Here is a 288,358-nt window from a genome sequence, read left to right on the forward strand (position 1 = left end):
CGTTTTAATAAACAATAATCAGTCAAAAACCTTGAAAGTTTAAATCAGTGTTTCTCTGGTCGTACTTTTGCGGCATGATTTACTAAAGAAAAGAAAATATTTATGATAGCTCTATGAATCATTTTGTAAGTAAATTTATTACAATGTATATACTTGATCGCTTTGGGGGTGACATGATCCCGGAATCATATCTCCCCTGAAGAAAAAGACAGTCTCCCCATACATAGTAAGATTATAAAACGTGCCGTACTCGAAACGTGTGTTCGCGTATATCAATGTAATCCAAGTTAATCATCACTTCAATAAACAACAAATAAAATAAGCACACTCACTAACATCATTTCCATCTCATATTATAAAATAAATCCAGTTAAAGCTTACCGAAAATTTAATATAGTACGCAGAAAATCTTTCACCGTCCGCCATTTTTGAACCACTGACTTTTCCGATACAGTGCCATGACAGAACGTGAAGTTAGGAACGAATGAATGAGTGTTACCAGTGCAAAAAAATGTATCTCGTTTGGTTTGATTAAAAATGAAGTTTACCAAGTGTCCCCTAGGGATCGACCCTCCCCACCCTCACCTATGATGATAGTGACTTTAACATTAACATAATTAGTTCTTATAATTTTATCAAAAAATAAAACGAAAGAGCAAGGATAACTGTAATAATGGCTAACCAATTTTGACGGAAATTTGAAAAAATGTTGTCTGGTTGGTTAAGTTGGACTACAAATGTGACTGGTGAGGTGAAGTCAACAACCTGGAGTGTGAAATAAAATTATTGCAGATGGCGGCATTGATTGTTTATTGTTGTAATATCTTTTAGGACATATCTGGTATTCCAGTGAGCCTTTCTAAGTACCCTTTTTAATAAAACTATATTTTTAAGCGATTCATATCCAATACCGGGATCCCGGGATCCCGGTATTGCTGAAGACAGTTTCGGTATTAATACCGGTATTGTGAGAAGTCCGGTATTTGGAAGCCCTACCGCCGCCGCGCGGCGTCGCCCGCCGCACCACAATATTTAGCGGTGCGCGGCGCCGCGCGCGGTGCCGCCGAGCGGCGTGCGATGCCGCGCTGCATAGTAAAAAATAAAATTCGACTACCAGTTGTTTGATCACACACGGATACCTTCATAGCGATAGCGGTTCGCCAAAAAACGCTGCAAATGGTGTTAAAGGTATGAAAATCGGTACATATGATCTTTAGGACATTTGAAACAATTTGACCCGAAGCACCAACAAATAAAAAAAAAGAGAGGAGTTATGACGTCATCTTTTTTTGTATAGAATTAAAAAAAAATTTAGAAACCTATCATGTGTGGTATTACACGAAAGGTCTTTCTGAGCCGATTCCAAAAATGTATCACATCATTACATTTGAGTTTTAAATTATAATAAAACTAATTTTCAAGACGTACCAAGTTTGAGCTTCTCCAGATACAATACCGTTAATTTTTTTTTGGAAAGTATACCTCAAATTATACTTTTAAATACGAGGCGTTGAAGATGACTGAAAATAAATTTTATAACTATTTTCGAATGTCTGTGCCGTGTTTTGAAGAACTTTTAAGCAAAATATCACCTCGACAACAGCAAGAGCAGAACACGTGTGAAGGGATTCATGTCTGATCAAACAACTGGTAGTCGAATTTTTATTCTTTACTATGCAGCGCGGCATCGCACGCGGCGACGCACGCCGCTCGGCGGCAACGCTCGTGGCGCCGCGCACCGCTTTGAGGCGCCGCCGGGCGGCACCGCTAAATTTTGCGGTGCGGCGGGCGACGCCGCAGAGCAGTTTGCGGCGCCGCGCGGCGGCGGCGGTGTCGCACCGCTGACATGTGGCCGGGCCCATCAGCGAAGAGCGCCTGAATAGCTTAGCTCTTCTTAATATAGAAGCTGAGCTGACAAACGTTTTAAATTACGACAGATTCATTGATGATTTTGTCAACCAATTTGTACATAGGAAAACAATGTAAATGCCTAGGTGAGTAAATGGTAAATGTTTAGTTTTTTTTTATTTCACACCCCAAAGGTACTTGTTGCAGGTGTCCTAAATAAAATACTTTATCGTCACTGATGAAGGGGGGCGGCAAATCAAAATGGCCCGGGGCGCCAAATTTGTAAATACGCCTCTGAATGCAATACTTATTATTATGACCTGGGGGCCGATTTTTGAATTTCGATCGCTCGTTTTCTACACTCGAAAATCGGTAGAAAACGGCGAAATGCTGATTTTTTAAATACGAGCGATAGAAATTGGGAATCGAGTGGTATTGACCACTTATTTTCAATTCTATTAGTATAACTTACATGCCTAGTAGTGGAGATATTACTGAACGAAATACACGAAATCGAGCGGTCGAATTTCAAAAATCGGCCCCCTGGACTGGAGCTGATCTAATGATGGAGACAGGAGGTGGCCATGGGAAATTGGGAACTCTGCGATAAAACAACGCAAAATAATTGTGTTTGGGGTTATTAGAATTGTCTCGACGACGAGTTTGCCTGTGGAAAGAAAAGTACAGTCAGCAATAAAATCTTGTACCACAAATGATTTTTTTGCCAAACATTATTATAACACGGGTGACATTACCTAGGTTTACAAATGTATAAATTGATTTTACACCTGTTTTTCTATTTTATCAATTATCATATTTATCATACACCCACTAACAGCAGCAACTACTAGGCACGACGCAGATTGACCTGTGAAATTGACTCCAAAACTCCAAATATTAATTTGTTTATTTCGTAAATTTCCTTAGCATTTTCTTTTCATTGTTGCCTTCGCTACCATACAAGTTAAAGGTACTCACCAGTAAGAAATCTAGTTTTAAAGAAACCGGTCAAGTGAGAGTTGGGATTGCAGATTAGCATTACGTGTGCGTTTAAATGTACACATCTCGTTTGCAGGAAGTTTAAAATGAAAATGTGTCTCGATAGGTATGGTCACACAACATGCCTGCAAGAAGGATTTATACAATACCTACTGAACAACTTTTAGTATGGACAAACTTTAAATTTCCGTGAGTATTAAGTCGAGTTACTCACTATCACATTGACGGTGTATAAATACCTACTATGTTTGTGAAAATGTATTTTCTGTTGAATATAACGGTATTCCTTAGCGCCAGGAATACCTTAAAATTGTGCCAATGACCTACCTTTCTAGTCAACTAACTGACCCTCGAAGGCTAAACCGCAAGAATTCGATCCTACCAGTTACATCCAACATGGTGAATCGTATAATATTTGCAAGTGTATACAATTCTATCATGTTGCTACGAAAATGAAACTTATGACGTTAAACGCAAGGTCGTATTTCTAATTTGAAGATGAGTGAGATAGGCGTTCGTGAAAGTAATCTCATGGATAGTTTGATGACATCGCCGGTCGCGTTCTTTTTGCTGCACCTGTGCGCGCAGCTTCTCAGTCTGACTCCTAAATGCCGCGCCGCACGCGCCTCGAACGCGTCCGTTGAAATCCGCGCGAAAATGAAATCGAGCTTCTAAACTCAAACATACATCCCAATTTTTTTTTTATTGTCAGTGCCTTGTTTATTTTATCTGTTAGTTTTTAATTTTTAGTTTTAAAATTAAAGTGCAAAAATGAAGTTTCTCTTTGGTCATAATATTCCCAGTGTTGTTTTGATGTCGCTGGTTTTACTGGCTAATGCTCAAAGATCTTCAAATAACGTGCACAGAGACCTGGGTAAGATGCACTATTTTTTTATCTTTACCATATCTTCGATTATTTTTTATTACGTATTGTAATAGACTTTAAGTTAAATAAAATAAATCAAATTTTACTATGTTAAGTTTTAGATTAGGTACCTACCTATAAATGTGATATTTTTTTCTTACCTATATCTGTCTTTATTCCACTGGTTTATTCATATCACGTAATTTAACAATAATATTGATTGTGGTCAAATGCTTGACCTTTTTTTCTAATAATAAAAATAAAATTGTAGAAACATGTATATTACAGCAAATACTGTATTAATATATGTAAAGTATTTAACATGTTTATACAATACAACATATCGCTCGTTTACATATCTACCTACCTAGGTACCTACTTAAAATGTATTTAGAAAATAATTCCCAGCAAAGTATGGTAAGTTGGTAAGAAAATTATCCTCTTAATAAATTATAATATCTTAATAATTAACCTACCTACCTTCCGATAGGTATAAGACTAGGTACGTAAGGTCTTGAACAACCAAGACTTCAAATAAAGCACGATTCTAATCAAGATACTAACATAAACATTAAAATTAAGTACGCTATGTCATGTTACTTTATGTTTGCCAAGACAATAGTGACTGCGACTAGATAAATCATGTCAACTATGAACTGTCCTAGATACGTACATTATTATAAATTAAGTGTATCCTAGAGATTAATACAAATATTTAATTAACTGCTACTTTTTATGACCGATATAAAGATGCTGATGGGCAATTCATTTAAGAAGATACATGTTTTATTTTATTTATTTACATGTATTACTAAAGTTATTGAAATATGTAGCGGAGCATTTCTATTTGTATTTGATTCAAATTTCCCTAGATGTGTAGTCAAATCGATCACATAAACGTATTAAAAAAAATAAGTTTAGTTATTTGAGATTAGCCTAACAAGTACTAATACTTACCTTTTTCTTAGAGCAATTTTTTTTTTCAATTAGGTACCTACTTGTTTGTTTGTATAGGATGTTTTAAATATCAAAATAACTTTCCAACGTTATTGATGAAACTAGTCTTCATCTGAAAAAAAACACTCGTCAGTAATATTAATCAACACAATATGATAATTATTTCAAGTTCGTTGAATTTTTTAATAATTCTAAAAAACGGCGATTAATCTTTAAAAAAATTATGGAGGTATCAAAAACTTGAAGAACCAGAACTCTGTCTGATTTACTGTAGTATATTTGGCTAAGGATAATTATTATAGATGAAATCCAAAACATGTTGTACATGTACGGTTTAATTTCGGATATCTCGTTCCTACTTTTAGTACTTTTACTTTTTTTCTGACAACTGATATGTCATTTGAGATTTCTCTCAGACTATTTATGAAGTTAAATTAGCTTCACTCATTATCACATAGCTAGTTAAGATTATGCAAATGAATGAAGGTAAAATTAGAAGCTTATGCGTGCACGGTAAAAAATACAAGTAGGTACTTATTAATTAGAGAATTTGTGTTTAACATTGAGTAAATAATTCGTTGTTATATCCTAATTTATTATGCCAATAAAACAAATAAGTACCGGTTCAATAAACAACAAAATAGGTAGTCAGTATTTTTAGAAAGTTAATTCCTATTATATTTTAGCCAATTACAGATGCAGTTTTGCAAAATAACATCTTAAAATTTGAATAAGTACGTAAATAACAAACTTTCTGTCGTAATTTGTCTTCAACATTCACCGTACTATGCTATGCAGCAACTTTTGTACGTTTGATCATTCCTAATATCCACTATTAAGATTGCCCTTCGCTGCCTGAAACACAGGGAATCCTAGTTCAGGCATTTGTAAATCACTTGTCTTTATAGTCTTTAAAAGCAACCACTGTACTATACTTTTCTCAATAAATTATTTGTATTTTGTATTTGTATGTCCACCTGTATAATAAATATTGTAAGAAGAAATTAAAAGACTGGCACAAGAAAGAAATGACTGGCGATTACTCCACCAACAAGAGCAAAGCCCTTAAGTTATGATGATGATGTGTATATAAATAATTAATCTCCGTAAACAGAAGAAAGTAGAGTCGCACCAAGCTAAATTGACAGCTATTTTGATAGCACAGAATGTGCGAGTGTTATTTTAGACGTCAAACTTCTATGAAATTATAACGTTTACTTAAAACTTAAAACTCTAGTAATATTTAACACATTCACTGCCCCCGACGCACATGTGCGTCCACCGTCATACAAGTTTGTTCCTAGGCCACGCCCCCTGGCAGTGAATGCGTTAATTAGATACCTAAATAACAATAAGAGGATAACACAGCGTGTCAATTAGCGAAAACATCTTATTAAGCTACCTGATTATAATTATGTAAATATTTTATGCAGTGAATTATAGTTATTTGTTCATATAGGTACTCGCTACGTAATTATTAGGTACTTACTTAATTAGTTTAATTACAATATAAAATCCAGCAATGTATAGGTACAGTAGCCGAGCGGTAGGTAGGTATAGAGAGCGGCTTTCAAATTACAAAAGGTCTAAATTCGAACCCCGGCACGTACTAATCAGTTTCTTGGGACACATATCTAAGGTCGTGTACCAATGTAAGTACCATATACATATATGCAGGGCCGGATTAAGCATGTCGGGGCCCCTAGGCAGTGCAATGCTCGGGGCCCCCGTACAGTTAATTCTGCATACATAAGTTCAGTTGTTCAGTACAGGCAAGTAAGTTTGCGGTTTTAATTTCAACCTTCAGGTGTCGGTTGAGCCGATCCGAACATGCCGAATGTTTTTTTCGTTCTTGCGTGGACATAAAGGTTTTTTATATTAGTTTTTGCCGATTCCTCCTTGCGTCCAATGTGGGGAGAGCTCTTTTTTCTCAATAAGTAGTTAAATATTTTGCGAGGCTGGACAGCGATTGTCCGACCATATGAGCTACATGATTAAAATTAACTTAATAATAAAGATTTTACATGTGTTTAAATGATTATTCATAAACCAGTCAAATTAGCATGTAAGTACAGGGTAAATCGGAAAAGTAATAAAAATCGCAAGCGCAGCGAGCGCGAAATTTTTTGTAAAAAATTTGTGAAAGCGTGTTAAAAAGGTCTAAAAATCCGAAGTTACCCAGTGAGGTGAGCTTTCACGCGAGGTCAAAGCCGTTCTTCAGGATAAGCTCAACTAGATCACAGACGACAACCAATGTCCATTGTATTAAAAAGCGAGACCGCAGGCCGAGCTTGGCGCAGCGAGGCCAAAGGCTAAGCTGAAGAAGAGATTTGGTAGGCGAACCAAAAATTGAGGTTAAAAGTGAGGCTGAAGGTCGAGCTCAGGAATCTTCACATAGTTAACAAGCCCGAAGCGTACTTATAACCAGCGCGGTGAGCATTCATGCGAGGCAAAACGCTAAGCTTCTGAAATCAATGAATCAAAGCAGCGCTCTGATACGAACCAATCGTCAAATGTTACTCAACAATAATATATGTGTCATACAAGAGTTACTCGGAGGGCCAAAGTTTCATTAATGAGGTTTTAGGCCCTCGGGAGCCTGATATTCGAGCTCGATTTACAGACTTTAAAAGCTATAAAATAACATAATTTACATAATCTTTTGATGATTGTGTGTCTGAGAAACTGATATTGGACAATTGGACATTAAGAACATAAAAAAATATTTATGAATTTTGGCCATATGCCAAACTTGGCAAACACATTTTTTTTTTAGCGAGCGCGGGGCCACCGGGGCCCCCTAGCCGAGGCGGGGCCCATAGGCAGTTGCCTACTCTGCCTTAGGGTTAATCCGGCCCTGCATATATGTACCTAGTGAGTAATCCGTCCCCATCGAATTTTTTCGGAAAGTACTCAGACTGAAGTAGAGTAGTAAGCTAGTAAGTCGACTGAAGTAGCATGACAAATAAGCCAGGGTCTTTTGCTAAGTTATTTACATATTTGTAGACCAGGTACTTAAACATCGATTTGTCATATAATAACTTAATAACATAATATGCAACAAATTATGACATATTTGGAGTCGGAGGTAGCAGCTACAGTGTCGAGCGCGAAAGCGAGACGGTGAAAGTTGTCTCACCTCTAACTATAATTATTATACACATATTTAATTTGACGTTTCGGCCGCTGGCTGGTCAGTGCGATGAGCAAAAAACGCTTCAATCCCATTCGTTGACGGTGCAATCGAAAGTGATAATGTTATAATAACTTCTTTATAGATAGGTAGTGTTATGTGTTCATCATGGTAACTCCTGGGAATCGTAGTTATACTCGTATCTACGATAAGGGTTATCAATGCTATCATTGTAGTAAATTAGGTCATGATAGCCCGTTTCAAAATGTAGGATCGTCTTCAAGTTATTTAAACTATTTTGGTCGTTCTGTCGCGGATTTACCACATTATATTTCTAAATAAATGAACGTCCAACACTTCCGAAAAATGTCTACAAACATTTTACGTGCCAGCTACTCCATGTAGAAATGGGCTGTCATAAAATGAATGACGTGCTGAACGACATGTACTTAATGCTAAATAAAAATTAAAATCTTTTACAACTTAGATTAAGCATGACAGTAAGTCCACATATCTTTGTGTTAAGATCAGAATCAGATCTAGATATAATTGTAATAACTCTCGGTAGTTTTCGCCGCGTACATTAATGATTGTATCAAGAGATGAGATGGTGCCGAAATGAGATAGTCAATCTAAAGTACTTTAAACGAGTCGTGTTGTAATAGCTTTCATCAAAGGGTTTTGCCTCTTCGCAAGTCGAATATGTACCTAATAACGAAATGATACTTATCTTGTTGTTTCTTTTTTCAGAGGTGTGTAGAAACTTTTTAATGGTAGCAGTAGTAGGTAGGTACTTACCTAAGTAATAAAAGTGCCGTAGATAAATATTTAAACATGCAATACTACATTTTCTGGCACCTTATATATTTACCTAGCATAAGGTTTACTTACAACACATTTAAAAACCAACTAGGTGAACTAGGGTGTCACAGTTATGTTACATATATGTAATTATATACAGTGCAAGCAAGTAACAAACGTAATTTACAGAATCGGCCAAAACATTTTGAATCTTCCTACTCAGGCAGGTATGTCTATTTTCGTTTGGCTATTCTATTAAAAAAATGCCTAAGATTAATGCAACCATAATTTGACAGCGGTTATTTAAGCAAATTGCGACTAACAGATTGCAAAAGTAATGAATCTAGATTTGTAATTTATGTCAACTCGGTCGCAATTACAGCTTTACCGATGTAACTCATTTAAGCCAGGCCGCTACCTAATATTTTAAGTCTCGGAACATATTTTTAGAGATAGATATAGATCTTTATTTGCATCCAAGTAAACTTTTCCATTACATGGATGGTAACATCTAGACACATGGGGCTCGATTCGGATTTTGAAATAGACATCTACTAGATATCTTTTAGTCATCACCAAGATACGATAACGATATGTTGTAAGATCTAACCTGTCAAATTTGACATTTCTGCGATTCTGGAGATACTCTTGAACGATTTCCACAAGATATGACTTAGAGATCCAATTCACATCTAATAGATATCTAACACTTCTAACGAAAAATTGACATTGGTTGCCCGAATTGAGCTGCAAAAGAGTACTAGTTGAAATCTAAACTATAACGTATCTAGAATGGATCTAGTACGTGTCGTCTCTTGTGAATATCTTGAAGTTCGAATACGGCTGTGAAACTCTGTTAGGGAATCGCAAAATATTCGAGTTATTTTTTAATGTTATCCACTTCGTGGCAAAGAATTGTAACACGAATTTATTTCATTTGTAAATAAATACAATGTAGGTATACCCCATACCGGTAGACCATTAAGCCTCTTTAAGAATCTTTTTTAAACTTAAAAGCATTAAGATACTTAGTGTCATAAGATTTTTTGTTTAACGCTAAAGTACGTGCCATTTTACTTTATTGTTGAGGAGGTAATTAATGAATATACAATTATTAATTTCAAGTAATAATGTAAGTCTCAAAGAACGCTGAACTGCATTAACATTATGTTGATGTTGTAGTCTCGGTTATGTAAAAAATTCCATTTAGTAGGATTACTTAGTCTAACTGCCTATTAAATTAAAATTTCCATATTGATGAAGATATTAAGTAGACTTGTTTTTAAAAATAACAAAAATCAAAATAAAACCTGTTTTTTTGGAATGTTGAAAGGTGAATTGGAAATAAAATATGCCATAAATAAGTTAATAAATTATGCAACACTAGCGTATCCATATAAATATAAACTATTGCATTTAATATAGATTACAGTTTATATATATATATATATATACTAGCTGTTGCCCGCGACTTCGTACGCGTGGATTTGTATATTCATATTCATAATCATATTCATATTTTATTGATAACGTTAATTACATGTTAGGAGTAAGTACATAAAATAAAATTACATTTCACTAAATGTAAACATACTTATCAACAAATAAAAGCAGAACAGAAATACAAATGTCGTGTCGATCATAATTATAAACTTAAAACTAAAATAATTCCATGTTTCGTTAAATAATTTTAAATAGTTACATTAAGGCTTTCTAATAATCCATATTAAAATATCTAAATTAAAAATAACATTTTACAGTGAAAGTAATGTCCCATCATGGTCCCATCGAAACAGTGATTTAGACTTTCACATTGTGTGTATGGATCAATGACACCCTGTCGAAGAATTCGTCGATCGTGTAGCAGGCAATCTCCAATAACATTTTTTTAATCTTTCTAGTAAATGTGACATCACTAAGAACATCTCTGATTTCAGCAGGTAACGTGTTGAACAGTCTGACGCCTAAAACACCAAGGGATTTCTTAGCTTTAGTGGTAGTATGGGCCGGTACCAGAATGAGACTTCCACCGCGCGTGCTTCTACCCGACTGCTGCTCACGGGTTTTATAAGAGCTTAGATTGCTTCTTACGTACTTTACACGTACTTATTGTTACGTACTTATTGGTGGTTATAAATTCTACATTAGCTTAGAACATTATGCAGCAAAAGATAGCAGTAGGGACGGTTAATCATTTGTTAATTATTATACAACGCATGAGATTTGTCTTTCACAACCTGGCTACGAAGTTTCAAGCCCCTAACTGAATAAAATTGTTCTCGATATAATCTCTCTCTCAACCCCCAGAAGATTTTCAAGTCCACTATTTAATAAAACCTACTACTTAACTACCTATTTACGAAGTTTGAAGTTCCTAGCTTTAAATAAAATTTGAACCCTCTACCAACTCTCAAGTCTCTCAACCCCTGTTTAAACTTTTAGGGGATGAATTTTTAAAAACGCTGAAATTACTTTTCTTTTATTGTAATAATATGCCTTTATACAACGATTTAAGTCCCGCACTCAAGTAAATATTTGGGTTCCATACAAATTTTCGACGCCCTTCACCACCTTGGGGGATGAATTATCAAAGACTCTGAAATTAGTTTTCTTTTCTCTTAATAAAATATTTTTTTACGAAACTTCAAGTTCCTAGCTTTAAATAAAATTATAACCTATACAATCTTTCAACCCCTTTTTAACCCTGTTATGGGATGAAGTTTTAAAAACGCTGAAATTAGTTTTCTTGTGTTCTAATAATATGGCTTTATACAAAGATTTAAGTCCCGCACTCTCAAAAATATTTGATCTCCATACAAACTTTCAACCCCTTTTTCACCTCCTCCGGGGATGAATTTTTAAAAACGCTGAATAGGTTTTTTTGTTTTTTTTAATAAAATACCTTTTTACGAAGTTTCAAGTTCCTAGTTTTAAATAAAATTTGAACCCTATACAAACTTTCAACCCCTTTTGGATGGATAAGGGTATAGGGGATGAATTTTTAAAAACGCTGAAATTACTTTTCTCGTATTCTAATAATATGTCATTATACAAAGATTCAAGTCCCGTACTTACAAAAAATGTTGACCTCCATACAAATTTTCAACCCCTTTTTCACCACCTTAAATGTTGAATTTTGAAAAACGCTGACAATAGTTTTCTTCTCTTTTAATGAAATAACTTTTTACGAAGTTACAAATTCGTAGCTTAAAATAAAGTTTAAACCCTATACAATTTTTTAAGTTTTAACCCCTTCTTAACCATTTTAAGGGATGAATCTTTGAAAACGCTGAAATTACTTTTCTTGAGATCTAATAATATGGCTTTATACAAAGATTCAAGTCCCGCACTCTAAAAAATATTTGATCTTCTTACAAACTTTCAACCCCTTTTTCACCACCTCGGGGGATGAATTTTTAAAAACACTGAAATTAGTTTTCTTGTTTTTTTAATTTAATACCTTTTTGCAAAGTTTCAAGGTTCTTGCTTAAAATAAAATTTGCACCCCAAGACAAAGTTTCATCCCCTTTTTTACCCCCTTAGGGGTTGAATTTCTTAAAACGTCGCAATTCCTTTTTTTTGTAATCGGCTATTATGCCTATCTAAAAAGTTTCAAAGCATTTGTAATGGATTCAAACTTTCAACCCCTTTTTAACCCTGTTAGGGGATGAATTATTAAAAACACTGAAATTACTTTTCCTATCTTATAATAATATACCCATATACAAAGTTTCAAGTCCCACACTCACAAAAATATTTGATCTCCATACAAACTTTCAACCCCTATTTCACCACCTTGGGGGATGAATTTTCGAAAACGCTGAAATTAGTTTTCTTATTTTTTTATATAATATATTTTCACAAAGCTTCAAATTCCTAGCTTAAAATAAATCTTGAACCCCATACAACCTTTCATCCCCTTTTTAACCCTTTTGAGGGATGAATTTTTAAAAACGCTGAAATTACTTTTCCTGAGTTCTAATAATATGGCTTTATACAAAGACTCAAGTCCCACACCCTCAATAATATTTGATCTCCGTACAAACTTTCAACCCCTTTTTCACCACCTCGGGGTATGAATTTTTAAAAACGCTGAAATTAGTTTTCTTGTTTTTTAATTTAATACCTTTTTGCAAAGTTTCAAGGTCCTAGCTTAAAATAAAATTTGCACCCCAAGACAAAGTTTCATCCCCTTTTTTACCCCCTTAGGGGTTGAATTTCCTAAAACGTCGCAATTACTTTGTTTTGTAATCGGCTATTATGCCTTTCTAAGAAGTCTCAACGCATTTGTAATGGATTCAAACTTATTTTCAACCCCTTTTTAACTCTGTTAGGGGATGAAGTTTCAAAAACGCTGAAATTACTTTTCCTGTCTTATAATAATATACCCATATGCAAAGTTTCAAGTCCCACACTCACAAAAATATTTGATCTCCATACAAACTTTCAACCCCTTTTTCACCACCTTGGGGGATGAATTTTCGAAAACGCTGAAATTAGTTTTCTTATTTTTTTATATAATACATTTTTACAAAGTTTCAAATTCCTAGCTTAAAATAAATCTTGAACCCCATACAACCTTTCATCCCCTTTTTAACCCTTTTAAGGGATGAATTTTTAAAAACGCTGAAATTACTTTTCCTGAGTTCTAATAATATGGCTTTATACAAAGACTCAAGTCCCACACCCTCAATAATATTTGATCTCCGTACAAACTTTCAACCCCTTTTTCACCACCTCGGGGGATGAATTTTTAAAAACGCTGAAATTAGTTTTCTTGTTTTTTAATTTAATACCTTTTTGAAAAGTTTCAAGGTCCTAGCTTAAAATAAAATTTGCACCCCAAGACAAAGTTTCATCCCCTTTTTTACCCCCTTAGGGGTTGAATTTCCTAAAACATCGCATTTACTTTGTTTTGTAATCGGCTATTATGCCTTTCTAAGAAGTTTCAACGCATTTGTAATGGATTCAAACTTTCAACCCCTTTTTAACCCTGTTAGGGGATGAATTTTCAAAAACGCTGAAATTACTTTTCCTGTCTTATAATAATATACCCATATACAAAGTTTCAAGTCCCACACTCACAAAAATATTTGATCTCCATACAAACTTTCAACCCCTTTTTCACCACCTTGGGGGATGAATTTTCGAAAACGCTGAAATTAGTTTTCTTGTTTTTTAATATAATACATTTTCACAAAGTTTCAAATTCCTAGCTTAAACTAAAACTTGAACCCCATACAACCTTTCATCCCCTTTTTAACCCCCTTAGGGGTTGAATTTTTCAAAATCGCTTCTTATCTCTTGTACACTTTACAAATGCAACCTAGTGTGCAAATTTCAACTTTCTAGCTTTTGTAGTTTCGGCTCTGCGTTGATGAATCAGTCAGTCAGTCAGTCAGTCAGGACACTTGCATTTATATATATAGATAGTTTTTTATATAATAATATATAAACTGACCGTTGCGAGTGTGTAAGTTAACGTTAAGAAATAAAATATATTGAAACTGCTCTATCTAATTCTAGTAGCTACATATTAGGTATAGAAAATATATTTACGCTATTTGATGTAGCATGTACCTATATTAAACCACAGCCCCTATTATGATAAGAGTTACAAAGTTATACATTTCAGAAAAGGCTACTTCTGTGGACAGAACTTCAATAGTTATCGACCCGGGTACATATATATCACGTTTCTATTATTTGAGTATCAAGTACCTATACCTACTGTAAAAAAATTACCCGCCTGTAAGAAAGGGTGCAGTTCAAAAGTTAGCTTTCGATTCTCCTAACTTTGCGATGTCTGCAGGAAAGACGCGAGTGAGTCTTATTTGAGTCTCAAGTACTAAAAATATTAACTTGCCTGTAAGGGTGCAGTTAAAAAATTAGCTTTTGATTCTCCTGATTTTGGATGTCTGCAGGAAAGACGCGAGCACAGAATAAATAATAGTACTAGGTACAGAAAACTCACTCTCTAACAAAACGCGTATGTTACGAACAGGACAGATATGGCCGCTAGGTGGCGACAGCGCCATCACGAGCGGCTTATGGCTAGCCACCAAAATTGGTGTGGAACTGATGTACTTTTAGCTACCTGTAGCAAGGCGACGAAGTCGCGGAGTGAGCCACGCCTGACACGAGTGAGTTAGGTTAATAAAATGTGTATGACCCAGGCACATAATGTTCACCCGATCATAAAGTCGTGTGAACACCTTCTTGAAACAAACGTCTCACTGTTACTCGACCTTGTCCTCCGACCTTTTATGGACAAGCGAAGCGCTCAATAATTCGATACACCTTCGTGCATCACGTGTGAAGCGATTATTACTAAATTAGATTAGGTCACCACTTTGTGCGGTGCCAGTCAAGTGTTCGTAGTGATTTTTTAAGGTTTATTTCAGAAAAAATTGAAACAAAAAAGCTACAAGTGTTTTTCTGAATTTCCTGGTGCTGATAGGAAAAAAATGTAATCGAAATGAAAAAAAAACCACGTATAAACTCAAACTTTATAGGTAGTACGTCATCAAACCCTCCTGAACTTGATCCATTTGTCAGGTTTAATTTTTAAAATCATAACAATTTAGCTACATTTTAGAAATTGGCTTTCATTAAAATTACTGTACATACAAATAGAGAAATCCAAAAAAACACTGACACCTAATAAGGCGTAAAAATTACTTGTAAAATTAATAAAATTATAAACGCGCGTTATTTTATTAGAACTAAAGGTGGATGTGACTTTAACTGCTGTCCTTTCGTTGTATAATGTGTATACAATTGTGATTAACTACATAATATTTAACGTATGTTATAACATGCTATACTTAGCCTCCTTTGTGTTACATATACAAAACGTTTAACATTTGTGTGTCAAATTAAATGACATTAATTTTAACTGTGGACATCCATTTGTCTCCTTGAAAACAAATGTCTAAAAGATACCTACATTGTTTTCGCAATAAGCTCGTTTTGATACATACAAAATGAGCATTCAATCCTTTGAATCAATCATTAGCCTGTCACACGCGATGCCTACAAATAACTAGTTGAGAAATTTAGTTGCTAAAGTTTAAAGTAAAGATAACATTTAAAATTCCATTTAAACTAAGTGTTAGTTATATCTTTTTGACAGGTTAATATGACGAGGGATACCAAATGGTTTTTTAACTACTTACCTAATATATGTCTCTACAAACGGGGATGTTTTTTTTAGTTAGCTATTAAGCGATTTGTGGCAGTTGAGACCGAAGACTAAAGTTCATGGACTTCCTATATTATTCTTTCATAAAATTACCTAACAAGGAAATTCGCCATATTAATATCGATAAATTCTGAAACTGATAATTTCTACTGCGGTTGGGCTTATATTTTTAAAAAATGCCGGGGTTGTACTAGTTTAGTTTATTTACCGGCTTAGTTTAATTATTTATTTGATGTTTCATTATTTAGGACAGTAAAAGAACGTAACAAACAAATAAAACGGCGTGTTTTGGTCATGTGGCTAACTTAAAAGCAATAATGGCTCCTCTACACGATGGGCCAACACCGGCCACTCCAAGGGACGCAGCCATGCGGTAGAATGAGATAGCAATATCACTTCCTCCTCTAACGCATAAATGCGTCCCTTGGAGTGGCCGGTGTTGGCCCATCGTGTAGAGGAGCCATAACACTTATCACAACATATCACTTATCATGGAAATTGTTTATAAGTATACGTAAGTTTGCTTTTTTAACTCATCCAATAAACATTACTATCTGCACCTGCCCTAGTAGCACGGTCGCATTTTTATCATTTATCACCATGCCTGTCACGTTCTAACAAGTATGTAAGTGCGAAAGTGACGGGCTTAGTGATAGTGGATAAAAATGGAACCGTGCTGAGCCCGCTGCACCAATTATTGTATTGTATCTCTGTTTGGTCCTATGGCTGACTAGTAGAGAGTGCGATTTTGTATATGGTTGTAAATATTTTATAAAATAAAGTTTAAATACTTAAATAAATTTCCATATGTAGGTATACCCAATATACACGCGGATTCATTTCTCATGCAATTTTATACAATATTAAATAATAATCAAGATCAGCAGTTTAAAATTTACATAGGTAGACGTAATTTATTACGTATTACACCTTAGGCAAATAGTCAGACTATTACAACCAAAGTGGTAATAGGAACTATTAGTATGTAAGTACTTAGAAAGGCACTTTCTCTACCAATAACAGACCAACAATGGGAGTAAAACTCGATCGGCGCCCAAGGCAAAGGGTTGGCCACCTCGTATATTTTATCAGGGACGGTATGTGTGTGATTCATAGGCTAGGTACCACCCACACTCAAAGATTGCGCTTTGTGAAACGTTAACATACGCTGCAAGGAAAAGAAAGAGCTCTTTTACTTGTAAAATTCTACTCCACAAGTCACATCATTTAGTTGCATACAGTGGCTCTTATACTGTAGACTTCGCGAGCTATTTAGTATTTTTTTCAAAAACGATATTACCAAAAAAAAAAAAAAAAAAATTGTACCTGCTCATGAAATTACACGAGAATTGGTTGAGAAATACTATATCTATGTAGAGGAGAACCGACGGACAGCCCGACAAACATACGAAAACATTTTCGCCCAAGCTGAAATGGACGCTCGCTCGGTCAACTACAACAATAAAATGTTTACTCTTAGAACATTTAAGTAAATTTAATATTTGAGACTTAAGAAGTTTTAAGATTTACCTCCGACGTTTCGAGGACGTCGTTGTCCCCGTGGTCTCGGAGAATAATAATGTGTAAAAATCGTGATAGTTCAAATCAGTGTTAACTTATATCTATTTGTGATTGATGAATAAGTATAATCATGAAATAAAAAAAAGCGGTCATTCATAGAAAACTAATGTTCTATCTAGTATTTAAGTGATCAGTATTTTCATACTACTTGGTAATTAATGAATAGCCTTGCCATAAAGGTCTTAGGTCAACATTTTAAAGGTGACCGTTTGATACACGCAGAGGTCGTATTCTGTACGAGTCTAGATATCTATATCTATACAGGGTGCCATTTGAGTCGTGATCAGTAATATGTTATTCTAACTCCATAAACAATGAGCAATTTAATGCCCCTACTCTTACTAAAATCAGACAAGATTTTTTTTTATTTTTTGTCATTTATTTTACTTTTATAAGTGGATTTAGGATATTACAACGGCTTATTAAGATATTTAAATTAGTAAATTGAATCGCCTCTTTGAATCGGAACTGTCATGACATCAATTTTGTCATTTGTCTCAGTTAGAAATAAAATTTACTTAATTTTTCATTTGAAATATCTTACAAAGCTGTTTAAATACCACATTGCCACCTGTAAAAGTAAAATAAATGACAAAAAATAAACAAAAAAAATAAAAAATCTTTTCTGATTTTAGTAAGAGTAGGGGCATTAAATTGCTCGTTGTTTATGGAGTTAGAAAAACATATTACTGATCACGACTCAAATGGCACCCTGTATAATCCTAATAATGGGTTATTTGACCTACGACAAAATACTTTCATAAAAAAAACATGTGAATATCGTAGATTCTTTTGTAGACTGTTTTAAATAATATATTAGGTACCTATGATGCTAAGTGGTTGAGTAAAATGCTCATTCGTTGTGTCCAGCCTAATGACCAATTTGTGATTCGTATTTCTATCGAGCGATTTCATCTTAAGGGTAACATTCTATTTCTGACCGCAGCTGCACTACTGGTACTGAACGCGTCGCTGTTACTGTCAATTTCCATAGTAAAATGAACAGTAGTGCAGCTGCTGCGGTTGGAAATTTAATGGACTGTCACCTTAAAGGGGCCCACTGATCACCAGTCCGCCGGACGGTATCGGCCTGTCAGTTGTTCGGAGCTGTGTACTTTTTGTTCTAACTGACAGGCCGATATCGTCCGGCGGACTGTTAATCGGTGGGCCCCTTAAGTAATATCTTTCATGGCCAACTTTGCCTTAAAGTAAAGATATATATTTTTAGCCAGACAAAGCTATATTATTTATTGTACTTACATGTACTACAGCCAAATATGTAATACAGTCATTATGTCTTTAAACGTGCGTACCAACATTGTAACACATGCTGTCATTATTATTATGGGCCATTGTTTTTCTCTCACAAGCTTTGTATGGGCTATTAGCTGTCTTAACCGTTCTGGGATTCTGAGCAAAAGAAGGCTTCATATAGGTCCTGTTTAGATGGCTATCTATGCTGTATAATAGCAATACTTGCATAAAAACTGCGGAGGTACCTATGAGAGATATCGTGAAGCAAGCAGAATGATCATAATTTCGGATTAATGGGATTTAAACTCAACTACGAGGGTACGAGTTTTTGAGTCACTACTTAATCGTATCAATCAATAATTTTTCAAGACAATGATATTTGCAGCGTAATTATAAGCAACATTCTCGTTTTGGGAACAGTGAGTGTCACTGCATCTGTTCCTTTAGGTACCTAACCACACCTATCTAGGAAACCTTAATGAGGAAAGTGATAGGCCCTTGCACGCTTTGCGCTTTTGCATAGGTCGTCTTCGGGTCTCATTGACTGTTCCATACAGGGACTCGTAAAATGTAAAACGGTGGGAATATTTTTGATATTACTTACAATCGACGTCAAATATATGTTTACATTTTTCGCCTTATTATAAGTACAAAGGAGTAAGGTGCCAAAGTGTAAACATATCTTTGACGTCGACTATATTTATAGTTGTACAGGCAGCATCAAAAGTAGCCTATTAGATTACGCGTCAATAGTATTCTCTAATAAAATAATTAACTTAACAAAAATAGCTCTATATGTAGAAAATTTGGAAAAGTAGTTCAGGGTGGCTGATACTTTGGGCTCGTTGTTTCATCCGCTACTATTGGCGCTGACAATACCTATACGTAGGTACACGTACCAAAATAAAATGATTCGACCCTGACAAGTTTGTTAAATATTAAAATACTTATTTCAACGGTATTTCATACGCATTACGCGACCGTATTCAAAACCGAATTGCAGAATCGTTGCAATTAAACGAGCATCTAGTGCACCAAGCTGCACTTTTCAAGGCAAACTTTATATGTAATATTGTAACTGTAACGACGGCGTATGTCATAAGCGATAGCGGGTTACTTTCCAGCAGCTTTAAAAACTCACAGATTATAAATAGGTAGTTCCAACTGTCAGCAACCCAAGATAAAATTTAGTGGTTTAACGTTATTTCGATATAGCATATCTTATAACATATTTTTTTAACGATTGTACTCAATGTGAGTTTTGCTTTTATTCTCATGAACGATTGCTTTAGTTGCGCAAGTTAGCAACAGAATGTAGTCTACTTTTTATTTTATTTTATAATGAGACATGTACCTGAAAAACACTCGTGTATTATATAATGACACGTTTGGTAATAGAAGTAGATGTGTACCACGAATCAAATCTGCAACAATCACTAGGTATAAGAACTTTTATGAAGGCTGAAATCAATCCTGGCAAGGGTTATAATTATGTCTCATTTACTCAATGTTACTTTTAGTACGATCAATTACTTTGTGCAATTTATCAAACGATCTAAAAAATAAACGGCAAATCGCCAAAAGTTAATGTAGATAAACTATCAATAAAATGAACAGTAGGTAACTATCATAATTGTATGCAAACTATAATACTTATTGCTTACAACATATTTGTTGCACAAAGTTCCTACCTATCTACTTAAGTTGACTTCTAAATCTTCTAATGTGTGTAATATTAACATGCTAAAGTAATATGTAGATAATAATATGGGTAGTCAGTCGAGTCAGTCACATCACATCCCAAATCTTGTACGACGAAGAGCATAACAAAATATGACACGCTCTTATGGCTCTTGAAATAAGAATGTAGGTACCAGATATTTTTGCGTGCTTCCTTTCCTTGTGCAAGATAAAAAAAAACTATTATATAATACAACGACATACATGTAAAATATGTTTACTTAGAAACAACCTTAAACGCTTTCCACCTCTGACTTGCAGCCAACCGAACTACATCAGTAACTTTACATGATATTTCTACATACGAGAACTACTACACGTGCCACTTTTCACATTTAGCGCCCAGAGATTATCGTGTGGTAATTGATTTAAGCAGGTTTAGCCCCTTTTTACTGACATACAGGCAGTTAAATGTGCGCTCGAAGTGCTTGAACGGAATACTGATTAAGCTTAGATTTTAAATAGAGATATGGACTGGTAGGTATAAAAAAGTGCTTTTTACTAGACCACTTTACGCGCAGAATAGATGCAGTTGGTGTAGAAATACCGGTATTTGTAAACATAAATAATAGATTCCTACGAAGGTAAGACTCTGTTACTTACGTTTAATGTTGTTAAATTAAATCACAGTCACCTACAAGTGAGATTGGATAGAGAGTATGGATAGGGTACTAACCTACTTCATACCTAATCGAGAAATAAGTATTGGTTAGTTAATTTGTACCCAAAGATTTACTTATCTCTGCAGCTGACTATATCAAATCAATAAGCCTTAAAAGTTAAGTTCATTAAAAGGTATCGTAATTAAGAGAAAAATAGTTAAAAATAGCTGGGAATTAACAACGGTATTAGCTAATTAGTCCAGTTGTTAAGAGTCTTCAATATTTCTTATATTTTTCTTCATGGAAATTCCGAGACTTGTTGATATACCATTGTACTTAATTAAGAAGAGCCTCCCACTTGGAATGTGAACTAACAACGCTTAAACTTAAAATATATTTTTTGTTATCATCCAATCTATCCTTTTTTAAACGTTTTTCTTAGACTTTGTATTTAATTTTTATGTTAATAGGTTTGTGATTTATATATCTTTTGATTAGGTAAGGACCATAACGTCTCATCTTTTGCTCATATACACGCGGGTCATTGGAAAATCGGCGAGAATACTGTAAGCGTAAACAATTGAATCAGTTTCCGAATGTCACTTACGGTGGTAATGCGTGATAAGCTGATAATTTTACAAATTTAGTTAACATGAGGACGACGCAAAGGATTTTATAAAACATTATTGCACACCGCCTTATCTTAAAGGTTTAAAAATAAAACAAAGGTAGCCACTGACTCTGCCTTATGCAACAGCTTAAAAAGGAAATGATGAAATATGCAACACCATGCTTTCAAACTTGAATACATTAACTATTTTAAGAACATATAAAAAATAAGCATAAACAGAATTCAGACTGTTTTTGTTGTTGTTGTTGACAGAAAGTTTTTATGTAAGTTTTGTTTTTAAATGTAAGTTTACACTTTAAATAAAATATCGAGAAGATCACCTTTTTGGGATGTCAATGTCGTTACATCGTATGTGTACGAGGTCTGTTATGGTATTGAATTTATTGAAATTTTAGTGGCATCCCGATTGCCTTGTCATTAGTCATTACCTACCATCTTTAGCCGTGTTTAAGTAATTATAGGTATTTTCTTAAAAGTAATTAATCAAATATTAAGAAAATGATGGTTTTATGATTTAAACAATTTTCTTTTTTATTATTATTACCTTTGAAGTTAAATATTAAATAAGTTTTTAATGAAAATACAAATGGAACTTGTTAAGTTAACATAACCTGATATTTTAATCATTATACGTGATTATTACTTACTTTACTCAATTTTCGATTTTGTATCTGCTAAAAGTTTTGTATATTTTGTGTAGTTTGGTGGGTTTGGTACTGAAAATATGGGAAAATATGAATACGCTCAATAACTGTAGGCTCATGTCTCATGTTCTAATGTATATAATAGCGAAGACACACTTCACCGTATTTGCCCAAATGTTATCGCTACTTTCCCTAATATAGATAAAATAAATCAGACGCAGATCTATATGTCGCAGGGAAATGATCAAAACAGAGATTTGAACAAATCTCTAAGGGATATGATCAAATCACGCAGGATGTTAAAATAGCGAATCCATATCATCATTTCCCTAGAAAAAATCAGTCATTTGACCAAATCACTGACTCTGTTTAGTGAAAAGACAAAATCGGCCAATAAACGCGAAACGCTTTTTCATTTCACTAGATTTGTTTAGGAATTTGACAAAATCCCTAACCACGACAGTAAGTTGACGAAACGAACTCGAAAAGTCAACTAGTTTTATCATTTCGCTAAACAGGTTTAGTGAAATGATAAAGTCTCAACTGGAAGATGGTATATGGTTATTTGATTAAATCTCTGAACGGTTTAGTGAAATGACAAAAGCAAGTAGAGAATACAACAGTTTACTCTATAGTTAAGCGATTTGATCAAATCTCTTCATTTCGAAGCGCATTCAAGTAGCTAAGTATGATGTCATGATGTGTGTCAGAAGTCTACAATCACTACACCTTATAAAACAAAGGGCCCCGCCGCGTCCGAGTGTTTGTATGTTCGCGATAAACTCAAAACTACTGAACGGATTTTCATGCGGTTTTCACTTATCAATAGAGTGATTCTTGAGGAAGGTTTGAGTGTATAATTTTCTAACCCGTGCGAAGCCGGGGCGGGTCGCTAGTAATAAATATAATTGGAACTGTACCAATAATGGGGTACGATATTGCTTACCTAATAATTAATCACGTAAACGATTGACGATTACTTGAAACATGAAAGGAAGTAAAGGATGAAGTAAGACGATTCACTGATAGGTATGAATTATTTTAGAAGTAAGGTTTCTCAGAAGCCTTATCGCTGCCTACTGTCTACAAGACAGTCCCTTTCGCAAACCGTCCAAAGATGCAATGTTAACTATTCTAACTAATCATAGACCATAAAGTGAACTAGATGAAGCAAATGCTCGTATATAGGCACGTATCGGCATCAGAGTTGAGTACACGCCCACAACTACATGTCATGTAATGACAGCTAGGGATTTCGAAATTATATACCTAATAGTGTTATTTTTCCGTACCGATTGGATAATGCTTTATCTATTTAGTTTGAATATCGTGCACATAATTCATATTCACTACTTTTTTACAATTAAATATGTAGTACTTGGGTGTGACTTGGGTACTGTAGGTATGTAGCTGTACATATTATGTATGTGTGTCATTCACGTCAATTCTGGTGCCGACACTTGAGCCATTTTATTTAATGTTGTACATTTTTTTTCCCATTCCGCTACCATTTTTCATAGACTTTGTATGACTGCAACGGAAAACGAATAAACTATGGAATTTTTGAGACACTTTTCTTCTATTGGGATCAAAAAAGCTCGAGATCCCGATAGGTAGAACCAAACATGAAAATCAAATAAAATCGCCTATCTATAACCTAAGTTGACTGACTGCTTTAGGTACATCTAGTTCAAAGTATGGTCTGTGTGTAACTAACGCATTCTGGTTCACGAGAGATCCGATCGGGATATTATACGAGTACTTCGTGACTAGAACTAGACTTCTATGTTACCTACTCATAGGAAATTTAGTACCGCTCTAACAACATTTAAAATTACAATGCCATAAGAGACAAAACAATTTTTATATAAACTTAGCTCAATTAAAGCATAAACATCTAATGATTCAGAAATATGGTCACGGTTTTATTTTCCAAAATGTCGCTTATGTCACTTTGTTACTTAAATGAGAATTTACATGGGAAAGGTATCGCTAACGCTAGTAAATTTCTGAAGTTACAAAGTGCCGCGCGATTTCACAATTGTAAATTAGGCATCTGTGGGAACATTTTCAAAAGTAACATACAATTTTGATAATATAATATTTTTTGCCTGAAGATATAGGTAACTCAAATATTATGGTGCTTGACACTGCCTTATTCGACGGTACCTACCTTTAATTTTAATTAAATAATAGCAAAAAATAAATTAATTAAAAATTAAAAAGCACGACTGCAGTTTAAGAGCGAACTGAAAAGCTAAAAATAATTTTTAGTTGTGTTAGGTACTCAACTTAATGAATGTAAAATATAATATATAGGTAAGTGTTCTTTCAGGGTCGTAAACAGCAAACGGAAAAGTTTAGGCTCATTTAGGGTCGTGACTGTACCTGCATATTTTATTTCGATTGCAGTCGGGGACCTTGATATATTGAATTTTTCCCATTCACAGGTCCCCGACTGCATCGAAATAAAATATACAGGTACAGTCACGACCCTAAATGAGCCTAAACTTTTCCGTTTGCTGTTTACGACCCTGAAAGAACACTTACCTATATATTATATTTTACATTCATTAAGTTGAGTACCTAACACAACTAAAAATTATTTTTAGCTTTTCAGTTCGCTCTTAAACTGCAGTCGTGCTTTTTAATTTTTAATTAATTTATTTTATTTTATACATTTTAGTGACCATACAAACCAACCACATTTTTTATATGATTTAAGTCACTTAAGTTGCTTCAAGGAGCTTTCATCATGTTGATATTTGATATGTTAGCATAAAACGTGCTTAAAAACCTAAATAGGTCGGACCCAAAAACCAGACGTATTGAAAAGTGCTATGGCTTAATATCTCTACAACTACATAATTATTTCCCATTAGTTGGCTTTCGGCCTTCGCAATTAAGATACTTAGGGAAGCTGCAGAAAGCATACACCTTTCTTATTACGTTCCGGGCCTTCGGACCTACGCGAAGCTCGGCCTTCGGCCTTTGCAATTAAGAATCTTCGGGAAGCTACAGAAAATGTGCACCTTTCTTACGCTCTGGGCCTTCTGCCCTACGCGAAGGTCGGCCTTCGGCCTTCGCAATTAAGAAACTTGGAAAAGCTGCAGAAAGCGTGCACCTTTCTTACGCTCCGGGCCTTCGGCCCTACGCGAAACTCGGCCTTCGGCCTTCGCAATTAAGATTCTTGTGGAAGCTACGGAAAGCGTGCACCTTTCTTACGCTCTGGGCCTTCGGCCCTACGGGAAGGTCGGCCTTCGGCCTTCGCAATTAAAAAACTTGGAAAAGCTGCAGAAAGCGTGCACCTTTCTTACGCTCCGGGCCTTCGGCCCTACGCGAAGCTCGGCCTTCGGCCTTCGCAATTAAAATACTTCGAGCTGCAGAAAGCGTGCACCTTTCTTAAGCTCCGGGCCTTCGGCCCTATGCGAAGCTCGGCATTCGGCCTTCGCAATTAAGATTCTTGGGGAAGCTGCAAAAAACGTGCACCTTTCTTACGCTCCGGGCCTTCGGCCCTACGCGAACCTTCGGCCTTCGCAATTAAGATACTTGGGGAAGCTGCAGAAAGCATGCACCTCTCTTACGCTCGGAGCCTTCGGCCCTACGCGAAGCTCGGCCTTCGGTATTTACAATTAAGAAACTTGGGGAAACTGCAAAAAGCGTGCACCTTTCTTAAGCTTCGGGCCTTCGGCCCTACGCGGAGCTCGGCCTTCGGCCTTCGCAATTAAGATACTTGGGGAATTTACAGGAAGCACGCACCTGCCTTACGCTTCGGAGCGTCGACCCTATGCGGAGTTCGCCCTTCGGCTTTCGTTATTAAAATACTCGTGGAAGTTGCAGGAAGAGCCCATCTGTCTTAAGCTCCCAGTCTTTGCTTCTCGTAAAATATTGTTTCACAACAGTAGCACGTGTGCTCCGGGATTTGCAAAATTTGTCGTGCAAAATTAAAATCATCATCAAAGACCTGCCTTCTACAGTCATGATAATAGTGTCTTCTATTCAAAGTCTCAAATTAAATCTTATAATAAACAGCACAATATGTTTATTCAGAGTACCTGAGCATTTCTCAAATTATTTGTACATTTCGATCACATCTTAGATTTCTATAAAAATTGGTATGCTGGTAAAGTACCTACATGAAGCTGAATAATTTCCACCATATTTCCCAAAATGTCCAAGAAAGTTTGTATGAAACATTCCTTTTTTGTTACCAAATGTGTAAGGAAATCTGTTAACAAAAAAGGATGTTTCATACAAACTTTCTTGGACATTTTGGGAAATACGTATGATGGAAATTGTTCAGCTTCATGTAGGTACTTTACCAGCATACCAATTTTTATAGAAATCTAAGATGTGATCGAAATGTACAAATTATTTGAGAAATGCTCACCTAGTCAATCGTTCAAACCGTTCCTTTCGTATTTGACACTTTCGCAATTGAAAATAACGTAAGCGCCACGTATGACGTTGTCGTATATAGCTGCAAAGAGAAATGTCATTAGCGCGATGTAGAACATTTCGTATTTTCTCTCCAACGAGACAATTAAACATATAACTTATATATATTCATATGATCGCCTTAAAAAATCCTTTCTTTTAATATCCCATTCAATAGATTTAGACAATTCATTTATCTTTGCGTTATACTTATATTTTGTAAAATGTTGTCCTACCAAATGAATAGTTTAAACCATATTTTGTGTACAGTTTTAGAATCGTCTTTCAAAATCCTTTATTTTAATACCCAACTCGATAGGTTTATAAGTTTTATTTTTGTTTCGGTTGCACAATTTGCAGTGCATAATCCGCCATATTGGTTTTGTGATGACGTCACATAGCCTATGTTACTCGGGATGACGTAAGGATTCCAATGATATCTCAAACACCTAAATCGGTTCAGGCACTTAGCTGTTACGGTGTAACAAAGAAACTTACATACCCACATACAAACATGAACCCTGAAAACAATACACTCTTTTTTTGGGGCAGTCGTGTAAAAACTACCCTAAGTATGTCCTTTTCCGGATCTTAAGGTGACGGTAGAGGTGGGTAAATTTTCAGATTCTGTCAATTTACCCCATTTCACACACAAGCGCACTTCACGCACACTACCTCACTTTACTGGGACAGGTCACTGACCCATCAAGCTTTTTTTTTTAGATTGCGTTTTGAGTTTAGTGGCCTCCTTTTAGGAAAAGCGTTCCATTGAAAGAAGAAAGAGAAACAATACATTTAATCTTGCTTTCCTTGTCTGTTCATGTCACACGTGACGTATTTAAATTCTAATAATTCATTTGGTTGTTGACAATTTTCTACATTATGGCTTTGTCGAGATACGCGTTTTCTAAAGTTAAACCGAATAAAACCAGATGTCATTAAGTCAGATGTAAAATTTTATTTACTACTCTATACGACTTTTCATAAGGCTCAAAATCAATTAAATGAGAATTTAAATAAATAAAGTTCCGGCAGGGTGCAAAATTTAATTAAGGCGGACAAAATAAAATTTGAAAATATATGGAAACAGTGTTGGCTAATGTACCCCTAATATCTTTACCGATTTACTTTTATGTGGTATATTCGCCTTTTGTTTCACTATTAAATTAATACAATTAAAATAAAAAATATTATACCGGTATTCCACCGGTATTATTTCAGTGCTGAAGCGATTATCTTCGATCGTAGCCTTGATAATGTAGGTGTTGATAGTTACTTACGGCGGTAGGAGCGGCAATGAACCCCGTGCAGAGTAGAACGTGAGGTGCGTTGGGATAAGTGCATATATCTACTTATAATTCTTTGGCTGGTTGGTAACCCTCTATATTTTATTTTTTGTTTTACTGTTATTAGGTTAAGGGAGTTTTAGGGAGTGAAAAAGAAATGATTTTTGTTTTATGCGCTCGCGTGATTGCCGATGGATTATAATTAGACAAAAGAACTTGTTTTCCACGCATCGAATGTAGATCCGTATGACACTTCCTCCAAGTCTTCTCCAATAATGTTTATACCGTATTTTAATTACCTACCTTAAATGTTACATTTCTAAATATTTTTTTTGTGCTATACATACTTCAAAAAAATCGCTGGAGGCCTAGCGGTAAGAGCGTGCGAATTGCAATTCCGGCTCGTACCAATGAGTTTTACGGAACTTATGTACGAAATATCATTTGATATTTACCAGTCGCTTTTCGGTGAAGGAAAACATCGTGAGAAAACCGGACTAATCCCAATAAGAGCCTAGTTTACCCCCTATGGGTTGGAAGGTCAGATGGCAGTCGCTTTCATAAAAATTAGTGCCCACGCCAATTTATGGGATTAATTGCCAAGCGGACCCCAGGCTCCCATGAGCCGTGTCAAAATGCCGGGACAACGCGAGGAAGATGATGATGATGTGACACATACTTCCAAAAAAATCTACAAATATTTTACGTGACAACTGCTTATAAGTAAATATTATGTAGGTACACTTATAAAGTATAAAGTAGAAAATATCTTATAGGTATATAATATAAAAACCGAGCATGTACGAGTAGGATTCACTATGGGTTCCGTTCAGTTACACATTTTTATTGCATATTTTTTGTTTAAGACCAACTCACCTATTATAGGACATAGGTCTTCCATTAATCTTTTGGCGTTGAACTATTTTTTGTATATGTATTTATGTAATATAATTCTGAGTTAGGTTATGGTACATTTTTGCTCACCTACTTATAATTATGTCTGATATGTCACATGATACCAAAAATCGCCGCAAAGTTAAAAGTTCATTTATTTACGTTACTCATCTTCGGATCACCGACTTACTACTTCCTTACTTGACATATGTGTACTAAATTTCAATTGAACTAGTCCAGTAGTTACGGTGAAAATTGGCTTTAACAAAATGGCAGACACACGAGTGATCTTATAAGGGAGATTATTTTCCTTGAGTGAATGGTGTGCATTTACCCCAATGCACCTCACGTTCCACGCGGCGCGGCGTAATCTGGCCCCTATTTCACCACGGTGACAGGTACGACAAAAACATCACTGTTATTGACGCCATAGGCATCCATGGACTACAGTTACCGCTAACACTGATTTAAACTTTCACGATTTTTACACATTATTAAATTGTACAACGGAACCGCAAAACGTTCAAGCGGATAAACAAGACCAAGTGCGGGTAGTTCGAAAAACTCGCGCGGTTAGAAGATGCTGATGTCAACTTAAGCCAGTCTTCTCCGAGACCACGGGGACAACGCCGTCCTCGAAACGTCGGAGGTAAATCTTAAAACTTAGATACGCGATTAAGTCCCGTTGTACAATTTAATAATACAGTTACCGCTTACCATCGGGCGGGCCGTATTCGTGTTTGCCACCGTCATTGTACCTATTATTAAAAAAAACTTTATTATATCGGATAAAACAGACATTTCTCTCGCGAAAAAATCTTGTGACAATTGTCACAAGATTTTTCAAATAATTTTCGGGAAGTCTTGACAGGAAATTAGTTCTGTGTCGCAATTTCGATACAGTTGCCGTGTTTCTTGTGACAATTGTCATTAGCTTCGCAAAATAAGAATTTTTTAGTGGCAATATAATGGAGTTTATTTATTTATTAAAATGTTGGTGGCAAACAAGCACATCGCCCGTCCGATGGTAAGCGGTTACCGTAGCCTATGGAGGCCTGTGACGTCAGCAACAGTGATGTCGACAACTGTCGCACCTGTCACCGTGGTCGTGGTGAAATAGGGGCCAGTAAGTACCTAATAATCGCAGTGGTCTTAAGTGTCACAGACCCTACTGGCGCTTAAGTCCTTTATGACAATTTCTGCCTATTTTAAATTGTTCAAAAAAAAGAAACCGAATAATTATATCGGACTACCGAATTTTCACGAGAATCAGTTGAGAAATGTGATATGCAAAGGAGAAGAATTCGGACATACGAAAGCATTTTTGCCCAAGTTGAAACGGAGACCTTCGCCAACGCTCGGTCAATGATGGTTTAGGTACAGCTAGCTGCAGAGAAAAGGTACCACCCCTGCATACAATTATCTATCTGGTCGTACCTTTTCTCTGCAGCTGACTGTACACCTATAAAAATGGTTGTCCCTGCTGTAATTTTATACCGGTACCGTACTTTGTATTTCAACCGGTATAGTTTTACCTTCAAAACGAACCGGTATTGATAAATAATAACGGTACCATACCGCTTATACCGTAAAGAAAGCATGATGCAGTCTCTGCTTTGCACAATTATTGTGTGGACAAAATTCTTATAATCACCGAAACATACATACCTACGCACATAATGTCATTGAAATAAAACATTGTTATTTTATAGTAAATTTATATAATACTCGATATATACACATAACAATAACCAGACCGCAGCGGTATTAGCCTGTAAGCTTCATCTCTTGTCTCCAAATCCGCAAAAACTAGTTAGTACTAAATGCTGGTCTTGCTGTTATTTTATTCTTGAAGATTATGGCTTGTCTCTTGATTATTGAGAACAGCACGTAATCGCACACATATAGACGGAACGAACGGCAACAAAGTAGGTGTAGACACTAAGACTTTCAGGTATTAAACGAATTACGCTTCGTATTAATAGGTAAGTAATATTTAAATGAATATATAATATTCTCTAACGTAAATACAAGATTACAATTGACATCAAATGTCATTGACGTACAGAAGTCATATACTTTTTTTTAATGACGCAAAATTGATACCAGCATAATGAAAATCAATCCCAATCAGTAAAACGAGTCTTTAAACTTTTTTCATTTTAAGCGGGTTTTGAAGGAACAAGTTACTTAAATTCAATTGTAATCGTATTGTTTTAGGATAGTTTACTGCTGTTTTCGATCGTTACGACCTGTAAATAACAACAAATCAAATTTTAAATAAATTTATTTACCCTATTTTTTGAAATACAATTTATCTACTGGTATACATTTTCGTATGCGTATATGATGAAATGTCTAAATAATGTCAAAAACGAGCTACGACGACGTACACGTCTGCTTCGATCCAAGGCCAGCGCACATACGTAGATTTCCCCAATCTAGGCGGCCAAAAGTCCAATTAGTGAAATTCATTATCGGTATAATTTACTAATTACCTTATATAGTTGACATTCCTGGGGACCCACCCCCACCCTATTTAACTTATTTGATAAAGCATGTGCTTATCAACAGGTATTCAAAACTAGATCATCGCTAGCAGTGTGCATATCAGTTTTAAGCGCGTTAAATTTACTCTTACTTACAAAGTTCATAATTATTTTTTTACGATCTAAAGTGACGTTAACGTGATGGATTCTAATAATTCAGGTAAGAATCTATGTATTTGCTTCATAAAATTTATTCTTTTCACCTTATTTTCATACTAAATGATAAGTTAAAGTTGAGACCTTTTTTAATGGTACTTTTTCTTAGTTATCAAAGTTTAAAGGTTGTTTTGAAATGCATTTTAGTCCGTCTCAGCGACCATTAATATTTTAAAATTTTGGTTACATATTAAACATAACAAAACCGGTGAAAACGGCTGCTACTACGTGCTACTCGCAATTTCTAAACCAATCTAAGTTAACAGGGCAAAAACTCTAAAACGTCTTCACATTTTTCTACTTTAACATAATTCGTTTTTTTTTATTTCAGAGTTATCCAGTGCTTCTGGTATTAAAGAAGTGACTCGTAAATATTTGTATGAACAGATAAAAGAACAGAATTTACCAAGTTTCAGTGAAAATTTGGAGAAATTGGAAAATAATCTCTTGGAGTGTTATGGCCACACCGAAGAAAGTAAAAAGAACCTCAAACGTAAGTTTTCGAACTTTAAGGCACAAATAAAGCAAAGGTGGATAACTGCAAAGAGGAGAGAAGATCTGTTTTTAACTCAAAATCAGGCTTGGTTGGAAGGAACCTTCGAAATCCCTTGTGAAACGATTCATCGGCAGGGTCGTCCCAACAAATTATTTGCGGAATCGAGTGAACGGACCAAAAGGAGGAAAACAGAAGAAATCCGAGCTACTGTAGATGATGTCATAGTCCATGCTGCACAAGTGTGTTTACAAACAGGTGGAAAAAGAGATGCTTCAAAAGTCCTCAAGGAAATAACGAATTCTCCAACACGAGCCACTAAGTACAAGAAATGCTGTAATAAGGAATCAGAATCAATCGCACCATTGTCTCCTTTTGAAGCACTCCAGATGTTTGTGGAAGCCGATCTTACTCGGCGACAATACGAAATAATAAGGGCTACTAACCCAAGACATTACCCGTGTTATGATCTCTTGTTAAAGGCAAAACAGGAATGTTATCCACCAGAAAGTGCGTTGCGTGTCTCTGCTACTTGCGCAGAAATGGAACTTCAAAGCCTATTAGATCATACTATTACGCGCTTATCTATATATTTAGAAGATGTGTTGATAACACTCAGTGAAAGTGAAAGGCAATCATTAAGGATAATTTGCAAATGAGGTTGTGACGGATCACAACAAGCACGATTCAAACAAACGTTTTCCGACGATGCCGACTCAGACGCAAACATATTTTTAAGTTCTTTTGCACCTTTGCAAATTGTTTGTGGAGAAGAAAACAGTAAAGTCTTGTGGCAAAATCCAACTCCTTCATCTTCACGATTTTGCCGTCCTATAAGATTTCGGTTTGTGAAGGAATTTACTGATGTGACCAAGGAAGAAATAAGGAACATACGAAATTCTGCCAAGTCCCTTAATCCAACAAAAGTAAACCTGAACGGCCAAGAATATGTCTTTGGACACATTTTAAAAATGACAATGGTTGATGGCAAAGTATGCAACGCGGCCACAAACACGAAGTCTACCATAAAATGTTACATATGCGGAGCCACATCAAACGATTTTAACGACCTATCGAAAAGTAAAGCTACAAGTGCCGAGGCCATGAGTTTGGCATTTCAGTATTACATGCGAGAATACGTATATTTGAAAGCATTTTACATTTGGCGTACAGGCTACCTGTAAAAAAGTACAGAGAAAGGAAGACTCAGGAAGAAAAAGAGTTAGAAAAGCAAAGAAAAACGGAAATTCAGGAGAGATTTCGGGCAGAAGCTGGCCTGTTGATAGACATGCCTAAGGCAAACTTTGGAAATACTAACGACGGAAACACAAGTCGAAGATTTTTTGAAAACACGCAGTTGGCTGCTGAGATTACAGGGATTAATCACGAATTAATTCATAGGTGTAAAGTTATTTTGGAGACAATTTCAAGTGGGCACAAAATTGATGCAGCAAAATACGACGCATATGCCTTGGACACGGCTAAGCTGTACGTTAATGAATATGGTTGGCATCCCATGACGCCAACTATGCACAAAGTATTAATACATGGTGCGAAAATTATAGAAAACGCGATATTGCCAATCGGTCAACTGTCTGAGGAAGCGGCAGAAGCCCGGAATAAGCATTTTCAGAGTTACAGGCAAAACTATGCGAGAAAGTTTTCTAGGGAAGCGTGTAACCTGGACATTTGCCACAGGCTACTGCTAACCTCGGACCCACTTTTGAGCAGTACGAGGACCAAAAACAAAAGGGCACACAAGACGTTTTCCAGCGAAGCAATGGAATTATTAATGGCTGCTGAGCCGAATAGATAATAAAAGTATTCTCATATTCTGTAAATTTTATGTTTTTTGTATACTTTTATTTATTTTATACTGTATATGAAAATGACTAAGATGCAAAAGTGTATTTTTATAGCTTAAATTAATTTTTGATATAATTTTTTTATATAAAAAAATTTAATACTTTTTTTTTTACTTATTTATTGAAATAATATTTAATTATAAAAGAATACAAGGTTTTTTTATTAAATATCCCATATTAAACTCGATTATACGATAAAATGTTTTTGGCCGCCTAGATTGGGGAAATCTACGTATGTGCAGCGGCCATCTGACTCGAAGAAGAATTTTGAGTGATGTCGTCAATGTATGGAAATTGTACGAAAGTTTACATTTGGGATTGAATTTCTGTGTTGTATTTGTGAGTAAAAATATAAGTAGATAATAATTTGCTAGTTTAGTTATCTAGCTTTCAAAATCACACAACAACTCAATTACTATTAAAGGCAAAACTGTAATGCGTGTTGCTCAAACGGAACTCCATATTTTGATTTTTGGATACTTTTAGTGTCGATTTGTAGAGAATTACAGCAAATAAAAAATATTATGCCGTGAAGAGCCGGTACACGGCTTCTTCGTGAACAAATTTACGTATAATTTAATGAAGTTATTAAACATTTCTTGAACAAATTGATTGTACAAAGTGAGCTCTAAATCGAAAACGTCATATACCGTCCCCTTCTCCATGCCGGATTTTATCTAAATCGGATCAGCGGTCTAAGCGTGAAGAGGTAACACACAGACAAACAGAGTTAATTTCGCATTTTTGATTGATGTAATAAATATAATTTTAGTAGAAATCGACGTTGATTATAGCATTTATAGCTCATAGCTGGGTACTAAATTCAGTCATTGTTATTTAATCCTTCTGCAATTATGGCTGACTAATACAGTCCTAAATCATGAAGGACTTCCTCATTTTACTTGTTGCTTTCTGCTAGTTACAATTAGTGACGTTTATGTGATAGTTTGAAATTTAAATCACTGTACAGAGAAACTACTTCTAGTTTGTGATTGTCAGATTTTAATATATTTGATTTAATTCAAGTAGAATAAAATCAATGTTTAATTTTACCCCAAAAGTAGATACATCTGTCCTTTTTTATCCGGTCTTAAGGCAATCTAAAGGTCGGGGCTAAAATAAGCAGATTTTTATGATTTCTAACCACCTATGACATTTAAAAAAATATTTTTTAAACAAAAAAGAAAACGTCTCTATCTTAGAAACGCATTCTCCTTGTCTAGGTTAACAGAACATATTATAAGTAGGTACCTAATCATTTTAATATTAACATACGACATTCTATCGATAACAAAATGCACCCAAGTAAGATTGCTCAAATCATTGTCCAAAAATCATGGAATTTAAGAACATGAAAAGTGCCCCTAGGACCGGACCCGGACCGTTCTAGCGTGAGTCATCCTGTCTTCTAAAACTTGAAGCCTGTGCATTGCGTCTTAGATTTGGTAAAGTACCTATCTAAATACAATCAAACGCCGTCTCTATAAATTATAGTTTACAAAACCAGTGAAAAAGCTATAGGCCAGCTTAAACGTGGACTGCATCTACCAGTTTTAATTGAAAGCTTATTTATGTTACGATCAAAGCACGTTCGGTCGTTAACATCCTAGCTCGCGGTAGGAAGAGAGAGCATTGTGCGTTGTGAAATAAGCCCTAACTGGAGCACACTTATCTTTCGGCCAGCCGGACAATTGGTTCCCACAGTGTTGTCGCTTTGTTGCATTCGAGACAATGATATTATAACTCCAGATAGTTTATGGGCGCTCCAAAACTGAAGCGCTTAAATTTTACTAATGACAAGGTTGTGAAAATTAATCAACGAGTCATATACATTCAATCATTTGGACTGTATACTGTACCTATGTATTTTATTCCCGTATCTAAGTATCGTATCGTAAGAAGCGCTGCCTAGCTGGACGTCGTGATGACGAACATGGAAGAGAACAATCTCACACCTGAGGATGCCGAAGACCGAGCAAAGTGGAGAAGACTGAGCAGGAAAGCGGACCCTGGCGCTAGGCCGGGAAAACGCTAGGTTGAAGAAGAAGATCAATATTGACTGAAAATGAATTCCCAAGTCGTACGACGAGCTTAAAGGCTTCATTTCTTATATATATACATTAATGTAATCACCAGAGGAAGTCTTAAATAACATAATGTTCAAAGTCGCTGTCATATCATAAATTACGAGTATATACGTGGGAACTCTTGCGCATGAATACAAATGTCAACGAATACTCCATGTTGTCAACTTCAATTCAAATTGTTTAATAGTACAGTCTGTGGCAATAAAATGTAAAAAAAAATCACAGTAGGTAGATATGGTCAACCAAATCTTGTCAGTAAAAAAAGGCGCGAAATTCAAATTTTCTATGGGACGATATCCCTTCGCGCCTACATTTTTCAAATTTGCCGCCTTTTTCTACTGTCAAGATCTGGTTGACCAAGTATAGCTATAGTATAGGTACTGGGTCAACCAAATGTTGTCAGTAAATAGGAACAAAAAAAACTAATATACTCATCCTTTTCTTTTGGGTGCTAGTACTAGTGTAAGACTAAATAAATAGTATTATTCTCTCTGTCTGTTTGAAATCAAACAGACCTTTGACACACTATATTTTGGAAATAACTTGGGTAGGTACGTACGATGACAGCCGCCATATTTTTAAATTGTACCTACGGAGATGACAGATGCCACCGTACCTACTTAAGCAAAAAATATGCTAAGAGAAGTCTACTTTCTAGTAGAGTTACATTATGGGCCCGATTCGGATTTTGTAATAGACATCTATTAGATATCTTTTAGACATCACCAAGATACGATAACGATATCTTTAAGATCTAACCTGTCAAATTTGACATTTCCGCGATTCTGGAGATACTCTTGAACGATTTCCACAAGATATTACTAAGAGATCTAATACACATCTGGGTCAATCAACTATTTCTTGTTGTTATTCTGTCCCATCAGCGAGGAGACAATAGTAGCATAGATTGTTAGAAGAACAGAACTGCTGTACCATGTTCTACTAACATGCTCAGTAGATTTCCTATTATGGAAAGGGCTTATAACTAACATAAAATGCAAGTTTGGTTCATTTAAATACGAAAAACCTAGAATTTTAAGAGTGACTCAGGAGACCGTAACCATAGCAACGTGTGACAATAAAAAGTTGATTAACCCATCTAATAGATATCTAACACGATCTATCGTAAAAGTGACATTGGTTGCCCGAATTGCGCTGCAAAAGAGAACTAGTTGAAATCTAAACTGTAACGTATATAGAATGGATCTAGTACGTGTCGTCTCTTATGAATATCTTGAAGTTCGAATACGGCAGTAAGACTGCTGTTCTCGATGCCAATAAAATAAAAAGCAAAATGTTTTCTGCAGTTTCACGTTTATAGGTAGCGTGTATTTTTATTTTCACTGCTTTTTGAAAAGCTTTACGAAATATCTACTCACCTAAACATTCACTATATCTACGTACTCTGTTGATAACAAATCAGGAACAAATGTTAAAAATTCTTTTCTCCATTCAAACATCGACCAATCAATCAAATCATCGACTCTATACATGTTGCCGATTGTACTACCAGCAACACGATTAACCATTCGTAGGACCTTACAGCGTTGCAATAGAGTTCACAATGGCCAACCATGTCAAAGATTGAACAAGCAAAGCCTCAAACCGGGCCCATAAGGTTATATTAGCATATCTAATATCTACACGCTCCACTTTCCTTCCACAATGGTTGCCGAAAGCAGATCAACATGAGCCCACATTGCATAAAGATGAGTTAACTTATGTTATAATAATTGCTTCATGAAATAGTTGTATCTGACACGGGAAATGGCCGCTCTTACTTCTTGTTTATAAATTTATTTATGTGATCATATAATATTTGCATTGTTATTGAACAGCGGAAAGTATTATTGAAATTGAAATTGAAATTGAAAATATTTATTTCAGATTTGCATCCATATGACAACTAACTTTAACTTAACTTGGTAGTCTACATATGATATTATGTAGACTACCAAGTAGGTATAAAAATTATCTTGCGATTCGTAGCAACTGTGAGTAATCAAAAGCTTGCGCTCTGAATGTTACCTTAATATCTACAGGAATATCGACTAAGCTCTTATGATGTATTTACAACAACCTACCTACTTGTATTGGCTTACAAAGCCACGAAAAACGTTGTCGCCCTACCTGACACTGTTTCAATAGTCTGTAATAGATTTTAAGGCCAATGATGATGATGATGTAATAGTGATCGAGGCGGAAACTGAAAATAGGTTAGACCGAGGCGAATCGGGCTTGCTGTATTAAGGATGACTCACGCTAAACCCGGCCGGGGCCGGGCCGGAGCTTCAGCCGTCATAGAAAATGACATGGACGGTCCAGTTTAGTGTGAGTCATCCTTTATGCGTTAACTTGGTTTTGTCAACATGTCACCGCATGGCAGAAAACTAGTAACTATTAGGTACAATACATATTTTGCACTACTGTACACTTCTTAGTAGTCTTTTATCTATAGGTACCGTCTACATTGAACGGTTATTGCATAAACTGAATACCTTAGAACAGACGCCTTATTGGTACGCAACACACATATTTCGTCAAAAGTATAGAAATGTGGAACGAAACCTATGGAATAGAACGCTCGATCAAAGGAATTTGAAGAATTGTAGCGGTTCGTAGCAAGAGTTATTGATATAACATAATAAACGAGGTCAGAGTTGTTAACATGGAAGGAATAGCTACATTCTTGCTACATGTACAGTCAGTGTAGATAAAAGAACGCCCCAAAAGTGTCTGCCACTCTGGAATAATTTTCCAAATAAAGATATTGTGTCGTTTCCAAGAAAAAAATCCCATATTGACGCTTGCCATACGGACGCTTTGATAGGTTATTTTGTATAAAGATAAAAGGAAATCTCGTCCTTATGGTAAGCGACAAAGTGGGGCTTTTGAGTAGACTGCGACACATATATCTATCGATACAGTTTGCGTATAATAGTTATTTGTTTTACAAGGGGGCAAAGTTGTTATTTAACCGCTCGTGCTAATATTGATACCCGAGCAAGAGAATGATTCCAAAATTGAACCACGAGCGTAGCGAGTGGTTCGAAAAATGGAATCTTGAGCGTTGCAGGGTTAAACAAAATTTGCCCCCGAGTGAAACACAAAATTATTTTTCACCACACCAACCCGAAGCAAATATTAAATGTAAAATCAAACAAAATCAAATCCAAATGAATGTTATTTTTTAAATATTTATCATCCAAAATCATCATTTAAAAGTCAATTCTACCAGCAAACATAAGAAAACAACTCAAAATTTGCATTTGATTACTTCGCCTCACATGTGAATAAAATGCAACTTTGCTATCAGTTTTTGAAGTGCAAAGTAAGCCTTTCCGAGCTGGTGTGGTGAAAAAGTATTTGTTACAGTCTAATTGCTCTAGATACAGACATCTTTTTTGTCAAGTTATTAGAGAATGATAGATACTTTTAACACGAAGTCTGATCCGTTTGTTTTGATGCTGACTGTATGGATAAAATCTTAGCTAAAGCTCCTCTTGTATGTCGTAGTAAAGTGGTTAAAATATAGACGTTCCAAATTTGAAATTTGTAACATGACGTATATAGTAGCTATATAACTTCGCAGACTCATTATTTACTTGGCTAGGTAGTTTGATTAATCCTGTCCATTTAGGTAAATTGATTATTGATATTCACAAGCAAGCTGTATCACGAACGCGGGCGTACAAAAAAGAAAAAAATATATATTAATAGACGGTGATTCCTCGATGATATTTTAAAATTTAAATGTCGCCTAGCAGCATAGACTTAGGTACTTTAGAAATCGCTACACAGTCCAAGATATATGTGAAGCCTAGATTTAAGTATTAGGCAAACCAAACTGGCTCTAATCTAAGCTGAATAAGTATTAGGCCAGAGATCGAGTCGAGTTCGCAACCCGGTCAACTATTGACGGAGCCAACAGGCCAAGGACGCTATCATATGAATCGACTGACGTACCTACTGTCGTACACACTGTTAATAAAAGACAAACCCTAACCTCTAGTTACATCCCAAGTTAAATAGAACTTGGCACCCACAGTAGAATGGCGATGCGAGCAGGGTACGTGTCGCCGCCGGTTATGAGCAAACGCTCGCATGCTACTCGCCCGCGCTGACCGAAAAACGTAAACATGCCTTTTGCGCCACATCAAATCTGTCTAAAGGAGGCGTATCCATTCACCACGCACACAAGTTTTTACTACCGTTGCGCGAGTGTTAGTAAATGTGGAGAAGAACGAGCGAGCGGCGACACCGGTTCCGATACTAATTGCGCGCGATAGCCATTCTAACCTCTTTAATATGTTCTGTGTTGGCACCCATATCTTAGATCTCAATTATTAACGACGCACATTATTAATATTGAACTTGGCTCTCATTTCACATTTAAAAACATAACTACTTATAAGTATGTATATAAAAAAATTATATGTATAAACTCTTTATTGTACAAAATACAGAACACAAATATATGGCAAAGGATAGGTAGTATGTTTTAGCCGTTAACAGATAGGTCAGTAGAGCCCGTAGGATGCCTCTAGCATTCAAAACGACAACTATTGTCAGATTTAGTATTCAAAAATTAAATGTGTTAGTAACGCCTACTTATCTTATTTAAATATATAAATTATTAATTGGTGATGCGAATCGTGTCCTTTTTTGTTATAGAAGGCTAACCACTTTTAGTCCGGTTTCAAGAAAGTGATAACCAAAAACAAACTTCCTGAAATCATCTTTTTACGCTTTACCTAAGAACAAGCACATCATTTAAGATCCATAACTATTAAGTAGGTACATCATTAAGGTAACTACTAACAGTAGTAACCTATCTACTATTTTTACCTAGATCTTAAAACTAGTTATTTTTTACTACTTAAATTACAGCTTAATGGGTGTGCAGAAAACTGTAATACCTATAAATAATACTTTTTAAAACACTGACACTACTACAATACCATAGTAAAAAATACCGGCCAAGTGCGAGTCGGACTCGCGCACGAAGAGTTCCGCACCATCAACAAAAATAGAGCAAAAAAATCGTGTTTGTTGTATGGGAGCCCCCCTTAAATATTTATTTTATTTTATTTTTAGTATTTGTTGTTATAGCAGCAACAGAGATACATCATTTGTGAAAATTTCAACTGTCTAGCTATCGCGGTTCATGAGATACAGCCTGGTGATAGACGGACGGACGGACGGACGGACAGCGAAGTCTTAGTAATAGTGTCCCGTTTTTAGGGTTCCGTAGCCAAATGGCAAAAAACGGAACCCTTATGGATTCGTCATGTCTGTCTGTCTGTCCGTCCGTATGTCACAGCCACTTTTTTCCGAAACTATAAGAACTATACTGTTGAAACTTGGTAAGTAGATGTATTCTGTGAACCGCATTAAAATTTTCACACAAAAATAGAAAAAAAAAAACAATAAATTTTGGGGGTTCCCCGTACTTAAAACTGAAACTCAAAAAATTTTTTTTCATCAATCCCATACGTGTGGGGTATCTATGGATAGGTCTTCAAAAATGATATTGAGGTTTTTAATATAATTTTTTTCTAAACTGAATAGTTTGCGCGAGAGAAACTTCCAAAGTGGTAAAATGTGTGTCCCCCCCCCCCCCTGTAACTTCTAAAATAAGAGAATGATAAAACTAAAAAAATATATGATGTACATTACCATACAAACTTACACCGAAAATTGGTTTGAACGAGATCTAGTAAGTAATTTTTTTTAATACGTCATAAATCCCCTAAATACGGAACCCTTCATGGGCGAGTCCGACTCGCACTTGGCCGCTTTTTTACCCTTTGGGTACGGAACCCTAAAAAATAGACAGACATCCCTATTTTTTAGGGTTCCGTACCCAAAGGGTAAAAAAGCGCCCAAGTGGGACAACGTTAGACAGACATCCCTAACGTTGTTCAGACAAGATCAAAAATCAAAAGTAGTACCAGACAACGCGTCAAAATTATCTACCATGTTTTTTACCGCGGCTCGCTAAGGGAGGCCGGGATCCTCTGGGCAACCTAATCCAAATATAATATTTTCCGTCACATCATATAATTCAATCAAAAGTGTTTACGTAGTGCAAGTAGCTAGAGGTATGTAAAAGTTGCCCGATACAATTTATCTGACGTCACCCTTAATTCAAGGGCACCAAGGGCAGTAAAAGATACAACAGGTTCGTATTTTAACCCACATTTTGACTTTCAACTTGTAAAACGCATGTTATGAAATCTTGCAACCTTTTATGGATTCCCTGATAACGGGAATCCATGCAGTTTTTAATTAAGCTGTAATTTTGTCTTTTGACCTTTGTGGTCGGATATATATAGACCTTTTTACCTAATAACTACGGCTACGCTAAAAGGAAGAGTTATAATTATGGTTTTATCACAAAAATCTAATTATTATTGGGTGCTTCATCGTAACCTTGCAATGAATGAGTGTATTTCTCTCTGAGGATATGATAAGCTACTAAACGGGCGAGGTGCTGATAATGAAGTGAACACAACTTTATTGTCAAGAGAATTGAAGCGTGTGTTGGTCATTTTGAACACTTCACCCGTTTAGCAAATTTTTCTATTGACTGAATCGCTGTAGGCGTTTTCATCGTTCAGTTAATCTAATACATATGTATACTTAAATATGTATTACCAACCTACGCCTACTTTCATAAAGAAAAACAATTTACCCAATGTGTTAAATAAAATTATGCACATTGCTGCCATTACAAGATTATTATGAATACTTATTACATAATTCAGAATGAATTATGCCCCACATTTCCGCATAATCTCACTCCTCCGCTACATTGCAAATGAATTAGATTATAATATTACTGTATAAATGATTAGATAAGTCCAAGACACTGTGCACCTTGTCATTCTAAAATAGTCCTTAAGTAATTGAAGTAAGAGTTACGGGTTTTGCCGGTTATCGTTGAAAGAGACATTATACACATTATTATAAATATCTGGGTGACCGAGCTTCGCTCGGAAAACATAAAAAAACTCGAAAATGCGCGTTTTCCCAGAGATAAGACCTAGCTAGATCGATTTTTCGCCCCCAAAAACCCCCATATAGCAAATTTCATCGAAATCGTTAGAGCCGTTTCCGAGATCCCCGAAATATATATATATATATATATAAACAAGAATTGCTCGTTTAAAGGTATTAGATAGATATGAAGGCACGTGTCGTAAACATCTAGGGCATAACGTGCAGGGTATGTACAATACAAACAATAACACAACACTCATAATTGACTTTCGGCGAACCTTATATCTGTGCAAAAAGGTTTACAAATTGACAGTTAATATATGTATATGTGGAGTTTCCAAAAAGTTGGAATAGTGCTCGGAAATTTCAGGAAAATTCACAGGAAACAAAGAAAGCTTTCATTTTGGAAATGGAAAATTTCGATTCACATACAAAAATATGTGAAATACGTATCTGAAATTTGTCATGTGGTAATTGATTCCAATTGACTTATAACATAGAGTTACGATTACCTACCTACGATTTGATTCCAACTTTACGATACAGCCACATTGTCGTAATACTTTCCGGCATGGCACGGTCGTGTTCTCAGCTTTATCGGACATGATACTTTATGGTCGGGTGATTTTAGAGCGGCCATGGCTGCGAAAGTTATAGGTAGATGAAGTTTGGGGACAATCTCCATTGTCTCCTTTATACGCACGTGCAGATGCGTAGGTATATGTATAGGCACAGTCAGCGTCAAAAGTAAGGGGTCAGACGTTACAACGCCTCAAAACAATCTACCATTCTCTGATAGCTTAACATAAAGAGAAAGAGACACATGAACATACTAAACATGAAGAGAGATGAGAGATTCCACATATAAATCAATTAAACTGTTGTAATAGATACTTTAGTAAGTGAACTGTCGAGACATAGGTAGGGTCGAAAGTATTAAATTATGACCCATTTCGTACCGTACTGTATTTCATGGCACTACGGTTGAGTATGGAACTATATACCTATGACCGCTAAAGAAATATATACATATCGTCCGGGCCTACAATACCTTTTGACTTTTTTACTTAGGTTCACTAGTCCGGCATGGGACAAATCAACCAAACCTTTTCATCCCGACCGTACCAAAAATCAATGTGGCTCGCCTTCCTAAAATGATCTAAGGCTTCTAAGGACTCATTATGCTAAAAGGTATCTTATCATCATCAAACGCCGTAATTCTAATAGCTGTAACACACATTGTTGTATACCATTCGAAGAGCTTGTGGTCGAAAGTAGGTCTACATTTTATTTTTTTTGTTCACATTTTTTAGAAATAAATATGCCATGTGTGTACTTTATATAACGAGGAATAGTAGGGCTATTTCATGAAATTTTTATTTTTTGTGTATATATTAAAATAAGGAAAAAAAAAATTTTTTTTTCATATTATTTATATGAAACCATATAAATTAAATATCAGAAATGAATTCCGCATCCTTGAGTTACACGAAAATGATACCAAACTTGACCAAATAGCAAAACTTTATTTTTTACAAATTTCGGGGGGCACCCCCGCTGAAGTCAATATATCTTCCTAAATCAATCTGTGGGTCAAAAGGAGCAACTCTGCAAAAGGAAATTCCATCATCATCATTTGCCGTATATCGTACTTTTTTGTCGTGTGCACCAGGGGCTATATCCTACGATTTTATAATATGTTGAATTCAAATATTGAGTAGGTACACGGTAGTGAGAAGATTCTCACATCAGGTTAAACGAGTTCTCGAATTGACCTTAAGAGCCTTAGAAGTATTTACTAGCTACAAAGTATGTAGATAGGTAGGTACTAATTTGACATCGTTTGAAATTATGAAACTAGGTAGGTATCGTACTTCTGCCCGCGACTTCGTTTGTATAGAATGATGCTGATGATTGTTTATTGATAAAAACCATACAAATATATGTCTCTTCGCCAAAGAATTACTTTTAAGTAAGATCATTTAGGATTTATCTTATCTTATCTTATTGTTTTCGGGGGCCCTTGCGGATACACTTCGACCCATATTAGGGATATTTTGTGCAATTACCCCCTAGAGAAGATCCGTCAACTACTCAAGAGCTTTTCCCACCATATCCATGTGTCGGATGATGGAGCTCATGGGTAGCGTTTTAAAGTCCTTTGGTTCCAGTGTTTGATAGTTTTTAAAGGTTCTATTTTTTCTCTTTAACACTTATTCGTTGAAATTGTCAGTAAAATTACACACTAATGAGTCATAACTAATTGATAATTTTATAACACTTAGTAGTCATACTGCACAAAGATAACACTTCCACAGTTACTAATCACACTTTTCTTCAAGTGAAGTCTGTTTTTTCTTGATTTCGTCCATAAAAACTATTTTAACACATAAATAACTACAGAGCCTTTGTTTACATGATGGCAGCGCCATCTAGTTAAAGTCCTTCATTCTTTGTCTGGCGATGGCCACATACACACACATGGTGGATGGATGGTGACATACACACATTAAGTGTTTCACTGTCTCTTCCTCTTCGCCACACATACGACAATCGGTGTTGTCAGAGTGCCCCGTCTTGGCCAGAATTCCTTTGACCCCGTAATGGCCAGTGAACACCCCCGTTATGATTTGGAGTTGTCTTTTGCTAAGTTTCCAAAGCTTTTTGCTCCAGCCGGAGTCTAACTCCTTGCATAAAGAGCTGTCTAAATCCGTCATTTAGGATTTAGTCGCCATCAGATATATCGGAGCGGCCAAGGTATTCACAATATCTGAACAAGCACTCTAACGCCTTGACAATAGAGGCGTGTTCATATATTGTGTGAGCACCTTGGCCGCTCCGATATATCTGATGGCGACTGTACATGACCATGGTCATAATAAAAATCATATGTATTTACAACTCATTCAGCATAACGGGGTCAGTAGTTTTAACACTACGGTGGCACGTACGAAACAAAAATAAATAGGCACACTGCTAAAACCATAACCCCTCCTTTTGGCCTTGCCGTAATCGGGTAAAAAGCGAAACAAATATTTCGAACAGATGCGCCGGCCATCACCACTTTCACTGCTAATCGGAACCGGAATAGCTTTACTTTACGTATTACACATAGGTACCTACCACTTACCGGCCTACTAGATGGGCTATACGTATACATATAGGCTGTGTTTGACTATGGGACACATTTTGTAAGTTAAACATGACAACTACAGGATGGGCCAAAAATGGGCTGAAATTTTTTTTTTGGAATATTATTATACTAAAAGTTATGCCATAGTTAGTTAGTTAGACCCCTCACAATATATATGGGCCATGTGAATGACTTAATTCAATATTCTGGTTGAAGAAGCGGCTGCTTACCTGAGTAGGGCGAAATTTTGATTTTAAGTTGTTAGTATAAGTTTTGTATCCAGTGACATATATGTAATAACCAAGCCGTACGATAATAGTTATTTGTACAACAAGAGATCAAAGTTTGACATTTCTTCGAGTGCTTATTTTGAGTCCCGTGCAAGCGAAAGATTCTATAATCTCCTCGCTACGCTCGTGAATCTAATTTAGAATCTTGAGCGTAGTAAGGGACTCAAAAGCGCACGAGATGTAAATAACTTTGATCTCGTGTAGTACACAACATTTTTCACCTCAGCAGTGAGAACATATTAGAGAACCCGAAAAATGTATTCCTTCTTCATCACTTACCTCTATTCACTCATGTTTTCTTAAGATATACCAACAATTAAATTTTCACCTCAGCAGCTCGAACAAGGGCAACTCGAGCAAAATCGCATTTTGCTCATTTTGTCCCACTCAGTGAGCAAAATGCGATTTTGCTCACTGTTTTTAAGTAGCAAAGTACCCTTGTTCGAGCTGCTGAGGTGAAAATACTAATAAAAGTTATTAAAAACTCTACAGACATTTCAATAAAACAAAACGTATTCTCCTCGTATCTTTAGAACATTCTCCTTTAGCTTTGATACACAAACGTGAACGTTTGTAAAAGTCATCGTTAAGCTTCATATTTTTGCCACGTCGAGTGCCATCATCGATTTTAGTTCCTCTGCCACGCACATTCGAACATAGCCATCCAGACAGGTTGGCGCGATTATACTATATTTCTATCAACTATTTGAGTTAAACAATTTTAGTAAACGCTTTGTAATGCGGACTCTAAAGGAGGTAGTCTACACTTACGAGATATTATAGAGAACAGTTGTTGTGGTAGGTAAGTACATAGGCTTTCTCAATCAATTGAATCGATATTGAAGATTACTTTATTAATTACATTGATCTAGATTTTTATTAGAAACATTAGGTAAGTAATCAATCTGTTACCCTTTTCATCTGACGTTAAAATGTAGGTATATTAATGGGTAGAAAGTCACAGGTAATTAAAGACGAAAATGAGACGCTAATGGAAAGCATTGTGCTGTGATTGATTCAACATCACGCTGTCATGTCGTCCTGAATTTGTAGTGTAATTAAAAATAAGCATAATCGATTTCAATATCACTACATAGTATAAAACAAAGTCGGTTCCCGCTGTCTGTCTGTCTGTATGTAGGTATGCTTAGATCTTTAAAACTACGCAACGGATTTTGATACGTTTTTTTAAAATAGAGTGATTCAAGAGGAAGGATTATGTATAATAATTATACAGAGTGATTCAAGAGTCAGGTTTATGTATAATTATTATAATTATTATACATAAACCTGACTCTTGAATCACTCTATCTATTTTAAAAAACCGCATCAAAATCCGTTGCGTACCTAGTTTTAAAGATCTAAGCATACATACAGACAGCGGGAAGCGACTTTGCTTTATATTATGTAAGTAGTGATTTGTTAACCCGTGCGAAGCTGGGCGGATCGCCAGTACGTGTTTAAAAGTATTATAGTCCACTACTTTGAGAGTACGTCATTCCTACTTGAAATTTTATGAAACGTGCTTACCGTGTAAATCTTATTTTGTGCGTTCTGCCTTGCGCGTAATAGGCTGTTGAACAAACGTATAAGACGTAATTAGATGGTTATACTTGTTTTATATTATATAGCTAAATTAAACAAAAGTGATCCGTTTTATTCAGTAACCTTTATTAAAATGTGTTTCAGCAACAATAATTAAAAACACCGTAAATATAAGCAATAAATTAAAATTAAATTAAGAATAATCATTTACATACTGTTTAACCATCTCCTGATACCGACGGTGTTTCTCCTCGAGATTCTTTAACGCATTGCCAGTGTTATGCTCAACATTAACAAGGAAGCTTATATGAATTGGAGGTACTTGGAGGTTGTTCTTCGGTTTTATTTCCGTTTTAATAGTTTTAGTCCCACTTTTGACTCTCACTTCTATTGAATCATTTTTCATTCTTTTCTCAACGTCAACAACATGTGCAGGTTTGTTTCGGTGCCTCAGTTTCTCCAAGGCCTTCTTGCCTGCTGACTTCCTATTTGAATGTTCACCATCGTTTTCCTGTACCTCACTCTTCTTATTTGGATTAGTCGACTTCGAAACATGACTTTTACGCAGCACTTGGACAGTTTTGTCAGCAGATTTATTGACTAAATACGATACTTTTTCTTCCGTCACCCTTCGTGTTGGTGTACGATGAGTCGACTTTCTTTCCGACTTTAGTTCACATTCCATGTCGCTCTGTTTATTTTCGGTAACGGTTTTCTTGTAAATACTGACCCTATTCGCCTCTCTAACCCTGTCAGAGTATCTTTGGAGACTTCTAGTTCTCATCATCTGAGGTCTCATCGACTCTAGATCGGGACCGAGACCTCCAAGCTTGACATTAACATTAGGTTCCAACATAACACGCCTAAATGGTCGCCGAGGTTGAGAAACTTCAGAAACGCTTTTAAGGTTATCCTCAGGTGACTTGTTTTCTAAATCATAATTGAAACATACATCTTCAACCGAAGAAGTGTCTGAATAGTTAGGTACCTCCCTCTGAAGAAGGTTCTCGTAGTATATTTCATTGTAGACTTCCGTGTTATGAAATTCTTCGATAGGATTGCTCTGTTCTTCGTCCCCAAAGCTCAAGTTGCCTCTGTCTGTATCTCCGACTTCGGGTGAGATAGAACGAATCTCTGGTTCGTTCTGTTTATTTTCGATATAATTTGGGAGGAACTGAGTCCGGAATTTCTCTAAGTATGTGCTTGAGCGTTTGCCTTGCAAATTTTTGTTAATGAGATAGCTCGAAGCATTCTGTTCTTTTTTTACTTTTGGTTTTGGCTTCATTTTTTCTTGTTTTATACGTTTTATGTCTTTCGGTACCCTCATGACCACGTCTTTATCGTAAAACGGCACGACCACTGTTTCAACATTATCATCTGAATTTGTATCCACCAGTAAAGTTTTATTTCTGAAATTTTCCTCCAAACTATCTGCTGAAATATTGTTGCTGTTATTTGAATGTTTTTCCATCTTTCGTGGTGGTAAAATATTTCTGAGATTTCTCATAAATAAGTGGGATGACGTTTTCATAATGACAAATCAGAAGTTTCTAATTATTTTCATAATAACAATACATGCCACCATCACATTTTAACCAGATATACAGACTTTCTCATTTCGGCCTGAGTAAAAAGTTTGCATATTACAACTAAGTATTGAAAATAGTTGAGTAGGTACCAAAAACAAATTGCATATAGTCTGTGCGGAAAGAGTCGTGGAATGTATGGGGCCCAATACATTCCACGACTCTTCTCTTTCCGCACAGACTCTAAAAACCTTCAGCAAAACCCGAAATTTTCCGTAAAATCAATCCGTAAATTGCATGCCACGCTGAGAAGTATTCAGATTTGTTATCTGTGATACTGTTATGATACAATCAAGATACAAAATGCTCTAAAGATATATTTTTGAAATGAAAACTTTTTTAGCGGCGCTGTGCACTTTTTGAGGTGGGGAAAAAATGTTAAATCCGCGTCCGTTACGGTCACGTGACCTGATCGAAAAACTGTTACAATGTCATTGAGTTTTCACTTCTGCCGGTACTCCCGGAGTGCAAGCCGTTGTTTTTTATACCACGTAACAAACAAGCATATTTCCCGCCTGATGATAATTGATTATCATAGCCTGCACAATTCCAGAGGAGTTCGCTCTCACATATTATTTAAGTACTGAGATTAATATTAAGTAATGTTTTGAAATCGGAATGCGCCTCCTTGTCCAAAGTTGGGACACGTAGCGCATTGGCGCCGAGCCAGCGAGGATGCGTGCCGAAAATCGCTTTACTCTGTCTGCCTCTGTCGCACAGCGAAGAGAGGGACAGACAGTTTACTTCAAAATTATTTTAAATTTATTCTTAACAAATAGATACGTCTGCGAACGATGCTATTAAGTCTAGAATAAATTTAAATTTAGCTGGAAAAGATCCCTATAGGGATAAGTTCGCCTTTGTACCTTTATTTCTGTAAATTTTATTAAATCTGTGTTGTGTACAATAAAGTGATTACTACTACTACTACTACTACTACTAAAATTGGGAAAATTACTGCCTTGGGTGAGACTTGAACTCACGGCCTCTGAATCGATACTGCCAACTGAGCCACCAAGACCTCATCCATAGCCATCAAATCTTTCCACCATATGGGTCTAGGGAACCCTAGCGACATCTACCGTAAGAGCGTTACACTTCTTAAACGGCTACCGGAGTTCCAAGTGATATTGGAAATTCAAAAGTTGCGTGGGTAACACCCATAGGTACTAAATTAATTTTTAACAAGCAGAAACGTCTGCGAACGATGCTATTAAGCTTAGAATAAATTTAAAAGTGGAAAATGCTAAATTGTGGGAATGTTACACTTAATGTCAACCTTCTATGAAAATACTTACTTAATGACTCAGGCTCACTTTGTTCTACTTAAAGCAGTGCAAAGTGCTTCTTAATTTAGAGAACGAACTTTCTGCGAACTGTTTTCTCTGCCTCGACATAGAAATGTCTGGGTGGCTGTTTACACCAGCCAAAATACTGCTGTGCAATTCCTGTAATGGGAATCTACTTCGTTCTACTATGGCAAAATTAAAGATAGTGTATTTTACTAAGCAGTCAACAAATAGAAAGCTTATGCAAAGCAAAGTAGTATCAAAATACTGGGAAAAAATCGTTACCTTCAAACATTGGATAATTAATTATTTGCACAAACTGAGGTCTTAAGAGTTTAATAATTACGTGAGAGGTGTTATTTTAATAGCTTTCACGTCATCCTGTCTAAGCGAGTGCAAATACGACATGCCATGTTAGACGTAAGTATTGCACAAGGCAAAATTAATTTATGAATAGGTACTTAATATAAATCACGATAAATAGGCGCCAGTCGTCAAGTTGCGGAAACCAGCCCGTGCTTCAATACAATACAATACAATACAATACAATACTTAATAAACTAGGAGATATAAGAGAATGAGTACCTACATTTTATTCTACTCTTGGTTTTGATCTATCCATATGAAAAAGCTTGGTTTAGTTGCTCAAACCAAATTGTCAGTAAATAAGAAGAAAAAAAAACTAATACTTATCCTTTTCTTTTGGGTGCTAGTACTAGTGTAAGACAAAGATAGTATGATTCTCTCTGTCTTTGTTTGAAATGAGATAGTCCTTTGACAAACTATATCCCAATATGATTAAGGTGACACCTCTTCACATACTCGTAGGTTGGTATTTATGGGTTTGAATAAACTTCTTGCGTTTTGAAATAAAGACAATAGTTTTTGACATATTGTCATTTTTAGTAAATATCCGTAAATATCACGTTGAATCTGTATCATGTAAATATATAAGGTTGAATAAAATAAATACTATTAAACAAGTGTACTAAGACACTTGCTAGTAGTCAGTATTATAGGACATTATTACACAAATTGACTAAGCCCTACAGGGACCTCTTGACGTACTTGGACAACGATATATTGATACAATATAAATAGGTACTTATAAAATACAAGTCAGTGTATGTGTAATGTTTGTGTGTCCAGTGTGCATTAACTTTAATATCGAATATTACTAACTTCTCAAGTGCATTTCTCTTAACAAACCATTATAGTGTTGTGAACATATTATTTATTAAATAGGTATTGCGTACCTATTCTTCTACTGTTTGTAATATTGCTACATTCCCACTTATTTAGAATTCTTCCCTACCGCAGTACCTCGTAAGTTCTGGTAAGTGTTACCTACCTTATGCTACGAAAAGCTATAGTTACTATCCTCTATTTACCTACTCTCTTTAGATTATAATATCTGGGTGACCGAGCTTCGCTCGGAAAACATATAATAACTCGGAAATGCGCGTTTTCCCAGAGATAAGACCTAGATCGATTTTTCGCCCCCGAAAACCCCTATATACCAAATTTCATCGAAATCGTTAAAGCCGTTTCCGAGATCCCCGAAATATATATATATATATATATATATATATATATAAATAAATAAATAAATAAATGAACAAGAATTGCCCGTTTAAAGGTATTAGATTAGATAGATAGATAGATTTCTCTAGGAATTTCACAGACGTGTAGAGTGACAGTTTAGCATTGAACCTACGAACCCTGAGAAAAACCACTGATAGGGTCTGTGCGGAAAGAAAAGAGTCGTAGAATGTATGGGCTCCTCTACATTTCACGACTCTTCTCTTTCCGCGCAGACTCTAGTCCATAGCTCTATAAAATATAAGAAAACCTGTTACAATTGTGGTAACATATGCTATGACTATTCGCATACATTATTTCGTTTTCTATCAACGATTGTCATCTTAGCTAGGCCATTCAAATAGGCTTGCACTACGCATTGATAACTATTATGTTTTATCGCAAAGCCACTCCACTGCAGACAGGGGAGCGATCACGCGTCCTCCCGACGCCCGCGTTTCTGCACCTACTACATCTGCCGTATCTACAGTAAAAATCTCTATCAACTATGTCATTTATACCATAACAATAAGGTTCAAAATTGAATACGTTTTCAAATACACATACGGTTGATTAGGTACGATTGTATGGTATGATAGGTGGACGCCCGCGGCGGAGATGCTTTTAGTTCCGCCTCGTAATGGGGGTTTCGGATTGCGTAGACAACATGATTAGTCGAGCTAGTGTGTGTAAAATGTATGATGACGAGCAATTTATTTGTTCGACTAAGAGAAAGACAAGTTATTTTATTTTGTTTTTGAGTCCTCATCATAGCATGAAAGCGGTTTTATGATTGATTTGTGACGGCAGGGAACTAAGTTTCTATAATATTAATGCGATCATTATGCGATCGAAACATTATATGATCAAAATCATATAATGTTTGCCCTTATTTTTAATTTAAATACAGTGTTCTTGGTACAGGTACTCGTAGGTATATCGAAATCGATTAATTTTCTTCATATACGTAAAGGGCAGATATCGGTAAGTAGTCGTATCCATACCTGTAGGTACCTTGACATTACAATCATTACCATTAGATATAATGAGACCGAAAGAAAATACAAGTGTCGAACAATACTTGACATGGACTAGTAGCATTTAACTCGTCCAATTTAAATTTGTTTCAATGGCAGCAGTACCTACTTAAACTTACGAAGATGATCGTATCACATACACTACATTAGCTAAAGCTCTTTAAGTTCATCACTCTGTACAGTCTGCAACAATAAAGTAAAATCATAGTCTCTATTTTTATATCTATAGAGTTGAAAATTGAGTTTACTCTTGGATAGGCTGTACCATCGCCCACACTGATAACGACAGCTCGTAAACCTTATTACAAAAGGCATAAGGTCCACCGATGAACAGTTAAGAGTGTCGCTGGTTGTACATTTTGAATCAGTGGTAACAAAACGGTATTGTCACATACAATGGCACCAATTTCACGGGCCTTGGCCTAGTTGATAGTCATCTTGTTCGATACAACATCCTAATTCATGTCACCTCGTTCAAGGTTGTGAAAATGCGATATACATACAAACTATTGCCAATGTCTCGTGATGATGGTTATTTGATATTGGTTAGTATATCGATGTAAGTTACTGAAAGGTTAAGTTAAGTTATTTAGAAATATATAGTAAAATGCCAGAATTTTTTTTTTGTACATAAATGATGAGACTATTTTTTCCTCGAAATTGCATATATTATATTTTATATCTACTCGTATAGTGGAAGCAACTAACTAATATTTTCTGATGTAAACCAATTAAATATAATATTTATTTATTATTGTTTTTGAATGTCGTAATATGTCCTGAACTTTACTAACGAGCATTTGTAGAATGTTATCTTAGTTTAAATAAACTTTGTATGTCTACATATTATATTCTCTATATCGTTTTTTTATTTATTTAATGCTGATTGAGTCATTATTTAATATGAATTGCTGCGGTTAGAGTTCAATATCTTAGTATTTCTAGATGTCTAGTCTAAGTAATAAAACATATCATAAAATTAGACACACAATTAGCATGATCATAATTTATAATCTATACCTAGAATCAAGATTGGCCACTTCAGTGAGTATTAGTTAAAGTCAAAATATTAATCGTACCTATCTATTGCCACCGCCGTAAAGATTTAAGATAATATCAACATACTGATACAAATACAGTCTCACACATTATCTAATACCTTTAAACGAGCAATTCTTGTTTATGTATTTATTTATTTATATATATATTTCGGGGATCTCGGAAACGGCTCTAACGATTTCGATGAAATTTGGTATATGGGGGTTTTCGGGGGCGAAAAATCGATCTAGCTAGGTCTTATCTGTGTAAAAACGCTAATTTTTGAGTTTTTACATGTTTTCCGAGCAAAGCTCGGTCTCCCAGATATTAAATAATAATACAAAGTTAGCGATTAGTTGATCATTCCTTAATATTTGAATTCGTCTTATTTACTACTCAGCATATTATGTTTTACGTGTTCACACAGAGTCTGTAGGTACATATAACAAAAACAAATGTTTGTTCTGTAAATTTCTCTCCGTATTATTTAACGCTATATTCAATTCTAGGTCAACACATTACATTAATTTGTGCATCGGAATAGTTTCCAGAAGATCTCGGTAAAAGCTTTTAAAAGCGTGTGTATAAAAATAATGTGGGACAATAGCCGGAAGGGTGGTTGCCCCCAATCCGTTATCTCAGGCGGACATTGGCGCGCGTCCAGCCTGCAATCTCACCCTGGGGCTATGGTGACGGAAAACGCGACTATCCTGAATTTCCACGTCATTCTTTATTAGTGGTTTAGTGAGCTGTAGAAGCCTGTAGACCTCCACACCCCCATGGCTCCGCCATTTAGAAATAATCCAAAAAATAGTCAGTAAAATAATCTTTGTTTGGTATTGTTAGGTACTTAAACTGTCTCATATTTTTCGTTACATGCCCTATGAATTACGTAATGTAGTTATAATAATATAATTTACGTTATTGTACCTACTTGCTGGACTATTTGTCGCTACTTAAAACAGTTCGAACCACGTTCGAACACTAAAATCGTGGGCTCGGGGTCTGAGTATTATATTCGCATTCGGCGTGAGGGCGTAAAAGTGAAGATTTATTTCGCTTCCTCGGACCTGTTCGAAATGTATATGCATGTTTCCTGCGGACAGTATAGTTATTGATCAATTTGTCCGTCACTACATAGTATAAAACAAAGTCGCTTCCCGCTGTCTGTCTGTCCCTGATGCTTAGATCTTTAAAACTGCGCAACGGATTTTGATGCGGATTTTTTTAAATAGATATTAGAGTGATTCAAGAGGAAGGTTTTTGTATAATTTGTTAACTCGTGCGAAGCCGGGGCGAGTTGCTAGTACATAATAATCTAGCATAGATGTAAGCCTCCGAGAAACGCCCCGCAACTCTATGCTCTTACCCTATCCTCCATTCACCTACATCCGTACCTACACTTAGCCGTAATTAGGAAGTATCTGGGACGGGGTTCTCTTGTTGCTGACGTAACGACACGGTGCCAAAAACACTACGTTCGTCTCATATTACTCATTGTTCTATGTTAAGTACATTGTTGTCCTTATATAAATTAAGCAGTAATAGGCCACCAAACGAAGGAATTACAGCGGAAATAATACATGTATAAGCCAATTTTGGGATAGTTGTAGGGAATGGTGTACCTATTAAACAAGACACTGAAAGTACCCGGGGGTGGGTGTGAAGCTAACGGGTAGGGGGGGTTTTTAGGTTTTCTTTTTAAGTTTTTCGTAAATAACTTGTAAACGGTAGTTCGTAAATAACTTGTAGTTTTCCTTTGCCGACGCCAGACCGTCAACATCTCATGATGCCTCGTAGAGAGGCATGGAGAGGCGAAGTAGGTATGTATGTGTCGAGTTTTGAACTTTTGGTGGTAATTTGTTATATTTATTTGCGTATTTATTTTCGCGGTGGGAGGGTGGCAACATTATTTAATTGCATGCAAAAAATACTAAACTAGCACGTTATTATTTCGCGGATTAGTAAAGTACCTAATATTATACAGATATGGTAGATAATTTTGGCGCGTTGTGTCATTCAGTACTATTGATGCTGACTATTCGTGCACCTTAAAAATAGATACCTACTGAAGCATGAAGGTACTTACCAACTTTATGGATTCTCCGCAACATTCCGAGATTTTTATTTATTATTTAAATAGATAGATGATAAAAGGGGCGTTTTGTAATTAACGTTAATGTCTAAATAAGGTTCGTCGGTCAATTTGATTAGGACCAAGGCTTGTACTTGTAGGTCAAGTTCGCTGATGCAAAGACCCTTACGCAATGAGTCGGATAATATGCTTTTGGTACCTATTTGTAGACAACACAGTGTCTATGTACAAACGGCTGATAATGTAAACAAAACGGGCTACATCAATAACAAATCGCGAAGTTATTACCTATTTATTTTTATCGTCGGATTGGTTGGTATAATAGACATTACAACGTATATTTTGCCAAATTCTTTCGAAATTGAACCATGGTTATGGGTGGTTAGCGTATATCAGGTAGATATTATAAACTACACTAATTTAACTACATATATAACTATACTAATTTTTCAAAAATGTGGTGTAAGTATAGATTTTTAAAACATCGCAAACGCATAACATGTGAGTGAGTAGGTACTTTAGAATGTTTCCATAGGCTACTGTTTCATCATCAGCCGGGCTGCATAATTCTTTGTCTCTACGTAGTATTAAAAAAATATTGACAAAATTGACAGATTTATTTAACTAGTAACTTAAGTGTTATGCTTTATCGCTCAACTTTTATGTGAACATGCCCATATTTAAAGTCAGCCATCGGCAAAACAATTTCCGAATAACGTAAATTCCCTGATACGATCAGATGCAATATATTATCGAACGACCATTTACATGAATCGATGAGTTAATCGATCCTCAGTGTAAACGATACTCGTTATCGGTGTCGTGAGAGTCGATACAATCCTGGAGCGGCAATCGAACTTAAAATTGGTTATTTATTTATGTTAGTTAACTTAAAAATAACGAATCCTGTTACGGATATCATCATTGGTTTGTTTTGGACGAAGCATGTTGCTGATTTGCATTTGTGGCCACTTGACGAAGCCTGCGTTGTGGATATTTGACTTCTGTATTTCCTAGATTTCCTCCAGAGTCTTCGTAACCTACTTTGGTAGCTTACGAAGTCATGAGTTTGAATCCCAGCGAGCCCTTTTGTTTGATAAGCACGGATATTTGCTCTTAAGATTATATAAGTTTTTATGTGTTTTTTAAGTACCTATTTAAATAAATATATTTTTATTCAATATGTTGTATATGTTAATATTTACCTGGCATTAGTAAATTTAAATCATAACTAGTCAACAATATGCAGTTATCTCAAGTATGTCAACAAGATTTCGCCTAAGACTAGGTAATGCATTACGTCATTAGCTCAATGACAACAGTTACGTATCTACAGCGATTGGGAAAAGTTATTCTTGCACTTGGCCTGAATTCCCAGAGTTTTATGAATGTACAGCACGAACAATATGAAATGAAACACAAAAGTATGACTTACGTTGATTATTAAAGTCAACCACTTTTTAGTATGAGCACAGGGCGGACACGCTATACAACAAAAATGATTTGCGTTTATATGTGTGCGCGGCACGTCTGTACACGCGTCATTGTGTATCTGACGGGCTTCTGGCATGCTCTCAGTAGAGCGACTTACGCATACATTCATGTCGCGGCCAGTCGCGGGGCGAGGTAATCCGAGTCGGGGCGGGGCGGTGCGTGGCCGTTCTGTATGATAATACTATTACTTATTCTGTGGTATGAGTTAGTGCTACATGTCTTTCCTGACGGCCTAGCCAAGCTGACAAACGCTATCGCCTCGACAACGAAACGCTTTGTGTTGTAGTGTGCACCATATATGACACGCACACTCTCTCACATGTACCCTATATATACCCTAGCATAAGTATCATACATCAGAATAAACCTATACTCCAGAGATAGTGTTTGTCTTTACGTCCCACACCACATGGCGATCCTGCCAGGATCGCCATGTAAGGTGAGGATTCGGAGCTGAGTACAAACAAATGTTCAGCTAGAATGATGATTTATTACTACACTAAATACATGAGTAAATGGTCCTTATATATATCCTATGAACTACGTACATAACTATATCTAGTATACACTACAGTGTCTCACTATCACTCTTCCATATTAGTGCGACAGTGACAGTCGTCTTCTTCTTCTTTTCCAATAATGCGACGCCATTTATTTTTGGTTGCCTTGTTCGTGGAATCCCAAGACTTTTATTCTATGCCAAGATTTTATTCTATGCCACCCCTGACGACACCCTCGCTCACGAACCTGCAAATAAATTGAAGCAGATAAACTTGTGGGGAAACCGAAAACTTACAAATAGTACAAATACTTATATACGCAGTAAATGCGCCGATCTTTTCTGCAAAGACGACTGCCACATATTACTATTTGCATTTTCTCTTAAATATCCTTAGAATAGATATTCAATAACATCACTTCCATGAATGTCAATGTCAATAAACCTCCGAAATTCATATCACGGTTGATGAATGGAACACTTGAAATGAAGCAGCGAGTTCCTATTGACCTTACCTATCACACCGGTCATTCGTTATGTCATAAAGCATTCGACCAGGCACGAACGCAATAAATTAACGGACCAAACACAACCATACGAGCTCCAACGTATCTGTAACATGGTTTGGTGCTTATCAACATGGGAGAAAGACGATTATTGCTTGCTTCGTCTGTCTGTTAAGTTGGTCGATATAATTGTCAGGTGATAGTGACGAAAATACTATTAACGTAACGAACTGGGCGCGACTCCGTTTATGATCGGAAGTCACGAAGTATTAGTACGTGTAAAGCTGTATATGAGCTTGATATAAATTGAATATATATTATCGTGTCAGTTAAACAGATTCTATAACTTTATGAATTAATCGTAGGTAGGTAAATCAGTTAAAACGAATCTAATACTACCTATTTCGAACCGTACTAGCTTGCTGGTAATGTTAGGTGGATGACATTTGAAAGAGCGCGGGACAATTCTGAATCAGACTAACTCAGGACCGGGATAAGTGGTGTACACAAAGAGAGGCTTTTGCTCAGTAGTGGACGATAAGAGACCGAAATCATGATGATCATAAAAACCTACATAAAATACTTTTACATTCTTTATTTGGAAGCAACGTGTGAAATTTAAGCACACAGTTAATTCAGCTTCTTGCAACATCTTAAAGGATAATTTGATTTAACATCAAAGGCACACGAATAGGCCCTCACGTATTCAATGTCTCAATTAAGAAGCATCTTAACTGTAAACAAAATATTTAAAACGTAATTTCCGTACTTTGTCAGTAATAAACGGCTTTAAGAAATTATGTGGCACTTCAAGCTTGCTTCCATGTCACTAAAATTAACATTTAAACCAAACAAGTATCATGCGGGGACTGTAATTGCAATTGGATATGATTTGTGGAGGATTTACCCCTTTTATGGAAATATCTTGATGGGATATTTTATTTCATTATTAAGCTTAAGTTATTGTTTATGGATTTTTTTCTTGATTTTTCCTTATTTTACGCCGCTACAATACATTAAATGGACCATGAACCGATCTGAACTTTACAGTTCCCAAAATTTCTAAAATTACTTATTTAAGCTAATAGTTAAGCTTTTTTAAAAATATCATATTTTTCGATTAACACGTTCACTGCGAAACAGGTCATTTTGACCCTGTACTGGACTTGGTGCGAAGGTGATAATGTTGTGATATTTTATTTGTTTTATATAGTCAAGTATACATTTATGTTTGTCATTTAACATTTTATCTGACAGAATATAAATTCATTAACAGGTCACGTATGACCTGTGCGCACCAGATTAAAACTTTTGCTATTCAGTGCGGAACAGGACCTATATGACCTGTTGTGTACGGCCTTGTATAGCACTGCAGGTAAGGACAGAGTGCATTAGTGTTGTTACCCTGATATCAATACACGCGTTTATTTCTTTTTGTGCATAAAAATGAATGCATCTAAAAGAAAGTCACAAAGAATGTTAGACAAAATATTTGAATTAAAAATATCAAATACAGAAATGTATAATAGGTACACAGCAAACAATGATTATCTGTAAAGTGGACAAAAAGGCGAAGAAAGTTTTTACGTTCTCGAAATGTTAAAAAAATATGTTTGGACTGTTTTAATGATACACATTAAAATCAGTAAGAATTGCCTGAAAATATATAGTAAAAAATAAAAATAAAAATGATTCGATAGATTTGCTCTTATATATCTTTCCCATCACTACTGAATCATCGACACTTTTACCTGAGCCCGTCCTGGATGTGCGTAAGTCAATTTTGACCTGTTAATTAATTCCTCTATAAAAGCTCAACCAACAGTCATCCACTTCGGCGAAGGCAATATAAGGTAGATTAGTTATTATAGTTCATTTTTTTAACATTAGAAATAAGGTAAACAATCTTGATGTGTCTTTTAATTGAAAAACACATTTAAAAAATAAGTTACGGCAAATATGTAACAATTATGAATCTAATGCGATCATTTATATTCTTCTGCTTTCATAAGTAATAGTTTATGATTTTTAAAAAGCGTTTTTCAATTAAAAGACATGTCAAGATCGCTTACCTTATTGCAAGTTCTTTCTAATGCTAAAAAAACGAACTATAGACTAAACATTATCATAATTAAATTAAATATATATATATTTAGTAAAGATATTTTAGGTAAAATATAAACCCCTCCATACAGGCTGTAATTGACTTGTACCGCACAGCAAGAAAGTTCAATACAGGACTCTCATGGGTTGTAACGCACTGAGAGCGAGTTCACAAAATGCAGCTTCGCATTGAACGTGTTAAAAAAAATCTTACATTTCAGCAATTTTATTTCAATGCAAATGTACTAAGTACAAAGTACAAAAAGCGCGTGGTCCACAATTTTAACAAGGTAATAAATAATAAGAAAGTAGTCGTGTTGGTGGTTTTTTGTCGTGGAGTATTTTATTACAATTATTACCTTATGCAACATTTTCAATTTCCAACGGGTGCGGTGTCTGATATTTTTTGTCATTCGTTTTTTCTTCCATTGCCACTGTTCCATATCTTTCGTATGCATCTTAAGGTCAGAGATTTCTATTTTTAGATTGTTTGCGTATTGAACTTACTGTGGTCCCAAGCGATTATATCATTATAACATTAAGGATAGAAGAAATTAAAATCTATCCATATTTTGTCCTTTACCAGTAACATCTCGCCTATGAGCTACATTAACTTTCGCTTTGAGTACCCTGGACCACACACGAAGAATTAATATCCGTTGAATCAGACAACTATCAAACTAATTAAAATCAACCATACACACACGCAAATGTAGTGAATGAATGCGATACAAATATGAATGTTAAGGTCGCTTACGTAGCAAAAGACCTTATCAATTCTTCCCATCAACACGATGTTGCAATTAATCATCAAACATCAGCTTTATTAATGATCCCTCCATACAATTCCGAAGGGCATCATAGATGGCCCTAAACATAATTATTAGGTGTCTGTCTTTAAACTTCCTACGGAAGCATTTGCTTATACAATACAAGTACAAGTTTGTTGTTAAAATTAACATATCCTTTACCTTAATTATTTGCTTACGAAACATCCTCGCATTCACCAAGTGGTTTGAGACCAATCGGAAGATAACGCTATTGTCTGATATGCGGAGTGCGTTAACAATGGAGAACGAGACGTTCCATCTGAGCACACACAGTTATTCAATGTAATTGCAAATCAAATAGATACTTACATTGATAAAGCTAGAAACAGAGGGCCTACCGCGAACCACGTTCGACGTGTTACCTCCCTGTCACACTTACGTACGAATTTACAAGTGCGACAGAGAGGCAACACGTCGAACGTGGTTCGCGGTAGGCCCTCAGAAGTCAAGATTCATTTCTAACTACGTCATTAATCAGCGATTCTCCTAATTTTGTAATTTCTCTATCAACCTTCAAGACCAATCCACCGCTGAGTATTCTTCTCTTGTTACATATCGACATTGGACGTTATCTATTCGGCTACTGCCAACAGTCCTTCTAAACTCGTAGTCATAACTCAGCGAGAATTGTTGCATCCCATGCTGCCAAAAAAATTGTCTCCACTCACAACTCTTTCTGGCCTTTACTGACCATTTATTCAGCAAGCGGCAAATCTTGAGAGTTTAATTTAAGTGCTTAGACTACTCAAAATAGGGAAGATAAATAATCTTTTATTGTATGGAGTGAGGAGAAACGATAAAAATGACATCGATTTCAAATTGGCCTCCCTTTCCTACTTTGGGTCTTCTTCTTTTCTTACCATCGGCTAATAAAGTGACTTGTACATTTTTAACAACGTCACTTTATCTGTCGCTGGTCGTGAGCCCACTTCTTCCGCGCAGTCATTTTTATCTATCTTTCTCCTTTCTCCACAGATATCGAAGAGCTATCGCGTCAGAACAAGATCACGAAGCAGATCCTCGAAGCGTTTATTCAGAAGAAGTTGGGGTTGGCGCGGCACAACGTTAGGGCGCCGTCTATACGAGATATTCTGCCGGTGCCCAAGCAAACTGAACCGAGGCCTATTAGGGAATTGGGGCACGAAGGAGATGTGCTGCAGGACAACCAGGATTTGCCTGAGGATGACAACTTGCAGAGCGTCGAGAGCGAACAGATTGACTCCATCTATCCTGATGAAGGCATGTATTGTTGCATTTATAATTTATCTGAACTTTATTTCGTGTTTAAACCATTTTAAATGTTTCGTTGTAGGTCTTCTTTTAAAGCAACGTTTCTTAATAACTTAAGCACTTGGTGAACATGATAGGCAATAGTTTGACTATTGTTGATAAGTGATAACCGACATAATATGATTTCATATTTTTACATTGGTATGGTTGTCATTGTCACAAGGTGGTGTGGTATCTCCTAAGGTACCTATTGTTCTACGTTAAGTTTGTGGTTAAATCAGGACACCGGTGCGTAAGTGTCGTAAGCATGACGAAAAGCAAATCTCTTAGTTTCGCGTTTGCACTAAATCTGGGTTTGACTAACATTTGTCATACGTTTGCACCTATGTGATGTTTACCTTTTAATTACCAGATATTGACTTTCACGTGAGCTTGCCAATGTTTATGCGCCGTCTTGAATGGAGTAACGTATGCCATTGCAACATTGATAAGCAAATATAGTAGGGTAGAGCGGAGCTAAATGTTTTTGGGGTGTAAATTGAGGGTCCATTAACCTTTTCCACGCCGTGTCAAACACAAAAGCTGTCACTCAGACGCCACATCATCGAAGTGTCAAAACTGAAGTTGAACTTTATGTATATGCACGACACGTAGGTCGATGTTGCTCTGTGGTCTGTGACCGATTAATCGGTCTTTGGCGTTGAACCTACGGTGCCTATATATCAGTCATTGGCGTCCAAAAGGTCAAGTACGAAATAAAAAAATCGTCGAAGTAAGTGTATTAATAAGACCTTACATGGGCTTAAGAGTTACATGTCGTAAAGAACGGATGTCTGATTTTGTTTTCTCACACTCGATATCTGCTGTTATTTGGTGAATTGACCTCGTGTCATAATTTATGGCTTAACCAAAATCGGTAATTACTTAATTACATAGTACTTAGTAGGTAGGTATAAAGAAATTAAGCGTTAAACTTAATTATTAATTAAGATTAAATAAGTTTTTAATTTTAGTTTATAATTTTTCTTTCATATTACATGTATTTACCAGGTTAAATAAGGTTACATGATGGATTTTCGTGATATTCGTGTTTCTGGTTAAAAGACAAATAATCCCAGGAACTTTATAAAGATAAACCCTTTTTAAACTGTCAACCCCTCGACATCACCTGCGGTTACGTCTAATGATGAAGCAATGTTTACATACGCAACATAATTTAAAAAATATTTAGAATGTTTCTAAATAAAAAAGAATTGAAAAAATATATCCCTGTCTCCACTTAATACAATATCTGGGTGACCGAGCTTCGCTCGGAAAACATATAAAGACTCGAAAATGCGCGTTTTCCCAGAGATAAGACCTAGCTACTTAGATCGATTTTTCGCCCCCAAAAATCCCCGTATAGCAAATTTCATCGAAATCGTTAGAGCCGTTTTCGAGATCCCCGAAATATATATATATATATATATAAATAAATAAATAAATAAACAAGAATTGCTCGTTTAAAGGTATTAGATAGATTTATTTAGTCGATTGGTAATTTGGACATATTTGTGTTTGTGGCGTCTATAAGATTACTTTAGATTACCCGGTTGCCTACCTTTAGGGTTCCGTAGCCAAATGGCAAAAAACGCAACCCTTATAGATTCGTCATGTCTGTCTGTCTGTCTGTCCGTCTGTCTGTCCGTCCGTATGTCACAGCCACTTTTCTCCGAAACTATAAGAACTATACTGTTGAAACTTGGTAAGTAGATGTATTCTGTAAACCGCATTAAGATTTTCACACAAAAATAGAAAAAAAACAATAAATTTTTGGGGTTCCCCATACTTCGAACTGAAACTCAAATTTTTTTTTCATCAAACCCATACGTGTGGGGTATCTATGGATAGGTCTTCAAAAATGATATTGAGGTTTCTAATATCATTTTTTTCTAAACTGAATAGTTTGCGCGAGAGACACTTCCAAAGTGGTAAAATGTGTGTCCCCCCCCCCCTGTAACTTCTAAAATAAGAGAATGATAAAACTAAAAAAAATATATGATGTTCATTACCATGTAAACTTCCACCGAAAATTGGTTTGAACGAGATTTAGTAAGTAGTTTTTTTTTTATACGTCATAAATCGCCTAAATACGGAACCCTTCATGGGCGAGTCCGACTCGCACTTGGCCGCTTTTTTATCGTGTCATAATCCCCAACCATAGGTTATATACGACCGCTTGTGTGTCGGTTAGCGACTTTGCCCCTGAAATGTAAAATGGGGCATTATCTATGAAAAGGGATGTTATTGTCGATGGCGCTTACGCCGCACAGCGTCGCGCGGCATTGTATTTATATCGGAGCATCGTTAATAATGGCGTAAACGCCATCGACAATAAGGTCCCTTTTCATAGATAACGTCACAAATAAATACAAAACGAAGTAGATATTAAAACATTGCGAATAGCGGCCAATTATTCACTGTCACGGAATCCTGTGCCAAGTAAAAAATTTACCAGCATCATAATATTTCTCTCAACTAGTTATATCAAGTTAGCATCCTTGGCATTGAAATAATATTTAGTATAGTATATAGGTACCTACGCAATTATGCTAATGCCCATACATAAATACCGTAAAATGCCCAAGTAATGCACTAAAAAATAAAACAAAACTTAAAATAGAACATATTATCTCAAGGTCACTAAGTGCTATTTGCTTTTTATTAGCGAGATATATATAGTAGATTGTTAACCAAGGAGTGAAAGGCACTCATTTCTGCCGAGGTAGTTTGGTGCTCGAACGCAGTGAGGGCGCCAATAGTCCGAGGCTGAAATGATGCCTTTAACCCGAGTTAAACACTCTACTTTTCATTTCGAATACGAAGAAAGTAAAATGCGTGTGATTTTAAAAAACATGATTGAGTATACATTTTTATACTGTTTCTCGAGGGTACTTTCAATTAACAATTTAGGTAAAAGAATCGTTATTTATGGAACGAGGAGTTAAAAATCAGAATGGATATTGTAAAACAAATCCATTTAAAACCAAATTTCAATTGTTAATCTTAAAAAAATGAAAAAAATCGTGCTTGGAAAGTTAAATGCTCTAGCGCAGAAACGTATCACTTTCTGCACACCTTTTAGAACAACAATGACCCTCTTTCAGAGCATGAGAAATGAAAAAAAACAGTTTCATTACTCATATACTGTCAGACGAAGCACATACTAAACCGTTGAAGGATGAAGGCAGGTTATAATTAAAACGAGTCTTAAAATAGGTAATCTTTTTATTTCTCATGCTTTGAAAGAGGCCATTGTTGTTCTAAAAGGTGTGCATAAAATGATACGTTTGTGCACTATAGCATTTTACTAAAATAGGGTTAAAAGTTTATGACGACTTTAACGTGTTGTACGAAGCGAAGTCATGGGCGGAGAATAGCTTGAAATAATTTGTTTTTCAAAATAATTGGAAAAACAAAACGTAAACAAGCTAGCAAAATAAGAGCAAGTAAATTTCCGCCCTCTGGATCGAACCTAAGTATTTAAAGCGCAGGTATTCAAAAAGAAAACAACTTTATTCTCAACAACTGGATCAGAAATTGCTCATATATTGCCAGCTCAACCTTCAAGAGTTTATTACTCAAAGGTTAAAGACCGGTGTAATGTCCTACGAACAAAATAATAGTAGTAAAACATGGCGTCGTCGCATTTTTTTAAATACCATTAATTAAAGAACATGTTATCCGATCTTTTAACCTTTCCCGCTGCGTTGATGGCTAATAACCTATCATTAATCGACGAAACATCATTTACTTATTGATGTCATCAAAGGCAATCTTTAAGCCATTTACCATGAAATTTTAAAATAGCTTGTTTTGCAAACTTTAATCTCTAATTGCGAATATTGCGATGGGTTAGGTAGTGTCCTGTTTTAGACGTCCTTCTTTAAGACCGCAATTACATTTAGAGAGTTTTCGTTTTAAGGACAATTTGAGTCATTGCCCATTTTGTGACAATATGCACAGTCAGCAGCAGAAGTTACTAAGCGGGCGAGGTGTTCAAAATTACCTTGACACGCTCTTATTCTCTTTAACAAAGTCGTGTCAAGATCATTTTGAACACCTGGCCCGCTTAGCAATTTCTGCTGCTGACTGTACCTGTACCTATAACAAATGTAACGATGTCAAAAAAATTTACTATACATATTCTTACAACTATTACTGCTGATGATTTAATGTCGATAGCCGATGATGTCATCAAATCACGATGATAAATTAATGATGACCAATTCAAGGGGCATTCCACCAACAGGTCAGCTTTAGTCGGCGACTTGACCCTACCTTGTCAATCTTCAAAAATCTATAATATAGTAGTAGTAGTAGTAGTAAACTCTTTATTGTACAAAAAGACATATTAAAAATAACATACAATTAGTAGGAAGTACAAAGGCGAACTTATCCCTTTGAGGGATCTCTTCCAGTTAACCTTTGAGTAAATGAGGGGAAAAAGTGAAAAGAGGGTGACAAATGCAGCAAAATGTACAACTAGGTACCAGAAAGATAAAGGATATAAATACATACAAAATGTATAGGATAAACATACATATATTACACAAAAAGGAATGGGGAAAATACACTAAAAATTGGAAAGAATTAGAAAGATATAAAGCAACTATACAATAGAAATATAGACAAATTAATCAGTCAGATCTCAGATCAGATAGCCATAGCTTCTTTAACCTCTCCTAATATAATATCGTTTAACTAAAAACTATGTTATAGTTTGTAGCTTTCTAGTAGAGCCCGAAGGCTTATCCTACTGTCTATTGTTCAGTAAAACCGCACGTGCTACTTACCTGCAAAAAAGGGTCTTCATTATTCTATTTGGCACCTGAGCGCGGGCTAGTCCAACGCTCAAAAAACCAGTGTAGGTGCGCTCTCCGATAACGTGCCTTTGTTACGCATCTCGATGACATATTTTAGACTGGTTCTGTAGCGTTCGACTCGCCGGCACTCAGTAACCGAAGTACCGATTTTTTATGCAGGTGGTTGTGGCACGTGGCACGAGCGGTTTTTCTTAACAATAGACAATAAGATTAGCCTTCGGGGTCTATTAGAAAGCTACAAACTATATCAAGTGATATCATGGCTAATATCAACGTATTAACTTTATCATATTAGCATCAAGTACCCGACACTTCTTAATTTGCGTCAAACCAGATATTACTCGTTTAATTATTTTAAGTAAAAATTTTGTTTCTTTTTGTTACAGGTAGGAGTAAAAAGTACCTCGGCCCCCCATTCGAAGCCGAGTCGGATGCAAGTCGTAAGCGGGACCTTATACTACTGCTTATAAAACGTGCATTCAGCTCGTATAGCACCAGTTATGGACAAAAGCCCAGTGATGGACATTATTTTACTAAAATAAAAGGTCTTTGTTGCACTTATGTCACTTCTTTTGCAACAATTAATTTATAATCGACTTGACTTGTTTAAGAATGAAGTGTCCATAACTGTTGCTTGTCAGCTTAAGGTGTCCATGGCTGGTGCCGTTACCTTAGCATTATAACATTCTAAACTTAAAAGAGATTACATACTACTAATATGATAGATACACCACTTTAGAAAGAAAACGTTCCTGTACCACACTGAATCACACGTTAGTCGAACGGCAATTTTTTGTATGTATAATATCTAGAAATGTTATGGTATCTATTACACTTCTTGAACTTCGCTACTAGGCTCATTTTATAATTTATCATATTTCAGCTTTTCTTAATAAGTAGGTTTTAAATACAATTTATCTAAACACAATTTGTAATCGTTAAACACAAAACATACGTTCTTTTCTTCATAAAATACCTACATCAGTTATGTAAGCAGGCAGTAATTCAATGCTATCAGTCATAATGAAATCGAAAACTTTCCCTGAAAAGGGTCATCCACCCTTTTAGCTTTTAGCTTAATTAATGCAAATAACGTATTGTTGTGATGGCTAATTAATTTGTTTTTGTTTGCATGTTTTTCAATTATAATGAATTGGACTGTTTTTGCGTATTTTTCTTAAGAATACGGGTAATTAGCTTATTTATTGTTTATCGAAAAAAATTCCTAATCAAAGTCATGTCCTTTAAACCTTAAAGGTTTCAATGCAAAACAAGTAAACTAAGTAGAGGACTTTATTTTTGTTACAAGTTATAGAGGTGATATTTAAAATGCAGTGAACAAAAAATATCTTTTGTATAGGTACCTACAAAAGATATAACACATACGACTGTACCCAGTCGTATATGTTACATTTTAAATTTGAAAAGAAGCGCGCAATAAATTATAATAGACTCTGCTAAAACGGGTATTTTTACGCTGCTCTACTTGCAAGATTTTTTTGTAAGATGTCGTACACTATGAGGGGGAAAATAATACACACTTCTCATTATCTTTTTACAAAGTTACTTTAAAATATTCTTGGGCTAACATTCTCACGCGAAATCTACATAATAAAAATAAGGCATCCATAAAATAATAATGCTACTTAATAATGATGGGCTAGTCAGTGCGAGTGGTCATCGCTATGCGGTCTGACATTTGAGCTACATTGGCCATGGCCGGTTCGCGCTCAGCTCCTTAGGTAGGTACCATCTTCATTGATCAGTTGACTTACCATTCTAAAACCTTATTGCCATTCCATAAGGTCCACCAATGGTGAGTTAATTACGGGTTGCTATTAGTGCAACGTCTACAAAGTTAACCCTTTGTAAACCTTATTACAAGTACTTAAGGTCTTGCAATGGTCACGTTAGTGTGTTGTTGTTAAAAAGTAACATTAAACAGTCTCTGGACCGCTTTGTTTATTTTTGTTCCCAGATAATTGAAGACCTACCTACATATTATACAGGTTGTTTTTAAATTGCCTTAAGTCGGTTTTATGAAAACCAGTTAGTCTCTTTCAAATATGATACTGGGTGAAATTCGATAGATATGTAGGTACTGGGTTTCGCACGAGTGCATTTAATAATACTAAGAGCCATATTAAATACTTAGACTCTGTCGCTCGTTACGGGTATTATAAAGCTATTATTACATAAGGTATGAAGTAAGAGACTTGTGGTAGGTTAAATTAATTTGTAGTAGGTTAGGTTTAATATTTAGCCTTCCGAAAAATACAATAATAATTATTATTATGCCTTTTCAAAAACTTTAACCTTATTTTTTCAAACGGCATAATAATTATTATTATTGTATTTTAGTTAGGTTAAAAAAAGCTACTCTTTTAATTGGTGTTTACGGCTAACATTATCGAGAGGTATTCTATACTTCGTTATTTAAAGTCTTTTGTAGCAGTAGCCTTAAAATCCCTTCTCACGTCCCTCTCAAACCTTCTCTCCCCATTCATAGCCCACCTCTCCCCGCGAAACCTACTCACCCCGTTTTACGGTATATGTACCTAATGTTAAATTCATTCAGAAACAAGTCGAAAGGAAGTTTTAAAAGGTTTTTAATAAAAAGTAATTTATGACGCCTGACTGTTGAGTGCATGATTGATTGATGAGCTTATCCATTTTACGCTGATAAATTTCCTGATGGTAAAATACTGCTAATTTAATTAAATTGCTAATAGGATACTCTTTGGATGAGGACATTTAAGAAAAAACAGGGTGATTCAGGAGACGTGTGCAGGATGAACTCTACACACCCAGTTAAAAAAATATTAAATTAACTCATTAATGGAACATTCGTGTAAAAGTGAAACAATCACGCATTTTTCCTGTTTTGATTGTTTTCATAGAATATTGACAATTAGGGTGACTCCTCCATATACTGTGTCATTAAAAATCTGTGCAGCGTTTATTTTATGTTCATTATTATTTGGTTACACACTATTTAGAGTCTGTGCGGAAAAAGAAGAGTCGTGGAATGTATGGGGCCCGGTACATTTCACGACTCTTCTCTTTCCGAACAGACTCTAGTTTAGTTTAAAGGCATTTTCAGTGCATTTTCTTCTATAAATAATTATAACCGCGTGAAAACTACAACTCATAACAAGATAAAAGAATATATTATAGACAAAAAAATAAAATAAAAAGCAACAGCTTAACGCAATACATTTCAAACTAAGTATATAAGCCAAATGTTATAAAACTAACCCATAGATAGAATAATAGAGATGTGTAATCCAACATATGCCCCGTAATTATTACCTTACAAGTCTCAATCCGATAAAAGTCAAGGATGAGTACACAACAAATAGTACCAATGTGGTTGATGGCAAAAAACATGAGCTATGATTTCGAAATGCCATTGAAGACGCTATAAACATTAAAAAAAGTTGATAAGTTAAAACAGTTTTTACAAGCCATTTAGCAGAAGATAATCACTTACCTATAGTAAAAAAACGTAGTAGTTAACAATTTGTGATTCATTAAAATGTTTTCAATACGAGTATACGTACCTGTTATGAAGAAATATAAAGTAAAAAATATTCAATTTTTTAACAAGCAGTTTCGTCTGCGAGCGATATTCCAAATTTTATATTAAAGGAAAAAATGGAAAAAGTTACGCTTCCGGCAGGACTTGAACCCGCATCCGCATCCCGTAAAAAATATTATTAAAACATGAATTTTATTAATTGGTTACCTCTTACTTTGACAGCGATCAAGTGACTTTCGTGTGAATAAATATTGTATAGTTGACACGAAAGAAGATATTTTAACCAACAGAAAGTTTTTTTAATTTATGGTTAGGTCAAGGCCATACATGTATTGTTTGCTTTATTAATCCATCGAAATAAAGCGAAACATTGTGAGCATATAATAACTTTGGTTGTATTTTACTGTCAATAATTAGATGTCGTATAATTTTTTTTTGTAGAAAATACATATAAAATACCTTGTAGAAAAACAGGCCATATAAATATGGGGACAATTTTTTAATTTTTACTTTTTGAAAATGTTTCATAAAATTCCTTCCTTTTTCTCTTTTCTGATCCTTTTATTTCCTTTTCTACTTACTTACTTCAAATAAGAACCTTTAATTTTGTCTACATTATGGTAACAAAGAACTTTCATTAAAAATAATGGTACATTGTTCTGTCATATGCCATCCCCAATATAACCAGATGGATTACATCTAAAGGTGAGAAAAAAGTGTAGGTCTATGGTTTACCTTGCCCTTTATCGGTCGTTAGCCGTAGATCTCCGCTGGTCACAGCTTGGTGTACATATTTTTAAATTAGCTGCTTATATTACCTGCAAGTGTATAAATAGGCTACATGACTAATTTTCATTTATGGTATCAATCGATCGGGTTTGTTTTTAGGATCAAATGTCTATATAGGACCCATTGCATTAAAGTAACACAAAAGTCAGAAATTGTAGTCAAAGGCCGACAGTCGCACTTCACTCTCGAAACGCCCTATACAAAACGGCCAGGGGCCGTGACGTCATCGCCCATCTTGTAGTATGGACAAAACAAGAAAATTGCGTTTTTGTCGGTGAAATATTGCGTTTATGTATATAGTTGCTATACAATATTTTTTTGGATGAAATGTAAGGAATCGAATGGTACCCTTACTTTTATCGTTTTTGGAAGTTAAAAAAAACTTAAATTTTGAAATTATCAGGTCCTGTATTTTTGTAATTTTTCAATATTTTATTTTAATATCCACATTATTGTGATAAATTGCTCATTTGCTATCTATTTTACTAGATTTTGTTATAAAATTCAACATGTGTCATCATCCCTATTATGGAAGACGTCTCATGAATAATTAAAGTGAGCATGTTTTAGACAATTTTGTCGCTCGATGGTCAAGAACGTTGGGTTGGTGACCTAGAACATTTGTTTTACTGTTTGGTCACACTTGTTCCGAATGCTTGTGCGCAGGATGTTGAGAATGCTACTGTTTATGTTATAGGCATATTTTAAACTTATGCTAAGATTTTTTTGTAATTTAGCTATAATTCTTTGTAACTGTTCTTCATGATATTCATTTTGGGTATATGTGAACTGTAAATGTTATATGTCATTGCGTTCTTACTTTTTATTTTATTTTTACTCGTTGTAGCTCTAATTTTCTTACTTCTACGTTTTTCACATATATAAAAATTACTTAAATTGTATATATATTATAATGATTAAATAAAAAAATGCATTCGAGCTATATGAAACTATAAAATAAGACTATTCAAAATTTATGTTTAGCAATTTAAACAAAATAATGATAGGTCATATTAAATTTAACCTCGGACAACACAAGTCAAGCCTAAACAACACAAGAAAATTCAAGCCTATGCTGCTTTAAATACGGTTTAAAATCAATTGTCAATTAAAACAAGTGGCACCTTTACGACAACTACACTGTCCGATTACAATATTTACAATCAACTGAATCTACGTATATGACTACGACAACCCAACATTTGAAATCCTTGCAAAGGTCACTCCGTGGCAGATGCGTTTGCCAACGCGCTTGACCGCAGGAATGCTGCTTTCGACGAAGGTTGCATAAAGCTTCTCGATTCAATCTCAACATTGTTGAACGCTTAGTAGAAACTTCAACGCGCTCGCGCACGCGCGTTTCGGTCGCGCGAATTTTTTGCCAAATATTTCTAGCTTTTTTGGCGCTTTTTTTCCCGCGCGTTTCGAGTGCCTAATGAGGTTGACACAGTGTGTTTGACGGAAAAAGGTGTGGCTCGAGAGGTTTTACTATCACTTATGTAATGTTGCGTTAGCGTTAGATGACTGATAATAGATCGGAAGACAATTTAGCGAGTTGTTTTATCTACTTTCGTTTATTGTTGTATATTTTCTTGTGTTCACGTGAATAATATTTATTGTATAATTTTGTTAAAATATTGAATTCACTTATCCACTCTCTCGTGACCTTGGCAGCAAGTTGAATACTTTATTGTGGCTTGTATTGAAACTAGTTAGTTATACTTTACTGAAGTTTTATTATTTAAAATAAGTTCAGATTGTTTTAGGCAACTTCGTAAATAGTTGTCTGGTATTGCTTACTAATTATTCTAGTTTGTCTTGCAACTAAATATTATTTCAATGAATAGGTAGGTACATATGTATGTATTTACCAACACCAATTATATAAAGTATTAAGTATTAACGTGTTGAAAGACAATGACAATTATTCCTCACGATTACGAGCGCAAAAAACTTTCACTTACCTAAAAGTTTTTCGCACGCATTTTATTTTAACATTTTTAACTTATTGTGTAAGTATTCAATAATGCTCAGCAGGACGTCATCAAATCCGTGCATTTGTAATACATTTGTAGCGTGGCTGAAAGTAATCTATAATAACCTGAATAAACAGTTTATCGTATAAAAATGTAAGTTCAATGTACCTACTTAGGGGTACAGTCAGCAGCAGAAGTTACTAAGCGGGCGACGTGTTCAAAATAATCTCGATGCGACTTTATTGTTAGGAGAATAAGATCGTGCCAAGGTAGTTTTGAACATCTCGCCCGCCTAGCAACTTCTGCCCTTTAAAATAAGGGCTCATTTAGACGATGCGAGAACTCGTATGCGAGTTTCATTACATTGCGGGTTTTGATCGGTCGGTTGAATTGGACGTAACCAACAGTCCGCAATGTAACTAAAATCGCATGCGAGTTTGCGCGCCGTCTAAATCAGCCCTAAGTTCATACTTTTTAAATGTTGCCACATACAATTTTTCAAATGTGGCATACCCATCAATCTATTTTTTTTACTTAATGCTTGGGTATATTATAAATACTTAGAAAAAGTCAACATACGTTTTCGTTTACATGGGTATTAGAATTTGGCCAAGTCTAGTTATGGTCACATAGCGCCGGTACCGGTTTATGACAAGTTCTGAATCGAGCTGTCATCTAATAGGATGCAAACATCAATGCTAATTTGCTAATGAGTGTATCTTAATACATTTAAATTTTATTGCGTAATACAGGAAAGTCTATACCAATAGCGACACTATTTCTAGCTAGTAGACATCTATATTAGGTACCTAGTGTTTTTGTAGGTACAGTCAAATACAATTACACATCATATTTAAATTTAACCTCATCGGAATTGCTCATTATGTTTACAGAAAATGTACTTGACATTTTGAACACTAATCTCAGCTGCAATGGAAGTGATAAATGTAATGAAATATACGCCGGCCGATACGTACAGTCGGCCAAAAATGTGGTCTACCACCCTACGGTTGAGGTTTGTTTGAACGTCATGAGACAACAAGGTCGATTTAGTTTAAACTCCGTTAGAAAAGTCAACCTTAGCGATCGTTAGATCTCGCAGAAACTTTTGTCGAAACTGGTAAACCAGTTTCCTGGCCCACTGTACCTACATTAGTTTTGAAAATATCACAAATTGTCCGGGGCATTAGCATTATCTTGCCTTAAGAAATTTTCAACTGCCCATTTAAATGCAAACAGATATTAAATAGGGGGGATGAAGAATGGCGTCAACTTTTAAAGCCAGTTTCATGTTCCGGGCATGGGGCGGGCTCTGTTGTTGGCAGAAATTGATGACTGTCACCATCCCTGTCATTGACATTTAGGGCTGTTGTTTATGAAGTCGGAAGTTGTTACATATACTTCCCTTATGTGACCTTGTAAGATTACGCTGTGGAAGAAACTTAAGGTTCTAGTTAAAATTAAATCGATTGGCATAAAAAAAAACAAATTTATCATCAACGTAAGGCACTAAGTGTAAGGCCTGAGTGGAGGCTCAAGTTGGGCGTGCAGCGGGGCGGGGCGTGCGGCGTGCATGTTAAATAAATGCAAACGTATAGTAGCGGCCTTAGTGCACGCTGCTCAAATCGCTTGTGAGCCCGACGCCACGCTGCACGCCCCGCCGAACGCTCCGCTTCGAGCGTCCACTCAGGCCTTACACTAAGAATCAAAAATTAAGATATAGTTTGTCAAAGGACCGCCTCATTTCAAACACAGATAGAGAGAATCATACTATCTTTGTCTTACACTAGTACTAGCACCCAAAAGAAAAGGATGAGTATAGTTTTTTTTGTTCTTATGTACTTACTGACAAATTTGGTTTGTCCAACTAGTACAAAATTAAATGAGTAAATTGAGGAAGTACCGGTTAGTCTATATAATTTTTTATAGCAGCATAAGATTTAGTAGTAGCCCTAACCCACCCTGTATTTATTTATTTGTACTAGTTAATTGCCTGTAGTTAATTAGAGATAAAATCAGTCTTTCTAATAGATCACAAAGATCGGGGATTATATACTGCTTTGGCTAAACAAATATTTTATTTACCTGCCACAATTAATACAAATTCAGTTCATGTCCATAATGCTGTAAATAAAAATCGATTTTGTTTATTTATTTAGTAGCAAAGTTTATTTGAGCTGCTAAGTTGACAATGTCTTTAACTAGACATTACTTAATACAGTTAATTGAATTAACCATCGTGATCTTAAAGTGGCCTTCGGAGTTAATGCTAGGTGACGCTAGCCAGTCATAGTCGTGACTAAATAACCTTATTAACACTTACCTCAGGTCACCTGACGGCTAAGACTAAAAAGAGTAAAAAGTCGTGGACAACCTAAATTTTGTGAAGAGAACCATATAATTTTAGGTAGAGTCCGTTATGTTATAAACTTCATAATGATGTCAGACAAGAGATTTCTACTAGAGCTTGGCCTACCTTAGCCCTTTTCTAGGCCACTTCAACCTACAAGGTTTTCCCAAAAAATCCAAATACATACATATATTCTAATTAAACCAGCTTTGATGATGATTTTGAAGACATCCGAAAGTCAAATCTAATTTGAACCTTAAGTCCGATTGCTAAGGTTGAAATTATATTTTCTCGTTATGTTGTCGTTAAATCGTACAATGACTGGAATAGGGTCAATGATAGCCATAAATTCAGATCGATTCTGTTTTAACATTTGGATATGGTTTTCGTCTTATTTTGATATGACCTTGATTGGTGCCATGCTAATTGGTGCTGACGAAATCGGTTCCATTTTTATCGACTATCACTATGCCCGTCACTTTCGCACTTACATACTTGTTAGAACGTGACAGGCAAGGTGATAAACGATAAAAATGCTACCGTGCTACTAGTAGCGAAAGGCCCTAGGGCAGGAGTCGTTTTTTGCTCGCCTTTATTGATGCGCGTGATAAAATCGAAATGTAAGAAAGCCTGAGGCAAACGTTGAGTTGCAGGCGTATTCGAATTTTAGTTATTTGATCTGTTTCCGATATGATACTGATCTGTCAGTGTTGTGATGTTTTTGGTTGAAGAAATCCCACTTTTGACACAGACGGATCAGTATCATATTGGAAACAGATCGAATAACTTAAACTCGAATTGGCCTGTAAGGCATAGGAATAGCCAGTGTGCATTTCAGTTCCGCGGCGAGAAGTGCAATTTCCTGCGCCATGGAGCCGGACGTCTCGCCGGGAAATACTAATTAATTACTCAACTATATTCTGAGAGCCTACCGCGAACCACGTTCGACGTGTTGCCTCTCTGTCGCACTTGTGAATTCGTACGTAAGTGTGACGTGGTCGAACGTGGTTCGCGGTAGGCCCTCTGTTTCCTGGAGACCTTGAAATGTTGCGATAATCTGCTGGAATTTGACGTTTGCAACATGGATGCAGGAATCGATACCGGTATTATTTTCATACAAATTAACCGGTGTTCAATTTTGGTATCCCGGTATTTTTTGTATTTTTGCATTACATTCGGCTAGCCTGATAATGATTTGTTCTTACCTAAATACAATTTTATAAAATCAAAACAATATTGCACATTTAGGGTGTAATTTTAAGTTTTAGTTATACCGGTAACCATCCCTATATTAATGTACGGTCGATTTAACACTGCTGTACCAACTTATCTCGTGAATATTAATTTTTGCTCGCTTGCATTAATACAGATTAAGTTTTTGCCAGAAACCTATTTCCATTGTGTATATTATCATTATTTTGGTTATTACAGATTATTATGTTAATAAAGGTTGTATGGGTGTTAGATCAGAATAACTGAATAATCTTGAAATAGCATTTTAGTAATAAATATTTTTTATTGACTGCACTTGAATATTTATTTAATTAATCTGACATTCTTGAAATCATAATGTAAGTTTTAAAAGGTCACGTTATTAAACTGTTGTTGATAAATTGGTCAAAATGTAAAACAGCTCAATTTGATCAGTAGCAAAAATAACAGTCACTACATAGTATAAAACAAAGTCGCTTCCCGCTGTCTGTCTGTCCCTATGTATGCTTAGATCTTTAAGACTAACTACGCAACGGATTTTGATGCGGTTTTTTAAATAGATAGAGTGATTCAAGAGGAAGGTTTATGTATACTTTGTGAACCCGTGCGAAGCCGGGGCGGGTCGCTAGTTGGATTATAATTTACTACGAAGTTTGTAAATATTGCAATTGTGTAACAATGATTATGTACTGGCATTGCAACGGTATGTCTCCATTACAAAGTTAATTAAAATCTCATTACCAAAAAGGTAAATTATTTTATAAGTACTATTCTTGATTTACATAATTACCTCCAGCAATGTGTATACACAGGAGAGTACTTACCCTATAGCAATTATTACACTTACCTACCTACTACCCAACGATACATTTTATTTACATCTAACGCCTGTTAAACACAACTCACGATCTTAGATCATATTTGTTCCTTTAAGAATATTTGCCTCTCCAATACTCGAATATGCACGACCGATACTATTATAGAATCAGAAATGTATGCAGGTTATACAGCCCTACATCGCGACTAACAGGCTTAGGCCTATTCTAATTTTAATTATGGATCGGATATGTCAGTGTCAAAAGTGAAGTTTTTAGTTGAAGACATTCCTTCAACTAAAAACTTCACTTCACTAAGATCCGATCCACATCTAATCCAGATCGAATTAATATCCTATAATTAAAATTATAATACGGCTGTAAAACTTGCAAGCGCGCTGTAAAAAGTCACCATATGTAAACGGCCTAATATGACACTTCGCACTTAATCATTTCATAACCGTTCATGTTTTGTTTAGATCATTGTTCGATGACACTAATTACGCATTGCGCGTGAGTGGGAAGATTTGTTTTGCAACATAAGTGCATATTGATGAAATGTTCAGACAAATAAGGCTTGTTTGAACGAGGCTTAATCTAGTAATAACCTTACAAATTACTCTGCGTTATAACTTAATTGCAACTTGAATAAACTAGATTAGTATCAAAGGTATTTTTAAAATGGAGGTGCGAAAAACAGCATGCCAATTTAGATGTTGTTAAACGCCCTGTTTAAATATGTATAATACAACTAGTACATAATACGTAACTTCCTGTGATCCTTTTTTTAGATTTACAAAATACTGGCACTAAACTTGCGTTCGATAAACTGTGAACCTTTGTTATACGAATTGTCTACAACAGCCTATTCCCTAACTACAGGTAACAGTTTGGTGTCAAAATACATACCTATAATGAATGTCAGATCTCATTGACGAGCGAGATAAGTGGTTTTCAACCTCTGGTACCCTTGACCGATGTAAATTTAGTAGATTACATGCACAATGACAAAAACAACTGATGGCCTTTTGGTCTTCTTTGCCAGTTGAGAAAAACATCGTGACAGTTCATGAGATTCGTGTTACAATTTCCATTAGCCTAATAAAGGTTCTGTCACACTTTAAGCTCATCTTTCACTATAATTTATGCTCCGATGCTTATCAGGTTGCACATCATTGATAATTGCACTAAAATTATAGGTTGTTATAACGAAGAGGCGTGGTTTCACATGTTTGTTGTACCTACTTTTAAATTTTTAATTTCTCCTACGAAGATAGAAGGAGCATAAGAATGTCTCTAGTTTTTCGATTTTTTTGATAATCGAAGCCAAGTTTTATTTTGTTTATGTAATTTTTCATTTTATTATCTTTATCATATCAAAAAATGGTTTCCTAGTATTTCCAGCCGTATTAAAAGAGTAGCATTATTCAGTAAGCTTACACTCGTATGCAGTCGTATCAACCCCAACATATTACGTGTTTTATCTATTTGTCATAACTAGAGACTACAGAAACTAAATCACAGCTATGCTGGTATAAATAAACCTCTCGTAATTAATGGTCATCCACACGTCGTCTCATTAGGAAACCCAGACGCAACCTGCCATTCAAGTTTTAGAAGTAACCGATGCGAATTGAAGTCAGTTAACGCGCGAGCCTACCTATCACTACACCTAGGACCTAACTAGTGTATAAAAAACGTACCTGTGTAAAACAAAGTGTAAAAAATGTGCCAAAGACAGTTTCTGTGTTTTATGATTCTTGTGCTGATGAGCTGGATAGCGGATACGAAAACAGCGAATTATCAGGCGTCGCTAGGGCTTGGAAGCAAGTCAGGTAAATATTTTGATTAAGTTTGTGGGCGTGTGTGATACGGTGTATGATAATGGCTCAATGCCAAAACTGGATGTATTATGGTACTTGGTGAGGATTTTTGACAGGAATTACTTCTTTATGAATGTCTAAGAAATGTAAGCATGTTTATTTTAAATTTATTTTTGGAATTATTATCACTACATAGTATAAAACAAAGTCGCTTCCCGCTGTCTGTCTGTCTGTCTGTATGCTTAGATGTTTAAAACTACGCAACGGATTTTGATGCGGTTTTTTTTAATAGATAGAGTGATTCAAGAGGAAGGTTTATGTATAAATTGTTAACCCGTGCGCAGCCGGGGCGGGTCGCTAGTGTCTGTATATAATAAAATAATATATAGGATAGAAGTCAAAAAATATCTGTTTTAGTGTGTACCTAGTTAATGTAAAACACTGTACTTGAAAGTATTTGTAACATTTTTCGTCGCAAAAATATTTACGAAAAAGTGCCGGTTATCATGAAATTAGGTACCTACTTAATCCAGACCATGTCTAATTAACCTTTAAAAATAAAACGAGCATGCCGTAAATATTAAATTGCGTAAAAGGGCAGACATGTTGTCACTCCGTCTCGCCATATTTACGTACGTCAGGATTATGATGTACACTGAAGCCGGGTCATTATCAATTTGTTTTAGTTTTGGTCTTGTTATGATACGACTTTGGCGAGCCACGCGTAGCCAATCGTTAACGCTCCGTAACGTATCGTAGTCATCTCCCTCTATTACTCTTGTGCGACACTAGTGCGACAGTGACAGTTGCATTTCGTTCGCTACGGAGCGTTAACGATTACACGTTGGCTACGCACTCAGTGCAGAGGGCCTACCGCGAACCACGTTCGACGTGTTACCTCCCTGTCACACTTACGTACGAATTTACAAGTGCGACAGAGAGGCAACACGTCGAACGTGGTTCGCGGTAGGCGCTCATTTCATATTTATTTATACTGTCTTCGCTATCTCACCTTCTTCTGAGACTCTTGTAAGGTAAACGTACTAGTGCTCGACATGCTAATGCCCAATAGATGACACCCTGCTGTCACCTCTATTGACAATGACTGAAGTTTCAAGATGACATGTACTGGTACCGCGTCGAGCACCAGTACGTTTACCTTAACCCTATTCCCTTTAATTTGAATATGTGTATACAGGATGCTTCCTGTAACAGGAGCAATAAATTAAACTGTAGGCTGTACTCCTCAAACTGACCAACATTTGTTCAGCAGCTTTTGAAAATAACTCATGTTTTGATATTTATTACACTTTTAAGTTTATTCTAAGACGCAATGTATTGCAAATTTTGTTATGTTTAAAGCGTGACAAGCAACGTCAAACACACTGATGTCAGCATACATTGAAGGCAATATTTATTTTGTATGAAAAAGAGGAAGTCTAAAAGATTCATAATTTTTAAAAGTTGCTGAACAAGTGTTGGTCAGTTTGAGGAGTACAGCCTTTAGTTTAATTTATTGCTCCTGTTACAGGAAGCACCCTGTATATTATTATTGTCAAATTCTTCCTCCTCGTAGATAATCTTCCGCTGTTTATCTAGTCTAGCTTATAAGTTATAACTCAATGACACTCAAGCGGTCAGCTAACGTGTCAAGCACTTGTTGACGAAGCCTGTACCGGTTTTATTATATCTGTGTTGTGCTTTTGTTTAAAAAAAAACATCTTCTGTAAGTACTTATAGCTTTATTCTTTTAAAAGAAATGCTTTCAGCCTCAATGGTAGGCCAATCTGGCTAAAATAAATTTTTTATAGCTTTTATCCAATATAAAAATAAAGTATTTATTTATAATATAATAAAAAAGCTTACAAATATTAACATAATTACATGACGTAACTATTAGTCAAACCCGTTCCTTATCGCTTCCGGTGCAAAAGCGCCCATAATGCTCACGGCATTACCCCGCTGGATGACTATGGACAGCCTCTGCACCAGAAACGATTCGGAGCGGGGATCCTCTCCCTTTTGCCTAAGTCGACGGCCTATGTCAATATAGAATATAATTAAATATGTATCACAATGAGTAATGAGGCATAATGTTCGTCATGTCGCCAATTTCTCGTTTGTGTGTTTTGATCTCAAATACCCATGTATTTGTAGACCGGACCTCCACTGCTTTGTTTTTAATACACGTAATTATTTCACTTTTAAAACCTCTCGTATCCACGAACGCGGATCCACGTTAGTAGTTATTGAACTCTAATTAACAATTCATTAGAATTCAATACAACTTACTGCGCGGATCAGCGTTCCGTGACCTACACCAATATACTGTCACGTAAGTGTTGCTAAAGTGTAGGTAAATACTTCTGGTTTTAGATAATTGCCATTTTGAAAATTATCCTGTACAAAGTATCCAAACTAAATTAAACAGTAAATGTCTTAATATAACAATTAATGTCCTTGAACTCCTTGACTGTATTACGTCTTTGTGACCTCTGAGATGCGATTAGAAATCACCTCTGGTGACTCTCAAATTTAATTGCCATTTCTATGTTAATAAGTACCTATTAATTAATTAAAATAATTAAAAGTGGTTATGTGAAATTACCAACTCTATTTTATTTTTGTTAAAAAATAGTAATTAGCTTATTAATTACTCGATTGTCCCTATTTTGATAAATGCAGCGTATAGTAACAAAATATCACTACATTACCTAATATTCATTTTCATACAACAAACAATAAATATTACACATTGATAATAACTGCGGTATTCGGAAAACAAGATCCGTTCTAGAGAAGAGAACGATACGATATGTACTAGATACCGGCGGTCTAGCATGAGTTGCGTTCTGGCGCGCGACTCCATACATCTTGCGCGACTTCAAGTATGGAGTCGCGCGCGAGAACGTAACTCATGCTAGACCGCCTGGTAGTTTAGATTTCAACTAGATATCTTTTGCAGCTCAATTCGGGCAACCAATGTCACTTTTACGTTAAATTATCGTTATCGTTATATACATATTATTAAATTATCGTAAGTATTAACCTTTTCCACGCCGTGTCAAACACAAAAGCTGTCACTTGGACGCCACATCATTGAAGTGTCAAAACTGAAGTTGAACTTTATTTATATGCACGTAGGTCGATGTTGCTCTGTGGTCTGTGACCGATTAATCGGTCTTTGGCGTTGAACCTACGGTGCGTATATATCGGTCATTGGCGGCCAAAAGGTTAAGATCGTTTCAAAATCGTTTTTAGATCTAAAAATACATAACGAGACGTTTTAGACATTGCGAAAATCGTTCAAGTATTTCTCTAGAATCGCGGAAATGTCAAATTTGACAGGCTAGATTTTAAACTTATCGTTGTCGTATCTTGGTGATGTCTAATAGATATCTAGTTCAAAATCCGAATCGGGCCCTAAGTCATATCACATTTTAGAATCAGCCGTAGGTTCCAAGTTTTCAGGATATGGAAAGTACCTACATTACGCCCTTAGACTTCAAAGCGTCAAGTAAGTACCTAATTACAACTGCATTATTACAACATTAAGTCACAGCCAGTCATAAAGGCTAACGCATAATGGACAAAAAGTCGTTTGGTAACCATTGAAACATGTGTTACATTGGTTTAACCTTTACAATAATCCCTAGTTTCATCATGATTGAGTGAGCTACGGCGTGTACGTGACAGTTGATATTATTGTAATTTGATACGAGGCCTATTCAGGTTTTAAAGTATGATAACAATGTTAATACTTACTGTCTATCCTTTTTGCACTAACATGTGTATGCGAGTGGGACGCGCTGAACATTGTATCTCTCCAGGAGACGAGCGTTCATTGTGGGTTGAAAGTTGTGTTTTATAAAAATATTCCGTTATAATTAGAGATAATTCAATTAAAAATATGAAATTAGAATACAAGGGTTGGCACGGCGAGGTGAACTTGAAAAAAAAAATTAGCCACAACCACACACACACACACACACACACACACACACACACACACACACACACACACACACACACACACACACAGGCGGGCTAGTCAAGGTGACGATCGCTGTCGCTTAGCCATCGAATCGCTTTGTGTCTCTCTATCACTCTTCCATATTAGTGTGACAGTGACAGTTGCGTTTCGTTCGCTACGTAGCATTAGCGATTGACACCTCCTCCTTCAGGGTAAATAAGTCGGTTAAAAATAAACCCTATTGCTTTGCCCTAAGTTTCTATTTTGCATTAGATCAATTACTGTGTCTACATATTATTTAACGAAGTTTTACTTTAATTATATTTAATTTTAGAATCGTCGAATTTTGATTTTAGAACCATCTCAGTGATTACGTGGCCGATGACGGACGATACAGTGGACAATAAAAGGTAGTCAAAATATTTTTTTTGCAATAAAATAATCTACAATATTTAAAAACATTGATATTTTTAAATACAGTTACGTACATTATTAATTGGAGAGAGTTTAGTTTATGTCTAACTAGACAGTATGACGACAACATACTAGTTTCTAGTACTTATACGTTAATTATGCAAACGCAATTAAATATAGATTAATATAATAATTAATAACAACTAATCGAAATCACGTTAGATACTCGTACTATCTGAAATACAACCAGTGATTAAAAGTAAATTAACTGGGCTAGTTTAACTGCAAAAAGACCACTATATTGATAACAAAAAAATATGACCGAGTGTTTTTTTGACAGCCGGCTACGCATATTTTTTTAAAATATAGGCAACCTTTAGGTTTGAGTCCAGTAGATAATTTTAGTTGCTGTAAAAATTCATTGCTATATTCAGTGCTTGAGTAACAAAATTCTTGCGAATAGTTAAGACGCTTAAGACATATCCTGGAAACTACGGTGGTTAAATAGCTTCAACTACTTAAAACTGTTCGTGTATTAGGTACTATTGCTAAATGAACCAAATATAGGCGAGTCAAACTTCAAGAATACAGGGTGATTCAAGAGACGTGAGCAGGATCAAGCCTACGCATACAGTAAGTTATAAACAACTGTTTCGTATCAGTATTTGTGAGATTAACTTTAATTTATTTTATACTGTTTAAAAAAACGTTTTAATTTATTTACGACATTTATGGTTTACCCTCTTTGTTTAATCCATAACAACTGCCAAATTGAATGTCATCGGAGTCTGGTTTCTTTTGAAAAATCGTATCTCACTCAAGTGTGAAATTGTATTTTCTTCATACTCAAAGTGCTGTCATAACGTTTAAAAAGGTTTTATCTTTGTTAATTAAATGTTGTTAATTAAATTGGATACCCTATCCATGATTGTAGATAATTAAATTTGTCCTTGCCAAAAAGTATAAAAACAGAAAAAAAGCGTGATTGTTTTACTTAAATATAGTGGTGAACGATTCTTTTACATTAAGTGATTGTGTAGGCTTAATCCTGCTCACGTCTCATGAATCACCCTGTATTTGAAAAATAGCAGCCAATACTTACGACACAGGGAAAAAATCTTATTATTTTATCAAATATTCAGATGTTTTTCTTCATAGTCACACTACTACTATAGGTACATAGATTATAAACTTACTAGAGTTTCTAGTATCTTCTTAAAATGTTCCCTCGTACGGCTCGTACCTACTTGCTTTGTGGATCCTGGTCACCTCAACCATTTTTTGCCATTTCACTCTATCAGCCTTCCTCGATGTAGTCTTTCCAACGTTTCATTTGCCTTCTTTGGTCTTTCCTATTGCGTTGTATTTCCCTAACCTTTTAATGGATACACATACCACTAAGTTATTACAAATCTAAGTTGGTAGTTCTGCTGGCTTACTGGAAAGTCCGACTCATCTGTTTCTCAGCCAACAGGAACACCTGGGGGTCTACCGCGAAAACCAATTTTCGCAAATTGCGGGGATCTTTCTCTTTTACTCTCATTAAGACGTAATTAGAGTGACAGAGAAAAATACCCACAATTAACGAACTTCGATTTTCGCGGAAACCCCTGCTGCTAGCTTGTTATCGCATACCTCCAGTTTGATTTACTAGCTACGCTCCAACGAATCCAGGCCTTCCAGGCCTTGGCCCTTATTCCAAGAGTATAAGGCATATATTTTCTGATTGCTGGGCCCTTTAATACGTTACTGACGTGGAAAAATAATGATGCAGTGGATCCGCGTCGAGTTTAAGGGTACCGGTAGATGTGTTTTGTTTACGTTGATATCTGAAGCGCTTATATTATGCTGCGAGTGATGTCAAATACATCATTTTAAGTCCAGAATCTGTAAAGTTTGAATAAAGCTCATATGTACCAGTTTATGACGACAGTTCTAAAATATAGCTTTAGTTTTAGTGGTAGTACCCATGCCATTTTGTTGGTTACGGCTTAATGAACCTAAGTCCTATAATATATTTTACTTTTTAACTTCAGGAATGAGTGGTTAAAATTATTCAGAGTCCCTAGCACCTGGAAACTATAACAAGTGGGGATGCGGAAAAACTTACATGCACTGGTTCTGCGTTTTCCTCCTTATAGAGTCTCCAGTCTCCACTGATTCGGCGGCACTTTATTTTGTTGTATGTATACTTAATTATAGGGATCCCTTTGGTTTCATTTTCTTCAACACACAATATATCGAATCGAGTTTTATTTTACATGTATTGACGTGACATGTGACATTTTTTTCTCTTTTTATTATCGCCTTGCCGTCTATATTGAAAACCCGACAAGGAGGTCAGAATTCATAGGTTAAGTATTTAATACGTGGCGCAAACATTCCCCCGGCCTTGAAAGGAATAGCTTTCAAAAAGTTATTTAAAAATAAATCATTTACTACATAATAGCATCCTTATTGCTCAGAGAAAACTAAATTGACATAAACATATGAAGCCTCCATAACTTGAGAGAGATAACTAAATACTAATAGAAATATGAAATTATATTATTGAGAAGGCAAAGGACATAATTTGACCAAAGGTCTTTTAAGTGTGCCTGATTTTGTTTTAACCAAAGCAACTCTGGCAATACCGTCCTTGCCTGGAAAGAGTTGAGTTATAAGACCTAACGGCCAATGTAGAGGCATAACATTATCTTGAAGGATGACTACAACAGTTCCTTCCTTAATAGGCTGAGAAGGAGTATTCCATTTTTGTCTGGTTTGCAACGTGTGCAAATACTCATCGCGCCACCTCTTCCAAAATGATTGCGTTAAGCGATCTAATAATTGATATCTTTGCAAAAGATGATCAGATGTTACCTCCGCAACAGACGCAGCTGGAAGATATTTCAATGGAGTAACATTAAGAAAATGAGCTGGCGTCAATGCGGAAGGTTCAGCTGGATCAGAGCTTAACACGGATAGCGGTCTAGAATTTAATAAAGCCTCAATTTCACATAGAATTGTCATTAATTCCTGAAATGACAAGATTTGTTTACCTATCGTACGAAACAAATGTGATTTGACGCATTTAACGTTACTTTCCCAACATCCTCCAAAATGTGGAGCACTGGGGGGAATAAATCGCCAAATTATTTTATTGGCTGATAGTTCAGTTTCCCAAGCGTCTCGATACTCATTCGCAAGGAAATTATGAAGTTCTTGCAAATATGTATTGGCTCCCTGGAAGTTGGTTCCGTTATCGCTGTACATATATTTTACAGGACCACGTCTGGATAAAAACCGCTTAAATGCTGACATAAAGCTTGCTGTACTTAAGTCAGTTGCAAGTTCTAAATGAATTGCTCGCGTTGTGAGACATGTGAATAAGCACAAATAAACCTTTTGACTCTTCACGCCTCTTCGTCGAACAGGTGTACAATACAACGGACCAGCGTAATCACAGCCAGTATGTATAAAGGCTTTCTCAACTTGATTTACCCTGCACGCTGGTAAATCTGCCATCATTGGGGAGTTAGCCTTTGGCTTGGTCCGGAAGCAGTAATTGCATAAATGAATGCGATGACGAATAATACATCGAGCTGCTATGATCCAGAATCGATGTCGTATAATAGATATAAGAGTTTCAGGTCCTGCATGTAAATGGTGTCGATGATAATAATCGACCAGTAGGTTAATGATGTGATCACGACGTGGCAATAACAAAGGATGTTTATAATCGTAATCTTCATCAGAATTACTGAGACGTCCTCCGACGCGAAGGATTCCATCTTGAATAAATGGCTTCAGGCTTGCTAAAGCTTTTGTAAACCCTTTTTTCAGGGTCATATCTAAAATATGTTGACTGAAATAAACTCTTTGTAGAGCTCGTACGATTTCTAATTCGGCTGCTGTTAAGTCATCAGCACTAATAGGGCCTTTAGGTAATCGTTTTATAAATTTTAAGATATAGGCAACTGTGCGTACATATTTAACCCATGACGAGAACCGTTTAGACAAATCATAAATTAAGTTGTCGTTCGAATTGTCACAAGTCACTAAAGAAACCGTTTTTTCTTCAGGAACGTTGACTTCGTCTGGTATAAACGCCTGAATCGGCCATTCGTTTTTCGGGAGTTTCATCCATGGAGGGCCTGATAGCCATAGAGGATGGATCACCAGTTGAGCTGGAGTTAAGCCTCTAGACAGGCAGTCGCTTGGATTTTCTGTTCCCTTAATATGATAAAAATGATCGCTTGATAAGTTATCTTGGATCTTGGTAATTCGATTGGCCACAAAAGTTTGCCATCGATGAGGCGACGAATGAATCCAACAAAGTGTCACTGTTGAATCGGAGAAGGCCAACACAGAGTCGATTGGGTATCTGGTTGAGTAGGTATCAACCACCCTTTTTATAAGTTGTGACAATAGCAATGCTGCGCATAATTCCAGTCTTGCTAGGCTGACAACCTTCACGGGCGCTATCTTAGATTTAGCGCAAATTAAATTAATGACACCTCGGTCATCATTAGGAAAAGTGACGTAGGCATAAACCACTCCACCATAAGCTCTTTCACTAGCATCTGAAAAGCCGACTATAGTTAATGAACAGTTTTCAATGACACCAATATGTCTGGGAATGCTAATGTTAGATAGTAGCGGTAGTTCACCTTGGAACTGTTGCCATTGGCGTACAATATGATCAGGCGGCAATTCGTCCCAATCAATTTTCAAAAGCCATAACTCCTTTATTAGAAGCTTAGCGAACACAATTACAGGGGCAACTAGGCCCAGAACATCGAATAGTCGAGCTACCGATGAAAGAATGTTTCTTTTACTACACGGTCGATCGTCGGGACTAACCTGGAACTTGAATACATCTTCACCAGGATACCAACGCAGACCTAAAATCTTCAACGTTGTATCATCGTCGAAGGTGACACTTTGGGATAAATGTAGTCCTTTCGGTATTTCTTTCAGAACAGCTGCAGAATTTGACGACCACTTTGCCAGTTGGAATCCACCTTTCAAGAACAAATCCAGCAGTTGTTTAGTCGCTTGCACAGCTTGGTCTTCATCAATAACGGAACTGGCTACATCATCCATATAAATATCACGAGATGCAATTTCCTTTGCGAGTGGGTATTTATCACCTTCATCAGCTACTAACTGTTTGACAGTTCGCAGTGCCAGAAAAGGACTGCTACGTAGACCGAAGGCTACCCTATTATACTGAAATACCTTTATAGTTTCATCAGGATTAAACCTATAAAGTATACGCTGATAAGGACGATCCTCCCCCCGTACGTCAATACACAGATACATTTGACGTACATCAGACGTGATAGCAATACCAAACAATCGTAAGTTTAGGAGAATGCAGAACAAGTCAGCTTGAAGACTTGGTCCTGCGTGAAGTATGTCATTTAACGATAAACCGCTTGTGGTCTGTGCACTAGCGTCCAGCACAATTCTAACCTTTGTGGTTATTCTGTCAATTTTGACAATTGCGTGGTGGGGTATGTGATAAGCATCATTTGACTTATCATTTGGAACCTCAGATAAATATTTTTTATCAATATGTTCACGGATAACTTCATCATAAGCTGGTTTTAATTCAGGTTGCTTGACGAATTTTCTTTCAAGCGCTAAAAATCTGCGTTCAGCAGTCTTGTAAGAATCGCCTAAATTGCTTGGGTCCAATTTAAACGGAAGTGCTACTTCATAACGTCCGTCTTCCAAACGATTGATTGTATTCTTGAAAATATCTTCAGCTTTTTTCTCGTCTGGACTATGAATCACTCCTCCATCCAAATCTTCAATTTCCCAGAATTTTTGCATTAAATTTCCGACATCAACCGAAGTAAAATACCCAGCTGCTGAGTAGGAAGCGTCAACTGCGGGAGCATCGCCTAGTATGATGTACCCCAGTGTAGTTTCTAAAGCGTCAGGCAAACCAGGTTCGTTTTCAATTTTATCTGACATTAACAATTTGGTGAATAACTTAACACCAAGAAGTACGTCAATTTCACCTGGAATCGCCCAAGAGTCATCTGCTAGATGTAAATTATCAAACAGATCAGTTGCAGATTGATCAATATGACAGGTCGGTAAATCAGGCGTGATCTCATCTAAAACAAGCGCTTCGATAGTATATTGATGTTTAGGATCATATCTTGACCTAAATGTTAAGTTGACAGTTCCTCGGATGGGTTGTGTTATCGTTGTTCCACCTAATCCATTTATTGACGTCACTGGGCTGCTGTGTACAGGAAGACCTAAATTCTTGCAGCACTTCAATGTAACGTAATGTTTCTGTGATCCTGGATCCAGCAGACATCTCAAAACCTTGTCCTTGCCGTTACGCCCACTAGCGAGTACCTGAGCAGTGGCGAGAATTTCCGTCAAGGGTGATGTAGTCTGTCCCGATGCCGAATGAGTACATACAGAGGCACCGTTGTCCTTTACGGATGAACTTGTGCTAGCTTCACTATCATCCTTAGATGAAGACTTGGACTCGTTGTTATTCATTGCAGGTTTTGAGTTTTCGAAGTGTAACGTTGTATGATGTTTGCCTTTACATTTACGACAAGTTTTCTTCGAGGAACATTTCGATGCAGTATGATGCGTGTTCAGACAATTAGTGCACGCGTGAGTTTCCTTAACGAAATTAAATTTTTCGTTAGACGTGAGTTTCATGAAATTATTGCAATTATAAAGTTGCGAGTGATCATTACTCTTGCACATAGCACATGAACTTCCGTTGTCATGCCCTTGCGTGCTAACATACGCTTGGGGCGTGCGAGGGAGGGGAGCTCGCACGCTGCTAGTGTTGGCAGCGGAGCCGCTTTCAGCCTTAGTTGGCGTTCGTTGCGATGTCCGATATAAAATCTTCACTTGTTCCCTAACGAAACAAATGAATTCGTCATATGTAGGCATTGTAGAAGAATTCCGAATAGACATCTCGAAATTCTTTGTGGTATCTGAATCTAATAACTTAAGACCCAGGTGAATGAAAATAAAGTCACTTAAGTTTTCGAGCTTGAGTTGTCTTATTGCTGAAATAGTAGCAGCAAACGAATCAATTATTTTTTCTAAATTAGATGCCGAAGGACCGTTGATGTTGACAGGTTTCATCGAAAACAGCTGGTTTAAATATGACGTAGCTAATGCGCGTTTATCATCATATTTCGCGATCAATGCTTCCCAAACTGTGTTGTAATTTTCTGCGGCAGGTATAACTCCCGCACAGATCGACTTTGCCTTTCCTGTCAAATGACTAAACAAATAATGAACACGCTCAGAATCCGTAAGTTTTTTTATTCTCATGTATGACACGCTTAAATGTTTCATAGAAGAATGGGAAGTTTTGAATATCTCCATCGAAAGAAGGAAGTTCAATCCGAGGGATTTTAATGGAGTCGTCCTTACATGAATGGCTCGAATCCCTGGATGTCGAAGGGCTCGGAGCAGGTGCATCAATTTTTGAAATTTGACATTTGATTACGCAGTAGAGATCTTCAAACGCATTCATTGCGTTGTAGTTGACGATGTACTCCGGGTCCAACTCCAAGTTCAGAAGATTGACTTCATCCATCAACTCTATAAATTCTTTTCTCAGTTGATCGACCAATCGAGCTTGCGCGATGAACTGCGACAAAGCCTTCTTGTCACTGCTTAACTTTGGAATCATGTCATAAATATTTTGTAAACGCATGAAACATTGAGCACGTTTTGCTTCCGCGAGCTTAAGTCGCGTTGCCATGGTTACCTAGTTATTACTATGACAGCACGAAAAAATATGAACAATTTGTGCTAAGATGCACAAATAATTATAAATTATATTCAACTTGTATAATACCTTAATGCAAGTCGAAGGAAAATGAAGTAAATACGAACGTTCCGCTTGTATAATACCTTAATACAAGTGTAACCTTCGCAATAGGTTAATTACAGTTTATGAAAAACTGAGGCTTTTAGGAATAATTTACCCGTAGCTTTCAGTTTAGTAGAGTGTATTTAGTAACTTAAAATACACTGAAATTATATACTTAACGAATATGGTGTGCAAAAATGTTCCGTGAAAATTATGTCACAATATGACAGTTACAAAATACGAAATTTATTTGTAACGCATTTATAAGGTAGCGTGATGAATAATCCCACACGCTACGCGTAAATGAAATATTAAATAAAATAACAGACAATAAAAATAAATTAGTTTACTGACCGTACTTTGAAATAGAATTATGACGGGAACATTTTTTTGAAAATTAAGAAACCGAAAGGAAATCCGAAATTATATTTTGTACCTACGCGATTCAGTGAGCAACAAGGTTATTATGTAATATTTTTAAAGGTAAATTTGGAAACCGGTTCAAAGGCCAAAAAATGGGGATGCGGAAAAACTTACATGCACTGGTTCTGCGTTTTCCTCCTTATAGAGTCTCCAGTCTCCACTGATTCGGCGGCACTTTATTTTGTTGTATGTATACTTAATTATAGGGATCCCTTTGGTTTCATTTTCTTCAACACACAATATATCGAATCGAGTTTTATTTTACATGTATTGACGTGACATGTGACATTTTTTTCTCTTTTTATTATCGCCTTGCCGTCTATATTGAAAACCCGACAAGGAGGTCAGAATTCATAGGTTAAGTATTTAATACGTGGCGCAAACAACAAGTATAGATAAATACTAGGCCAAAACTTATTTGCGACCGTGAATCATCCAGATCCGTGAAATAAAGACAAAAATTAAAAAGTTTAAACTACATAACACGGAAACACGGAAATGTCATCATTTACGTGAAAGTAGATCTACTCCGAAAGGTCACGCAATCAGCCCCAACATACAATTATAAAGCGGTACTGAGATTATCGTTCCATCGATTACACTGTTAATGGACATAAACCTTATTGCCAATGCATAAGGTCCACTGATGTTCAGTCAAAAGTGTTCCTGTTAGTACTGATAACACCTTTGAGTCAATGTCAACTGGAAATATTTCTGTGTTGAAATGCTGTTAATATTTCACGCCGGTATCGACGTGCAGATAACTAGTGAAGTGTAAATTTACATTTCAGTAAAAAAAATATAATTAATTGTTCTTGCAAGGTAAAAACATAAACTAAGAAATCGCCTTGTGAAAAGCGTGGACACTATCAGTAAGAATGACATGAATAACATTGTCATTCCTTCGTCTTATTTCAATTTTCTTATTCTTTAATTTTATTCCATTCATCATCATCTTCCTCGCGTTGTCCCGGCGTTTTGCCACGGCTCATGGGAGCCTGGGGTCCGCTTGGCAACTAATCCCAGTAATTGGCGTGGGCACTAGTTTTTACGAAAGCGACTGCCATCTGGCCTTCCAACCCAGAGGGTAAACTAGGCCCGTATTGGGATTAGTCCGGTTTCCTCACGATGTTTTCCTTCACCGAAAAGCGACTGGTAAATATTAAATGATATTTCGTACATAAGTTCCGAAAAACTCATTGGTACGAGCCGGGGTTCGATCGAACCCGCGACCTCCGGATTGCAAGTCGCACGCTCTTACCGCTAGGCCACCAACGCTTTAATTTGATTCCATTACTACACTGTCAATTCAATTATAATGTCAATGCTTTAATGGTGGTGTCTTACGATCTAGCATAAAGCGATAAGTACATAATACATTACGATCACTCTCAATAACTATGTCTGCTTTTGATTGCCGCGACCAATACAAAATGTATCACAAGTGTTGTGGCAATTAGACGCAACCGCAGAGATATTTTCAAAGCTATTTATTTACATTTTCATTTTTTGACCCATTAATTGCACATTATACCTACATCAATGTGTATATATAGAACAATATTAACCACTTCCCGCAATATAAACGAGATAAACGTTATTGTTTAATGTACAATTTTTTCGACCAATCCATTACAAATTCTTAGTCTAAAAATAGGTGAGTAAAATAACAAGTATCGCGTGTATGTAGCTACTACATTAATGCGTCATTACACAACACGATTTCTTGTCAGAAACAGACAAAATAAGCAGCAAAAACACAATGTTTTGATAACACAATTGTGGCCTACTTAGAGATAATCTTCAACTTTCTAACATTCCAAATGAGCCGAATATGGTTGGAGAATTACCTGCGTCAATTGGGCGACTGTTGCGTAAGGTTATAACGGCATACTATCGTCAAAGCTGATTGACCATTTGTGAACATTATTACAAAGATATAAGACCTACTAATGGTTAGTTGAGAGTGCTGGCTGTTGATACATGTGTTCGTGTTGTTGGGCCACAGACAAGACATCCTCTAGACTGAGCATAGTAACGCTACCCCCTCTGCCACTTATACGGTAGCACAGACAAGACATCCTCTAGACTGAGCATAGTAATGCTACCCTCTCTGCCACTTATACGGTAGTTTTACTGCATCTTCGAGTCAATCCCGTGCCATGATTGGTCCGTGTCTTTGAACGGACCAATCACGGCACGGGATTCGCTCACCTCGTCCCCCCGCACCCCCGTATTTTTGGCAGCATCGGTTTCATGAAATAATTGCTCTAAACTCAGTCTAGAGGATTCCTAGTCTATGTGTTGGGCACACAACTGAGGCTCTACCGCGAAAAACGAAAATCGAAATTTCTTTATCTGCCTCTCTATCGCTGGAATATGATTGTTTTTCGTGATAGGCTCTCAAGTCATTAGATGGCATCACATTTCTGCCAGCATCATACGACAGCGACATTAAAATGTGGTTCGAATACCTAATTCGAATTTTGATTTTCAGTGCGCATTTCAACACATTATATTTAAATACACATTACTAACACAAAATAAAGATCAACAAATAACACTTTTCCGGCTATATAATATATATCGTCATATTCGTCATATGTCTACATAGATATTACTTATATTTATACCTACATGAAGGAACAACTTTATCAAATATGAATCGTCCATTTATTTTATATTTACATGTTAACTTTGAATAACAAAATGATTCAAAAATCTAACCCTAAACTTGCCTGGGGCATTGTACCCAGGACACTATTTATCAAATATTGAACAAAAAGTCATGTAATTTTCATTTATATTACATGTAATAGATTGATTACATTTTAAGAAACAAATTATATCATTACTTCCGTTTTTAGTTGCAGATCATTTTAAAAATACTCAAACACATTTAATTTTTCGGAAATGAATATTCAACAAGAAAAATAGGTACTTTTATATAGACAGTTCCATGTTTAATGGTTTCTTAATACTTCTTTTAAAAGGTACCGTAAAATGGGGTGAGTAGGTGCAAAACTGACATTGAAACCTTGATAACATTTTATTTTTACATATGAAAACTGAATGGTGTCATACAATAAGTGTTCCGGACGTTTGTATTTTAGTTTTTATTTTATTTTGGGTAAACAGGAAATCCCACCTCACCCTGTAGTCCCTCGTATTTGGGGTGAGTTGGGTTTTCATACAAAGGTGATTTTGGAAGATTATTGGATCGATTTTTTTTTAAATGAGTATTACTATAGCTCCATTTTAAATTGTAATACATTATTTTTGTAGCAGTAGCCTTAAAAACCCATCTCACCCCCCTTTCATCCGTTCTCTCCCCATTCATAACCCAACTCTCCCCGCGAACCCTACTCACCCCATTTTACGGTACTTACTTAAAACTTCAACGTGCTAAAAGTACATCGTCAAGTACTTGTACAAGAATAAATATGCCAATTGCTTTTATTTATTACGATACAAAGTCAATGAAGAAAGGAAAATTAATGCACAACAACCAATGTAAACATAAGTAGCCTGTTCCGCCGTATTTTATTGGATACAATGTGATCTTATCGACAGAGTGCAAAAATATAAGTTTCTTTAAAACGCCATTTAAGTTTATATGCCCGTAAACAAATATGTACTTGAAAAGCATTGTTTAAAAATCACTTTGCACCGCACATTTGACGACAAGTCATACCGGTCTTTTTAACTTTTCAATGCAGCCGTTTCTTACAATATTTTCCGTAAAACTTCTCGTTGCCAGGTCAAGTGGTAAAAGCAAGATTCCTTTTGAGTCGGCTGAACATTCCACTTTTGAAATGTTTACTTTTATTTTGATACCATTCGGCTCCTCGTTAACCGCGGAGTTTTCGCTTTATTGTCTCACGAATATTCAAAAAACTGCATCGGCAAAGTGAATTTAAGAATCCATTTTAAAAGCTTTGCTCAAAGTCAGAGACCGTAAATTCTTAATGACGTATTTTTGCTGTGGAATCCCGCTTTGAACTGGTTTAGCCTGATTTTTTTGCACTGCATCATTAATAAAAGATGTCAAGCATCTAATACTTGACTGTGTTACACTGTTACGTCATGCATACGCGGTTTTTTTTATCAATTCGACTTAACCTTGGTATTGCAGCGTAAATTCACATTAACCAATTACCATAGTGACGAGTTTCCAGTCTAACAGAATTTTAAAAGTTGAGAGTCCAACACAGTAAAAAAAAAGTATAGGGTAGGTATGGATTCCAGTAAAAACATCCTATTCAGATTCTACTTCGGGTGTAAGGGACAACCTAAAACACTTCCCACAGAGAGTGTTTTAGGTTGTCTTCTCTTTTTATTATATATCAATGATCTCCCGAAGGAGATCGATGCCAAATGCACTTTATTTGCAGATGACGTTTCTCTCCTTTTTGATTTCAATAATACGGAAAATTTCAATGTAAAACTAACACAAACCTTAAATAATATAAATGAATGGATGCGCGACCATAATTTAACAATAAATACAAATAAAACTAAATTAATACAATTTTATCCTCATCAAAGAACGCCTCTACAATTAGAATTATCACTAGATAACACGGAAATTGAAGAAGTAGAGCATTTAAAACTCCTAGGTGTTACTCTAGATAACAATATCAACTGGAAAACTCACATCGCATGCGTTAAAACGAAAATATCTCAGTTTCTGTACGGACTCTTTACGCTCCGAAAGACAACAAACTTTGGTACAGCACTGTCAGCTTACTATGCCTTTACACAGTCTTGGCTACGTTACGGGATTGTAATATGGGGCGACAGTACAGATGCACACGACATATTTGTTATGCAGAAAAAATGCGTTCGTGCATTGGTGGGTATCCAAGAACCCGATAGCTGCAAGCCACATTTTTTTGAGCACGGCATACTTACGCTACCATGTCTTTATATTTTAGAATTATGTATTTATGTCAAAAAAAACATACACTTGTTAAAACAGCTGCCAAATCGAAGGCTAAAATACAAACTTGAGCTACCCGCGCCTAAATTACAAATATATAGGAAAAGCCCTCTTTATGCAGCAGCTAAATGCTACAATCATATTCCAGACTTTATAAAGGCAGAGGAAAGGGATACAACATACGCAAAAAGATTGAAATGGTTCCTTGCGAGAAAAGTGTATTATTCTATTAATGATTTCTTCGCAGATAGCTTTAATATGTAATTTATTAGTTCTATTTATATAATTTAATACGATGCTACTTTTTGTGCTTTATTGCATGACATATGTAAATATTATAAATCTTAGTTTAAGGAAATGTTTGTCATACCCTTTTAGGGTCCATGAGGTACTTACTTGTATAAATGTTGTAACATCTCTTGTTGTAACCATGGTGCAATAAATAAATGATTGATGATTGATTGATTGATAAGTATTAATTATCTACAATCCTTAAATAAAAGAATTTCAGTAAAAAAAAATTTAAAAAGTAATTCGTATACTCAACATACCTCTCTCTCTTGTTTCATCACTCTTCGCTTTGAATGGTGGTAAAGTCGATATGTTTTTAAATGAGTGTTTTAGCCTAATGCTTTGCTAAACTGCATTTTCCGTTGTTCTCAGAATGTTCGAGCTGCAGCGACGATGAGCTCGGAGTCACGCGGTGGACCATGCCGCTTCTCAAGACGGGGGAGAAAAGATACTATCTAGGAATATTCTTTAAGGTAAACACTTAAGGGCCTACTGCAGCCGCGTCTGGCGCTTCGTAAACCACGCCCGCTAGTTCTTCCCTCCCCGCTAACACGCACACATGGAAACGCTTCGCGCCCCACGTGAAGTTTGTGTGACCTTTTAGCACCATCTAACGTTACAGAAGTTAACTACCATTATACGCGGTCGCTGCGGTCGGCCAGAAACTTAAATTCGGAAAAAATTGAAACAGATGGCGTTGTTACTTGTTCATAATAGCAAACAATAAAATAATTAATTCATAAACCTGCATATTTATTGTTGTTTTGGAAGACGTTAACAGCATAGAAGCAGCAGCGTATATAGCATATAAGTTAAGAGTATTGATAATAAGAAAATAGCACAAGAACAGAAAAGAGATTATTTTTGATAAAATATGATGAAAACAGATTTACTTGATTACGCTCACCTGACTTTGCGGTCACTAAATGCAAATTTCAACCTTATTGTTATGGGGTTACAATACCCCTGGGGTTGCAGGCGTCCATAGTCGTTATTATTATAAATGCTTTGGTTGAAATACTTTTTAACCCTCGAATTTTTCATAGGTACAGTCACCTGCAATAATATGTTACTCTTCGACGGCCGCAAAAATATGTGACACGCTCTTATGGCTCTACAAATAAGATCTAACATGATCTACCGCAAAACGGCCTTCGGTGTGTAACATATTATTGCAGCTGACTGTACTCGTATTCATTGTTGTATAGGTAGGTATTAATATCTTTTATCCGATCGATTTGCATTTATTTGAAATAAATCACAGTGTTTAGTAATTATATGTTTTATTGAATAAGAGATTATTTAGTTATGTAAGGAATACAGGGTGCCTTTTTGAAACACTCATTTTTAGGGTTCCGTAGCCAAATGGCAAAATACGGAACCCTTATAGATTCGTCATGTCTGTCTGTCTGTCTGTCCGTCTGTCCGTCCGTATGTCACAGCCACTTTTTTCCGAAACTATAAGAACTATACTGTTGAAACTTGGTAAGTAGATGTATTCTGTGAACCGCATTATATTTTCACACAAAAATAGAAAAAAAAAATTTTTTTTGGGGTTCCCCATACTTAGAACAACTGAAACTCAAAAAATTTTTTTTCATCAAACCCATACATGTGGGGTATCTATGGATAGGTCTTCAAAAATGATATTGAGGTTTCTAACATATTTTTTTTCTAAACTGAATAGTTTGCGCGAGAGACACTTCCAAAGTGGTAAAATGTGTCCCCCCCCCCCTGTAACTTCTAAAATAAGAGAATGATAAAACTAAAAAAAATATATGATGTACATTACCATGCAAACTTCCACCGAAAATTGGTTTGAACAAGATCTAGTAAGTAGTTTTTTTTTTAATACGTCATAAATCCCCTAAATACGGAACCCTTCATGGGCGAGTCCGACTCGCACTTGGCCGCTTTTTCTGGATAATTTTGAATTTCAATTGTCAGGGGAGCCTACATTATTTTTTAATACATTTTACAACGACAACAAACAAAAGTACAACTTCGCCGTATTTTTATTACCCGGGTCGATCGCAACAAAATAGAAAATCATGTTTTTCAAATCTAAGCGTTATTGTAATTTATCTCAAATAACCAAAAAGTCAATCTGATTAGAACTTAAAAACGAACTGAATTATTTTAATATGTCGATTTTTCTTGGTGACCCAGGAGAATTTTTTTTATCCCATACAAAAAGAGCGTATCCCAATCGCGTATCGGTTTTGGTTTTTACTTATAAGTGTGAAAAATATATTCTACCATATACGAAGGATGTGTGTTTTTTCATGTTTTATGTGTCTTTTTGTACAATAAAGTGTTTTACTGCTACTAATATATCATATTGACGATTAACTAAAAAGGTATTTACATCTAATTTAACTGGTAAATTATTAAAGTCCGCTAAAATTAATATATATTCAAAAAAATATTTGTTAATATGTCCCAAAATCATGGCTCATTTTTTAAGTCTCCTGACTTACCAAACATATCGCAACGAAGGCAAGGGTACAACGCGGCATCGTGAACCTAATAACGTAACGTTTCAGTTACTTTTTTAGTCGCCGACCATTTTATCCGGGGTACGAAGAGAGGTATTAGATCTATCCTGGGTCTAATATGTTATAAAAACATAGTTTTTTGAAAAATGTTCGTAGGTAGTACACAAAATTTACATTTTCTTTTAAATGTGATTTGGGTCATCGTTCTCCCTGGTGACTTTTCTGGTGACCCAAGAGACATCAATTTTATTATGACTCAGGAGACTTTTTTTCTATGCACTTTGATTTTTTTGATGCGCTAATTTTGTAATCTAAAATAACTTTAAACTGCTGATATACTTATATCACTTTGCTGATGAGTGGAAGTGGAATTTAAACTTAATTTATTGTTCTCTCCCTTGACATTTTGGCATACATTTGACATGCTGCAGTGCACTCCTAACGTTAATAAAGACATAATTTTTAGAAAAAGCTTTAGGAAAACTCACTCTTGAGCTTAAAACGATTAAGTCCTTATCATATTATGTTAGATTTTTAGTACAGACCCCAAATCAGTGAAAATGTGTCTTAGCCAACTAAATTTGTCTCTGGGAAAAGTACGATATCCCTAAAAATTGTACGTACATTTCGCATTTTTCTGAAGGAACGGAATTCATAAATTGGGTTATTATTATTTTTTCAGATTATTTGATTGCATTGACATATCACCAAGATAGATAGAACATTTAAGTTACCAGAAGAAAAGCATTTGTGTTCTTTTATACAGTGTGGAAAAAGTAGGTTCGATTCCCGGGCGCGACTAAGCGAATTTAAAAAAAAAAACAACGTGTTGCATTCCGGGAGTGCCGACAGAAGTGAAAACTCAATGACTAGTCCAAAATGTCTGCAGCACTATGTATAAATGACCCATCCTCCTTTCTATTGAAAACTTTTGGTTCCGAAATTGCTGGTCAGTGAGCTTGTTTAAAATTCGAAATTCAAATTCATAGCGTTAATTGTTTAAAATTCGAATAGAAATTGTAAAGTTACCTTGCAGACCTCGCATCTAAATATATTTGGTCATGATATTTTGAGTTTTATTCACCAGTACTAGAGTTCACTTTTATTAGCGATTTCATCAAGATGTAGCTTTATTGAATTATATTTGAGTGATATAAAGTTATAATACTGTGAGATCCTCGTATTTCAGCCCGTACAAGATTATAACCTTTTTCATGTAATGTCATTGAGTTTTTCTTTATTGATTTAAATGCCATCTAAACCTTACGGTCACATGATCGCCTTACACTGTCTCGAGTTTATCATTTTTTCCCCACCTCAAAAAGTGCCTAGCGCCGCTAAAGAAGTTTTCACTTCAAAAATCTTTGAATGCAGTTGTTTCTTTAAAAAACAATAATGTTTCATTTAAGTAAAATGAGCAAACTTAAGGTTTTAAGGCACTTTCCCTCCAGGGCCCATAATTTTTTTCCACCCGGTAGTAGACAACTATTTTTTTCGACTAAATGAAGTTTTATTAGATAAATCGTTGATCACATGGTTCGTTTCACACATCACATCAAATCGTTTGTCATCACAATCAAAATTTGTCAAAAGTAATGAAATTTATGCCAAAAAAACATAAATAAAACATATAAATTCAACACATTTTTTTAATAAAAATCTTTCTCGATGATATAAAAAAGAACATCGACAAATTATGTTCAAAGAATTAATATCAAAACAGATGTCATAATTAGGATTGGCTACTTTAAGAAAGGGACAGAGAGATTTAATCCTCTCGCTCTGCACGTTTTTCTCATTCCTCCTTGTCAAGCCAAAATAAACTATAAAATGATAGTAACACAGTACATTGTAATATTCACTTTTTCCACGGTATCATGTCATTGTAAATTACTTATGTGAAATTGTAGTGGCGTGCGACTTTCAAACCGGAGGTCACGGGTTCGAACCCCGGCCCGTGCAAGTGAGTTTTTGTAAGTAGGGACTTTTTTTAGTGGTACTTAAATATAATAACTTTTCGTATTATTGAAATAAAATATTTTATTCAAACAAACTTAATAATATAATAATTAAAACGAATAATATCAATTAGTTTATAATATTTATTCAATTATTTTAAATTATTTGAGCATGAAACATACTAGATTTATTTTTATCATTACAATAGAAAAAAAGCAAAAAATATATTCTTATAGATATTTTATTTTCAAACAAAAATAAAGCAAAAAGTTACGGTTAGATTCTGATGGCTATATACCAAACAGCTACCGATACATTTCAATATCTGTCGAAATTTCCTAACCCGTTGTAACTGACAAAGAGTATAGATTTCGACGTAGCATGACGTAGCTAAGCAAACACGCACACATGCGTAACATATAGGCCTGTAAGAAGGCACCATCATAGGTTTACCTCCGATTCCGTTACTACTCAATGGAGTTACGACTCAACGTTTATTGGATATTAAAATTTTACGTAATTCGGAGCGCTGCGCGAAGTGACATAGGTCTTACCTCTTTGAGGCACGACGGCCATCTAACATTACTGGCATAAAGGATGCATTTATGACTTTGACGCATGACAGAAAGAGAAACCGAACTGCGTAAAATGGGCGTTTGCTGTTGAATTCATGAAATCAAAAATCGATAATAAATCCATCGGTAAAGGATAATAAGTTAATATTTAGTTCTTTGAAAGTTAAGACGAGATGAAAACCTTTGCTGTAAGGTGGATTGTGCTGGATATGGATGTGTTTTCTAGTTGCACGAAACTAAAACCGAAAAATGAACACGTAAGTTTGGATTTATTTTCTATCGAGAAAATTTTAAGCATTCGTGTTTCGACTACTACGAAATCACTTATCATATAGTCAAGAAACATATATCCGAAAATCACTACTGTTTGTTTCCGGGGCTAGCCACTGCCACGTTTCTAAGATCCTGTTATTTTTCGATGCACGGCCTTAATTTAATATTTTCTAAGTACGTAGGTACTCCGCCAAAAGTTATATCTGGCGGACGAAACTATATATATGACACAGATTTGGCTTCAAAATGCTTTCTTCACTGGTTGCTTACAGTCATATATTGGCAGTTTTGCTCACCAGACCCAAATGTGAGGCAGATGTGACGGGACAATACATATGTTTATATGAGACCAATTAGGTACCGTCTAATTTAATAACGTTAAATCGTGTTGATAAAGTTCTTAGATAGAACCATAACAATTTGATGGCTTTGGCTCAGTGGATTGTCTCGATAATAAATAATGGATGTTAGTGAAAATACGTCCATAATACCGTAGCCAAAGTAACAAAGGTAACTGTTACATAAAATGCGCCCGCGCAGAATTGTCTCGGAACAAGTCTAGTAATTAGTGGGCGAGCCGAACAGAGACAATGAAGCTGCAATTTGTTTGGTAGCATTGACACCTGTTGCAAGTGATAGAAAGTAAAGTATTAATTTAAATATAATCGAACAATGCGCGAACGCCGTGGGTGTGCCAGAGAAAGCCACACATGCATCATAACTTTAGATCATTAAAAAAATTTCATTAAATCGCTTTATTTCGTTAATATCTATGCAATTTTATGCCTTATTTCATTGCAATAAGTAAAAATTTGTAGGTACACATATTTACAATTCGATTTTGAGTTAAGCTGTTTTTATTCGTGGCGGTTGCATGGCGTAACGTCAAGAGATGCGCACGTGTTGACGTAACTGCATTTATCGGTAATGACAAGGAGACGAAATGGACACCGCGAGGATATTCCATATTATATTTGCATTTTTTTTTATTCGCTGGCGTCATCGCGATTTCTCACTTTTCTGTAGCCATAAGTTGGACATATCATACCTATAGGTAAACACATACCTTAATGTTACCAAAAAGAAAATACTACTGTCTGTTTCTTAAAATGCCGTACCTACTACGCCATTCATTTTCTATAGGTAGACAAGAAACAAATCAGCGTACCATCTTAAAACAGATTATAGTAAGTACCTATTGGGCCTAACACAATGTTACTTGGTGAAACCGTCAAATTTAATAGTTTTCTGTCGGTGCATTGAGAAATGGTGCTTAACCTTTCAACCTCCATTGCCTGATATGTGACAACACTGACAACACATTCAAGTATGTAGTAAAAGTAGTAATAAATTATGGTTAACCCTTTGACCACCAAAGATGTCCACAGACGCGCACGGTAACCGTTTAATACATAGTAATCTTCATGCATTCCAATAAGCTTTGCATTGGGGTGTTACCTACGTACAATAGCCGTGGTGTTCAAAAGGACCGAGTACACAGCAGAATCTTAGTAACTATGTGATATTTTTTGCGCTGAAACTTGAGTGCGTTCGGTCAATGCGAATAAGACATGTAGAGTGTCCTCTATACTAGTTCATCACGCAAAAAAATCAAATAAGTACTTAATTTTTATTAGTGGCGTCTCGCGTACAAATACGGCAGCTAAACGTCCATATCTGTGCTTTAACGTAGATATTTATAAATCGTGATAGACTTCGTAACGCGATTGGTATGAGAATGTGGAGTTTCCATTATAGTTGACAACCGCAAATGCCACAGCCAATTTAAGATCGCGGTTTGGTAATGTGGACTATGACGGTAACACAATGAATTCTTATGAAATTATTTAGTCTGCGACATGTGAGGTCTAGGAATTTGTTGGGTTTTCCGGTATGACTACATAATAGTTTTTTCAATCGACGTTATCTGTAACCTATTACTTCTATTAGGTACTTGCATCTCTTACAAATGTGTCTTTTATTCAAAGAATGTCCACCTCAAGTCATAAAAAGTAGAATTAAATTAATTTCAATTTTTAAGGTCATAGAATCATGAACACTGTCTAGCTGGCTAATCAAATGACACATCATGCGAAATTTTTTATATAACGAAACGAAAACCATAAACCACATTAGTTTCGTTAATAATACTAGCATTACATCAGCACCTAAAACACGAAACACCTTTAATGCGTAATTGGAGCTTTTAAGACCATCAAAATATATGGCACAATTGGTCTAACCTAATACTTCGTGGATAAGTTTGTCACTGTTTTCAGAAATAAAACAGCAAGTGAACCTCGATCTAACCTTGTTCCCGTTCAATGTTACTTAGTTCATTCATTATTAATTTGCTCGATTATACCAGTTATTACACTTGTTACCCAGTTCAAGTGCAGTAACTTACTCAACAAGCCACGCCGTCTAGTTTGGTAGACTGAATTTGTAAGTTAAATTTTATATTCTACGTAGATACTATATTTTTACGAGATTTTATATTTTAAGGACGCTTATGATTCTTATGAATGAGACATCAAATTTTCATATAGAAGACTAATGACCGTATTCGAACAATGCTTCTGAGAGTACTGCGGTACGATAACGGTCTGTCAGTGTCAAACCTGTAATTTTTTCAACCAAAAACGTCACTTTTGACACTGATAGATCAGCATCGTACCGCAGTGATCTCTTAAATGCACTGTTCGAATTGAGCCGTATATTTCTATCGAGAAATAAATTATTTCACAGAACTAACGAACACACTGAAAAAACAATGTGTATGCATGATTTGCCACTTCGTGCTGTCGAATAATAATGTTTATCTAAACCCTAGATTAATGTTAGTCCGTTTTTAAAATGGCTATTTATATTCAAGCTAGCACCATACATACTAATTTCGCGCAATGAAAACAAAAATCATCAATCGTGATCGCTGGGTGCAGCGCCATTGAGCTCTGTACGTACGTGACTCATTTCGCTTTCGTATTGTCCGGATGTTTACAACTTTTTCCCCAATACACTATTTTAATCACATAAAGTCGTAAGTCTGAATGAATTGTGAATATTAAAGTACCTTTTAGTGTGGCAGAATGGCGTGCATCTGTTAGAGATAACTTTCGTAATAGATAAGAGCTAGTTGCGTGAGACGGTACCCATTAAAATGAAAAGTAAGTCCTGATAGTTTGGTTGAACCGTTTGTTTTTGTTCTATTTTCGAACACGTTTTAAATCTAAAGTACTTATTGTCCCTATTATTCTTCAAAACTACGTCGCCTACGGCTCATTTAGACGGCGCGTGAACCCGCATTCGATTTAAGTATACTTACTAAACTATTATAGGTTAGGTACATCCAATTCAGCTGACCGATCAAATACAGCAATGTAAATACCAGTATTTGCTCCGTCTAAATGAGCCTAATGCTAATTATATTGTAGTTGTAAACTGAAGGTACTTACCTACGCAAATTTTCGACCGTAGTGGTAGGTATCAAAAGCATTGGGCAGTTTTTAAGGTGTCCGGATGACACTTAAGAGCTGTTCATAACATACGACATCATTAAAGAAATATTATAGGTACCTGATATCACAAGTATTTATTTAAGAGAAGTATTCGTGTAACGGGAAAGCCCACCTATAAACAACTTCATAAACATGATTGACCCAGATTTTAAATTATCATATCCGTCAAACAAAGTTTTCGTTGTTGCCATCAGATTTTTCGCATTAAATCCGGCGCGTTGGCAACGATTTTCAGCGGGATTTAATCAAATTCAGTAGCCTGATGGACGGTTAATCCAATCGCGCGACCTGTAGCCGATTCTGACTTAACAATTCGATGTGATTTTGATACAACCCTGAGTCAGCGTGTGCCGCTGCTCCAATCAGTATGACGTCCTCACGAAATGCAATCAAGAATCGTCACTCTCATGAGACGGCGGCATTATGAGACGTCATGAGGCATCTCGTTTGCACTTATTGCTGATGTGACTCAAGGTAATACCTATCCCATACTTCGGGGTTTTGGGTGCGGGAATAATTCCGTCAATTCCATGTATGTTATAAAATACTTAGTTACTAAACTATGAATTAAAAATAGATAGTAAGCTCCAAATGTGCTTTGAAATGTTAAAATAGTTTAGGTATGTTTTTACCTATTTTTTTGGCTAGTGTTAAATATTCCTGTACCCCAGGGTATGACCGTAACAAGATCAAAACAAAAACACATTGTTAAATTAAAATCGGCCTCACCGGCGCCGGCGGCAAATTGGTATCTGCATTTTTAAACTCTGAACTTTGCACGGTGAAGCGCGCTTTACTACATTGAATTAAAACTTGAGAAGATGAAAGGTGCGTGGGAAATTTTAAACAGGCATTATTTGTTTATAATAAGATTATTGTTTAGTTTAGTTTATTTATTTCATAATGATAAATTACACTATAAATTATTCTTGCGCTAATCTATATGAATTTACATTATGGTCGTCAATAACAATAAAACGTATAATTATAAAATGTCAACAATGATAATCAAAACACAATACAAACTATTAACACTAACAATTTATAAGTTAAGTTCAGAAATTTCAGAATAAATAAATAACGGAATACATGTCAAACAAAATATATATAGTAGGTATCTCATAATGATCGTCATACTAATACTAAGAGCGGTAAGAATAATAAATCAGAACGAATGTCAAATAAAATAAATTTTACATAAACTAAGTATACAATTTCAAACAATTATTACAATTTTAATTCCATATCTAATCTAAAAACCCCTAAAACAATTAGGTTGCGTTGTTTCATCACAGAGTTCCTATGGCCACCTCCTCTCTCCATCATCAGATCAGCTCGATGGTACCATAATATTGCATTGTCACCCGACTTACATGTGTATGCAAAATTTCAGCACAATCGGAAACCGGGAAGTGGATCAAATTTAACTTGCAATATTCCATTACATAGTTTTACATACAAGTCGACCTAATAAAAGCTTGTTAAAAAACTATACTCATCCTTTTCTTTTGGGTGCTAGTACTAGTGTAAGACAAAGAGAGTATGACTCTCCGTCTATGTTTGAAATAAGACAGTCCTTTGACACACTATATATTAGAATAATATAGTCACATGTACACATCATCAGCGAACTTGTTATTGAAGACTTGTCAACTATTATTGCTGTGGATAATACGTGTGTGGGAGTAGCGTTTCAAACAACGCGCCAAAAATATCTACCACCCTGTTATACTTTTCCAAGTTAGTCAATCTCTACAATTCGCGTAAAAAGTGTCAGTCATAGTCTAATAAATTGCTTTTTTTATTTGAATTTGAGTTTGCATGAATTTGTATTTGTTAAATAGATAAATGATAAAACTAAAACCCTCCCCCGTTCATCAATGGCGTTAGTAAAAACATAAATAAATAAATATGTAGGTAATAAAGACGGGTAAGGTACTAAAATTCAAAATAATTATTGTGAAAAGGACTGTCAGGTACGAGACTGTAGGTATCTATAGCGCCATGTTCTTCAGCAGTCAAATTTGCGACCACTTTACACGTTTTTTTATCATTTGTCTATGGAAAAACGATGAAAAAAATCCATAACGTTTTAACGAAAACATTTAAAGTCAACGAAGGTGATAAAACGCAAAAATCAGCCTCATGAATTTCCAGGCAACTTGTCAGTTTCCAGGGAATTAGCTCCGTCGCCAATGTCCCGGAACTAACGTGGCCACGGGAATGTATGGACACAGCTAAGTGACCAATAGTAAACCTTACTGCACAGACCTAAGACCCATCGATGGTCAGGAAGTTAAGAGTGTTGCTATTAGTACGCTGACACAGTTACTTCACCATTCTTGAATCTTATTGCAACGGAATACAGTCTACCAATGATCAGTCTAGTTGGTGTTACTGGAAATCCAAAACTGACCGGCACAATGTCACTCCCGACGAGTTTTAAATTCAATCAAATTTACACCTTAGCTGAATCCGATTAGAGTTCCAATTGCTTTGTGATGGAACCGAAGCCGGCGATGCAATTTAACTTGATAGCAAAACTGAAGCTTCTCCTATATTGCTGATTTTGAAACAGCCGAGCGATGTTAAAACGTGGTGGGGATGGGAGGAGGTTTTAGAAGTTCCACTACAGAGAAATGAAAACGGGTGATAGTATGAAGCGTCATATGATAATTTGCATAATAATTCGTGCTGTCAACTTCCTCAACTTTGCGTACAGTCAGCTGCAGAGAAAAGGTACCACCCCTGCATAGAAGTTTGTATGCATGCATGCATGTTTGTTTGTATGCAGGGGTGGTACCCTTTCTCTGCAGCTGACTGTACCATGCCCAACATTGTCTCCTTCTTCTTCTTCTCCTGAATCTATTTTCCATGTCTTTTGGGGTCTGCCCTCCTAGTCCGTAAACGCTACTCTGGGCCTGTGTGTGGTGATGCTTTACAAATAGCTGACGTTGTCGAATTATTAATAATGGGAGAATTGCGACCAAATGTGCCCACACAACGTGTTGACACTCAATTAGAACAATAATTTTTGGCCTTACATCTTTCTCTGATAAATTAATTTCCTTATAAAAAAAATCCTTATTCTACTTTTATTTTTGTGTTCAACATGGTGCAACAGCCGCTTATGTAATACCTTAAGTAAATCGTCTAAAATCGATAAAAAATGCAATTTTCGAGTTGGACCCGTAGTACCTATACGTTGATCAGTTGAATATGTTATACATATTCAATTATTCACCTCCCAAAATAGGACTGAATAAAGTTTGAAAAACAACTTGTAGGTATTGACATTGGACTTTCTTGCACTGGACTTTTGTAAAGCTATACAGTTTCATGTATTAACTTTTACGCCGCGTGCTTGAAAATGGAGGCATAGGCTAGCGAATAACGTGACTAAAAATACGTGAGCTGACCCATAAAATTAGCTTAATGTTATAGGTACCTAAGACTCACGACAGTTTAAATTCGGGCTTTAATTGTACATGCAAAACAGGCTTTCGCTTAATATTCGAGCGCTCCATTGCCGGAGATTACAGTTAATACCACAAAATTTGCCCATTGTTCATAGTTGTTAAATTTTAACTAAGTGCCGCGGCGTCTTGTGGAACTATTTGGAACTTACTTAAGTACCTTAGACAATTATAAGCTTTGAGTCTGAATGGGTCATAATCGTTCCGGAAAACGGGCGTCTCTTGTGGACAATATAATATTAATAATTTAGGTACATTAATGCTGTCATCACTTATCATAGAGCTTTTAAGAAGTAATATTTATTTATTGTATGATGTCTACAAGAGCATAGCTTAACGAGAAATCATACTGAAAATGTATTTACACTTTTTACCCTACCATTTTATTTCATGTTTAGAAAGACCTTCCACGCGAATTGTAACTTAAACTTATATAACCTCGTGAAAACAATCATCTTATGCCAAACTTTGTCTAGTGTAATATTACCTAACAATATAATAAATGATCTAACTATACAAAGCAATTTCCATTTTAAATGCCAAGCGCCTTAAGAATTTAGTGAGATTATGACAAGCTAGTTTTTTCATACCTACTCGTAAAATGCATTTGAGCGATAAGCGTTTATGTAAGCGCCAGTTCAATTTTAAACACGGCTACATTTTGAAAATTAAAAAAAATATATTTAAAATCAGCACAAAAAAATGCATTTGCATGAATCCTCCAATTTATTACCAATAAATACATCCGATTTTTATCCAAGAATTCACTTTCTTCAAGCACTCATTATCTAACGCAGTAGGTACGAATATAATTACAAACAAATTCGCACTAACTTCCTGGCTCTTACTTATATTATAATAAATATACCGTATATCTATATAAATAGAGCTTAAACTCCTATCTTCGCGTAAGTCATGACCCACTTTCCCTTATAGAAACAAGATCAGGTTTATTATGTCTATTAGTCATATAGGAGCAGGTATCATCTCAATTTATTATACATTAACATCTCAAATCAATCATAGCGTCAGATTTTACAAGGTTACAATGTGCTACGTAACTTTTATTTATAGCCAATACTACTTTTGAAAGGGCTTATATATAGACACTTTGTATCTTATTCAAATGTTAATTGATGGATGGAATTAATAGGATATTCACATAAAAGCCTACGATAAATATTTAGTTTGTAGGTCAGTTTCAAGCACAATTGAGACATGTTCAGATATTGTGAGCATTTTTGCCGCTCCAAATTAAACAAAAACATCTGCGTACAGCCACCTGCAATAATATGTCACACAACGAAGGCCGCAAAATATCTGAAACGATCTTATTTGTAGAGCCATAAGAGCGTTCCACATATTTTTGCGGCCTTCGAAGAGTAACATACCTATTATTTCAGGTGATTGTACAGCCATATTTACAGGTAAAAATGTGAGCTAGCTCGGCGCTAGACAGCAGGGTGCCCAGTAGGCTGCTGGTGGCATTACCGCGCTGTATACTTACCAATACCCTGGGCAAGTAAAACACCAACCCTCTCCTCTGGTCACCCGTAACATCAGTGAGACGCTTCGCTAGCTCCCTGTGTACGAGAACAACAAAAAATCTCTTGATTTTCGGTATACCCATTGATTGTATTGTGACATGTTTCCACGTTCGTTAGACAAAGTTGTTACGTTACGTTACGTCAGTTTACGTTATTTATCAATACCGTAGTTTCACCAAAAACGAATCACGTAGAAACTATTTCCTAAACCCTCTGTACGCTCATGATTCACCATTGAGTCAGCCGTTGTGAGGTTGATTGCTCTTGCAAGAGGTAAATGAATTACTTAAATTGAAGATTCGCCACAGAAGGCCTTTGATCCTTAATTACTGGAGGCTGTAGAATAATCCCGGCCCCGTACTAAGGGTTCCAGAATACTATCTAGTGTAGGTACTTCTTTATACAACGACGGTGTCAAACAGTACGACACGCCAGATTGTAAGCAACCATCGCAGCCTATGGACGCTTACAAATCTGATGTCGAAAGCGTGTTGACAACCTTTAATTTACAGTATCTACATTAATATGGGTATGTACAAAGATTCACCCTGTTGATTCACAGTTTCAACTTAGGTATAGATACCTAATTCAGGCAAGCAATATATAATTAAAGTATTATAATGTTGTGGTTTAGGTATACAATGCAATGGTTTGTCAAATAGGTACTTCTCTACCTAATGATGAGATTTACAATCCTCGAAATTCTTAACAATTCTTTTTTTTGAAAATTACCATTATTCATCCGTTTTAACAGCAAGTGGCGGACCCAAATTGTGCACCGGTAGGTACAAGATAATCCGCGGGTCTCGACCGAGTGGCGAATTAGTCTTCAGCGACGCAACGGGTTGGGGATTACGACAGAAGTGACGTGCCGCAGTACGGCCGGGAACGTATGGAATGGGGAATTCTCCCATAATAAATAAATAATAAAATAAAAAAGCCTTATATTTCTTACAAAAAATAAAAGATACACACTTTTAAATTCTTTTCTCTCCCATAGAAAAATAGAATTGTCTTTTCATTCTCGAAAGTTGATAATGGAGCAACTTAACCTTTTCCACGCCGTGTCAAACACAAAAGTTGTCACTCAGACGCCACATCATTGAAGTGTCAAAACTGAAGTTGAACTTTATGTATATGCACGTAGGTCGATGTTGCTCTGTGGTATGTGACCGATTTATCGGTCTTTGGCGTTGAACCTACGATGCGGATATATCGGTCATTGGCGTCCAAAAGGTTAATAATGTAAAAAACTAAATTGTACTTTGTGACTTATTTTATTTCGGATACGTAAATCGGACCTGACGCAATTTGGGACTTTGTAGGTTTTTGATTAAGTTTAGAAAAGACAAAGTAGAATCGAAATCTGAGTATGACACATGCTTGTAGCGTTGACCTGACTTTTGTTATTGCGGGAAACTTATTGTCACAAGTCGGGGTTCGAACCCACGATCTCTGGTTTAAATAAAGCCCAACCGGCTCAGTTGCCGACGTTTCGGCCCCGGAAACAGCAACGTTGTAAATTCATTCAAAATATAAATAGGTTAATAATTCATTAATATGTATTATTTTCCAGTAGTCAATGTCACAACTGTCACAAGTCTCTGTAGTAGTGGGTAGTTGCAAAAACCTCTGGTTTGACATTTTACTGGGACATCAGTTAGCCGCGACCACGACCAGTGAAACCTGTGTCGAAACGTCGGTAAATAAAGGTAATTGAATAAATTTCGCGTTAGACCCGTCTATAAATGTGAGTTAAAATAAACAACGTTCCCGAAAATTTTAGTGGTTTTATGTTACCGGATTTTTTCTGAAAACGGTACATCACTAACTACGCCCCCTGCTTGGCATTAAGCCTCAGTTGCATTGAGCGAAATGACGCTCATTCGCAATTCGTGAATGGGAGATTTATTTTATCGGTATAAGGATGATGTTTGCGGATTGGGAATCGAGGGGTCGGAGACTTGAGAAGCGATTCTAACACAAATACTTACTGTCATCAATTTTATAGCGAATTGCCGGGGTGCCTTCGTATCTTATAAAAATAAAAATAAAAGAATTATTGTAATTATAAGAATTATAAAATATAAGTTCAGATCTCTGATTCCTTATTAACCTTTTAACCGCCAGCAATTTTTGATCGAGCGTTTTCGTGTCGCCACCGACAGTAATTGTACCACGCAGAGTAAGGTTGGCATAGTTACGGGAGTTATAAATGTGCTGTAAAAACCAAATCAGATCTTTGTCTTATTTATCAGACTGTGGCGAAATGAGCTGGATATTTAATGTCTTATATATCAGACTCTGGCGGTTAAAGGGTTAAACAGCTTGTTTCTCAAGTTCATGAAGCAGTCAAACTCAACGTCTTTATCGAAGATTTGATCGTAAAAATGTAATCAAATACAAAGATTTATAAACGAGTAGGTATTGTCGCCTTTATTCCATTTCTGACCGCTTCGCATGCGGTCTCTATTATTTCCCAAAAAGTTTTAAGTCATAATGTATTGTATGTCCCCATTTTCTTTAGTCATAATTTGTTTGGTTTAGAAACGCGTATCTTTTCAAACCTAACCTAACCTATATAGGATAACCTTACGAAAATCCCGAAAAGTTAAAGGTTTCGGTTTTAGGACTAATGCATAATCATAATAATTATGACATACAATACATTATGAACTTAAACTTTATGTGAAACAAATTAGAAGGGGGTCCTCCGCATGAGTTGCGTTGTCACGTTGAATATGTACAGTCGCCATCAGATATATCGGAGCGGCCACGGTACTCACAAATATCTGAACACGCCCCTATTGTCAAGGCGTTAGAGTGCGTGTTCAGATTTTATGAACACCTTGGCCGCTCCGATATATCTGATGGCGACTGTAGTCACGCACAACAACGCGACGACGATATGATAAGGGGTCATTCCCACCTGTTTTTATCTGTAAAGAAAACAGCATCCGCAAGACCTCACGCAACATCAGAGGAATCCGAAAGCCAAACTTGACATTGCATCCGCGAGCATGCGAATTAAGTGCAGTTTTGATGGTTGCGTAACACGGACCGGACGGGGACCGGTCGCGGAGAAAGTGCCGATGGCAAGCGATGTCTGCGTCAATATCCGAGGTGACGGTCGGAAATATGGAATCGGTGTTAGTACCTAATTACTTAGTTACACAATACAGATAAGTGCCGAGTAGTGCCGACAACAAGTTTTCGAACCTGTAATAGGTATTTACCACATAGAACGATCTCGGGATTTCTTTCTAGTTCTACTAAATGCAGCATACTATTTCTTTCTGCAACTGTTCTACCTGACCTGTTGTGCAGAAATAACGCCCAAATATAGGTTCACTGGATAAATCGTACGTACTTCACATTTGTTTCATGAAACAGTGACATCGTTATGTAGTTTAACCTATACACAAAAAAAAACCGGCCAAGTGCGAGTCGGATTCGCGCACGGAGGGTTCCGCACAATCAACAAAAAATAGAGGAAAAAAATCGTGTTTGTTGTATGGGAGCCCCCCTTAAATATTTAGTTTAGTATTTGTTGTTATAGCGGCAACAGAGATACATCATTTGTGAAAATTTCAACTGTCTAGCTATCGCGGTTCATGAGATACAGCCTGGTGACGGACGGACGGACGGACAGCGAAGTCTTAGTAATAGGGTCCCGTTTTTTACCCTTTGGGTACGGAACCCTAAAAACGCTGCTGCTAAAATCTGCTAGAAATTAGTTTCTTATCAACAATTACATACCTATGTGGTACCTCTTGCAAAATGTCACATATACCCACACGTTTATAATTATGTAATTAAAATCGGCGAGCAATCACCATTACCGTGGATTAATTACGATTAGGCACGCAATAGTCATTACTACTACTTTTACTTTACTTTTACTTACGGTACTTTTTTAGTATGAACTAAAAAAGTTTCATGAAATAAAAATACGGTCCATGCAGGTTCCCTTGCGCGTTGTACGGTCTACCATCTTGGGGCCTAAATCGAAAACTTAATTTGACATTTCTGCTTTTAGCTTAGACGAACTCTAACACGCTCGCCGCGGAGCCGCGTTGAATCGCGATAGACATTCGCACAAAAAAATACTCGTAGGGATCAAGGTCCCCTTTAAGTGGAGTCCAGACGAGAAAAATTTTCGCCAGTCTGATGAAATTGTCCGATCGAATCAGGCCGTGCGGACGCAAACGCCAATTTGATTCCCCGATCAGGTGCGGTGGACGCTAGATGAGATTGGCGCCAATTATTTTTCTGATCAAATCGGTCGATTTGCCCAGCTCGTCTGGATATGGCTTTAATTAACATTTAATCTTGATTTTATATATCATTAAATATGTAAATTTTTGGTTTCAGGCGAACTGGTTTAAGGCGCAGCAATACTGCCGGTTCCACGGCATGCACCTCGCCTCCATCGCCTCTCAGCAGGAAAACGACCAGCTCGAGAAATACGTTAAGGACTCGGGTAATAAAAAAAATAAAATCATTTATTGCAGATCAAAGATCCATATAATGTTAGTAACAATTTTGACTTAATAACTAAGTTAGTAGGTACAGAATATATACAGAACTTAGCCTTATCCTATTTGGCCCTGCCGATGGCCACTTCGACCCAGTATTTAGTTATAGGGCAGTCAAGGCTCTCCGACAATACTTTGAGGAGGTCGTTGCCGCTGCCACGCACTCGCCTGAGTAGTGATCCCACACGCTTGCATCTGATTGCGTAAAAGTCGTCCGTAATGTCTCTTTTTCTTTTATCTTCCTATTTTTATATTGTTGTTGTTATCCTATGGCACCTCCGAGGGCCTTAACAACCTCGCGCCATGTCTTCCTATCTTCAGCAACCCCTCTGTTTTATACAGAGTAGGTTCCTATAAAATCTTGCACAATATAGCTCTACTGTTTCCCATGCTGTTTATACAGAAAGGCTGGAACACCAGTCCTATAATAGTAAGAATGTACTACTATAGAAATTAACCCATAAGTATAAGTAGGTACATATACATAAGACTATTGGGTCATTTTCCATCCACTGAATATTTAGTATACCTACCTAGAGGAGAATCTATAAGTATAAGGAGTTCAGATCAATAACTAGCTCTGAGCATAATATATATTATAATGACTCAAGAACTTACAATTCTCGTTTACAAGAAATTAAAAGAACGTTTTCAGTCGTCAGCATAATTATTTTACTAAACCCAAATTATAAACCCATTCCAGGTTACGGCCGCGAGCATTTCTGGACGTCAGGCACAGACTTGGCTGAAGAGGGCAACTTCTTCTGGATGGCCAACGGGCGGCCGCTGACCTTCGTCAACTGGAACGCCGGGGAACCCAACAACTTCCGCTACGAGAACGGCGAGGAGGAGAACTGCCTGGAACTGTGGAACAGGGACGACAAGGGACTGAAGTGGAACGACTCGCCGTGCTCGTTTGAGACGTTCTTCATTTGTGAAGTGCGATCGGACTAAATCAGTGTACAGACATCGGGACGGCCAAGGTTTCTACAAATCTATTTGTAACCAAAAATAGTGGTGATCCGTTTAATGGTATATTCAGTATCGTGTTCTGATTATGAAGAAGTACCTAGAAGAAATATTCTTTGTCATTTTCTTTGTATGGGGCAGGTAGGTAATTCAAGTCGGCCACAAAGGCCAAAAAAAATTTTTCTTCTGCTGTTTACTAATCTGAACATGATACCGCCGATATTCCCCCAAACGGATCATTAGGTACGATTTTTGTTATACACCTTGAAAGTATTTGAACAAAGCCTCTATTACATATTATTAAGACATTAAGCGCAAGTTCAAGTTTTGAGCACCCTGGCCGCTCCGATATATCTGATTAAGAAGAGAAAAAACATCCCGTTTAATAGCGTCGTAAGTGTAATTGGTCCAAAAAATTGAAAAAAAAGGATATTTATTCATGACTACATCTGTAATGATTTTTTATTTTTCAAAACTCCGACCCATTATTATATTACGTCTGATGGGGATGCGCGTCAGTTAATATTGCTAGACCGTTTTTTTACTACCAGTATACGATAAAAGTATGTACAAGAACATTACAAAAAATACAAATATTTTTTTAAGATCTTCACGTGGTACTTGTATAAATATGTAAATAAAACACACCTATGAATGGTTATAAAAAGTTTGTTACCTTAAGTAATCGTGTACCGTTGAGACACATTTTTGTAAAAGAGTCGTCTCGCAAGTCGTTTTGTAAAGTTACCAATTTGTCCAAGTTACTAATTTTTTTAAGTTACCAATTTGTTCAAGTTACAAATTTGTTCAAGGTACAAATTTTTCAAGTTACCATTTCGTAACTTATTCAGCCTGTAAAAAATACAATCATGTTCTAAATGTAGTTAATTAAAGGATTAGTTCGGTCAGTAGTAAAATTACGATGTAGATTAGTGTTTGGTTATTTATTAATATAGTTTTGGAATGATACGAAATAGTAAACGATCACTGCCACATGATCTTTTGAACTTAAAGATTGTTTTAAATATCAAAAACTTGCATTTCAATCGATATATACAAATACATCATCATCATTAGCTGTTAAGTAAGACCCTGAATCTAAATTTTTTTTTGTTGATACAAGTCCCTGTGTAGCTAATGTTTTTTTTTTAATAATTTTGTGTAGTGCTGTTAGGTTTTTGTGTAGTATTATTGTTTATTTTTATTGTGTATGCCATTTAGGTATATAATTTAAACACTGCTATTAAAATGTATTTACCATTTCTTCTTCTTCTGCATTATTTCGGTTTAATAAAACGAGGGTCATAATTTTTTTTCGCTAATTGTTTGTGGTTTCCGGCTGGTGCCTATAATAATTTGCCCATCTTCCTTTCAAAATACTGTAAAAACGATTGTGAACATGTGAGTTGTGATATTTGGAATAGATCTTCAGTTCAATGGGACCTTGAGTCCATAGTCAAACTTAGGTATACCTAGTGATAAAATAGTTAGTTACCATAGCGATAACTGTGAAAATAGAAAAATAAAGGATTAAAATACTACACATTTTTTGTTACAGTCCTCCCAACATAATGCCGCATTTACTAAGTAGAAAAAATGTACAGGCCTGAAGAATTCCTGTTTTTGATAATGCATCGGATCGGACACTCGTCTGGTACTATTAAGAAACTCACTAACGTTCGTTTCTTAAACCCACACTCGTATTTTAATGCCTCTCATTATGTAGCAGTCACATAAACTACTATAACAGTGTGATAGAGAGGCTAGTTAGCTAGTTAGCAAATCAAAGCCTACATACATACATTTCGCTCGACCAAACGTATGAACGGCCTATTGACGTCGCTTGTGTCCAGTATTGTTGGGCCTTAGGTGAAGTCAGCAAGGCTCCGCCTGCGCCTGCGTCTTGTAGAACTGTCACATATCAACGACTTGTACAATTGCTGATATACCTTCAACTGAAAGTGGCTTAAATTGGAAAAATTAACCCATTTTCATTCCTTCATTCATTTATTCCTTTATAAAACATAGTTTTACATGTCAATCACAGTATTTCATAATTACAACTATTTGTTTCTAAATAGTAACCGGAAACATGTTATTTCTTCACAAATAATTATTATTTTATACAAATTTCCTGCTCTTGAATATTAAGTATCATGTTTACCTTCTAGTTTCTGTAATTAACAATGTTTAGTAACGCCACTGTGACGTGTTTTGTATACGTATTCTGTATTCAACTACTGTTATCATTAGTAATCTGAGTTTTAATAAAATGCCCATGCAATTATATGCACATCGAAACCCGAAATAAAAGGGTTGATCGAAATTACCTGAAACTGCGGTGCATATCATCGACTTCACAGTACATCCTAATCCTACTACTAGAGGTACTTAACCCACTAAATGTTAAACAGTAACTTAACAATGTCGTATTTAATAGGGAAGATATTTTTTTTTAAATACTATATTCTACCAGGTTTAACAAATAAGAACACCGGGGTTGATGCCACTGCCAAATGAAATCTACGCCTAATTTCTAACACTTGGAATACTAGACGTGCTTGTGTATGCGTTCCGGTACTGGTACCTTTTCGCAAAATGACATGTGCAACTGTGCTGCGAATAATATTTTTATTTACATAGTAAATGTCTCGTGTAATCAGCTAATTTCACTCAGTGACCCGTCCGATCCTACATTTTGATATCTTTGTTCGTAAAATTACACTCAGGTATTGCTAATGTTGCTGCTGATGGTCATACGCAATTATGTTTCCGAGCACTGTAGATATGATAAATGGCGGGATCCGCATGATAAAATAACATCCATTTCTCCTTTTAACACCGTACGACTGAAAGAGGCGTATTGTAACTTACACGTATGAAGTGAGTGACCAACGTATATATACGAGTAACACCTGTGCTGGATGTAAACTGGATAATATTAATGACTAACACACTTATCATTGTGTCATTTTTTAAATATTAATAAATGCAATAACAGTAAAGCATTAGCTGCGCGTCTCCATGGTGTTTGATGCAGTAGCTTTGGTTTCCATAGACGTTGATTCGGCTTACGGAGCCTAGCAAAAGCCAAGGACTGCCAGGACCTCCTTGCCTCCCTAGCGTGGCTTCAAATTCTCCGCCTCCGGGATTCGTACTGAACGTTACAGTCAACTCAACCAATGTCTTAATTTTCTCTTTGGAACTATCAGATACCAGTCGAGTAACAAGCAAGACTTTATCAAGAGTGAGTTCAGCACACTGCGGATAATCCTTAAGTAGACCATTCAAATGCCACATTGCGTACTCTACCGCCTCCCTTGCTTCAGGACTATTGGAATCTACTTTCACATTTCCATAATCGACGCACCAGTGGGCATCTATGGCTGCTGATTCACATGTTCTGTTCTCCGGAATTGGTAAAAATAAACTAATGCTTCGTTTACTAGTATAAGCCTCATTGGTTCGGTAATTTATCTTAGCATTTTCAATGGTCTTCAGATTAATTAAGTCGATCAAAGTGGCGTGCACATCGAATGGTGTAGTTAGCCGATGTACGTTTTGTACCAGATTTGTATACGCCTCACTAAAGTTTTTCCGAAACGACGGAGGTATTAAAGCAAACACGAAGGGTAACCTGGCCTCCAAAAATCCTTGTCTAGTTTTCCGAAATTTGCCCCATCTTATGCCATGATCGCTTGTTAAGAATACAATACTTTTATTCAAGTAACCAGAGCTGTGCATCCTCTTAAACAGCGCTGTATAGTCTTCGTCCATCACTGACGGATAGTTTAAATGATCATGGGTCATTGTGTTTTCCCAAAAGAACCCAAATAGACTTCTTTTAGACACTGCTGTAAGGTCTTCGACATAGTCCAGAAGAATTTTGAAGATATATTTGTCGTTCAAGCATAATTTGAATTTTCCTCCGTTGTTTGTTCTGGCAAAGGTTTCAGCTTCGACCATGAAGGTGCGCAGATAATAATCGGTGGGGGAGCCTGCAAACCCCCGCCTGTTATAGTTGAACGTCCCGATCATTGTGTGGTCCTCTCCGTAAGCTGTGGCGAAGCCCGCCTGCTGGAACCGCTCCCATATAAAAGGACAGTTGTCAAACGTGAGCTTCTTGTTGGGCCAACACGTTTCCTGCAGCTCTGTTACGTGTTTACCAAGCAAAAGTGGTATTAGATTGGGAAAGGTGTTGTCCCCTACTTTATTATATCTTAACAATTCTACAGCACCCAACGTGTTCAAAAATGTTACAGTCTTGGGCATAGTCCTATGGAGATTCAATCTAGATACCGAATCTATTCCTAGAATCAATATGTTATACGGTAAATCTGTTTTTGGTTTAACTGAGATTTTCTTTTCACGAGCAAATAGAAAAAAAGAATTTGTAATTTTTTTTCCGTGACTACATTTAACCCTCACAAATTCGTCTTCAGCTAGAATGTAATCTGAAAAATTACGACAAGGGTTGTATTTGACTCGATTATCTATTTTCAAAGACGTGATGTCGTCTACCGTTTTAGGACGGTAAAAAGATTGATAACAGCATATAATACTCGTAGAGGTATTTAAACTGTAATAGGGAAAATTATCTCTTTCAACCCAAATGTGAGTTGTGTTCGACCCTAGCAAAGGGTGAGCTGGACATGGTTTCACTTCCTCCCATTTCCCCATTTTCCGAATTTCATCGTCAGAGTAAAATGTGTTGTTCGTAGCGTTAGTGCTGTGTATTATTATGGGACGTTTTTTAATGTCTTCGCGTAACTTATATAATCTTCCATATTTTTTAATATAAACCCTCGGGTCGCCGTACAACACCATACACAGAAAAGATCCACTCCCAAGCACTATGCTCAGCATAACCAGATTCTTGAAGTAGGGCACCATATATGACGCAGTCTTGGATGCAGAGATATTTTTACACGATTTATGTTAAAATCAGCAGCACTTCTTGTTTCTTAGTCGTTTCACCTACTCGTTACTCGTCAATACTTAGCTTACTGCCTAGAGTTTTGCGCGTACGTATATCTAATTATATTTAACGCTTGTAACCTCTACGATAATAGAAAATGGAAGCGGGGAACATTTACAATGTGCATAGACCTCAAGAGATTTCGCACTTGGACTGCCTGTGTACTAATACTATAACTACTAATTGAATTAATACGAGTATCACTTTTTCACGTTTTGTTGATTTGATAATAAGTATATACGTTTTATCTTTTTGTCCATGTTAAAAGTTCATTTCCGAAACCTGGCGCGAATTTCATATAGGAATTTTAACAGTTCAATACAAATCTTGCATCATATATTTTATGAATCTTCTTTCATGCCACCGATTATGCGGAGTAATAAGAATCGAATTTGAAGACCATACGCTCATAGTCAGGCGCGGCTCGCCGTAAGGGGCGCTTGTGCGGTGCACTCCCATAAATAATCAAAATGAAATTATACCACCTATTTAATATATTACTATTTAAGATCTATCGTAAAAAACTCAATACCAATTAAATAATAACCTTTATTTATTCATTATAAGTTTATTTTATAGACAGCTCACCACTACCTACTCGGCGTAATTTCATAGAAATCAAAGGTAACGCGCGAAGCGGAGCGCTTTGGATTGCGCTCCTATGGAAAAAGATTTAGTACATTCGATCAATAGGAAATTCAATAAGAGCGAAAGAGAAGTTTCCCCACAGCTTCGCACGTGAAACAGAAAATGTTCTATGAGGGAACAGGCAGAATCGGTGCGGCGCTCCGAGCCCGGTTGACCTTGCGCGCGCATCCCGCGCGCCATGTTGATGTTGTTGTTGTCACTTGTTTCTAAACAGACCATAGTCAATTTTAAAGGCGGGAATGCAATTTTGGCTTTTTTTTCATAATAAATAATGAAACAAGAGTTTAAACAGTGAAAGCACATAATTTGTTTGTTGTGAAGTGTTTAAAAATTAATGAATTTAACGTGAGAATGTGAAAAAGTTTACAAAATCGACTCGAGTTCAATTATGGACGACCTTGAACTTTCGTAACAATATTAGTCAAAAACAAAGACTTAAATATTTTTAAATCAGATCAATATCCAAAACACCGTGGTTGTGTTGTGTGAATGGGATAAAAGTAATTAGCTTATTTTGTTTTTCGTGTTACTTAAGTATATTATTATTATGTTTTGTGTTTGGCTCGGGCGCGGGCGACGTGCGGTGAGTTTGTTTGAACCGAAATAGGTGTGTTAACAATTTAGCACATCTTTCCATAAAAATTAAATAAAAACATTATATCCATTTGTAAAATGAACTGCAGTTGGCGTCTATCGGTCGTCAAGGTATCCGTAATACCAAAAATCTATGAGAGAGTTCAATGACCGGGTGGACAGAAATCGACATCTAGGTACTTTGCGACGGTTAATTGAATGTGTAGGTTTAGTTTTTGTTTTTTATTGTGAGTGAACACTCATAACACATAGCTACCAGCCGCCCCTGCTCATAGTATTTGTAGCCTATGGCATTACGCACAAGGTATTCATTTTAAGTTTTGACCCTATAGATAATAATTACTATGAAAATAATAAAATTAATAAATCATTACATTGCTCTTTTTCCATTAAGTATTAATTACTAACTTAATAACTCATTAAATCCTAAATTTATCGGATGGGACTAACACATTTTTCTATACTATATGGTGTAAATATTAAAATTATTGAAGCAATAACAGTAAAGCTTCAACTGAGCATCCTGTTGCTCTTGTACGCAGTAGCTTTGGTTGCCATAAGCGTTGACTCGGCTTGCGGAGCCTAACAAAAGCCAGGGGCTGCCGGGACCGCCTTGTCTCCCCAACGTTGCTTCAAACTCGCCTCCTCCGGGATTCGTACTGAACGTTACTGTCAACTCAACTGATTTCTTAATTATCTCTTTGGAGCTATCAGATATCAGTCGAGTTACAAGCAACACTTTGTCAAGAGTGAGCTCAGCACACTGCGAATAATCCTTAAGAAGGCTATTCAAATGCGACATTGCATGATGTACTGCCTCCCTCGCTTCAGTACTATTGGAATCTACTTTAGTATTTCCGTAATCGACGCACCAGTGGGCATCTATGGCTGCTGATTCACATGTTCTGTTCTCCGGAATTGGTAAAAATAAACTGATGCTTCGTTGATTGGAGTCTGAATCGTAGGTTCGAAAAATTATCTCATCATTTTCAATGGTGTTCAGATTAATTAAGTCGATTAAAGTGGCGTGCATATCGAATGGTGTAGTTAGGCGGTGTACGTTTTGTACCAGATTTGTATACGCCTCACTAAAGTTTTTACGAAACGACGGAGGTATTAAAGCAAACACGAAGGGTAACCTGTCCTCCAAAAATCCTTGTCTAGTTTTCCGAAATTTGCCCCATCTGAAACCGTGGTCGCTCAGTACAAAAATAATACTTTTATTCAAATAACCAGAGCTGTGCATCCTCTTAAATAGCGCTGTGTAGTCTTCGTCCATCACTGACGGATAGTTTAAATGGTCATGGGTCATTGTGTTTTCCCAAAAGAATCCGAATAGACTTCTTTTAGACACAGCTGTAAGGTCTTCGACATAATCCAGAAGAATTTTGAAGATATATTTGTCGTTCAAGCATAATGTGAAGTTTCCTCCGTTGTTTGTTCTGGCAAAGGTTTCAGCTTCGACCATGAAGGTGCGAGGGTAGTAGTCGGTGGGAGAACCCGCGAAGCCGCGCTTGTTATAGTTGAATGTCCCGATCTTTGTGTAGTCCTCTCCGTAAGCTGTGGCGAAGCCTGCCTGCTGGAACCGATTCCATATAAAAGGACAATTGTCAAACGTGTGCTTCTTGTTGGGCCAACACGTTTCCTGCAGCTCTGTTACGTGTTTACCAAGCAAAAGTGGTATTAGATTGGGAAAGGTGTTTTCACCTACTTTATTATATCTTAACAATTCTATAGCACCCACCGTGTTCAAAAATGTTACAGTTTTGGGCATAGTCCTATGGAGATTCAATCTAGATACCGAGTCTATTCCTAGAATCAATATGTTATACGGTAAATCTGTCTTTGGTTTGACTGAGATTTCCTTTTCACGCGCAAATAGGAAAAAAGAATCGAATAGCTTTTTTCCGTGACTACAATTAACTCGGACAAATTCATCTTCAACTTGAATAAAATCAGAAAAAAATCGACAAGGGTTGTATTTGACTCGATTATCGATTTTGGAAGACGTGATGTCGTCTACCGATTTCGGCCGGTAAAAAGATTTATAACAGCAAGCAACACTTGTAGTATTACTTAAATTGTAATAAGGTAAGTTATCTTTTTCAATCCAAATATGTGATTTATTAAACCGAAGCAGAGGATGTGCTTTACAGTATTCAATATCTTCAATTTGGAGATCCATTTTTCTAATTTCACCATCAGTGTAAAATGTGTCCTTAGATGTTTTTTCAGTGCTATGCAATGAAAATCTTGCATAGTGCTTGATAATATAATGTATCGCGTTCTCATGAAACACTATAACCATAAGAGAACTACTTCCTAGTACTATAATCCACAGCAGCACTAGATTCTCGAAGCGGTACCCCCTATATGACGCTGTTTTGGAGGCACACATTTTATTACACAATTTTCTGCTAATACCAAAACGCTTGGTTACGATAGTAACTATAAAATGGTATGAGCCTACAATCTTTGTTATCATAATGATTCATTTAACTCAAGAACTAATAGCCGTGACCAAATAATTGTTTCTTAGTTGAAATAAAAATGGGAAAATTGTGAAAGGTTTAATCGTGTTAACTGTTTTAGACTCCTTTATAGCATTCTTGTAATCCTGAGCTTATTGATGTTGGCGGCCGATCGTGAAATCAGGCCGATCGTAAAGACTGTGTAATGTTTTGACATTTTACTCAGTATATTCGTATTATTGTGTTTTCAGGGTTCCGTCACCAAAATGGCAAAAATAGAACCGTTATAGTTTCATCATTCCCATATCATAAAGTGGGTTGTGATTTTCTAAATTATGGTAATGAAAACTATCTAGTAGTAGCTGACTACTATACAAAGTGGTTTGATCTAATAAAAGTCAACTCAATGACTGCTGCAACAGTTATAAAAATATTAAAAACCTTATTTGCTACTCATGGTATACCAAGTATTCTCAGAGCTGACAACATGCCATTCAACTCGATTGAATTTAAAAACTTTGCAAAAATGTATAAATTCTCTGTTGTTACATCTAGCCCGCTGTATCCTAAATCAAATGGCTTTGTTGAAAAATATGTTGGTATAGCAAAGAATATGTTAAAAAAATGCAAGGATGAGAATTTAGACATACATCTTGTTATCTTAGAATATAGGAATAGCCCAGTGATAGGTTCACCATATTCTCCATCTCAATTGTTGTTTAGTCGTTTTACTAAGTCTATACTGCCAATACACAACAAGTTGCTTGCACCAAAAGTAGTCACTGATTTTGTTAAGTATCAAGAAAAAAGAAACATTATAAATAAAACTAATTATGATAAGACTGCTAGACATTATAATTATACTCTAGAAAAAGGGCAAGATGTTGTGTATCGCAGAGAAAATGTATGGTTACCAGCCAAAATAGTGGGCCTCCACAATTCGCCCAGGTCTTACTTAATCCAAGATGATCAGGGTTCTATGTTAAGAAGGAACTCTTCGCAATTGAAGCCATCAGTCACTCCCAAGATCCCATCAGATGTTTCTGTTAGGTCGCCTAGACGATGTGTTATACCTGTAGAGGATGGGCACTCGGAGTTACCTATGGATTCAGAACAGATGATGGAACCTGTACCTTCGGCTAATTGTGAAGGCAGACCTAAACGTGTTATTAACCCTCCAGCTTATCTTAAAGACTATGAGACAGACTTATCACATGAGGGGGAAGATGTATCATGTTCATAGTTAATGCGTTTTGGAACACACAATGATCACGTGAGTATAACGTGACCGACGCGTCCGACCAAAGAAGATTTAACGAACTAAACTGACTGGAATACACGGAGTTCTATAATGATATATTGTTTTATTTAATACTTGTTTAATACTTAGTCATTAAACATAATACAGTCTGTGTAATGTTTTTCGGATATTTTAAGCGTAGGTAGGTATATTTTAATGAAAACAAAGGAAAGGTACTCGTATTATTAGAGTATTTTAATTAAATTTAAAATAAAGATATACATACATATATATTCTGTAAGACACTGTGATATATTGTGTTCTAAGTTTAGAAGTTAAGTTTTATTTCTAGGGTGCACTCCATACATGTAGGTAACTAAAGGTGTATTTTTTTTTTGGTCAAGGTTAAATGTGTACCCATCATTTGATCGATTTTTATAAATAATGTTAATGTTTCTAAACTCTTGCGCTCACGACCCACTTGGAAAAAGGCTTCGATGAGAACCTGAAGTCGTCGACTGCATTCATAGATCTGACAGCTGCCTACGACACCGTGTGGCGGCACGGCCTCCTCTCTAAGCTCCTCAAGGTGATCCCATGCCTAAAAATATACAAAATCATCGAAGATGCTCTTACCAACAGGCCATTCCGCGTCCTCCTTGGGAATGAATCCAGCAGCACTAGGGTGTTGAATAATGGGCTACCGCAGGGATCAGTCCTGGCTCCCACTCTGTTCAATTTGTATACCTACGACATGCCAGAGACTCAATCGAGGAAATTCGCTTACGCTGACGATATAGCCCTAGTCGCGCAGGATCGCAATATGAGCACCACTGAAAACCGCTTGGAACATGACCTAGCCGTCATGGACGACTACTTTACCCGCTGGCGCCTATGTCCTAACGCCTCGAAAACTGAAGTGTGTTGCTTCCATCTAAATAACCGACTAGCTACCAAGGAACTCAGCATCACATTCAGGGGCCCAGTGCTCAACCACAACCCGTCTCCCAAATACCTAGGTGTTACTCTGGACCGAAGTTTGACTTACAGCTCCCATCTTAACAACACCGCAGCAAAACTGAGGACCAGAAACAACATACTGCAAAAACTAACGGGGACAACGTGGGGAGCCTCTGCTAGCTGCCTGCGAACATCGGCCTTGGCGCTTGTATACTCAACAGCGGAGTACTGCGCCTCGGCCTGGCTCAACAGCGCCCACACAAGCGTCATTGACACGCAGCTGAATGATACAATGCGCCTCATCACGGGATGCATGAAGCCCACCCCTGTGCACTGGCTCCCAGCCCTAAGTGGTATTGCGCCCCCTCAGCTCCGCCGCAAACACCATCACCTGCTCAGAGAAATTGACAAAGCCCATGAAGCCATAACTTTACATCGGTGGACCTTATTACAGAAGGCATAAATAGCATGGAAACCGCAACAAACGGTACCTACAAGAACGGGCGAGTGTGTCATTGGGACCGCGCGTCATTTAGGTATCAATCATAGAAATAAAATGTAATAGAACAACTGTCAATCTTCAAAAGTGCGACCAAAAATGAAATGCAAGTGTGTGCGTAAATTGTCTATGTGAGATCAAAAATAGTGATGTCATGTTACAATATATTAATCATCTGTCGATGTTTGATTGCTTTATCGACTACTTTTTCAAATGTGTTATTTTGACGACCGGTCTGGCCTAGTGGGTAGTGACCCTGCCTGTGAAGCCGCGGTCCTGGGTTCGAATCCCAGTAAGGGCATTTATTTGTGCGATGAGCACAGATAGGTATATATTTGTTCCTGAGTCATGGTTGTTTTCTATGTATTTAAGTATTTGTATATTATATATATCGTTGTCTGAGTACCCACAACACAAGCTTTCTTGAGCTTACCGTGGGGCTTAGTCAATTTGTGTAATAATGTCCAATAATATTTATTTATTTATATATTTATTTATTTTATAAACGTTAAGATTCTACGACATTATGACGTATAAAGAACACTTGCACTGCGTGTGCTATCAAAATCATTGCAGACTTATCTTAATGTAACTCTTACTATATTGGAAAGTGAAGTTTAAATTTACCGCTAAACCTTCAAAAAGGTATAACAATCGTTATTATTTGAAGTCGGTTATAAAAGCTAATATCTTAATGATGTCTTGTGAAGAAATAATTACATAGCTATTAATATACCGACAAGTTATCGATACTGTCATATGAACATTTTGTCAAGCCCTAACGTAAAGTAACAGGTTATGTTTTTACACAAAATATTTTAAATTATAGACTAATATGATAAAATATTAGCACACAAAGGAAGAAAAACTTATAATGAACTGTATAAACCGGCTTCTTACACTTTTTACGCTGTTAATTTGACAAAATATCGTTAAGAAAATTTCGCTCGGAATATCATAAATCCTCTGAAATGAGTATTTGCTTGGATTATTTGGCCCTGTGACACTGAAATCCGGCACACTACAAGACACCATCTTCACCGAATTACTTTATTTAATACTTTCGTTCTAATCCGTGTATATTTTTCAATTTGAAAATTACCGTGATACGCTCTTGGCCGTCTGCGGCCGTCATCAAACCCAAAAGTGGTCACGTTTTCTCATTGGTAGTCTGACTCTTTCGCACTCATGGGATGTTCATATACGTGATGGCTTCCCTTTCGCACACTTCAGCTGTCTGTCAAGCGCGAGCGCGAAAATGACAAGTCTGTGGTATCAATCGACGGTTCCGTCAAAGTGTTATGAAGGATTCTTCCCTTTTCAACCTTTTTATGGAAGGGTGCATTGGGATAACTTCGACAACGGCCTAATAAAAGAAAGCAGTTCTCAAGCCCTCTTGCATACTGTTGCGACAGTAGAAAGTGCTTCTATTAGTAGTAGTAGAGTCTGTTCGGAAAGAGAAGAGTCGTGGAATGTATTGAGCCCCATACATTCCACGACTCTTCTCTTTCCGCACAGACTCTATAAGCTACCCCAAAGCACCTTATCCCGCAAACAATTTACTTAAAAGGTATAACAATAATGAAATTGACTCTGACAAATGCCAGTCTTTCAAGTAACAAGATCAGACCAATAGAGTAATTTAGATTGAAAGTTCCAAGATTCTCAACTACATCTACAAAATCGTTTACTGTGTCTGGTGAAACCGCGTGAAAAATTATACCTACCTAATTTAAATTAAACTGTCGTGAATCAAGCTATTTTGCGCTTTAACTCACATATTTTCAGTCACTGGCGCAGCGCGCCACGATCATGACCGCTGCTGCTCATGTGCTTGAAAATTTAGACATAAGCTCTACGAAACATGTCGAGCAAGCGACTAAAAATAAGTTACTTCAACCGTAAAATTAGCTTGATACCTATTATAAAAACAACCCTGTTTTTCTTTCAAATGCGAATTAAAAATTGTCAATGATTATTTAACCTTTTGGACGCCAATGACCGCGATATATCCGCACCGTATGTATAACGCCAAAGACCGATTAATCGGTCACAGACAACAGAGCAACATCGACCTGCGTGCATATACATAAAGTTCAACTTCAGTTTTGACACTTCAATGATGTGGCGTCTGAGTGACAGCTTTTGTGTTTGACACGGCGTGGAAAAGGTTAAATGGTAGACAGGAGAATCGCCCGATGCAAGAGAGCGAAGTGCGAAATGTAACCCGAAGAGCGATGGCAACGCCTCGCTTTTGCCCGTTTTTAGGTCGCAGGTAATGGCGCACTATTCCCCTTAAGCCGGCTATACCTGGATACAACTACAGGCCAACGGAGCCCTAAGTGGCGAGGCGTGGGGATGAATTTTGAGAGCAAACTTAGCGCGAGGTTGCTCGGTCTAGGCGTTCTAGTTCTACTTAAGTACGACGAATGTGTAAGGATTCGTACGGCAGTTCGTCTTTTGTTCATACGAATAAATAAAACACAACATGAACGTTGCAGATTTCGAAGCAAAAATAAAAACGGAGCCAATAATTAATGAAAAAATATGACATTTATTACCCCATTCAAGAAAAATCTAAACAGGTGAACTACTTATTGGGAAGGTGCGAAGTCGGTGGAGGGGGAAGTGGCGCTGATCGTCACAAACACAGGTAATCTTATGGAATGTCCGACATTAGTACTAGCGGCAGCGGCTTGAACTAATTTTACTCCATAAGAAACTTAACGTAGAAAGTCCAACAAAATGAGGGCAGCACCAGTCGTGCACATAGCGAATATGAAAAATTTCCATTTAGTCGCTACTGGTGGTTACATTAAAATAACGAGACACATATACCTACCCGAACTGAAGTGTTATTTTTAAGAACTTAAACTGCGAAAAAGCACGTTTAAAATAAAATAAACTCTCTACTGTATATTGTAACTTACCTAAATCATTTTTATCGCGGACGTAGTGCCACTGCGGCTTCCTCCGCCAACAAAAAGCGTTTGTTGTATTATTCACATCGTATTCTATTTTATTATACACTTAAAAAGCAACCATAGCGTTATTACCATAAAGTCGATTTCTTGAACAAATGATAAGAAAGATACGAGGGTGCGATGTGAGTAGTGGGAAGGCTTTCGGAGGCTAGATTTAACGTGACTTCCGGAGTCGTATTTGAAATTTGAACATTACATATATTCAAGTTAAAATTATATAGGTACTTGCATTGCATCTCGCGCGATCATTATACGAGGTGTATTATATTATTATCAAATCAAGTTAAAATCGAGAGAATTTAAAAGTTGCTGCTGCTGTTATGATTCGGTTAAATATTGTGTTTTTTGAAAAACAAATTATATATGCCAGCCTTTTATGAATGTAGTATGATACCTTTGGGTATGGTGCTTTACGCACACTAGCATCCCAACCCCTCCCCCTGCCACAACCCCCCATTTTAGTATGAAATATGTCCCGGTTGACGGTTTTTTTTTTAATCTTCACTTCACAACTTCAGTTCTCTATAAAAAGTATCACGCAAAAGTATCAAGTATGCTTTACGCACACTAGCGTCCCAACCCCTCTCCCTGCCACAACTCCCCCTTTTAGTATGAAATATGTCCCGGTTGACGGTTTTTTTTTTAATCTTCACTTCACAACTTCAGTTCTCTACATATAAAAAGTATCACGTGATCACCGATCACCCGTCATATAAAACGAAGTGTAGCAAGCCTCGGCCTCGGACCCAGACCGTTCTAACGTGAGTCATCTTGTACTCTTGTCTAATTTGCAATTAATTATACTGCATAATTAGCTGAAAGCACCGAGCGTGAGAGAGTGACCATTCAAATTCAAATGCCATGCAAATACCTAACCGGACGAGGCAAAAGATAAAAAGTTACAAGTGGAAGTTATACCCCGGGAAGCAAATTCGACTTGTATTCATGACGTAATTACCCTTTGACCGCCAAACTACACTAAACATGCTATCTTTGTCTTACACTAGTAGGTACTAGCACCGTAAAGAAAAGGATTAGTAGGTATGGTTTTTAGGGTTCCGTAGCCAAATGGCAAAAAACGGAACCCTTATGGATTCGTCATGACCACAGACCTGTCATTGTCGCGCTCGCGCTTGACAGACAGCTGAAGTGTGCGAAAGGGAAGCCATCACGTATATGAACATCGCATGAGTGCGAAAGAGTCAGACTACAAATGAGAAAACGTGACCATTTTTGAGTTTGACGACGGCCGCGGACGGCCAAGAGCGTATCAGCGTAATTTTCAATTTGAAAAATATACACAAATTCGGAAGAAAACTATTTGATAAACTAATACAATGAAGATAGTGTCTTGTAGTGTACCGGATTTCAGTGTCACAGGGCCAAATAAACCTAGCAAGTACTCATTTCAGAGGAATAATGATATTCCAAGCGAAATTTTCTTAAGGACATTTTGTCAAATTAACAGCATAAAAAGTGTAAGAAGCCGGTTTATACAGTTGATTATAAGTTTTTCTTCCTTTGTGTGCTAATATTTTATCATATTACTCAATAATTTAAAATATTTTCTGTAAAAACATAAACTGTTACTTTACGCTAGGGCTTGACAAAATGTTCAGATAACAGTATCGATAACTTGTCGGTATATTAATAGCTATAGTGCGTCAAGCAATTCTTGTCAGTAGCAATGTACTGCAAATTAAAGTAGGGTAACACCATGTAACACTCAAAGAGCAGAATTGCACTAAGAAAAGCAGCAATGTACATCGAACCAAAACGTGTTTATTTTTCCGCCCTTCATACGTCAGTTCGAGTGAATTATCATAACCTCAAATTTTAGTAATGTTTACCGTCAACGAGCATGATTGTAAGTACATTGTAGACACCTTAGCTTTGCTTGAGGTCATGCATAATCTTGGTATTTAATGGTGACAGCAGAAATTTCTCTTGAAATAGAAACGATTCAGAATGTAAACAATAAGTTGATGGCTGTCATTCACGATCCACATTCCACAGATAACACACATATGACACGCGATTTTGGAATTATTCGAACAGAGTGTTGTTAACCCGCGATTTTTCAAATTTGCCGCCTTTTACTAGTGACAAGATTTGGTTGATCCAGTATATGTAATCATTTCTTCACAAGACATAATTAAGATATTAACCTTTATAACCGACTTCAAATAATAACGATTGCTATACCTTTTTGAAGGTGCAGATGTTTAGCAGTAAATTTAAACTTCACTTTCCAACACAGTAAGAGTTAGACTAAGATAAGGCTGTAACGATTTTGATAGCACACGCAGTGCAGGTGTTATTTTATACATCATAATGTCGTAGAATTTTTACGTTTAAAATAACACATTTTAAAAAGTAGTCGATAAAGCAATCAAACACCGACAGATTATTAATATGTTGTAACATGACATCACTATTTTTGATCTCACATAGACAATTTACGCACACACCTGCATTTCATTTTTGGTCGCACTTTTGAAGATTGACAGTTGTTCTTGTCTATATTAATTCTATGGTCATGACTGTCTGTCTGTCTGTCCGTCTGTCCATAGATGTCCGTCTGTCTGTCCGTCCGTATGTCACAGCCACTTTTTTCCGAAACTATAAGAACTATACTGTTGAAACTTGGTAAGTAGATGTATTCTGTGAACCGCATTAAGATTCTCATACAAAAATAGAAAAAAAAACAATAAATTTTGGGGGTACCCCATACTTGCAACTGAAACTCAAAAAAAAAATTTCCATCAAACCCATACGTGTGGGGTATCTATGGTAAATGATATTGAGGTTTCTAGTATCATTTTTTTCTAAACTGAATAGTTTGCGCGAGAGATGCTTCCAAAGTGGTAAAATGTGTCCCCCCCCCCCTGTAACTTCTAAAATAAGAGAATGATAAAACTAAAAAAAATATATGATGTACATTACCATGCAAACTTCCACCAAAAATTGGTTTGAGCGAAATCTAGTAAGTGGTTTTTTTTTAATACGTCAAAATCCCCTAAATACGGAACCCTTCATGGGCGAGTCCGACTCGCACTTGGCCGCTTTTTTTTTTGTTCTTATTTACTGTCAATTTGGTTTGACGAACTATAATTATATCAACTTTGACGCGCCGCAAAAGCTGTCACTCGGACGCCACGTCACCGAAGTGTCAAAACTGAAATGACACTTCGGGGCAAACTGAAATTGAACTTTACGCATATGCACGTAGGTCTATGTTAACCTTTTCGACGCCGTGTCAAACACAAAAGCTGTCACGCTGACGCCATGTCAGCATGTCACCGAAGTGTCAAAACTGAAATTGAACTTTATGCATATGCACGTAGGTCTATGTTGCTCTGTGGTCTGGGACCGATTAATCTGTCTTTGGCGTTGAACCTACGGTGCGGATCGAGGGCATGGCATGAGTGGTGGGGATAACTGACAGAACGGGATAGTCTTATGTATCTTTCACTAGGAATAGCAGAGAAAGCGCTATTATTGTTTGTCTTTGTCACAGTCTCATATTTTTTTATTCCCCACCGTAGTTTATGGTGGGATACAAACAATGCGTAAACGTCAAATTGGTGTGAAACATATGAACAGTGCAAAGATTATCAGGAAAAATATTGAAATCAGTGTTTCGTGTGCATGTAGTAGTACTTAACAATTCAACAAATATGGTGAATTGCTCAGTTTTGCGCTGTACAAGTGACTGCCGGCAAAAACAGGACAACGTAACATTTCACAGGTAAATACAGTATTTTATACTTCGGTCACATTATCATGCTTAGTAACAGCATCCTACAATCTATATCAATTAAAATCTGAGTAGAAAAATCATTTACAGTAAATAATAACTCGGGTAAAAAAATTAACCTATAAATATTTCCTGATAAATTAACCGACCAAATTACGTACGCATATTGACAGTAAGCCGTCACCCTTTTAATAACGTGTATTCAATTTAGTCGCATTGCTATTATTCGAGGGATACCAGCCCGTGATGCATACAATTACCCCAAAATTCGGGTATTTTCTATCTAATAACATTTTTATAAATAATTTTGCTGTAGAACTGGACATATACGAACAATAAAATTGAACTGTGTTTAAATTAGAATGTAAATTATATTTATTTAAGCATTACGGATTCTTTCTAACATTATAGGGGGTTTTGCCACGACTCAAGAGAATCTAATTGATATGCTGCAGGCACTAATTCTTAATTTTGCAATAAGAGTGACAGATTACAAAATGAATATTTCGTTTATTACCTCCAGATTTCCACAAGATGCAGGCACGCGTGCTAAATGGATTTTAGCAACCGGAAGGAGAAACTGGGCACCGACGCAAAACTGCCGAATATGCTCAAAGCATATTACGAAAACCTACCTTTTCTATTTCTTCCTGTGGCACACAGTATGCTAAAAATTCTTTCTTTAGGCGTACTTGTAATATGTATAATGAATCGCTTAATGATATAGACATTTTTGTTCATAGTTTGTCCGTTTTCAAGAATAAAGTTCGGCATATTTTGTTTACTAGTAATTGAAAATTTGTTTCAAGTAAATATTTTGCATTGTTTTCTTACTTTATTTGCGTGTTGTACTCACAACTATACCTAAGGGTAATTTATAATTAAGTAACCTATTTACTTTTCATTGTAATAGTCAACTTAGTAACGTATGAAACTTTAGGCCTATTTTTAGTCATTTTTGTAAGACTTATTTGTAAAAGGCTGTTTGTTTTCTAAATAAATAAAATAAAAAAAGTAAATTGGCCCATTGATATTTTATTTATCGCTGCGTCTTACGTAGGCGAACAACTCGCGAACGTGATTAAAATTACCCCAATATTTGATAATATTGGGGTAATTTTTAACTATATGGTATCCCCGAGTTTGTGACGTCATCTATGTCTATCCCTTACGGGGGCACGCGGTAGGCCACATCTATAGAAATACTACCATCTATGGTGCGGATATATCGGTCATTGGCGTCCAAAAGGTTAATCTGTGGTCTGTGACGGATTAATCCGTCGTTGGCGTTGAACCTGCGGTTCGAATATACCCGTCGTTGGTGACGAAAAGATTAATTATTGATGGTTTGCGGGTATTTACTGTAAAAGACTGAAACAATGTGCTCATATTACACAGTGACGTGATTGTATTACGTTATTGAGCTCTTGAATCAATATTGTGTTGCGTTAATGCATTGCATGGCCTAACAATAAACATATTAAGTGCCTACTCATATTAATACATATAGTAGATAGAACTGTGACTATCTTACACCTTCAAAAGAGCAATTCTTTTAAAAAACGGCTCGGCAGATTTCGATAAAATTTGCTATATGGGGGTTTTGGGGGGCGAAAAATCGAGCTAGCTAGGTCTTATCTTTGGGAAAACGCGCATTTTTGACTTTTTATATGTTGTCCGAGCAAAGCTTGGTCTCCCAGTTTTTTTTTTATTAAGGTCGATGGCCTACAAGCATAAAGCCTTAATAATTAGTGTGGCCTTATGGGTCTGGAGTTGCAAGCACTGTTTAGTGTTTAGTGTATTGTAAAATCTGTGTACCAACATGAGAGCAATAAAGGTCTATTATGTTAAATAATAATAATTACCTTATACAGATTTTTTCATAATTACCTACAACAGTAAGATAAACAAAATAATAGTATTTTATGCAACCGTTGTTTAAGAGAGGTAAAAAAAGGCGAGTGGCTTGAGTAACAATTTGAGGCGAAGCCGAAAATTGTTAATAAAGACGCCACGAGTATTTTTTTGACTCAGTTAAACAACGTTGCATACAATACTTTTTCTACGACCAAGCACTTACTTTGAAATAAAATTGTAAATTTAACAAATATTTTTCATTCAAGAAGCATCAAAAATGGAGGGCACAAGCGGAAAAAGAATGAATGAGAAGAAAAAATGAAATTAAAAAACATGTCTATGGTTCACTTATTGGTCAGAGATGAAATTTCGAAATAAGGTTGGCATTGTTGGCAACCAGGGATCGGAACCGGTTTTTTGCAAAAACTTAGAAATAACCATATTTTTCGAATTATTTTATACTCGAAATGTAGGACTCAGATGTGTTTTTAGGTTACGACTTCATATTATTAGATTGCCCAATTAGAAATGAAGTAATTAGCAAAGAACGAAAAAATACCGTTTCCGTTCCCATACAAAAAATACCGGTATCCGATCCCTGTTGGCAACAATGTATTTCATTCAATATTTTTTAAGTGGTGATTACACGAAGTATCGTAAAAGTGCCAAAAAGATACTGCGTGTATGCACAAATACTTTTTTGAGGAATAGACTAAAGACTTGGCTTGACAACTATAAGATAGGTGTTTAAAGGTGTGTGCACGACCCTTTAAATGACAAGTAAAAGTACGGGAGTAGAAAAAAATAGTAATACCATCCCGTATGCTTCAGTACCTAGAAGTATGGATATGCTTGTTTGCCACCGACGACGTACCTAGTATAAAAAACAGTAGGTAGGTAGACTAAATAGCGGGCTGCGCTGGTAAATATTCATTCGCACTGTTTATGTACCGCGGCGTGTTCCGTTCCGAGCGTGGGTGAAAATACAGTAGGAAATACCTACTCGTAGCTCTTGTGCTTTTGTGTACAGGAGGATACAATACAGTTGCAATTTTTAACCGAGTTCAATTTATTTCATAGAATTATCCAGTAGGTAACATTGTTGATACAAAGAAATCATCAAATCTAACTCTAGAGAAATAAGCCTCTTTTTTCCAGAGAATTAAGCATTGTTTTGGTTAGTATTGCTACTAGTGCTTAATTCGTGCATTTTCTCTAGAACCTAGAACAACTATTTTATGAAATAAAACTGCTGATGAAGAGTACCTATAAAATAAAACGGTGGGTATAGCTGGTCAACCAAATCTTGTCAGTAAAAAAAGGCGCGAAATTCAAATTGTCTATGGGACGATATCCCTTCGCGCCTACATTTTTCAAATTTGCCGCTTTTTTCTACTGTCAAGATCTGGTTGACCAAGCATATTTAAATTGTCTATCTAATCTAAAGGCGGTTATTTGTTTCTTCTATGTTTTGAAACATCTTGATATTTTACATGATACCTAGTAAAGAAAGAGGTAAGTTTAAAAGAGAACAGAAAACATTTAATATTTACATCTCACTGTTATATTAACTTTTCTCCTTTTTATTATGTTAGTGGTAAGTAAGTACTCTGTATACTGTACTACAAGCGTGAGCAAATTATAATAGCCTTGCTGGCGTTCAAATATAACAAAAAAGCTTTTACTCGTGTATTATGAATTGAAAGCTTCTAAATTTATACTACCTAACTAGACATTCACTTCTAAGGATTCAGAAAAAGGCGCTGCCGTATATTTTTAACTCCCAGTTATAATATCATAGTCCTAAAATAGAGCAGGCTCTAGTATTATGCTAAAGGTAGGCGTGATGACGTCATCTCAGGACCCTCAGGGGAATTAGGAGCGTCACAAACACGATGTCACGTGCAAGTGACATGTAGGTATGTGGGATTATACATGATATAAGGTTATTCGTATACAAATTAAATTATTCCCAATATAACTACTACGATTTTTTTACTTTGAAATACTGAGATTATTTCCTGTAGGTATGTCATAACCTGAACTGGCATCATTTTTATTTCCGTTAGTCAAATTTAAGTTTCGTATTTTAATTTTAATTCAAATATGTATACAGGTACCTATGTAGGTGGCATAAACCACGTTGGTCGGAACATTTGCCGCAGCAATATGCTGAGTGTAGGCCATATTCTACCAACTACCGTGCATTCGCAACACATTTCATCCAAAAAATATATGACTGCGATCTAACTCAAAGTAAAACAAACTCAAAACATTTTATTTGGCGGCTAGGCTACACGTCAAAGTAAGTTGTTTTACGAATTACGAGCAATGGTAATAAAACCTTGTAAAAATAACTGGCGCTGGCAATTTGGCGCAGCCGTAGGCATATTTTAGATTACATTACAGAATTGGAAATCCCTATTACTAATATGTATTAATATCTGGGAGACCGAGCTTTGCTCGGAAAACTTATTAAAACTCAAAAATGCGCGTTTTCCCAGAGATAAACCTAGCTAGATCGATTTTTCGCCCTCAAAAACCCCATATAGCAAATTTCATCGAAATCGTTGAGCCGTTTCCGAGATCCTTAAAATATTTATAGGTACATATAAATAAATAAATATGCAAGAATTGCTCGTTTAAAGGTATAAGATAAATAAAAACTATGTATGTCTTAAAACACTGAACCGATTTCGATGAAATTTGGCATGGAGATAGTTTGCGGCCAGATAAAGGATATCGGATAGTATAAAGATACTATCCTATATCCTTTATCTGGCCTCAAAGACTGTAAAGAACTGTAAGAACTGTAAAGACTGGCTGTAAAGACATAGGGAATGAAAGAGTTTGGATTGGATTCCTCGATAGAGACGAATGCTCGGTAAAGTATAAGAATAATCAGCTGCCGTAGCCGCATTGTCGTCGCGCGCCATTGTCGCCGTTACTTTGTACGACCGCGAACTACTGGCAAGCAACCGTGCATTGCTATCGGTTCCAGAGTCGAGTTCTCAAGTTAGTTTAACATGAGCTAGACTTGTAATACGTTAATGAAGTAAGTCCTTAGACTTACGCATGAGTTGCGTTCTCACGCGCGAGTCCATACTTGAAGTTGCGCTAGATCAGTGGTTCCTAACCTTTTCAGTCCGGTCACCCCTATGTCTAACTAGATAATCAGATTTTACCCCTCCTCCCAATGGTAATAAAAAATAAAACGTGTATGTTTGTTGTATTGTTATATTAGGTTAGCTTATTACCCCCGTAAAATACCAGTTTTACCCCCACGGGGGTAATTACCCCAGGTTAGGAACCACTGCGCTAGATGTAAGGAGTCGCGCGCGAGAACGCAACTCATGCTAGCAGGTGTGATGTGGCGACGGAAGGTTATCAAAAACTGAGCCTTTTTTCAATGTGGCGACGGAAGGCTTCCAAAAGTCCACAATTTTCCACCTGGGAAATTTGCTAGACAAATTCCAACTTTTTTAAACCTTCCGAACCTTTTACAATTATTATTAGGGGAAACTGGGGAGGGTTGATCACCCCTTTTGTTTTTAGCATACATTTTCTTAACTATTTGTAGTATTGAAAAACTTTATAGACCATACGATTCAGAATTTATCTCTTCATTAATAGTTTGAATTAGAACAGATTTGTGCAATAAATTAGACCATTATTTAATGAAAACCCATACTGTTGACTTTTACCATGTGTCCCCTATGTAAGGGAGACTTGTTTACCCCTGGTCGGGAGCCTTGATCCTAGGGGGATCAAGTGACCCTGGTTCTTGGGACACATGGTAAACAGATTTTTACCATGTCTCCCCATACCAGATTCTCATTGATTATATAACTAGGATCGCTATTAGCAATGCATCTATAATTTGTAAAATACACAGCAAACATATTTAAATTGCATCTTCCATGCTTTGAAGTTGTATTTCCGGTAATCAGATGTCTAAGCCGAAGGGATCAAGTCTTCCAGATTTGGGGACACTTGGTAAAAAGATTTTAAGCGGCAATGTCATATTTCGAGGGTAGTATCTACATTAATTTATTCACTTTATCTACAGAAAATTAATATATGTAGATATCTAACACATATTAATCCATAATCTTATACTTTTAAAAAACAATGTAATCGTATTATCCATAAAACAACATAAAATAGGGAATCAATTTTTGAACCAAAAAAAAAGTTAAAAAAAAAACAAAAATCTAAGTTATTAACATAACATTTCTTGTAACAAGCTAGATTTTTTAAAGTTATTATTAAGGTATTTTTTAGCGTCAGATACCTACAGCAATTTTAAATTTTTTACCTATCTCTGGTCGTTATTGTTTACTATAATAAATAATTTTAATTTTAGAAATTTACTGCTCACGTTTCGAGGACGGTGTTTGAGCTGCATAATCCTAAAATCCTTTCTATGGACCGTCGGTTCTATAGTACATAAGGTCGGAAAGCCATTGAAATAGCATTTCATCCATAAAAACAAATATCGCCGGTTGAAAACCAAATATCGTTATAAGTGTTGTTTGTCGACCGAGTAACATCCCCTGTGTGTAAAACGTTTAACTTGATAAACAAGACCAAGTGCGGGTAGTTCGTAAAATGTTGATGTCAACTTTAGTTAGTCTTTTCAAAGGCCACGGGGATAATTCCGTTTTCGGAGTTCGGAGTCGGTTGTATAATTAAAAACTGAATTATACTCCATTAAATCCCGTTTTAATAAACAATAATCAGTCAAAAACCTTGAAAGTTTAAATCAGTGTTTCTCTGGTCGTACCTTTGCGGCATGATTTACTAAAGAAAAGAAAATATTTATGATAGCTCTATGAATTATTTTGTAAGTACTTAAATTTATTACAATGTATATACTTAATCGCTTTGGGGGTGACATGATCCCGGAATCATATCTCCCCTGAAGAAAAAGATAAAGTCTCCCCATACATAGTAAGATTATAAAACGTGCTGTACTCGAAACGTGTGTTTGCGTATATCAATGTAATCCAAGTTAATCATCACTTCAATAAACAACAAATAAAATAAGCACACTCACTAACATCATTTCCATCTCATATTATAAAATAAATCCAGTTAAAGCTTACCGAAAATTTAATATAGTACGTAGAAAATCTTTCACCGTCCGCCATTTTTGAAACACTGACTTTTCCGATACAGTGCCATGACAGAACGTGAAGTTAGGAACGAATGAATGAGTGTTACCAGTGCAAAAAAATGTATCTCGTATGGTTTGATTAAAAATGAAGTTTACCAAGTGTCCCCTAGGGATCGACCCTCCCCACCCTCACCTATGTATTGACTTGCTAGCGTCTTGTGAAGAAAAAAATCCTATTAATTTTACAAATGTATGTCTAACCTTTATCATGTTACTTTTGTATGTTTAACTAGTTTATCACGAAAGATAAATGATTTATGAATTTATTTATTACATGAATATCATGACCGTTTAGAATAATTTTCAGAAAAATATGGTAGGTATGCACTCTCTCTACAACACTCGACCACAGATGTAATAGCAATGAAAATTCAGGCTATTCTGCTGACTGACGCTCTGGTATCGACCAATCGGATCATGACCTTTCCACCCTTTGGGGCAAGTTTTATCACCCTTTCAGATTCAGTTTTCGCTACAAGTTTTTGGTATCGACCAATCCGATCATGACCTGTGACTTTCCACCCTTTGGGGCAAGTTTCATCACCCTTTCAGATTCAGTTTTCGCTACAAGTTTTTAAAGTGTTACGACACGAGTGTTACAGGCGGTCTTATTCTCTTAACTATATGTGTTTAGCCTATTTTGAACAACTCGACCGCTTAGCTATTTCTGCTTCTAATCTTAAGACGTACCTATAACGAGTATTCATGTTTTTGTTCAATCATTATTGTTGCCAGTATCTGAAGGTCATGTTGTCGGTAGTAGATACATAGTTTTGTATAAATTTAGTTTTTTTATTGATTGTAACTTGTAACATTTGTAACGCGTTAAACTCTATTGAAAATTGCATGAAATTTATACGTTATAGTAATAGGTAGGTAGATAATATAATTTCCAAATGTAGGTTACACATACACATGTCTAAGTACTTTTATAATTCGGTAGGACAACGTGTAAAACTAAGCATTCGGTTATATTTCAATTTTTTTAGCGTCACTGCATCTACATCTAGATATAGGTACCTAGTGACAGTAGTGACGCTAAATAAACTAAAATTGTAATTCGATTGACTCTTATTGACTTGATACTTTTACGATCATGACAGATACACACACGAGTCGTAGTTCCTAGTGAAATATTCCTGACCCACTTGATATTTCTAAATATAGGAATTTATTGTAAATTAATGACAAATTTCGCCGACGCCGCTTCGTATAGTTTTCTATTATTAGATGGATCTGTGGGCGATAGGTACTACATTTATAACCGGCCTTATATTGAGGATTACGCAAATCGTAGGGGCGACGCGACAGTTTACCCCTTGTTGGCAGGAAATTTCTTCGATAGTTACGCGTATCCTACGGGAGTTTCGCAACTTTTATATACCTACGTGTAGGTGTACGTATATATATGTAAATATATCTACTGGTACCTATGTACTGATGTGCATTAACGGTCAAAAATTGCGATTGTTCTCGTGTTTTTGTATGGGGAAAAAATCTTCCATCCACTTCGAAAATGTTGTAAAATTTCCCGACAACTTTCCCAACTTTTTGGAAACTTTACACAACATGTACATCTGCTTCTGCCGGCGACTTTGTCGGCGTAGAATTACCTACTACTAGTAGGTATTACTACTACATAAGTACTTTGTAACTTCTATCCCCTTTTTTCACCACCTTAAGGTATCATATCCATGATACAAACTGTCCTATGTCCTTCCTCTGGACTGAAACTATCTCTATACAAAATTTCATATAAATTGGTCCAGCAGTTTTTCGCGTGAACGGTAACAGACAGACAAACAGACAGGCAGGTAGAGTTGGCATTTCCCATTTATAATATAAAGGGTTATAGCTCTGATGAATGCATCAGATCTTGTAAAAAGGTCCAGTTCAAAGAATGAATATGAATGCATTTTGTGTTTGCATAAATGCTGACTAAAAGTAAAGGGCCGTGCGATTCAGCGCACTCAACTAATGCGTTTTCAATATCACTTTGCTGCATTCATCGTGTATACGTAATTATAAGTTTTTACCTCATGACTGTAGATGAACTAAAATTAAAATAGGGACTAATACCTACATTTACTAACATCACTAAGGTTTACTAAACTACTTCGCCGGCGTATAACATTTGATTTCTACGTGGGCGGGAAAGTGTTGATCTAAAAATATCCCGACACGTGGAAACAGCTGAAAATATCCACGCGAGCAAATCCCAACGACGGGCCTTTGCGGCCCGTGAAACATCAAAGCTCGCAATAAAGGTCGCAGTGTTATAGACAGGTATTCATAAAATGGCGGCAAAGGTTAAATCACGAAAGGGCGGCTTAAGCCCGCAAGCGCTCATAACAGGTCTTGTACCTAGATGGATTAGCGCGGCACCTGCGAGACCGAAGCCGGGCCCGAGCGGCACTGCAGGCCCGGCGCGGCGGCGCGGTCTGAACGCTCCGCGCATGCGTCCTTCCCACTATTAAAAATGAATTCCTGGCTCCCGCACTGAGTGCCGCTCGGCCGTCGCAGCCGGCTCACGCTTGTTATTTTCGCGTGAGGCCGGGCCGCGCCCGTGACGTGTGTGCAGTGCTGGGTGTTATCAGTGCATGTGTTGACCCCCGAGCGGGCCCGGATGCGGTGCTAGCGGCCGCGGCATGGCGCGCCGCGCCGCCCGCGCCCGCGCCCTCCAATCCCCACCATGAGCGACCTGCAGGCCACCTTCGAGTTCTCCGTGGAACTCTACAAGTTCTACAATGTCGACCTCTTTCAGAGAGGGTGAGGATGATTTTAAACCCCCATTTTCATTCCTAATTATACCTACGCAACTATACGTAAAGTACAGGACAGGAATTACTGAAAATCTAGTTAGAAACTGAATACAAGCTTTAACCTTTTCAGGACACTAAATTTTAATGAAATCGGTAACTACATCTATCTATACTAGCACTAGCAGCTAATGTAATTCTAACCTAGACCTTTACAGAACACATGCTATCATCTAAATATCAACTGAATTAGTCCTGAAAGGTCCTAGTTAATATACATTACACTAAAATCAGGATAATGCGTTACAAACTTAGTAGCAACAGCTTACTAAGGAATTAATCAAACACCTTGACAGTGACTTATTATCTAGAACCTAATCGATAACTCATTAAAAACACGGGGTAAACTACGACCACATTATCTGTTAACCTAGTTCGGCAGTTACATAACTATAACTAGTAATAAACAAGTGTCAGATGGGTCCTTAGTGCATGTCATGTCATGGAACTGTCGGGATTAGTTAGTGAGTTTTCTGGAACCGGGTATTGTTTAAGAAATCCCTCGCCCTCGGACCTCTAACTCCAAATAGGATTTGCGACGAGCCTGCGCCCCGCAATATTGTGAAGTCGGGTTATTCCCACTAGTTACCACCAAGTTGTTACCAGTGGTAACTACTGGGATTTTTTTTCACCTTTTACCACTGGTAACTGCTGGAAAAAATAATTCCCAGTAGTTACCACCAAAATTTTGTTAAGAGTTAAATAGTAATAAAAACATAACGTAGGTATAGTATACCTAAATATAAAGTGATTTAGAATTACTTAATAAAATCACTTGTAAAACAATCTAAATGGATTATTAAATATATCCTGATATATTTTTTTTTGTACTAGTACCGGTTAAACTGTTTCAATATTTTTGGTCACTTTTAAGGCAGTTTACTAAAACACTAATCGACTTATAATTATTTATTAAATCACTCTATATTTATGCTATTTTGGTGGTAACTACTGGGAATAAAAATTCCCGTGGTAAAAGGTGGGAAAAAAATTCCCAGTAGTTACCACTGGTAACAACTTGGTGGTAACTAGTGGGAATAACCCCTGAAGTCTTGTTACGGTTTTTTCGAAGCGATTCGATAAGGTGGTTAAAGCTAACTCGCTTTGAAAATCTACAACGTTCTAGGTAACATGAATCAGCTTATATTACGAAAATAAGATGTTTGTGCCACTTTTTTATCCATTTCCATGCATAGGTAGATATCATTACAAGTATACTTGATGCCTGATAAAATACAATTATACATAGATACTTAGATCTGACTTAGATAAATAGATAATATTCTTTATTGGCCCGCCTTAATAAAACGTAAAACTTAAGGAAAAACAATTGATTAATGTTAGAGGCAGAGGGGATCTTATCGCTAAACAGCGATCTCTTCCACATAACCCTTGTGGAGAGGAAACAGATTTAATCAAAAAAGTAGGTAGGTACTAACAAGCATAATAATCAAAAAAAAAATGACATCGGATTTTTTTCCTCAAATCTATTTAACATTTCGTTTTTACACTGATCATACCAAACGAAGGTAGGGACGACTGGGACTTTTAATTGACGTTAACGTTAAACAAAATGCCTTTTTTGTAAGTATCTATCCCACATCCCACGCATGACGCAACAGAAGGGACTGAAATGAGACTGGTCTCATTAAAGACCCTTCTGTTGTTGAATGAACGGTATATGTGAATGGGTCACATACACGCAGGTCAACAAAAGTTGCCTCTTCTGTAGGGTTAAAATTAATTAAGTGTAGTCTTACTTTTGGTTGGGACTTATACTAAAATCGTTCTGATGTAGTTTTTAGGTTTTTCAAAATGAGTTCCCACTAAATATGTGATTGACCCAAAATATCCAAATACGAATTGTACGGTGTAAGTACCTACATGCAACACAATTAAGTATTAATAGGTACAATGCACATCGACCATACATGCTGATGTTATACCTAATGCATCAATTAAAAACCGACCAAGTGCGGGTCGGACTCGCGTTCCAAGGGTTCCGTACATTAAGTCCGACTCACGCTTGACTGCACATTTCTAATAGGGTATCCTGTCATCTATAGATAAAGAACTATTTTGTGCATTTTTCTCAAAATTTAGGACCTAGTACTTTAGGAGATAAAGGGAGGGAATGGTCATTTTTTGGCTATTTTCTTAAATAACTTCTAACCTGTATTTTAAAATTATAAAAAATAGTATATTTTAAATTCTGAATATGAGCTCTTTCATTTTATATATGTATAACACGATACAAATAGTTTTAAAAACTTTATTTTTTAACTTTCTCATTTACCTCCCAACAGTGCCCCATGTTTAAAATTCATTTGTTTACGTTACATGTCCATCTTTGGGTCACTAATTAACATATCGTCAGGGATAGTGCAATACCGCGTAACTAACAAATGCAGTAAGGTCCAACTTCCTTGTACGGTGTTTGAATTTCGAACTCTTTCGACTTTGTTAGTTACGCGGTATTGCACTATCCCCATACTATCCCCGATGATATGTGTACCAAATTTCAACTTAATTGGTTCAGTAGTTTCCGAGAAAATATGCTGTGACAGGCGAACAGACAGACAGACGCACGAGTGATTCTAAAAGGGTTCCGTTTTTTCCTTTTGAAGTACGGAACGAACCCTCAAAAGCAGCGGTCGGCAATCCGCGGCCCGCGGGCCGCATGCGGCCCGTGAACCTGTCACTTGCGGCCCGCGAGCCTCCCTGTCTATTTTGTATGTTATATTGACAAACGACAATGTCTAGTCTAGTGATAAATATTAACAAAGTGCGGCCCGCGTCAACTTCGTTACCTACTACTATGTGGCCCTTGGCTGCTAAAAGGTTGCCGACCGCTGCTCAAAAGTAATACCTCCTATATCATGAAGGTATTATATACGTATAGTTTTGCACCAGACTACGAATAAGTGGTGTATGTATACCTAAGCCCGACCTATTATAGAGACAAACAATTACTGAAATAGTTTCGATCAGTTAATTGCCTGTTTTAATTAACTAGGTTATACTTTAGTAAAGGCATTAGTAAAAACGTGGCTATTTCAAGATTTAAATATATTTATATTTGAATAGGTATTTGATGATTTTAGGAGTGGGAGCCCGAATAATAGAATCGGGTTTCTGTCAAACCACGGTGGCAATGGCGGTTTGAACTGAAATATTGAGGACCTACCGCGAAAATCTAAAATTGTATATTTCTTTATCGGCCTCTCTATCACTCTTACATATTCGAGCGATAGAGAGGCAGATAACTAAATTTCTATCTTCGGTTTTCGCGTTAGACACTCTTGAGTACCCAGCACAATTAGGCACACCATAGACACTAGACGTAGAGTTGGAAATATTGGGGAGAGTTCCAAATATTCAAGAGAGCTTTTACTATGCAAATGTATATATGTCGGAATCGTGGGCGTATCATATATAGCACATCAGGACCTTCAATCATGGATGACGAGCCCTCGGCAATGAAATACGTTATTCAACTCACAGCCTTTATTGGATAAGACTGATTACAAATCATAGCACACGTTACACTTCTTATTCAAAGCAAACCAGTGGATTAGACCCAGGAACCGCCACCGACGTCATCTTCTCCCGTTCTTTCTCTGATCTGAAGATTGACAGCTATAGATAGATGGCACATTTCAGCCATTCTCCGACATATATATAGCTACAAAAGCTATTTTTGCAGCTCGATGTACAGTCACCATTAACCCTTAAATGCATAGTGATGCATTTATACCTTGGAGGATATAGTCAAACGGAGACGCCATGTCTGTAATTTTCTGTACAAAACAGTCTGCCGATTTTTGCGGGGGAGGGGAACGTCAAATGTATGCGTAACGTAAAAATAGCCATGTCAGATAAACGTCAGTACATACATTGTGTATGACCGTTGGCCGCCTATTTTCGACAGAGGGGAAAGCCTGTTAATGGCTACTCCGTTTAGTTGTATCCTCCAAGATTTATACACACAACATAAACATCAAATGTTATGCATTATTAAACAAATTCTATTTGTTCTTGTATATTATTTCAATAGTAAAACTAATAAATTTTCCGAATTATTACATAAATTTACGCAGTATTTTAATTTATAAAAGTTACATTTGTTTATAGACGAAATGTCGGAAAACTTGGAAAAACCTGGAAGTTGATGATTTTTAGTATGTGATTTTGGGCAGATTTTTCGGGGTTTGTAATTATTTTATATTTAAAAACTTTATCATAGGTATATCACAAATAGTGTACCTTTCTAATGGTAGTAAAAAAATTCATATATCTATTACTGAAAATTACATATTTACATAAATATGATTAAGCCAATTCAACTTCTAACACTGATTTCGCAGTGAAAATCGAAGTTATATTTTTTTTACTATTTTTCCTAGAATCGGCAAACAATTATGTGACACATATATTAATTTCGGGCTAAAAGAAAAAGACATGCATTTAAGGGTTAAAATAAGTGTTTCAAATACTCATGACGACAAACTTCAAAAAAATTCTCAAAATAATAGGCACAGTAAAACGATAACCATTAGAAGTAAAAACTAAAGCTTTTTGTAAGTAATATCTAAGGCTAATTACCTTGGTTGCATGCTGCATGCATTGCATGCGAGCTTCCTTTACGAATAATTTATTAAAAGGTCTTTCAAAATTTTAACGCTATTTAAACACGAGGGTCATTCAGACTAGACTAAACTAAAAACTAAAATCGATTTAATTTAGTAGGTACCCCAGTAAAATATCTTAAAATAGAGGCTGAAGATCATATAATATAAAAGGCGATACGTTTATTATATTTTCGGGCATAAATACACTTTGTTTCCAGAAAATTAAGGATAAAGGTTCCTAATTTCTAGAGTAGACTTCTATCACCTTAACCCATTCACTCGTAGTGCTATGCTATAGCTGATTTGTTTTTTCGGTACCTAAGCGCCTGCAGCGAAATATTTTATTATGGTTTTTTAGACAATGTGTGTGTCGTGATTAGGAGCCCGATTCATATTTGACAATTTGTTATTTGATACGATCTTGACGATTGCTCACGCATGTGAAATGAAATGAATCATCAATCACGATCGTCGAGGTCATATCCAAAACCAGTTCAAAACCTCAACAAACTTAAATTGGACTGGGTAAAAAAAAGACCAATTAAATCTTTACCAGGAAGCCTATTCTTTTTTTGTATTCTTTTTTTTTTCAATACAGGTTTACAAGTTATAAATTTGATCTAGATTTCAAAAATCAAGTTATAGTCAGTGATACTTTTTCAACAAGGAACGTCACTTTAGACACTAACATATAACATCTGTAACAAATCCAAATCAAATTCATAACCCGTTATTACCTACAATCAGAATACGCCTCCCGTTTACTATTATGTACAATATCTGGGAGACCGAGCTTTACTCGGAAAACATATAAAATCTCAAAAATTAGCGTTTTCCCAGAGATAAGACCTAGCTAGATCGATTTTTTGCCCCCGTAAAGCCGTTAGAGCCGTTTCCGAGATCCCCGAAATATATATATATATATAAACTAGCAAAAAGCAGAGCTTTGTAAGGGCTCGCGGAGCTTTTCTACCTAAACGTACCGTACCGCGACTTTGATCCAGTCCGAGGCTTGTTCCATGTTCAATCGAGTGGGTACGTAATAAGTCCGTTAAGGACGCAGCTATAAGTGAGAGCAAGAAAGAAATATACCTACTAATTGGCCCTCGGTCGCTGTCCGGTACGCCTGTCTGATACAACTTTTACTTTGTCCATTAAAAACGTGTCCAGACGACAAAATTAAATTGCCAATATCATCCACACGTAATATACAATTTCATAAGCCCTTATTTCATCCTACACGATCGCCCAGTACTTCTTGTAAGGAAGCCAACTGGCTTTTCTTTTCTGGCAATGTTGGGTCAGTGAGCCAATGTCCTTGAATTTATTTATACGTCCACACCACACAATTGAGCGTAAAACTATCCCGTCTGGACACCTACTGGCGGTAATCATGCTGCTCCGCACATAAACTCTGTATAATTTGCTCTCTTAAGTGCTCATCAAGACGAGTGAGATGACCAAAACAGCGTGTGCCTATGTTGCAACAAACGTGAGTTCCATTAAATAAGTACTGCCAGGGTTCAGCTACAGCTATATCGTGAGTATCTCCTAAGTGCTCAAAAAGACGAGTCGGATGACCAAAACAGAGTGAGCCTATATTGTATAAAACCCGAGCTCTACTAGGTACCTACTGCCAGAGTTCAGCATCAGCTACCTTGGGTACTACTCTACCAAGTGATCATCATGACGAGTCGGATGTCCAAAACAGCGTGTGTCTATGTTGCACCAAACCCGAGTTCCACTAGGTACTGCCAGGGTTCAGCATCAGCTCTATCTTGGCCATCTTGGGTACTACTCTCCTAAGTGCTCATCAAGACGAGTCGGATGTCCAAAACATCGTGTGCCTATATTGCAAACCTGAGTTCCACTAAATACTGCCAGGGTTCAGATACAGCTCTATTTTAGGTATCTCCCAAGTGCTTAAAAAAATCGAGTCGGATGACCAAAACAGCGTTTGCCTATGTTGCACCAAACCTGACTTCCAATAGGTACTGCCAGGGTCCAGCATCAGCTCTATCTTGGGTATTGCTCTCCCAAGTGCTCATTCTGACGAGTCGGATGTCCAAAACAGCGTGTATCTATGTTGCACCAAACCTGAGTTCCAGTAGGTACAGCCAGGATTTAGCATCAGCTCATCAGCTCTATCTTGGGTACTGCTCTCCCAAATGCCCATCAAGACGTGTCGGATGACTAAAACAGCGTTTGCCTATGTTGCACCAAACCTGAGTTCCACTAGGTACAGCCAGGGTTCAGCATCAGCTCTATCTTGGGTACTACTCTCCTAAGTGCTCATCAAGACGAGTCCGATGACCAAAACAGCGTGTGCATATGTTGTATTAAACCCGAGCTCCACTAGGTAATGCCAGGGTCCAGCATCAGCTATCTTGGGTACTGCTCTACCAAGTTATCATCATGACGAGTCGGATGTCCAACCCAGTGTGTGTCTATGTTGCACCAAACCTGAGTTCCGCTAGGTACAGCCAGGGTTAAGCATCAGCTCTATCGTACTGCTCTCCCAAGTGCTCATCAAGACGTGTCGAATTATAACATGACTGATCAGTTCATAGGCATCACAGAACAGAACATCGAGTAAATTGACCTCCGCAGTGAATATGTCGTAGTCCGATCGTATAATCCGCCGTATTACATTACGGCTAGCCGTTTTCAAAAACAGGAGCGTTTTGAAATGCGGCGGTTCGACGATTAGCCGGATTGTCATTGCGATACGTTCTTCAATAAGGCGGCCTACGTGTAGCCGCATCGTATCTAAGTACTATTTAGATTGTAGAGTGACCAGTTCTTTCGGTCGCCTACGTAACCGGAGTTTGACAATGTTTGCAATTTAATTTATTTTTACTATGGTCCCACCGCACTACATGTTTCTTTTCCAAAACATTTACTTCACAACTTAAATAGACGGAGCCCCGCAAATGCGGGGCTCCTATTTCTGGGCGGTTTGCCCTTCGGGCATCTGAAGCTACCTAACCTAACGAACCTAACCTACTTACCTACCTACGCTTTTTTCCCTAAAGTGTAATGTTTTCACGGACGTCTCACTAAATCAATAGGTAGGTAGGTTAGGTTCGTTAGATAGCTTCAGATGCCCGAAGGGCAAACCGCTCAGAAATGGGAGCCCCGCGAGGCCGGGCTCCATCTAGTTAAGTTGCGATGGAAATGTTTTTTGAAAAGAAACAGTTCGACGAACTCCAGATTTGATGGACACCCCAGCGTTTTTCATAGTTTGTTGTTGTTATGTCAGGCAGCGCCACGAGTGTTAAAAATGGGAACTAAAAACTGTCAAAGCGGCGGCTAATGACTCGCTGTATTACATTACGGCTAGCCGTGTTGAAGAACGTATGGCGCCGAATACATTCCGGCGGATTCTCATTCAGCCGCATTCAATCCGGCTAATAGTTAAACCGCCGCATGTCAAAACACCCCTGTTTTTGAAAACGGCTAGCCGTAATGTAATACGGCGGATTATACGATCCGACTGCGACAAATATACAGCAAGATTATTGTTCCAGTATTCAGAGAAACTTAATTGCTAAATTGGGAATCAAACCGAGCGAAGCGAAATGGGTCTGAATCCAAAATTTTAACCCTTTTTAGGGTTCCGTACCCAAAGGGTAAAAAACGGGACCCTATTACTAAGACTACCCTAAGACTTCGCTGTCCGTCCGTCCGTCCATCCGTCCATCGTCCGTCCGTCCGTCCGTCCGTCTGTCACCATGCTGTATCTCATGAACCGTGATAGCTAGACAGTTGAAATTTTCACAAATGATGTATCTCTGTTGTCGCTATAACAACAAATACTAAAAATAAAATAAAATAAATATTTAAGGGGGGCTCCCATACTACAAACACGATTTTTTTGCTCTATTTTTTATTGATGGTGCGGAACCCTCCGTGCGCGAGTCCGACTCGCACTTGGCCGGTTTTTTTGTATTCATCGTTGTTAATACATAGTACATTGACACGAATTTTAATTCATAATTTTTCTAATAGATGGCGCTAGTAGTCATACAAAGTGTTATTCCTTTATTTTATTTTATTAAGTTGATAAAATGATATTTTTATGTTTGATAACACATCTAGACATGAATTTAAATTACTATGTTAAATTTCAAACCTATAAGTGCGATAGTTTTTCCGTAAAGTGTACCACAAGAATGCATAGTTTGTCGAATAGTGATAGGGCTCGCTTCGCTCGCCCTAATAAATAAATATGCAAGAATTGCTCGTTTAAAGGTATGTACATATATGTGATAGGTATTTGAAAATGTCTAATTTTGTAAAGGATAATTTTACATTGTAATTCGTTTAAAACGCGATGGATAAGGTTCGCATGGATTCGCAGGCTAGCCATCAAGGAGGATGAGTTCTTAAATTACAGCCCATAAAGTATTATCGTAAAAACATACTGCGGTACCATAAACTCGGTGTTATCCAATACCGCTTAAAGGTCGTATCTCACTTCACATTGTCAAAGTAAAAGCAACCTTACGACGTGTAAAATAAGGTTCAATTCGGAGACAAAACAATATAAAGCTATGAGATTGCGATAAGTCATCGCCGTGATAGAAGACTGCGGTATGATATGAGCGCAAAACAAAATAAGTCGCATTCGGAAAGTTAGCAAGTTTCTACAAAGTCATGCTTATGATGCCGGGGTAAAACTTTGGTAGACACTGTTTTTGTAGACACAAGGTCGTGCTTTAGTTCAACTTTACAAGATCGTGACTTGCTGTTCTTTTTTCCTTTAAAAAAAACATATTCTCAGGTAGTCAGAGTAAATAGCTTTTACGATATAAAAATATGATTAGGCTTCAAGCAAAAAGTACGCGTCGATGCAGAGGCGATTGAGGGATAATCACAACAGCATTCTAAAAGTCATTTCTGAAAGGATGTGTAGCTGTCAAATACAGAAACAGTGGGTAGACAGTCTCAAGGGGTGTGTATCATATCATAAATAGTTTTTAAGATATTACCTACTGTGATCTTTGTTTTATGTTTTTATGTTTTTAAAAGTTTAATTAGTTTTATGTTTTATGTGCTTAATATATTAATTTTAACTCTGTGATTTTATTTTATTTATTTTTATTTTTATTGTATTTTAACATTTATTTGTATTCTTGTGATTATTATTGTTTTTGTAATTTTATTTAAATTTATCATGATCATGATCATAGTTATCTGAAATAAATGTATTTTGATTTTTGATTTGATTTTGATTTATTCTTTGTAATCAATTTTTTTTATTACAAAGTATAAACATTTAAGCATAATTTCTAGTTAGCAAATAATTCCTAAGGAGAAGCAAATACTTGCAATAATTTAGTAGGTAATATCTTAAATTAGTAAATAATTCACACAGAAAAATACAGACTATATTTTAAATCATTTCCACATGGGTTTATTGAACCAATTCAACAGCGACCGTCATGTGTCACAGCGCGCTATTTTTACAATGTTTACTGTATTTCCACAACTTAATAAAATCACCTCTCAACTAATTTCTCAAATATTTCCTCGTGAAACCCGAACGATGCGCCTACGCTTTGGTTTCGTGACCCAATTTCAAAGAAAACAAACATATTGTTTACTACGTTAAAAATAGAATTTTCTGCTTTATCTTATGGCGAGGTTGTACCTACTGTTAGTAGAAATAAATGTTTAATTTAGTTAGTAGAAATATGTAAAAATGTTTTATTTTGAATTGTGAAAATACAGATCCCATCAAAAACATTACATGTAAAAAGATGCAAGTCTCGCAACGCAATTCTTCAACTACAAAAAAGTTTTGAGATGTAATGTGAAACCAAGTCGGTTATTTTAATCAGTGCCAGGGGGTGTTAAAACCGTATCAATAAGATATCTTTAATTTTTAATACATATAATGACTTGGCAATCGCACATAATGCTTTACTGTATTGGGCCCCATACATTCCACGACTCTTCTCTTTCCGCATAGACTCTAAGTAATACTTGGTAATACTTATGAGTTTTCCTAGTAAATAATAATGTTTCTTTCCTGCACGTGATATCCTGGCCGATAAAACTGACGGCTTTCTAGCACACACATACAAAATAATACAAATATACCTACCAACGAACATTTGTTCACTTGATAGTACAGGGTGACGAAGCGGTAACTACTAATTAAATTAGTGACTGTCGAATGATTGACTGTGAATGATGACTACATCGAACCAGGGAAAACAATAACAGGCCGCCATGAATTTAACATAACAAATAATGTATTATTCATCACTGGGTCACACGTGTGGACGAATAGGCGACAGCTCCTACTATTTGTACCTAAATAGTTTTCAGGAAAATGGTTCCGATAGAATCGATAGATAGATCGGTTACTATTTTGACAACAGACGTTGAAAAACTTGAAAATCACACTGATTTAAACTTTCACGATTTTTACACATTATTAAGTTTTTAAGATTTACCTCCGACGTTTCGAGGACGGCGTTGTGCCCGTGGTCTCGGAGAAGACTGGCTTAAGTTGACATCAGCATCTTCTAACCGCGCGAGTTTTACGAACTACCCGCACTTGGTCTTGATCCGCTTGAACGTTTTGCGCACTAGCACGCAACGCACGCACGCACGTTAGATACGCGATTAAGTCCCGTTGTACAATTAATAAACTTGAAAACCATCAAATATCACTGATAGTAAACAAGACTGAAGAAAAGATTCCGCAATTATGTATTAAACGACTTTACCACAAAACTGCCAATAAAGATTGCTTGACACATTTACATCAAAATATGCCGGTAGTTTTATTAAAAGCCAAAACCACTACGCGGGAACTGTTTGCCAATTTTTGCGTCCTATTTTCAGCTAGCACTTACTAATATTCGATAGTGCAACGCGTCCCAAAAACATAATCTCTGACGTAATGAAACTCATATTATCTAGTTTATAATATAGGTAAGTAGTATCACAGTAAGTAGGTAGGTCTAAGTAGTCATGTTTACCTGACCCTCTCGACCTATATCAAGTAGGCGCCGGTGACAGCGTTTATTGTCCGTCTATACTCTATTGTAGCCATTATACGTTATTAATATAGAACAATCTATTAAGTATATGACGACAGTTAATTTAAGGGTGACTTATAGGACACTCCCACAATGTTGAAGTTGGTCCAAAGTTAGCTTAGACGGACTCTACCGAATTTTGACAAATCCCTAAAACATTTTCGCTTTCCGCGTCGAATAAAATAAATCCAGACAGGATAGCACGACATCGATGACAATTCTATTTGCTTTGTAGTGGCCACAGCACCGAGTAGCGGCAAACCCATTGGTTAGAAAAATTTAAAACTTAACATATTGTCGTCGGTTACCGCGATAGTTAAGTACCGCGTATAATGAATTTATCATACATACGTTTCGAACCCTTTACAGCGTTTGTGGTCAACGGGTCTCCCGTTGAATTTGTAATTTAATTTTTTTTACTAAAATTGATTTTGAATCATAATAACTAGTTGAATTACGCCTATGATACAATTTAGAATGGAGTTATGATTTAATTCTAGTTTAAGGCCAAGTTACGTATAAAAGTGAATTTAAGGTATCCAGTTTTGCCATCCCTTATTTTCAATGAACTGCAACATTGATGTGGGGTTTGGATATTTGGTTGTTATGTTAGTTTAAGTTTTGGTTGTCAACAGACGAGACGGTGTCTGCCAAAGGTTGACGACCGTCAGCCGATTGAAATAGACACGAATCACTGACCTATCTCCTATCTCGCTAGATTTGCGACTGTCAATGTGACGTTCGACTTCCACAATTTTGGTGCCACATGCAAAAGCCCTAGAATTTATAGAAGTGACGTACCTACCGAAATAATCAGTAGCGGAAAAATTCGTGTGCGACCCATGAATGTCATTTCAGTCTGCCTACAAAAATGGAAATATATTTTTACGTAAAAGCGGGCGGGGCGGCGGAAAGCGCCGAAATTTTAAAACGTAACAAATATAAGAGCCTCGGTAGAGAGTACCATTTTGTACCATTTGGAGTTGAAACTCAGAAATCGCGAAGCGTCTGGTTGACGTAACTGGTGACCGAAGAGCTGGCGGCTACCTCGCACAACGTATCAGCATTGAGATACAGCGAGGAAATGTCGCCAGCATCTTTGGTACAATGCCTCAAGGGCCTATTTTAGATTTAAGCTAGTTTTTAATTTATTTTAGTAACATACCGACGACTCCGCTGGCTTGGTCACCTGGAGAGGATGGGGGAGGATCGTGCTGTAAGAAGAGCGTATGTGGGGCGCCCGGGCGGAAAACGTCCGTCTGGACGTCCCAGATACCGCTGGACTGACGAAACCCAAAAAGACCTGTCCGCCCTTGGAATACCCAACTGGTGCGAAGTGGCACAGAATAGGGTAGAGTGGCGCTCTCTTGTGTCAGAGGCCAAGATCCTCTTTGGGTCTCTGAGCCAGTGATGTATGTATGTATGTATGTATGTAACATACTGTATATATCTTGTTTGTAAATAAATGATTGTAGTATTTTTACGTTTTAATCTCTCCCACCACCTGCCCACTTGCACCATCCCACTAACCCGGGGTTAAACGGTTAAACCGTTAGCCCAGTGTCAAATTGTACTGGTAACCATGGTAACTCCAGGTTTAACCGGTTAACCCTGGGTAGTAGAATGGTACAAGTGGGCCTTGGTAAATTATTAATTATCCCGCGTCCCAAGATACAGGATGTGCCTAATTTTGCTGCCATTCATATAAATATTAATGAATTAGGTAAGTAGTGCAATAACACTAAGAGCTAGAATCACTTAAGTCCAATTTGTGAAAAAGGTAATGATGTTTTGATGGTAATTCAAGGGGCTGGTTGGGATTATAACGGCACCACTTTTCAAACTGTTAACATCGAGTTCCTTGAAGCCTAGGAACACCACCATATCACACACAAGGATCAGAAGTCAAACTGTGGTCTAATAATTATGCATAGGACACAGTTTCTGCATATATGCATAGGTCTATGTCATTAATTCAACCAATAAATAAGTAATTAATTCAAACTGGGCGAGGAAAAATCTATAGACTGATTTTTCCTCGCCCAGTTTGAATTAATTACCCAGCTAAATTTATTCTTAGAAAACACGAGGCACAATTTCTAAAATAAAATAAAATAAATACCTACCTACCTACAGAAGAATGTTTTGTACTAAAATATTTTGACTACGGCATAAGCAGTTTTCAATGTAAATATATAGTTCCCTAATATGAGTGTCTTACAGTAGACTAGACTCTCCATTTTTTTTTTATAGAATATCAGATTTTTCCGAGTAGATAATAAGTTTCGAATAAGACTCGCTACCCCATTTATTAGTTTATACACCCTGTAAAGTGATATACTAACTATAGGTACGTCAAGACGGACCTATATAGAAATAGCAAATAGGTCACCTTGTATAAGCCCCGGTTTGCCCTGACAGCTTAATCCGTCTTAACATTAAACACATGGGGCGAATATAACCACTCTTGGCATATGAAAGATAACGCTGTTATATGTTTTGCTTGTTAAACGTGATACTATTTATTCATCAAACTAGCCTCCGCCTGCGGCTTCGTCTGCGTAAGTCGAAAATTTTAAACTTCATTGTCACCCCAAAGTGAAGGGAGATTTACAAATGCAGATCTATAAAATTAACAATTTTGGTATGGCATCGTCTTTATAGAGAACCAACGAGTAGGTACCTTTTATCTCGAAATGTCATCTATTATTATTATCATTAAAAAATGGATCTGCATCGCATCGTTCAGCATGGTACTAACAACTAACAGTGATTTGATGAAAAATGTTTTTATATCTAAGTAACTATATACCTACTAGTACAGCTACTATTGTTAGGTTTATACTAAGGTAGTTTAGGTACAACGATCAAAGATTAAACCACAAAGAAATAATCGACCGGAATAACAAAACGGGACAACTCCAAAGTAAAATACCCGACGCCTGAATGACCGATATAGTGACATCACCTTGACGATATACGTACTTGGATTTATCCGTTTCTTTCTTTGCGTCCTCTGTGTATTTTGTTTCAAAGTTTTCAACTGCCTAAAGCATCAGTACAAACACATAATACCTAGCACAGAAGTTTCTCGCTCTACTCTCTTCTTCGCAGCACTGAAACTTCAATAAAATTGAGGTACTTGCACGTTTAAGGTTCACCTGCTTCGTAGGCATGTTAACTGTCAACTAGGCTAAAGCGGTCATTAAATGTCTCTAAAGTTTACACGGGCTCATAACTGTTACAACTGTTACAAGCATGTTACAAGTTACAGTACGACACTCGTAAACTTATAGGCACCGGAAAAGCACTACCAAGTTAGAGTCTTATTCGCAGTTGGCAAGTGGAAGTAAATTTGACGCTCCGAGGAGTTTCTGAGACAACTAGTTGTATAGTAACTTTGTTGTGACTGTTGTGAGGGTGTAGCGATCGAAGTCATGTGCACGAAACTTTGCTTTGTTAACGTGTCATCACAACGTGACAAGCTACTAAAGTTTATTTCTGATTGGGTTTTGTAAGGAAATTCCAGCGGGTCATTCATTACTTATTAGCAATATGTGAAATTTTCGAAGTCAAAGTCAAACAGTATGAAGTTATTTTAAAGGCGTAGGACTTTTTGAAGCATACCGTGGTTCTAGATTCTATGGAATTTTTAGTTGTAAAATAATATACATATAAAAAAGTAAAAAAGGACATTTAATATAAATAGTATAATGTAATATGTATATTAATTTACAATGCATTTTATAACGGTGATATAAAAAAAACATTGAAGTATAACGTGATCAGTAATTAGTATTATTTTATAGGTTTATGATAAAATGAATTACGTTCTATTAAAATGAACTCAGTAATGATATGACAGTATGTACAAATTTGATATGACATCATACTTTTTGACTTTGACTTTGACTTCGAAAATTTCACGTATGGCGGCTCCAAGGATTTTAGAACCACGGTATGCTACGAAAAGTCCTAAGCCTGCTTATTAGGCCAAATTAAGAAACTATGCTACAGAAATATTCCACAAAACTTTTGATATTAGGGTTCAAGATGAATTATAAAAATGTAAAGAGTTAGATGTACCTAAATATAGTCAAGGAATTTCATGTATTAGAACAAATTAAAATATTTTCAGAAAATATTTTAATTTGTTTTTATTTCAAGTAGACACACTACTATAAATTATAAACTTTGAATAAATGTCATATACTAAGAAAAAGTGACCAAGGCCTCCAGTGCCCCAGGCTGGAATCGAACCAGCGTCCTCTGCTATCGCGGCAGGTGCCTGAGCCATTCGGCCACTGGGCCACAGCGCCATAGGTCGAATTTTTCCAAGTATATGCACTTCTTACTGGAGGCTTATGGCGCCCCCTGGCCACCTCTAAGGTAGAACAGTATGGTTCGACCTTTCTAACTGGATCAGCTCAGGTGATACTGAGTTAGCGAGAGAGATGGCGCTGCCAATCAAAAGAGGGGGCGCCATAAGCCTCCAGTAAGAAGTGCATATACTTGGAAAAATTCGACCTATGCCGCTGTGGCCCAGTGGCCAAATGGCTCAGGCACCTGCCGCGATAGCAGAGGACGCTGGTTCGATTCCAGCCTGGGGCACTGGAGGCCTTGGTCACTTTTTCTTAGTATATGACATTTATTCAAGGAATTTCATTATTGTGCCATTTGGTACCTTGTACAATGACAATAGATAAGGTGCGAAATGGTACACAAATCGAATTCTTTGAGTGTCTTATAAAGTTCGGAAAACAAAGTGTTATAATTACACTTAATCTCCAATTACGATAATACTGGATATTGTGATAGGTTTATAGGTTATCTGATTATTTTCTAACTTAATTTTCAGTAAAGTACCCATGGCAATTGCCTTTTATATTACTACCCTACATAAAATCCCTACAAATATTAATACGATACAATCAAGTATGAATGTTGCTCCCGATTCTCCCGAATCGAACAAACATACATAAAATAATAAAATGTCGGTAAAATAAAAATAACAATTTTCAATTTTCGTTTATGTTTTCATATTAGACATTCTAAGCATGAAGGAAACAAGAGCTTATTAAGTAAACGTTTTCAACCCGGCTAGACCGGGCGCCGCCTGTCAGATTATGAGGTAGCGAAATTTCCAATTTCGGAAAGCGGAGGGTAGTTGCATTTCTGCAAAAATAAATTATGCACGGTGCATTTCATCGCGGCTCTTGACACGCCGCTGCACTTGATTTCCCGGGAGACTACCATCTATTAGTGGTATTTGCCGTGTTTCCTGATGCCAATCGAGGAAGCGGAATAATTGAATTGGTGCTACATTTTTGTACGAGCTTTCATTTGGATTCGGTTTTTTTGAGTAAATGTAAATGCCTCAGTGCTTGATATTTTTAGATAAGGATCACAAATAAGTTATTAACTAAATAAATAGGCTGTCAAAAGACTAGGAAATTTACCTTAATTTTCATAGGTGGATGGCGCTTTGTCCTCTTCGGATACACAAAACCTCCCCTCATTATAACTAACATACGCGACGGAGTACAAAAGAGTGCATGATTCCGGTGTATTGTATTCGACTTATTCATTGTCAGTGAATCGATAACGCTACACGGTATCTTGGTGGTCCCGATTGTTAGTAGGCAAAGCCTTTTCACGAAAAATTCCTACCGTATTAAGTAAATGAAGTAGGTAAATCAATCATAACTGCGAAAGGTTCTATAAATATTGTGTAATTAATCGAGGCATAAATGAATAAGTTATATAGGTACATCTACTTGTACTAAGTAGAATATACTGCAAATGAGCTAGACAGCTCCTCCTTGGGGAGGACTACGTCTTTTAGTATACATATTATCTCTAACCAGTATTTCCCAATTTCCAGGTTATACCAAGTCCGCGTGGGCCTTCGCGTGTCGCCGAAGATCCCAGTCCACATCGAGGCGTCGGTATCGAGCGGGAATGGGGCCGCGCGCACCGGCCGGCCCGCCGCCAACGCCAGTCTCATCGGCGGGCTGGCGGCTTCACGGGCCTTCCAGATAATGTATAGGAACGAGGAGGTCACACTGCGGGACATCGTGCATTTTAGAGCGCATTTGCTTGGTGAGTTGCCGTTATAGCACTCTTCAAACCTCGGCAAAGGCGACACGCGCACCTTTCGCTTTTCCACCAACGCCAGTCTTATGGGCGGGTTGGCAGCTTCACGGGCCTATGTCCTGTACAATAAATTCATAGTCTATCTATGCCATAAACGGAAACTTTTTCATTTCAGTTGATAGCCGCAACCTTAAAGATTCCCTGGAGCGCGCAGAATGGAGCCTCGGCGTAGAACTCTGGTGCAGCGAGGGCGCCCAGTCCAGCACACTAGCTCCTGTCTCCTGTCGAGTGCTGAAGCTGCACTTCCAACCGGCGCAAGGCCTGCACTACCACCTGCCCGTGCTGTTCGACTACTTCCATCTCTCAGCCGTTTCCATTACCATCCATACCAGCTTAGTCGCGTTGCATCAGCCTTACATCAAGTGAGTAACGAGCGCTTATTCAATTCATCAGTTCATCACCGTAAGAAACTTACTGTTTCATTTTACAAGACTTAGTAACGTAGGTGTAATAGTACATGTATCTGCATTTATACATCACATACCTAATAAGTAATTACTAAATTAGTAGTATACGAGCGTATGTGATCACCGTATTTCGTCCTATACTGTACGAGAACGTTGACAAATTGAAGCTTACAGATAATTAACATGGGTACCTGAAATCTTCATCTAGCTTCATAAGTGATTTGTATGAAGTATAGGTTCCTACTTATGGGAAAAGAAGGCTAATTTATTACCTATTTGCATGTCTGTCCATGAAGGAAAAGCATCATGCATTATGTTCAAAGCTGGTAAGATATTTTAACCATATTTCAAATTAATAGAGTCAGTGCAGTCAAGGTAATAGCAATGGCAGTTCAAATATTGGATGAAAAAATCAACAATCTACTCAATGATTATAAACCATGGCGTTAAAGCAAAAAAAGTTAAGCTCACTTTACCAAGAGAATTACCAAAATTCGCACTTACGGACAGATAGAAAGACAGCAAATTTTTTCCTTGCTGATTGCCGATCCCTAAAAAGGCAAGCCAATTTTGTAATAAGTTCAATGAAGTAACCTATTTTAACAAATTCGAATACAAAACATACGGCCGGATACGGCCCGTTTGCCTTCATCGCTGTCCTTACCTACAGGATATTTACCTACTTATTTAACTCTTAGCTTAGGTACGCTGCGACATAGGTGTTACCGACTCTAGAACTTAATTAGTTTCAAAATGAGCACAAATTCATGAAAAAAAATGGTGAAAAAGTGTTGTAAGAATACCAAATATTATTTTTTGTTAAATAATGTGTTTTCGTTTCAGTACTCCTCGATCAAGCAAACAATGGGGCAAGCTAATGAAGAATGCCGGCTCAAACTTCACCTCGTCAGGGAGCTTAGAGAACATGCTGTTTGGCTCGAGTGCCAAATGTGCCGGCGGAAATTCCAGCAAGATTGCACACGCCAGGTAAATATACTCGTAATGAGTGTTGACTGGGGAAAAATGCAGATTTTTCTCAGTGACTCGGGTATTTTTGTGTCATACTCCAAATTTTCACCAATGTGTGTGAAATTAGGTTATCTCCCACGCAGTGCACTGACTTTTTGCTGACTTAAAATGTGTTCATTATCGGTCCACTCCAGTGCTAGCTAGATTTAGTGAAAATTCTATGGTTTCCGAAGACAAAAAATACATGTAAGTAACTATGTATAGTATCATCCGCTGACATGTACGCCCCAATAACTACTTCAGTTATGAACTTTACAGTGTTAACATATTATTCGCCCATCAGACTGTCCCACTGCTGGGCAAAGACCTCTCGCCTTGATTTCCTCGACACATGGTTTAGTGCCTCCTCCGGCCAGTCTTTAGGAGGTTTAAACCGATACCTATATCTGAATATATATCCGTTTATTAGATGGATATTGAAGTCTCATTATTTTATGTCCAGACAAGTCCACGCGGAAGTGTGCGGCATTCTCCTCGGTTCCTTGGAAGGGCTCCAGAACGCGCTGACCATTTGCGGCTCCACTGGCGCCCTAATAACTCCTGAGGAGTCATCGTCCAACTCCATCGTCGGTGAAGTGGCTCAGCGGATCAAAGATCTCAGCGATATTGGCAAGGTAATTATTATTTTCTTTTTTCTTTTTCTTTCTTAATTATTATTCACTCTATTTATTTTTCATCACAAGTTAGGTTGTTTATAATATGGATATAAAAATAAAATACAAAAGCATTTACAAAAACAATACAAAAACTTATAAACATATTATAAAAAACCTAACCTAGGGCGCCGCCAGCAGCGGGGCAAGGCCCAAGCTGCCGGTGGTCAGGGCTGCAGAGAGAGGAACCGGCGGACTATCCGCGCCGTGTCCAAGATCACCGCCTTCTGCATCTGACCCTTGATCCAACCACCTAGCGAGAGTCTCTCAAGATGTTGGTCGAGACTCTTCGCTATTAGACCGTTCGCTGAAACAACTATCGGGACAATGATCGTCGAATCAACATCCCACATGGCGGTTATCTCGTGAGCCAAGTCTAGGTACTTACTAGACTTGTCCTTCTCGGCTTTCACGAGATTCTCATCATGGGGGATGGTGATGTCAACGAGCACGGCCCGGCGCTGCGATCGATCTATTATCACAATGTCAGGCTTATTGGCTACAATAGTCCTGTCAGTGATGATAGATCGATCCCAATAGAGCGTGGCACGACCATTCTCGAGAACTTGCGCAGGTGAATACTTGTAGTACGGTACTTCGCGGTCCACAAGGCCGTATAGAAGAGCAAGCTGCTGGTGAATAATCCTGGCTACGAGATTATGTCTGTGCAAGTACTCGCCGTTAGCAAGATGAGAACAACCGGAAATGATATGCCTGAGTGACTCTCCGGGACGGCGGCATGCCCGACAAATGTCAACCGTACCGTCCTTCAGGATATATTTCCGATAGTTGTTCGTCATCATTACTTCGTCCGCAATTGCACAGGCAAAACCCTCGGTTTCTCCGAAGAGGTCCCCGAATCGTAACCAGTTCACCGACGCGAGCAGGTCCACATCAGGTCCCGTGAGGGCCTTGTAGAACCGCCCGTGTAGCACCTTACTCTCCCATGCCGCCTTGCGATCCGCAGTACTTAGTACCACAGGTTTGCGCCAGTTCTCGTTTGCCAAGGAGAGCGGCGTGAGGTTCCTGTCTACTGCCACCACATCACGATGCATCCCACACTCGTTGTTAAGGAAATAATTCCTGAGATTGTACACCTCGCGGTTGTGGAGATCCTTGGCGTTTAGGAAGCCTCGGCCTCCACATTTCCGTGGGATGTACAATCTCATAACTGACGAGCGTGGGTGTAGCACGCGATGTGCGGTGAGCAGTGATCGGACCCTCCGATCCAGGGCGTCCAGCTCGGTCTGAGTCCACCTTAGTATGCCAAAGGAGTATGTGAGTAGGGGCATTACCCAGGCGTTGAAGGCGCGCACTTTGTTGCCTCCTGACAAACACCTGTTAAGGACTTTTGTGAGCCGACTGAAAAAGCGCTCCTTCACCGACCGTCTAGGTGAGGGTGGGGAGGGTCGATCCCTAGGGGACACTTGGTAAACTTCATTTTTAATCAAACCAAACGAGATACAATTTTTTGCGCTGGTAACACTCATTCATTCGTTCCTAACTTCACGTTCTGTCATGGCACTGTATCGGAAAAGTCAGTGGTTCAAAAATGACGGACGGTGAAAGATTTTCTGCGTACTATATTCAATTTTCGATAAGCTTTAACTGGATTTATTTTATAATATGAGATGGAAATTATGTTAGTGAGTGTGCTTATTTTATTTGTTGTTTATTGAAGTGATGATTAACTTGGATTACATTGATATACGCGAACACATGTTTCGAGTACGGCACGTTTTATAATCTTACTATGTATGGGGAGACTTTGTCTTTTTCTTCAGGGGAGATATGATTCCGGGATCATGTCACCCCCAAAGCGATCAAGTATACATTGTAATAAATTTACTTACAAAATGATTCATAGAACTATCATAAATATTTTCTTTTCTTTAGTAAATCATGCCGCGAAAGTACGACCAGAGAAACACTGATTTAAACTTTCAAGGTTTTTGACTCATTATTGTTTATTAAAACGGAATTTAATGGCGTATAATTCAGTTTTTAATTATACAACCGGTTCCGAAAACGGAATTATCCCCGTGGCCTTTGAAAAGACTGACTAAAGTTGACATCAACATTTTACGAACTACCCGTACTTGGTCTTTTTTATCAAGTTAAACGTTTTACACACACGGGATGTTACTCGGTCGACAAAAAACACTTATAACGATATTTGGTTTTCAACCGGCGATATTTGTTTTTATGGATGAAATGCTATTTCAATGGCTTTCCGACCTTATGTACTATAGAACCGACGGTCCATAGAAAGGATTTTAGGATTATGCAGCTCAAACACCGTCCTCGAAACGTGAGCAGTAAATTTCTAAACTTATTTATTATACTAAACAATAACGACCAGTGATGGGTAAAAAAATTAAAATTGCTGTAGGTATCTGACGCTAAAAATACCTTCATAAGAACTTTAAAAAAATTAGCTTGTTACAAGAAATTTTATGTTAATAACTTAGATTTTTGTTTTTTTTTGGTACAAAAATTGATTCCCTATTTTATGTTGTTTTATGGATAATACGATTACTTTGATTTTTAAAAGTATAAGATTATGGATTAATATGTGTTTGATATCTTCATATATTAATTTTCTGTAGATAAAGTGAATAAATTAATGTAGATACTACCCTCGAAATATGACATTACCACTTACAATCTTTTTACCAAGTGTCCCCAAATCTGGAAGACTTGATCCCTTCGGCTTAGACATCTGATTACCGGAAATACAACTTTAAAGCATGGAAGATGCAATATATATATGTTTGCTGTGTATTTTACAAATTATAGATGCATTGCTAATAGCGATCCGAGTTATATAATCAATGAGAATCTGGTATGGGGAGACATGGTAAAAATATGTTTACCATGTGTCCCAAGAACCAGGGTCACTTGACCCCCTAGGATCAAGGCTCCCGACCAGGGGTAAACAAGTCTCCCTTACATAGGGGACACATGGTAAAAGTCAACAGTATGGGTTTTCATTAAATAATGATCTAATTTATTGCACAAATCTGTTGTAATTCAAACTATTAATGAAGAGATAAATTCTGAGTCGTATGGTCTATAAAGTTTTTCAATACTACAAATAGTTAAGAAAATGTATGCTAAAAACAAAAGGGGTGATCAACCCTCCCCAGTTTCCCCTAATACCCTCGTCCTCAATACCCAACGACTGTGACATACCAAGGTATTTATAGGTTTCTGATTCAGAGATAGATCTGAAAGCCATTGTCTCAGAGAGTTGTAAATTTGTTGAATTTACAACCCTCCCCCGCTCTACATGTATAACCGCACATTTATCGACACCAAACTCCATGTTGATGGCACTACTGAAGACTTCGGTAGTTTTCAGTAGGTCCAACAAGTCTTGGTTATTTGGTGCAAATAATTTGAGGTCATCCATGTACAGAAGGTGAGAAATGACTTCACCCTCTCTCCGAAGCCGGCAACCTAGTCCTATTATTATTACTATATTATATTGTTTAATACACTAGCAGCTGAAAGCTGATGCGTGTAAGTATATCACTGCACTTGTTTTTTTTTAACGATTATTTAAAGGTCTTTAAGCCGGTTCTGTCTTCTGAATGATCTAAACTAAATAATAGAGGAAAAGGCGATACGAATACGATACCTACCTGTTAGTACGCAGTAATTCCTGTTCAATCATATTAGATTTCGTAATGAATATCAGCAAGTTATTGTTGTTAAACCTATCCGTTACTGAAACGGATCCTCGTGTAGGATATTCATTAGTACAAGATGTTGATTGATGTTTTTTACATTTCGCATTGCAACAATTATTTGTTTCAGTAAAATAACGAATATTTACAAGAACCTGTGGGACTAAGTATTAAACAATATGATGCACTTAACCTAATCCCTGACAATAACAACCGAATTCCAATAAATGAAAACTTGACTTTGTCACCCTATTGCTACGAATGAATATCTATTGTAGCTATATGGCAACCGAAGTTTGAAATTAATATGCAGTCAATTTACCGCTGTAATGAGCCAATAAATCTGTTCTCACAACCTTTGACTATTACTTTTCTCTTCCTTTCAGAAGTCGGAAGCGGGTGAAGAAGAGGAATGGGCGATGGGCGCAGCGCACGACATCGCGCGACTATGCGCGGAAGTTACGTTGCGCTGGCGCGCGTTCCTGCACCACACCTCCGACCGGCCCCACGTGCATCATGCGCTCGCCGCGCGCCACCACGCGCTACGGTAAGCGGAGATACCTGATTATATATTTACCTAATTTTATGCCGCTTACACAGACAAGCTTGGCTCGGGTATCAGATTAATAAAAAGTAAGGCTGTGTTTGTACACCAGGGTTTCTACCTTCTATTTATTGGTTCTAGTGTAAATGGCCTAAATAAATCGCGTACTTACGTACGGTTGGGCGATGAAAATTGTGTACGAAAAAAATTCGTGGTGACCTTTAATTGTCCAATAAACCGAAAACAACTAACTAATCCCATTCAACCATTCCAGCATCAAACGCTTCTCGGAATGCTTCTTCGTGCTGGACAACCCGCGGCACTCGCTGGCGGGCTGTTACGACAGCAACTACCAGTCGTACCAGAGCGTGGGTGAGGCGGCACGTCGGAGCCGCTACCTGGCGCTGTTGCCGCCATTGCCCGTGCATTGCATCGCGCTGGATGGCGATCCGCATATCATGCCCATCATTTTTGAAGACCGGTAAGTCACAGAAAGGAGATGCTCATTAGATCTAAGTTCACAAGTCTAACTTTGAATAGACTCGGTAGGGTTTTAGATCAATATGGACCATACGAAAGTGGTAATGATCATAAGAGAACCCAATTCTGGTTGTTAATATTGTTATATAGGTATATATATATATTGAAAGTTTTACACTTCTTACACTATTTGGCCGGTCTATTTGGCTGTTCAGTTATTTTACAAACCCATATTCTGACAAGTAAATACATTTCATTTCATTTCATTAATCACAACGTGAATCGCACTCGCGTGAATGAAATAATGTTATTTTCAATTACAGATACCAGGACACCGCAGAATTTGCGAGAAGACGGTCATTTTTAAATTCGAATGCTAGTAAATCTGGAAGCGGTAAGCTTTCTTTGTATATCTTATTTAAGAAGTAATCAAAAACAACGTCACCTTTGGGAATCAGACCAAGCTACTCTGATATTTTTACGAACCTATCAACCCATCATATTCAGGGATAAATAGGATATATATTTTTCATAGCATCGATATCACAATTGTGCGTTTCTATTTCAGATCCTTTTTTGTGCACAGACCCGCTAAGTGAAGACTGTGGCTGTAGTGTCTCCTCTCTGATGGATTCACGAAGGCCTTCATCCGAGGCATCTCGAGTTACGCTCACTCTCCCCAAGGCAATCATTGATGTCCTAGAACCGCAGTTCAAATCACCCAAATCTAGTAGTGCTGGTTCCAGTGTCGTACAAGCTACGCTCACCATTACCCCCCAAAAATCAACCAGTGGATCCCCTAAGAGGAACTTAGTCAAACAAGCTGTGCTCGAAATCAATAAAACACCCAAAGTAGAAATTACTGGACGTAATAGATACATCGTGCAGAATAATCAAATAAGCGAGATCCAACTACCGCCTAACAACGCTTTTGCCTCTTGTCCCATTCAACAGGGACAACAAATGTCGAGATACTCCGCTTCCACTCTTTTGGATGTAACCAAAAATAACCACACATCCCGACAAGGGAAAGATCCGAATGACATAAACGAGGTATTCCATCAGAAACATGAAATCACCAGTGGCGTCAGTACACTCCCCGCTAGACATAGCAAGTCACTAGATCAGCTGAGAGTCGCACAAATGACACCACTTAATAATTCGCAACAAATGCTTGCGAAAAACGTACGAAATAACTCCAATACCTCAGTAAACTATCCTCCCAAACCGTATCTACCGCCACATCAAATCAAACCTACCACTTTACCTCGTAGCGTCACCACCACTGCTTATCCCACCAGCACCACAACCAGATGTGGATCCAAAGGTGACGACTATAGGAGAAACATAAGCGAATTCAGAGAAAAGTACAAAAACCCATTTAATCCTAATATACAACCACCTCACGGAATGAACAATGAAGTATTTCATAACGTAGGATATAAGTACGACGGTCGAACGAATCCTAACCAAGTGTACGGTTATACTTTCGGTAATCAGGGTACTCCGCAAGTGAATAATATAATTCGTAATCCTTTAGAATTCCAAAGAGGCTACAGTGTAAATTTACCCCGTCCTATGTTGCCTCCACGTAATTCTTATCCACCGGTTAGTGGAAAAAATCAAGTGACTGATCAGACTAGCTTAGTTTCTAACAAACATGTTCATAGGTCTAACTCTACTCATGTATTTCATCAAAATATGGAGAACCCGCAAATTGATATCGAAGCGGCTAGGAATCAACTGCGACACGAATTGAACTATTACCTGCAAAAAGGCGACTGGAGCTACGATTTTAATACCGGTAGTTTAATTCAGAATTACCAGAAGAAATCGAGCAAAAGTAGTGATGATAGTGGATTTGTAATGACATTAGACAGAAGCAGTGACGGAACTTCAAAATCGACTTACTCGAAAACCCCACCCTCAACACCACATTCGACAATGCCATCTGTGAGGCATAAGAAGAGTCGGTCTAAAGAATCAAAACTGAATCATGGCACGAAAGAAAACTCAAAAGTTAATTCAAGTCGAGATTCTTTGAACAGCCACCATTCTATTAGATCAAGGGACAGTGCTAAGTCAGACCGACAGTGTAAATCGGATCGTAGCACGCCTAAGTCTGATCGAGGAACGCCACGGTCTGGTAAAGCGACTCCTAAATCAGGGGCCATTACTCCCAGATCTGGTTTGACAACTCCAAAATCAGGACGACAAACACCCAAATCCGGTATAGCTACGCCAAAAAGTGGGAGATCTAGTGGAAAACCAGAAAAACGTTCGAAACATAAACCTTCCGAGAAGATGACCCAACTAATGTCTGAAGCCGCGTCATCTTCCAGCAGCGATAGTATACCGTTTGAGCTAAGAAGACTGGAATCGTCAGCAAGTGTACCCTACAGTTTAGATCATGGTCCAGAACTTTTGCGTCACTGCAGAAGTGCTGCTTCTGTATTGGATGAGCCTAATATTAATAATACGTTTGGATCTGAATCGTTACCGAATTTAGCACCACCTCCAGCATTCGAATCACCGCCACTTGATATCGCCGACAAAGACTTTAAAATATTACCACCTGAAAACTTTTCTAATAAAGAACAAAAGAGAAGCAGAAGCAATTCTACTTCAAGCTTAAGTGAACAGAGCGGATGGGTATCTAGTGGGCGTAGTTCTGGACCTTCGACTCCAGATAACGCTAGTTGTCAATTAAACCAAAATTACCCTCCTCCTGTGAGTTCAACTGGATCTAAGGTTTCCAATGATGAAGTTGATTGTAGGAAAGTTGAAGGTGAAACTATCAGCGACTTCAAAAGAACAGTCCTTAACGGTGATCAACTTAGAGAAAGACTTTTAAAATTAGCTGTTAAAGTAGCACAGGCTAATCCAAATGAAAAAATTGAATGCTGTGATAAAGAAGTGTGTGAAGAATGCACAATTTGTAGTGACTCTATATGCACGGATAGCCAATGCGAATATAACAAGCTTATGCATAGTAATGGAATAGACGCTGGTTGTAACTCAGACACGTGTACGGCCAGCTGTTTTCAGCAAATGCCGGCTAACATGGGTAAAATTAACCAAAGACATAATTCATTTAGTGCTATTCAAGGAAAATCTTACAATTGCACGCCTAAAACATCTAATGAAGGGATGGTAAAGAAATCTCAAACAATCAGTGACAACTTACATCCATATTTACGAAAGGAGATATCGCCAAAGTTGTCGCAGGAACCAGTGAAGTCAACTCCACAAGTGAAAAAAGTATTAAAAGACCGAATTGAATACACTGAAAAATTGATAGCGGCCGAAATTAGAAGTCTCACAGTTGATCGTAATTGCAAAAGCCACAATAAATCAAACGGGGCGGCTGCAGTACAGAAATATCATAACAGAGCGAGGTCTGAAATTGATCTCGCCCATTTTCAGGCTGAAAATGATTACGAGCATTTACCCCCACCCCAGCAGTTCAGAGATGCCCCACCCCCTCCTGACGAATTTAGGGTAAGGCCAATCATAGTATTTGCAACACATAATTAAAAATTTGAGTAATGAATACATTGACCTCAAATTAATATCAATATGTTTTCAGGACCCACCGACAACCAAGTCTCCGAAATTAAGCAGACAGAGCAGCAAATCCTCTACTCCTTCTAAAACACCTCGAAAACAATCACTCCAGCCCTCAACCCTCGAATTAGATAATCCACTATACCACGTCTGTGAAGGTATTATTGTAATTATAAATATTTCTGTAAATATGTACGTTTGTGTATTTCGTGTGCTTCTGCTACTAACTAATCTTTTCGGCTTCGCATCAGGTATTAGAGAGCGCCGAAAACTTAGACCTCTGCAATCGGTCACCTCAAATGGTACTACTTCGGGTGGCACACTGAATAAAAGCCAGAGTACTGGCGAATTAGCCTCTAGGAACGATAATGGAAATAAAGGTACGCTTTATTGCACTAACACTATAAAATTTAGCTTTCAAGCAGCGCTGCCTGCTTTTCATGTCAAAACATAGATCATCACTTTAATGCACAAAAATTGTTGCACCTAAGGAGTAAATGTATGATGTAGAGTAAACAATAAAATAAATCCTTATAACTTTAAAGGGCACCTGTTTTTATTACCTTTCTTGCTTTCTCTGCCTTTTTATTATCTCCGAATTTTAATTCAGAACAACGGGAGAGCAACTTCGTCAGCATTTTCGGATTGGCCGAGTCAGAGCGCCTATTCGTGAAGTGCAGAGAAGAGTTTAGACAAAGCGTGAAGTACCCAGGTGCTATCTACTCTGACTACACGTTGCCCGTGGAGGGCTCTCTGCCATATTTTCATATCAGTGACGAATACAGGATGTTTAATCCAGAAGGTAAACTTGTCAAAATCCATTTTATACTTAAGTTTTTAAAATTTTATTTAGTGCTTTTGACTTGGTCCATGATAAAGAGCGTAACGCCAAGTAACTGCAAGTTTTTTGTAACTTTAATCCCATGTTGGATTGGCTTTGCTTTTTTTTTCAACTCTTGCGGATTGATACATGTTTGTTACATTTCAGGGCTGCATTTAATTATCTGCGTGCATGGCCTAGATGGTAACGCAGCAGACCTACGCTTAGTGAAGACATACCTAGAGTTAGGTTTACCTGGAGCTAGATTAGACTTCCTTATGTCGGAGCGTAATCAAGGAGATACCTTCTCTGATTTTGACACCATGACCGACAGGTAATGTCCTTAGCGTTTTGAATTCTTTTGTAACCTCTTTATTATCGCTTCTAATCTTCAAAGTAATACTACTTTTCCTGTGTGGCTGGCATATAATGCATTTCAGATCTGTTCTTCGATGACAGTAGCTGATTCTTCAACTTGCAAGTTTCCTGAAAAATCTTGATGTACTTAAATATTATTGAGACTGCATCTTTAACTAAAAATTTCCTTTCCAGGCTTGTTCAAGAAATTATTACACACATACAAAACTCTAACGAGCCAGCTCGAATAAGCTTCGTAGGCCACTCTCTGGGCACAATTATCATCAGGTCCGCGCTGGCGAGGCCGCAAATGAAACCATTTCTTGGCAAGCTACATACTTTCTTGTCTTTGAGCGGACCTCATCTTGGAACGCTGTACAATTCCAGTGGATTAGTCAATGCAGGTAAGATATTATTTCAGTTACAGATATGGATGTCTACAGTATGAACTTGTATTTCTATAAAAAATAGTAATAAGGTAAAACTCGTGAAAGTTATTAGGCACTTCTCAAATTTTGCATTAATGTACCTACCGCTGACATTCCTCACCTTTACATTCCAGCGGATATATCACATGATCACAATACAAAAACAGCCGCCGCATTCTTTATAATTTAATATGTATTTTATTTTTTCTTTCCAGGCATGTGGTTCATGCAAAAATGGAAGAAGTCCGGCTCCCTCCTCCAACTATCACTACGTGACGCGTCCGACCCGCGGCGCTCGTTCCTCTACCGTCTGAGCGAGCGCAGTCAGTTGCATCAGTTCAAGCACATTCTACTCTGCGGATCGGGGCAGGACCGTTATGTGCCTCTGCATTCAGCTCGGCTTGAGCTTTGTAAGGCGGCGGCGAAGGATACCTCGTTGTTGGGGCAAGCTTATAGAGAAATGGTAATATAATTTTTTCACTCCTTGAGGATCATAAACTTTCTTTACCGGCTCAGCAGGCGTAGTCAGCAACAACAAGCATATCAGGTCAATCCTGACACTGCTGGTTCCCAGCCTTCTCTCACAAGAGGGTTGAGGCCATTGCTCCTTCGCTATGCCAATCTGTACCCGATGCCATTGTTCCAACAAAATAATTCAATCATTGTGCATTGTAATACAATTATTAAATTGATTATACTTTCTTGTTCAATCCCCAGGTACACAACATGGTATCTCCACTAGCCTCGCGTGCGTCCTCCGTGTCCGTGGTCCGATACGACGTACAACACGCACTACCCCACACCGCTAGCGCACTGGTCGGCCGAGCGGCACACATCGCTGCCCTCGACTCTGATCTATTCATCGAGAAGTTCTTACTCGTCTCTGCTATGAAGTACTTCCGATAGATAAGTTACGAGAAGCCGGCCATGCCCCCTTTTTTATGGAATGTCGAGAAACGGACCACCGACACGACATGCAACACGCATTGCCGCACCCCGCAAGCGCACTAGTCGACCGACTCTGATCACATCATTGAGAAGTTCCTGCTGGTTTCAGCTATTAAGTACTCCCGATAGATAAGTTAGGCACACTGCCAGTGCACTAGTCGGCGGAGCGGCACACATTGCTGCCCTCGACTCTGATCTCTTCATTGAAAAGTTCCTGCTGGTGTCTGCTATGAAGTGCTTTCGATAAATACGTTAAGCACTGTACCGGATTAGCAAATAAGCAAATTAAGTAGTTGCTTAGAGCACCACGTTTAGGCAGGTAGGAGCAAAACTTACATTACAAGGCATAAAGACTATTTGAAAACCTAAACCCTAGATTGTATCGATCTAATCTAATCATAGCGGATGTATATCGGGAAAGTATCAGTATTTCTCCGTTTCGACAATCGTACCTCCATTATTGCACAATCAATGCGCCTAAGAAAACGTTTAACATCACAATGGGATTTAAGTCCCTACTAGGCATACAGGTAAGAGCTTATCATTTACTTAAATAGGCTTCGAATTTCCGTTTATGTAATAATTTAGGATTTTAGGTACCGTATCTTGCTGGCCTAAACTGGAATGCATTTGTAAGTTGTATGATAGTTACGAACTGTATAGTCGCATTTTTTCGTGCATTTTCCTTAAAGCATTTTGTGCCATTTCAGAAGGTAGGTTACATACCAAATATCCAAAAACATTTAGCTAATGCCTACTGTAAATCGACTCCCAATTCGTACGAGGTTGAATTATATTGTTTAAAGTTTTTATAGTTCTATAAGACAAAGAGAGTACGCTGAAATATTACTGATCATTTTGTAAATTTTTAAATCACGTTCGTTAAAAGGATGCTAAGGTGTATGTTTGTAATATTCTAGATAGGGTTAACATCACGAAACACCAACGATTTTGTATATTGTTAGAATAAATATTAAGACTATTAAGTGCGCGAAGCTAGCGTAATAGAGTTTCTTACCTAGTCCGCCCCGGCGTTGCGAAATTCTGAAAGATTTTTTCATATTACTATGTTTAAACTCTAAATTGCATAAACCCACGATGACGATAAAATAAACCTAAATATGATAGGATAAATCAACATGATAATGAGAAATTACCACATGACTTCGTTCATGTCATTTCGAATATTCCGATACATATTTTTCGTTTATAAAAATTAATCATGGTAAATTTCGATTTTGTTATAAACCTTAATACGAATCATTCATAGCACATCTCACGCGCACCAATCAACGTGAGAGATCGTCAAGGTCGTACCAAAACAAGATTAGAACATTTAAAAATTGTTAAATAAGAATCGACCTCTTAGAACCGAGCCTAAAAAGCCTAAAAAATTACATCTTATTGTGAAATTACTCTGAGAACATCTCACCTGCACTAATAGGTACCTACGTGTTGCAAGCAAAAACAAGGCGCGCAGCGAGTAATTTCAAAATGAAACCAATTAGATGAAAAAATATCAATGCCACTACTACGCAAAAAACTGCTAACTATAGTATTTTTCACACGAGTAAGTATGGTGACAGCTAGGTATACAATTTATAACCTTAAGCACAGAATAAGTAATAGTATTACCTTAAGACGAAAATATGTGTTGAAATAACGGCTGTTACCATACCCAAGCTATTTGAAAAATGCTATAATAATTGCCTATTTAAAGTGTACTCGATATCTACGAATAAATTATAGTATCGTTACATGCTATTTAAAATAGTTAATTTGACAAAAGAGTGCTAATAAATAGAGTCGTACGAAGGTAATGCTGAATTTTTACTAGAACTAAGACGGATCTTTACACCAAATAATTTAAGACGGTGACTTAGTCTGTAGTCTGTAGATATTATAGATGTTTTTTGTATTGTATTTATTGTTGTGTACATGAACGGTGTAGGTAGTTTTTGGGCTATTTTTTATTTTGTTGTTGTTTTTTCTTTTTTTATATATTTTGATAAAATTTGGTAACGTTTGGTTTCGTAGCTCAACGGAATTATACATACATTTTTTGTCCAAAATTGGGATTTCGTGATTTTCGTGTTTATTCTGACCGGAATGAGGAGCTCTTCAAACCTACAATTTTTGATCAAAATCTGTCAAAAAAATAAAGAATGGCCCTTTTACGTCTAATAAAATGTCTTCACTCCAATTGTAACGTACAGTCAGTTACAATAATATATGTCAAGATGAAGCGCTCAAAGATATACTTCGCACAACTAAACTAAAAAAACTTGGAATGAACTGTCGCCCGCGGTACTTCTGGACCGATACGACCTTTAAACCTTCAAGAAAATACCGTACTCCATGGGCGGTAACTTCTTACCATCAGGCATTTGCCTCCTATATCATTAAATTATTAAAAAAATACACGTTCTCGTGTCGGGTATTCTTGAGCGCTTCATTTAAAAATTCAATGTTTAATGTACCTACTTAAACTATTTCTACATCTTTGTTTCAACTTTCATTTACTTGGGACAGAAACTCGTGAAATTACAAAACTATTCCACATTCCCACACATTCTCATCTCATTATTCTGTCAGACAAATAAAGCTATGCACAAATTGGGCACTGCCTTGAGACGACACGCTTTGTATAGGTAGGTATATCCATGTACAATACAATACACTTTATTGCACACCTCACACAGTTTACGATACATGAACAGAATCAAATGTTAAATTCTGTTTTTATATTACAGACTCTAAAATGACAATTCTATTGGCCGACTAGTAGTAGTAGTATAGTACTCAAATCATCCAGTTTTGTACCAATTTTGTACTAATATGACCGATCACTCGGACAAATTAGGCCAACCGAACTGCCATTTTAGTATAATATGGCATTTTAAAAACAGAGCTTAACGGAAAATTTACTCTTACGTATGTTACCTACTTTATACCTATTACATTACCTATTCATGATAACCTAATACTTACGGGCTCATTTAGACGATGCGAGTTTCATTCATTACATTGCGGGTTTTGATCGGTCGGTTAAATTGGACGTTCGCGATATAACTAAAATCGCATGCGAGTTCGCGCACCGTCTAAATCAGCCCTACCTACTAGTAGATTAAGGAGTCTATTTATTTATTTATATGCCATAAATGAGTGTGCTAATGGCCTAAGATTATTAAACAAATGTTCACAAGATTTAGAACTGAATTAAGTACTCATTGAAGCACATTTTCCGCGAGATCTCTATCATGTATTAGGTGTATCATTTATATATCACGCACGACTCTAGACTATCAATGTCATTGACGTATTAGTATCTAAGGACGGGCTAATGGGCCACTAAAAATGGTACTAGTTCAGCGGTGATACTCACGAATTCCAGCCAATCGTGCAGTCTAACGCAACTAATTGCGACCAATAGCGCGCATAATGCGAACTCGTCAACCAATCGCGCGCGTGATGCGAACTCTCAACCAATCGCGTTGTAGCGGTTTCACACCGCTGTACTGGCCCCTGTCATGCCTCGTTATTATTGCCCGTAAAGCCAGTCCCTAGATATCTATGTCAATGATCAATGTATATTATGTCGTTACTAAATAACCACCAAAAACATACTATATCTCCGGTGGTAAACCGTAAATCGTCTGTAATAGACGAAAAGGCCCATGATGAAATCCGTTCAACTTATTTATTTTCAAATTCACTAGAATCGTCGGTATAAGTACTTCATATTTTACCTATACCTGCACCTTTTTTGCGCTTTGGCTTCGTAAAATGTAGAAATCTAGCCTATGTCGACAGCCGTGTACGAAAGAAATAAAATATATAAAATCAGTAACCCTCTGAGCTGACCATTGATCGACCTTCGTCGTTTTCGTTTGTTCCTACCTATATAAAGGAAAGACATGCAAGACGATATTTAAGCAAATCACAAAGTGGACTGGCAACAGTAAAATGTATCCACTCAATAGATATTAATATTTGAAAAAATACGATCATACCATTTCTGATATTTAAAAGGCTGAGTTCGTAGTGTTCGTACACGTAATAAATAAAGAATTGTTTGAAAATGTACCCTGCAAGAAAATAAAATATTATGCAATAGGTAATATTATAATTAGTAAAATCATGGCTATAGCATAACATGTAAAGGCCCCAGTACACAATGGGCCATCACCGGCCACTCCAAGGGACGCATTTATGGGTTAGAGGGAGCAACTGATATTGCTATCTCATTCTACCGCATGGCTGCGTCCCTTGGAGTGGCCGGCGATGGCCCATTGTGTACTACGGCCTTAATAGTCCCGTCAATCTTTCATAGGTACTTCCCTACTATAAGTTCATAATAGTGGCAGTAATTTCGGAAAAAGATAAAGAGGCCCGCTAAGGCCGTAGCCTTAATAAATATAACTATAACACGTTAGACATTAAAGTTGTAAATTTTTATCGAATGTTAGACTGATCTTTAAAAAATATACGATCATTAAGATATTTGTAAATTGCATAGAAAATCTTTTTTAAGAGTAGAATTTAATTTTAACCTTATTGTGAGGTGGAGCGAAGCTGATATGTGAAATTTTCAATTTGATTTTCTATTGAGCAAACTCAGTAGCAAACTTAATTTAATCGAGTAACCATAACAGAAATATTAAGAGTTCTGAACTTGAAACTAGTGCCGTTGTTATATGGTTACACAACACAATTACTTAATATTAGAAAATCAAATCGAAAATTATGATATTTCATGGGCTTGGCCCACCCCGTCTACAGGCAGCTGACCTACCAGTGGCGAGGACGCGAATAGCGATAGAAAATTCCGTGTGATAAAAAGAGGTGCATAATGCATATTTTCATCTTTGGTACAGTCAAGTGTAAAAATATAGGTGCACTCATCATACTCAAAAATATGTCCCTCAGAGCATTTCTCAAATAATTTGTACATTTTGATCACATCTTAGATTTCTATAAAAATTGGTATGCTGGTAAAGTACATGAAGCTGAACACTTTCCACCATATTTCCCAAAATGTCCAAGAAAGTTTGTATGAAACATCCTTTTTTGTTACCAGATTTCCTTACACATTTGGTAACAAAAAGGGAATGAAACAATTTTTTTGAGAAATGCTCCTCATTGAATTAAGAACTATGGGATATATTTTTGACTAAGTTGTATGATTTTGGCACCCGTATTTTTACATTTGACTGTACTAAAATAAATGGAAACACTTGCTAAGAAAAACCATCACTACTCGCTTCTCGCGTATTGCTACCGGACGGACCGCTGCAGTATATTTCTTCTGTCCACTTTCCTCCTAATTATTTCATACTTTTACAGGGGCTTGAAATAATGTATGCCTTAGATTTACTGATACAAAATGGTATCAGATCACTAGTTGGAAAATATAGTGGTTTATATTGGTATTGGCTGTAAGTAGATCAAAGTGTTTGTTACAAAATTCACTAAATGGATGGCAACACAGTAATTAACCAAGCTTCTGAGCGTGCAAGGTTACCATGGTGAAAATCAGCAAGGTTACCATTGTTGGCAACAGTCTGCTCCCCCCCCCTTAATTCTCAGGGGTATTCTCTTTGGGGCTATTCATAAATTACGTCATTCCAAATTTGGGGGGTCTGGACATCGGATGATGGTAGCATGACTTAGGAAGAAACGGGGTCATACTATGCATGATTTTTGGATGATTTTAGGGGGGGGGGGGGTCAACAATCGACAAAAATAGATGACGTAATTTATGAACAGCCCCTTTGCCACTAAGGCCTCAAGGGGTTAATTAAGCCAATAATAACTGTAATTATTTCTAACTGTACAACACAACTGTTTAAAACACTAAAATAGTTAATCTGAGACATACATTATCTCAACAATAATTATGTTAGATTAATGTTACGAATGTACACACCTACTTACGGGGATAGAATTAAGTAATATACCTCAATTTGCTCACGGACTTGCTTAACGACGGAATCTGTGTAGCTAAATGTAAAATGATAAGGATTTTGTAAATATTATGTATGTAGAAAAGAAAATCTTATTTGTAAATTAAATTCATATGTTTAATGGCAATGTGTCGATGTAATACACTTATGATGATAAATAAATATGGTAAAATAACTTTTGACTATCATTTCCATCATTCATTATTTTAACATACCAATCTACTCACAACATAGCAAACGTTGTACTAGTACTAGTACTATTAAAAAAACTACAGAAATGAGCAACTAACCACAGTACTAAACTCGGATAAACTCTTCTGCTTCACATTTTCCCACTTCATATGGAAGGCATGGTCTCTTAATCAGGGAAGAAACAAAATTTCCTGAATATTGAATTGTTTTCTTGGCCCATATTAATGTAGTGCCCTGCCCCTCCAACGGTCCGGATTACAGCGATCTTGTGATTAGGGATAGTCCAGATTTGCGAGTCTTATAGGAAACATTACCCGATCGTATGAAACATAATTATTATTGTTTTAATGGAGCAACGGCTATGATTAAGAATTATGTAAAGCGTAAACTTATATCTAAAGCTTATTATACCACACAAGAACATGAATGATAAAACAACGTTAGATTAATTTTATTGTTATTCGATATGATTATTTATTTATTATGTATATTTGACCGACGCCCGGTAACACGCTACATACGTTTAGCGGAGGTCTTCTATTTATTTATTATACATATATTATTATCATTCTCAAATAAGAACACACTTTTTCATTGACATGTTTATTTACATACTGCCATGACAACGTCAAATTATTTGAACATAGGTCGGATCATAGGTAGGTAGAGTCTCGAAAAAGAATCCGCAACATAAATGTCAAATAACATTGAGTTTTACTTTATTGATTTAAATGCCATCTAAATTAACCTAACCTAACCAAACCTATCCTATTGCGCGCGCGGCACCCTACCGCGGCGCGCGAAGCTGCCCGCCTCCGCGCCGGGGCGCCGGGCCTGAGCACCGCTCCCCGATTATGAGTGGCCATCTAAACCTTACGCCCCTTACGATCCTTACGGTCATGTGATCGCCGCGAAGCTGTCTCGAGTTTATCATTTTTTCCCCACCTCAAAAAGTGTCCAGCGCCGCTAAAGAAGTTTTCACTTCAAAAATACACTTCTAAAAACTATTGTTTTATTGTAGGGTTCCATTAAGAATTTCGCTTTCCAAAAGGGTTCCGTCAAAAAAAAAGATTGAGAACCGCTGCACTAGTGTAATACTCCCTATTGATAAAGGCTTTTTATTTTATCTATTTATTTATTTTAAACGTACTCTAAACGTGTCGAGTGCTAAAAGTTCATTTAACGTACATCGCATATTATGTTTTTTTTTAACTCTTAAAATATCTGATCTTAATAAGCAAGAATAAGGTTTCGCTCCAGTATGGCTTAGTATGTGTCTGTTCAAATGGCCTTTTTGCGCGAACCGTTTTTTGCAGATTTCGCAAGAATAAGGCTTCGCTCCAGTATGACTTAATATGTGTGTGTTCAAATTGCCCTTTCGCGCGAACCGTAATTTGCAGATACCGCAAGAGTAAGGCTTCGCTCCAGTATGGCTTAATATGTGTTTGTTCAAACCGCCCTTTTGCACGAACCGTTTTTGCAGATTTCGCAAGAATAAGGCTCCGCTCCAGTATGGCTTAGTATGTGTATGTTCAAATAGCTCTTATACGCGAACCGTTTTTTGCAGATACATATCGCAAGAATAAGGCTTCGCTCCAGTATGGCTTAGTATGTGTCTTTTCAAACTGCCCTTTAGCGCGAACAGTTTTTTGCAGATTTCGCAAGAATAAGGCTTTGCTCCAGTATGGCTCAGTATGTGTGTCTTCAAAGTGCTCTTATGCGCGAACCGTTTTTTGCAGATTTCGCAAGAATAAGGCTTCGCTCCAGTATGGCTTAGTATGTGCCTTTTCAAACAGCCCTTTAGCGCGAACCGTTTTTTGCAGATATCGCAAGAATAAGGCTCCGCTCCAGTATGGCTTAGTATGTGTATGTTCAAATAGCTCTTATACGCGAACCGTTTTTTGCAGATTTCGCAAGAATAAGGCTCCGCTCCAGTATGGCTTAGTATGTGTGTGTTCAAATAGCTCTTATGCGCGAACCGTTTTTTGCAGATATCGCAAGAATAAGGCTCCGCTCCAGTATGGCTTAGTATGTGTATGTTCAAATAGCTCTTATACGCGAACCGTTTTTTGCAGATTTCGCAAGAATAAGGCTTCGCTCCAGTATGGCTTACTATGTGTTTTTTCAAACTGCCCTTTTGCGCGAACCGTTTTTTGCAGATTTCGCAAGAATAAGGCTCCGCTCCAGTATGGCTTAGTATGTGTGTGTTCAAATAGCTCTTATGCGCGAACCGTTTTTTGCAGATTTCACAAGAATAAGGCTTCGCTCCAGTATGGCTTAGTATGTGTCTTTTCAAACTGCCCTTTAGCGCGAACCGTTTTTTGCAGATTTCGCAAGAATAAGGCTCCGCTCCAGTATGGCTTAGTATGTGTATGTTCAAATAGCTCTTATGCGCGAACCGTTTTTTGCAGATTTCGCAAGAATAAGGCTTCGCTCCAGTATGGCTTAGTATGTGTCTTTTCAAACCGCCCTTTAGCGCGAACCGTTTTTTGCAGATTTCGCAAGAATAAGGCTTCGCTCCAGTATGGCTTAGTATGTGTGTGTTCAAATTGTCCTTTCGCGTGAACCGTTTTTTGCAGATATCGCAAGAATAAGGCTTCGCTCCAGTATGGCTTAATATGTGTGTGTTCAAATGGCCTTTTTGCGTGAACCGTTTTTTGCAGATATCGCAAGAATAAGGCTTCGCTCCAGTATGGCTTAGTATGTGTGTGTTCAAATTGCCCTTTAGCGCGAACCGTTTTTTGCAGATTTCGCAAGAATAAGGCCTCGCTAAAGTATGGCTTAGTATGTGTGTGTTCAAATTGCCCTTTCGCGAGAACCGTTTTTTGCAGATTTCGCAAGAATAAGGCTTCGCTCCAGTATGGCTTAATGTGTGTGTGTTCAAATGGCTTTTTTGCGTGAACCGTTTTTTGCAGATATCGCAAGAATAAAGCTTCGCTCCAGTATGGCTTAGTATGTGTGTTTTCAAACTGCCCTTTTGCGCGAACTTTTTGCCACAAAGATCGCATATAAACTTTCTCTTACAGTCTCTAGCATATATATTTTCATTATTATTGTCCGTGTCACTAGTTGTTGCGTCTTGGGCAGTCCGGCGATTGTTAATGATACAGTCTCTAGCATATATGTTTTCAGTATCAGATTCCGTGTCAGTATGTGTTCTGTCGTTGCCGGCGAGCGCCTCGTGGTGTTGGAGGCGTTCGAGCCGCACGCAGCAGTCTCGGAGCGCGAGCGGAGAGTCTCGACTAAGGACGCACTCCCGTAACAGCTTTTCTTCAAATACTGAAACCACATTGTTAAGTCATTGGTTAATTAAGAAGCCGGTATCGATTTTAAGGGGCCCACTGATTACCAGTCCGCCGGACTCACGGATTTAGAGTTAATAAACTGGATCGAGTACATTGACCAAAAAGTGTGTCCACATGAGAAGTCAAACTAGAGCCCTGCATCTCGTTCTAATTAGGGTGACCATAAGACATCTGTATGTGGGATATTAGGATAACATGAAATATATCAGTAGGGTGTGACATTTTCTAAATAAAGTGAAATTTTAAGTAGTCGGGTTTTTTCTTTCATTTGTAGTCGGCCTCTTTAGCACTCACTCATGGTATGTTCATAAAGGTAGGCTTCCCTTTTGTCCACTTCAGCTTTTTTTAAGTGTAAGCGTCATTGAAGATCTGTTTAGCAAATATGAGGTTTTTTTAAAAGTTGGTGCCTTTTTTCTATTGACGGAAATGTGTCCTACCTATAAAGAATCGATTGCATATATATAAACAGTTTGACACACCTTTTCCGTAACAAAATATTATGTATAAATGAGAGTCTGTAATGTTTAAGGAGTTAATAATAATAATAAAATCATTTATTTCAGGCAAAGCCCATAAAAGTGTTAGTGTATATTTACAATTAAAGCATAACTTAAGACTATTGTTAATAAATAATACAGAGTCACAAAACACAGACAAACCGGATGAGCACACATTCACTAATACTGTCAATAAAATATTAAAACTACAATGGTACAATAAAATTCAGAAATAGGTAAAAAATAAAATTACATAATTGAAATATTAATTACAGAAATAAATAAAAACATTAATATAATAAAAATAAATGTAAAAAATCGATCGATAATAAAAAATCAATTATAATCATCAACAAACAACAAACATGTCATCAATTAAAATTTAAAAATTACCAATTAAAATTTACCAATGTCGAGTGAAGGCCGATCCATCTTTTCAGCATGGGTGAATCCCACCTGTCGGCGAACACCTTTAGAAGGCTGCTAGGGCTCCCCCGCATCCTTTCTAACAATGAGGCGCAGCGCTTCCTCATGATCGCATGAAAGCCATCAATTCCCGCCTCCGTAAACATGCCCGAAGCACTGCACCTCCGATGAAGCCCCAGCAACGCTCTAAATGCATTATTATATTGCACACGGAGTGCGCTATACGTCCTCTGCGTAAAATTGACCCAGAGATTGCAGGTGTAAAAGCACTGGCAGTTAAGCACTTTGGTTTTTAATTTTGGCAATTGAAGGGATGTTTACAAAAACAACATAACTGACTACACTGGTTGACACCTGAAACGATTAACATGTTCTTAAAAAAATGACAACCGCTCTAATCAGTTATGTTGTTTTTGTAAACATCCCTTCAATTAGGTATTCTATAACAAATCTTAAATTAAACATGCCGAAATAAAGACATACCTATTAAGTTAAACTTACTTTTACATTACCTACGTTAATTATAAGAATTCTGTGAGACCGATTCACAACGTGCCGACATCATAGTCACCCTAATGAGTTTGACAATGTTGTCTTGTATTTTTATAGTAAAATGTAATAATTGTGGCTTTCTTGTGAAACAATATTCCACAATTAGCAATTATTTCACTCCAACAACCTTTAACATAACATTTCTTCACAATTTTTAAGAAATTTTGCATTCACGTGTTTTGAAGAAATGTCATCAAGTTGGGGATACCAATTAATATTTAAAGTTACTACAAATCCTACCATACTAAAATTTAGGTTTTCTTTTGCTGTGTATGCGCTTGGTTTAATCAGTTAATAATATTGGCATCATAATTATTTACAAATTACTTAAAATATATCAGAACTGTAATCTGAATATAGCACTAAAATTGTATAAGAAGGTAATTAAATTCAGTAGTTTAATGATATAATTTCTACCACAATGGTATCTTTTTAACATTGGCAACATGTGCGAGTGAGACACAGGGCTCGGGTTTTTCTATCTCAAGTGGACCGTTTTCTCTAGTCTGGTACGAACAACTTTCTGTCTCGGTGATAAGGTTCAAATTAGTATGGCAAAAAAAGTGACAACTCGCTCCAGTTTAAAAAATATAACTTCATGGCCGGACTATATCGGCCTGTCAGTTAGAACAGCTGACAGCTGAGCAAAAAGTTGACAGCTCCGAACAACTGACAGGCCGATATCGTCCGGCGGACTGGTCATCAGTGGGCCCCTTTAGTCGCAAAAATGTAAAATTGATAGATTTAGTCAGTGAAATTGTACACCTTTTGTTACGCAATAGAAATAACAAGTACTGGTATCTATTAGCACGTCTTCTTATCTTGCACTTTTACAGATATTTTTTTTGAAAACGGATTCACTAAATTAGTAATGATTTTTTTTTCTGTTGGACGTTTATACTGTTTATAGTAGGCCGTTTTTTCAGGCTTTAGGTTAGTTTTCGTTCAAGTCGTCTCGGATATGGCTGAATATGGTATCGATGCATTCAGTGCAATGCCCTGAACACAAATATATGAGATGACAAGCGCAAAAGTGGTTGGGGTAGTTGCTGTGACGTCATAAAGTCGGCAGTACAAACTTTTTTTTTATTTTCGTTTAAACATACTTACCATGTGGGGTACCAAATGAAAGGGCTTTGTGAGTAGATCACAAATATATAACATACTGTAACATATTCAATACTTGGTCTAACAAATTATTAGAAAACGTTAAAAATTTTCACTATCCACAGTTGACATCTAACTGTTAATGCTAATTTAATTTTTGGTACAAGCTTTTATCGCTGACTGTACTTTTCTTACGACAGACAACTAATACTCATCGAGACAATTCTAAAAACCCCTAACACAATTAGGTTGCGTTGTTTCACCACAGAGTTCCTATGGCCACCTCCTGTCTCCATCATCAGATCAGTTCGACAGTACCATATTATTGTATTGTCATCAGAACTACATACAGCTGACAATTTTCATGATGCTACGATCCTTGGAAGATGGTTAAATTAGTTACCTTAGATTCCATTAAATAGTTACATACAGGTCGACCTAATAAAAGCTTGTTAAAAATAAAAAATCATTTATCCATATAATTTTTGATACTTTTATACATTTTCATTTTAGTTTTAATCCTGCGGCGATGGCAGTAAATTTACTGTGACTACAAAATATAAAACTAAGTCGCTTCCCGCTGTCTGTCTGTCCCTATGTATGCTTAGATCTTTAAAACTACGCATCGGATTTTAATGCGGTTTTTTAATAGATAGAGTGATTCAAGAGGAAGGTTTGTGTATAATTTGTTAACCCGTGCGAAGCTGGGGCGGGTCGCTAGGTATCACTATATGAGACCTACTTGCAGCCATTTTTTAATTTGGTCAAGAACTTACCATAGTCAACGACAACAGGACAACAGGCCCCGTTGCCTCCTTGCTCCATACACGTGTGAATGTGGGTCATGACATGCTTCAATAAATCAGACTTTAGAGAAAACTTCCTACCACAAAGATCACAAACTGGTTCAGTCACTCTCTCGCAGTCAACTTTAGTGTACATTTCATCTTCAGGTTCGCTGTCAGTGTGAGTGGTGTCTTGTATGGTGTGCAAGGCTGGGGCTCCGTGGTGGAGGCGCTCCAGTCTTACGCAGCAGCCCTTCATTGCCGGCTGCGTTGCAGAGGTGTGCTTCTGAGACTCCTGGAGGAAACCGTCTGTGACATCTAGCGCCCAGTCTGCTCAGAATAAAACCATAATGTCATTAGCAGACATAGTGGTTTTTGTGGCTGATAAATCTGTTATCGATAAGTCATAGATAAATCTTTAAAAGATGTACTTAACTTTTTTACTCACTGTAGGCAAGTTACCGATAAATAATTTCATACATAATTTCTTTATTACATATATTTATTACTTAAAAACTAAAACGTAAACTGTAGTATACAGTGCCAGTAAAATAGAAAACTACCAATATATCAAAAGAAAAAAAGATATCGAATGTGTTGTTTATTTCGCGGTAGCTATCTTCTTATAAAATGTAATAAATATCTATAAGTTAAGGTAACATCGAAAGTAAGGGTACCATTCGATTCCTTACATTTTATCCAAAAAAATATTGTATAGCAACTATATAGGTATATAAACGCAATATTTCACGGACAAAAACACAATTTTCTTGTTTTGTCCATACTCCATACTACAAGATGGGATCTCAGTGACCTTGACGTCACGTTCACTTATCCTTTTGTGAGAGGAATTCGCGAGTGAAGTGCGACTGTTGGACTTTGACTATAATTCAGTTCTTGATTTACCATACATTATTTATTTATTTTTTATTTTTATTTTATTGAAGTGTAATTTTGTCTAGTAATTCAAAACACATTCCAAGTTTCCATACATTTTTTTTTAAACATATTAATTAAAATAATTTTAGTAACAACCTGCTCTTTTCATAAAAAAAATGTCAATATTTTTACAAATAATATCATCTAGAATAACTTACCGAGGACTACCAGAGAAACATCTGGCCGATGTGGATGCTCCGGCCCCAGCACTAAGTCTTCCTTCACGACATGGTCAGCATACAGGTCTGACAGCATGGCTGCCTCACTCATTCCATACTCTTCGCTCTCCGACGAAGGCTCTTCCTTCACATGCTTTGATCCGGACACAAGCTCGTCCTTTACATCATGGTTAGTATCCACACCGGCCATGCTGGCCAAGTCGCTCATGCCAGTCACGCCGCACTCCATGCCTTCAGAACACAGGGCCTCCTTCTTTAGTTTATCAGCTAACTTTTCTGCCTCACTCACACCATAGCCTGCACTGTCTGAACATAAGGGCTTGTGGTAGGTGTAAAGGCTGGCCAGCATAACTGCCTTACTCGTGCTGCACTCCTCACTATCCGAGCATGAGGACTCCTGTTTAATTTGATCTGCACACTGTGTCTCCATCTGACAATCAGAATGCTGCATATTGTCTGCCTGCTCCTTAATGTGCACTGCCAAGTTAAAAAGCATTTAAGTTAGACGAGTATTGTGACAGAACCGCTTTGTTCGGAAGTCCAGCTATGCAGCAGCATGTGGAGCTAACGCTTCGGCCTCGTCCAGTAAAAATGTACACTTGTCTATCAAATTGCGTTTTTTCTATAGAAAAATTTTCACGCTCGCTACGCTCGCGTTTTCAATATTATTTTAAAGTTAAGCCAACTTTGAGAAATGTGACATTCGGATGGCGACTGCAGCAGCATTACTGGTGCAAAGTTACTGCTGCAGCCATGCTGCAGCACTAAATTTCCGTGATAAAATTATGTGACTGGCTTGGACTCAATTTCGTGTTGCTTCTTCTGCCATACTTTCTCGGAGCACTTACACTACACTTTATGATCACCATGGACCTATGATGATCACTTATGTATTCTTATATTCTCAAAGTCGAGTGAAGAAAGAAAGAAAGAAACTCACATATTCAAATAACAAACCAAAACAAGGCAATTGACATTGACATTGCCATTGACACTAATTACAGTGCATTTTTTTTTAAATAAAGGATACAGGTTTTTTAAGCCAGCGCATTCTAGTGTGTTATAGTTGGTCAAACCAATTTGTCATTTAGTAACAACCAGGAAAACTATACTCATCCTTTTCTTTTGGGTGCTTCTGTCACTAGTGTAAGAAAAAGATAGTATGATTCTCTCTGTCTACATTTGAAATGAGACAGTCTTTTGGCAAACTATAGGACAGCATGATAGCACTAAATGTGGAGAGGGCATTAAAAAGAATTGCTGACAACACTGGCAAAAATGTCTGTTTGACAAACAATTGAATTGAATTGACAGTTGACACTTCGTAAATCGTATTGCCTTCGGTCTGAGGACGGTAGTTCGTTTCGTTTGTCGCAGTCGGGCTGGGCTGGGTCGCTGTGCGCGGTGTTAGTGTAGTATTTGGGCGTGTTAAATATATTTTGATAAATCGGAGGACGATGAATTTTGTATAAAAACGTTACATAACAAAACAAAGAATAAAAGTGTATCATTTTAAAACAGAAGTGCTCTTCCTAGAACAGTTATCATAGGCGATGATACCTTTGCCACTGATGAGTAATATTTAATAGTACAGTGAATTATTTTTTATTATAAACAAAAATGGGGAAGTTGTTGAGTCTTTTGGCCCGTGACGACTCGAATTGCTGTTCGTCGCCGCGCTACGATATCTTTTTGGATTTCGAGAACGCTGCACCCACGGAAACGGAGAAAGAAGTGTACGAGGAAGTTCAGAGAGTTCTGTTGGAGTCGGAGAAGATTTTGGAGGAGATACAGTGTTATAAGGGGGCAGGGAAGGAGATACGAGAGGCTATAGCGGATGGGTCGCGGATATCTCAGGAGCGAGCCTGGCGCGCGGTCAAACCGCTGGTGGATAAGCTGCTGCGATGCTACAACCACTCTGTGGAGCTACAGCGGGTAAGTTACAAATTAATATATCTTCTTCTTTCCATTTTGTTACCCCCTGCTGGGGGTAAATTAATCTATGTGTAAATATAAACCTTTTTTACTACTGGCCGGCGAAGCTGGTAACTTTGGGTCTGAATCCTGGTAATGGATTCAACCACCTGCACCCTTAGCACATGATTGGCGCGACAGTATCTCGCGGCGAGATAGACTAACCGTCTTTTTCTACCTGTGTTAACAAAAGAGGGACGGGTAGTCTATCTCGCCGCGAGATACTGTCGCGTCAATCATGTGCTAGCCCGGCTGGTAATGATGTATATATAAGTTGACCTTTAGAAGTTTCTATGTAGGTATGTATAAGTATTCTGTGATGCAAATATATTTTAATCGCAAGACAATTTAATAAACTGATAATTTTCCACTGGTGTACTATCTGTTTTTTTATCTGAAACATTATCTTTATATAACAGATGTTTTCATATTTTATTATGAATCATGGAATATATTTGCTAGCAGACCTTACTAATCATTATCATTTAGTATATAAACATCATTAAAAACATTATTAATTAGCGATAGGACCAGTTGTTGCTACTTCATTAACACTGATGTCTCTGTCTTTGACTTAATTATTTCTAATGTGTAAGTAAATAAAATAGCATAGTTATAAAGGCTTCCTTTTGATGAGCCATATCTTATCACGAGAGTGCTTATCATTTTGATTACATTCTGTCAAGTGATAAGTTCTTTCACAGATAACCCAACCAAACAAAAGATTCTTAACACGATGTACATACTCTATCTTGTATGTGTACATACACAAACAACGCAATAGGGCAACTCTACCACACCTCGGACACTGGCGATCAAATGTATGAAAGAAAGCGTTCCTACGTACACAGCCTAAGCTCGTGTAGGTGAACGCGTACCATGCTTGTGTGAGTGAGATAAGACATTGTAGGGTAACTGTGAGGTAACCGAGAGCGGGTGGGCGGCACTTTCAACGGGAGGCAGGGAGTGTCCATACTGTGCGCTAGTACTCTTTATTATACTGTGACTCTACTGTAACAAGTGCAACAGGATCATCCCATACAAGGGCCCACTTCACCGCCTGCCTGCATGCAATACGGCCACATCTCAAAATTTATTTATGATTATTGGAGATTCAATCTTAATTAAAAATAATAAAGTTAAGTTTCCTTTAACATTGTTGGTGCCCAAGTGGCCGTATTGCAAGCACCAAACGACTTAAGAGTGGGCAAACGCAAAATTGTAGAATTTATTTTGAATTTTTACACAATGTAATCAAAAGCAAATGCCATGAAAAAATTCACACGGAAAGTAGACTATACTTGCAAGGGCAGACTCCAACCAAAACCTTAAAAAGTTAAAGTTGGCTAAATAAAAAAATCACGAAATCATGTCTAATTTTTATTTATTTTCAGTTGTTTCTCATTACCCTGCATCATTATCAGTATAATTTTAGTATAAAATAGCTAGTAATACAACTGAGAAACAAACTTTAATTTTAACACAAGTATATTTTCAGAGTAGGTAATTGAGTTGAAAGGTAAAAGCCCGCGCTACGGCCATTTCTTCCGTCGTAAGTTTCGCGCGGCGCGCATCTATTGTTTCCTTCTTTTTCCTGGCTTCTCGTCCCTTCTTATGAAACAAATCGCAATGAGCTATTAAGGTCGCGATCAACGAGATCGTTTATACATACGCAATCTAGGTTATGTGTTTTGTGTTATGTCACGTTATGTGCCAATGCTATAATTAAATTATATACCAGTACGGATATGATGGTCGTTCTTGTCTACGTGACAGCGTGATAAAACGGTGTCCGTCACTTTCTTTCCCACGGTGTTAAACAGTGACAGTTATTTTATCACGTGGATAAAGATGGATAAAGCTATCCATAATAGGCTGGCTGGAAATTAAATGATATATCAATGTGTAAAGCAGAAAATTGGTAAGTATAGTACATATTAACCAAATGACTGAATAATTGAATACTTACTATGTACTTATTATCCTATGTAGTTGAGCTGGAGCAGGCCGCGCTGGACCGCGAAAAATTGAATCATATGTACTTAATTTGCACCGAAGTTGCCTAGTACCTAAACAGCCGAGAAATCACTGTTTTTTCAACCCAGCCAATATTTAGCTTGGCTGGCAATGGCAATGTTAAAAAAGCGGCCAAGTGCGAGTCGGACTCGCGCACGGAGGGTTCCGCACCATCAACAAAAAATAGAGCAAAACAAGCAAAAAAACGGTCACCCATCCAAGTACTGACCCCGCCCGACGTTGCTTAACTTCGGTCAAAAGTCTTAAATCTTTATTTTATTCTGTTTTTAGTATTTGTTGTTATAGCGCGGCAACAGAAATACATCATCTGTGAAAATTTCAACTGTCTAGCTATCACGTTTCGTGAGATACAGCCTGGTGACAGACGGACGGACGGACGGACGGACAGCGGAGTCTTAGTAATAGGGGCCCGGTTTTACCGTTTGGGTACGGAACCCTAACAAAAATTGTGTGCATCATGAAATGTTTACCTACTGTATTGTTTACTAACTTTTGCCCGCGACTTCGTCTGCGTGGAGTTAGTAATGTGGGTAGCTTATTTTTGCCCAATCTGCTTTTTATCGATTTCCCATACAAATTTTCACCCCTCTTTTCACCCCCTTAAACGGTGATGTCTGGGATAAAATCTACCCTATGTCCTATCCCGCGACTCAAACTATCTCCATACAAAATTACAACTAAATCGGTTCAGCGGTTTAAGCGTGAAGAGGTAACCAACAGACAGACAGTCAAGACTTTCGCATTTATAATATTAGTATGGATTTAACAAACCATTATTAATAGCAAAACCAAGCAAGCGTTGTGAGTAACTCACCGTGAAGAGCGTCGGTAAAGGTCCGATTAAAATATCCTATCGATCGACCTTTGAAGGTCTGGTTTTCATGCAGTTAATGGCAATACATATCTGGGCTTACCTTGAACATTGAAAATCGAAATTTCGTTACCTGCCTCTTAAGTCTTACAGATGTGCCGTGGAAAAGTTTCCCAACTAGCGAAGTTTCCACATGGAAAATTTTGGGAGACTTGTCATATTTATGTAAGGGAATCGAAATGTTCCATTTCCAAAATAAAATTCTTCTTAAACTTCCGAGTACCTTTCCAGCTTTTTGGAATCTTTCCGCATCTTGCACATCTGTAGACGTCTCTCTAGCGATAATCGAGCAATTGGGAGTTAGGCCGAGAGCAAGTTATGCAAACATTACTATTAAAATAAAAATAGCCCACACCCGAAAACAGAACGCCCTGTTTCTTAAAATTGACGTGAGTTAAAAAAACAAAGTGCTTAAACCCTCAGTGTTCGCCGGCAGACCGTTACAATGGGCGCCATTATTTTGGGCTCCATCTCCATTCATTGTCTACCTGCTACAAACGTTTTTTGTTTTTTGCCGATGGCTAGTTTGGAATAGTCTGGATCTTGCGTGTTATAGCGACATGGCCATTACCAATTTGATTATGAATGATCGCTGTTTACATTTGTGTTCTATAAAACAACTGAATGCGATATAATATTATCAAACTCGCCCATCACTTGTCTTGTACACATGCTCTGATGATTACGATAATCTCTGTTGACCTCATTTAGAGACAGATAGGTGATGAGAAGAGAGTTGTTTACCTACTCTTTTTAATGACATAAACATTATATAGGCCTCTGTTGTACTTCCAAAAAATTTAATTCTCCAGTCAGTCGGAAAACAGGCAATTGCAAGCTTTCCAAAGAATTTGACATTAAATTACATACCCTACTGAGGAAAACTTATTTATTATTAAGTAGGCGCTCTACCCAATGAACATGGCTTATATGTAGTACACGTGGAAGATTATAATGTAGACTAAAATGTAGTACCACTCGAAATGTTGCGAAAAAAAACTTGAGTTAAAACTAGTAAAAATTAATAGCTTTTGTTCTAACAATGTCCAGGAAAAAAGGTTGCAATTGAGGAGTCTTTATCCAATTACTGCAATCTACGCGTCAGGTCTCTACTGCCCTTTTATTACTGCCTAGGCCATTACATTCTTAATGAAGATCGTTACAATACCTTTCTGTAAAAAACGTAGTGCGAGTGATAGCATGTGACATTAATATACTCGTTATGTAGGTATTAAGTATGCTAATGCTATGACTCCATCATCTATTATCTATGACGACCCGCCCCGGCTTCGCACGGGTTACCAAATTATACATAAACCTTCCTATTGAACCACTCTATCTATAAAATGTAGTGATACGGAGGCAAATCGAGGTGTAACAGATTTCAACAAGGTCCGTTTTATGTTGTCTTTGCATAGTCATGGAATGAACTGTCACCCGCGGTATTTCCGGACCGATACGACCCTGAAACCTTAATGAAAAGAGCATACTCCCATCTTAAAACCCGGCAACACACCTGCAACCTCTGGTGTTGTGTTGGTGGACTTGGTAGTGTTAAAATAACGCAACCTCAATTTGGGTTTGTTAGTATTGTTTCTCAATGAATATTAGTTGACAGTTGAAAGAGAAGTTCAATCGGCGATAAAAGCTTTTATCAAAAGTGATTTTTTTGTCAAATAAACTTATTAAATCCTAACACTGCACAACCGACGGAAAGCGGATTGCAACCCGTAGTAACCCTGCAATCTCTTAACGCTTTAAATGCATGTGACAATCATCCAATAAAATGATCACAACTCGAATAGATCGCGTGAGAACCGTTCGAGTGACGTATATACTTCCTTTGGGGGCAACGGATCCATCAATTTAGTTATTGAATTATTGATATGTGAGTTATTGATTCAATTAATTTGCTATCGGGCTGCGCATATCAACTCCTTCCTATTTATAGACGTGATCTGACAGTAGGTATGTAACCTAATTCGCTTGATTACAATGATTACATTTGACTTCGTTTGAGTCACTTGAGTACATCGTTCATTAAAAGGGGTAAGGTGCAAAAGTGTAAACATATTTTTACATAAGCTCCATTTTTATTTTTTACAATGCATCCAAACCATTTTGAGCTTACTTTGGGAGTGGGTCTAGTGTAAAGAATATAATACTCACTAGCTGTCTAGTGTAAGACTATAATATTTATTTATTATTTATTTATATCGTATAATGAAGTTTTCACATAGGTATGATATGCATCTAAGCTTCATAAAACATTGATCAAATTGAACAAAGGGCTAACAGTTTTGCAGTTATTAACAAAGGGTGTTAGTGCTTGAAACCACAAACCGCAAGTACTTATATTTCTTGGACGTACTACGACTATCATATGTTTTTGTATTGTTTGCCCGCATTTTCGTCATAATTTATTTGGTTCAGAAACGCGTCACTTTTCAATTTTCATGTTTGCCATTTGTCACTGTGACAAGGTACTGAATTATATTCTTTGACTGTATTACTTTTAAAAAGCCGTACTCTCTTTTTTTTGAAGAACCCCTTTATTAAAACCGTCGGCGAAACCTCGGCAGGGAGCAGATCTAAATCTACAGCAGGCCCGTTCGTAGGCAGAAATCCTTTTAAAACGATGCCGTGGGCGACCAATTACACTCATTTCAAGGTATTAGAGAGAAAATTTACTGTAATAGAGAGCAGCCTGAAATGAAACCGGTATATTTATGGAAAAATATAAATCCAAACACGTGGACCCAATTATAAGATTATACTGTAAGGCGGGAATCTCATTACATACCTACATGTTCATTGTATCATGCAAATGTCAGGTAACCCACTTATTGTGGGTACGAGTGTAGATTCAAATCAAGGTACGTAGTGCGGACCATAAGTTTCTGGCTTAATAGGTACCTTGGGAAGGAAGGCTTAGGCTATCTATGAGGATTCACGTCCTGCCAGCGAGTGATGAAAATTTATTTATTTTAGTCCGTACGGCTTCAGTAGGTACTGAATATTACGATAATAACCCAATTACATCAAGTAGGTGAGGTTTAATTACTGTTTTATAACAACATTACCATAAAAAGTTACGCCGCAGGACCTAACAGAAAAATTCTAATTTTTTAATTACATAAATGCAGATGCATATTATAGGTAATGACCTAATCAACTACATGCTGTTTCATGCAAGCTCAGTTTAATGGAGCTAGTGAGTAGCAGAGTGTTGATGGCTGCAATATTGAACACTAACGACCCGCCCCGGCTTCGCACGGGTAGTTCAATGAATTTACACAAAACCTTTACAAATTATACACCAAAACCTTCCTCAAGAATCACTCTATTAATAGGTGAAAACCGCATGAAAATCCGTACAGTAGTTTTTGAGTTTATATGATTGATGATTAGTTTAACTTATATCGAGGCACAAATACTGCTACATATGTTATTCTGACAAGGAACTGTAGAAATATTTATTCATATATAATATAAGGTACAAAAAAATGACAAAATAAAAAAAAAACAGGAACTGTTGATGAGTATGATATGTCACCAATATTTCCTTTGTTGCTTCATATTGTCATATAAGGTGCAGCAACACGGTGCGGTGTGGGCATTGCCTATATATGCATTTCTCGTGTATCTTTTCTACCTAGCAACATATAGTTATGCAAAAAACAAGTAGGTAAGCTGACCAATTTATTTCAACCAGGTCACCAAATAATCCTTTAGGTATAGTTAAACCATAAAGCACAGGCCACATGTTCTCTTTGAAATTGTCGCAGTCGCAATCAACCATTTCACAATACTAGAGAACAGCATGACTTGCCCTGTTTAGCTATTAAATATACAGCAGGCCCATCCCGATCCAGTATAACTTAATTAGTCTCAAGTTCTATTAAAACTAACTGTTTATACGACCTTTTGGAAATGCTGTGGCATGTGCGCAGTGCGCCTTTCGCAATGTGATCATCCCAACAGACCATATTACGCAGCTGCTAACAAAGACCGTAAGTACATATAAAGCCCGTACTCTGTTGCCTTTTTGCTCTGGACCGCATAGCTTAACAGCTAAGGGTGTTATTGCAAAATTTGCAAATGCTTGTCGGTTCGCACTACTTACTATGATATTAATTTAGTTGTGAGTGTTTATGGGTCTTCAATTTAATGTTATTGTGTCTGAGTTCCGTCATCGTTGACATTGAGATATTTGAGATCTTAATTCTTCCGAACCATGACACTCTCTGGCCAAGTCAAGCCTAGCCGAGATGACAATCGTTGACAGAAAATGCCAACCGAAACTTAAATAATGTATGGAAATAGTCACGTGACTTTTCGTAGAATCTGTCATCCCATTACGTTTTTTCTTTTCGTTTCGCGTTTGTCGATGTACGATTGTCATATTAGCTGCGTCTCCTGATCAGAATTTCTGATATGACCGGAGTAACCCTTAGTTGTTCCAGATCGCCTGGTTTAGCTAAGCGTTGAACTCGAATGCGTTTGTTAAGCAATGAGAACACACGGTTAGCTATAATACCTTATTTACTGCCCGGCGATCTAAAGCTAGATTTTCGCCCGCTATCCCGATTCCGCGATGTCGTTTTGCGTGCCAGCTACGTGCTCAGCCTTGTGCCAAATTAAACGGAAAAAGGCACAGGAGAATGCACTTAAAAGCGGATTATAAAGTGACATGAAGTGCATAAAGGAAATACAGAGGGCCGTCAAAAAAAGTCATCTGCATACATCACGCCGGCGCCTTCTTTATATTTTTTATTAGCTCGTCTCGTTCGGTTTTGTTTCTGTTTTAAATATGCTTCATTCTTACCTGATTGTTACAAGAAAAAGCTTATTTGTGTGTTAGTTTAAATTAGATACAGTTGGCTACTTGATTATTAGCAGAAAAAAATGTTAATTTTTATTGCCCACATACAAGATTTTGTCGTAAAAGTTCATAGAAGAGTGAGACAGTTTTCGAACAGATGCCACGATGTAATCTCATCACTGAACTCACAGATTTAGGGTAAAGAACGAAACGTCCAGCTGTTAAAACACGACAACTAAGTAAACATATTATTAATAGGAACTTTACACCTGCCTTTTGGACTTCTTTGTGAACCTATAAATAGCAGGATAACGTTTATTTCAAGCGAATTGTGGAACTGGTTGAGTAACAGCTGCTCCATGACTTGGCAGGTGCCACGTTCTTCAGAACTCCACCAAAACCAATATGTCCGAAACTTATACTGGCTGTATAAGAACATACGACGTTTCAGTCCAGGACAGCGGAATAGCTCTCAAGAAAGGCTTGCAAGGTCGCCGTCATAAAAGGTCCTCGTGCAACTGCCATTATTCATCGTGAATGCAACGTCGGAATTTGTAGCCGCAGTTGGCATTAATCATATCTGTCAAGTGAAATGGCAGGTAATTTAGTTTGTTGCTTTGTCATTCTTATCAAAGTACGAACTTTGCAAAATCGTTTTGTTGGCTAATGATTCCCAAGTTGTCCAACCCAATGATGAAAGTGTTTATTGTGTTTGAGCATGTGTTTGTTTGTAGGTGTAGGTACCTAGGTAGGTAGCGTAGGTACGCTAAGTTCCAGCACGTACTTGACTCAAAGATGTCTGCTTTTCCCTAGTGTTTCTGAAAGTTTGGAGCTTTCGTTAACAAGTTAGTAACAATAACAAGTTAGTAACGAACTTTTATATTAATAAATCAATCTACTTTGCTTAACTAAATATTTCGGTGTCTATTTACTAATGATCTTTTAAAAATAGCAAAGAGTCTACCATCATCAACTAATGATTGTTGTTTTGTCTAGCATTAGTTACTTAAATCTCTTGATGGATAAACTAATTACCTTTATAATATAAAATACGGAGTAATTAGAGGCTGTATAATAAACAGCTACCTACTTAATTACATAAATAGATTTCAGTAAATTATTTAGTAGTATTATAGTTTTAATGTATCCTTGTTTTGCCTTATCAGGGCTCATGTGAAAAACATACATAATATTTTTAATTTTATTTATAATATTATAAAGAATTATGAACTAAACTGATCTAAGCATCCATCTAGATTACTTACCGTTCCAAATTTGTTTTATCTGACGACGTCGAGCCTTCACAAAGCTCTATCTCGAAAGATTAGATAAAAAAAATCCTTAATACATGCAGCATAAGACTAATTTAGAAGCTGTCACAAACAAAGCTTCCTCAAAAGCTTTTGTCATCTTAATACAAAACCCCTAAATAATTAGTGTTTTAACAAGACCACGGACTTGAAAACTGACTGGGACGGGCCATGATCGCGCATAAATTTGTCATAAGCCGTGATAAAAAAGCGGGGGCTGGTCGCTGATTAAAATGAATGATTTCATCCGACATAATGATGTTACTTCTTTCTTTCATGCCGAGGCTGAATATACGAGTATTGCTTGTGCATACTGTGCCGTCTGTGGCATAAGATAACAGTTTTGGAAATGTTTGGCTTAGGTACGGTCGGTGTAGGAGTGGCCTTTGATTCTTGGCATAAAATATGCCAGATCTGGCATATTTTCACTTGCTTTGGCATCAAAGTTTTCCATTTAGCATCTGGCATATTTTTTAGCATATTTGGTCTAAGTCAAGTTTGCACCAACTTGGCAGCAAAAATATGCGCCATCGCCTTATGTGGTTCATATTTTCATATTAACTTTGACTTGTGTAGGTGGATGGGCGGATGGATGTCGACGGACTATAATAAATTCAAATTTTCTATGGGACGATTGCCTTTCGCGCCTACATTTTTTAATTTTGCCGCTTTTTTCTACTGACGGAAATGGCTTGACAGACTATAAATAACAAACAACGGTGTATTTTACTGCATATTTTAGACACCATTTGTTTTTAAGTGCCTTTTTCAAAGTGAAATTTTAACTTTTTTTTTTTCAAAAAATATTAGCATTTTTTTGGCATATTCTAGATTTATTTTCATAATCCGAGTTGGCAACACTGCTTTGATTGTTGTTGATGTTGTTGAACTTGCTACTTAACAACTGGCCACATCAAAATACTTCGTGGAAAATAATTATTAGCTGACAGCCTAACCTTACCCATGTTTGAGTTCCAAATGACCTAACATATAAAAAAAGTAAAATTATAGGAATGAGTTTTATTGCATACTCTCTTCAATTTGCCAAGAAATATTTGATCCCTAGACATCATATTGCCTTCCAAAGGGGTAGTATGATCATTATTGTATTTTTTTTTTAAATAATACACGTAGGTATTTATATAAACAATATAGGTATCCTATACCGAGTACCAATTTATTTATTATCTCTAGCATAATCAATAAAAAACTTGAACTAGCATACCTTTTCATAAATTACGCTATTTCCAAAGTTCTAAGAAAAACAAACCCTTTTTCTCCACAACACTCGACTGCGAAAACAAAATAAACATTGTAGAAGCAGACTTTGTATAACATTGAAGCGCCTTGATACCGAGATTGATATCATAGTATAAATAATAAGTGTAAGGCCTGAGTGGACGCTCGAAGCGGAGCGTTCGGCGGGGCGTGCAGCGTGGCGTCGGGCTCACAAGTAATTTGAGCAGCGTGCACTAAGGACGCTCCTATACGCTTGCATCTGTTTAACATGCACGTCGCACGCCCCGCCCTGCTGCACACCCAACTCGAGCGTCCACTCAGGTCTTACTCTAATAGGTACTTCGTACCATCGCCCACACTGTTAACTGACAGTTCGTAAACCTTATTACATAAGGCATAAGGTCCACCGATGGACAGTTAAGAGTGTTGCTGTTTGTACAGAAGTCTCACTGTCTAACAAAACCGATCGATAATTGACAGCTGAAGGTCACGAATCATGTAGGGTTGTCAAATATGCACGTCACTCTCGCTCGGTCAATTATTTTACTTGTGATCGTGACGAAAAATAACAAGCAACATTGTGACAAAGCCTGAAACCTAATAAGTTCTAACAATTGAGTGATCTGATATACCACTGTTTGAGTTAAAGGGGCAATGTTTCCTTGCCAACTAACTGGACTAAATTCCCAACGCTCACCAACCGAGCGAGCACTCGTCTAATTTCAAACCAGTGATTTTCTTTATTGTGGTCTAAAGCTACCTAGAATGTACTGACATACATTTTAAACCGACGTCCAGTACCTAGTAAAATCTGTATTTGAGAGAAAGTTTAAATTCCTTTATATAATTAACTTCTAGTTACTAGAACATTAAGTATATACAATAGCTCAGATCCCAATTAACACACTATTATATATATACGGGCGTCACGCGACGAATCAATTAAATAAGACAAACTAGGATATGTCTTCATATCTTAGACATAAAGTGACAGCCACTACTCTACCTGTTCGGTATTAAAACCTTTTTCGTTTTAGTTATATTGATTTTCTACATTTAAAACATTGACATATTAAAAGAATGTGACTTTTCTATTTAGATTTGCACCATACCACGATAATACGTGTTTAAATAATTACATAATACATAATCCACTTCATTTTTCGTCCTTCGAGCCGGATGAATCCAATCCAGTAACACGGGGTTATTCCCATTAGTTATGTACCACCAGGACAATATCATAGGTACTTATTTGAGAAATCTTCAACATGCATTTGTTAGACGCGGTTTTATCACTTATCCATGGATAAATTCATCATCTCGTTAGACAAGTAAGGGCGATAGTGACGCTGACGGATGCCTCCGCCCTAGCCACACGATAGTAATAGTTTATCGCCCTAACTGATAGATATCTGAGGGTTTCGGTACCTCCCATGGTGTGGAAATTTTACGTTCATCGTTTGGTCCAGAAAATGGATTTCCTGCTAGCTTAGCGGGCGGTAACAAATTGCTGCTTGTGAGTTCAAGCCCATTTCTGGCCATACGCACTTTGCTACAATTAGCCAGTGACGAAGGCGAACGTTTCACTTCTGCTGCTGAAGTTGTACGTCAAGGCATCTATATGGATGATACAACCACAGGCTCTTATTCTAAAGTTGTACTCTGTTCATGTTAACCACCCCGCTTAGTAACTTACTGTTACTTAGTACATCTTATTGAGGACACTAAGTTCTCGCCTAGCACAGACGTTTCCGCCTAACTTGTGCCAGCACAAACTTAACCATTCATTCGAATTGGCACTTGGCACACTGCAGAATATTAATGGCGTTGTCGGAATTAAACGCCAGGCCGTGAATACAATGGCTAAATCCTGCGTGAAAATACCTAAATGAATGCCTATGTGAGTTAAAAAGGAGACTGCGATACCTAGTTTTTGGAAAAACACAGGAGTTGACGTTATTGAAAACTTAGGCGGACCCTACCATCTGTATTTTTGCAGATTTTGCAACCGATATTATCTTATTAATTTCTAGTGTGTACAAAGATATAGTTTTGAATTTTTCGTAGTTTATGAGAAAAAACCGGCCAAGTACGAGTCGGACTCGCGCACGGAGGGTTCCGCACCATCAACAAAAAATAGAGCAAAACAAGCAAAAAAACGGTCACCCATCCAAGTACTGTCCCCGCCCGACGTTGCTTAACTTCGGTCAAAAATCACGTTTGTTGTATGGGAGCCCCACTTAAATCTTTATTTTATTCTGTTTTTAGTATTTGTTGTTATAGCGGCAACAGAAATACATCATCTGTGAAAATTTCAACTGTCTAGCTATCACGGTTCGTGAGATACAGCCTGGTGACAGACGGACGGACGGACGGACAGCGGAGTCTTAGTAATAGGGTCCCGTTTTTACCCTTTGGGTACGGAACCCTAAAAAGACGGCAATCTGTCACACTCAATATGGTGTGTTTGGTATTATAATTGCCAAATGGGCCTCGGACTCTTTTGATGCGACGGGGACACACTTCTGATACGCTAATATCGAGACATCTTCATGTTTTCCTAGTGGCTAAAGGGGATAATCAAAATCAACAATCAAGAATGTATTACCTTACACATTTGATTCAGCATACAACAACACTGCAAAAGGTGCATCGGACACTTTTTTTCAAGGGTTTAATTGTTTTCTGTTGCCCGAGTGACTCAACACGTAGATTTATTCGCTAGGTGCACGACTGGTGCTGCCCTTCATTTTGTCGGACTTTCTACGTTAAATCTTATGGAGTAAAATTAGTTCAAGCGGCTGCCGCTAGTACTAATGTCAGACATTCCATAAGATTACCTGTGTTTGTGACGATCAGCGCCACTTCCCCCTCCACCGACTTCGCACCTTGCCAATATGTGGTAGTTTTGCAACTGACCTAGGTCCCCGGTGTGCTTTCGTGATAATGATAAATGCAATAATACGGTTTATAGCTACCGTAATTTGGAGTTAATGCTCCATATAAATACCTGGGTTATAGCCGTCGGTAGTCAAGATAATCTTAGGTGGTATAAAGTGAGCAATATCCATTTGAATAGTGATACACTTAATTTATTAAATGCGAGCCTTTTATCCGATTAAAAACGTTAAAACATAGTAAGAATAATAAAAAAAAACATAACCTCGGCTGATTACTTTAAAACCCTAAGGCTATCTACACATACGGGTTCTGATAGGTACTCGTATGTACAGTCATACATAATCATTCAAATCAACACTGTAATAGTTATGACCATTCGCGGAAATTAATGATACCACCCGGGCAGTTAGATAATTACGTCAAAAACATAATCCGGTCTACGCGTATGCGAAAATTACGCATACCTAGTTGTGTGATGGATAATGATTATAAAAAAACAACGGGTTGCACTCAGGGAGTGCCGGCAGAAGTGAAAACTCAATGACTAGTGCAAAATGCACTATATATAATTGAGGTTAACGCCATCTAGCGTTAGCGTTAATTACTTGAAACCCCTAAGCACATCACGGTTAGTACTCGAGTTATATTAATACCAGTTACAGCTAAACTCACTAGATGGCATTTAAATCACTAAAGAAAAACTCAATGACATTACATGTAACAGTTTTTCATGTAAGTAATTTCATTGAGTTTTTCTTTATTGATAATTTGATTTAAATGCCCTCTAAATGAGTGGCCATCTAAATCTTACGGTCACGTGATCGTCTTACGCTGTCTCGAGTTTAACATTTGTCCCCACCTCTTAAAGTGCACAGCGCCGCTAAAGAAGTTTTCACTTCAATAATCTTAGATAGAAATTAATTAGTATGTGTGCTCTTATTGTTCTATAACTTTTTATATGTATATACTTAGTTATAGTACCTAGTTAATAAGAAAAGTTTGCATGCTTCTTTGAGTAAATGTACGCCCTTAATTACCTACTGTCCAACTATGTTTACCACTACATGTTTGCAAATAAATATCTTTATCTTTTATCTTTGTTTTTTTGCGATGTCCGCCAGCTGTACGCAAGAACGCTGCTAAATATGTAATCTTAGAAGTCAATTTCGCGAATATATGCGAATCTCAGCAAATGCTTAGCTACTAATATCATTTTATACAACTATCTGAAGACAAAGATCGGACAGATATTTCCTGAATGACTCAAGAAATCCCGCTGAAACCATAAATTAACAGAGAATCACATCACAATGATCCGTAATCCATCCGGCCTAAATCTTCACACAATAATAACTCTTATCTCCCAGACATAAGTTCCAAAACGTCCACACTACATTTAGTCATCGCGCAGCAGATGTCTGCAGCGTGGAACAGAGTTAATGGTGCATGCAGGACGTTGCACCGGCAATGCATGCTTTCTGCTCTCTGTAACCCTGTTCTGCAATGCATCTACTGTTCCGGACTGCCTGTGTATATGTAAATATGTTCAGATTTTTTTAAGTGTGTTTAAAAAGCTGTCCGACCGACAACGAGAGAGCGAAGTAGCGATCGTCTATTTTCTTGCGCAAGATTCGTCTTCAAACCAAAATTCAGTATCCTACAATTCTCAGAAATATTGAAAGATTAGCGTTAGTAAGTGACAATATATCGTTGTTCGAAACTTTCGCATACGATGGAATTTTATACGAGTGGACAATGTTGGGAAAAGCGAAACTCTATACCAAATCAATTTTAGCAAACCGAGTTACTAAGCTGATGGAGTGGAAAATTGACGTCACAGATCCAATTTGTAGCGAGCAACATTGATCAAAAAAATAACGTGCGCGGCGTAACCCTTCCTTTACACCAAGTACCTATGCTTTATATAAGATTTTTTTTTATTAATTCTTCTTCCTCGCGTTATCTCGGCATTGACGAAGGCTCTAGTTTTTACGAAAGCGACTGCCATCTGACATTACAACCCAGAGGAATCTAGGCCTTATTGGGATTAGTCCGGTTTCTTCACGATGTTTTCCACCGAAAAGCAACTGGTAAATATCAAATGATATTTCGTACATAAGTTCCGAAAAACTTATTGGTACGAGCCGGGGTTTGAACCCGCGTCCTCCGGATTGAAAGTCGCACGCTCTTACCGCTAGGCCACCAGCGTGCAGCGCTTCATTCATATACATATTGTCCATAAAATAAAATCTTTAAAATATGTCTATCCTTTCCTTCAACCAAGCAACCTACATACTTATTTACATATGTACAGAAACATTGAGAGAGTACAACACAGCAGACGACTTTGTTTAAACGGGCTTCTTAAAAGTTCCCCTCGATTCGGGCAACTTTGTGTGTTGGCTGCCAAGTACCTTAACTTCTTGTTTTCTTGTCGCGTCTTGTAAAAGCTTGGCTCTCTCGTCTAATAAGTAAACAACTATCCTGAATCTGCATAAGGAATGCCTAATCACTACATAGTATAAAATAAAGTCTTTCCCGCTGTCTGTCTGTCTGTCTGTATGCTTAGATCTTTCAAACTACACAACGGATGATTTTTTTTAATAGATAGAGTGATTCAAGAGGAAGGTTTATGTATAATTTGTTAACCCGTGCGAAGTCATGGCGGGTATTATAAATGCAAAAGTCCCTGTCTGTCTGTCTGTTACCTCTTCAGCTTAGACCGCTGAACTGATTTAGATGAAATCGGGTATGTAGATAGTATAAGGCCCAGCAAGGACATAGGATAGTTTTTATCAGTCATCATCAGTATCAGGGATGTTGCGGATGCAGATTTTTTGACATCCGCGGATGCGGATGCGGATGCGGATATTTAAAGGCTCACATCCGCGGATGCGGATGCGGATGCGGATGTCAAGATTAGGTACTTAGAAAACGTCAAATATTACATTTTAGTATATTTTTATTAAAAATAAAACGAAACGTTTAGTATTTGAGCAAGAATATAGGTGCGTTATATATAATAAACAGTAACTTCGCCGACTTTTCTGGATCTAGACGATTTCGTTATAGGTAATGACGAAATTACCTAACACTTACGCCGCCGCTAAGACCGCATCGATTTTATGCGGATGCGGATGTTGAAAATAATGCGGAAGTTCCGTGGTTGCGGATGCGGATGCGGATGTTCGCAACATCCCTGATCAGTATTACACGCAGACGAAGTCGCGGGCAGAAGTTAGTATAATATTATATGATTAAAACGAAAACGAGATACTTACTTCTACATTTTTATTTACACTTACGCCTTTAAAGCGCAAAAAAAAGCCAAGGTAGTGAGTTTAAGCCTCCTTGACGATCAGTTGTCCCAATAATTATAGTTCGGAAAAAAATACCAAAAATGGGTCAAAAGTTGTGTTGTTTTGTTTCTAACCTGTATTGCGTAATAAAGGGTTAAATATTGAGTTCTACTAAGATAGGTTCGGCTGATAATGGTGTAAACAACACATTGTTTTTTACATGCAATTTCCTGTTAAGCGTAATTATGAGTTTAGCAACTATTTTATTTCCATATATGCATATTATTTCCTTGGTTGGTCGTTATAAATGTGTCATTCGTATGGAGCATGACTTGGTGTATTTATTAGCATTAACCATTATTGTGGTGTTATTATTTCCATTACTGTGGCGTGCAATACAATTACGATTATTTATTAACCATGAATCATAGATCGGTGTTTAAGTCTCCTTCGCTTGACGAAAGTTTGCTGAGATTGCTTATTAGTAGATGTGTTTTTGTCACTTAAGACTGATTGCTTTTCGCAAAATTACGTCCACTTTAACTGTAAAAAGAGTACGATGAAGGTCCTAAATATAATGATTCCGACTTTAGCTGTATTTTTTTCGCACAACTTTTCATCAAAATTTACTTGTAAATTACTCTAATATTTTTACTGTAATGCCATCTAATTACAATAGTCTAAAAATACCTTTCGAAAAGCCCCTAACTTAACCTATGCCTAATATGTATATTGCTTCTAAAAGTGTTCTAAACATTATCACACGTCGTGCGCCTAGCTACGTAAGTAGAGGTCGTGGTGGCCACTTTTCTGAGCTTCGCTTTGAAGAGTTCTCAGCCCAGGCACGTTTGCACACTAGTCGAGAATCGAGATACTTGAGACAATGCAGACAGGCCTGACACAATCAGGTGAATAGATAAAATTAATGTATATTTCACTAATCCTGTTAAATTATACTTGGTCAACCAGAACCTGACAGTAGAAAAAGGCAGCAAATTTGAAAAATGTAGGCGCGAAGGGGTATCGTCCCGTAGAAAATTTGAATTTCGCGCGTTTTTTTACTGACAAGATTTGGTTGACCAGCTATATATAGAGTCCATCTAGTCACTAGATTGACTAGATTCTAGTGAGAGAGTGTAATAAACGTAATATTTTCATAGAAGTTTGATATTAATGATGACATTGTAGTGTGTGATAATCACTAAGAATGTCTAAGAGTTACTAGATAACATTGATCACAATCCATACAGAGTCACAACACACGTAATTAAACGCGAGATGCCCGTGAGGAATTCCAACAATGGAGAACTCTTCCTTCTTCAAATCAGAGACGAACAAATAAAAGACTGTCGATCTGTGCGAAGTTACGTCCATTATTAAATAAATATTGTAGGACATTCTTAGCACCAGCAGACGCCGGACGCGACCTACGGCGTTTGTTGCAGACCAGCAAAATATGTTATGGGTACTCAGACAACGATATATACCGATGACAGTCTATTTTACGAGTTTTACGACATGATGGAATAATTGATTGAACTCCTATACTCGATGTGCCATACTACGTAGTTCATACTGCAAGTGTCATCACTTTTAACATCAATAAATGGGGGAAGGACTTAAAATCAGCCTTATTCTTGAATAACAGGCGCAATTAGATAACTTCTAATAGGTAGGTCTTTATATAGGTATATATGGAAATGGATGGTATGTATGGTGCCCAGACTGGGCACCATATCGCATGAAGGTGACCTGGGGAGCATTTTTTACTTATATATTTTTGTTTAAGATTTGTTTTATTTTAATTTTAACGTTTAGTTTCTGTTTTTCTCCATTTTGTTTGTCACAACTTGAATACGATTCGCCGGAAACCGTTTTCCGTTTACCCGGACCGGGCCGAGGCCGGGCGTTCCGGAAGATTCTATCACACAAACACCTTATGCGAGACTTTCCAGATGATAAACTTTCAACTGCTTGCAATTTAAACCTATCTTATATGCCGTTTCCCCGAAGAAAGAAAATCCACCGACAGTATTGCAACAACATGTTGTATCAACATGCATGGTAAAATCCAATAAATAATCCAAAATTCCGTATTGCACATTAAATATGTACTTTTGAATCTACAAATTAGTTTCCGTTAAGATTTAAGATTCACACCGGGCCAAGGCCAATCGCTCCGCGACCTTTTCTCTATCGGATCTTTAAGCCCTTGCTACACGGTCGCCGACAAGCCCCCAGACAGCGTGGCCTTGGTCCGTCCCGGACCGTGTAGACGGTTGTTTCCAACAAAATTTGACCAAAACTGACCAAGGTCAGACCAAGGTCAGACGGTTAGTAGGCTTGTCGGCGACCGTGTAGCAAGGGCTTTAGGCCCACACGAACATTATTAGAGATTATTGAGTAAGTAAACACACGCTTTAAACACCTACCGTTTATGGCAAAGCATTGCTCTATTAATCACCTCTTCTGATGTATAAATTAACTGTGTTAGCATCGCAATAAAACCACATAGGCAATGTAAAGTGTAATTAAGATTACAGTACTTCAAGCACGCATGATCGACCGCCTTCCATTAGCTTCTGTTAGAGACCAGTTATTAATAAAAACACACTACCAGACACTTCTCCTTTTTCTACTATCCATAAATATGCTTAATGACTGGAGTTGACACAATAGCCAAAGTCACAGTGATTATGAATGTAAGAAGTACAGTAAGCTGCACAGATAACTGACCCTCTTATTCTAATGATGTACCAATTAACCAAATTTGCGTTCTCATTCTCATCATAGTTTTAAATGCATTGGAAAGGTCTTAACTCCATATTTTGTAGGACGCTTAGACTTCTACGTAACGCTATTTATTTTTATTACTACATGAGATAGCGATGGCATAACAATTTTATGCAGATATCAAAGCTTCAATATGAAATAAACATCTGAAACCTCGTTAAATAGCGCTTGATTGAGGCAGATCATGAATGTTAGTTATTAAATAAGGTTGACAGTCTTTATTACTAACATATCACTGCTTCTATCAAATTAACACTAGTTATAGTTAATTTACTTGTTAGAATTGAGTGAATTACGCTTGTTCGTCGCAGTGGTTTTATTTGTCTCATTGAACTGAAAGCTCATAAAATATGGGTTGGGTCTTTTATGACGACTATAAAACGTACCGATTGAAAAAGTTGCTGTTTTCAGTACCGTTGGGACTGCACATGTTTATAGTATGTATAACTTATTATATGGAGCCCATGGGGCTATTTGGGCTTGAAACTGTTGACCCTATATTTTAAGCTGTTTGCGTGATAAATAAATAAGAATATTATAACTAAAGGAGACTTACTAGCATTTAAATTAATTTTTGATAATTACCTTCGACTGTTCAGCTAGATACCGCTCATATACCTAGTCCCGTCAAAATAATTCGTTTGGGCCTTTATTTTTTCGACACCACGGGAAAATTATCGAGGAACATAATAAAATTGAGGTATCATACAATTACAAATTACTTAAGGTTCATAACGGTGTGAAAACTCGCACGTACGACTTAATTTCTAAGCAACACTACAACTGGTAAGTATACCTGGCTACATTTTCACACTCTCTTTACTACGTATACCCACTCATAACTTGGCTTCCCCGTAATTATACAATTAGTGTGAATCATGTGGACAAGCTGTCCTGATCAGCCACGATAAGATTAAGATGCATGGTGCGTGCGCGCCGTGGGGGTATGGCCTATTTATAGGCCGCTTCGGGAAAAATGTACTTCGCAAAGTACAACCATAGAAGAACACACAAATGTATAAATAAATGTGATTTAGTTTATGGGAGATGTTCCACTTTGAAATAATCGTAGTGACGGGATTTACTACGACTTGTTGGTGTTTCTATTGAGTTTATGGTTTTTAAACCATCAAAATGAAAGAACAATCAATTTGATAAATACCACAGATACAGTTTTATACTACGCCCAGTTGGATATCATTAATAGTTTAAGTACCTTAAATTCTCATTCTAAATGTTAAGTATAAAATTTGCAATGTCCAAGGGTCCCTTTAGGGTCTCATGCTTATCTTTAACTGTACCTAATTGTACTGTCATTCCTCTCATACTATTACGAACGCTATAAAATAATTTATCTACTAACCGTAAATACTGCTCGCGACTTTCGTAAACCTAGACATAAGTTGGCTGTATAAATCAATTTTATTTCGCTCTCCAGAGAAATTGATATTACGAATTAAGCTTCTAAAAGGCATGAACGATTCATAATGTTCTAGAACTTACAACCATTTCCAATTTTCCACCACAGGGAAAACCCTTACAATATTAATTATATAGCGTGACTCACGGTCTGCTCGATTCAAAATGAATTCATTTTCATAAATACTGTCAAAATAACGGAAAAGCATTATTCATTATGTTGCCTATTTCGGAAGTATCACAGCCACGTGGTTAACTTTTAATTACCGTAATGTTAAAAAAGTCTTATTTTTACTAGAATCAGTATTTAGGTACTTATGCCTTTATTGACTGTGGCAATAGGGTCCTCACCTAATTAATGGGTATGAAAGGGAAACCGTGTCAAGGGTGTGATATTTTCAACTTGAGGCACATATTTAATAATAAATTAGCTGGATTAGAGTTAAAGTTTTGAAAATGGCGCTGTTTAAAACCTAAATGGAATACAAAGAAAGTTAAATGTTACACTTCAATGCTAAAGTGTTTAAATAAGTAAAATAATTAGAGTGTGGATAATATGGATAATGACGTCAGTAGTCACTTCACCATCAGATATCAACATGAAAATAAAAAGCCTAGTTTAGGTACAGTCGCATGTTTTAATTTATGACCCATTTTTGTTCCTTGTCACAGTGAAAGTCGCTAGAGACCTCATGCTATTGTCACTGTGACAAGGTACAAAAGTGGGTCATAAATTAAAATATGCGACTGTACCATTGTTTTTTTTAATCACCTTCAATTCCAAGAAGGTACTACACCTTACGTGTCGGGCTTTTTGTGAACTTACTTCATCATTACGATCAGGGATGTTGCAAATATCCGCATCCGCATCCGCAACCGCGGAACATCCGCATTATTTTCAACATCCGCATCCGCATCCGCATAAAATCGATGCGGAGCTTATGCGGATGCGGATGTCGAACAAGTCGGTACAGGAACGTCTTAGCGGCGGCATAAGTGCTAGGTAATTTCGTCATTACCTATAACGAAATCGTCTAGATCCAGAAAAGTCGGCCAAGTTACTGTTTATTAAATATAACGCACCTATATTCTTGCTCAAATACTAAACGTTTGGTTTTTTTTAATAAAAAAATACTAAAAATGTAATATTTGACGTTTTCTAAGTACCTTATCTTGACATCCGCATCCGCATCCGCATCCGCGGATGTGAGCCTTTAAAAATCCGCATCCGCATCCGCATCCGCGGATGTCAAAAAATCTGCATCCGCAACATCCCTGATTACGATTATGATTATTAAGAAAGGATATCCTTAGAGATATAGATCAGGGATGTTGCGGATGCCGATTTTTTGACATCCGCGGATGCGGATGCGGATGCGGATTTTTAAAGGCTAACATCCGCGGATGCGGATGCGGATGCGGATGTCAAGATAGTACCATAAAAAACGTCTAATATTACATTTTAGAAATTTTTATTTCAAAAAACCGGCCAAGTGCGAGTCGGACTCGCGTTCCAAGGGTTCCGTACATTAAGTCCCACTCACGCTGGACTGCTCATTTCTAATAGGTTTTTTTGGTTAATAACTAAATTACCTAGCAGTCTAGCACTTATACCGATGCTAAGACGTTCCTGTACCGACCTGTTCCACATCCGCATCCGCATTAAATCCGCATCGATTTCATGCGGATGCGGATGCGGATGCGGATGTTGAAAATAATGCGGAAGTTCCGCGGTTGCGGATGCGGATGCGGATATTCGCAACATCCCTGATATAGATAGGCTTCGGGATATCGGGCTTTGTCAGTAATATAAAATAAAAGTCGGCATGTGGCCACTCATCTATCTCCTAGATATGTGTTCTATTTGCAACTTTCAGCAAATAGTTTATCCATCGATCCTTATACGACGCCTCAATCGACAAAAACCGTCCAAAAGTACTTAACTATTTATTTTTATCACGTAAAAACTGATAATGCATACCATATTTAATAACCCATCAATAACCCAATACCAATACATTTTTACATGGATTATTTAGCATGGCGAAAACCCCGAACAAGCAATAATTGCCGTCCCCGCTGCGATATAAATTCCCGATAAAGGATATCACCGTTTGACCCGTTACGGGCAGGAACAGTCGGCATAATTGCTTACATTCGATTCGTTACTACCGACCCGAGGATGCGAATCCTTATTCGGAACATTTACACAACTCTTTTGACGATTGAATCCGACTAATGGGAGTTTGGAAATGAAAGATCGGAAAAATACTTGTTTAGAAGGAAAGGAAGGGTACTTACGTAGAGATAACTAAGCCAAACGGTTAGGAAAATAATAACTTTAACTCCCCTGGCTAAGTAATGATGTAAAATACTGACAAGTGTGTGGGGAGATTTCGGAATGTCATGACCAAACTAGAATGAACGTTAATTGGATTGTCATGACAAGTCATGTCATTATTCATGATAGTGTCGGGCTCGCATTAAAAGCAAGGGTGTTTGAAAGCGAGAAAAAGTTTACAATGTTCCAAGCAGCGCCACTTCTTGTAAGAATTTCTTTCGTATATCCTAGATAGATAATAGAAATGCTATAATGAGGCCTATATCACCCGTGTCATAAAGGCGAATGGATTGACATCTCATCCACAAACATTGGCTCATTAAGTAACAGGTATCATTGTTTCCACGCTGCAACACTGTCCATCGGTGGTCATTATGCCTTTTTAATAAGTTTACGAATTGTCAGTTACCAACATGGACGATGGTACACAAACATATCTTTCCATGTACCTACTTACTGCTAAAAGTGTAGGTACTCTTCTCGTAGTCGGGTAAAACTGACCACATAACTTTTACACAGCCTTTGTCTCAAGTTTTCATTTTTTCCTATTTCACGTTCTCATAGCCCAGAATCAGGATGTGTTCGGCCCAAGCGACTGAATTACAATTGCTTCCTGACATTGTTGATAAACGTTCCACAGCGAAGTATTCACCAAACAGTTTCTATGTACAGCAAAAAGAGGACTGTTTGATGTTATTACTAGATAATTAAACATTAGACGCACGATAATGACACGGTTAGCGATAACTATGGGTGAATTTATTGTGTAAATAGAACTTTCACGCGGAGGCGTTTTTAGGGTTCCGTAGCCAAATGGCAAAAAACGGAACCCTTATAGATTCGTCATGTCTGTCTGTCTGTCTGTCCGTCTGTCCGTGTATGTCACAGTCACTTTTCTCCGAAACTATAAGAACTATACTGTTGAAACTTGGTAAGTAGATGTATTCTGTGAACCGCATTATGATTTTCACACAAAAATAGAAAAAAAAACAATAAATTTTTGGGGTTCCCTATATTTAGAACTGAAACTCAAAAATTTTTTTTTTCATCAAACCTATACGTGTGGGGTATCTATGGATAGGTCTTCAAAAATGATATTGAGGTTTCTAATATCATTTTTTTCTAAACTGAATAGTTTGCGCGAGAGACACTTCCAAAGTGGTAAAATGTGTGTCCCCCCCCCTGTAACTTCTAAAATAAGAGAATGATAAAACTAAAAAAAATATATGATGTACATTACCGTGTAAACTTCCACCGAAAATTGGTTTGAACGAGATCTAGTAAGTAGTTTTTTTTAATACGTAATAAATCGCCTAAATACGGAACCCTTCATGGGCGAGTCCGACTCGCACTTGGCCGCTTTTTGAAACATACAGTTATTAGGTATCATTATACCATTACACTTTTTGTATAATGATAATACACATAGTAATTACACACAATGTGTGTTTTTATGTAGTGGTGAATAAACTTGCTAGAGATACCGAAGATTCACAGAGCTTTATATGGACAAAAAAGGCCCTGTTGTTCACTTAGGAAGCTTAGGTCAACATCAACACATACAAAGTACGACGTACGTATACGTACTACGTAACTAGTGTCTGTGCGGAAAGAGAAGAGTCGTAGAATGTATGGGCTCCCCTACATTTCACGAGTCTTCTCTTTCCGCACAGACTCTAGTAACTACGTTCTATTAATTAAAAAAAAACGCAGCATTAGAATGAACTCAAAATTACACTGATTTAAACTTTCACGATTTTTTCAACATTATTAAATTGTACAACGGGACTTAATCGCGTATCTAAATTTTTAAGATTTACGGCGTTGTCGGCGACGGGGACAACGCCGTCCTCGAAACGTCGGAGGTAAATCTTAAAAATTTAGATACGCGATTAAGTCCCGTTATACAATTTAATAATGAACTCAAAATTTTCAAATAAAAAAGGGAAACAAACAGTACGCGTTTTCTGAGAACCTCATACCGTAGCATAGCAACGTGCATATGACACCTTTGGAGTTTTATTACTTACTTAAGTTGTACAGTTGTCGCAATGCTATAATCATGGTACTTACTTATAAAACAATTTGGCTGCATAATGGCCGAGTAAAAGCTTCCAAAGTTCGAGTAATGTTAGCAAAGTGGCGTCAATGCCGATGGCAATATTTCTTTATTAGCGTCTATATTCGCCGGGGATGGCTGGGGTTGGATTCTATTATATCTCACAATAGCCTGCCAAACTGCACTTAGCGTGAGTTGCGCGAGATTACTCTCGGAGGCGTATTTAGTATCATCATTTCATTAGCTATTGCCGTCATGTTCCTTACAGTATACACGTGTTGAATAAAATATAGTCGGTACATGATATGCGCACAAATTTTCTTAAATACAAAATTATCAAAACATGATCTTATTTTGGGAGGTATTAGGTATACGTTTCCAAGTCTATCTAAACTTTTAATTAGGTACTTTGCTGAATTCAAGTTCAAACTCGGTCAAATCATATTAAATCCAAACAATGTAAACAAAGCCTTATTAATTTACAAACTTCAGCTTTCCTTCAAGGACTGTATTCTGTACTTTCTTTAGATTATATTTTGTACCCTTGACATGTACTCAAAGAATTGAGGTCAGTGCATAAGTGCCCTGGGTCAGACAGTACTTGACGCCTACTCGATGTGAAACAGCGACCTCTATTGGTGATGCTATTGTTTGATATATTGCAAAATTTATGTTATTTACTGCGTTGCTTTCATTACTAATCAGACATACGCTAATGATAGAAACCATTAATTTTCGCTGAACATATTAACACAGTTAAAACGGAATAGCTCTTAAAGTCCTCTCATTGTTTGTGACAGTATTTTAAAACAATTTTTAAATGCTGCGATGAGCTATAGTTACAGTAAAGCTATTATAGCTATAACTTTTAAAATTAAAAATATGATTATTTGTCTTTCGTCGTTTTTTGTAGAAGCCATCTAGAGGTTATTTTGTTATCGTAGTTGCATAAACAACAAATGTCAAGATTAATTACCAACAAAATATAAAACGCACCCACCTAAGAGCAATAACATAATTAAAGTTAAGAAACGTAATAGTCACTGTTAATCCTTGCTTTTTGGCACCCAAAACATACTAATCTATCCGAAACACCGCATGAACATAAACACAATAAAGACCCCTGAAATGAAAATGGGAAATGTAAGACAAAATGAAAACGTAAAAGCGGATTAGCCTGCGCTGTGATGAAGGCTTTATGCGGACTTTTTGAGGAAAATCGGAATCCCACGTAGGATAAGTTGACCCAATACGGCGATGTAGGTCGTTTTCTGACGTATTGTACTTTTTGCCATTCTTTGGTGTACTGCGTCCAGATGAGCCAGATGCTTTTACGGTTTTATCTCCTATCCATGTAGATTGTGTATTTACACATATTGATAACATTTGATATTTATCAAAAACCAAAACCGAGTTTAAGACACGGTTGATATTACCAGCAATAGTTAGATTTGGCTACATCCTGATAATCAGTTCAGTGCAACAGCCCTAATTTTGTTACCTATTTGTACAATACCTGCCCTTTAAACAAACTGCTAATGTAAATATTGATTGTCCTCAGGTAGTCCCGCGGTTACTGGGCTCGCTAGTCGGCGGAGCCATGAGCCCGACGCAGCACCTCGAGCAGCAACAGGCCCTTGTCAAGCAGTTCGCTGAAATACTGGAGTTTGTGCTTAAGTTCGATGAATACAAGGTACAGTTCCATTCACAACAGACGCCTAATTCACTTCTTCTTCTTCTTATTTAAGAGCTGTGTTCTTGTCGGTGGAGCAATCTCCAAGTCATCCGGTCCTAATTCACTAACTTGACTAAATCAACAAATACATAGGGAAAGTAGCATTACTTCTTCTTCTTATGGTGTCGTCTCCTGCCGGAGGTTGGCTTTCATTAGGGCTATTTTATACAAAGTAAGAGACTTTAGTTTTAGAGGATACCCCAAAAGTTTCTGTTTGTAGTAATTCTGTAGAGCGGTCACCACGACACAGGCCTAGCCTAGTGTGGGACTACTGAGCTAGTTATGTAATTTTATCTTTTTCTTTTAATAAACGAATTTTTATTTTATTTTCACTTTTGACGCTGCAGCTCGAAACAGCTATCAGGAACTCCTTTTGAACCAGCATCTGAGGCTTTTGAGCCACGAGGTAACGTCTTTATCCACGTTTTCGTTTGCCTTGGATTTTCCCCTGTATTATCAGCTGGAGGAGTGTATTTGTCATTTCGTAATACATGACCAAAGTACTGCAGTTTCCGAATCTTTACGTAGTAGTATTCCAGGCATTCCAGCCCGTCATTACTTAGTATGTACTTAGCTGTAGAATACGCTCGTATTAAGACAATGTGGCCATCTAGAAATGGACCGGTCTGAATCTGTATTGTGTTCGCAGTTTGCACTTCGCACTCGGCTGAGTTCTGAGTCGGCCTTGTGAAATACTTAAATCTAGTTCTAGTCCTAATATACTTGTATTACGTATATAAAAATGGACAGGGACTGTAAGGCGAGTCCTTTGGTAGCTGATAAATTGATAATCATTAGACCGCTTTTTTTTCCGACGGCAAATATTGATGTTAATTAGAGTCGGACCAACCTAACTCTGCATGGCATTTGCAATAACAAAGCGGTTATGTCATCATTAATGTCAAATTTCTATGAAAATATGACATTCATAATTAGACTTTTTCACTCTGTTCCGTTCAAGTCGGTGCAATGCAGAGTTAAGTTAGACGGACATAAATGTAACGGTGTTTCCTAATATAAACAATATTCAAAGTTTACGGTTAAAAGTTTTAAAGTAATATACCTATTACGGACCCTAATGACCGCCATTTTCAGAAAATCTATATAATTATCAAACCTGCTCACAAAGTTTCACGAGTAAATCGGTTAAGAAAAGCGACCTGTAGAGAACAACACCGGCACAAACAGCTGGCAACACATACGTAAGCATTATTGCCCAAGCTAAAACCGACCTTTCGCTTATTACAATGTAAACCAAACAAGGTAATAAAATACTCTATTTAACGTGCATAGCTACCCTACCGTGTTTACGCTGCGTAAATTAAATACATCCTATACCACATTGCCGATATCAAATGACACAATGACACACCAATAAAAAGTGGGAGTTATCTCGCTGTCAAAGTCACGCATGTTGACAATCCATTCGATAAACGATAGACAAACTGACGTCTACAGCGGCGGTAGCACGGTCGCATTTTTATCACTTGTCACCATACATGTCACGTTCTAACAAGTATGTAAGTGCGAAAGTGACGGACATAGTGACAGGCGATAATTTGATGAGATTATCTCGTTATGGTATTATTGTACTTTTTATAGTATTGTATCTTTAGTTATTCTTCATGTCATTTGATACTTTTACGTAAAAATGCCTATGAAATAAACGGCCATGGCAGACTGAAAAACAGCCGTGACAATCGTTTGACTTTGCGCTACGACAACGAAACGCTATTTGTCTCTTATCATTATCACTCTTCCGTATTAGTGCGATATAGAGACAGATAGCGTATCGCTGTCGTAGCCCATATGATTTTCATCTTGGCTAGGCCCCAGTGGCGGAGCGTCCATAGAACTCGATTCCCATCGGCTTGCCTATTTAGAGACATCTGAGCCTTTATTCTAGAAATTCCAAACAAACGGCAAGCGAAATAAACTTCGGCTTACCTAGTAAACATTTTTGGCACGCCGCTACTGCTAGGCCCACTGTAAAATACTAAATGTAAATATTTTCAAAATTGGTTTATTAGGATTAGAAATGAGGATATTATGTATAATTTGAGGTATATTTTACAAAAAAAAATTAAACGGTATTGTATCTGGAGAAGCCCAAACTTGGTATGTTTTGAAAAAAATGTTTTTATTATAATTTAAAAATAAAAAAAATGACTGAAATGTAATGATTTGATATATTTTTAAATCGGCTCAGAAAGCCCTTTCGTTTAATACCACACTCGATAGGTTTCTGAACATTTTCTCTCTGAACTCCTCTCGTTTTTTAGGGTTCCGTAGCCAAATGGCAAAAAACGGAACCCTTATAGATTCGTCATGTCTGTCCGTCTGTCCGTCTGTCTGTCCGTCCGTATGTCACAGCCACTTTTCTCCGAAACTATAAGAACTATACTGTTGAAACTTGGTAAGTAGATGTATTCTGTGAACCGCATTAAGATTTTCACACAAAAATAGAAAAAAAAACAATAATTTTTTGGGGTTCCCCATACTTCGAACTGAAACTCAAAAATTTTTTTTTCATCAAACCTATACGTGTGGGGTATCTATGGATAGGTCTTCAAAAATGATATTGAGGTTTCTAATATCATTTTTTTCTAAACTGAATAGTTTGCGCGAGAGACACTTCCAAAGTGGTAAAATGTGTGTGTCCCCCCCTGTAACTTCTAAAATAAGAGAATGATAAAACTAAAAAAAATATACGATGTACATTACCATGTAAACTTCCACCGAAAATTGGTTTGATCGAGATCTAGTAAGTAGTTTTTTTTAATACGTCATAAATCGCCTAAATACGGAACCCTTCATGGGCGAGTCCGACTCGCACTTGGCCGCTTTTTTTTATTTGTTGGTGCTTCGGGTCAAATTGTTTCAAATGTCCTAAAGATCAATCGTACCGATTGTCACCTGTACCTTTAACATTATTTGCAGCGTTTTTTGTCCTCGCTCGACAGTGAAATTGGTACCGTCGACATCAAATATACAAGCGGCTAAGGTGCTCTAATTTTCTGAACATGAACTCTACCGCTTTGAGAATAGAGGCGTGTTCGGGTGTTTGTGAGCATGTCGGCTGCTCCCATATTTCTGACTGTGACACCATTGAATATTGTTGTAAGTCACCATTGTAGGATCCTTTATGTCGCAGGGACTACGAACGAGCTGATTATCATTGTTTACGGGTTATTTATTGTTGTTTACAAGTGGTTCTGTTAGAATTCACTCGAGTGAATGTTTGTGGTCTCTGGAACACTCGTTGTTGAATTCACATTCGAGCTGTAGAATCGGGATTAATCAACCTTTGAGATGTTCACAACTTTGGGAACAAATCAAATTATTTTGTTAAATATTTTGATTTGTGTTTTTTTAGGGTTCCGTAGCCAAATGGCAAAAAACGGAACCCTTATGGATTCGTCATGTCTGTCTGTCTGTCCGTCCGTCTGTCCGTCCGTATGTCACAGTCACTTTTTTCCGAAACTATAAGAACTATACTGTTGAAACTTGGTAAGTAGATGTATTCTGTGAATCGCATTAAGATTTTCACACAAAAATAGAAAAAAAAACAATAAATTTTGGGGGTTCCCCATTTAGAACTAAAACTCAAAAAATTTTTTTTCATCATACCCATACGTGTGGGGTATCTATGAATAGGTCTTCAAAAATGATATTGAGGTTTCTAATATCATTTTTTTCTAAACTGAATAGTTTGCGCGAGAGACACTTCTAAAGTGGTAAAATGTGTGTCCCCCCCCCCTCTAATTTCTAAAATAAGAGAATGATAAAACTAAAAAAAATATATGATGTACATTACCATGCAAACTTCCACCGAAAATTGGTTTGAACGAGATCTAGTAAGTAGTTTTTTTTAATACGTCATAAATCCCCTAAATACGGAACCCTTCATGTGCGAGTCCGACTCGCACTTGGCCGCTTTTTAAGTAGGTAGTCACATATATATAAATTATAAACTGAAAAAAATGTCATATCATTTATTAAAGAAAAAGTGACGAAGCCCTATGAAGGCCGGATTCGAACCGGCGTCTTTAGCAATCTGGGCTAACGCCTTTTTTTTTAACGCCTGCTTAGGGATGTTACCTACCCTACCCCTACCACAGCGGTTCTCAATCTTTTTTTTGACGGAACCCTTTTGGAAAGCGAAATACTTGATGGAACCCTACAATAAAACAATAGTTTTTAGAAGTGTATTTTTTTTTATCAATAAGCATAATAATTATGCTTATTTTATTATTCTAAATTATTCTAAATTCTTGCGGAACCCCTGCAGGGGTGTCGCGGAACCCTAGGGTTCCGCGGAACACACTTTGAGAATGGCTGCCCTACCAAGTACTAGAAAGTGAAATAGAAAAGTATTCATAAATATTTCACTTTTGTCATAACATTCATAACTACTATTCTCGAAAATATAGAACTACACTAACAGTCAATATCGAAACTGACAAATTATTGACGTTCAATTGTTATGTAAACATAACAAATGTCAATCTATTAGATCATTTGTCTTAATTAACGTTTGAAAATGAAATCATTTTTAATAGATTTGATAGCCGTTCAAATCGCAGTTATTTCATAATTTCTCATAGGAACATGAGAACTAATTTTCTGACATAAAAAAATAGTGGCTCCGCTGTCTACAAAAAAGTAGGTAGTGTAGCAACTTAGCTAATAACATATTGCTGCTCCAAATTGTAAGAACCTCCTAGCCCGGACTATTTCTCACATGGTAGGTATGGACACCTACATACAAATAAATCATTTATCCTTACACCTTGTGTTTATTTCTATTATAAATACCCATTAGAACGTTATCGGAACAAATAGCAATCAGTAACGTGGGTCCATCTGACCCTGCCACGAAGTCGTTGCACCCTGACTCATACGATAGGACGAAACAAGCATCTGCCAGCATTTGAAAATTGCTCTTTTCGACATTATTAAGCCGTACCTACTTGGGCGTTTTTTTTTGTTGTCCCCTACACTTTTTTTTCAAATTTGTGATTTTTTTATGTTATTTCTACTCAGAATCACGAGCTCTTTCTATCCTAATAGGAGAAAAAAAGTGTCCCAAAATTTCCATACATTTTTGGATCTTTCCATTCCGCGACCGCCATACAAAGTCTATGAAAAATGGTGACGTAATGGAAATAAAAACCTAGGACACTTTTTTTCTCCTATTAGGATAGAAAGAGCTCGTGATTCTGAGTAGAAATAACATAAAAAATCCCAAATTTGAAAAAAAAGTGTAGGGGACAACAAAAAACTACGGAACCCTAAAAAAAACGCCCACTTCCTATTTTGAATGAGGTAAAAAATCTGATGATAAAAGAAAGGTATTATGTTCTTAAAATTTAGTAGTGTGTGTGTGTGTCGGTTAACATATGTATGTGTGTCTATTTCTTTTGGAAGATTGAAAATTTAAATTTTGGTATAGGTATGCTACTTTATCACTCGAAAACCTACGCAAGAGCGATAGAGATGCAGTAACTAGTTTTCGATTTTCGATGTTCGCGGTAAACCTACTGTGAAGTGAAGTGTGTCATAACCACACACTTTTTATTTTATTTTAACTCCTAAATAAGAAATAAAACTCGCTTACTCAGTCGGTCGCAGTTTTCCCTCAAATCGCCCCCTGGGCTTGGGGCAGTATGCCCAAATATATATTTTGTTTAACGACTTCCTAAACTGAGTAACGCAGGAAACGTAACTTTCAATTTGGGTTTAAATTTTCATGATTTTACCGAAAAAGTAATTAGGCAATCTGTAGTTTAGTAATTAGCATTTGTTTTGAATCCTGGTTAAATAAGGTTGTAGGTTACCTATTTGGTATTTGACATCTTGTATCTTCAAATAAGTAGCCTGATAGTTGCCGATAGTGTTCGCTACCGTGACCGTACTAGTTGTAATTCTGTTTTGAGACCTTTCGTAAAACGTCACTTTTTGTAAACAATATACCGTACCTAGTAATATCACCATGAAACTCATTAATAAATGAAATACTTCATCATTCCTATTCGAAATGCAATACTAGACTATCCGGTATCGGATTCAATTAACTCACGGGTTAATCGAAACAAAGGCACATCTATTCTGCAATCAGTTTGAATGCCTTCTATTGAAGAGTTAGATTAATGAAACAAAAGGATGTGTGATAGAAATAGACTGTAATAAACAAACAGTATGAATTTTTAACAATCATTTTAGTTACAACAAGTTTTAGGTATTAAAATAGGTAAAGGCTCCTAACGTGTACGCAATGAAAAAAAGCGGCCAAGTGCGAGTCGGACTCGCCCATGAAGGGTTCCGTATTTAGGCGATTTATGACGTATAAAAAAAAACTACTTACTAGATCTCGTTCAAACCAATTTTCGGTGGAAGTTTACATGGTAATGTACATCATATATTTTTTTTAGTTTTATCATTCTCTGATTTTAGAAGTTACAGGGGGGGGGGGGGACACATTTTACCACTTTGGAAGTGTCTCTCGCGCAAACTATTCAGTTTAGAAAAAAATGATATTAGAAACCTCAATATCATTTTTGAAGACCTATCCATGATACCCCACACGTATGGGTTTGATGAAAAAATTTTTTTTGATTTCAGTTCGAAGTATAGGGAACCCCAAAAATTTATTGTTTTTTTTTCTATTTTTGTGTGAAAATCTTAATGCGGTTCACAGACATCTACTTACCAAGTTTCAACAGTATAGCTCTTATAGTTTCGGATAAAAGTGGCTGTGACATACGGACGGACAGACAGACGGACAGACAGACAGACATGACGAATCTATAAGGGTTCCGTTTTTTGCCATTTGGCTACGGAACCCAAAAAACCAGCCAAGTGCGACTCGGACTTCGTGCGCACGAAGGGTTCCGTACCATTCAGTAATATCGAGCAAAAATAGGCAAAAAATCACGTTTGTTATATGAGACCCCCACTTTTTTAGTATTTCTTGTTATAGCGGCAACAGTATTACATCATAATATGAAAATTTCAACTGCCTAGCTGTCACGGTTCATGAGATACAGCCTGGTGACAGACAGACGGACAGTGGAGTCTTAGTAATAGGGTCCCGTTTTTACCCTTTGGGTACGGAACCCTAAAAAGAACAAACAAAACATTTTACCAAGCGTAGCTCAATCCATCGATGCCAATGAATTACGAATGAAACCCAGAAATCCCGCACGTTCCTTCAAAGCAAACAAAACGAGTTTCCGCCAAAAGAAAACCTGCAAAAACCTTATCGAATTTTTCATGGGATAAATAAGTGTGACTAAGTCATGCAAGGTCAGCAGAAGGCCGACTTTCTAGAGGTACAATCATTGACGTATATCTCAGGACTGGCCTTACGGTCAATAAGAATGGGGAATGAATGGGGCCAGTACAGCGGTGTGACACCGCTCAAACGCGATTGGTTGATGAGTTTGCATCACGTGCGCGATTGGTCGCAACTACTTGCGTTAGACTGCACGATTGGCTCGAATTCGTGAGTGACACCGCTATATGGGTACAATTCGCTGATGATAGTATAGGTACTGCCATGTTTCGGTGACTAATGTTTGTCTTGTGATCACAGACGCTTGTTGACTAATACAATACAATAATCTAAATGTTTACGAATTAGTATCAAATCAATCCATCTAAATATTATAAATTGATATTGTTGTATTGAATTGTCGATTACATCATTAAAGTAAATCATTGGGTGTATTTACCAAACTTGATGTGTGTTTACCAAATAAAATATTAGTTTCTAACTTTTACAGTTTTCGTTTTACAAGGCTTCATAAGAAATAGCAACCTTGCTATAACGAACCTTATAGAGAGTATAGTGATTATTATTTTGTGTATTTCATTTATTATTTACAACTTTTACAAGGGCATATTTTCGTTAACAATAAAATGTTTACAATACACGATGTAATCGATCAATCAAGTCTGCCCACGTCCACCCACTGAAAGGCCCAGACCAGTTGATCCAGTATAGCCCACACGATTATTAATGTAACCATCGAATACGTGTACAAATATGGTTTTAAAATATTGGATTAAAATACAATGGTGTCGTGACTTTGAATATTTATTACTCTCCCACCGAAGTTGCGGTTTCGACCATGTTTCAGCCGAAGGTGAACCGTTTCGGCCAAAAAACCGCCGAAACTTACAACGTTGTACTTTCGGATCGCATTCGGCTAGTTTTCTATAAAGATACATTAATTCAAATTAGTCTTTCTTAATTAGAATAGGTGTGGTCCGCGCTTGGCTGATTTTTATGCCACTTGGACGAATTATAGGTGTTTCATTGTTCATAATTATTGTCTAATAAACAACGTCTAGAAAAGTATTGGTTTCAGTTTCGGCCGAAACTAAGTAAAAAAATCCGATTTCGGTCAGACACTAATATTTATACCTAAGTAATCAGGAATGTGGTCAGATCATGTTTCATAGGGCGTGTCTATTGTCTATGTCTAAGTCTAATAGAAATTATCGATGTGTGCAGTCTGTCGATTACCAAAATAAAAAATAGCCACCGTAAAACCATCCACCCAACTAGTACAAAAACTATGGTCCAATATTAACTCGAATATCTTCGTTCGGATGTGACAAATATATATAATAATAGTAAAATACCTATGCGTAATGAGTATTTATTATTTGAAAAAACAAAGATTAATATTTTTAATCAACCGAGCGATGGAACACAATTGAATTCTTGCTTTGTATTGTTTCTCCCAAACAATATCAACATTTACGTACTTACATCTGTATGTGCACGTTGAAAGATTACGCTTGACAAATATTTGTATCTTTTGTTTTTTGCGTGAAAAGAAATAAGTAGCTGGCACATATACCTACATATATTTGGCAAATACAATAAAGTTAAGTAAAGAAGTAATGTTATTGTCGTATTTATTATTTTTAGAGCTTCGTACAAAACTTTGTTGACGGAGCTCCTATGGGATCACTTCGCTCTTGCAAATTTACTACGTTTTTTAATAAAATTATAGGTATCCGAGTGATTTATTCACTATTTACTCAGGTCTGGTTTTACGTACTTACTTTGTTGGCGATGTGCATTTGTCCTTTAAACTGTCAATATCAGTATCCTCATCATTATTTGAAGAATTATGTAGATACCTATAATCTGTGAATTAGTGTTGAGAATAACGCTCATTTCGAGGCTTAAAGACTCGAACCCTTAAGACTCTCGAGACTTAACGCCTCATAGGCGAAGACGATTTCTTACATCTATACGCGTAAAATAAATAAATACAATTCTCAAATATAGTCGAGTCTTCAAGACTTACGAGTCTTGAGGGCTCGAGTCTTTAAGCCTTAAAATAAGCGTTATTCACAAGACTGCTCTGAATCTCTCTGAAAGTTTCATTAATCGTTTTATCATGAGGTGAGCGTTTGCTTCCTAGCCATGGCCATACTAAACAATCTTGACTTTTATAACTCTTTCATACAATAACCCTTTCTTTGCTCCAGATGAAAACGCCAGCAATCCAAAACGACTTCAGCTACTACCGCCGCAGCGTCTCACGAGGCGGCCTCATCAACCCAGACCTGCCCCCCGACGAATCCAACATCAGCGCAGAAATCGCTAATCGCATGTCGCTCTTCTACGCTCAAGCCACACCCATGCTCAAAGTACTGTCAGAGGCTACCAGCCAGTTCGTGAACGACAATCAACAGGATTTAGAAAACACCACGGAGACGCTCAGCACAATGGCTAAAGTGTGCCTAAGGATGTTAGAAAACCCGTAAGTATCAATACTTTACTCCTTAATTTCGAGTAGGAACATAGCTAAGACCTTACATGCATAATCAGTTGTTGACATTCTTACATATCACATAAAAGACTTGTTAAAAAGTTGCCAGTGTCACTTTGCTGTACAAAAATTATGCATGGCCACCTACCAAATGTATAATCGACGCTTTGATTACTTACTGGATTTGTAAATGCCTGATGGTTGAAATAATTGTTTTTAAGATACAACATTCGATATGTTGCTAAGTGCTAAGTTGCTAAAGTTTAGGAGGAAACACTCGATATAAGTGAGAAAATCTGGAGTTAAGTACTTCACTTTGGTTTCAATTTACTCTTGATGGGTCACGGTCAGGTCGGTCAGGACGCGTGTACGTATCGCCCATCGGCGCGAGCGCAGTCTGTTCAAATTTTCGGTTGCCAGCGTAACGAGACCTCGATATCCGTAACAATTATGCGTAAATATACACTGGTTTAAGCAAGATGTTTGTGGTCGATACCCGGTATACGTGTTGTCGTCCTATAATATGCTCAAATTTACATCCAATTGGACGCCCACGATATTGACACCTCGTGCACCGAGTATACTGGCTTAAGATCGTCTTACGTCTAGCATTGCAGGTGCAGGCTAAAACTCAGCGATAGATCCCAACAGAGCTAATATCCGCTATCCCCTAGGCTAGATAGTTGCATCCGCAACTCCCCCTTCTTATCTCCAATTATTAAGCTTCATTGATCTCTTTTATACTAGCCAAGATGACAATCGTGCATCGACAAACGCGAAACAAATAGAAAAAAATTATCGGGATGGCAGATGCTACGAAATGTGACAATTTCCATCCATTATTTAAGTTTCGATTTGCGTTTTCTATCAACGATTGTCATCTTGGCTAAGCCCCCCAGGTCTACGCCAAAATACATATCCTTAGTTATGCAGAACAAATGTAGTGGATAATCTTAATCAGCCTTACGCTGCATAAACCAGCTCCTCAAACAATAGCCCATAAATCTCAGGTTTCCCCTGCAAACCTGATTTCCTAACTGCATATAGTACAGGCTTACAAGCATTTGCCTCGGCAAGGGCGTATTTATTACACCGGATCGAGTTTCTCGCCCGCGATATCGATATGCCCGAGCCGCTATCTTTAACACAAATACATTATGATAATTCAACTGTCACTGATATGATGTAGGTCGATGCCAAAAACGATGCAGTGAAAATAAAGTCCCGGCGGTCGCGCGTAATTGGTTAGGGACTCTTTTATGGATGACACTTTCAAAGACTAATTAAAGCGTAACCTAATAATAAACTTATATCCTGATTGACCTTCCTTATTGATGTAATATATATGAATACCTATATATAAAAGTAATAAATACATACTGAAACATTACATAAGAATGAAATGGAAGGACAGCATTTCTATGCTAGACGAATATCTACCGTCTACGTTTTGCTTATGCAACGATCGTGCAGAACCACTATTATGGAGCTCATAAATTCTCTAGAAATAACTTTTAGACGAAGTTTCTTGCCATTTCGCTTTACGTTACACTCGTAAATACAATTCAACGTTCATCTTGATATCGTAGGTGCCTTTATTGAATTTGCTGTTTTCAATAAATTTGATATGGTATCATTTGGGCGTAAAATTATTCGTTTATATTAACTTTGAATGTATGTTTGCAGCTGACTCATACCTTGCCTCAATCGTCCGTACCCGTACCGTATGTTCATGTCATTTGGCATTTCCTTGCTAAACTAAAAATAATTTTGCAAGAATCCTGTCTTCGCTGTTAAATTTGGATGTCTGAATCACGTTTATGTTTAAGTAATCGCTTTAATTGGACCCACGAGTATTTACAACCAATGACTCGATTCCAGGAAAAAATAATTTCAATGGCCATCCTATTTTTCAAATAGAGTTAGTCATTCTTGTGGTCTGTTTGTGCGAAACTGCGCGCCCCGAGCTCCATTGACATTGCGAATAAGTATGACGCTATCAATGTGTGTTTATGGTGCAAATCATATCAAAGACACGACAACACAACTTAGCACTATTTGGACAAAACTATTCAAAATTTGTGTTCTTGTTTTGTTCCGATTCCAACTGAAACCCTTTGTGTCTGAAAATGTTTCTTTTCTTCTGTTTATTAACTAGCTCTGAACAAGTGCCGTCTGGAATTCGTGCTTACTTTACAGTTTAGATTTATTTTATTCAAATAAGCTCACCAAACTCCATTATGAATATTTACTGTCCGGTCTTTATAGAGTCCTTGTCCTTTTGTTGACACTATGAAATGTAAAGGGCAAAGAAACTAAAATAAGACTGTCCTAGGTTCTGTTAGCTTGAGAAACATGATGAGAAAGCGATGCAAGCAAATGCCTCTTCTATTTCTTTCCATATTGATCTATTACTATACTACTATTCTACTATTATTGACCCCCTGGTCGATGTTATATAGTTGCCCCATTAATCCCATGGTTCATAAAACTTAACAGGCCTCTGTTAATCTTATCACTTTTTACACAAATTCAAATATGTATCAAAATGACAAATAGAGGAACAATTATTAACAGCTCGTTAGATTTGACAGCAGACGTTTGTAAATAACGCCATAAATTAAGTGTAAATGAAGACGTATATCTAATTATTGAATGAAACTCACCATAAATTTGACAATCATCAAATATCAAACGCTCCTGACGCATTTCGCGTCGCCCCTCGCTTGATTGTCCGCTTCCTTACGGGGCACCAGCCATTGAAAGTGACAATGCGCCGTATGCCTTGAATAACAATGCTCATTGGTAGTTTCGGCGACTGGTTCATGCTAGATTCTATTTAATAAATATAGTCTGATTGATGGGTCTCTTCTACTTTGCAAAACGTCGCGTGCGATTTTTGATACATTGAATTTTTTGCATCTACTTACTTAACTTACTCGGCAATGTATCGTAAATCGCGTCCGATTCTAGTCGAGCTCGTTATAAAACTTCCACGAACACTTTTAATCAGTAGGTAATCTGTAATTTCTTGCTTTCATATTTACAATAAGGTTACATTAGAATGGTGAACAAGCTATGAATGCGGTAAGGGCACTGCAAATTAACTATATTTTCACTCGCGCTTGCTTGACTGACAATGCTTTACTTCAAACAAGCCTCTGAACTAGCCTACAAAGTTTGATGCCATTGGGGACACTAGTCTTCATTAATAAGTATTGACATTCCATAGGTACTTTGAAATATCTACTTAGGTCAGTTTGGATTTCTGCTGACCTTTCTGCTATTATCAGCGACTTTTTATCTAGTTTCCTAAGAAAACCGCTTTAATCGAGTTTGATCTGACCACTGAGCACTTATTACGGCGCTGTGCCCTCTTCACTCCTATCCTGGCCCAGCTGAGGATCTGGTTGTGTGACACCCGACGTATTTGCCTGGCTTAACAACCTCAAAGCTGTACTCTGATTGCCTAATCATGCATGCCATACGATTAAATAATAAATCGAGTTTGATTCACTGCTTTAAATCTAATTGTATTACATTTGAATAATTAAAGTTTTCTGTTAAATGATAACCGTTCAATCATACAGCCTCTTCCTTCCTTCATTATATATTTTTGTATTTTCCTTTGCATTTCATACTTTATATTTTAATTTTCCTGTAAAATTATATTAGGATACTAAATTAAACAAGTACTTAATGTACAAAGTTATCCAGTTATTAAGAAAATCTTAATTGTGTCACGGCCTCTAATACTATTATTAGACTCTGCGTGGTTCTACTTGTAATTCAATTGTAGGGAACGACCAATAAACATCTGTCTATTGAGTATAGTCGGTGGCACTTGACGGGTCACACCGTCGATCAGATTACGTACGCTTCCTTTATTAAAATCGTTACTTTATTTGATGCCTGAATTTAAATTAGTTATATGGTTGCCGGTTCAGAGCTCTTATTTAAAATTATGCAAACAATTTGTAACTATAGGTCCCTTGTAAATTAGTTATTTTGAAAGGTTTACCTTGGAGTGGGCACATAGCCACTGAATTCAGTTATAGGTACATATAACATGCATGTATTGTTTACTACCTACCATGTAAGTTTCTAGAGAAGCTTCCTGAACGTAAGGTCATGTTATCGCTTCAAAAACGATAATTAATTAAAATAAAAGCGAAACCTTTGGAAAAAATCGTTTTTAAGCGATAAAATGACCTGTTTTCTGCGTCTTCTTTAAACCTATGTCCTGTACTAGTTTATTTGATTGAGGCACACAATCAGGAGTATTTTACTGAATGCCAGTGAACGTGTTTTGCATAGCAAACTTATCAATTCTTCCGCTTGCTTCACGTACGGGATACGCTGACCTGAATCCATTATAAGTACATAGTTTTATTGTGCTGTAAATTCCAGTATAGCGTAAACACAGCCTGGAGCAGTTTATTACACCAGTGTTTACGCAATTTTAAAACAAACTTATCCTAAAGCCGAGAACACACGGAAAGTTGCGGCGAAGCGTGGCGCTAACGACCGCTTCAAAACTTTGAAAGGTTGTATGATTTGAAAAATGTGAGTATCGTGGTAACAAAAGTTCGGCGATCAGCGGCTAAACCTTAGCGCTTTCCTAATTATACTAAAGAATTTGAGAGTTAGATCTTTTAGCCTAAGGCATTCGTTAGACTCTGGTTTCCAAGAAAGTTGGTAGTTGGTACCGTCTGCCCTTCTAATTATTTTCAACCGTTTCCAGAAAACTCGTCGCTCAGTTCAGCCGCGAAGAAACGTCGCTCCTAGTACTCCGCGTCATGGTCGGCCTAATCATCCTCTACGACTGGGTCCACCCCTCCGGCGCGTTCTGTCGCTCCTCCTCAGTCGACGTCAAAGGCTGCGTCAAGTTCCTACAACAGCAGACCCCGGCCAAGGCCGAGCCTCTGCTGAACGCCCTCAGGTATACCACCAAACACCTGAACCATCAGACGACGCCGAAGAACATCAAGACGCTGCTAGCGGCGTGAGGTCAGCATTCCAGCCTTGCATGTTGCTGTGGGGAATGAATCGACAATAAATTAGGGGATTTCTCATCGGCGCATTTACGTTGCTGTAGTGTAGCTGCGTTTCTCGTTCACACACGGCTGTCATTGACATGGAGACAATATTCTATGACCACAAAATTGCAATACAGGTTCTTAAAATGGTCTTGAAAACAATACAGCTGTGTGAACGGACGCTTAGGGTCAAACACTGTCTGGGGAACCTTGTCAACTTCTGCACTAAATTACTCACGACATAGATGATAAATAGCCTCAACTGAACCTCCTCCTTCTTGAAATTGAAGTCGGTTAATGAGATTCCCATATGACACCGCCCTTACCTATCCAAAATTAAATCACGGATAAATTATAGTGCAACATAATTTTAGTTTTCTTATGCAGTCCCAAATTTTAGAATACCTAATACTCATGTTTACAAATGTTATATATTGGGTAAAATTATGTCATCGTCTAAATAGTGAGTGGTAAATGCATTTTTGCCATGGTTCCTCAATGACAGCATATTTTTAAAGATATTGCATAATGCTGTAAAAATAGTTTATCGAAACCGAGAATTTTTACGATCAGCCAAGAATTGCATTGTGCATTGTAGACACTAGCCAACCGCTTAAGATTAAGCAGGAATAGATGTTTTATAATCACACTGTTTTGTAATAACCTTTTACCATTTATAGTATTGTAGCAGCATTCGTTGTTTGTACGGATCTAGAATAATCTAGATATACACCTATACAAGAAATCACTTCTTTACAAACTATAGGCTGCATCCTCGACGGAAGGATTTAACCTCAAAACTACAAAATAGATAATGATATAGACGTCGTCGAAAACTCGATATTTTTGAGACATGTACATAAAACAGACAGGATTTCATAGGTTAGCACAAACGCTTGAAAAGCAAATTCGCCTATGAAATTAGTTACCGAGAAATCTGACCCCCTACCCCGCACATGCAAGGTGAATGTACCGTCACAATATGTATAGCATCAGAGGCAATCTTGTAAATCAGCTTTTAAAAACTTTAAACTAAGAAGTAAGGTAAACGTCCGTTTGACACTAAATTAAAACCCAAGTTTTTTACCTAGGAAAAGGTGACATCAAAATGGGGCAGTGTCCCTGGGACATTTACCTTAGTTGAGTATATAGATAATTAAGAAACAAGTATTATTTATATTTACGTTACTCGAAGTTTATCTTACTGTATGATGCCTTGGAATTACTTTTAGGTACAATTCGTTACCACATTTGGGTGTGCAATATTTATTACTATTTTAAGCACAGAATATAAGTACCGTTCAACAGATATAGCTGGTCAACCAAATCTTGTAAGTAAAAAAAGGCGCGAAATAAATTTTCTATGGGACGATATCCCTTCGCGCCTACATTTTTCAAATTTGCCGCCTTGTTCTACTGTCAAGATCTGGTTGACCAAGTATAGTTTCAAGTAAAACCATTTAAGTGGACCTATTGTTATTATTATAATAAAAAAATATTTTTCACCGCCAATTATACAAATGCTTTTTAAAGTACAGGGTGGCCAAATACACTTTATTTTTGAAATTTTATTCTATACAACATAAAAAATATTAAGTATTGCTTGTTAAATATAATAGAGATGCGATTTATTTGAAATACTTCTATTTAAAATGCAAATACAAAATGCAAAATACCTATTTTGTATTTTGCATTTAAATGCCTTTTAGTAAAAAACATTTTGTATTTTATTTGAAAAACTTTTCGAGATGTATTTTGCATTTTTAATATTCATTTCAAAATGCAAAATACTTTGTGATTAAGTTTAGCCAACATTACCAGTCAAACAAAATGAAATGAACGAATGACGCTTGTATTGCCGAATTTAACCGATAGAGGCGTCTGCTAGCCATGCGCGCCCTTTTTTTAGGGTTCCGTACCCAAAGGGTAAAAACGGGACCCTATTACTAAGACTCCGCTGTCCGTCCGTCCGTCCGTCTGTCACCAGGCTGTATCTCACGAACCGTGATAGCTAGACAGTTGAAATTTTCACAGATGATGTATTTCTGTTGCCGCTATAACAACAAACGTGATTTTTGACCGAAGTTAAGCAACGTCGGGCGGGGTCAGTACTTGGATGGGTGACCGTTTTTTTGCTTGTTTTGCTCTATTTTTGTTGATGGTGCGGAACCCTCCGTGCGCGAGTCCGACTCGCACTTGGCCGGTTTTTCTTTGGTCAGAGTGCGCGCCTTATAGCCGTTTAGACTCGCGGCTCGGCTCGCGGCGCGTCTCGTGGCTCGCCTCGACACACTCGCATTCGGCTTGTCATTCGGTTATAAACCTTATGCCGTGCCGTTAGTGTTTAAATTATATTAGCTCGATGAGCTTGCGAGCCACGAGAGTCTAAACTGGCTATTATGTCTGACTAGTGTCAATGTGAAACGAAAATGACGAACATTATCTATTCTATGGCTATTCTCATGATAAATACCTAAAATAAATAAAAATATCTGAGATTTGGTCAAAAGGTATTTTATTTTGAAAAAGTATTTTGAAAATACCTATTTTGCATTTAGCATTTAAAATACAAAACGCAAAACTATTTGGTATTTTGCATTTGAAATAGTAAATCTGAAAAGTATTTTGCATTTTGTATTTAAATGCTTTTTTTAAACCATTTTGTACATCTCTGGGCCAATTACACATGGAAAATAATGTCAGACAAATGTCCACCTCTAGCAGCATGGCAGATGCGAACCCTTTTCATCGCGTTTTTCATCACTTTTTCACACATTTCTGGCGTTATCTCAGCGACAGTGTTTCGAATATTTTGTTTTAATTGCTGAAGGTTCGTTGGCCTATTAACATAGACACGTCCCTTTAGATAGCCCCACAGAAAAAAGTCAGGAGCTGTTAAAGGCGATCTTGGGGGCCAGTCAATGTCACCGTTTCTCTAAATTAATCGACCGGGAAACGTTATTTTTAATGTTTCTATTGTTTTTAATTATTAAAACACGTTGTTCCGTCGTTAAACGCTCCATAATAAATTTGCCGTATCTACACAAACTAATTTTCATGCAATAACTGTCATATTTACCGCCAAAATAAAATGGCGGCAAAAAAAAGTTGTATACCTCTAAGTTGGCCACCCTGTATTTAATAAAAGCCAATATTACTTTTATTGTATTTAAGACTGAAATGTAAATTCTCACAAGACAATTCCTATCGCATAATATTCAAAGGCATTTTATAGAATTACTGACAGAAAGTTTTTATTAATACTTTACTAGTCGTATAGTTCGCGTCTGTTGAAACGTGAAAGTGGACTAATATCTTATCGCATTAATATTGACTAATTTTGAATCATGTTAAAAAACGTGATACTTGAACAAAATATAATTAACTATAATAATGGTCGAGAAATGCCTTTCTTGAATTAATATAGATGTTAACAATGTTAAATGTATGCATATACCTACCACTGCCTTGATGTTATCTGTCATAGTAAATTTAAAAGGATTTTTTATAATATGTTTCACCATTGATAATTATAATTATGTAAAAACGTAACATAGGTAATATGTCCTACTTGTTTACAAGTTTTTATAATTATTAGGAATATTTACTATGTTTGTCATTCAATTCTATTATCGTAAGTTAAACATTATACATGTTTTGAAATATATAAAGCCGCTGTTATATGCTCAAATCAAAGCCACATTCGTAAGTTGTGAATTTCAGTCCTGTATAAAAAATCTTGTTTACTCGTACCTTTCTTCCTAGGATCTCATTGGAAATTTATTAAACCATAATTTACGGTAAACAATCGAATTTAATTGTAGTGGTTTAACACTTTGGCACAAAATATTATGATATTTTACTTAGCTTAAGGATCCTTTGACTTGCATCTAGCGTCCATGTCGTCAAATTGACAATGTCACCAAATGTTGACAATATTGTTTGAATTTCTGGGTCGACTATATGCACGCATGGACCCGGAGGACAATTCAAAGTTACAATTTGCCATCAAAATGACTTCATTCGCCCATTTAAGCGAAATGCACGGACGAATGATAATTAACACATTCATTGCCATTCCAGCCAAACAAGACATCCGAGCCAGACCACAAAAATTTCCTTATATAAAGGTATAGTACCACGATCCCGACTATCGGGTCGTCCGGCCTGGGAACAAAATCGTAAAATACGCGATAGTCGGGTTTTCGGCACTGAATGTGTTAAATGACATAATTTAGGTAAGATTTTGATGTCGAAATGTGAGTTCGAATTGGCCTCAAGATTTTCAAATAGAACTGTTATGATTGTGACTATGACTACCTTAGTAAGCATTGTAGCAAAGGATTTTTATCGTATTTATAAAGTAACATAATTGATTAGGTAATAAAACTTTCTTCGCACAGTGAGCACATCTTTATTACTCCTTGATTAATGTATCTCTGTTGGAATGTATAAATCTTTATTCATACTTGTGACTGTTGCTTGCGAAGTCGAATGTATCTTGTGGATACTTTAAATTGCATTTATTGTTAGGAATTGATCGATATAAAATATAGTGCTGTGTAAAAGTAGATTTTATTGTATTTCGGCTAATGCACGGGCATTTTACTTCGCACTTAAGGTCAGGTCTGCCTTTAAAAACACTTGAATAGAGAACATCTTATGAAGAGGTACTGCCACTTATAGGCGCACTTTCCTTACCTTTCTGAAGCCTTGTTGAAGCGCCTATCTAACCTCGACTCTTTATTTCTATGTCTGTACTAGGCACATTTACCCGATCTGCCCTATTTGTGACGAAGTTGTATGCGATATAATAGGGCTGATAAAATTTACTTTTACTCATGTTAACGTGGATTGCTGTATCGATAACCGATAGATATTAAAATAAGGTACGAAATCCAAATTTACACTGCCCAGAGTCATAATTTTATAACTATTTTTATAATCGAATAAGTTTTCGAAAGTAATATTCCATTTTAAATAATTCCAATACGAATACTCCACGTTGAGTCTAAAAATTAACTCTAGTGAAATGAAAAAATTGATTGAAATAAGATAATTTGATTTGATTGAAAATTAGGATTGTAAAAATCAAAACTAGACGTTTTTAGTCCCTGTAATTATTCTGTTGTTATTTGACAGTTGCAAGATGGCTTGCTGCATGTATCCGTAATATTGAATGTTATAAAATAAAACTAGACAATTTTATAGCAAAATTTTCATAGAGGGATGTAATACAATTTGTAGTTAACTATCTTGGTTGTTGTTCATTGTTTGAATTCGAGTCACATTTGTTTATTGCGATTTGTATAATACGTAGTAGGTACTCATTATTTGTAGTATAATAAACACACCAAAGTTATGATTAATAAACATGAATAGACTCTCACAATACTTAGTTTTATTTCAGCACAATTTGATTTTCTTAACTCGTTCGCTACGGCAAGCGTGGTTGCGTCGCTACAAGTACCCATAAGTACATGCGATCCACACCAATTTTGGTGTCTAGCCATAGTAGTTGCCGCGCATTGCTACGGAACGGACGCCTGCTCGCGCTTGCGGCACCTATAGTTCGTTTTTTTTAGCATTAGAAAGAACTTGCAAGAAGGTAAGCGATCTTGACATGTCTTTTAATAGATAAACGCTTTTTAAAAATCAAAAACTATTACTTATGAAAGCAGAAGAATATAAATGATCGTATTAGATTCATAATTGTTACATATTTGCCGTAACTTATTTTTAAAATGTGTTTTTCAATTAAAAGACACATCAAGATTGTTTACCTTATTTCTAATGCTAAAAAAACGAACTATAGCGGTCAGATCTGTCGTAACGCGTTTTGTAAGAGAGTGAATCTTGTGTACCAAGTACCTACTATTATTTATTCTGTGCCTACGATGGTGGTACCTACAGTGAGCAAAAGTAACGGATCAGACTACGCATCAAAAGTATACCATTCTCTAATTAGTTCATTTGCTTTGTTTATATTGATAACTTTCACATACAGAGGGCTAGTGTGTAGTAGTCCATAATAGGTATTTACTTTATTAAAAGCTAAAATTATGCTAGGTTTAAGGATCAGTTTCCTACTGTGTTAAGTCTGTCTGTTATAAAGGCTTAAAAACATTCAATAAAAGCCGTAATAATCTACAAAGTAATGTATTCTTAAATAATATTTACATTAGTTATTGGCGGGGCGAGGTTTAAGGATGAGTTTCCCGCTGTCATCGCATGACATGTTGAAGTCGTTGAGTACAGCGCGCGTGCGCGCGGTGACGATGCTCGGCGCGATCACTTTGCGGTGGACGCCCATCATGAACAGAAGCACTAGAACAAATATGTGTAAATTGATGATGATGATGGTATCCTGTTATCCCTCATCAGGGACATAGGGCTCTCAGAAGGGATTTCCATTTTTCGCGGTCCAACGCGGCCTCCGACCGACTGGTGCGGCCTCCTTTTCCACTGTGCGCCTCCAGGTGGTACGTGGGCGACCTGGCCCCCTTTTTCCGGGAATTGTCCAAGTCCTTGCTTGGATATGTGATTGGTTGATATATTTTGAGTGATATTTTAATCTAATCCAGCAGACAACTGAATGAAATAAACAAAACAACAAAGAAGAAGAAACATCAAAGTTCAACTCAACCAAAATAATCATATTTCAATTTTAAATTTGAAATCGCATGGTTATTTTTTGGCTATCAAATATCAACCCCTATTTTTCTGGTCAGACTGCTTACAAAAGTTACAAAACAAAACAATCTGACCAGACAACAAAACCAACCTTCCTTTTTTGACTTTACAAAAGCACCCTGACCAGATTAGCTAATCAAATACCAGATTTGTCATTTAAAAAACTGTAACCGAAACACTAAGAAAGAATTTTATCATATATTGCAATCGAAAGTTTCATGCAAAATTTAACGTATAGACTTGTTGTAGTTAGGAATTTTGGTTTCTTATTTCTAAACTCAGTTATCAGACTTACCTAAAAATGTAGAAGTAAAAGCGAAGAAAGGGTGGTTCCACAAGGACTGTGTTAGAGAGACTACCGGAGTTAACGGATCTGTCAGCCAGTGCCACGCCGCGATAGCTGTGCAAACCGAAACCACTGCCAGCAAGACTGCAAAGAAATATGAGAATAATTTGAAGTGTTGTAATAAAGTATGGTTATAAAAACTTATGTGCCTTGATGAGGTGTGCAATAAAGGGTATTTGTATTGTATTGTATGATACTAACTTCGCCACCTAGTCGTCGCCGGTTGCAAACATGCTATTACTTCAGTCAGTCGGCGTTCAAACGCTTTCAGATCTGTGAAATGTAAACATGAAAAACGGTTATTCGAAAATGATTTAATGATTTGTATCTTAGCAGGGTATTTGTTCATTGATATGGTTTATAAAATCAAAGATTTCCTTGTCTAAACATGACGTATTAGTACTTTTAGCCGGCTTAACAGTAAATATTATAGGTCCGACTTGACAAAGATACTTTGGTTGGATTGAGACTTACCATCGCACGCTGTTTGTTCGAGAGACATTTTACAGTATTTAATCTATTACTGTGTGAATTTAGTACCACTACATACTGTGAAGGATAAGAAAAATTATGAATTTTCACGCGTAAAGATAAATCTCAATAAAAAGCAATATCAATATGCCAAATTGTATTTGACATTTGACAGTGACACTGACAGTCGTGGCACGTCTGTGTTTACAAGTCTACCAACTTGCAGAATAATGACAATAATGTGCTCGTTTGTAAAGCATGCTATCAAATCAATACGCTACATTGACTATAGTTTGTCAAAGGAGTCTCATTTCAAACATAGAGTAAATAAAAATGAAAATTGTTGTTCTTATCTTATTTACTGACAAATTGGTTTGACCAACTATACATTCACTTCGCGGTTTGTTATCGCTTTCATTCACCATATTAAGAAAAGAGATGTTACGAATATTTCGGCTATTACGACAAAGCCTGCAAAGTGTATTTTATGGCTCCTCTACACGATGGGCCAACGCCGGCCACTCCAAGGGACGCAGCCATGCGGTAGAATGAGATAGCAATATCACTTGCTCCCTCTAACGCATAAATGCGTCCCTTGGAGTGGCCGGCGTTGGCCCATCGTGTAGAGGAGCCATTAGACTGAATCTATAGTTTGTCAAAGGACTGTCTCATATCAAACATAGACAGAGAGAATCATACTCTCTTTGTCTTACACTAGTACTAGCACCCAAAAGAAAAGGATGAGTATAGTTTTTTTTGTTCGTATTTACAGACATATTGGTTTTACCAACTATATTTGATCTGTCAAAAACTTTTTTGACAGTTCAAAAAGTTCGAGTACAATTTCAGAAAAACGCCTTTGCGTCGCCCCACAAGAGATAGAAGTCCAAGGTTCAAACAAATTTCAATTATTCACTAAAATTTAAATAGGTAGGCATTCAACAATTAAATTAATTTAAATATGTGTTACAAATCGTAAACAATTTTTTGGAAACCGCTAATGAATTAAATTAACATTAGCTCAGGAAATTGCTTCAGTAGATGTTCTATTTTCAAACTACTTTTCAGAATGTTTCCTTTGAGGCAACTGGCCAGGCATGCTACCAGGGTTTTGCCAGCATGCCGGCCTATGTCAGCGTCAGCCGGGCCGATGGTGGATGTGGCTGACGATGGGGGTATCGCTGTGATGACACTACAGCGGGCGCCGGTCAACAGCCTCAACCTTGACCTACTGCAAGCCATGAGCAAAGCACTCGATGATGTGGCTAAAAACAAACCCAAAGGCATGATTTTGACTTCAGTGAGTATTATAAAGGAATATACAAATAATTACACCAATATAGCATTGGTTAGTTTATTAATTAACAACCTAAGTCATAGTTAGGTACTGCTAATTACATGTTTTAAGTTGCCTCTTTATAGCAATTATTAACTTTTTTTCCCATATTTCAGGCATCTCCAACTGTATTTTCAGCAGGTCTGGACATCATGGAGATGTACAAACCTGATCTGAAGAGGGCGGAGCAATTTTGGACAACCCTCCAAGAAGTATGGATTAAGCTCTTCGGTTTCAAATTTGCCACCGCTGCAGCTATTAATGTAAGATTACATTCTTCAAAAACACATGTACTAGGCCCATTGCATGACAATCTGGATTAGGACCTTAATCACTTGCTTGTCTTATCAGCAGAGATCGGATAGATTGGCGTCATTGCTCGCAATGATGTGGACATGACTCAAAATAGGATTAAATAATTAATCATTTATTTTAATTAATTTTTTAACTGACATTTAATTTTGTTCCCTAGTCAATAGATAGATAGATAAACCTCAGGTAAGAAATTAAATTAATTAAATGATTAATTATTTAATCAAATTTGGAGTCATGTCCACATTATTGCGAGCAATGACACCAATCTGTCCGATCTCTGCTTATCAGCTATCACTTATTACATATTTATAATGGCCAGTAAAAATAATCAATACTCAATTCTAAATTAAAAACTTGAGGTTGTTATTGGCCAGCAAATTTAGAAACTCAGGGTTGAGGTCATCACCTTTCTTTCATGAAATTTTCAAACAAAATAAATTCAACCCAATTAAGTATGTAAATAAATTCAAGTTTCTTTAGCAGATATCTAATATGGTGGGCATTACAAGGGTACAGCAATAATTTACTTTTGATGGATAAAAACATGGTTTTCTGTATATATTTCCAGGGTCACGCTCCGGCAGGTGGTTGTCTCTTAGCCATGTCCTGCGAATACCGTGCCATGGTCGGCGGCAAGTACACCATAGGCCTCAACGAGACTGCCCTGGGCATTGTGGCTCCGCTCTGGTTCATGGATACCATGTGCCACACCATTAGGACAAGGGATGCTGAGTTGGCTCTTACAACTGCTAAGCTGTTTACCGTAGATGAAGCTTTGAAGGTAATTATCACTATTATTCTGAGCCCACTGTGTCCCACTGCCGGGCAAAGGCCTCCTTCTCTTTTTCTACTTGTCTTTGTTTAGTGCCATATCTGACCAGTCTTTAGTAATATCTATCAGTAATAAAATCTATACAAATAAACATGTTATTTTTTTATGCCTTTGCATATTGTAAATTTATCTTCTGTGGCTATTGGCATATTGTCAATTTATCTTACCCTTTCACAGTCAAAGACGTTAAATGACGCGCGCGGCTAGAGACCAATATCAACCTTTGTGCATTCCGACAAGGTTCATAATGGCGCGCACGATAGGCGTGGAGTTTAAAGAGTTATAAATACAGAAGTCAAAAATAAGAGGCAAATTCACACACATATACATAGCCAATGAAACATAATATGTATTTACTAAATATTTGCATTGCAACAAGTGATTTCCTAGGCCCATAACCTGTCTATGGAAAATCAAGAACATTTGTGTCGTGCCTGTGTAATGTTGCGTTTTTGAAATTACTATTATATTAAATTTTTAACTTATTGTAAGTTTTTAAGTCCATTCATTTAGTTTTATAAATACAACATGTTAAGTTTGTAGTTTCAAACTTAAGTAATTTTGATTTGGTAAACTAGTACAACTTTTTTTTTCAGGTTGGTCTAATTGACGAAACAGCTTCAGATAAAGCCGATGCCATAGACAAATGCAAGAAGTTCATAAAGAAGTTCGACAGGATCCCACCACTGGCCCGCACTATGACTAAGCTCAAAATCAGGCAAGGACCGCTGTCTCACATGCAGAAGATCAGACAGGCAGACACACAGGAGTTCCTGGCTTTCCTGCAGAACCCTCAGGTGCAGCAGGCGCTGGAAATGTACATCCAGAGCTTGAAGGCGAAGGCCAAGTAAATATTTAAACAAATTTATACATAAAAAATCTATTTATGCCTAACCTGTTTCTAATATGCGCAACTTTTTATTTGAAAAAGAAAGGAAGATATTCTAAAGTCTATTTTTTTATTCGGTAGACTGAAATGACAGTTAATAGTATGAAATGACATTTCATGTTCATACTATTAACTATCATTTCAGTCTACCGAATAAAAAAATAGACTTTAATTGTAAGTCGAATTTAATTGTGTCGTTTTTAATCAAGGAATGAGTTACTTCTTTGTTCTGATTTAAGCTGTCAACAAGAAGGTACTGTTTGTTATTAGAAATATCTTTATTGACAACTGAAAGTGTGGTACCTTTTAAGTGAAAACGTCACGTTTCTCTACTGCCAAATATCGTCTGACCTTATCTTAGAATTAGAACAGATTAAACACAAAATTATATTTTTAACCTTTTGGACTCCAATGACCGATATATCCGCACCGCAGGTTCAACGCCAAAGACCGATTAATCGGTCACATATCACAGACCACAGAGCAACATAGACCTACGTGCATATGCATAAAGTTCAATTTCAGTTTTGACACTTCGGTGACGTGGCGTCAGCGCGACAGCTTTTGTGTTTGACACGGCGTCGAAAAGGTTAAACAACGGTCCCAGTTTATCTGGTATTAATTGCTAAGTAGTAAAATTTATAGACTATTAGGCACTTTTGTGCGCATGTATTCTATAGGTTAAAATATATCAATGTTATGTTATGAATCAGATAATTTTTATAAAAATATTGTATTTTTGATCTGTGGGAGCTTTAAGACGTTAAAATATGTAACTTTTTGAGTGTGTCTCTGACTTGCCTTTACTTACATATGTATTTATTGTAAGGTGCAGGCTCCACCATAAACAATCCATCATGAAAAGATTTAAATATAATGAAATCATAAAAGACATTAGTTTTATTTACACTAACTTTCAAGCAAGGTATTCATACTTTTAAAAGCCGTGCTTCATTCGAATCTCCATGTGACGCGATCGCGAACTCTTTATTTATTTACCGAGTGCAAAAAATGCTATGTTTATATAAACAGATGCAATATTTATAAGTCAATGATCGTACATTATTAATCCCTACTATTTATATTAATGTTATAAATACTAAAGTAACTGCCTCTCTGTTACATCTACCGATTTAGATGAAACTTGGTAGGTATGGATATATGTAGTTTGAGGCCTGAGGAACGACATCATCGTCATTCTACGCAGACGAAGTTGCGGGCTGAAGCTAGTAGTCAATATATTTACTAACTGGGCTTATGGAAAGGAATGGGGGTGGGTAATGGGGTTGGCGCCATCATAGCTTGCGCCTTTTCTATGAGATTTGGCTTAAAGGGCTGGCATCCAGGGCATTAATAAACAAAAATTTGGCACAATTCTAGGGATCGACAGGGCAAACTATGATGGCGCCATCTGCTAAATACTTTGACCGGCCAACCCCATTACACAAGACGAGGTGTACTAAAAAATAAAGGGACCGTGCGTGTTGTCAGGTCTGCCACCTAGTGGTATAAATCGAATGCCTTTAAATTTGAAATTGACACTTCACGCCAATAAGCAAGTGCTGCCCTCTACACGCACACTCCCGGTATGAGCTAGAACTTACCTAATACTTATGTTTGCCGAACCGCGTTCACCGATAGGCACAGTAACAGTGGACCGACTCCTTTGATGTTTGCGTAAATGCCGACACCTCACAAGAACACAGTCACAGACTTTTACACAACTGCCCAAGACTTACACTTGACTTACTATAAGACACGCTAGCCCTGTAAGAGTGTAAGTAGTACCACAGAATAAATAATAGTACTAAGTACAGAAGACTCACTCTCTAACAAAACGCGTCTGTTACGATCAGCACAGATATGGCCGCTAGGTGGCGACAGCTCCACGCGCGGCTTATGGCTTTCCCCAAAATTGGGGCTTTACTTTCTGTAGCAAAGCGACGTAATCGCGGAGTGAGACACGCCTGGTAGTACCGAGCTACTAACAATGGCGATGTATACCGACCCACCCCTCACACCCCGCACGTTTGCCCATTGCCCTGTCTACACGGCTTCCTCGAATGACAGTAAATTGTTTTATAGAATATGTAACTAAAAGTGCATGATAACTGATAAGATATAGACAAGAAAAGACATATCTTAATGATAACATAACCTCTAGCCGCCCGGAGACCTATAAAAAGGTCTCCTACTGTTCCATTCTAATTTGAACTTTGTTTTGACAAAATAAAATTTCATTTTGCTTGGCAAAGGTTTGGCGGCTAGAGGATATAACATCTCAGGCATACTAAAGAAACATCAATAGTACCTAATAAATAATCATAAAGATTTTGATCTAATTTTATTATAGTCAGGAGATATTTTTTAAGCCGCGGTCCTGGGTTCGAATCCTAGTAAGGGCATTTATTTGTGTGATTAACACAGATATTTGTTCCCGAGTCTTGGGTGTTTTCTATGTATTTAAGTATTTGTATATTATATATATCGTTGTCCGAGTACCCACAACTAAACACAAGCCTTCTTGAGCTTACTGTGGGACTTAAGTAGTCAATCTGTGTAAGAATGTCCTATAATATTTATTTATTATTATTATTTATAAATATCGAAAAACGCTACTAGAATATCACCAGCATATCGGCACATGTCAACTTCATCGGCGGTCCCGCTAGTCGATGTCGCCGACGATGGGGGTATCGCTGTGTTGACGCTACAGCGAGCGCCGGTCAACAGCCTCAATCTAGAACTACTGCAAGTAGGGAATGCAAATCGGTTATTTTCGGTAATTTTTTGTGTGGAAATAATCGGTTATTAACCGAAACCGCGGTTATTTCCATACAAAAAATAACCGATTTGCATTCCCTAACTGCAAGCTATCAGCAAGGCGCTCGGTGATGTGGCCAAGAACAAACCTAAAGGCATGATTTTGTTTCTGTAAGTTTGTTTACTTTTTATTTTGCGCTAATATAAGTGACTGGAATCCGATAGCGAAATCTGGCAAGCCACGTCGTCAGTACAAAAATGTAAGCGCGAAATGTCGAGCTCGAACTTTGTTCGATTTTTGAAATTCATGTTTTTCTACTGACAAATTGACCATAGACAACGTACAGAAATGGCGCCAAAGTGAAGCTTTTTTATTCGGAAAATTTTCGGCTGGTGTGGACATCACGGAGATGTACAACCCTAACTTAAAAAGACTCCAAAAGTTCAGTACAGTATTATAATTGTGGTTATTAAAATATACATGTTTAATAATAAAAATATATTGTATATAAGTTAAAATTCATCTCCTAACAACGCTGCAGTCTCCGGATCGACGTTTTCTATAAGCTGCATCTGCATATCGGTCCACTCCTCTCTTTGGTTGTCTATATAATAGTTTATTTCGAGAATCCGGTCTCTATTGCGTTTCACTTCATTGCTGTAAGAGATAAGCGGTATTTTGTTTAAAAAACCGGCCAAGTGCGAGTCGGACTCGCGCACGGAGGGTTCCGCACCATCAACAAAAAATAGAGCAAAACAAGCAAAAAACGGTCACCCATCCAAGTACTGACGACGCCCCCGCCCGACGTTGCTTAACTTCGCTCAAAAATCACGTTTGTTGTATGGGAGCCCCACTTAAATCTTTATTTTATTCTGTTTTTAGTATTTGTTGTTACAGCGGCAACAGAAATACATCTGTGAAAATTTCAACTGTCTAGCTATCACGGTTCGTGAGATACAGCCTGGTGACAGACGGACGGACGGACGGACGGACGGACGGACTGACGGACTGACGGACGGACGGACAGCGGAGTCTTAGTAATAGGGTCCCGTTTTTACCCTTTGGGTACGGAACCCTAAAAAGAACTTTAAAAATTTTGTATCTGATTTACGTTTAAACTGTGAGGGTATGTATTTTGTGCAAAGGGTCCCCTGGGCGCTAAGGGTCAGAGGATATCGCAAGTATAATTGATTAATTCATGTATGTACCTACATCTACCTACTTATCTATCATATACATATTGGCACATATTGGTCGCAATAGCATTGTCCACGCGCTTACATGCTAGCCTTGTAAGTGAAATAGCTCATTGCCTCATCATTTTTCTTTGCCAACTTTGAGGTCTAAATACATAAGTTGAACAGACAAGGACAGTTATTAGCTGCAGTCATTTCTTTTATTTAATTATTAACCAACTTTACATTGACGGAAGCGCTGGTGGCCTAGCGGTAAGAGCGTGCGACTTGCAATCCGGAGGTCGCGGGTTCAAACCCCGGCTCGAACCAATGAGTTTTTCGAAACTTACGTACGAAATATCATTTGATATTTACCAGTCGCTTTTCGGTGAAGGAAAACATCGTGAGGAAACCGGACTAATCCCAATAAGGGCCTAGTTGACCCTCTGGGTTGGAAGGTCAGATGGCAGTCGCTTTCGTAAAAACTAGTGCCCACGCCAATTCCTGGGATTAGATGCCAAGCGGACCCCAGGCTCCCATGAGCCGTGGCAAAATGCCGGGACAACGCGAGGAAGATGAGTTGTCGGCGTAGATATTGACTCTAGATAGTGGGCTGCTGTGGCTAAGAAATTCGGTTCTGTTTGTGATCATAATGTCAAGAGTGGGATTATGAAAAATAATGTTATTAATATGGTTAAGTGCGACATATAGAGGAATAGTGACTAGTGTTATTGTGCTGATCTTGGGAATTGGGCGTTTTTTTTTAAAGTTGTCCCCTATACTTTTTTTTCATATTTGGGATTTTTTATGTTATTTCTACTCAGAATCACGAGCTCTTTCTATCCTAATAGGAGAAAAAAAGTGTCCCAAAATTTCCATACATTTTTCGATCTTTCCATTCCGCGACCGCCATACAAGGTCTATGAAAAATGGTGACGGAATGGAAATAAAAACCTTAGGACACTTTTTTTCTCCTATTAGGATAGAAAGAGCTCGTGATTCTGAGTAGAAATAACATAAAAAATCCCAAATTTAAAAAAAAGTGTAGGGGACAACTTTAAAAAAAAAACGCCCAATTACGAACAGGGGTGAAATGCGAGGTCTGAGAGTAGTTCTAACAAATGGTGATGGTAGTAGTCTAGAGTAGAATCATACTCATTGGTCCCTTGAACGAGCTCGTCCCGCCACGCATTGGCGCGAGTCATCAGGCGGTCTTCACGATCATCTATAAAACGACTGTGGTTGTCTGCGGATTGAGCCACTAGGTTCATCATCGCGTCTCTGTCCATCATTATCTGAAAATGTTTCGCTAGAGAATACACTCAACTTGTCTAATTTTTTCAAAAAATATATCAATGGCGCTTACAGATCTTTTGTGATCAACAGTACCAGATAATTCGTGGTAAGTATTATACATTTATCGCATAGTTTAGTCCGAATAGCAGCAGACCTAACAAAAGACGAAGCTGAGTTGTCTTTATCGATCGGATTAAGCGTACCACGACATACACCCTCATAGAACAAAACAAAAAAACCGGCCAAGTGCGAGTCGGACTCGCGCACGGAGGGTTCCGCACCATCAACAAAAAACAAGCAAAAAAACGGTCACCCATCCAAGTACTGACCCCGCCCGACGTTGCTTAACTTCGGTCAAAAATCACGTTTGTTGTATGGGAGCCCCACTTAAATCTTTATTTTATTCTGTTTTTAGTATTTGTTGTTATAGCGGCAACAAAAATACATCATCAGTGAAAATTTCAACTGTCTAGCTATCACGGTTCGTGAGATACAGCCTGGTGACAGACGGACGGACGGACAGCGGAGTCTTAGTAATAGGGTCCCGTTTTCACCCTTTGGGTACGGAACCCTAAAAACTAACTTCTTATTCCCAAATAAGATTCTGCTGAATTATTTTGTACCTAACTCATTCTACTTGCCACCAAGAATTGCAAAAAATATCCAGGAATTTTGTAATGATATCCATAATAATGACATTGTTGACTAATAGACTGTTGACTCCTTAGTATATTACTTCTTAGTATAAGGCCTGAGTGGACGCTCGAGTTGGGCGTGCAGCGGGGCGGGGCGTGCGGTGTGCATGTTAAACAAATGCAAGCGTATAGTAGCGGCCTTAGTGCACGCTGCTCAAATTACTCCTGACCCCGACCACAGAATAACTAATAGTACTACCGTACAGAAAATTCACTCCTTCACAAAAGTCAGGTTTAGGTATAAAATTACACCTATATCGCCGCCTGCAAGCAAAATTGAAACTTATAACCGCGCAAGAACCGTGAATCTCCTTTGCGCGCCGCAGTTTTATGAGTTATGACCGAGCTGCGAGTGTCGGCACGAGGTAATCACTTGACAAGTTTTTATACCTATACCCACTGATTTATTGTTTTTAAGATAAATATGTAGGAATTACAAACGTTGATTATGTAAACATATTTTTTTTATTCGAAGATAGCATGTCTGGTTCTCGCGGAAGTAAGTTTCGAAGCCATTGTGTATTTTCAATTTTGCGCGAGCGCCACGTGACACGACTATCGTGCGCGCCGAGCGGCAGCCCACTGCTATACGCCTCTCCGATGGGCGCGCCGGCCAAATGTACCTAAACTGCGGAGTGACACCCCCCTGCCCCGACGCCACGCTGCACGTCCCGCCGAACGCTCCGCTTCGAGCGTCTACTCACACTTAAACTTACCTCAAACAAATCTGGCGGAGCGTCGCCCAACAGCACCTTGTTCCCCAGCAGCTTGGAGAGCGACTCGAACTGCCTCATGGACCAAACGCCCTCGATCTCGCGCCACGCACCGAAAGCATTTCGAGATACTTCCAGCAGCTTCGTGACCTTCTCTGTCATGTTTACGGAGAATTGCGTTCGTGACTCCTGACATAGATAAAAAAATACATAGAGTGCTCACTCCATACATCAGTTTTAGTACCAAAAAGACTATTAGCATCTAGCATCGAGTAGAGGAACTATCAGTTTCAACTTATGCTGTTGAGATAAGACTTTCCGGTCGGTGCTACATCTATTGTCAAGTAGCAGTACTGATAGTTCCGCTACTCGATGCTAGATGTAGACACTGAAATTAATAGTCTGAACTGATGTATGAAGTGAGCACTCTATGTATTTTTTTCTCTATGCTCCTGAGAAGATACAATTTAGGTACCTACCTAAGTTAAGAATAAAGGTATGGATAAAGATGTGATTGACCTCAGTCCAATATTCAGTTTCAGCAATCAAACATTTAACTTTCGTGTTTACCTATTGGAATATGTCCCAAAGGTTGTCTGGAAGAGATCGCTCTTAAGCGAGAAGACCGCCTGTTGTTACCTCTATTGTCTTTGTTTATGTTACTGTACATTTATTGTAAACTACGAGTTTGGTGAGGTATATGTTTCTTTTCTTATAGCCAACAAATAAAACGCTACATGTTTAATCTATATGGATGTAAACATAGTGGTAATTTTTTTTTACCTTTTGGACGCCAATGACCGATATATCCGCACCGTAGGTTCAACACCAAAGACCGATTAATCGGTCACAGACCACAGAGCAACATAGACCTACGTGCATATGCATAAAGTTCAATTTCAGTTTTGACACTTCGGTGACGTGGCGTCAGCGTGACAGCTTTTGTGTTTGACACGGCGTCGAAAAGGTTAAAGTACCTCCCCTACGGCTACACATAAACGTGGATGATTTTGGGTTTTCGCCTAGTTTATGACGCGGAGTATGGTGACAGTGACACGGGCATAAAGTAAGAGTTATCGTAAAAGCCAATCGTTATATTATAACTCGTACAAAAACTTACCTCACACTGTTCATACAGCTGCATCTCAATAGTCATAAGGGACTTCCACAGCTCATACAGCACATCATTAAAGGTTTCACTCAAATCCATGACCCTTGGCTCTAGTTCGTCGATGGTTGCCTCCTTAGCGGTGTACTTGTCTATGATTTCCTGCATTTGTCCTGTCAAATTGTCCTTCTTTTTTTGGTATTCTGCGATGACACTGTAAGAGAAGGGTAAAGTAGATAGTGGTTGAGGTTGAGTAGCGTGATTCGGCGTACGTGCTCGTAGAACTCGCCTTTAAAATTCCTAGCAAATATGTAAGGAAGGTAAGGGACGATATTCATCTGAAGAACGATTGAACAAGAATAACATGATTATCATAACCCACCATGAACAGCTAATAAAAGACGCATCTGTGGGGTAACCGCGAACATCCAAAGATTCCATCTTTTAGATATCCCTCTCGATTAGAGGAGAGATGGACAATATGTTATGTGATGGACAATGTGTTGTCTAACATGAACTCATATTGTCCATCTCTCCTGTAATATAGAGATCGATGTTCTACTTTCCCCCTCAGAACCCGCAATTAAGACCTCCCATAAGATACTGGGAGAGAAATTGGTTAAGGTTCAAGTATTGTGAACGTATATTGCTGATGTAGGTAATAATGATAAATGGTTGGATGGATCGGATTCAATTAATGAAGATCTTGAGTAGGTTAGGTACCATGTCTCTGAAACCGTCAACGTCAAACAGGGTAAAGTGGTAATAAGAAAAGGAAGGCAGGCCATCAGATGGGAATAATAATTGCCGAGAGAGAGAGAGAGAGAGAGAGAGCTTACTCCTTGGTCCTCGCAACGCTGTCAGCCAGCGCGTTGTCTGCGATCGGATTTAATTAATGAAGATCTTGAGTACCATATGTCTCTGAAGCCATCAACGTCAAACAGGGTAAAGTGGAAGGAAGAAAAGGAAGGCAGGGGAATAGTAACTGCGAGAGAGAGAGAGAGAGAGAGCTTACTTCTTGGTCCTCGCAACGCTGTCAGCCAGCGCGTTGTCTACCAGCTCCCTGAATAGTCTGATTTCATGCTGACGATCGTTGTAAGCTTCCTGAGCGAACTCCACCAGACCTGCCATTGTTTCCACGTATTGCTCCTTATACCTTGAAATCATTATGTGTAATATGATTAATTGATTATTATGTGTAAAATGATTATATAATACAACACTTAGGATGTAATGACGTTTTGTCAGTATCCACTTATAGTCAGTTTTTCTTTTAGATTAGAAGTTTTATACCTCAAAGCTGAGCAACTATATACTGAATTATAGTATCGTTTTACATATTGATATTACTTATTGTACCGCGATACATTTCGAAAGAAAAATTACCTACTTCTTTTGAGTAAAATTCTAATCTTTAAAAAAGAAACGGGGTATAAAAATCAGTAGGTACCTAATCATAAATATCTCTTACTTAGACTTCCATAAATACTTATCTACTTAATTATGGAAATATATTCCTTCTATTATATACCTACTAATAGTAGGGATCTATCAGCCACATGAGTCCGTTGTTGGAGGTCCTACCTTCTACCATACCTAGGATCTAATAGGGTAGAGCGAGTGGAGCGGCCGCTCTAGGCGCCGGATTGGCAAGGGGGGCGCCAAAAAGACACGAGGGGGGGGGGGGGGGGGAGTGGAAAATACGCTTGAAAACTTCAACGAAGGGTACCAAAACCCGATTACGCTCTACCCTGATCAAGGGCTCGGGCCGGCACTTAGGCCTACACTATCGATCGCCACAAAGAACCATTACCGTTACCGCGGCATCTTGCGGAGGACTGCCCTGCCAAGCGATTTCCTGTCCGCGATGTTTCACTTTGCTTACTTACTCTTCAAAGAATATCAGCAGCTCGCCTCCCACTTTGAGCAGGAGCGACCCATCGGGATCCTTCGCAAACATGGATTCCATTAACTCAGGCCCAGCCAAGTACTCCACAAAGGACATGGCGTAGAATTCTACTCGGGCGTCGTACTCTTCTCGTGCAATACGCTCTTTTTCGGCCTTTTCATCCTGGTCTTCGAGTTTTCGAAGAAATCCCCTGGAAGTGTAAGTGTAAGGCCTGAGTGGACGCTCGAGTTGGGCGTGCAGCGGGGCGGGGCGTGCGGCGTGCATGTTAAACAAATGCAAACGTATAGGAGCGGCCTTAGTGCTCGCTGCTCAAATCACTTGTGAGCCCGACGCCACGCTGCACGCCCCGCCGAACGCTCCGCTTCGAGTGTCCACTGATGCCTTACACTTAGTTTAACCATACGTTGCGCACCGTATAGGGGGGCCACACAAATAACAACACTTTACGTATTTTATTTATCATTTGCTACATTAGTCGCTGTACCTATGGCTGAAACGCGTTGCTGACTTGTTAAAAAACTGTAAGGATTTGCTTTATAAAATGCAGTTAGGTAAGTTTGTGATACACTTACCTAAGTAGGCTACTCGCTACCCACCTCACTGAAAGCATTAGAGCATTTAGCCGCGATAGCTGCCGCCGCTGCCGGTTTGAATCAGGCCTCCGCCACTGGAGGGCTTGGTCGCTTTTTCTTTACTATATTAAGATCTATTTCATTTATAACTTATGAATACATACTTAAAAACACAAATCAAAATAGGTATTTGATTAAAAAAAAAATGATTTGTTCCCAAAGTGAAATCTTTTATCAACTGTTATAAAAGATTTCACTTTGGGAACAAATCATTTTTTACCTGAAAAACGCAGCTCCTTTCTCTCTCTCCTCCTCCGTAACAGTCGTGTAGTCTATATATGTGACTCGCACCAATGCCGACCTGAGGAACTCATAGGTCATGGGGTCGTCGCAACACGGGTTACCTTTGAAGCTCACTGCGCGCAGGAAACGGAACTGGCGGAGGTACGCCATCTGCAGTTTTTAGGATTTGTGATTTAAGGACTCTACAGATGTCGCCTCAGACCTAAAATAGCTGAGACAGGCGGGTGCCGGGAAAGGCAGAGGCGACGGATTTTTACCAAATATATCTAAGGCTGGGGATGCAGTAGGTACTTTGTTATGACTAAGCGCCTCTTGCACCATTCCATTAACCCGGGGTTAACCGGTTAAACCTGGAGTAACCATGGTTACCAGTACAATTTGACATTAGGTTAACGGTGAGAGTGGGAGTGGGATGGTGCAAGTGGCGCTAAGTCGATTTTGCTTTGCATGAATGCTGTTTTTTGTTAATTCAATTTCTCTAAGCAACCTTTTGGAAGGTCAAAAATGAAATAAATGTAAAAGGGATAAGTTGACTGTAAGTTTCTTACTTTGTGCTTGTTTGTAATTAAATACAACAATATCGTGCAGGTACTGGTGAAACTCTGGTAGGAAGCGCTGGTGGCCTAGCGGTAAGAGCGTGCGACTTTCAATCCGAAGGTCGCGGATTCAAGTTCAAACCCCGGCTCGTACCAATGAGTTTTTTGGAACTTATGTACGAAATATCATTTGATATTTGCCAGTTGCTTTTTGGTGAAGAAAAACATCGTGCGGAAACCGGACTAATCCCAATAAGGCCTAGTTTCCCCTCTGGGTTGGAAGGTCAGATGGCAGTCGCTTTCGTAAAAACTAGAGCCTACGTCAGTTCTTGGAATTAGTTGTCAAGCGGACCCCAGGCTCCCGTGAGCCGTGGTAAAATGCCGGGATAACGCGAGGAAGAAGGAATATCGTGCAGGTATTAGGTACTGTACTGTAGGTACCTATGTAGGTACTTGTACATCTGTTAGATAATTAAGTAAGTACCTCTTTGTAGTCCTCAATCAAATTATCGCCAATACTAAACACAAGCAGTTTCTCCAGCTTTTCCAAATTCTCCAATTTCCTTATTCTATTATGGAAAAGTGTCAACACCTCGATGTTAACGAGTTCCTCCATGTTTTCGATCTTCTCGATAAAATTAAAGGACAAATCTAATTCATTGAGACCAGTTAACCGTTCCAAGTTTTCAATTTTCTCGATACAATTATGTGCCAAAGTGAGTTTTCTGAGGGACGTGAGCATCCAGAGATGGTCGATGCGGAGAATATTCTGGAATTCTAACCGAACAATAGGAGCTTCGTCAAGGTGGACACCTTGCTCGGCGAATAAACGGCCAGCTTCTTCTTTAGGCCCTGTGTCACAAATATGGAAGCGATGAATAAAATTTTTGCGTTTAAAAAAAATCGTGTAGGTAGGTACCTAACCTGCAATAGTTCTCACTATCTCTTTCTTACGGAATAGTTTATCCCATCAAAAACAATACATGTAAAAAGGTGCAAGTCTCGCAACGCTTTGACTACAAAAAAGTTTTGAGATGTAATGTGAAACCAAGTCGGTTATTTTAAAAAGTTTAAGTTAAAACCGTATCAATAAGATATCTTTAACCCTTAAATTGGCATTGTGCATCACCGTGTACGTTAGTTAATAAAAAATCCTGTCATATATATATCGAATTTTCTAAGCTTTTATTATCAGAAACTACTTAATAATGATGTTATGAATAGTACTAAAATATGTGATATGACAAAAATTTTAAATTTACGTCACTATCAAAGAATCTGATCAAAGCGGCGACGCTCGCCAGTACCTCTTATAAGTTTTATTAAATTTTAACAACTTTTCTGTATGCAAGTTATGATTATTATGTTTTGTGTTTTATAAGAAAATAGTAAACTATATGAATAATTGGTCATTTTGTGTGCATAAGGCATAATAATAAAGATAATCACTGGTAAATAGGAATGTACACCACAGTTACCGTTGACAAGTTTGTAAAGATGTACTTACATTCAACCACGGTAACCACCGTGTACGTTGCCAACTACACGGTAAATAAACATAGGTAACCACGGTGTACATTACCAACTTATCTGTACTTAACTTTTGTTTTGAAACTCACGATTTTGCGTGTCCTTGTTTATTTAAAATATTTTTAAGCAGTATGCTTTCCTTTCTTTGTCTGTAGTACTTAACACTGTGTAGATCACATAAGATTTTGGCTTTAATTCCCGTAAAAAATGTATGTTCTGATGATGAATCTGACGGAATCCGATGAGGAGCCTACACGCAATACACAATTCTATTCTGATGATAGCGGGTCTCTATTGTTTCCCAAAAAAAATTAAGTCATAATGTATTGTTTGTCCGCATTTTCGTTAGTCATAATTTGTTTGGTTCAGACACGCGTTACTTTTCAGGATTGCTATAAAACAAACCTAATATAACCTATCTAAAGGATAACCTTACGAAAGTCCTGAAAAATTAACGATTTAAGTTTTATGACTAAGTAATGAAAATATGACAAACAATACACTATAACTTAAAACTTTATGTGAAACAAAAGGACCCCCGATAAATAATTTAATCAAGCACGAATTAATTCTGAAAGCACGTTGATTGTCTTTCGACCATATTAGAGGAAGTTCTACATTCTCCATCTACAGTTATTTATGATGCCTTGCCCACATTAAGCCCTGTACAATCCGTAGCCATGCCATCTACCAACACTTGAACACTCATCGCCATTAACTAGGTACTAGGGTAACAAGAGCTTCATATAAACACGTGAAATGTACCAGCCTGGAAAAAAAAACAGAATTAGATACAGCTTTAGGTTACCTACTTTTAGAACTTCCGGTTTGAGCTATTCAAAGGACATTGTAAAGCGACGAAGATTGGTAACCGATGAAATGAAAGTTGAGAAACTGTGCCATAACAAAAAAAATACAAAAGGTTGTGAAATAGAGTCCTACAGACAGTCTTTGGTTTAACAACTTGGGGCATTTTCCTGAGAGTGGACCGAAAAATCTATGCTGCAGATACTGCAAGGAGGGAAAGACGAAATTTTATTGCATCAAATGCAATATGCTCCATTGTTTCATCGTCGGAGAAACAAAAAAACTAAATTGCTTTTGAGAGTTCCACACTAAATTATATTTTTTCATAATAATTTACGTTAATGTTTATATAATATTTTACTGGCTTCTTGGCAGCAGTAACCAGCGTGTACATACAAGAATGTTACTTTCCTTGTTATAAAGTTGGCAACGTGCATAGTGATGTACATAGATTTTCTGAAAAACTAACAATACTGGATTTTTTTAAACATTTTTCTGTAGACCCCCAGACGGTATTAAATAAAGGTATGATACTATATTACTTGTTTTTACAAATTTTTACTCTTGCCAATTTAAGGGTTAATTTGAAATACGTATAATGACAAAAGGATCATCGTCACCTATTAAAAATAATTCTAATTGAACATAACGCTAGCGCTAATTGCAGTTTGAGCATTACACATATTTACGAGTACGGTACGAGTAAAGCATTATGTGCGATTGCCAAGTCATTATATGTATTACAAATTAAAGATATCTTATTGATACGGTTTTAACACCCCCTGGCACTGATTAAAATAACCGACTTGGTTTCACATTACATCTCAAAACTTTTTTGTAGTAAAAGCGTTGCGAGACTTGCACCTTTTTACATGTAATGTTTTTGCTGGGATCTCATATCTTTTTGTAGGCAGTCCTTCTTTTCGGGTACTCATACCCATACTATGTATACACAAATCATAACTAAACATATCTTCATTCATACTCACATCGTACATCGTAGTGTACCTTTACTTTACCTACTATTTGTAGGAACTGCAATAGTAACTTTGTAATATCATATATTTATATGGGATTACAAACTTACTTATGCAGTTCTTAGAACTTTAAAACGTGACTGATATTGCAATATTTTTAGGTTTTCCCTTTATGTGGCCATTAAACCCTAACTCTGTACCAAATTTCAGCTCTCTGAGTTTATGGGAAGTACTAGTTCTACTCTGATGATCATGAGTGAGTGAATGAATGAGTGTCATAAATGCGAAACTTTGCTTTCGCTTAACTTCGGAACTAAATGACCTACAGACTTGAAATTTTGGATTTTAAGTATGTGATTATAGCTTACTGGATGACGAAAATTTTTGCGTTCTGGTCTTATCCAGAGGTTCTCAAATAGGGTCCTGAAAATGCGGCGAAATGGTTCCAGTAAAGGATGGTACGGCAGTGTTTGCTTCGCGCTCGACTTGGCGGGGGCACTGCCGTGCCCCCAGATTTATCCACTTATTACAAGTCTACAAGGGATTTTACCATATTCCAAAATGCAGCGCGTTATCATGGCATTATCAATAACGCCAGGTTCAATGGCAGGGTGGATAATTAGACTGTTCAAAGACTTTTTCTCTGTCTTTTTCTTCTCCTCTTCCATTTTGTTAATCGAAACTGTGCCTATAAATTGTTAAAACATTAAAACTTGATCATTTCACTTCACTCTTGACAAGCAATGAAATGTGGAAGTTTATTTACGTTACAACCACGGGTTGCCAAGAAACGCGTAGTACTTGTGAAAATGTTGAAAAAGTTTTAAGTTTTTTAGATGTACTTATTGTAGATTGTATTCAATATTCTTTGATACTAAAAATAAATAAATATAATAAACATTACATTGCTATTGAAATAAATGACAAACTTAAAAATGAGAAAGAAACAAAAAGATTATAATTAGGAATAATAACGCCTCCATCGCACTTTATCTTCGAATATTGCCGCCATTCTTCTTCTTTATTACGTTTTGTTCTTGCAGTGTTTAATCAAATTTATAATAGCCACAACGCACGGCACCACGACCTTGGTGCGCCGCACCCATAAGTGAGAGCGAGAAAGAGATATATCTTATGGGTTCGGCGCACCGTGACATTGGTGCGGTGCGGTAGTGTGTTAGAGGATTAAACGGTCGATATTGCTTGATATTATATACTTGGTCAAGCAGATCTTGTCAGTAGAAAAAGGCGGCAAATGAAAAATATAGGCGCGAAGGGATATCGTCCCATAGAAAATTTGAATTTCGCGCCTTTTTTTACTGACAAGATTTGCTTGCTAGCTATAGTACCTAAGTTATGAAGTTATGACATATACTTACTTTACTCTTTGGTTATGACCAAGGTAAAAACGAAACGCATTGATTTAGATGCCTAGATTTCTAGACTACAATTTATTAAAGAAATATGTAATTTGTATCAGAAAAAGGTTTATTTTATTAATTTTGTAAAGCATTATCAAAAATTAAGAATAAAATTTATAAAATTAGAAAATAAATATTGGCCATTATAACTTTCCATCCAAATGACCCTGTATTTTGACATTTCTGCGTTTTGCAGTGACAAGTGAAATCGGTGAAACCTATTTTGATAAATATTCAAGAAATCCTTTAAAATGTCCTTTTTTGGTGTAGGGAATCCGTTTTCTACGCCGGTAGGCCAGAAGATAGGTAACTATTGAATTCTCTACAATATCAGTTTACAGGACACATCTCTCCGAAGTGTTTTTAGATAAGTGTCCTTTCCTTTTTGTTGCGCACTATTTATCAGGAAAATACAAGTTTCTCTTTGTCATATGATGATTTGTTTATTTATTATGACTTTTAGAAATAAAGATGTTGTAAGAAAAGTATACTGTTATTGCTCTAGAAACGTAACTATTTAACATATAAATAACTCACATAGGTGCTAATAACTTTGACCCTCGTTAATGGTTTGATGTATATGTTTAAATTACGGCTTAATCAGACGATATGCCGATTCGTACATTCAATGATGAAAACATGTAATAATTACGCAACTATAAACAAAACTTATTAATTTCATGATATCTACATTAACTTCAAACACAGAAGTACAATAAATAGGATGTTGTTAGCATATAGGAAACTGCATAGTACTTGTTGTTTGTTACATGTATCATATAACACAGACTCAGGATGTGGTGAATACTTGTTAATTTACTTTATTAACTTTCAGAACAAGCTACTGATGGCTCTCTACCATCAGAAAACTGGGCACTTAACATGGAAATATGCGATATCATTAACAGTACCGCAGACGGGCCTAAGGATGCTATAAAAGCTATTCGGAAAAGACTGACGCAGAGTGCGGGAAAAAACTACACTGTGGTGATGTACACCCTGACGGTTCTGGAGTCTTGCGTGAAGAATTGCAGCAAATCCTTCCATGTGTTGGTGTGCAATAAGGAGTTTATCTCAGAATTGGTGAGTCATCGTATGATTAAGATCATAGAAAACTGTTTTGAAATATTTGTGTTGTAGTAAATATCTTTATTACCTACTCGTAAAGCATGCTAATTTTAAGATGTAATGTTTTGAATAGATGTGTCCCGCCAAGTTTGTTGCCGGTCCCATATTGGGACACCCTTCTCCAATTGAGGAAGGATTTAAATCTTCTCGAGGCAGTGGTGTAATAGGGTTGGAGTTGGTGTAGCTTTATTACACCAGTGTAACACAGGGTGTTACTTTCATAAAAATGTGGTTGCCTTAATCTTATTTACCCTATGTGTCTTAATCTTTCATTGTCTATGCCAGTAGTTAAAGTGGGGATTAGAGTTGTTACTGTATTTTACTGCTAAGTAGATTGCACTACTTGCCCCGCTGTCTAGTGTCTATATAGATAATTAGTATTACGAAGTTCACTGAACTAGCTGACTCATGGCTTTATCAGATAAGTTGGCATTGCTTGATAGGAACCGGTGATATTCAAATGTACGACATTGCTCTCAACATTTGAATGATATAACCTTAACCGATAGAAATGTACACGTAATAGCAGTGAAAATGGTTTGCATTGTGTTAAAAGTTTCATATTTATAAAATGATGCGTTTTTATTGCTTTTTACTTTATCAGATGACAGAGATCTTTTTTTGTATACAAAGATACACTTATGTCATATGTGCATCAATTATTGCAATTTTTTCCTTAAAATTTCATATTTTAATTCCTTGTCGCAGTGTTACAGCAATTATCCTTGTTACGATATAAATTTACTAAAGCTAAAATTGTAAAATTATAGGTTTACCACTCAGGCGGTCTAGTAGAAGCTGAGTATTGGGACTACTAACTAGTTTTTTTTATATTACATTTTCACTTACTTAACATAAAATAAAACAAATCAGCTATATGCAGCCAAACCTTCTACCAGTCCATATCACTTCTACCAGTCGGTATCAACCATTTATAAGGGCCACCGCACACGAGCGTCTTTTCAGCGTCGGCGTCTAGTCAGCGTTATGGAAAATGGCGTCGCTGCGCAGTTGCGCCAACGTTGCGTCGAGCAGCAGCCATAGAGTTGACGCCGGCGTTCGGGAGACGCTAGTGTGGTGTGGGGTGGCTCTAAGGCACACATCTTAAATGTTTTCATAGAAATACAAAACCATTTGCTATGAGTAGGTATGAGAACAAGAGTTGAGGCATAGTAATAAATCAAATATCTTTATTACCGTTTGTTACAACTATAACATAAGAATCACATCTTGACTGTATATGTATAGGTATGAGGTCATGTATTTTTTATATTATTCAACTTAAGGACCGACGCCCACAAAACAATCGACACAGTACGTTTGGGGATTTTTTATTGACAAATAATTACATAAAAAATAATCAGCATTACATTACAAAATATGTGGCAATACAGTACCTACAATACAATATAAATACATATACTCTTTATTTCACACCTCAACACAGAAAACAATGCAATGAATACAGCAAGTACAGCAACTCAAGTAAGGGTAAACTACAGGCTGTCTTATCGCTAAAAAGCAATCTCTTCCAAACAATATATCATTCGTGTCAAATTCGATGAAAATATGACAATACTTCACTTTGTTATATTCAAGCCGGTGCAAAGCCAGCTTAGAGGGACTCTATAATATCGTGACTACTTAAAAAACTGTTATCTTGTTCTGTCAATCAAAAGAAAAATGTGGTATCTATAGTGTGTCAAAGGACTGTCTCATTTCAAACATAGACAGAGAGAATCAAACTATCTTTGTCTTACACTAGTACTAGCACCCAAAAGAAAAGGATGAGTATAGTTTTTTTGTTTCTATTTACTGACAAATTGGTTTGACCAACTTATGTATGGGATGCATACAGAGTTACTGCGTTTTGACTTTGAGTAGCAGTGTGAGATACGAGATTTTTTCAAAGTAGGAGTGACGATATGTAGATTGTATAGATTGTAATTGTGAACGTAACGTAATACCTACTGAAATCAGCGGTTGCACTATCTTACCTACTAAATCAGTTTGGCATGGGAGCTATTTTGTGGTGACCGCGAGTTGTCTAAGGCCCAAGATACACTTATTTGTTAGAATGTGATAACGATATTTATCTCTCCTTCTGTAGTAGGTATAGCGGTGTCCCTATCCTTTATCCTTACGGAAGTAAAACTTACCTACAAGTGTATCTCAGGCCTTATAAATATGTTCCATCTGTAAACAATAATAATACAAAACGTTATGATGATAGAATAGACTTGAACAGAGTATCAATGCCTCAGGATTTAAATCATTCTACGTTGCCATTTAAATTGCAATCATAACTTGATTGCATTAAGTTTCGTTATTGTTTGACTTCAAAATACCTTAAGTGGGTGTCTTGAATGCTAAGCTTCCAAGGTACCTGTATAATGCAGACAGTTTTATTGGATTAACAGCTTATTGATTTCTTAAACCAAAAAAGTATTTTACTTGAGTATGAGTTTCCATCACTATAAGGTTCTACCTAACTACTTATTAGTATGTGCCATTACTCTTAAATAGTGTCCGACTGAATTAAGTTTCGGTTTCGGCAAATCATGTTTCGGCTAAAAAACCGCCAAATCTTTCAGCCGCACCGAAACATACAACATTGAACTTTCGGATCGCTTTCGGCTAGTTTTCTATAAAGATAATAAGTGAATTCTAATTAGTCTTTCTGGATTAGAATAGACCTAGTCTGAGACGCATTTGTTCTTTTCTACAGGCAAGCATTTAACCCCAAAAGTATTGGTACCTAATACCGAATTTGCTTTTACAGTACATATGGTTACATACATATGGTTGGTACATATAGCTACTTTTCCGCACTAGTGCGTAAAAAAGCACTTTTCCGCACTAGTGCGTAAAAAAGCACTTTTCGTGCGTATGTCGAAACTTTAAAGTGTCATATGTACTGTAAAAGTTGTTCGATACACGTGCGAATAGGTAATTCGCAACTCGTGTCGATTTAAAACACTCCCTTCGGTCGTGTTTTAATTTATCGCCACTCGTTTCGAATTTCCTCTTTTTCGCACTTGTATCGAAAATAACTATTAAATATATAGTATAAATATTTAAGCACAATATACAAGTATTGGTATAGGTATTAACCACATCTTTTCATGCGAAAAACTACGTCATTTTCAATTAATTTTTATTTCAGATAATTAATCATAATCAACCACATATTTTGCATTTCCCTAGGGCTACGTCTACGTGCTTACATAACATGTAGACAATTAGACATACTTATCAAATATATATGTATATGTAGGTATATTAATACCAATATACATAAGTTAACATATTAGATGTCTCCAGACAAGTGCATACATTGTGTTGCACAGTGATTCACTGTGGCCTTCAACTGATATAAAATCTACTTGCAATCGTATAGGGACGCTTTATATTGCCTTGATGACTTGAAATGAGATGCTTGCACTTTACAATAAGCATCTTTGTGTACTTAGGTATAACAGCATCAAGCTGTGTGTGGATCTAAAACATATCTACATACAAATGTAGACCAGCTCCTGATTTAGGCTACCTTTACACCGAGGCGGTGATGAGCGCAGATGAGAGGAGACGGGCGGGAATCAACCAATAGTATTTATTGTAATCCAGCGGAGCGGAGCGTAGCGGAGCGGAGATGTGGCTTACAGCCAATGCTATTGGTTGATTCCGGCACGTCTCCACTCATCTCCGCTCATGTCTCAGTGGAAAGACTGGAAAGGCAGCCTTATAATGTGAATAATGTTAACTTGATTTGCAAATTTTTCACACCTTCAATCTGAGCATAGTATTTTTTGTGGTTTTGTCGTTCAGTGACGCTTTCCAATGACTTGACTTTGCGACTTACGGCTTCCGGGCGCCATTCGAATGGCACACATCCTTATTTCTATGGTAACAAAGGTGTGTTACGATATTTGGCTACTTAGTCACTATCTATTTGATGCGGCCTGTACCAGCAAAAACACAAAGTATTGTGTCTACACACAAATTGTGGAGCGGCCCACATTTATTGCGTGAAAAAAACACAAAAGTTAATTTGATTCGCAAAATTTTTTGCACTTCAATCTGAACATAGTATTTGTGATTTGTTAAATTGTTACTCGGCGACAAAGAACGAACTTTCCAATGACTCGACATTTGCGACTAGCGGCTTTCGAGTGCGATTCACGTGCAATGTGCGGAGTAAGCATTCGACAATTTGCAGCAATCATTAGTTCATTACATATTAGAATATGCGCAAAAATTATTATCCTTAGGGTGTATGTTAGTTTTCGTAGTTTGGGTTTTGGGTTGGGTGCATCACTTTCATTGGACATAAAAAGAAAAGAGATGCAATAGGAATGTTCGGGATGACCCTGATAACAAACCACGAAGTAAATTGGTAACATTAGAAAGATTATTAATTGAGAAAACAATTAGGTTGTAGTAAAAAAATAAACAAAATAAACCATCAAATTGTTGGCATATAATATTGTGCAACCGCGCTACATTGGATCAATTAAAAAAACTAGTTCTGATAGATAATATAGGTAATATGATAAAAAACGGGTTTATTTTTAACCAACATTCTTACTCAATTGTTTTGTATATTTTAATTATAAAATAAATTAACATACACATTAAGCTTAATTTGTTTTTAAGGTAAATGTTTAATATGTACCTATAGGTGAATTTCCTTGAAATACCATAATGGTGACTAAACTGGCAAATGCATATACATAGTACCTAATCGTCGTTGATCCTATAATAGTTTATTAATTAGGACTCGATGTCTTAACAACCCTGATCTTCGATACCTCTGAACTCGATATCGGGTCAGTAGAGCGGCTCTACTAGAGCCTCAAAATTGAATTCTTAGTTTAAAATTTTAAGTCCGTTTTTTTGCTGGCAAATTATGAGAAATGTAAGGACAAATGTAAGTCCTTGCTGGGCGTCAAAATCTATAGCTTTCTACTTCTAGTTTACCCGTAAAAATATAACAGAGTTACAATCGAATTTAAACTGTTGTGAGACATACTAACATTGAATAATGTTACGGTAAAACTTTAGACTCACTTGTTTTAAGCCACTCGCGCGACATGTTAAAACAAGTGAGTCTAAACTGTAAAATTATTCAACAGAGTTACGCATTGAATAATGTTATAGTATGGATAAGTTATGTTAATTTTTTTAAATTTAAAAGTGGACAAATTACTTTATAGTACATATGGGGCTACTTTTCCGCACTAGTGCGTAAAATAGTACTTTTCGTGCGTATGTCGAAACTTTAAAGTGCCATATGTACTGTAAAACGTTGTTCGATACACGTGCGAATAGGTAATTCGCAACTTGTGTCGATTTAAAACACTCCCTTCGGTCGTGTTTTAATTTATCGCCACTCGTTTCGAATTTCCTCTTTTTCGCACTTGTATCGAAAATAACTATTCTTGGGTGAGACTTGAACTCACCGCCTCTGGTTAATAGCATCGATCGCAGACGTTTCTGCTTGTTAAACATTAAAAATAGTTATGTTAATTGTTAACAGGTAAAACTGATCGGGCCTAAGAATGATCCACCTACCGTGGTCCAAGAAAAAGTGCTGAGCCTCATCCAATGCTGGGCTGATGCGTTCTCGAGCCAGCCGGAACTGCAGGTAACATACGGAATATGAACGTAGCTACACTAATATAAGGTCTATTTTTGAACAGATACCTACTGAAATGGAAATATGGTTAGGTTAGAGCACTGACAATCCAACCTCTAGACTGAGCTTAGGCCAATTCTTTCATGAAACCGATGCTGCCAAAAATACGGGGGTGTGGGGGGACGAGGTAAGCGAATCCCGTGCCGTGCTTGGTCCGTTCAAAGACACGGACCAATCACGGCACGGGATTGACTCGGAAGATGGAGTAACGCTACCGTATGTGTGGCAGAGGGGGTAGTGCGACTATGCTATGTCTAGAGGTTGGATTGTCTGTGGGTTAGAGGAATCTTTCATAACATCTTCCAATTCCGTTTCTAGTAGGTACCTACAATACAAAAACGTTTTCTGATGAGCGATTTATTTTCAGGGCGTTGGCCAGGTGTACAATGAGCTGCGTACAAAAGGCGTGGAGTTCCCTATGACCGACCTGGATGCTATGGCGCCTATATTCACACCACAAAGGGTAAGCTGCTACATTCATACATTAAGTGTTTCATACATTTCGTACATTTAAAAAAAGCGCTGGTGGCCTAGCGGTAAGAGCATGTGACTTGCAATCCGGAGGTCGCGGGTTCAAACCCCGGCTCGTACCAATGAGTTTTTCGGAACTTATGTACGAAATATCATTTGATATTTACCAGTCGCTTTTCGGTGAAGGAAAACATCGTGAGGAAACCGGACTAATCCCAATACGGGCTTAGTTTACCCTCTGGGTTGGAAGGTCAGATGGCAGTCGCTTTCGTAAAAACTAGTGCCCACGCCAATTACTGGGATTAGTTGCCAAGCGGACCCCAGGCTCCCATGAGCCGTGGCAAAATGCCGGGACAACGCGAGGAAGATGATGATACATTTCGTACATTTCATAAAAAATGTACCATAGTCGACAACGCTGTCTACAGTTTCACGGTTAGTTTTACTAGACTTATATCGACTGGAATACAAAACAATACAAAAGGTAATCACGGTTCATCGGGTCGATATAAGTCTAGTGAACGCCGCATACGTTTAGTTTTTACCGGTCTTTCCCATTGGCGGGTCATACATTTTAGAGTGAAATCACATCTGTCAGCATCGAGCCGCATTTTATATAATGAGAAATCGCTCGTTAGTATGAAGATGCGTACGCATGCTTTCAGCTTTCCGATGCGTACGCATTTTCATACTAACGAGCGATTTCTCATATACAAAACGCGGCTCGATGCTGACAGATGTGATTCCACCCTTAGCAGATCAGCTGTCGAGTGGTTTTTTATGGGACAGCCAAAACTTCGTACATGATTTCAGAGTCGGTCCCATAAATAAAAGTAGTTTAATGCTCCTACACATTTACCTCATCATCATCATAATTTAAGAGCATGACTCTTGTCGGTGGAGTATGCACTAGTTTTCGCGATCGGCCAGGTTCTTTAGGTCCCTGTAAGACACGACATTTGCCTTTGCTTTTAGTTGTATATGGGTTAACTGTTTCTTGTCACACGTTGCTATGGTTACTGTCTCCTGTCACTTAAAATTCTAGGTTTTTCATATTTAAATGAACCAAACTTGCATTTTATGGTAGTTATAAGACCTTTCCATAATGGGACTACTGAGCATGTTAGTAGAACATGGTACAGCAGTTCTAACAATCTATGCTACTATTGTCTCCTCGCTGATGGGACAGGATAACAACAAGAAATAGTTGATTGACCCATATAGCCTGCTCGTGGTATTCCTCTTCCTCACATTCACCTTACACAAATGTTATGTAAACTATAGCTGGTCAACTAAATCTTGTCAGTAAAAAAGCGGCCAAGTGCGAGTCGGACTCGCCCATGAAGGGTTCCGTATTTAGGCGATTTATGACGTATTAAAAAAAAACTACTTACTAGATCTCGTTCAAACCAATTTTCGGTGGAAGTTTACATGGTAATGTACTTACATCGTATATTTTTTTTAGTTTTATCATTCTCTTATTTTAGAAGTTACAGGGGGGGGGGGACACATTTTACCATTTTGGAAGTGTCTCTCGCGCAAACTATTCAGTTTAGAAAAAAATGATATTACAAACCTCAATATCATTTTTGAAGACCTATCCATAGATACCCCACACCCATACGGTTTGATGAATAAAAAATTTTTGAGTTTCAGTTCGAAGTATGGGGAAATTGGGGAACCCCAAAAAATTATTGTTTTTTTTTTCTATTTTTGTGTGAAAATCTTAATGCGGTTCACAGAATACATCTACTTACCAAGTTTCAACAGTATAGTTCTTATAGTTTCGGAGAAAAGTGGCTGTGACATACGGACGGACAGACAGACAGACATGAATCTATAAGGGTTCCGTTTTTTGCCATTTGGCTACGGAACCCTAAAAAAGGCGCGAAATTCATATTTTCTATGGGACGATATCCCTTCGCGCCTACATTTTTCAAACTTGCCGCCTTTTTCTACTGTCAAGATCTGGTTGACCAAGTATAACTTCGCGATGTATTTGCAGAGCGTACCAGACGGAGACGCGCCGGTCGGCTCTCCGGCTCGTGGTCCACCACAGATGTCACCCAGCCATGTGCCCACAGAAATACCACCTAGCACTGTAAGTACCTTTTACTGTTACAAATTAGAATACTTAGGGTCAGTTGCACCAACCATTTTTAACATGCAGTAGAAATCTATGAAACTTCCCATACAATAAAATTTTAACGGTGACAGACGGTTTGGTGCAACCGACCCTTAGTGCCAGTTGCACCATCCGCACTTGACAGACTGATTAACGTCGCCCGGCGCGCCGCGGCGGTTTACTATGAAACATTCCATACAATAAAATTTAGCGAAGTCTTTAACGATGACAAACAGATTGGTGCAACCGACCGTTAGAGTTACTACTCTAAATATCTCTAGAGTCGCATTACGCATGGTAATGCGTAATGCGACTCTAGAGGGAAGCAGCTATAACATAATGGCTTGAACCAAAGCGCTTGCATTATCAATCATCAGACGATTTATGGTGTAAGCCATTACACCGCCTGCGACGGAATTAATTAAGGATGCATTAACATCTCAGCTTCAATCTTATCCCAGAAGAAAGGTGAACCAATACGTGTGGAGACAGGTCAGCTGCAGGAATCTGCCGCTTATTTCAGGTTGGACCCTACTTGCGCCTTACGGAAACTCCAATCATGAGTTTCCGGGTTTTATTTTGGAGTATCCTTCTCCTAGCATCATAGCGCTCCAGAAAATAGGCATCTATTCTCTTTGGCGCTATTTAAGAAGCGATTCTTTAATATCTGCACAGATTTCATGGTATCGGTGCTCATGCATATCCTTACACAATATATTTCGCGACATCATAGCCAGCTGTTGAGAACGATATGTGCCCGGGTGAGTTAAAAAGTTAGTGTAGAGATAAAAAAAGCCGAGCGATAATTAAATATATTAAAACTAGTCACTTTTTTAAATCAAAATTGTTCGACACAATAAAAGTGATGCAAAGGTTCATTAGCATGGTATATAGTTATTTTTTTTTTTGCATTAGCAAGAGACTACGCGATCTTGACGTGTTTTTTAATTGTAAAACGCTTTTTTTTAATCAGAAACTATTACTTAAATACGAAAGCAAAAGAATGTAAATAATCGTATATGATTCTGTTCTATATGATGATGATGATGATGTTACATATTTGCCGTGACTCATTTTTCAAAAGTGTTTTTCAATAAAAAGACACGTCAAGATTGTTTACCTTTTTTCTAATGCTAAAAAAACGAACTATAGTACAGTCCCAAACAGAATAATAGTACTGTCGAACGTTCAAGGCAATAACGCCGACACAGATCGGCAGTAGAGCGGAAAAGAGGCGAACTTTTATTTCCTTAACTGTATCTTTATCGAGGTAGGTAAGATTTGTCTTTGACCTTTGTCTTGTGTTGTTCATTAAAAAGGTATCTTGAGTGGATTGAAGATTGGTGTCATAATTTGTATTAATTAAAAGTAAAATTGGCGTAGTTGCCAACTGAAGCCTTTTCCATGGAAAGACATTTTTACTTTTAAACAATGGTTGGTGTAAAAAATTTAACCATATATAAAAATCAACATTAAACCCGTTAGATTTAACACAAAAAAAAGGTTTTTCACTATATTGCCTTACCTCCTGTACCTTGAAACTTGGACTAGAAGATAGCACATCTACGTAATACCTTTAAACAAGTAATTCTTTTATATTTATTTATTAATTAATTAATGTATATGTACATATATATATTTCGGGGATATCGGAAACGGCTCTAACGATTTCGATGAAATTTTCTATATGGGGGTTTTTGGGGGCGAAAAATCGATCTAGCTAGGTCTTATCCCTGGGAAAACGCGCATTATTGAGTTTTTATATGTTTTCCGAGCTTTGCTCGGTCTTCCAGATATTATTTACTTATTTACATTCATTTAGGTATCTTTGACCTGTTGGTTATCTGTCTAATCCACGTATTTTCCAGGTGACACTATCAGACAGCCAAACGGCCAAGCTTCGCGGAGACCTGGCCGTTGTGGAGGCCAACATGGCGGTCATGTCGGACATGCTGAACGAGCTGACCGCACAACCGCCCGCCGCCACACACCAGAGCGACATAGACCTGCTCAATGTAAGCCACAGACAAGACATCCTCTAGACCAGGGATGTTGCGGATGCAGATTTTTTGACATCCGCGTATGCGGATGCGGATATTTAAAGGCTCACATCCGCGGATGTCAAGATTAGGTACTTAGAAAATGTCAAATATTACATTTTTAGTATTTTTTTGTTTAAAAAAAACGAAACGTTTAGTATTTGAGAAAGAATATAGGTGCGTTATATTTAATAAACAGTAACTTGGCCGACTTTTCTGGATCTAGACGATTTCGTTATAGTTAATGACGAAATCACCTAGCACTTACGCCGCCGCTAAGACGTTCCTGTACCCACTTGTTCGACATCCGCATCCGCATAAGCTCCGCATCGATTTTATGCGGATGCGGATGCGGATGTTGAAAATAATGCGGAAGTTCCGCGGTTGCGGATGCGGATGCGGATGTTCGCAACATCCCTGCTCTAGACTGAGCATAGTAACGCTACCCCCTCTGCCACAAATATACGGTAGTTTTACTCCATCTTCGAGTCAAAGTGTCAGAATCCCGTGCCGTGATTGGTCCGTGTCTTTGAATGGACCAATCACGGCACGGGACTCGCTCACCTCGTCCCCCGCACCCCAGTATTCTTGGCATCATCGGTTTCATGAAATAATTGCTCTAAACTCCGTCTAGAGGATTCCTAGTCTATGACTAGATTATATACTCAAATCCCATTAATGCTTTCATTTTAGAAATAAGGATTTGCATGAATAAATATTAGATTCTGGGGGCCTAGGGCTAAGATGATAATCGTTTCCAGAAAATGAAACGAAACGCTGTATTATTAAAAGTGGTAACATACTGTCGCACCGCACCGCAACCTTGGTGTGTCGCACCTATAAGTGAGAGCGAGAAAAAGATATCCCTTTCTCGCTCTCACTCGCGTGCATCGCACCCATAAGTGTGTTATCACTTTAACGTTCACCTTGGCGTTTCGCTTTCTGCAAACGATTGTCATCTTAGCTAGGCCCCCAGGTTGTACATATATCCGATATCGTGTCGGATAATTTGAAAACTTACACTCCTAGGAATAAAAATAACATTATAGTTTAAGTATCGTTTTTATTTAATTGTACAGGAATTAGCGGACACACTTCGCGCGATGCAAACCCGCGTGGCCGAGCTAGTCGCGCGGCTCGGCGAGTCACCCCTCACTGGTGCCCTCTTGCACGCCAACGACCAGCTCAACAATCTACTGCTACGCCACGCCCGCCTCCTCAACAACAGGTGAGATTACAGAAGTTAGCAGACAAACCCGCGTGGCCGAGCTAGTCGCGCGGCTCGGCGAGTCACCCCTCACTGGTGCCCTCCTGCACGCCAACGACCAGCTCAACAATCTACTGCTACGCCACGCCCGCCTCCTCAACAACAGGTGAGATTACAGAAGTTAGCAGACAAACCCGCGTGGCCGAGCTAGTCGCGCGGCTCGGCGAGTCACCCCTCACTGGTGCCCTCCTGCACGCCAACGACCAGCTCAACAATCTACTGCTACGCCACGCCCGCCTCCTCAACAACAGGTGAGATTACAGAAGTTAGCAGACAAACCCGCGTGGCCGAGCTAGTCGCGCGGCTCGGCGAGTCACCCCTCACTGGTGCCCTCCTGCACGCCAACGACCAGCTCAACAATCTACTGCTACGCCACGCCCGCCTCCTCAACAACAGGTGAGATTACAGAAGTTAGCAGACAAACCCGCGTGGCCGAGCTAGTCGCGCGGCTCGGCGAGTCCCCCCTTACTGGTGCCCTCTTGCACGCCAACGACCAGCTCAACAATCTACTGCTACGCCACGCCCGCCTCCTCAACAACAGGTGAGATTACAGAAGTTAGCAGACAAACCCGCGTGGCCGAGCTAGTCGCGCGGCTCGGCGAGTCCCCCCTTACTGGTGCCCTCTTGCACGCCAACGACCAGCTCAACAATCTACTGCTACGCCACGCCCGCCTCCTCAACAACAGGTGAGATTACAGAAGTTAGCAGACAAACCCGCGTGGCCGAGCTAGTCGCGCGGCTCGGCGAGTCACCCCTCACTGGTGCCCTCCTGCACGCCAACGACCAGGGGCCCATTTCTCGAAAGATATTAGACTAATATTATTAGTCTAATCGTATAGGTTACTATGGCAACACACTAATAATATTAGACTAATACCTGGGAGCTGAGATTTAAATATTTTAGGTAAATATACCCGTCTCGCTAACGGAAGCGGCTCCTAAAACTAGTGCGATAAGGACAAGGCGAAAAATCCTGCGTAAAAATCTCAAAAATCGAGGTTTCTTACTCGACTGTTTCCTCCTCCAAAACTTAACCAATCGTAACCAAATTTGGAAATCTAAATGATTATGAAATTATCTGTGTCGGACCGTTTTGCTTTTTTGGCTAATTGATATCAGTTTTGAATATCGCGCCTCTCATTGCGGCATAGTCAATTGGGCCATTTTGGCCATTTTTGAAGGGCTCTAGTGCCTTAAAAAACAAAAATATCAAAAAAATCAAAACGATTCGACACAGATATTGACAATATTAATCTGTGTTGAAAAAATCATTGCTCTAGCTTCAAAACCCACGGAGGAAACAGTCGAGTACGTTTGTATGGAGAAATGACCACTCCTGTTGGCTCTTAAGCTACGCTAGGGCTATCAAGGTTACCCTCTCAATTACATCCCTTGAGACGCCTTATAGACGACTCCCCGCTGACCGTAATAAGACGCCATACCGAGGCCACTTATACCGGACGCGACTACTTGGTACTTACGTCGGAATGACGATGACGCTGTAAAAATGTTTAGTTCGTATTAAGTATTACTTTTTTATTAGTTACTAGATTGACATGCCACTTTCGAGAAAAACAGATCAATTAGGTACTTTCCTACTAGTCATATCAGCTTCTTTTTTAGAACTGTCAGAACGATTTGCTAGTATGCAATTTTTATGAAAACGAGTATATACTTGGTCAACCAGATCTTGACAGTAGAAAAAGGCGGCAAATTTGAAAAATGTAGGCGCGAAGGGATATCGTCCCATAGAAAATTTGAATTTCGCGCCTTTTTTTACTGACAAGATTTGATTGACCAGCTATAGTAACGTCACGGTCAACTCGCCTACTTTTTGTATTTCAATCCGATATATTAAATATAAATTGTGTTTAAAAATAACTATCTATGTTTTTCTAATAATTATCTGGTGCTTTATTTTGTGCACGGTGTGATATAATTTATTTTAAGTATAGAAAAGTACCCAATTGCAAACTTATCTGAAGACATGACTTTGTCCTCAAAACGTAATATTTTTATATCTCTTAAGACAGGCAAAGGAAAAATAAACAGGTTTTAAACATTTTAGTCTTGCTTGTTATCGTAGGTAGGCCACACAAAATATGTGACGTTCCACGACAAAAGGTACCTTATGGCAGTTGGCGCTTACGTCGCATAGCGCCGCAATAATAATAGCGCGCGGCGGCGGAGCGGCGTTAATAATAGCGTAAGCGCCAACGGCCATAAGGTACCTTTATCCGTGGGACGTCACATATCATCATTTTAGCCTTCAGTCACCCACTGCTGAGCATAGGCCTCTCTTCGTATACGAAATACATTATACATATAATAATTTGAAGGAAGCCAAAATTTGTGTATTCTGTATCCAGAAATGCCGCCACCGGCGGTGCTACTCCTTCCGCCATACTGGGGGCGGCTATGGGCGTGCCTTCTGCTGATACCCGTAAGTCGACCTAACAGACCTAGATATATGTACCTGAACCTTAATACTATGACGATACCGGTTGTTTTTCAATATGAATGTTGTACTGGCACGTGCTAAGTTTGGAGCTAGCGGTTTTGCGATAATAGAGACAATGGCCTTTGTTTGAAAGATTAAGGTTTGAAGCGACCTTAACAAGTTCACCTCAGAAGGGCCGTACTATACTGATGTTTTTAGAGCATTGGTGCGTTAATTTTTTAATTTGCTAAAATCACTATTATTCAGGGCTCTTCACATAATTAGTGATTGGCTTGTATTAAGATTAAGTAACTGCAACTAACTGTAAGTAGTAACTAGTAATAACTAACGGTAACTGTAGGTATATGTTAGTACTTTTATTTGATATTGTATTTTATTATGCTAATTTTAATTAACTTAATTGTCAATTCTTATTTTTATTTTTTTTATTGTTAATGTAATTATGAAAAACGACATGTAATATGAATATACGACATTTTCGTTTTATCGCCTTTATCTCTTTTTAGTTTTTTTTTTTATTTTATTTCCTTAAAATTTAATTATAATATGTATGTATTATGGTTATTTATTTCTTTCCAATTTGTTTGTTTTATTGCCATTGTTAATTATTTAAATGTTGTGTACTTTCCGTGCTTCACTCGCCCTTGGCCCCGACGGAAAACCAGCGTTGGTCCATCCAGGCTAACACCATGCTGAGTCGGGACCATTTCGTGGTTATTTTACATGTTATGTTGGACACAACCCATCAGGCCATCAGGCGGCCCGTATGCTTGTTTGCCACCTATGTGGTATAAAAAAAATGATATGTGTTGTAATGTTAAGTGTAAGTTTTATTTTTGTTCCCCTGTTTAATCTGTTATATCTTTATTGTCACGAATAAACTATTTCTATTCTATTCTAATATGAATATAAATAAGTAGTATAAAAAAAACATTTTTTTTTTCAGCAAAGAAAAACGATGATGATGCGCTTATCGACCTGAGTGACGATATACCTGATATTACCAAGCTAAGTGAGTTAAAATATGAGCATCTTTTATAGTAATCCTTATTCTTGAAGGCGTTCAGTTTAAATGAACCCAAATAAAATGCTTTTATCATCAACTCTGTTCAAAAGGTGTATAGATTTGTCTTCCCAATAATCTTCTTTCACATAAAATGTATGTATAGTCGCCATCAAATATGTCAGAGCGGCCAAGCTGTTCACAATATCTGAACACGCTCTCTTAACGCCCTGACAATAGAGGCGTGTTCAGATATTTGTGAGCGACTTAGCCGCTCCGATGTATCTGATGGCGACTGTACCTAATCCTTATTAATGAAGGCGTTAAGTTCAAATGAACCCAAATAAAAAGCTTTTATCATCAACTCTGTTCAAAAGGTGTATAGATTTGTCTTCCCAATATTCTTCTTTTACATAACATGTATGTAACAGGGATGTTACGGATGCCGATTTTTTGACATCCGTGGACGCGGATGCGGATGCGGATGTCAGGATTAGGTACTTAGAAAACGTCAAATATTACATTTTTAGTATTTTTTTATTAAAAAAAAAACGAAAATTTTAGTATTTGAACAAGAATATAGGTGCGTTATATTTAATAAACAGTAACTTGGCTGACTTTTCTGGATCTAGACGATTTCGTTATAGGTAATTACGAAATTACCTAGCACTTACGCCGCCGCTAAGACGTTCCTGTACCGACTTGTTCGACATCCGCATCCGCATAAGCTCCGCATCGATTTTATGCGGATGCGGATGTTGAAAATAATGCGGAAGTTCCGCGGTTGCGGATGCGGATGCGGATGTTCGCAACATCCCTGGTATGTAACATGTATTATTGTATTTCCAGCCGTAAAAGACGCCCAACCCGACAAGTCTCCAGCCAGTTCGAAGGACGAGTTCGACATGTTCGCACAGTCCCGCAACGTGAGCTACGACAACAACAAAACCGGGTGAGCAACAACAAAGCAAATTCTATCTACAGGGTGGCCAAATAAGAGGTATACACTTTATTTTTGAAATTTTATTCTATAAAACATAATAGTAGTTTATGCAACAGTGATATAATAAGGGTTAAGGGTAAAAAAAGACCCGAGAATTTTAAGAACCAATTATGAGCTGTTGCATACATTACTTTTTCTATAACAGCTGCAGGAAAAAAAAAAAAGAGTTATTATTAAAAAAAAAAGAGTTATTATTAAAAAAAAAGAGTTATTATTTAAAAAAAATTGAGTTATTATTTAAAAAAAAAAGAGTTATTATTTAAAAAAAAAGAGTTATTATTGTAAATGAAAACATACCTCTTTCAATCAAGATGATCGGAACTTGTATCTTTAAAAAAAATAAAGCAGTTGTATTATACTCATAAGATGACTGCTAGCAGTCATCTTATGAGCCTATAGACAAAGCATTCAAATGACATTGCTTTAGATATCACTGTCAGTCATTTAATTGACACATTTAAGTGCTGGAGTAGAAAATAGTAGTTTATGCAACAGTGATATAATAAGGGTTCTTAAAATTCAAGGGTCTTTTTTTATTCCTTGTTAAATATAATATGTAGGGTCAGCAATTACACATGGAAAATAATGTCAGACAAATGTCCACCTCTAGCAGCATGGCAGATGCGAACCCTTTTCATCGCGTTTTTCATCACTTTTTCACACATTTCTGGCGTTATCTCAGCGACAGTGTTTCGAATATTTTGTTTTAATTGCTGAAGGTTCGTTGGCCTATTAGCATAGACACGTCCCTCTAGATAGCCCCACAGAAAAAAGTCAGGAGCTGTTAATTCAGGAGATCTTGGGGGCCAGTCAATGTCACCGTTTCTCGAAATTAATCGACCGGGAAACGTTATTTTTAATGTTTCTATTGTTTTTAATGATTAAAACAAGTTGTTCCGTCGTAAAACGCTCCATAATAAATTTGCCGTATCTACACAAACTAATTTTCATGCAATAACTGTCATATTTACCGTCAAAATAAAATGGCTACAAAAAAAGTTGTATACCTCTAAGTTGGCCACCCTGTACAACAGTTTACTATCACATCTCTGAGAAAAAAATCCCATGTTGTTTTATGAAGTTTTTGTAACGTCAGTGTTATAATAGGGAATATTACGCGAAACTCTGCGTAGGGGGCGCCACTACCATAATTACTTACAATCTGAGGGTTTACCGCAAACGAGAGAGTCGATAATTTGTTATCTAACCTCTCTATCACTCTTGCATATTTGAGCGATAAAGAGGCAGATACATAGCTGAGTTTCGATTTGTGTCAATGTCATATTTTATTGTCTATGAAAACTTGTCAAAAAACAATTTAAGGCACAGTATGTATAAGTCACTCTATGCTTTACGATGGGTGCTAGTGCTGTATTCTGACGGCAGAACATTCCAGTAATACCCCCTATTAATCAAAACTATTTTTTTAGCTTGGTCTTTGACAAGATAGTTCACAAACTAAATTATATGGTAGTTTGTATAATACCTAAAGCTGGAAAGAATCGTTGGGCAAATAGAGGACCAATATGATACACTATACAGTGTTCGTCTTTTGGACACGTTCGCTTGGTCAATAACTTATTAACCCGTGGAGCGCCCTACCAAGACACGTGTGATGGTAACTCCATACTATTCTTGTTTCTGTGCGCTCCACAGGTTTTTTTTTTTTTTTTTTTTTTTTTCGATGTGGCGCGCGCGCAGCTCTTGTGAGCAATTGTGAGCAAGGACCCCGCTAAGGATACGGGCGAGCCTTGCTCATATGCATATCTGTCGCCAGTTTTCCCTTAGTCGCCTTATACGACACCCACGGAACGAGATGGGGTGGTGCTATTCTTTTCTGATGTCGGCACCACACGGCACCGCTCCACGGGTTAACTCGCCATCTAACATAAATAAGACGGAGATAAGGGAGGGAGACATAAGATTGAAAACAGTAAGGATGCTTAAATTTGGGCTAGCACAGGCCGCATACACAAATAAGGATTCGCACTCGCCCAAGTCAGCCCAAAAAAGCCGAAGCTAAAACAGCCGACAAGTTAATTCTTGATTTGTTTGTGTTCAAGCTTATATTTATGTTTAGTTTACTGTCCAAATCACCCCAAAAATGTCACAGCTCCCGAAGTAAACTAGATAACAGTAGTATTAATTCTCTAAGTAAAATACTAGGATCTAGTATTTTAACTGGATCAGACATGAGGGGTGGGGGGAAATGACCGAACGGGATAGTCTTATGTATCTTTCAGTAGGACTAGCAGCGAAAGCGCTATTATTGTTTGTCCTTGTCATAGTCTCACATTTTTTTATTCCCCACCATAAATTAGTATGGATTATAGTGGGCGACAAATAAATTCGACCAATCATAGTGTCGCATTGCCTAAGTTTTGTCCCTCACGGACGCACGCGTGTACCACATCTATTAGGATACTACCATCTATGCTTAGAGCCTATATATGTTTGGATGTGCGGAGTTTCACGCAAGGATCGCGTCCAAAACGCCCACATCCGGGGTAGTCTTGGCGTGCGTGACATCGCTGACAAACTGCAAGAGTGCCGCCTTCGTTGGTATGGCCCACAGACAATCCAACTTCTAGACATAGCATAGTCGCGCTACCCCCTCTGCCACACATACGGTAGCGTTACTCCATCTTCGAGTCAATCCCGTGCCGTGATTGGTCCGTGTCTTTGAACGGACCAATCACGGCACGGGATTCGCTCATCTCGCCCCCCCGCACCCCCGTATTTTTGGCAACATCGGTTTCATGAAAGAATTGGCCTAAACTCAGTCTAGAGGTTGGATTGTCAGTGGTATGGCCACGTCTCGCGCAGACCGGCAAGTTACGTGGGTAACAAATGCCTGGCCATGCCGCCTCCTCCCGGTACGGGAAGAAAAGGCCGGCCCAGGAAGCGATGGCTTGATGTCGTTAAGGAGGACATGCGTGCCAACGGACTCGCCACCAGGGACGCCGAAGATCGGGCAAAGTGGACACGAAGGAGTCGGAAGGCGGACCCCGGGTCCTCGCGCCCCGCGCCCCGGCACAGCTGGGATTGACGCCAGGATCATGATGATGATGATGCTTAGAGCCTATATAAGACGATGTCATATTTCGGAATAAATGTTTGATAACCATACCTCGCAACCGAGCTAGCAAATCTGTAGCAGTTGTACGTCAGGGTTATCACTACTACGCATAAACTAAAGTACAAAAAATATATTTTCTTTGTTTTCAAACACACCAATATTATCAAGCAATAAAAATTCCATGTTAATATTTTAAATAAATGCGAAAAAAAAACGTGATTTTATAAACAAAATAACAGATACATTGAGACGCATCTAATATTGACATTGACCTGTTAATTTATATTATTTGACAGTAAATTGAACCGGGTTATATCGGAAGAGGGTCAACAAGGTTCTCGATCAATTTTATTAATCTCACATACAATAAAGTTAAAGCAAAATGTTTCATCATAATCGCCAACCCTGACACAAAACTGTCATATGCTACGGTTTTGCTAGCTCCGTTGCGGGGTATGTTGATAACGTAGCAACTTGTTTAAAAAGTTTGTCTGAATATAATACAGGAGCAGTTACGCCGCGAACCTGGAAGAGCAGACGTCAGGCGGACTCGCCTCCGCCGCCAACCAGCGCGCCACGCAAGGACAGCCTGCGGTGAGTCATTCAGCCGTCATCATCTTTACTAATTTAGATATTCAAGGTTTTTATTGAATTGAAAACTTCTTTTTCTCAAAAATGGACGGCAAAGTCGACGTTGCCGGTTAAAAAATAGGTCGCGAAGTGCGTAGTTTATGGTCATTCAAAAAATTAAAAAGTTAAAAACATTGCAGTCTCGATTTCGGGACTGCAATGTTGCATACAAATTCCATTATATAACGAGTTCCAAACTTTTTAAAACTTTAAATGGCCATATCGAATGAAGGCATAGGTCCCTTAAACAGCCAAACAGATGACCAGCATTTATTATTATATAAAGCCTGTAACAGACTATCGCACCGCACCGCGACCTTGGAGCGTCGCACTCATAAGTGAGAGCGAGAAACAGATATCTCTTTCTCGCTCTCACTTATGGGTGCGACGCTACAAGGTCGCGGTGCGGTGCGATAGTCTGTTACAGGCTTAATGTTGGTACCGCGACTATTTAGGTATCTCAAATAGGTTGGTGTATTTTCAGCAGAAAAATACTTCTTTTTTTTTTAAGGCGGCAAGCATATCTTTTTAATGGTTTTACTTTTTTATGTGAAAATTAGAACGTTGCTTTCGTAAAATATTTCTATTTCTTGCACCATTTTTGAGAAAAGCACTATATATGACTCGGTTGGAAGGCTACTTGCTGGCTTCGGATTCAATTAAATGGACTCCCAAGGTCGTCCGTTTAAAACGAATCCTCAGCCTGCAAGTAGCTACTTCCGAACCTCGACAATAATGTACTATATCGGCGCTGCGCACTTTTTGAGGTGGGGAAAAAATGTTAAACTCGCGACAGATCACGTGACCGTAAGACGATCACGTGACTGTAAGACGGACACGTGACCTGATCGAAAAACTGTTACATGTAATGTCATTGAGTTTTTCTTTATTGATTTAAATGCCATCTAGTGAGTCGCTTTAACTGGTATTAATATAACTCGAGTACTAACAGTGATGTGCTTAGGGGTTTCAAGTAATGCGACGAAATAACGCTAGATGGCGTTAACCTCAATTATACATAGTGCATTTTGCACTAGTCATTGAGTTTTCACTTCTGCCGGCACTCCCTGAGTGCAACCCGTTGTTTTTAGGGTTCCGTACCCAAAGGGTAAAAACGGGACCCTATTACTAAAACTCCGCTGTCCGTCCGTCCGTCCGTCCGTCTGTCACCAGGCTGTATCTCACGAACCGTGATAGCTAGACAGTTGAAATTTTCGCAGATCTGAGACGCAAGACGAGCAAAGCGAAGCGCAAGGGCACTACCTACCTTTTCTCGAAGCGCTTCGTCGTTTTTTTGAACCCTCATAACTTGGGTTTGGATTATACCAGATAAACAAAATTCTCGGGATATGATGTCAATAGTGGACTTATTAAACATAAAAAATTTCAATTGCATAGCTCTTATACTTAAGATCTTATTCATATCTAAAAAACCCCAATTTCGTCACTGACTCACTCACTCACTGTTGATCATCAAAACCTCTAGGGTACTTCCTGAAGTCCTAGGAAGCTGAAATTTGGTATGTAAGATAGTATTAGAACACAAACAACAAAATAATTCAAAAACTTGAAATTTTTTGTTCCTAAGGGGGGGAAAAGGGGGGTGGATTTTTGTATGGGAAATCAATAACCGCTGAACCGATTAATAGTTGAAATTTGGTACGTAGATTTTTTTATAATGGGGAATGGCATAGAATAGTTTTCAACCCCAAAACGGGCGACGAAAAGGGGGTGGAAAAGGGCGTTAGGGGAAAAAGAGGGTTGAAGTTTGTATGGGGAATCAGTAAAAAGCAGATGTATAAAAGATGCCCCGAGGTACGTATTTCAGGATTTTTAATAGTACTTTAAATCACACGCGCAACCCTTTAAATTAGGGGATGGAAGCAACTTACAAAAAGAAGTGAAATCCCACCAAAAACATTTTCATGTAAAATGTTGCCAAGACGAAACCACAAGGCTCACACTGACAAAAAGTTATCAGATCTCTTGTAGAGCTAAGCTTCTAACTCTACAAGCCCTAACTTCACAAACTCTACACCTTAGTCAAAATATGTGGCTTGGCCGTTTCGTTACTCCAAGAACTATTGTATTATAAAAAATAATGAATAGTGAATACATTTTTCACCTTACGTCCATGTGACAGTAGCGAAACGGTCAAGCCACATATTTTGACTAAGGTGTAGGTTTGTGAAGTTAGGGCTTGTAGAGTTAGAAGCTTAGCTCTACAAGAGATCTGATAACTTTTTGTCAGTGTGAGCCTTGTGGTTTCGTCTTGGCAACATTTTACATGAAAATGTTTTTGGTGGGATGATGTATTTCTGTTGCCGCTATAACAACATATACTAAAAACAGAATAAAATAAAGATTTAAGTGGGGCTCCCATACAACAAACGTGATTTTTGACCGAAGTTAAGCAACGTCGGGCGGGGTCAGTACTTGGATGGGTGACCGTTTTTTTGCTTGTTTTTTGTTGATGGTGCGGAACCCTCCGTGCGCGAGTCCGACTCGCACTTGGCCGGTTTTTTTTTTATCCCACTTCAACAGAGCTATTTTTATCTGTCCATATACGTGGGTGATTAGAAAGTCACATCAAAATGTACCTACTCCATGTCATAGATTCAATTTGCTTAAGCTTTGGATTCCTCCGAAAACGGTGCCGTCATATGACGGCCGTCATATAGCGGCCGCAAAAGACGGCCGTCTTTACGGTGGCGACATGTGGAAAGTACCACGGCGTCATAACACACCATCATCCACCAAGGTCAAAGCGGCAAATTTGAAAAATGTAGGCGCGATGGGATAACGTCCCATAGAAAATTTGAATTTCGCGCCTTTTCCTACTGACAAGAGAAGAGGAAAATAATCGTAGTACGGAATCATTTATTCAAATCTCGTGTCATTTATTCAAAATGGCGTCACCGCTATCTAATAAAACGTTCACGAAACTATCGACACCGTCATGACGGCCGTCATCTTACGTTACGTTGATAATCAACGTAACGTAACGCCGTCTAGGAAACCGCGCCATCTTGTTTACATAGACAACGTTCTAGTGACGTCATTCAACGCTATATAGCGGCCGTAATATGACGGCACCGTTTTCGGAGGAATCCAAAGCTTTAGTAGTATCGATGTTACTGTGGAATATACGTAATAACAATACCTACACACGTTCCTATATTTGTAATTACAGTTCATTCATAAAAGATTTTTATGCAAAAAAAACGGCTATAGTACTTAAACATTTTACTAGTTTTAAAAGTAAGTAACTAATATATACATAATATAAATGTTGTTATGTTTTTTTACTTTTCCTATATTTGTAATTACTGTTCATTCATAAAAGTTTTTTATGCAAAAAAACGGCTATAGTACTTAAACATTTTACTAGTTTTAAAAGTAAGTAACTAATATATACATAATATAAATGTTGTTATGTTTTTTTACTTTTATGACTTAAGTAGGTATACTTGGTTCATGGTTTGGTGTAGTCCAAATTGTAATTCTAGTAGGCAATTCTACTTTTTGTTAATTCCGGTTTGTTTCATATTATTATTATTTTACACAGCCCACTGAAATGGACCAAAGAGAGATTGACGAAATCGCTGCTTGGCTCGCCCAAGAAAAGGTGTGATTTTATTTTTTTATATCATTTCTTTGCTTTCTTTTACTATTGTATCTTGCTTTCATTTTTTATTGTATTTCAGTAATCATTGTCACACCACTAACCTACATCCCACCCACCCGTCTTAGATCTAATCACCCATCACTTATCATCATCATAATTAACTTGAATAAATGATAACAAAGTTTTTCCGTATACAAAGATGCCTAAAACATTGTACAATTTTTAGGTAAACTTGACTTATACCAACATACTAATAATTATAGCAACATTCACATTGTTTGGACACTGTTAGAAAATTGAAGGTGGGAAATGGACGTTAACGCATTCATTGCCAGGGGGCGTGGCCTAGGAACAAACTTGTATGACGGTCGACGCACCGATGGCAGTGAATGTGTTAAAATGTAAACCAACACGGTATTATGTATTTTTTTTACTTATTTTCTCGTAATGCATATTAATTATAAGATGTAATTTTTTTTTAATAGCTCATCTTTTCAAAAAAAAGATGAGTCCCGCCGGGTTTGTTGCCGGTCCCATATTGGGATACCCTCCTCCAATTGAGGGGGGATTGAAATCTTCTCGGGGCAGAGGTGTAGGGTTGGAGCCGGTTAGCTTTATTTGACGTTCATAAGCGCATTGTAATTATGCCTACTTGAATAAACAATTTTTTATCTTTATCTTATCTTAACACTAACGCTGCTACGCTTTCACAAATTGGCTTTTTTATATAGCACAGGAATCTCCACATTTCTAGTTGTTTGGTCAGTTGATGGTCCCAGTTGGTAGTTTAGCAGCCTAAAATATCGAAATAGTTTGTCAATAACTGTGCCCAAAGAAATTAGGGGGACGAAAACGCTTTGATATCGATCCTTTTACCCGATTCTAATTAATAAATAATAATATGTTTAGGCGGCATCAGAAGCCAACGGCACCGCCGAGAGCGTGACTAGCAGCGACTTTGACAAGTTCCTCGCGTCCCGCGCCGCCGCCGCTGACTCCCTCCCCCCCGCCACCAACCCCACCACCAACCCCACCACCACCAACCCCCCCACCACCAACACCACCCCCCGCCACCGCCAGATCAAAAAGGAAGACCAGGACTCCATGTTTGCGCTCTGATGCCCCGAGGTACGATAGGAGACAGGGCCGAAATATATCACCACGGAAACTGCACTGGTATGTCATAAAGCTTAAAACTAGGCAACATTATCGCCTGAAAACAGCACTCGTATGCAAAATAGGCATTATTATAGGTGTTATTTGATATCTCGCCCTAAAACTTGTACCATGTGAATTGGCCTTAAGTTACAGCGGTTATTTTAAGACGTTAAGGGTGCGGTGACCGAGCAAGGGGAACATCGTACGTTGACCCGTCGCTACAGTGTTACCAAAGCTGCCAAAACGAGCGAATTAAAAAAAAACTATTCATGTCCGCATGTCAAACTGAGAAATGAGCTGTTCTTTCATGCCTAGGCGTTATTTTTAAGTTATATACTTTAAAGATTTTTCTGCTTTTTGACCAGAACTTATGTTGACATCAATTTACGTTTTGTAACGACCCCTAACCGGCTGTTTTATGCACTAACCTATGTAGGTAGGGAGCGGTTCATAAATTACCTACGTCATCTATTTTTGACGATTTTTGACCAAAACCAAGGATATCAGGCGATACACATAGTATCGGGTCAATGACCGGATTTCCCCACGTTGGATAACCGCACTTTACACCAAGGTTTCGCGTCTAAAAATACAATCGTTGTGACTTAGTGGTAGTACACTCAGCAGCAGAAATTGCTAAGCGGGCGAGGTGTTCAAAATTACCTTGAGGCGCTCTTGTTCTCTTAACAATAAAGTCGCGTCAAGATCATTTTGAACACCTCGCCCGCTTAGCAACTATTGCTGCTGACTGTGCCACGTTGAAATCCGAGTATTAAATAGGTGTTAGACGTTTGTTGTTTTTGGCGTTGACTCTTGATTTGTATGATTCGCAATGGACGGTATGCATAAAAGAATTTTCAAAGATTTTTAAGAATACATTTGAAAATCTTATTTATGACTTAAGGCTTTGCTTATATCTTTTTTTTTTCAACTCATTTACTATACTTCGTTTTTTTAGCATTAGAAATAAGGTAAACAATCTTGATATGTCTTTTAATTGAAAAACACATTTTAAAAATAAGTTATGGTAAATATGTAACAATTATGAATCTAATACGATCTTTTATAGTCTTCTGCTTTCATAAGTAATAGTTATTGATTTTTAAAAAGTGTTTTTCAATTAAAAGACATGTCAAAATCGCTTACCTTCTCTCAAGTTCTTTCTAATGCTAAAAAAAACGAACTATATCTTCTATTAAGGTGGGCCAACTTTAACACATTCACTGCCAGCAACCCGCTAGGCGGGTTCTTCGTTTGTAGGCGTTTTTCGGAATAAATGCGTTATTAGCTATTACCGTAGCGTGTAGCTCGCGCTGGCAGTGAATGTGTCTACAAAATTGTGTACTTCTAAAGTGTATTTTTTTATTCGGTAGACTAAAATGACATTTCATAGTATGGAATGACACATGATGTTCATACAATGAAATGTCATTTTAGTCTACCGAATAAAAAAATACACTTTACTTCTATTTCATTCTTACTTCTCATTTTATAAATTTACGACCCGCCCCGGCTTCGCACGGGTTAACAAATTATACATAAACCTTCCTTTTTTATCACTCTATCTATTTAAAAACGTATCATAATCCGTTGCGTAGTTTTAAAGATCTAAGCATACATAGGGACAGACGGGAAGCGACTTTGTTTTGTACTATGTAGTGATGCACTCCGTTGTGAATCAGACTTTAAAAAAAGTTGTTTAAGGTGCTTAGAGTTAATTTCAAA

General features: G+C 37.3%; 10 protein-coding genes across 13 annotated transcripts in view; 5 read left to right on the top strand and 5 right to left on the bottom strand.

The window, feature by feature from the left end:
* The first annotated feature begins 3,552 nt into the window (after positions 1 to 3,552).
* On the top strand, positions 3,553 to 117,941 carry LOC134651997 (C-type lectin 37Db). 2 transcript variants are annotated; one of them, XM_063507151.1, is made up of 4 exons: positions 3,553 to 3,721; positions 98,932 to 99,032; positions 116,780 to 116,888; positions 117,647 to 117,941. In XM_063507151.1, the coding sequence occupies exons 1-4, from the start codon at positions 3,619 to 3,621 to the stop codon at positions 117,895 to 117,897; spliced, it is 564 nt and encodes a 187-aa protein (XP_063363221.1). In that variant the 5' UTR covers positions 3,553 to 3,618; the 3' UTR covers positions 117,898 to 117,941. The 2 variants fall into 2 exon arrangements, with proteins under 2 accessions (XP_063363221.1, XP_063363220.1); XM_063507150.1 differs by lacking the exon at positions 3,553 to 3,721 and adding an exon at positions 80,519 to 80,670 and having other exon boundaries at positions 117,647 to 117,938.
* Positions 48,105 to 49,541, bottom strand: LOC134652174 (uncharacterized). Its single transcript, XM_063507336.1, has one exon. It carries the CDS (start codon positions 49,528 to 49,530, stop codon positions 48,193 to 48,195), a length of 1,338 nt encoding a protein of 445 aa, XP_063363406.1. The 5' UTR covers positions 49,531 to 49,541; the 3' UTR covers positions 48,105 to 48,192.
* A 2,953-nt stretch (positions 117,942 to 120,894) lies between the features above and the next one.
* On the bottom strand, positions 120,895 to 122,867 carry LOC134652314 (uncharacterized). The gene has a single exon (XM_063507486.1). The coding sequence runs from the start codon at positions 122,803 to 122,805 to the stop codon at positions 120,895 to 120,897; it is 1,911 nt and encodes a 636-aa protein (XP_063363556.1). The 5' UTR covers positions 122,806 to 122,867.
* Positions 122,868 to 124,595: 1,728 nt separating this feature from the next.
* LOC134652315 (uncharacterized) lies at positions 124,596 to 126,324 on the bottom strand. The gene has a single exon (XM_063507487.1). It carries the CDS (start codon positions 126,315 to 126,317, stop codon positions 124,596 to 124,598), a length of 1,722 nt encoding a protein of 573 aa, XP_063363557.1. The 5' UTR covers positions 126,318 to 126,324.
* Positions 126,325 to 145,218: 18,894 nt separating this feature from the next.
* LOC134651902 (protein FAM135A) overlaps positions 145,219 to 288,358 on the top strand; it is a 148,906-nt gene continuing 5,766 nt past the window's right edge. The window contains exons 1-16 of one of the 3 annotated variants that reach the window (XM_063507000.1): positions 145,219 to 145,851; positions 163,475 to 163,692; positions 163,862 to 164,108; positions 164,450 to 164,479; positions 164,997 to 165,140; positions 165,625 to 165,796; positions 169,914 to 170,074; positions 170,346 to 170,552; positions 170,875 to 170,945; positions 171,120 to 174,052; positions 174,141 to 174,276; positions 174,729 to 174,920; positions 175,107 to 175,272; positions 175,491 to 175,699; positions 175,939 to 176,186; positions 176,441 to 176,616. In XM_063507000.1, coding sequence (XP_063363070.1) covers positions 145,775 to 145,851; positions 163,475 to 163,692; positions 163,862 to 164,108; positions 164,450 to 164,479; positions 164,997 to 165,140; positions 165,625 to 165,796; positions 169,914 to 170,074; positions 170,346 to 170,552; positions 170,875 to 170,945; positions 171,120 to 174,052; positions 174,141 to 174,276; positions 174,729 to 174,920; positions 175,107 to 175,272; positions 175,491 to 175,699; positions 175,939 to 176,186; positions 176,441 to 176,616 — 5,387 coding nt within the window. In that variant the 5' untranslated portion in view covers positions 145,219 to 145,774. Of the gene's footprint in view, positions 145,852 to 163,474; positions 163,693 to 163,861; positions 164,109 to 164,449; positions 164,480 to 164,996; positions 165,141 to 165,624; positions 165,797 to 169,913; positions 170,075 to 170,345; positions 170,553 to 170,874; positions 170,946 to 171,119; positions 174,053 to 174,140; positions 174,277 to 174,369; positions 174,610 to 174,728; positions 174,921 to 175,106; positions 175,273 to 175,490; positions 175,700 to 175,938; positions 176,187 to 176,440; positions 176,617 to 288,358 lie in introns of those variants that run through there. The other 2 variants (XM_063507001.1, XM_063507002.1) reach the window with 2 other exon arrangements.
* LOC134651972 (CYFIP-related Rac1 interactor B) lies at positions 191,977 to 234,396 on the top strand. The gene is made up of 4 exons (XM_063507117.1): positions 191,977 to 192,554; positions 219,249 to 219,380; positions 228,936 to 229,210; positions 233,964 to 234,396. The coding sequence occupies exons 1-4, from the start codon at positions 192,240 to 192,242 to the stop codon at positions 234,226 to 234,228; spliced, it is 987 nt and encodes a 328-aa protein (XP_063363187.1). The 5' UTR covers positions 191,977 to 192,239; the 3' UTR covers positions 234,229 to 234,396.
* LOC134652175 (nuclear envelope phosphatase-regulatory subunit 1 homolog) lies at positions 240,399 to 241,925 on the bottom strand. Its single transcript, XM_063507337.1, has 4 exons — positions 241,769 to 241,925; positions 241,496 to 241,567; positions 241,244 to 241,378; positions 240,399 to 240,582 (listed from the first exon to the last, which is right to left on the bottom strand). Exons 1-4 carry the CDS (start codon positions 241,794 to 241,796, stop codon positions 240,437 to 240,439), a joined length of 381 nt encoding a protein of 126 aa, XP_063363407.1. The 5' UTR covers positions 241,797 to 241,925; the 3' UTR covers positions 240,399 to 240,436.
* Positions 242,798 to 245,129, top strand: LOC134652397 (enoyl-CoA delta isomerase 1, mitochondrial-like). The gene is made up of 4 exons (XM_063507574.1): positions 242,798 to 243,065; positions 243,218 to 243,364; positions 243,985 to 244,197; positions 244,845 to 245,129. Exons 1-4 carry the CDS (start codon positions 242,835 to 242,837, stop codon positions 245,097 to 245,099), a joined length of 846 nt encoding a protein of 281 aa, XP_063363644.1. The 5' UTR covers positions 242,798 to 242,834; the 3' UTR covers positions 245,100 to 245,129.
* LOC134651938 (dynein regulatory complex subunit 3-like) lies at positions 248,376 to 260,246 on the bottom strand. Its single transcript, XM_063507060.1, has 9 exons — positions 260,073 to 260,246; positions 256,693 to 257,060; positions 255,650 to 255,822; positions 254,778 to 254,987; positions 253,904 to 254,044; positions 252,901 to 253,102; positions 251,784 to 251,969; positions 250,232 to 250,371; positions 248,376 to 248,558 (listed from the first exon to the last, which is right to left on the bottom strand). The coding sequence occupies exons 1-9, from the start codon at positions 260,188 to 260,190 to the stop codon at positions 248,414 to 248,416; spliced, it is 1,683 nt and encodes a 560-aa protein (XP_063363130.1). The 5' UTR covers positions 260,191 to 260,246; the 3' UTR covers positions 248,376 to 248,413.
* Positions 261,104 to 286,620, top strand: LOC134652031 (TOM1-like protein 2). The gene is made up of 13 exons (XM_063507184.1): positions 261,104 to 261,249; positions 261,779 to 262,026; positions 267,611 to 267,718; positions 268,137 to 268,232; positions 270,246 to 270,341; positions 272,234 to 272,380; positions 273,484 to 273,632; positions 276,041 to 276,114; positions 277,079 to 277,144; positions 277,985 to 278,087; positions 281,724 to 281,811; positions 285,416 to 285,475; positions 286,385 to 286,620. The coding sequence occupies exons 1-13, from the start codon at positions 261,195 to 261,197 to the stop codon at positions 286,592 to 286,594; spliced, it is 1,500 nt and encodes a 499-aa protein (XP_063363254.1). The 5' UTR covers positions 261,104 to 261,194; the 3' UTR covers positions 286,595 to 286,620.

Source organism: Cydia amplana, chromosome 11 (genome assembly GCF_948474715.1).
Source record: "Cydia amplana chromosome 11, ilCydAmpl1.1, whole genome shotgun sequence".
NCBI classification, from domain to species: Eukaryota; Metazoa; Arthropoda; class Insecta; order Lepidoptera; family Tortricidae; genus Cydia; species Cydia amplana.

Excerpts from the sequence above, each read along its gene's own strand:
- LOC134652397 (XM_063507574.1), top strand. The coding sequence starts at position 242,835 with ATGTTTCCTTTGAGGCAACTGGCCAGGCATGCTACCAGGGTTTTGCCA. Across the intron at positions 243,066-243,217 it reads AAGGCATGATTTTGACTTCA|GCATCTCCAACTGTATTTTC; the intron begins GTGAGTATTATA and ends CCCATATTTCAG. Across the intron at positions 244,198-244,844 it reads CCGTAGATGAAGCTTTGAAG|GTTGGTCTAATTGACGAAAC; the intron begins GTAATTATCACT and ends TTTTTTTTTCAG.
- LOC134651938 (XM_063507060.1), bottom strand. The coding sequence starts at position 260,190 with ATGGAAGAGGAGAAGAAAAAGACAGAGAAAAAGTCTTTGAACAGTCTA. Across the intron at positions 254,045-254,777 it reads CTGCTGATATTCTTTGAAGA|GTATAAGGAGCAATACGTGG; the intron begins GTAAGTAAGCAA and ends AATGATTTCAAG. Across the intron at positions 248,559-250,231 it reads CTCGTTCAAGGGACCAATGA|CAATGAAGTGAAACGCAATA; the intron begins GTATGATTCTAC and ends TATCTCTTACAG.
- LOC134652174 (XM_063507336.1), bottom strand. The coding sequence starts at position 49,530 with ATGAAAACGTCATCCCACTTATTTATGAGAAATCTCAGAAATATTTTA.
- LOC134652175 (XM_063507337.1), bottom strand. The coding sequence starts at position 241,796 with ATGTCTCTCGAACAAACAGCGTGCGATG. Across the intron at positions 241,568-241,768 it reads CGAACAAACAGCGTGCGATG|ATCTGAAAGCGTTTGAACGC; the intron begins GTAAGTCTCAAT and ends TACATTTCACAG. Across the intron at positions 241,379-241,495 it reads GGCGACGACTAGGTGGCGAA|TCTTGCTGGCAGTGGTTTCG; the intron begins GTTAGTATCATA and ends ATTTCTTTGCAG.
- LOC134652315 (XM_063507487.1), bottom strand. The coding sequence starts at position 126,317 with ATGGATCTCCAAATTGAAGATATTGAATACTGTAAAGCACATCCTCTG.
- LOC134651997 (XM_063507150.1), top strand. The coding sequence starts at position 80,562 with ATGTGCCAAAGACAGTTTCTGTGTTTTATGATTCTTGTGCTGATGAGC. Across the intron at positions 80,671-98,931 it reads AGGGCTTGGAAGCAAGTCAG|AATGTTCGAGCTGCAGCGAC; the intron begins GTAAATATTTTG and ends CGTTGTTCTCAG. Across the intron at positions 116,889-117,646 it reads GAAATACGTTAAGGACTCGG|GTTACGGCCGCGAGCATTTC; the intron begins GTAATAAAAAAA and ends AACCCATTCCAG.
- LOC134652314 (XM_063507486.1), bottom strand. The coding sequence starts at position 122,805 with ATGGTGCCCTACTTCAAGAATCTGGTTATGCTGAGCATAGTGCTTGGG.
- LOC134652031 (XM_063507184.1), top strand. The coding sequence starts at position 261,195 with ATGTCCTTTTTTGGTGTAGGGAATCCGTTTTCTACGCCGGTAGGCCAG. Across the intron at positions 267,719-268,136 it reads CGAGCCAGCCGGAACTGCAG|GGCGTTGGCCAGGTGTACAA; the intron begins GTAACATACGGA and ends ATTTATTTTCAG. Across the intron at positions 272,381-273,483 it reads GCGACATAGACCTGCTCAAT|GAATTAGCGGACACACTTCG; the intron begins GTAAGCCACAGA and ends TTAATTGTACAG.
- LOC134651972 (XM_063507117.1), top strand. The coding sequence starts at position 192,240 with ATGGGGAAGTTGTTGAGTCTTTTGGCCCGTGACGACTCGAATTGCTGT. Across the intron at positions 192,555-219,248 it reads ACTCTGTGGAGCTACAGCGG|GTAGTCCCGCGGTTACTGGG; the intron begins GTAAGTTACAAA and ends GATTGTCCTCAG. Across the intron at positions 229,211-233,963 it reads CTAAGGATGTTAGAAAACCC|AAAACTCGTCGCTCAGTTCA; the intron begins GTAAGTATCAAT and ends AACCGTTTCCAG.